Source organism: Rhipicephalus sanguineus, chromosome 7, assembly GCF_013339695.2.
Source record: "Rhipicephalus sanguineus isolate Rsan-2018 chromosome 7, BIME_Rsan_1.4, whole genome shotgun sequence".
NCBI classification, from domain to species: Eukaryota; Metazoa; Arthropoda; class Arachnida; order Ixodida; family Ixodidae; genus Rhipicephalus; species Rhipicephalus sanguineus.
This window is the reverse complement of record NC_051182.1, coordinates 13,166,769-13,386,767: the sequence shown is the minus strand read 5'-3', so window position 1 is coordinate 13,386,767 and position 219,999 is coordinate 13,166,769. Positions and strand designations below refer to the sequence as shown.

Below are 219,999 nucleotides of genomic sequence, written 5' to 3'. Positions count from 1 at the left end.
GGGCACGACACGATGACGTAGAATGACGAAGTATGTGGCGACCAATGGCGACCATGGGTGGCGACATGTCTCGACCATGGCCTCCGAGATGGGGGACGCGCCCGCTATCTCGGAGGCCATGTCTCGCCTCTCGACGGCGGGAAGGTGAGGCGAGGTTGTGGAGAGGAAAAGACGCTTTTCTTCCGCCCTCGCTAGGAGCGCGCCTCGGCAAGCATGGTCTGCGCGCGAACGAACTAACTGGAGATGACGCTCGAAGGGTCCGGGGCACTCTCGATCCCCATACTGCCCATACATTGTATCACATTTTATTTCATCAATTAAGCGATGGTGATCGATGTTCAGCGAATGATTTTGTATCCTTCACGTGCATGGTGGGCTAAAAGATGGGAAAATTTGGTTTACCGATCTTCACATGTTAAAATGGGGAGAAATATAAACCCGCTACCCTTTCTTTTATTGCGCATGCGGTTCAGGCGACCATTATTTGCGATTACGAACGTATACGAGCGACCGAAGTTCGTATGTGCGCATTTTAATGGCCAAAGCTCTAGAAAAAAATGTTCACTAAACGTTTTAAAAAGACTTCTTGTAAAAAACGCTTTTTCAACGTCTTCTAAAAAACTTCTTGTGAAAAACATTTATTCAACGTTGCATAATATACCTAGATGTCTGCATACCTTTTTAGTCGTTTCAAGAAGTTTCTTAGAGGTTTTGTGTTTCGTGGGCTACTAATTCCCATGCAGGCAGTTCTCCGCTATAGTATTTGCATGATCTGCATGTTTGAACGAATGGTGATGCTTTAATATTGTTTAAGCTGAGCGATATTTACTAAAAGGAGTGACGTACGCAGAATTTCATTTTCCCATGTGGGGAGGGGTGTAATAAAAAAAATAAAATATAGGGATATGAATAGAGAAAAAATAGCAAGGGGTACAAAATACAATGAGACAAAAATAGCTTGAACAAGAAATCAGCCAAATCCAAATCATTGAAAATGTTTTTTCGGGACACTGTGGGCGCTCTTCACGTGACGTGCCAGTTTTATCATTTTTTTGTTTGCCCTTAGATATATTTCAGAACGGTTGATTGACGTGGTGAGAGCAGACCTAGAAGTCGCGTAAGCTTGGTGCCTGGCCTGCGCAGGAAAATGTGCGCAGCCACTATTTGATGGGAAGCAGAGTTCGTAGGACCTCGGCGATGGCAGCGAATTGCCCCACGAATCCTCGGCTAAACATGAGATAAGATAGTTGCATTATAAAGCTTTCACGCAATGAAACTGTGATAAGCACAGTTGTCCACCCTTACTTTCCAAACTATAATTATTATATTCCTACGTTTCTTTGTCCATGCGTTCATGGTAAATTATTTAACAAAGCTAGGCCCAAACAATAGTTCATGAAATAGTAATAAATGAACGACGTATCTATCAATGCACATCAGCTGAAACCAATAAGTTATTTAATAGCACATACCTGCCGAATGGCGTCTTTTACGGCCAGGTGCAGGCTGTGGCGGCGCAGCCAAATCGAAATTGCTTCAGCTAATGGAATTCGCTTAAAAAGCTCCTTCGTAAAGCGTTCCGGGCAGTCGTCGAAATTGTCATCATCATCGTCCTGTTCAGTCTCCCACCCGGTAAATGCAAATGCCTTTATCATTGATGAAGCGTTATCTGTCACCACGCGAAGGACCTGGACAATGAAATGAAAGCAGTTAACGATGGCGAAATTACACGAAAATACATATTTGACCTTGTCAGCGATGTTCCACTGCAGCAACGTTGCGTCATACTCGCAGCGGATCCGAGCACATGTGTGGCTCCCGGTCAGGCGAGTGAAACTGAGGAGGTACGTGTGAGCCGCGAAGTCACTGTCCACGAATGTTGCTTCGACAGCCAGGAAGCCCTCCGTCGACCGCGACGTCCACAAGTCTAGTGCGATACAGACGTACTCCGCCCCCGCCAAAGACGATGATTTTTGGCCTTCAGCGCTGATACTTTCCCGTGCAGGGAACTTCTCACTGAAGTCATCCCGCGATGGCAACTGGTAGCCTCGGACGGCGACCTGGATTTGAAAGAACACAACGCTGTTACTTTAATGAAAGGTGACCTATATTATTGTCAAGCTTACCGTTACGAATTGTAGGAATCCCTCCCTCTCGACAACACGAAAGGACTCCAAGTCATTGCAAATCATGTTGATTATGGCGTCGTCAAGAGCAGCCTTTCGATGAAGAGGCACAGAGCTACACCCAGCGATGAAGGCGGACGTTATGTTTGGCTGGCTTGCGAGCCCTTCTTCTCGTTGCGTGTACTCACGTTCGTGCTTTCTTTTGGGTGCCGAGTCAAATTAATGAAACTCCGACTACAGCCTGTATAGTATCGGAGCAAAGCTTGCAGTGTGCAGCTTGTTTGTTTTCTTCGCGGGTAATTTCAAAAAATTGTTTCCAATGTACCATGTTGGCGTGCTTACTGCGTGCCTGAGCCGCTGGGCGCAGGAGCTAGTGTGGTAGTGCGTTATGGTAATGCTTCTCTAGCCGCCAACAGGCGCCGGCGCGGCGGAGGCGGCGGCGCCTCCCGGGTCTCCTCCCCACCCTAGAACAGAGCGAACGTGTGTTTTCTGCGGCGTGAATCGTCGCGTCCGGACTCGGAGAGGCGCGGCCGTGGCCGTGGTTACGTGGGCTCTCTTGCTTCGGCTGGCTTCTCGAACCACTACTTTCAAAAGTTTATTCGCTCTCTCTCTCTCTGTACGGAGGGGGAGGGTACACAGTTCATCGTGTACGACTGTGTGCTGCGCTAACCTACAGACCTTCGCCGACAGTTTCGAGCAAAGGCCCCCATGTGTCTAGACAGGGGAGGGTAGTATTGCAAAAGGGGTGCGGGTGGCGGGAGGTGGGAGAAATATGAGGTGAGACGGCGCGCAAGCTTGTATAAGAAAGCTTCCAGTAACGCGCCAGCGTCAATACGCGTCACAACTTAGAGAAGCTGTTTTTCGAATATGCGTCTGATCGCCGACGGCGACAGAAGCAAAAACAAAGAATTGAAGGGTGGGGAGACAGCAGGCAGCTGGGGTGCCTCCGAGGGAAGAAAAATCGCAAGGCGTAAGGGGGGTTATGCCGCCGCCGTAGTTCCGCGCGATGGATACCAAGGGCATACAGCCGAGGTTACGAAGAATAGAGACAAACTTCCGAGCAAATAGCCTATATAAGGACAGAATAGTAGTAGGCCCGTTGCTTATAAATGTACCGTGCTTTTATACAGCCAAGCCATTTAAAAAATACTGCCTTATTGTTAAATGAGAGGCTCTGACTTACTAATGTTTTTTATAAGTTTGAAAAACAGCGCGTAGACGAAAACGTGCTCTACTTTCGGAAAAAACGTAATTCCATTCCAATACCATTCCGGGCAAAATGTGCTTAATTGCATTCCCATTCCACTCCTCCAAGCGTTGTCCCCATTCCATTCGCATTCCATTCCGGGGTCGCGAAAATGTGGAATGATTTTGGAGTCATTCCAGTTGCGGAGTGGCAACTCCGCAACACTGGTTGGCACAACTCGTTGCTGCCTACTTTACACTCGCTACAGTGTTTGGACACGTGCGAGTAGCCATCTGTAGAACAATTCGTAAGATGCTCTTTCAGCCGAACATTTATACACCTCCCTGTTTGTCCCACGTACACCTGCCTACAAGAAAAGGGAATTCATAAACTACTGCGCAGGCGCATGGGACAAACCTGGACCTATGTTCAACGCTGCAAACGAAAGTGCTGTAATTAGGTCTTTTGTCAATGGCATTCATTACCCTGGCACACAATCGCGACATATCCTGAGGCGCCGAAAACACAACATTCACACCGTAGCGTTCAGCTACGTTCTTCAAATTATGAGCTACCTTATGCTGATACGGGATAACCGCAAAGCCCCCACCCTCGTTGGCGCGATTTCGGGGTGACTGTGTGCCGTTCCTTTTAAACTTCCTAATTAGTCTTTCGCAGGTAGCTGCAATCATAGGTAATGAATAACCAGATTTAGTTAGCCTGCTCAACTGCACTTGCACACTTTGCGTCACTACATGCGCGCAAGACTTCCGCACCGCAGCATCGATGCAACTCGCGTTGCATTTCTTAGATATTCGGCTCCATTTGGAATCACACATACCTGCTGGCTAAATCAACGTAGGTCTCAGAAAAGTCCCCTAAATTTCTCATCAAGGCATTCAAAATTAGTTAAGAATGGAATTGCTCTATCCTGCATCGAGCTCTGGTGCGGAAGTCTTACGCGCATGCAATGACGGAAAGTGTGCAAATGCAGTTGAGCAGGCTAACTAAATCTGGTTATCCGTTACCTCGTTACCTATGATTGCAGCAACCTGCGAAAAACTAATTAAGAAGTCCAAATGGAACGGCACACAGCCACCCCGAAATCGCGCCAACGAGGATCGAGGCTTTGCGGTTATCCCGTATCAGCATAATTTGCTCATAATTGGAAGAACGTAGCTCTGCGCTGTGATGTGAATGTTCGGTTTTCGGCGCCTCCGAAAACGGCGTGATTGTTCGCCGGGGTAATGAATGCCATTGACAAAAAACGTAATTACAGCCATTTTGTTTGCAGCATTGAACATAGGTCCAGATTTGCCCCATGCGCATGCGCAGTAGTTTATGAATTTCCTTTTATACCGTTAGCTACACTTGCCTAGCCGGAGCCGATTTCGCGTGGATCCTCATGAGCCGTGCTGCGCACGCGCGAGGATCAGTGATGTCACACAGCTGGCTCACCGGAGCCGGCATCTCCCGCGCTTTCCGCTACCGCCGAGCGCGACTCGCCGCTGCTGGCCCGCGCGTTCGGGATTAGTGGCGTCGTAGCCGCGGCAGACACACTGGCGCCGTTGCGCGCGCAGACTCCGCCACAGCCGCGCGCGACTCGCCGCTGCTGGTCTGCGCATTCGAGTGACGTTGTAGCCATGGCAGACACACTGGCGCCGGCGCGCGCGCAGCTATTCGCCTTCGCTGTGCAGTCGCCATCTGACACTGCGCTGCAGCCGCTTGATAGCGCTTCTGACTGGCGTTTTCAGGTGGGTAACGCCATGTAGGAGAGTTCAAATGCTGCTCAACGGCGCAGAAGAGCCGAGAAGCTTATCTCATCGGATCCCGAAGTAGTTGCCTGGCAATAAGCGTTTCAGTGTACGAAGAATGAACAGAAGAAGGCTAATATTCCTAGACAATCTGGAAAGCTAAGAATAATCAGCTGAACCTTTGCTAACGCTACGCATATAATGGCATAGCCGAGCAAAGCCACTGCAAATATTTTTTTGTGGGCAGGTGTACGTGGGACAAACGGGGAGGTGTATAATATTCGGCTGAAAGAGCATCTTAGGAATTGTTCTGCAGATGGCTACTTGCACGTGTCCAGCACTGTAGGGAGTGTAAAGTAGGCAGCAACGAGTTGTGCCAACGGCTTTTGAATGAAACCAAGATTTTGTTTCGTCACAAGGACTGGTGCCCACGCGAGTTGTTCCGGGATTTCAAGAATAACAATACAACGGGGGTGTACCCAGTTGAAAATCACAGCAGAATAGACGACTGAAATTCTGCTGTCTTTCGTATTTTGGGACGCTGTAGTCTATTGTCTGTCTTGTAGTGAATTGTCTGTCCGTAGTGAATTGTCTGTCCTGTACTGAACTGTGTGTCCCTGTAGTAAATTGTCTGTCCTGTAGTCAATTTTCTGTCCTGTAGTGAATCGTCTGTACTACAGTAAATTGTCTGTCCTGTACTCAATTGTCTGTCCTGTACTCATTCTCTGTCCTGTAGTCAATTGTCTGTACTACAGTAAATTGTCTCTCCTTTAGTCTATTTTCTGTTCTGTAGTGTATTGTCTGTCCTCTGGTATGTCGTGCAGTCCACTTGTCTGTCGCGTGGTGCACTAATCTGTCATGCTGTGCAGTTGCCTGTCACATTATCCAGTTCTGTGTCACCCAGTTGTCTGTTGCATGGTCCAGTCGCATGGTAGGGTGCTAGAGCCTTGTGGCCCTAAACTACTCCAAGATCATAACCTGTTCATGTAGTACGCAGTAATAAAATTCAGTTCCTCTGCAGGGCAAGCGGAAGCTTTGCAAGTCTGTCTTACTTTTTACTAATAAAAAATTTAATCCTTTGCGGTAGGCAATGCAAATATGAGCTTTCGAAATCGGAAAACAAGTCCAATCCTGATAAATTTGGTAACACTGCGTACTAAGAAATCTGGAGTGAAAGCACTGCCGCTGACAACTAAGGGTAATTTACCAACAAAGTTAATGATTTGGCAACAGACCCTTAATGTCTCTGCTGCACTGAGGTAGTCAATGGCCTGAGGATCAATAACTAAAAAAAAGATGTTCTATGTACTGTGCTTGGACGTAATACAGCAAAACAAATGAGAAGAAATTTATTGCAGCTTCACCAGCAATAAGTTTATCTATGCAGTGCTGAGGGTAGCAACTGGATTTTAAAAATGCACACATCTCCACACTTTCCCATGCACATTTACATGGAACCTTTTAAGTGAAGTTGACACGTAGTCATTTTTAAACAAATAATCACTTTAATAACTTCAAGGGCAATAAAATAATGAAAATGTACATGAAAACCTAGCTGGAATAATAGTGCAGGTCGGCACATTCTTGCGCAAGGTACCATCGCGGGGACTGGTGTTTCTTCTGGAGGTCCTCCAGGGACGCTTTCTCGCCTCGAGGTAAAGGTGTCTGCGAATATAAGAAACAAGCACAAGTCTTATCTTCGACGAAAAAAAATATGCACATAAAAGGTAACATCATAACAATTGAGTGGGAGGTCACGGGTGTCAAATAATCCCAAATTTTATAACAGTTAACAACCCCTCATTTGCCCAGCACTGCAGTCTGTCCTTGCTCGGTCGCATTCTCAACAAACAATAAAATGTATACCAGGAAATTATATACGTCACCCACAACGCACAAGAGCAGCACATTATTAATGTGCCAAGGGGCATTTTGTTTGATTCAAGGTGTCTCAGCACAGAAAGTGCATATGCTATCGCATTTTGGTGCTGTCGGCTGGAATGCAGAAGTAGCAGTGCATCGTTTGACAGTGAAAAGGTTCAATTATATGCATGAACTTAAGAAACAGGCATGTACGTCGATTATTGGCGAAGCACACTATAGACCTAGGCATCAAAAATATGCAAGGCTTTTTGCAGTTGGTGCTATGCACTCTGGAATGCTTAACCAGGATTGGTGAGTCCAATGACTCTTGATGACCCATAGACGCCAACCGTGTGCACCGTTCAATGAAAATGCTACAGCTATAAAAGTCAGACATTACCAAAAAGCTGTGGCAGATGCCTATTACAGCAGTGTAACAATATTCTTGCTGAATTGACCAACACTGTAGACCTACCACTTAGTGCATTAGCATTCACGATTGCAAACTTCGATGCAGCAAAAGCCTTGCTAATGTTTGCAAGTATCGCTATAAAACAGAAAAGTAGACTTGGATGCGCAACCATGCAACCGAGCACCCAACGAGCACCAGATGATGGCAAACCATATGTTGTCTGTCTCTTTTTTTTAAATTGTTGCTGTTTGTTAGGTGAAACATTCTGTCGGTAACTATTGCACCAGCACAAGATAAATGTAAAGGCACATTTTCTGTGCGCACTTTGCTTGACGTCTGTCCGTTTTTGTCCTTAGCAGTGATTTGAATGTTGCCGAGGTGGGCAAAACATACGTTGCTGGGAAATCTCTCAACAATACAATAATACACAGAACGCCTTAAAGGGCCCCAAACCACCTCCGACATTTTTTTCAAACATTTCAATTAAACATGCGCATCGTGTGCAGAATGCCGTCATGATCAATGATGCCACACGTGGCAGCGCTGATCATGACGGCATTCTGATGAGCATGACGCGTGCCGTCATGCTCAGCAACGCTGAGCATGACGGCACGCGCGGGCGCGCCACCAATTCCAAGAAACAATTTCTTCTCTCCGGGCTCTTCCGGTCTGCCTGGTGACGTGTGTGACGTCGTGTGTTCAATCTGTGATGCACTATGCACGCTATGCTGTGATTGGTCGAACAAGAACCTACAACTTCCGGTTAGTCTGCAAGCAGGTGCTCGCGCTTTCCTGTTCCTTCCGTCGTGTTGCCCGCATGCGCGCGCTAGCGAATCAGCAAATGCAGCCCCTAATGCAACTGCCAGATCGCTAGTGTACAGGCACAGTCACACCTAGCGGGCTGATAAGCTGCGCGGACTGAATCCGACACTGTTTCGTGATGGCTTTCACGCATCGGTGTCCGGTGCTTGGCTGCAAAAGCTCCGAATGGAAAAACGAAGAGACGCGACACGTGCTACCTCGTGATGTAACCTTGCGAAATGCCTGGCTTGAGCGCATCGGAGCTACGGCACAATCAAAGCGCAACAGTGTTGTAACTGTTTGTGGGCACCACTTCGCTGCTGAAGACTACCATTACGACCCACGTCTGCTGCAGGAGTTTGGCTCCGGTTTTTCTACCACGTCAGCGATCCCTTGAAGGCGTGCGTGCAACACAGGAAGCTCCGTGCAGACATAACTCCGCTTCCCGAGCGAAGGCGTCCCTAGCGGCAAGAAGCGCAGATTTCGCGGGATGTTCTCACGCGCTCGCAGTGGAGTGAAATCGAGGAACGATGCCTTTTACGGTGGCCATACTTTTCATGCTTTTCGCGCTTGGCCAGTGACCAGAGCGACGGTCTGTCCCCGTTATCAACGCCATCAGTCAGCCGCAGTCGGTGGACGATAAGGATGATATGGCATAAAACATCGCTCCGCGATGGCACCCCTGCTCGCTCCACGCTCCCGCTGTGACGGCGCGAGGTATTTTGGCGGGCAGTTCGTTTTGTGGTGGTTGCGTTGTTCGTAGGAATGCCGAACTCCATGAAAAATGGCTGCGTTTTGTTGCGTGCTATGACAGCTGCAGAACCGGTTTCTATTTAGAGAATATGAATTGAATCGGCGTGAACGGCGGATCGCACTCGTTCGACGACAAAAGTGAGTTTTGTGAATAGATGGGATATTTTTTTCCTGGGGTTGCATTTGCCCGTGATTGTTGATCTGCCGAGCAACACCTCGTCCACGACGCCGTGAACGTGCCCCACTTCGAGGAGGTCTCTGCCCTTCAGATTGGCTCCTCTGAAGAAACTATACCATGTAGGTCGCTGAATCTAAACGTAATATTAATTGACACGCTTTGTACTGCCATGACAGCAAAACACGAGCCGCGACGACGAACTCGGCTGCACTGGTTAAGTCGGCGCAGCAAATGCAGTGCCATGGCCGTTCGATGGAAAGCGTTTTAGGGGCGAAGCTCCTTAAGGCGGCACCCGTTCGTCCCTCGTAGTCGCAGTCGTAGTAGTCATAGTGCGTAACCAGTGTTACGCTTTGACCTCCAAGGTGGTGCCGGTGGGAGATTTTTCCTGTGCGTTGTTGAACAATGAAAAATTCGCAGCGTGCGCGTTAACTAAAAGCCGAATTCTTCTGTCTCTCATTCCCCATTAGCAGCCATTGGCATGTTCAAGTAGGAAACGTTAGTAGAAGTAGAAGTGTAAGTGTTAGCTAAAAGCCGACTTCTTCTGTCTCTCATTCCCATTAGCAGCCATTGTTTACCTCCAAGGTAGTGCCTGGTGCGATTTCTCCTGTGCGTGATTAAACAATAAAAATTTTGTTCAAAACGCCGTTGATTGATGAAATAAATCAAGGAAAGACGCCAGATGTTTTGTAAAAGCAAAACGAAAGAACGCCAGATGTTTTGTAAAAGCAAAACGAAAAGACGCCAGCTGCGAAAAGACGCCAGACACGAGGTCTGGCGAAAGGAAGCACACGCGCAAACGCTACGTTTTCTGATCTCTTCTAACAATTTGACGTCTTTTGGAAGCAAACGGGAAAGAAAACGCCTCAAGCGAAGCACCAAAACACGGCGCAGTGGCTTGCCACCGCCTGCGTCGTCTGCTCCCTTATCCCGCCAAATCTGCTGCCGTGGCCGCTTTGGCGCTGGAGGCAGCGCGCGACTGTGGTGGCTCCTAACGTATGCACGGTGGCCATACCGGCATGATTCGTAGGAGCACGGGCCAGCACGGCAACAACAGCGGTTAGCCGAGAAGCACGGAGTTGAGGGAGTCGCGGCGACCGACCGGAAGTGCATGCTGCTTCGAACAGTGTGTCAGTGATGATGGTATGTCAAGTGAGACTGGAAGGGGCGTTCGGCGAGGAGGGCTAAGCGGCTTTGGGAGAGGAGACCAGCTGACGAGCGGAGGGTATCAAAGGAAAGAGCGAAAGGATCGGTAGCCGCGTTTCGATCATCAAACGCGTCTAACTCCGCTATTACAGCATCGTTCCGAAAAAGTTTCACGGCTACGTGTTGTACACTTGTGCACAACTTCCCCACCACAAGGAAATTTCGACGTCTGGGTGGTTTAGGGGCCCTTTAAATCTCGGATCTTTGCTAGAAAAGCAATGGCACTTTCTTATTCCCTCCCCTTGGCATCCATTACTCTGCCTCACAATGAGCTTTGTGGTGAAGCAATGCAACTCTGCGTCTATTACGACATTTTTTTTTAAATTCGACAATGTCTATAAACACAATAAAACTACATCACATGGCTGGACAGTCGGCAGTAAGCGTGTCAAAAAAGTATAGAGGCCGGCGACACAGTAGTTTTGAAGACAAAGCGTAGACATACAAAAATGTGTGGAATAATTGATGATGTTTCACGTCCCAAAACCAAAATATGATTATGAGAGATGCCGTAGTGGAGGGCTCCGGAAATTTTGACCACCTGGGGGTTCTTCAACGTGACCTAAATCTAAGTACACTGGCCTCAAAAATGTGTGGAATGACTCATGTTCGGGCACATGCAGATTGGTGATGCCATCCAAGTAAAAATGCATGCTTGCACTCATTTGAAAGGGTAAACAAAGGGTAAACAAGCAAGATTCATTTGTGATAGTGTAATCGAAGTGACTTTTGTTTTAGGCAAGATAAGCTAGTTTTATGTTGAGCATCCACCGTGTCCCTGGACGCTGGACCATACGTCCACTTCAATGTGCCGCACGCTTCCTTGGGACCATGGAAAGAGGCGGCAGCCACTTCGGTGCTAAGATCTTATGCTGCTTTGTCTTTTTCACGTTTTTACATGCTTCGGCTTTTCGAAGTGCCGCCAACAAAGTTTCAGATGGTTCACTTTGAAATATACAATTATATAATATAAGTACCTGAACACTGGGGATACACTTCTATTTTTATACGTAGCTTGCTTAATTGTGACTTTCACAATTGTACATCACAGTGACTGCTGCTTAGGTATCTTACGCTCTGTTCTTCGGCAGAGATGAATTGTTTTGGGGAGTGCATCCCCGACTGAGCATGCGCACGCAGCATCCATGGGTCATCTTTAGACTGCATCCCTTGGAACCATGTAGCAAGCACTGAGAATGGGGAGTATACTGTGTATTTGTCATACTTTACACGGATAACCTGTACAATTAATGAAGAGAAAGTGGTGAATATCTTATAGGATGGCGCCACCTTACGATTACTGTGATAAAGGCATGACATGCAGCGTGGATGGTGAGAGAGCACATGATGAATAATATTTCACTGTGTAGCTTTAAGAAGGTTTTAGCTTGAAACGATGGGAAGCGGGAAGCGAAATTAACGGCTCGAAACTGGCTGACATTACTTTTTACAAATGTTGTTTAGGCACAGTGTGTGTTGAATGGAGAAGATGGTTAGAGCGTACGATGCACGTAATGGAAGGGAAGCAAGCAGGCAGTGAGAAAGCACCTCCTTAACTGCGCCCCTGCTGATTGTGGCACTTAATTACAGATTAAGCTGGCCGTCGCTGCATACAGATGATTTGTTTGATGTGCAAGGAGAGTTGTGACAAAGTCACCTAAACCATGTGCTCGCGGTGTCTCGCGTGCTTCTGATTAGCGAATACTAGCGGGGTATGTGGAGGTTGTAAGCTGCACGCTGCGCACGCATTAGCCCTTTAGAGAGCGGCAGTAGCCCATCCCCGCACACGCTAGGCACAAATAAAGTTTGAGAATACATTTTTCTTGACAACAAAACACCAGAGCAATGTTTTACTGCATGAAAATAATTAAAACTGTAGATTTCCGTGCAAAGCAAGCCGATGACAATCATCAATCGCACTGAAGTGAGCACACACAGCAAGGGTCAGTTTGGCTCGTTTTTTTCTCGTGAACAAGGCAAATGAGGACCTATCACATTAAAACCATGTGTTCACTGACATAAGCGCTCTTCGAGGAAAAATTGTCGTCAAGATTGAGACCAGCGCTTTATTTTATTTTTTGAAAATGAACTTTTTTGAAAAAACTCACTTATTTAATTTGAACAGCTAAATAGAGCGAACTTCAGGGACGAAAGACAGGAGAATGCGACACACACAAGCGCTAACTTCCAAATGAATTTTGTTAAAGAAAACACATGAATATATAGGGTAACACCACGCCTGCACAGCTTCACATCCACATAACCACATTCCCTCTTAAGTGATAAGATTCATCTCTCTAAAGGCACGACACCAGTTACATAGGACAAATAAAAGTTAATCAATCACACGTCACTATCATGCAATACGCCCAAAAACATAGTTCCTTTGCTGACAGAGCAATGGAAGGCACGCTGATACAATGCCTAATATCCTTGGCGTCTCTGCTGCTTCTACTATTTCTCGCGTTTTTTTGTCATCATGAGCGAACAGCACTGCACATTTTTCAAATTCCGGCGTACACCCACAGCTTCGGCAATGCGTCGCCACATTACCTTGCAGACCTCCCCGGACATTGTACGCGTGCTCCCTGAGACGGTCGTTTAAGCAGCGCCCGGTTTGTCCCACATATCTGCTGCCACATGTTAAATGAAAGGAGGTAAACCACTGCTTCTTTACATTCTGCAAAGCGTACACGATGCTTCGTAGAACAATTGCGCTTTTCTTTGGCCGTTGGGCATGTCATCTTGCAAAGGCTTGACAATTTCTTGGGTGCCGACATGACAACCTTGGCATCTGCGTGTTGCCCCACCTTTTTTAAATTATGGGAGACACGGTGAATATACGGAATTACGGCAAACCTTTTATTTTCACTTCGCACAGCTTCCGCGGTGGTCTGTCTTCGCTTTGGCCTGGCACCACCTCTTACATTCTTTATCTTGCGATGCAAGACTTCTGCCACCGCTGTAATTACTTCTTGTCGGTATCCTGCAGCTTTAAGCCTCTTAATTTGCATTCGGAAACTTTCTTCGATCAGACGCGGGCAGGATTTTTTCAACGCACTTCCAAGATAAGATTCAACGATGGCCCTTTTGACTAATTTTGTGTGCGCGGATTGGTAGGGTAGGAACGGCTTCAAACCTCTTGGTTCGTACAACCAACAAAGCTCATCGGAAAACCTAGTCCTCAAATCTAGAAACTTGATTTCGTTGTTCTGCGGCAACTCGTGAGTTATGACCAGGGGCTGTAAACCTTTGGAAAAAAGAGATAAGATGCCGGATACACTTGCATCGAGGCTTGCATCACTTGGTTCAAACAGTATAAGATAAACATCGAAAAAACGGAAAATTTTTTGCACCCCTGCCTCTTTAATTTCCATTGAAATATACCTATCGATGCTGGCTAGGAACAAATCGCTCAGAATGGGGGCGATACACGAACCAATGCACACTCCCTCTTTCTGCAAGAACACTTCGCCATACCATTCAACAAAAGTTGAGGTAAGGTACACTGTTAAAAGCTCAAGAAAACCCGCGGCTGACATACAAGCGTCATTCTGAAAGGCTAAAACGCCGAACTGATCAATGCATTGCTCAACACATGTTAAAATATCTTTCTTGGGGATCGAATAATAGAGGTCTTTAATGTCTACTGAAAAACCTGACATTTTTGTCCTGTGATTCTGCTGCAAATAAGTCACCACTGCTCTGAGTTTTTGGCGTGGAACGGGTCATCTAGATTAAACAACTTAAGCTTGGTTTGCAGAAAGCTTGCGACCGACTTCTGCCAACAGTCACTTTCGATACAATAACCCTTAACAGAAGACCTGGTTTGTGCGTTTTCGCTGAGAACAACATTTCAAGGCACAACTTATCACATTTCTCAATAGACCTCAAGAGAGAATCCAAGTGAAGTTTTTGGCACAACTTCTTAGCTTCGGCTTTACGCTGCCTTAAAGACACATCCTTGCATTGACGAAACACTGAGTCCACAGCTTCCCTAGCCTCCTGCTAAAAAATACAGTTAGGGAACACTGTAAACCCAACTTCTTTGTCGGAGGTAAGAAGGCACATATCCTGATCCTTAGGTAGGAAGCTACCTTTTTAACCGGTACCGTTGGCGTTGCCGACTTGTAACGACGAAGCACGTCTACGCCCTCCGAGACACATTGTAAGATAAAGAATGTAAGAGGTGGTGCCAGGCCAGAGCGAAGACAGACCACCGCGGAAGCTGTGCGAAGTCAAATAAAAGTTTTGCCGTAATTCAGTATATTCACCGTGTCTCCCATATATAAAGAAGGTGGGGCAACACGCAGATGCCAAGGTTGTCATGTCGGCACCCAAGAAATTGTCAAGCCTTTGCAAGATGACATGCCCAACGGCCAAAGAAAAGCGCCATTGTTCTACGAAGCATCGTGTACGCTTTGCAGAATGTAAAGAAGCAGTGGTTTACTCCTTTCCTTTAACATGTGGCAGCAGATATGTGGGACAAACAGGGCGCTCCTTAAACGACCGTCTCAGGGAGCACGCGTACAATGTCCGGGGAGGTCTGCAAAGTCATGTGGCGACGCATTGCCGAAGCTGTGGGTGTACGCCGGAATTTGAAAATGTGCAGTGCTCTTCGCTCATAATGACCAAAAACGCGAGAGATAGTAGACGCAGCAGGGATGGCCAAGGATGTTAGGCATTGTATCAGCGTGCCTTCCATTGCTCTGTCAGCAAAGGAACTATGTTTTTTGGGCGTATCTCAAGATGTCACCAAGTTTCTGTTTAAAATAGGAAAGGCGTCAAGGCGCCTCAAACTTAGCACACCTTCTTGATTTCAGCCGTGTTCGCTATTTTTTCGCATTTCCTTCCTTTTGAGAATGGCATAAAAAAAGCATGAATGCAATTCACAGTAATGCGTAAGAGTAATACGTGTGATTTATTAACTTTTATTTGTTCTATGTGACATGTGTTGTGCCTTTAGAGAGATGAATGTTATCACATAGGAGGAAATGTGGTTATGTGGATGTGAAGCTGCGCAGGCGTGGTGTTATCCTATATTGTCACGTGGTCGTGACGTCGACGAAGACAGCAGTCGGCGTTTTCAAGAGGAAACTGTTTATTTGGCCGAACTTGTGGCCGGGAAACGGAAAGTTGATTTACAGCAATACACACGGTATGCACTGATAGTGGCGAGCAGAGCGTCGACCGTCGATCAACTGACAAGCGGTCACGCGCGTCGGCTTTTATACAGGCGCTATCGAACTTTCCAGCAATATCGCTGGTGGCGGCGTAATCTCTAGACAAAGCTGGAATATTCGCGTGCGGTGCGCAATCTTAACAAACCGATCTACTACAATCGCGACGCTTCTAGAACACTACTTCGCGGACAGCATCGAGCGTTGATAACCGTCCCTGCCGGTCAAACCCGAATACATCAAAACAAACAAGAAGTGGGTGTGGCATTGGCCCCCTCTGAAAAAGCATCGTCCCGATGCTTGTGAAAGAACATAGAAGAGAAAAAAAAACAAGTGCATATACAAATAAATTACAATAACAAAGGAAAAAAAATACAGTCCCCAGGCTCGGTAACGCGCAAAAAACGGCTTAAGGCGCATGACATGGACGACTTCAGGTCGCGCACGGCGCTGCTGAGAGTTCGTAATGCCGTCAGGGACAACCTCATAGTCGAGTGCGCCGAGGCGTCGAAGTACCCTGTACGGTCCGAAGTATCGTCGAAGAAGCTTCTCACTAAGTCCTCGTCGGCGTATTGGCGTCTATACCCATACACGGTCACCGGGTTGGTAGTCCATGTGGCGTCGTCGAAGGTTGCAGCGGCGGCTGTCAGTCGTCTGCTGGTTCTTGATCCGTATGCGGGCGAGCTGTCGTGCTTCTTCGGCGCGCTGTAGGTAGGTGGTCACGTCGATGTTTTCCTCGTCGGTCACGCTTGGTAGCATGGCGTCGAGCGTCGTTGCCGGGCTCCGTCCGTAGACCAATTGTATCGCGTCATCTGCGTCGTTTCCTGTACGGCCGTGTTGTACGCGAAGGTCACGTACGGAAGGATGGCGTCCCACGTCTTGTGTTCGACGTCGACGTACATGGCCAGCATGTCGGCGATGGTCTTATTTAGACGCTCGGTGAGGCCGTGGTCTGTGGGTGGTACGCGGTGGTGCGGCGGTGGCTTGTGTGGCTGTATTCCAAGATCGCCTGAGTCAGGTCAGCCGTGAACGCCGTACCACTGTTGGTGATGAGAACCTCTGGGCCGCCGTGTCGAAGGACGATGTTCTCAACGAAGAACTTGGCTACCTGAGCGGCACTGCCTTTGGGCAGGGCTTTTGATTCGGCGTAGCGGCTGAGGTAGTCGGTAGCCACGACGATCCATTTATTTCCGCAAGTCGACGTCGGGAACGGCCCCAGGAGGTCCATCCCACCTGCTGGAATGGTCGCCGAGGAGGCTCGATCGGCTGAAGGAAGCCTGCTGGTCTTGTGGGCGGTGTCTTCCGTCGCTGACAGTCTCGGCACGTCCTTACGTAGCGAGTGACGTCGGCGGAGAGGCGCGGCCAGTAGTACTTTTCTTGTACTCGTGCGAGCGTTCGGGAAAGTCCGAGGTGTCCAGCCGTTGGGTCGTCGTGCAGGGCATGCAAAATTTCTGGTCGCAGTCCCGAAGGTACAACGATAAGGTAGCCGGCTCGGGCCGGAGTGAAGTTCTTCTTTACGAGGACGTTGTTTTTTCAAGGAAAATGATGCCAATCCTCGCCTGAATACTTTTGGGACAACGATGGTCCTGCTCTCGAGGTATTCCACTAACCCTTCAGTTCCGGGTCGGCTCGCTGTCGTTCGGCGAAGTCTTCGGTACTTATGGCTCCCAAGAAGCTGTCATCATCCTGGCGTCGGGCGTTGGTGGGTCGACAGGGGCACGAGACAAGCAGTCGGCGTCGGAGTGTTTCCTTCCGGACTTGTACACGACAGTATGTCAAATTCTTGAAGTCTTAGGCTCCACCGTGCGAGGCGACCTGAAGGGTCCTTCAAGTTAGCTAGCCAACACAAGGCGTGATGGTCGCTCACAACTTTGAAGTGCTGCCGTAGAGGTAGGGGCGAAACTTTGACGTAGCCCAGATGATGGCGAGGCACTCCTTTTCTGTTGTGGAATAGTTGACCTCTGCTTTAGACAGCGACCGGCTAGCATAACTGATAACCCGTTTCCAGTCCGCCAGCCGCTGCACAAGGACGGCGCCGAGTCCTATGCTGCTTGCATCGGGTGAATCTCCGTATCGGCGTATTCGTCGAAAATGCGCAAGTATCGGAGGTGTCTGCAGGCGTCGTTTCAGTTCATGAAATGCTTCGACTTGCGCTGTTTGCCACCTGAATTCGACGTCGGTCTTCGTGAGCTGCGTTAGTGGCTCGGCGATCCGTGAAAAGTCTTTGACAAAGCGTCTGTAATAGGCACACAAGCCGAGAAATCGGCGCACGGCCTTCTTGTCGGTGGGTGGCGGGAAAGCGGCGATGGCAGCTGTTTTCTGCAGGTCTGGGAGCACTCCAGTCTTGCTGATCACGCGACCCAAAAACAAGAGCTCCTCGTATGCGAAAGCGGCACTTTTCTGGCTTCAGGGTGAGCCCGGAGTTCTTGATTGCTTGAAGTACGGATTGACGTCGCTGGAGGTGTTCGTCGAAGTTCGAGGAATACACAACGACGTTGTCCAAGTAAACAAGGCAAGTCTGCCACTTCAAGCCAGCTAATACAGTATCCATGACTCGTTGGAAAGTCGCAGGTGCCGAGCAAAGACCGAAAGGCATGACCTTGAACTCGAACAGGCCGTCTGGTGTTATAAAGGCGGTCTTTTCTCGGTCTCTCTCATCGACTTCAATTTGCCAGTAGCCGGTCTTGAGGTCCATCGATGAAAAGTAATTCGCGTTGTGGAGTCGATCCAGGGTGTCGTCTATCCGTGGGAGAGGGTACACGTCCTTCTTTGTGATTTTGTTCAGGCGACGATAATCGATGCAGAAACGTAGGGTCCCATCCTTCTTCTTCACTAACACCACGGAGACGCCCACGGGCTGTTGGACGGCTGGATGATGTTGTCGCGTAGCATTTCATCGACTTGTTTCTTAACGGCCTCCTGTTCCCGCGTCGAAACTCGGTAGGGACGCTGACGGAGTAGTCGAGCATTTTCTTCTGTTATGATGCGGTGCTTAGCAAGGGGCGTTTGTCGGACCCGCGATGACGACGAGAAACAGTCCCTGTATTCCTGCAGAAGGCGTCGAAGCTGTTGCTGTTGGCGAGCGGGAAGACTTGGGTTTACGTCGAAGGTTGGCTCAGGGATCGTCGTCGTAGCTTCGTCAGAATCTGAAAAGGCAAACGCATCGCTGACGGCCAAGATTTCTTCGATGTATGCAATCGTCGTGCCCCTGCTCAGGTGTCTGTATTCCTGGCTGAAGTTCGTTAGCATCACGCTTCCTTTTCCTTCATGCAACCGAGCAATGCCCCTTGCGACGCAAATGTCACGGTCTAGCAGCAAACGCTGATCGCTCTCGATGACACCTTCGATGTCTTCAGCTTTTTCGGTGCCGACGGAAATAATGACGCTGGAACGCGGCGGAATGGTCACATGCTCTTCTATCACATTCAATGCATGGTTCCCTGGCGTCTCGTGGGGTGGGATCGCTTTATTTGAGGTTAGTGTTATCGACTCGGACCTCAGGTCGATGACGGCGCCGTGTTCACTTAGGAAGTCCATTCCAAGTATTGCATCCCTGGAGCAGTTTTGTAGGATTACAAAGCTCGCAGGATAAGTCCGGTCATTGATGGTGACTCTCGCCGTGCAGACACCAATCGGCGTTATCAGATGGCCTCCAGCGGTGCGGATTTCGGGGCCTTCCCAAGCGGTCTTAACTTTCTTCAACTTCGTGGCGAAGGGCCCACTGATGACGCAATAGTCGGCTCCAGTATCGACGAGAGCGGTGACGTTGTGGCCGTCGATGAGAACGTCGAGGTCGCTAGTTCGTCGTCTAGCGTTGCGGTTGGGTCTCGGCGTCGGGTCACGGCTGCGTCTGTTTGTTCCGCTGCTTCCATGTTGCGTCGTCGGGTCTTCCTGGTCTTGTCGGGTAGAGGCCTGTACTCCGGTGGGAGACCTTGCTGCCTGCGGCTGGCCCGCTGGTCGGTGTCTTCTTGACTGTGTGGGCTCGGCTCACGGCTTGACGGGGGCGTCCGGATCATGAAGGAACAGCACCTCCACCAGATGTCACGTGGTCGTGACGTCGACGAAGACAGCAGTCGGCGTTTTCAAGAGGAAACTGTTTATTTGGCCGAACTTGTGGCCGGGAAACGGAAAGTTGATTTACAGCACACACGGTATGCACTGATAGCGCCGAGCAGAGCGTCGACCGTCGATCAACTGACAAAGCGGTCACGCGCGTCGGCTTTTATACAGGCGCTATCGAACTTTCCAGCAATATCGCTGGTGGCGGCGTATCTCTAGACAAAGCTGGAACATTCGCGTGTGGGGCGCAATCTTAACAAACCGATCTACTACAATCGCGACGCTTCTAGAACACTACTTCGCGGACAGCGTCGAGCGTTGATAACCGTTCCTGCCGGTCAAACCCGAATACATCAAAACAAAACAAGAAGTGGGCGTGGTCACGTTACCCCGCGAAAATCGAGTTGAGGGTAGGCGTTTTTTTTCTTGTATTTTGAATTTTCTAAATTGAATAACTTCGTACTGCGTGCTGCTATCGCTGCCGTTCTTGCCGCACTAGTTCGTCCGTACTTCAGTCTACGCAATCCACGAGTAAAGAATGGGGCATTGAAGGGTGTTAGAGGGCCCCTTTAAGGCGCACAACCTGGACGACTTCAAGTCGTGCGCGGCGTCGCTGGGAGTTCGTAATGCCGTCCGGGATGACCTTGTAGTCAAGAGCACCGAGATATCGAAGAACCTTGTATGGCCCGAAGTATTGCCGAAGGAGTTTTTCGCTAAGCCCACGTCGGTGTATCGGCGTCCAGACCCAAACATGGTCGCCGGGCTGGTATTCCACGAAGCGTCGTCGAAGATTGTAATGGCGGCTGTCTGTCATCTGTTGATTCTTGATGCGTAGGCGGGTGAGTTGTCAGGCTTCTTCGGCCTGCTGAAGGTAAACGGTGACGTCGATGTTTTCTTCGTCGGGGATGTTGGGTAACATGGCGTCAAGTGTCGTTGCCGGGTTCCTTCGTAGACCAACGTGTATGACGTCATCTGCGTCGTTTCTTGCGCGGCCGTGTTGTATGCGAAGGTGGCGTACGGAAGGATGGCATCCCAGGTCTTGTGTACTTGGCCAGCGTGTCGGTGATGGTCTTATTTAGGCGCTCGGTGAGGCCATTGGTCTGTGGGTGGTAGGCGGTGGTCCGATGGTGGCTTGTCTTGCTGTATCTTAGAATCGCATGAGTTAGGTCGGCAGTAAAGGCGTGGTACCTCTGTCCGTCATGAGGACCTCTGGGGCGCCATGATGTAGGATGATGTTCTCAACGAAGAACTTGGCTACCTCGGCGGCACTGCCTTTGGGCAGGGCCCTTGTTTTGGTTTACCGGGTGAAGTAGTAGGTAGCTACGACGATCCATTTGTTTCCTGAAGTCAACGTCGGGAACGGCCCCATAAGTCCATCTCGATTTGCTGGAATGGGCGGCGAGGTGGCTTATCGGCTGAAGAAGTCCGGCTGGCCTTTTCGGTGGTGTCTTCCGTCGCTGAGTTTCGGCAAGTCTTGACGTAGTGGGTGACGTCGGCAGTGAGACGAGGCCAGTAGTATCTTGTATTCTCGTGAGCGTGCGGGAAACACCAAGGTGTCCAGCCGTCGGGTCGTCGTGTAAAGCTTCCAGAACCTCTGGACGTAATGCTGAAGGTACTAGAGGAGGTAGTTGGCCCGAAGTGGCGAGAAGTTTTTCTTTAGGAGCATGCCATTCCTCAAAAAACGACTCCAGTCTTCGCTTGAATACCTTTGGAACAACGGTGGCCTTGCCCTCGAGGTATTCCACAAGACCCTTGAGTTCCGGGTCGGCTTGCTGCTGTTCGGTGAAGTCATCAGCACTTAAGGTGCCAAGAAGTACAGTAAAATCTCGTTAATTCGACCCCCGTTAATTCGGAATTTTGGTTAATTTGGACGCGGCGTCTGGTCCCGTCGAAAATGTGCATTGTTCTATGGCTGAGAACTCTCATTAATTCAGACAGATTCGACCGCGCTTCGGCTAATTCGAACTCCCCACCGAGGTCGGGTCGAGACGGGGAAGCAGCAGCGGATACCGCCACGGCCGTGGTTCGGATATAATTCGGATTCGCAGCTGAAATCGACGGCGCATCTGAACAACTTCGAGATCGGATCATGGCCTCCGAGATCTAAAACGAGCTTTGCATCTCGGAGGCACATACACAATGAAAGGCAGTGCATCGCTACTGTCATGAGCTACAGGCAACCGACAAATTTGGCTTTTCTTTTTTCTTATGCGTCCAACACATTTTCGTTGTGACAGCATATTACTCTATGGCGACGGTCCGTCCGTGTTATCAACACGATCAGCCAGCCACAAGTGGTGGATGATAAGAATAGCATAGAATATGGCATGAGGCATCGTTCCGCGATAGCACCCCTGGTGTTCCGCAACGTGCGCGGTGAAGCGTTGTGCAGGCCTGGTGTTCCGGACTTTCCGCACGCCTTTCTGCGTACGAGCCGTGCAACATTTTCAACACTGACGAGACAGTGCTGTTCTTTAAGGCTCTGCCTGACAAGACGATCGGGTTTAAGGGGGACCCGTGCGTCGGCGGGAAACAGAGTAAAGAGCGGGTGACGGTTCTTCTGGCTACGAACATGACTGGCACAGAGTGGCTGCCGCTGCTGGTGATAGGAAAGGCTGCGAAGCCAAGATGTTTTAAGAACATTAAGCAGCTGCCTGTCGACTACCGCTTTAATAGAAAGGCTTGGATGACAGCCGAAATATTTCAAGCCTGGCTGCGTCAGCTAGACCGCCGCTTTGCGGCACAGTGTGCGCGGACAGCCACCTTCAGGAACTTAGCAAAATTGCGATTTCCTTGCACGTTGCCTCCGCGAAGCAAACTGCGATCACAGACTTCTTTAAGAAATAAAAGTCTGGTGGTGGCAGAAACATTTTTCTAGTGTTTTGATCGTACTCGCGATAATTCGAACCCTCTGTTAATTCGGACATTCTCTCTGGTCCCGTGAAGTTTGAATTAATGGGGTTTTACTGTAGTCACCATCCTGGTCGTCGTGTGGCGCTGGGTCAACAGGGGCACGGGACAGGCAGTTGGCGTCTGAGTGTTTTCGTCCGGACTTGTAAACGATGGTAATGTCAAATTCCTGAAGTCACAGACTCCACCGTGTGAGGCGACCTGAAGGGTCCTTCAAGTTAGCTAGCCAACACAAGGCGTGGTGGTCGCTCACAACTTTGAAAGGCCTGATGTAAAGATAGGGGCGGAACTTTGATGTAGCCCAGATGATGGCAAGGCACTCCTCTTCTGTTGTGAAATAGTTGGCTTCCGCCTTACATAGCGACCGGCTAGCATAACTGATGACCATTTCTAGTCCGTCAGTCCTCTGCACTAGGACGGCTCCGAGCCCTATGCTGCTTGCGTCGGTGTGCATTTCTGTGTCGGCGTATTCGTCGAAGTGCGCAAGTATCGGTGGGGTCTGCAGGCGTCGTTTCAGTTCTTGAAATGCTTCGACTTCTGCCGTTCCCCACTCGAATTCAACGTCGGTTTTTGTGAGGTACGTTAACGGCTCGGCGATCCTTGAAAATCCTTTGACGAAACACCTGTAATAGGCACACAAGCCCAGAAATCGGCGTACGGCCTTCTTGTCGGTGGGCGGCGGAAAGGCAGCGATGGCAGTTGTTTTCCGTGGGTCCGGCTGAACTCCAAACTTGTTAATCACGTGGCCTAAGAACAAGAGCTCCTCGTACGCACAGCGACACTTTTCTGGCTTCAGGGTGCGTCCGGAGCTCTTGATTGCTTGAAGTAATGCTTTAAGGCGCCGGAGGTGTTCGTCGAAGTTTGAGGCAAACACAACGACGTAGTACACGAGGCAAGTCTGCCACTTCAAGCCTGCCAGTACTGTATCCATAACACGTTGGAAAGTCGCTGGCGCCGAGCAAAGACCGAAGGGCATGACCTTGAACTCGAAGAGGCCGTCTGGTGTTATAAAGGCAGTCTTCTCTCGGTCTCTCTCATCGACTTCGATTTGCCAGTAGCTGGTCTTGAGGTCCATCGACGAAAAGTACTTTGCGCTATGGAGTCGATCCAGGGCGTCGTCTATACATGGGGGAGGATACATGTCCTTCTTTGATTTTGTTCAGGCGACGATACTCGTCGCAGAAACGTAGGGTCCCATCCTTCTTTTTCACTAAAACTACGGGTGACGCCCACGGACTCTTGGACGGCTGGATGATGTCGTTGCGCAGCATTTCGTCGACTTTTTTCTTTACGGCCTCGCGCTCTCGCGTTGAAACTGTACGGCATCTGATGGAGTGGTCTGGCACTATCTTCTGTAATGATGCGATGTTTTGCGACTGGGGTATGCCGAATTCTTCATGACGACGAAAAGCAGTCCTTGTATTTCAAGAGCAGGGTGTTGAGGCGTTCTTGCTTATCGGAAGGCTGGGATTGACGTCGAAAGCTAGTTGAGGAACTTGGTTTGTCGGTGTAGGCTCGGAAGAATCGGCGATGGTGAAAGCATTGGTGGCTTCCACAATTTCTTCGATGTAGGCGACCGTTGTGCCTTTGCTCACGTGCTTATACTCGCTGCTGAAATTCATGGGCATCACTGTTGCTTTCCCTCCCCGCAACTCGGCTACTCCTCTGGCGACATAAATCTCGCGGTTAATCAACTGGTGCTGGTCGCCTTCGACGACGCTTTCCAGGTCTACTGATTTCTGAGTGCCGACGGAAATGATGATGCTGGAGCGAGGGGGAATCGTGACCTGGTCTTCCAGCACATTCAAGGCGTGCTTTCCAGGAGAAGTGTGCGGCAGTAGTGCTTTTTCTGTGGATAGTGATAGACTTGGATCTCAGGTCGATGACTGCACCATGAAGGCTTAAGAAGTGCATGCCAAGGATGACATCTCTCGAGCAACGCTGCAGGACTACGAAGTTCGCGGGATAAATCCGGTTGTTCATGGTGATTCTTGCTGTGCAGACTCCCTCCTGCGTTACTAGATGACCTCCAGCTGTCCGTATTTCGGGGCCTTCTCAAGCTGTCCTAACTTTCTTCAGCTTCGTGGCGAACGGTCCACTGATGACAGAATAGTCGGCTCCGGTGTCGACGAGAGCTGTGACGCTGTGGCCATCGATAAGAACGTCGAGGTCGCTAGTTAGTCGTCTCTCATTGAAGTTAGGTCGTGGCGTCGGGTCATGGCTACATCGATTTGTTCCACTGCTTCCCCGTTGGGTCGTCAGGTCTTCCGGCCGCGCGGTTTGGTTGTCAGCGCTCCGTCCAGTTTGCATCGTGTTCTTAAGGCTTCGTCGTGGCGTCATCGTCGGCGGCGGAGGATCTTCGGTAGTTCGTCGTACAGCAACCGCACCTCCATTGGTAGCTGCCCTTAGTTGTCTGGATACGGGCTAGGTGACCAGGCCCGGCTTGGGCCGGTGTATGGTCGGCGTTGGGGAGAGACATGGTGGCCTGGCGACGGCGATCGGGAAGATCCTCGGGGCGTCCACTGCGCTCCGCGGGGTAGTCGGCGATGTCGTGTAGGCGTTCACCCCGCTGTGGACACGGTGCATCAATGGCGAAACCACGCAGTCCCATTTGTCGGTACTGGCAGCAGCGGTAAGTGTGGCCAGCTTCTCCGCAGTGGTAGCATATTGGGCGGTGGCCGAGGGCGCGCCAAGCGTCGGTCTTCCTCGGTGTGTATCGCGGGCCGGCTGGCGGGCGGTATGACGTCGGTGGTGGCGGCGGTGGTGCCTGGCGGCAGAACTGCTGGGGCGGCGCGGCGTATTGACGTGGGCGAATGGGGGGGGGGGGGGGGCGTGGCGTCGGGCTGCAGCAGCATAGCTCATTGCTTGCAGCTGTGGCTGCGCTGACTCGGGGGTGCCCAGCGACTGCTGGATTTCCTCTCGGACGATGTCGGCGATCGAGGCAACTTGAGGCTGGCACGACGGGAACATTCGACGAAGTTCTTTGCGCACTAAGGCCCTTATGGTCTCGTGCAGTTCGTCGGAGCCGACGGCTTGAACCGCCGCGCTGTTTTGGATCAAGTAGCGGTTGTACTGGCAGGTTCGCATTTCCAGTGTCTTCTCTATTGTTGTTGCCTCCGAGAGAAATTCCTGCATGGTATTCGGTGGATTCTTCATAAGTCCAGCGAAGAGCTGTTCCTTTACTCCTCGCATGAGGAAACGAACCTCCTTCTCTTCAGGCATATTGGGGTCAGTGTGGCGGAACAGCCGGGTCATTTCTTCTGCGAAGAGCACTACATTTTCGTTCGGCATTTGCACGCTGGTTTTGAGCAGAGCCTCAGCCCTCTCTTTGCGGACGACGCTCGTGAACGTGGCGAGGAACCTGGCGCGAGAAATGTCCCACGTTGTCAGGCTTCGCTCTTGGTTCTCGAACCAGGTCCGAGCGGCGTCTTCCAAAACGAAATAGACATGCCGTAGCTTGTCTTTCCTGATCCAGGCATTGAAAATGGCGACTCGGTCGTAGGCTTTGAGCCAGCTTTCCGGGTCTTCGAATGACGATCTGCGGAAGGTTGGCGGCTCCTTAGGCTGCCATAGAAGGATCGGTGCAGGCGGCACAGTGGCTGTCATCGTGGCCGCATCAGGCCGCCTCGCCCGCTGGGCACTTTGCCTACAGGACTACGATGTCCGCGTGCTGTACCGCAACGGACGCCAGCATGCTGACGCCGACACTCTCTTGCGCTCCCCCTTGCCTGACGACAATACCCACAGCTCAATGTCTCACAATGCCGTTTCTTCCATCGACATTCACACTATCGCTACCGAACAGCTCAAGGATCCATGGATTGCTTCAGTGATAGACTTGCTGACTGATCCATCGGCCACACCATCCTCTCGCGCGTTGTGTCGTCAAGCCCACCATTTCGCCGTTCGCGACAACCTCGTCCACCGACGCAATTACAACGCCGACGGCCGCCAGTGGCTACTAGTAATACCCCGCAATCTGCGTTCTGAAATATGCGAATCGTTCCACACTGATCCGCAGTGTGCGCACTCTGGGGTATCGAAAACATACCACCACATTCGCCAATGGTACTTTTGGCGAGGCATGTACCGCTACGTGCAGAAGTTCGTTCACTCCTGCATCGATTGTCAGCGCCGCAAAACTTCAACGCACCAGTCTCCAGCAGGTCTGCAACCTTTACCTTGCCCTGAGCGGCCGTTTGGGCGCGTTGGCATCGATTTGTATGGGCCACTCCCTCTGACGTCGGCTGGTAAGCGCTGGGCCATCGTCGCTGTAGACCACCTTACGCGATACGCTGAAACTGCCGCCCTCCCAGCGGCTACAGCGCGCGATGTAGCCTCCTTCCTGCTCCGCCGGTTCATGCTGTGCCACGGTCCACCCCAGGAGCTGCTCAGTGATCGAGGCCGTGTCTTCCCGTCGTAAGTCGTCGAAGCCATCCTCAAAGAGTGCAACGTTGTTCACCGCAAAACTGCTTACAGAACTACTGCTTACCCACAGACGAATGGGCTCATGGAACGTTTTAACCGCACGCTCGGCGACATGCTCTCGCTGTACGTCGCCGCCGATCACACAAATTGGGATTCCATTCTGCGTTTCGTCACCTACGCCTACAATACCGCCCCTCAAAGCACCACTGGCTTCTCACCATTTTTCTTATTGTACGGCAGGCACCCGTCGCACCCAATCGACACAATCCTTCCATACAAGCCGGATCTATCTGAGAGTGCGCCTATTTCTGCCACAGCCAGACTTGCTGTGGAATGTCGCGAGCTTGCCAAGACCTTTACTACGCATGATCAAGAGCGGCAGAAGAGCATCCGCGGGGAGACCAACACTTCTGCACCCACATTCCTACCTGGAGCGCTCGTATGGCTCTCGGTCCCTACCACTGCAACTGGCCTCTCTTCCAAACTGCTGCCCAAATACGAAGGCCCCTACTGTGTCGTAGAACGCACATCCCCGGTCAACTACCTGCTTGAACCCATCGACCCATCTTCGGACATGCGCCGTCGAGGGCGCGACATTGTCAGTGTGGAGCGCCTCAAGCCCTACCATGATCCGCTCATAGTGACCGGCTGCTAGGTCGCCAGACGGCTCCCTTTTCGTCCCCGGGGTAATTGTAGAGAAGCATTGGAACGCTGTAATGGGCCGTCCTCTCGAGCGCCTTCTAGTGGGTCACCCCCTTCGCCTCTTCTCGGAGAGCACGTCCCTCGTGCTCGTGAGAGTCTGCGCTCTGTTGTGACTGTTGTGCATCGTCGCCGTCAATCCAGCCGTCAATAAACGCCTTTACAAAGTGAAGGCTGCGCTCAGAGATTTCACGGTATACATGGGTTGATTGTGTCGCATTTCGGCGGCTCGGTGCACCAGCGGCCTAAAGAGGCTCATCGAGCGGCGCCAGCACAAATACACACGCACGCATGAGACGCCCGTATTCCCGCACTGACGGCCGGATCGCGTGCAGCTTCCCGACATTACGCAGCGGTGTCCGAGTGTCAAGCGCTTCCGCGGAAAACATCGCATTACAATGCAATCAGCAGAGGCCAGCAAAGTAAGCATAACGGGAAGTATTGCGTGCGTTTCTGATGGAGGCGCACTGTTGCCAGATAATGGAAGGTGCTGGCATAGCACCCGTTAAAAGCGGCGTTGGGGAGCCTTACGTCACGAGTCCTTGATAGGTGGGTAGTTTGAACTGCGCTAACAGTGTGCGGAACACTAAAGTGTGATTTTCTTTCAAGCTAAGGATTTTCTTGGCTTGAAACAAGCCCTACAAGGTTTCTGGAATGGTATTTCATGCCGTCCACGCCGAGTTGTATTTTGCCTTTAGTGTCCCTTTAAAGCTACGACACTTCCTGTATTTGTAAAATACGTTGCTATCTCTACTGATGCTCCTCTTGTCGGGCTGAAATGCAATTAAGTACCGTTCCCATTGTCTGCAGCACGACTCACGAGCTTCAACGAGTCTGTGCTGGAGCAGATGGACAGCAACGGCGATATTGTCAAGTCTTCGTGCCGAAGGGGCCTGAAGAGCTTCAAAGCTAAATGCGTCTTATGCAACCTCGTCATCTCTTGTGCACAACATGGGACGTCTGCTGTCACAAGGCATGCTTCATCCAAGATGCACCTTATAGCTAGAAAAAAGCACTGTGATGCTGACGGGAAGTTGAAACCACTGAAGTCTGTCAAGCCTACAATCAGTTTCAGTAACGCTGCTGAAGTCACTACACTGAACGACAGTGTCATTCGAGCCGAAGCATTATTTGCCATGTCATTAGCTGTTAAAGGAATTCCATTTTCTTATGCTGACACAGCAACGAAGATATTACCCCAAATGTTTCCTGACTCCCAGATTGCTGGAAAGGTTTCTTGTGGAAGAATAAAAGCATCCTATATGATTTCAGATGGAGTAGGGCCATATTTCAAGAAGAAAGTCGTTCATGAGTTTAGCAGGCCAGATGTGTACAGTTCTATTCAAATCGACGAGACACCCAAACCTGAACAAAGAGTTCAACAACTGGATGTACTCGTGCGTTACTTTTCAAGGAAGCAACAGAGGGTTGTCATCGAACACCTGGAGTCGTTCAACCTGGGCCGTGCTACAGCAGATATGATAGTTGACAGCATCGAAAGGAGCATCACGGAGCTTTCCAAGGAAAAGCTACTTTGCTTCTTCAGTGACGGCCCCAATACAACGAAAAGTGTGAAGAAGAAATTGAAGGAATCTGTTCACATAAATATTCTGGACATTGGAGAGTGCAATCTCCATAAAGTGCATAATTGTTTCGGCACAGGCCTTACTGCTTTTGGTGTAGATGTGGAACTGCTAGTGATGGACGTGTATTATTATTTTTAAGCATGCTGTCGGGTCTTCACTGTTTAACAGCCAGCAAAAAGACCTTGGTATTCGGGAACACATTTTTTTAAGCCACGTAAACAACAGATGGCTCACATTTCAGTGCAGCCTAGAGCACGTGCTCGAGCAGTATGATGCGCTAAAGGCGTATTTTCACCGTGCAGCTGACACCAGGCCAACAAGCTCTGCCCTTCAGAGACGACTGGCCGCAGCACTTGCTGACAAGCAATTGCTAGCCAAAATGCTCTTTTTGCGGAACACAGCTGAGCTGTTCACTGGATTCCAAGTACTTTTCCAAAGGCAGGAACCCCTCATACACATCGTACTCTCCGAGTCTCTTTGTCTTAGTTTTTAGGCCGCTTTATGAGGCACGAAGTCTTCAAGAATATGAGCGCAGCTGAGCTTAAATGCTTAGATGTGGCTGCTCCTGAAGGGCTCAAGCAGGCTCCAGAAATTGGGTTCGACACTGAGCAAGAAATTCAGAGCTGGAGTCCCGAAGAAAAAAGATCATTCAAAGTTCGTGCTCGGGTATTCTACATTGCAACAGTGCGACACTTATTAAAGCAACTACCACTCGACAACAAACTTCTTTTTCATTTACGTTTCCTCGATCCGGCCCTGCCTTTAGTAGTAGAAGAGACTGTTAAATCCATAAAGTATGTTGCCGCAAGTGTGCCCCATTTGATCAAGAGCGAACAGGTGGCATCTCTAGTGGGTGAGTGGCACTGTCTTCACTGTAAGTCACCGGATGAAGGCGCTGCTTCCAGCAGCTGCAGTGTCAACACTTATTGGGCTTCGGTGCTAGCGGCTAACAAATACCCACTGCTTTCCGTATTTATCCGTGCCTTGGTCTCTCTGCCACATGGAAATGCGGATTGCGAGCGGGGATTCAGCGAGAATAGGCGCATTATTGAAAATCGTGTCAATCTCGGAATCGTAACACTCAATGGCATCAGACACGTGAAGAGCTATTTGAAGCGTTATGACAGTGATGCTTCCCTAGTTCCAGTAACATTAGAACTAATTAATGCTGTGAAACATTCGCACAAAAAATACTTGGACCGACTCCAGCCAGAGGCTGACAACGAGGAAAGAGGGAAACGGAAGGCTTCAGCTGACAACAGCTCAGTCACTGATAAAAAGGGGAAGCTTCCAGAAGAAAAACGGTGCTTAGAAGGGCACCTAGAGTCTTTAGAGCAATGCTCCAACGTGCACAGGGTCTCATCAGAGGAGGCCTGGCCAACAAGAATATGGAAGATATAGAATGCGGCCAAGTGCTTCTAGCTGAGGCAAATGACAGTCTTACTGAGAACATGACAAGGCTGGCAGACATCAACCAAAAGCTGCTGCACCTTTAGTACCTGTGTGCTCGAGAAGTCCAACGTGTGAACGATGCTAAGTGTGATTGAAACTGTAATGTTTCATAACCTCAACAGTATTGCTTTGGGGCAGCAGCCCTGCATTTTGACAACCATATAATTGCATTTGAGGTGTTATTTCATTAAATATAATTTGATATACGCAGCATTCGATGTTCTTGATTGTGACAAAAAATGGCTCAGGAAGTTCTTCCACAACCTCCAAACTGTATGACTGCCTTAATTTTGTGTTATAGTGTCAATAAATAAATATATACATACTATATATATACACTTTGACAAAGTCTGGTCCACCAGACGAAACGTTAGTGAAAATATACAGTGCCAAACCAACGAAAGTCGTAGTTTCTTTCTTCATTCCTTATATATATATATATGTATATAAATGTGTGTGTGTGTGTGTGTGTGTGTGTGTGTGTGTGTGCATATATATAATATATATATATATATATATATATATATATATCTATATATATGCGAGGATGAAGTTCAATGGATCCGGTGGGAAATGCAGTCGAGAAAGGAAGACAAAACGTACGAAACAAGCTTTACTAACGTTTCGGCAGGAGGGCCTGCCTTCGTCAGAGTGAATGACAAAGTCAGAGTGAATTCACTCTGACGAAGGCAGGCCCTCCTGCCGAAACGTTAGTAAGGCTTGTTTCGTACGTTTTGTCTTCCTTTCTCGACTAATATATAGTGTGCCGTTTTAATGCAGTGATATTGATTACTCCTGCGAGCATTTTCTCCATGAGACTTGCAGTGCATAAAAACATTTATGTAGCTCTTTATCAGAGCTCCATATTAAAGGGACACTTAAGAAAAAAAGGATTTTTCTCATATTAGTATATTACGTTTTCACAATTCCAAAATCGCCACACTTGCCACGAGAAGACTCTTGGTGAGCGAGAAAACGCGCAAAAAGAAAATTTGGGTGGCGTCACCACGTTACAATTCCCGCATCAAACGCCATGACATCAGAGTTTGACGGCGTTTACTAGGCCCTCCGTAGTTCTTAATCAGTAAATATCGCCATAACAGAGATAGAGTATTCATATTTGATCAACACACTGCATTAAACTTGTCTGCCCTCCTCTCCCCCCCCCCCCCCCCCCGTCACGCAGTTTGAACTTTCTTTAGTCCGGTTTTCTTCGAACTTCCTTTTTGTATAGACGCATGCGCCTTCATGATCTGTTAAGGGGATATCCATCTCATTTTGTTTTGCTTCGGCGAGGAAAATTGCACCACGTGCCCTTTTTTTGTAACATATTTATGTGTACTCTTTCAATAAACCTTCAGTTGCGAGTGTGCGCTTTGTGTCGTCAGTTCCTCCCTTATGTCCTTGTTCCCGTAGTGCGCCTTTTTGCTTTAAGATATGAACCGTTACCAACTAGCCCAAATGGCTGTTTTGTTACAAATATGAAGTACATTGTCCTCTGAGATGGCTAAAAGCTTAACGTACCAAGTTTCAGGAAATTTCTTTGAGCCAATGTTGCCAAAATACGAAACATACTCATTGAAATTCGTGACGTCACCCGCGGAAATTTCAGCGCGAAACTTAAAAATGAAAGTTTCACCGTGATTTTCTCTTCTATTAAAAACATATTATGCGAAAATGAATGATATTAGAGTTCTCGGAGCATTTCATCAATATAACAGATCCTTTGTTTCACTTCAGTGTCAATTAATTAAGGTGTTTGAGGGTAATATGCAGCTTGCTTCTCCGAGTGCTCCATAATTAAAAAAGTCACAGTTTCGCCGCAACGGCGAAGCAATGAATGCGATAGCAATATATTGGAATGTAACGCGAAGAACGGAAAGCAGCTCGAAATTGCCAGCGTGTCGCTCGAGCCCAAAGGACGCACGAAAAGAACGCACACAGGACGAGCGCGAACTATCATGCGTTGCAGCTCGACACTGGAAGCGCACTGCTCAAACATAAAGCAGGACGCACGAAATGAACGAACAGGTACACACAGGGCGAGCACGAACAAAGTGTCCCAGTCGTTACTTATTTCGGTTGGAACAGCGCGCCCCTTTCGCATACGCGGCCGCTGCAGCGTCGAAGCGACCTTCGTACGCTGTGACTTCAGCGCACACATCGCGGGGAAAGCACAAGACATACAACCCCCCGCTCGCCCCCCCCGCCAGCCGCCCCCTTCTTTCCTCGTGATAAGCGCACCAAGGCGACCACGCCTTGTAGGGCGAAGAGCAATGGCGTTTGCAGGAACGGGGCGACGATCTTTAAAGCGCGCCACGTGTGCGCACATCACGCCATCTATGTGGTAACTCAGAAAGCATGCTGGTGTAAGTGGTGTATATAAATAGTTCGCCGTTAGCAGGCTGAAAGACGGTGCTGTTCGTGGCCTAACGTCTAACGCGGCGGGCTGCAAAGCGGGAGGTCGCCCGTTCGATTCCGCGCGTCGGAAAGTATTTATGAATTATTTTTCTTTGTGGCTTTTCTATATGTATACATACTTATACATATACAGTGAATGACGGCGACGGGGATGGATATTTTCCAGCCGAGACTGTCCATATAATTGCTATCACAATAAAAGCTACGTCAAGATGCTGCTAATTGCAAGACTACCTGCTCCAAAGTGCTCCAAAACGAAAATTTTACTGCTCCAAGATGCTCCAAATCACTAGATTGCCTGCTCCAAAGTGCTCCAAAACAAATTTTGCTGCTCCAAAGAGAGAGAGAGAGAAGGAATGTAGGAAAGGCAGGGAGGTTAACTAGACAATGCGTCCAGTTTGCTACCCTACACATGGGGAGCTGCAGCTGCTCCAAAAATTGCTACAAATCGGAAGACCTCGGCAGCATCACTGTGATTGTTCTACAAATCGGAAGACCTCGGCAGCATCACTGTGATTGTTTTTTTAATTTTTCAAAAATCTTCGACAGCGATTCTGAGCTATTTGGTGGTGCACCTTTTAAGTGCACCTGTGATAGATGTGCAATTTGAAAACTGCTCCACTGTCCAACTGCTCTACACAAAAAGGAAAGATTTCGCTAATTGGTTGTCAGAATTTTTTTTTTTGTTAGTCTCATATTGTCCAAGAGGTGCTTGTGCTGGGATGGCAGATGCTTTTCATTTTGATTCAATGCGAGGCAGCCGTAGCAGGCATTGACAAGTGAAAGGCGCTTTGATTTCTACCTGCATGCTAGCGATGAACTGACTCACTATCGCTGTGCAAGACTACACTTGGGAACATAGCCGATAGTTTGAAGAGTGTGTAAAGCGTGCAATTGCCGTTGCCACTCATTTCTACATGAGCTATGTTGTTCCACATGTGCTCTTGCTGTGTGTGGTGAATGGCAGTGCAGCTTCTTGCACAAAGTCTTCATAGCAGAGCTATTCTTGCAGCTGTGACAGGCGATGTTAAACTTGCAGCAACAGTCTGCCTCCGTGCACCAGTGACAACTGCCATTTCCTGTGGTCATATTGCAGGGACAGATTTTGCGGTCCTTCGGTGTTCTCTTTCTCCAAAAGACGCCCGAACAATGTATCAATGCAGCTTTGCAGGTTTTAACAGTCGTGTCACTCTGTTGCTTGTTTTCTAAACGTAGGACATAGATGCATGAACGTGCATGCCTCCATGTGTGCCGCAGCGGAATATTGATGTGGATGCATATGTAATCAACGAGTTCAAAAAATGAACATTCTCATACAAGGCATCGACCATTGAGATTTTAGAATTTCCGACCTTTGAGATTTTAGGATGTGATTGCTCAGGTGTCAATAACAATAGTTATTGAAGAACGATGATGGTGGTGACTGGGAAGTTGTTCCACCTGTCATTTAGAGCGGAAAATTAGCAACGGTGCAAGAGCCGGCTGGCGGTGCATAGTTCCAAATATCCATGGGGGACCACTTCCACATTCAAATTATTGAGAAAATTTGAATTAATGAATTGCAAACGAATGATCTTTTACTCTAAATGTGTGAAGGTGGATGGGATCTATTGTTATTCATGATCGAACCTTTCAAATAGACAGTGTAACTGATTGTAACACTTGTTTTCGATGGAAATGTGCGTGTGCGAAGGAGGCGTTGCTGATGGTGAGGCTGTGCCTGTTTTTCAGCAACGCAACTTGCGTAGCCGTGAGCGGCAGAAGCTGGTGCAACAGCAGCAACTCCAGGTGCTCTCCAAGTCGGCCAAAGGCCGCGAACGGTGAGCCCCTTTTGTTTCGCTTCTTTGTCAGTGTCTTCATGAAGGTGAAAATGCTTGAGGCTCATGTACTTAAGTGCACAATAAAGAAACCCAGGTCGTCGAGTCCCTCATAATTGTAAGTGCTGACTGTGCAGTTCATCATCTTCGCCTGTGCATACAAATCATCGTAATCATGACCATTTTGTCTGGCCGGGTGGCCATCTTTGGCTCGTGCACCTGTGTTGTAACACGGCCGCCTGGATCATCGGCGCGAGGCGGTGTTGCTCCTGCCGTCCCATTCGGCGCACGTCCCTTTGAATAAAATGTAATTGAGGTAGTTCAGCCCACTCACTAATCCGAGCGTCACGAATTAGTGAGTAGGCGCGACTCCCCCGCGCCTCCCTGGAGGACACGGGGACCTTTTCCCCCAACAGGACAAACAATCCCCCGGCAGTGGGGGATATAGCGGCATTTCGGGCTCTTGTTTGGCCACATCGTTCCACTTGCTCCTGCAGAGAGCGGCAGTGGGTGCCCAGTCCGCAGCGGGTCGTCTGCAGCTCGTCGTCAGCAGCTCGTCAAATGGTTGGTACAAGCCACCAGAGTAATCTGGTAACACTGGTATCCACCTCCATTTGCCTCGTCCGTGTGAGTGGGGGACATTTGTATAGAATTCTCCTCACGAGCTGACGTCTCTGCCTTTATCCCCCCAAGGATTTGTCCACCGTGTGAATACCGCTTAAAGTACGTGTCAAGAGAGCACGTCAAGCCCATCGACGATGCGGACGATGCCACTCCTGTCTGCTTTTTTTTAGCAGCAACAGGAGCAGAACCATTTTCACAAACAGGATGATTATACTGCTGTTGTACACTAATAGCATGATTGTGAAAAGAATTCAACAAGGCGATCGCATAAGCATTGGTGATCTCATAAACATCGTTGGCTGTGTCCTGTGACCCAAACGACGCTAACTTTCGTTCCCGGTAGCAGTACACGTGCCGATGTCGATTACTTGGGCATATGGTTGTTGTTACTTTGGTCATTGCTATAGCAATTATTACTTAAATAGTGAAAACAGTTGTGGGTGAAGTACACTCAATATTTTGACGCTGTCTTTATATGTTAGACAACATAGTAACTTGTGTCGATTGACAGCTGGTCGTTCCGGGCTGTACTTGGACAGTTTTAAGGGGAGACGTGGGTCTTGAACAAATTTTTTTAATTGGTTGGGTTAAGTGAATGGAATTTAATACACTTATTCAGTTTTCTCTGCAGATTCTAAATCTTCAAGTAGATTTTTATTATCTGCATTAGAACAAAAGATATGAAATTTCTAAGAGCATATTTTGTATGGTACTTTTTGGCCACTTTGCTTTGTCAAACACAAAAACAAAATATGTGGCAAGACTGCCAGAGAGCTCGTCTAGCAGGTGATGCTAATTTGTTTGTTTTCAAATGCAAAATAAATGGATGCAAATATGAGTGAAAAATTTTTGCTTCATACACTTTATGATTATCGAGAAGTATCATTTGGTAAACAACATTATAACAAAATAAATAGCATCATCAGCTAGACCAGCTTTCTGGCAATCTTGCCGCATACTTTGCTTTTGTGTTTGACGAAAAGAAGTTGCCAAAAATCCCCGTAAGAATTGTAATAGAAAACGTTGTAGAACTAGCATATCTTTAGTTCTAATGCAGCTATTAAAAATCTACTCAGAGATTTGGAATCTGCAGATAAAACTGAATAAGTGTATTAAATCTCATTCCGTTCATTCAACTATTAAAAACACACCTTTCAAACCCACGTCTTCCCTTAAACCAAAAGATCAAATTCTGCACAGTAGCGCAAAGAAGCACACGGACGGCTGCAGATCAAGATGGGACACAGCGCTATGTAGCGCTGTGTCCTGTCTTGACCTGCTGCCGTCCGTGTGCTTCTTTGTGTTACTGTTCAGAATTATGCACTATACCAAATGGCCCATCAGTCTGTCCTTTCAAAAGATCAAGCAACACTGTGCCTCAGCCAAAAGGGAGCATTGATGCATGCCAGTGGTTGCGCGCCCTTTTCCCCCACCGGCACGATACGACGCTTTTGACGCATAGCCGCATGCGTGCACGTTACGGCGTGTGTCAGTGGTTTGCACTTAAGGGGGGACGTGGCAATGGGAATGGTAAACTTGGTCAAAATGTTCAGTTTTTCAATTAATTTTTTTCTGCAATCCTGAGACCATGTTTTATTTACGTCATGGTGAAATATTAGACCAAAATAAGCAGTAGAAGTTGAAAAAAAAGGCATTTTACTAGTGTGCTGTCATCAGAAACGATGAGAAAATTGGGCTTTAGAAAATGCAGATCTACAGTTTTCCTTTGACACAGTGCCACCATATTGGCGTCATCATAAAGAGGACAGACAGAGCTCAAGATAGCCACAAAGCTGCACTTCTCCAAGGAAAAATAAAACCAGCTTTCTTCGGAGTTCCATTTTCTTATCTTTTAGCTCCATTTTCATTGAGCTCGATTTTCTCAGCTTTCATTTTCTGAACAGTTGCTGTAAGTCAACCTTGTGCCATTTCACAACAAACCTAAAGGACTCTACATCTATGGATTCCCTTGGCTCTAAAGGGACACTAAAGGCAAATAACAATTTATGTTAGAGTAAAAGCCCAATGTATGACAACTTCTAAAACGGCAATATTATCAACAGCAGTGCCCTACTTACCGAGAAATTAAGCTAAATGTATCACATGACGAGCGCCACGAGTGGGACATTTTCGAAGTGATCCCGATGACGTAGGGAAGTCGGCCTACAATAAATCACTAGTAATCAAACTAGCAGCAGTAAAAAAAGAAGATTCTGAGCATCAAAGACGTAATAAATGCTGTTTGTTCGTTTCCCGCTTGATTCATGGAAAACAAAACCTCCGTGGCGTTGCCATGGGGAACGGCGCGTGTGGTTCAAAGGTTCCGTTTTCGCCGAGCTGAGCCTCGCCCGTCTCAGTGGTAGTTTCGGGATCGCGTACTGCCGTGCGTGTTTTGCGCGCTCGTGAAGGTCGCTCTGACAGAAAGTTCGACAAAATGCCGCATGCGTGTGATATTGCCGGATGCCCGAATGGTGCACAACGCCAGTGCTGCAGCAAGGAAACCGGTGTGTCTTTTCACTGGTTGCTGCGGAATGAACCCTTACGCTCGAAGTGGCTTAGTGTCATGCCATTGCGCCAGTGTGCTAAACAGTCAAAACCTCTGCGTGTGTGCTCGCTGCACTTTCGTACTGAGGATTACGAGACCAACCACAACTTGGTGACGGCTTTGAATGTGCCCATCAGCAAGTCTTTGCCGCAGCGCCGTTGTTGCTACTGTGGGTCCCGCTACTTCCGCTCGGCTGCTACTAGTGTCGGCGGCTGTGCAGTAAAAGCGGGCAACGTTGGGCATGGCAGCAGTGACGTACGAGAGTCGTATTTTCAGGCGGGAGATTTGAAGCGTGCTAACGCGATGCGGACCACTAAAAACATGATTTTATTTCAAAATAAGCACTTCCTTGGCACAAAAGCAGCGCTACGAGGTTTCTGGACCGCTATTTCAACAATCAACGTCGACTTAATATTTGCCTTTAGTGTCCCTTTAATAGGAAAATTCTCAAAAATTTATCTTATGGTATTTGTCCAATCACTTGTGCACTTTTTTCGCAGTCATTATCATGTGGTTCCATCCCTCACGACTGGCGCATAGCCAAAGTTATACCAATCTTCAAATCGGGCATTCGCTCCGATCCTTTTAACTACAGACCCATTTCATTGACTTGCACCTTCTCGAAGCTCCTCGAACATGTTATTCACTCACAGATCATTATCTTGAAGATCACAACGTCATTTTTAAACAGCAGCGCGGCTTTCGCAAGGGATTTTCTTGTGACACTCAGCTTCGACTTCTCGAAGGCATTTGATCGTATCCCTCACCACAGATTACTACTTAAGTTAAGGCATCTCAACATTGACACCCAGGTTGTGGCATGGATTAAAGACTTCCTCTCCTCTCGCATTCAATTCACTTCCGTTAACGGTTCTAACTCTTCAGTGGCGCAGGTCTCATCCGGCATACCTCAAGGGAGCGTGCTAGGCCCTCTGCTCTTTCTAATATTCATCAATGATTTACCTAATGGCATTTCTTCCCAAATTAGATTGTTCGCTGACGACTGCATTGTGTATCGTGCCATCAAAAGTGACCAGGACCACCGATCCTTACAATCTGACCTCGAATCCATCAATTCATGGTGTTCATCATGCTGCTAATGAAGCTTAATCACTCCGCAAGACCAAACTCGTATTCTTTACACGAAATCCAAACCGCCTCCCGACCACATATACACTTAACCACACGCCTGTCGAGTCAGCTACGTCATACAAATATCTAGGACTTCACCTTCAATCTGACCTATCCTGGAACTGTCACATCGATCACATTCTTGCAGCTGCTAACCGCTCCCTTGGTATGTTAAAACGTAATCTACGCCATGCTCCTGCGCATGTGCGAAAACTTGCCTATATCACTCTAATCCACCCTAAAATTGAGTACGCTTCAGCCATATGGGACCCGGAACAAGCATATATCATTGATAACATCGAATCCCTGCAGAACCGTGCTGCTCGTTTCATTTTCTCTGATTACTCTCGCTTCACTAGCGTCACTGCCTTAAAAAGCTCGTGCAGGTCTTCAGAACCTTTCCCATCGTCATAACTGGCCCGTCTATCTCTTTTCATAGAATTTATCATCATCCGTTGCTTCATGACGACTTTTTTCAGTCACCTTTAGTCATCTTTCCACGCCGCGATCGCCCTCTCAAGATCAAACGCATCACATGCCGTACTTCATCCTTTGCTAATTCGTTCATTCCAAAAACCATCATCGAATGGAACCAGTTGCCTCGATTTATCGCAACAGAAAGCAACATTTCGAAATTTAATGAACTCTTTTTTTTAGTGTGTGTATTCTGTTATGTTGTTCTGTTATTTTGCGTTGCATTTTTAAACATCTCTTTCAATATTTTTAATATGTGTTGTGTTATTGCGTTGCCTTTTGCGTTATACTTAAGCAAGTCTTGTTTTATTTGCAATTTTTCATGCTGGCTATGCCTCTATTGGATTGTATCTTTTTTTTCCTACCCCCCTATGTAATATCCTCCCAGTGAGGGCCTTTAGGGGTTTCTTTAAATAAATAAATATATAAATAAATAAATAAATAAATAAATATAGATAGTATAACCATTCCGTTTTCTGCGCTTAGATCCTGAGACATTGGCGAGTGCCGTAAAGCTGTCCATATTTGTCTGCACGCCATACAGGTTTTTATAATTGGCTTTTTGTAAAAGTTTTTAGTAAGACAGTGAGTACAGGAAGTTTCAAAAATGTTTTTGTGGTGCTTAATTGAATAATAAAAGTGGGGGTGTGCGAGTATTCGAACTTTTGAATATTTTTCGAATAGTGTTTGCTATTCGATTCACACCGAAATATTACTATTCGAAGTAGTATTCGAACTTCCAGAAAATAAATATAACGGTTTACAATAACAGCAAATAAATATAAAGACGATAAATCGGCGTGCAGCGTACTTGGTCTTGAGTTTTGGGGCGCTGATGTGTGAAACTTGCTAGCCTCTTCCACCGAGCGGTCGATGCGCAACGGGCTTGCCGATGCCGATGAGTAAAATGCCCATCCACGGTTCCGAGGAGCCAGCGGGCAATGCGATTCGTTGCTTGTGACGAAACACGTGGCGGCTTCTTCGGTTTCGCTTGTCTGCTAGCGCCACGTTCTTGCCTGCAAAGTTCAGATTCATCTCGTACATCGGTGCCGTGAGTGGAGTTAGGCCTAGCCACGTCTCTGAGCAGTAAGCTCGGTCGCGATGTGCGTGGCCACGGTGCCCGATGCTTCAAAGTACGTCATGCTCGATCGCGAGTACGAAGAGTCATCCCGCGATGGTCTTCGTCACAAGCAGAACAGTCTGTCCGAGACGCACGTCTTCGATGTTCGCGATGAGCGCGGCGCACTATCGTAATCTCATGCTTGAGCTTCTGCTTGCAGCTGCCAGACTAAACCGTAATTATATTCTAAACGATCGTCGACCTGTGAACACAGAACCAGTGCGAACGCATCACTAAGTAGCGCGATTTTAGACAGCCGTGACCTCGCGACGTGCGAGCAGCAGATGACGCTCTCCCGTAGCGAGGATCGGACCAATGGCGAGGCGTGCTGGAGCAACATGGCGGACCCAGCCAATCGAAAGCCTCGGAACGAACTTCAAACATTTCTTTTTCATATGCGTTTTCCTTAATGGAGGACCTAGCTGAAGCGGAAAATTTGAAGACTGAGAAATGCTCTTTCCGACGAGCCCAAGATGGCGGCGCCCGGTTGCGCCATTGCGGTGCTATAATTTTTTTTAACGCAATTTTTTTTTGCGATTTCTGCAATAATTTTCACTACCTCGACAAGCACAACAAATTTTTTACCGCACTTCTTCATAGTTTTCAGTGACGATATTTTGGAATCAGAAAAAGGGCTACAGAAACTGAAAATGCGATTTTGAAAATCGATTTTTTTGTTATTTTTGCGATACGAAAGCCACATCCTCCCTTAAGAACAAATCTGTTCTTTGACCATGTTTGTGACTTGTTACTGTTCCTGTCTCGTAAGAACATAGTTAGGGATTCTCTGCAACCTTTTTCTGTAATTTTCGCTTCAAGTATTCGAAACATATTTCAGAAATATTCTAAAATTATTCTGAAAATTTTCGATTCAATTCACACTCAATCTTTATTATTCGAATTTGCTTCGCACCCAAAATTTTGCTATTCGCACAGCTCTAATTAAAAGATAAACCAATAGCCTTATGGCACAGAATGGGCCCTTCTGAATATACTTATGCAAAAATCTTGATGATCTTATGTCTAATTCATTAATTAATTTTGGATGACAATGAGAGTCTATCAAGTGTTGTAACTCATAAACTACAACAGATAGCTCAAAACCGATTTCAGTTGTGATGTCAGCACAACATATCACATCTGCATGCCAAATTTCATCACTTTATCTTCATAAATAACCAAGATAGTTTTCGTTGCCACGTCCCCCCTTAACGCCGACGTTGCTCTCTCCCCGCCCGGCGCATTTCCACAGAGAAGCGCTCCCTTGCTTCTCTGAGGATTTTCTGGCAACCACATTTTAGCTCTTACTGGAAACAAATAGTACGAAAAAAATGTGGGACTAGTGGAAGAAAGTAACAGGACTAGTCTCACATTTTTTTCGCGCTATTTGTTTCCAGAATGAATTACCAACTCGCCCATCTACCCTTCTGAGTCACATTATAACCGGTCTTTCATCTTGTATGGACTGCATAGTAAGCGGTATCCGTATACATGGAGTTCTATGGGATGGTAAACGGGAGTCAGAAAAAACCGCATTAAAGCCGGTCCTGCACTGTAAGCGGTTACATTATAAATGGTCTACGCAGTAATCACAATAATTAACTTAAAAGCGCTTCAGAAACATGCGGCTGACTCTCGTGCTGCGCGAGAGTCAACCGCCCCTGCTGCTCCCACTGGCGCATCTCCAGCGCTACATCTGAAGGGGGAGACAACCTGACAGATCTCGCTGCAGATGACACATATCTCAACTGCTGTAACAAGCAGGAAGTCGATAAATCTCAGCAAAAAGTAGCGCGCATGTCGGACACTAAGTTTGCAAATCTCCCTGACAAGAGTCTACTCGTGCTGGGGAAACCCTACGTGCTTACCTCAAACATTGACTTCAATGACGGTTTGGTAAATGGAATAGTGGGAACTCCGCGATCACTGGGTGCCCAGCTACGCACTTCCTCAGATTTCACAGTAGTGGCGCTGCATTTAGCACAGGATTTAGGACTACAGCAGTTGCTACACGGAAGGAGATTTCTGATTGACGTGTTCATAAATTGTGTTCAGGGAGCGCATGCAGCAGGTGCGCAAGTGGCAGAAGCAGATGCGGCAGAAGTTTGATAACAAGGGTGGCCAGGTGCCAGTCAAACATCGTGAGGCATCTGTGGCCGTGCGCCCCAGCTGGAAGGTGCTGGAGGAGATGGACTTCCCACGCCTCTTCAAGCTCTCTCTGCCGGCCGTCGGGGAGGGCCACGACGTATACCGGTGCGGAGCAGTCGAGTTCTACGACAAGGCCTACAACCTGGTCACGTGCAAGAACGAGCGACCCCTGCAGCGCATCAACCGCATCTTCCACAAGGTCACCACCACTGACGACCCCATCATCCGGCAGGTGAGCCCGCTTATGAGGTGCAACAGACACCATTCACCTACGCGGTTGACCCTACCATTAATTGTATCTCTTTTGCAACACACGCGCTGGATGTAGGACGTATCAATTGGGATCTATAATCTCACTTGCCACACACATTTCAACGTTAACTGCACAACCACTGGCTGCTGCTAACTGCAGCTAAATACGTTGTGGAAACAAAGAAAGATGAAGGTCATGTGTGCTTGCTGTTTACTAAAAAACCCAAGTCCCTGCCATGGGGATGCACTGTGGAGAGCATAACCTTTCCAAGGGTACAAGTGCAACTGCTTGTGTGGTTCTGTCAGGCCAGGAATTACTGGAAGTGCGGCTGTTATGCTCTCAGTCAAGAAGCATGGTGCTGATTATACACCCGCAGTGCTGTGTGAACTCTCACTATGATGACTTGAGCATGAATTTCTCCTAAGGAAACCTGGTGCCTTTATGGCCAATGAGAATGTCGCCTCTGGCACATGGGGCGGTTTTCTCTCAAGTGAACACGCACATCAACACGTTTGCTTTCTTGAGATTATCGCTGAATGTGCTAGTGTCCGCAAGCGAGAATCTTCTCGGTTTGCTGTCTTAGCACGGTTGGCACACTGCCAAATCGGCATGGTTTGTGGATGGCCTTGCAGAACTGAAAGTATCGCTGAAAGCAGTCGTCCAAGAATGCGACCCTTCCTCCTGAACTTTGTTAAACATCAACACACTCAGCTACAATCTTGTTTACATACAGAACTGTGGAGGCAACTACACAGTCATCAACAGAAACATAATCGTTTTATGCAATTGTGTTGGCGCCAACAGGCGGAGGCGTGCAAGAACTGAACACACGCAGCATGCTTGCACGACCATCGCAGTGAGAAAAAAAACAACGAAGAGACATCAGTGCATGAAAAAAATTCCACGTACTTCTGAAGTGTGGCAGCACATGCTGCCAAGCAAGAGAAATGATTGAAAAAGGCGTGTGTTTTAAACATACAGGCATGTTGTACATATACGGTGACAACCCTCAAAGGATTAATCGGAAAGAAGGTGTGTGTTGATTCAATTTTTTTTAAGTTGAGAATAAAGATTTGCTCACCCCTCCGCCCATTGAACGCTTAGCTGTCATTTTTTAAAAAGAATTGAATCAACAAAGCGATAACTATTCGCAAGCTTGGATAATCGAGCTCTTTGTCAAGCAAGGTAATCGAGGCCTGAGCGATGCATGTATCGAACAGAGCGCTGATGTGGGCAGCTTCCACAGGTTCCCGCTGCGTCTGCCCCCTGCGATGGTACAAAATGGTGGTGCTTCCAAACAAAGGAGCACATCCGCAATCATGACAGTGGAGCGACAAGTGCGAGCTGGCTTGGCCTTTCAGCGAATTGTGCTCACACAGGCACACATTAGTGCAGTGGCCCGCCTGCCAACGTACACACGATCACTAGAAAGTGGGATCAAGTACAACACAGAAATACAGCATGGGATGTATTTATGGACGTGTCTGATTTGACTGGCACATTTCTGTGCCTGTGACTTGCTCGTGATTCAACGTTCGGCTTTAACAGAAATTAAAACTTAACGCTATAGCGGGAAGTGGCCTTTTTTGTGCAAGGGATCAAGCCATGCACATAGGGTAGGACAGCCATATTCCTATGCTGCTCTTGTTCACACCCTTGTGTTGATGTGCCGTGCCAGCTTTTCTGCAACCAGAGAAAGCCTTTCCTCTGGAAAGCCAGTCATCCTCAGTTTCGAAGCCTGCGAGTTGAGGCTTTCGTACATCGTATGAGGACAGGATTTATGGTGCGCTCACACTGAGACATTCGGCGGCGAGAGCGCGCGGAATCCGCTTTGGCGGCAGCGAGATCCGCCGGAAAAGCCCATTTCGCGCCGATCCATCCTGGACCGATTTTTGTGGCAGCTGCCGCCGGATTCCCTCACCGCGAACCAATTGAAACACGAGTCGAACATTCGAAAAATGGCGGCGCGCTTGTGATATCGCAGTCGTCGAAGCCCGCAGCAACAGCGAAGTCTTTCGTAATCATCCTGTAGCTCTCGACAACTGCCATGTGTTGTCACGATTAGCATCTTTGCAATACATCATCGCGATCTCGCAAAACGGGTAGCATTATCTCGGCTCGGCCAAGCTTCTCGCGTCTTGCAAATCAGGGCGAACTAACCATGACTGCTTGCGTCGTTTCTTGTTCGGCGAACGCATGTTTCTCCTCGTCAGACATCGCCAGAAAGTTCCTTTCCAGCAGGCCCAGCAGTTCCACGACCCTGCTCCTGTTTATGCGCTCCGCCATAACGAAATGCGTACACAACGCAGAGCGCGTCGATGCCAGCGTTCCTTCGCGCGAAGGGACGATGACAACTAGGCGCCCTAGTTTCGGCGGTGCGGTTGCGAAGCGGTATGAACAATGTGGAATTTCGGCGGCGCGCGAATTCCGGTCGCTGTGGCCGGCGGATTCCCCAGTGTGAATGAGCCATTAGTGAGCACTGGGCGAAAACATGACGTCCCTATAGCATTTTTTTATCAGCCTAGTGTGGACCGAGGTGCCCCGCCACGGTGGAATAGTGGTTATGGCGCTCGACTGCTGACCCGAAGGTCGCGGGATCGAATCCCGGCCACGGCGGCTGCATTTTCGATGGAGGCGAAAATGTTTGAGGCCCGTGTACTTAGATTTAAGTGCACGTTAAAGAACCCCAAGTGGTCAAAATTTCCGGAGCCCTCCACTACGGCGCCTCTCATAATCATATCGTGGTTTTGGGACGCTAAACTCCAGATATTATTATTGTGGACCGAGGTATAATTTAACGGTGGTTTTACAGATCTCTGTGCATATTTCCAACACGTGTGGGAGAGAACGTCAGACACAGGTCGAGAAACCGGATGCATCCTTCGCTCAAACTTGAACTTCAAGCCGAGCCCATCCTTTTCAAAAATAGACGAAGTCTCACCAGCAGTTGAATCTGGATGGGTGCCATTCGGTATGATTAAGTAATCATCGACATAACGGACAACTTGTATTGCTAAATTTCACATGCTTTCTTCAACAGCACCGTCACCATTGCTTACCGTATTTACTCGAATCTAACGCGCACCTTTTTTCTTGTAAAACGAGTCCAAAAATCGTATCCGCGTTAGAATCGAGTACCAAAAAAAAAAAAAAATAGAAACTCGCTTATCATATTGCCATCGGCATTTCAAAATGGCCGCCTCCTACACGCCTTGGCCATTTCTTGTGTGCTGAAGAGATTGTCATCCCGTTCTGCGTTCGCATCGACAGCATGGAAGTGCCAACTCCAAGTACTCGACGAGTGCACCACGATGCCACATTTAAAAGAATAGTTATTACATGTGCAGAGACGGACGGAAATCGGGCCGCATCGCGGTCGTTCGGAGTTCCCGAAATGTGCGTGCGAGACTGGCGCAAACAGGCGCAGGCTCTTCCCCCCTCCACACCATAAATTGAATAAAGCGCAAGCGGTCACACTACGCCAACTACAGACAAAAACGTACATCACTCCAGCCATGCTAAACAGAATCGATCCAGACTTTTCACCTCACTGTCAGCACTGTAATCACGAGCACTGCAATTTCGAACACATGCTCTGGCTGTGCCCCTTTAATTCGGGGTCAAGATTATCAGACAAACCCTCCTGGGAGGCTGCCATGGGCAGCATGGAACTCAACAACCAACTCCTGGCAGTCCAGAGGGCCCGAGACATCGCCGAGAGGCTCCAGCTTCCGGCACCTTCCTGGGTGGAGCCACCTGGCTGAGCTAGCGGGATCTCCAGTCGCGTTCAGCTTCTGCCACTTTTGGACCACAAGAAAGTTATCACTCACTCACTCACTCACTCACTCACTCACTCACTCACTCACTCACTCACTCACTCACTCACTCACACTCACTCACTCACTCACTCACTCACTCACTCACTCACTCACTCACTCACTCACTCACTCACTCACTCACTCACACTCACTCACTCACTCACTCACTCACTCACTCACTCACTCACTCACAAGCAGAAGATTTTTTACAGCAAAGCTTCACGAAAAGGTTTCATTGGACCAAAGTAGGGCCGGTTTCCCGAAATCGAAGAGCGTTGACAGCGACAAGGAGTTGTCCGACAGCGACGAGGACTGATCCATTACGCGACTCGTATCGCCGCCGTAGTGGTGACAGTTTTAGCAGCAAGGCTCGCTTTTTGACTTTGTGTTTTACTTTTTTGAAACTTTACTTCTTAAAACCCAAGTACTTGTTCTTCTGAATGTGCGAAGTTTGACTCCTATGGACTTTTTTTGTTCTTTTCTCTCACGAAAAATGGGTGTGCGTTACATCGATGTATTACTTTTTTTTTTTTTTTTGTTCGCGGAAAACGGGTGCGCGTTACAGTCGAGGGCACGGTAGAATCGAGTAAATACGGTAGCTAAAGGTCGCTCAACATGGCTCCCGCGTTGCCCCCATGATTTCCATGATGTATCGTGTCTGCGAAATGTGGTGCCGCGGTGAAGTCTAATGTAGTCTAATGTGAAGTCTAAGGTATAAATGAAGAGGTTCAATCAGTTAGTCGGTGACTCTCCACTATGGCGCTTTTTTTTCTAGTTTTTTCTCTTTTTTTGTGTGTTCGTTATGTCAGCACTGCAGGTCCACAGATGTAACCTCTCAACATTTGCAAATTCAAGCACCTGCAATTTACACCCGAGTCACATGTCTTGATTGCTGGAATCGTGTGGCGCCCTGTTCGTGTTTTGCACACATGCAGCCTTTGAAAAATGTTGTTTTGGCTATAGCACAGTACTGCTTATGGTGTGGATATTCACGACTCCGGTGAATTATGTTATAAGTAGGGCTCCGTGTTTTCTGAGTTCATTTTTATTGAAATTTGGAGGGTGTTTTTCGGCGGAAACTCGACGTTTATCGCAGTTTATTTCTCGTAAATCCGCAGTTCTCAGAAATGCGGATTTTAGTTCTGCATTATTCTCAATAGGGGAGACCGACGCCGTGGGAGGCGCTGCGTTGCCGGGCGCTGTCAGTCAATGTGGGGAGAAAGCTCGTTACTCGAGTGTTGACTCCTCCGCTGTCCCCTTTAAGCTGCCTTGAAAACGCGTTGCTTTGCTCGTACGCTGCACGTGTTCTGCACGCATTTTTGAGAATTTCGCATCGCGCGCGGTTAGGATGTACATGCTTCTGTCCGCATGGCAGCAATTTGGTGAACGGTCAGCGTCTGCTCAGCCATGTAGCAGATGCGGAGCAAGTGATAACAGACGACGCCGTCCTCGTCAGAGCGAAGTGCATTTCCCAAGTGAAGGACGACGCTGTTTACGACGTGGAGTAATTATACACCTGTTTTATTTGGTTTGCTGTGTGTACTTCGCACTCTCTATGTTTGTTACTGGATGCATGGGTAAGGCCGCTTCTTGTGTTTTAGGTTAAGCGACCCTCACACTGTGACTGCTATTAGTTGGGATACCTTAATTTACTAGCAACCATTCGAGTTATCGTGCAGTACGCAACACTCCAAAAACAAATAGTCTATTTTGGGCTTCTTTCTTTCCCGCAACAAAAATTGACATCTATCTCGCGTGTCCTTCCTTGCATTATTGCCGTTCTTATAGCCGGTACTCCAAGTTTACGAACAGCGTGCGTACTATCAATGTGGCATAGCATTATTAATAGGGAAATGACGAGCGCCCAGCTTTCAGAAAAACTTTTTTTTGTCTGCAGTCTGCGGGGGAAGAGCCAACTGCTGTCAAGGCATTTTATCTTGGTCACTATCGAAAGTGCACCGTGTTGTACAGGCTGTACCGGCACACACAGTAACAACTAGTTCACTGTATGTGCCAGAAAAACCAATGGACGTGCAACAACGGCTTATGCTTTTTTTTCGTAGTTGTCGTGGTCGTGCCCACTCAAGCGTGAGCTTCAAATCCATGCCTGTCGTCTGCTTTTTTTGTGCCATCTGTTTGGGAATCGGTAGAATTTCACTGGTGGAGCCGACCCCTTCGTGTTTGCATGGCCATTGTGACAGTTGACGACGCAGCAATAGTTACCCCTTTTCTGTCGGGGTAACACGCGGAACGAGGGGTGTTTCATGTGCAGCACGTGCTTCGCAAATGCGTGGGAGCCAAAGGGAGCGAAAGGGTCGTAACATGCTACTAGTGTACGCTTTTTCCGGCAGGGGTATGGCAAGCGCTGGCGTCGGCGGGCAAACTTGAGCGGGTCTCCCCTATACAGTCAAATCTCGATACAACGAATCTCGAGGAACTGCTAAAAATCATTCGTGATTTTGAAAAGTCATTGTAGTGAAAAAATAAAAAATTTGTGCGAAAATCGTAAATGCAACCAAATCAGTCGGCTACCTGTACTGGGTATACATCTGCGCTCATGTTATTCTCTAATAAGCGCCAAAAAAACGAACACAAAATATTAGGGAATGAGTGCACGTTTATTTGAGGAAGAGCGTGATCTTTGCTTGATTGGTGCAGCTCAACTGCTGCAAGACGAACTCTTCAGAGTGTGCATCCTTCTTATGCACTTTGAAGCATCAGCGTTGGATACAGATTCTTCGTGTCGGTTCATGCACGCTGTTTCAACGTCGTCTTTGCTCTCATTGTCCACGTCGCTGTTTCCTTGTCGCGACAAATGGTATGGATCTTATCGGTCATAAGTGCAGCCGACGTGCATACTTCGCCGTTGCACTGTGCCTAGTGTTCAAACGTTAGTGAAGCATGCATGGGTAATCTTTGGCGACTTCATCCCGCTGGTCACTCGCGTCTCATTTTTCACTGTCGCCACATTCCTTCAGTGCTGCTTCCGGAGCTCATCGTGAATGTACAACCACTAAGCTAAAGGCGAGAAAACAGCCGTGTAACAAGCATGAAGGTGGAGCTGCCCGACGAAACAACAGAAGCAAAGGCAATGACGCAACGAGGCGAAGCCTGACGTAGAAAACAAGTCAGTACAGGCAATGGTGATGGCGATAGGGCTGCCACACATTTGAGTAAGGCAGGCGCATAGAGAAATGCGGTCGTTCTGGTGATGATGATAGTTGCACGTACGGAGCTGGGCATTGTTTCTGCTGCTGCGAGTAACTTTTTAAATTCGCTATTCGTTATTTTGAAGTGTTGGGTAGATACAAGGGCGATAAAATTTGATACGTTATTCTGAAACATTCGGTATTCTGAAATTCATAGTAGTGAAATATTTTTACATTAAACTAATCGGAATTTGGAGGGGTATTTTCGAAATAGTCGTTAATCTGAAAAAATTGTTAACCTGAGGTTCGCTCTAATGAGATTTGACTGTACTCCAAAATGAAATGATACCTGAACTTGAAAACATCAGAACACACGAAGCGTATTTTAGTTCTTTGGAACGTTTAAGGGGGGAGGTGGCGATTGAAAAAAACTTTTTTTGTTTGTTGACCTAGAGTAATGAAATTTGGCAGGCATACTGAAGAATGTCTCGAATAGCTATATATGAAGTTTCATTGCGATATCTCGAGTAGTTTTCAAATTACACTCTGTTACATAATCTGATGACATAGTCTGCTGGTGAAAAGCCTAGCATTGTAACAAAACATGCCAGGAAGCTCAAAGTGGTCTTGATCTTTACTCAAAAGAACACTACAAAGGATGACATTATTAAAAATGGTCTCTTCCTTTTAGTTTTTTTACAAATAACATCCACATCAGCTTCATGTATTGCATCAGAACTTCTCATGCACTGATTATCACATACAAAAAAAAAAAAAAAACTAGGCCCTAAGCAAGGTAAAGAATAATGTCATCCTGTCAACAAGGCTTCAAGGATTAAAAAAAGACGGAATCAAAATCTGTGTAGTAGTTGCCAAGATATCTGCTCCATGAGCTGAGCAACATGCCAAAAAAACAGTATTGAGAAAACTGCGTTTAAGGTTTGGCCTTCTCTAAAACACCTAAGGATTGTGATCTTTGGTTTTTTTTATGATGTTTTACTTCTTGGACATGTGGCCTTTCCCCAGTGTGCCTTTGTTCTTTTTTTCATAACCTTCTTCTTTTTTTGATCTAAAAAAAACCTGTATGGATTTCAAACCAAGTTCTCTGTATGAAGGAGTGGTGTGATAGACATGACAGAAAAGAAGATACAGTAGAACCCCGCTGATACGTTTTTGAAGGGACCGTAGGAAATAAACGTAAGAGACGGGAAACGTAAGAGCCGAAAAACAGGAAAAACGGCAAAATATTTAGTGGTACAGAATTTTATTTCAATTCTTACGAGCAGCACGAAAATTGGCGCGCTCAGCCGTGATCTAGTCGATGGATAGAAACGCGGAGCTTAGGACGGCCTTATCCACAGAAATGTAATCAACGTATGTGATTTTTTTTCCACCAACAGCTGTAGGCATGAAAGAACTAAGCACACGCAATCACGACCGGCGCGGCGAGTCCGACCGCGAACCGCACGCACGACCATGCGAGCTCCAACCAGCTCGAACTCCTCCCGTTCTCCGACAAATAACGATGATGATGAGTCTACGCCAACGCGATGGCAGAAGTGAATGCCAATCTCGAAGGCCTTGCTTTCGCAAGCAATTACGTCATACACGCCATGTTTGTGCAATGCAAATCTCAGAGGCTATGCTTTTGTCAATAGTAAATGCCAATCTCGAAGGCCTTGCTTTCGCGAGCAGTTACGTCATAGACGCCATCTTTGCAATTTGAATCTCGAAGGCCATGCTTTTGTTTGCATCAATTGAAAGATTCTGTTGCTTGCGCCTCTCATGCGGCTAATATTACGGTCAAACGAGGCCAAGCTGCGTGAAAATGCACCATGGCCGCTCTCTTTGGTAGTCACTCGGTCGGCTCCGAGCACACTTTGCGACGTATCATACGGGAACGGTCCGACAGTTACGACGTAACAGCGGGGTTCCCAATACATTGTATCCTATGGGAGCTATGCCGGGACCGGCGGAAAACGACGTAACAGCCGGGAAAACGCAGCAGTGAGGAACGTAACAGCGGGGTTCTACTGTATTGCAATCTGCCATATACTGAAATAACTACACATATTTCTTGTATTTATGCTGTCATTAGCAAAATTAAGTCTTGCTTATTGATTACAAATAATCATTTAATAATTTTTATAAAGAGAGGTTTGTTGTGACAGAAAATGGCTCACACCATGATAGCTGATACCTTCGTTCCAAATAACAAACAATTATGGCCAAGACATTAGTGGCACAGGGATTTTTGAGCAGTTTATTCTCGTCCCCCTGCTTCCTACACATTCTTTTGCCACTCTCGCGTATGCAACGTATTATCATTCGGCTGACCGCGGTAACGCTAGTCTACGAGGCTTTCATTGTTTCAGAACATTCATAAACGCCTGCGGCGATACCAAGCACGGCTCCAAGCACGTCTAAATTACTTCACTAGTGCTTACTGACAGCACTCTGACCGCTAAGTGCTTGGCCGTGGGGTCCGTGGAGCCGGCGCGTGATGTGCTTGATGGCGGCGTTCGGTGACGATAGCATTTTCAGGTGCCGATGTGCGAAATTGCTACCGCTGCTCCGAGCAGTCCGTGGCCGTGGGGTCTGACGAGCTCGGCTGTGGAGTTCACTGCCGATGCGTAAAATGCCTGTCCGCGGTTCCGAAGTGCCGGCGAGCGATGTGCTTCTTCGCTTGCGAAAAAGCACATAGTTACAGGTACGCTAGCGCGTTGTCCGCAAAGTTCGAGGTTCGTTTCGCCAAACGGCGCCGTGAGTGGAGTTAGGCCTAGTGACGACTCCGAGCAGTAGGTGCGCAGGCCGTGGTGCCCGTTGCTTCAAAGTGCGTAATGCGTGGTCTTTAGTACAAAGAGTCCTCCCGCGATGGCCTTCGTCACGATGTCAGAAGTGCTGATAATCAGAACATCTAACCACGAATCCGACGCTGAAGTCAACCCTAGAGAGTTGGTCCGAGACGCGCGTTTGCGATGTTCGCTAAAAGCGCGGCACACCATCGTTTGAGGCCAGGATGGGAGTATTGCGGACCAAGACGTACCGAGCCAAATACGAAGGAATAGACACGTTATGTAGTGCGTGTGTAGAGGAGGAAGAAACGGCTGAACACTTCATACTGGTCTGTAAAGGGCTTCACCCTACAGTTAAAAAAAATGGCACAGAATTGTTCAAAGCATTGGGGTTTAGGGACAGTAAAGGTAAAATAGACTTTAAGCGGGTAGAAATAACCAGGAGGAGGTTATCTGATTGGTGGCTACAATCAAGGCGCGAGTGAAAATTCGTTCACCTACATAGTGCTAGTTAGTGCTACATAGTGCTAGTGGTAGTGTATTACGACTATGTGGCGTGAGCCGCCGCCCCATCTAAAGGGTACAGCCTTATCCATCCATCCATCCATCCATCAGATCGAACTTCCTCTTGCAGCACCAAACGAAAGCGTAATTATATTCCAAGTGATCGTCTAGCTATGAACACAGAACAATTGTGAATGTGTCACGAAGTAGCGTGATTTTTGACAGCCGCGAACTCGTGACGCATAATCGGCAGACGACGATCTCCCGGAGCGAGCATCGGACCAATGGCGAGGCGAGCTGGGGCAATCGGAAGCCTCGGAACGACTCTCAAGTGTTTGCTTTTTGTGCACTTCTTTCTGAATGGAGGAGCCTGCTGAAGCGGGCAATTTGAACACGGAGGAATGCCCTTTCCGACAAACCCAGGAAGTTGGTCCGCGTTCGCGCCATCGCGAAGCTAGAATTTTTTGAAAATCGCTGTTTTTTTTTTTTGCGATTTCCACAATAATTTTCGCCACCTCGGAGGGCAAAACAAATTTTTCGAAGCACTTCTTGGTGGTTTTCAGTGTAGATATTTTGGAATCAGAAAAAGGGTTCCAGAAACTGAAAATTTGATTTTCAGAAAATGGATTTTTTTTGCCATTTTTTTTGCGATACGAAAGCCGCGTCCCCCCTTAAACGCACAAACACATATACACACTGTCACATATCTCGGGAGCACTTGCAAGCTGGATGTGATTGAGAGAGAGAGATGGGAGGCACACCTTTTACATTGCACAACATGGCAAAAATCAACAAACACTCAAAATTCACACCAAAGAGAAATCACGTGCACAAAATACTGAGCTAGTGACTAATATCCGAACCAGGGTGTAAGAAAAATAATGCAGGTGTTGACACTCCGCTCCACGACGCGTCCTGATAATGTTAGGCGCTTTCGGTCCCTTCGTCGCAGCGCCCCCACGAAACTGCCGCCGGCGCATGTACTATAGGCCTGACTGGCTGCCCAGGCGGCGCTGCGAAAACGGTGCTAAAAAGCGCCCCCTACGACAAGTTCTTTGGTTTCGAGTAGTCAGACAGGCGGCTGCATGCAGCACTAAGCTCAGATGCGCAATGGAGCCGCCGCTGTCGGTTGTGCTGCGCTTTGGATCTCGGCCAGTTTCTGGCGTGGCTGAGTTCTTCAGGCCAAGCAATCTGCGTAAACGCAAGAAGCTCGTCAACGTCAAGTATGTTTACGACGTGCAGGAGATTGAAGGAACCATTTCGGCGCGCTGCAACTCAAAAGTGCAGCGAATCTCATACGACGTTGAACTCGAGTTAAGTTTTACGAGGCATGCTCGCGCGATTAACGACAGTGCATAAACGAAAAGATTGCTGTTAGGAAAGCCGACATGATTTGCATTACACGACGAAACGGAATCAAGAAAGGTCCAGATGAAGGCTAGCCGTCGGCGGCCCGAATGAGCGCATCCGCGTCGTGTGCCGTTTTCTGCCGCATTCAGTCGCAAACACACGTTTTCCCCATGCACGGTTGTAATTTTCAACATTTGCTTCTAGGGAATTCGTCAAATTCTGTCAGCGTGCGGTGGCGGTCGAGAAGCGACGGCGCGCAATGTTTACAGCCGGCCGCTGGAAGCAGCCGGCTGTAAGCTGCCGGAAAAATCGTAGGCACATGCGCAGGGTGACTCATGGCATCGTTTTTCTCGTTTCGCACGAAATGCCGGCTGCATATCCTCGTGATCGCCGTCGGCAGCCACGGCGTGCCGTCTGAACTGCACACAGGGAATATATACATATATAAACGCGTGCACGCGCGTACGAAAAGTAATCAGCACGTTACGTTGCAAACCACGTTTTGCTCGCGTACTCACTTCACGCGTCGGACGGCACGTATCCAGCGGTTCCGTCGCTCCACTTCATACGGCTTTCAGGGGAACCAGTAAAACCGCACATTAGGATCCTTACCCCCATGTTCGAGGCAGTTAACCACGCAACAATAACGGCGGCGACCGCGCTTCGGGACCGCGCTCTGCTCAGAGCCGTCGCCCAGACCACCTGCTTTCGGCACGGTTTGTTGAAGCAGGGATCGCTCGTCAAACATGTCAGACTCTGCAGGCATAGCGGACAAGTTCCTGCGTACATTTTAAGCACTTTTTGAGCCTGAAAACTAGGCGCAAAATTAAGTAAAACGCTTAAAGCAACTGAGAACTGCGTAACTCGCCGGTCGGCGTCTATTTTTGACTACCCAAGCAACTTCGGCACACGCCACCAGGCTCCGCCACAGTACTCAAAACTCCAGCGCGTCAGCCCTATGACGACGAGCTGCATATGTGGAGAACGCAGCGTTCTGACACCATGCCGTGGAGGCAGCTGCGACGTTCGCCGCACGTGACGTTTTTCGGTCACGAAAGACGCGGCATGCGTTTCTAGCTCTAGTTGCTAGCGTGCACGGCACTTTAAGAAAAAAGCAAGGAGAAAAACGAAAAGAAAAACGTGCGTCCGCCTCGTCGCACTCGGTCCATAAGTCGCAGCGCCCCCCACGAAACTGCGGCCGGCGCATGTACTATTGGCCTCGAGATCTTGGAGTGGCGCCCTCTCGCGTGTGACGTCAGAGCGGGGACTCCTCTCTCAACCACGCTGCAGCAGCCGCTGCTCTTGTATGCGGATCGTCTGCTTCAGGCGGGAAGTTTGTCGAACGAACAGCATCGCGACGGTCAACTAACGCCTGCAACGAATGTTTTCGAGTGTAATCTTGAACTTGTTTTAGTTGCGGCCCAATCGACAGGGCCAAGAAACCCCTCGGATGGCCGACGAGTGCGCCGATGCCACCGATCGCATTGCTGGTAAGAAAGTGAAACTATGTGTGAGTGTTCTCGTTCGTTATCTTGTTTCCGCCTTACGATAATAATTAGTTTGGGTGTTTATTTCGATATTTCAGTAAGTGTGCCATTCTCCAGCATCTACAAGTATATAGATAAAGCTTGTGAAAGGTCGCGGTGCCTCATCGAGGGCGAGGCGGTGTACGACGCAGGCCACGTTTTTGAATGCGCGGTCGAGGCCGTTAAAGGGCCCGTAAACAGGCTGCGACTTTTTTTTCACACCCGCCAAACAAGCTCGCTAATCCGTACAGTAGACCGCGGCGATCACGTTTTCCGAATATTACAGCGCTGCGCGCCGCGCAGACCCTTCATTTCGAAAAAACAATTCCCGCTCTTCTTTCCTACGCCTGACCAGTCCTCCTCGTACGCGCAGTGACGTCAACTCGGCGATCGCCGAGTTGACGTAGCACTGAGCTCGTCGATTGGTCTAAACCAGGTCTCAACAAACAGTTGTCAAGTTAACGTCAGTTCCTGTTCCCACCCACCGCTACGAAACTGCGCCTTGTTTTTGGCCCTGCGGTGATGCGGTTTCGGCCACGCAGTTGTCGCGCGTATATTCCTCGCACTGCATAGCACCTGCACGCACTTCGGCGAAACGTTGTTCAGTTGCCGGCTGCAAATCTAGCGGGGAGAAGGGAATCTCCGGTAGCTCGGGACGGGTCGCGCTTGCTCGCGCGGCAAGCGGGTTCTCCAGGCTTTTCTCTCGCGCCCCTTCGACGTCTCGGAAAGCAAGCACGCATTCCTGCTGCATTGTGAACTGTCACAAAGGTTTAAAAATAGTGAATAGCCGAAAACTGCCCGTCAAGTTACGGAGCACGTGCGACAATATAAACAATAAACAACCAGGAGCCACAGCAAGCGGAAGTGCATTGCGACTGATCGAGCTCGCCCATGACGTCAATTGTTGACGTCGTGTCACGTTGCCGAAGTGGGCGGAGTCACGACGACGGGCTACGCCTTTTCCTCCATGTGGCGGAGAAGGGTGGTGAGACCGCGCGAAAATTTGAAACCAGCTGAAACGGATGTTCTAACCCCTGTAACTTCCTTATTATAGCACGTACTCGCAAAATTCTTGCGGCAGCATGTTCACATAGCAAAAGTGCGCATATTTCTTTTCATTACAATTTTTGGACATCGGGGTTGTTTACTGGCCCTTTAACGGAGATCGCATCACCGACGCAGCTCTCGTCCTGCAAACAAGTGCACAAGAGCCGCCTTGTTGCTCCCCCCCTGCCGATGCCCATGATCGCAGTTTGTCCCGTAATGTTAGTTCAGTGAGAACGATATTACGTCAAAGTTCATATTATTACCGCACAGGCCCGTCGCATGGGTATTAGAATATAACAAATAGTTAATCGCTGATTATACCACGCACAGGGCCACAGAGATTAACGTGGCAAAGCCAAGCTGGGTCGAGTTTCACGCCACGCAGCCTAACGAAAAGCTTAAAGAGCTTCGCTTTTAAAATAGTGTCTGCCTGAGGTGAAACCTTTTAGAGAATGTGCACTAAACAGCGGCAACAGGTTTCGCTTATGACTTTATGATAAGCAGTCCGCTAGGCGCGCGCTTGCCTTCATAAGTAAAATATGTAGGTACACCATCGAAATGCAGCCGTAGTCTCAGATATCCCGCGCCGCTCAGCTGAGCTCACGAGGTGCGCTTACGTGCAAGGCAATTCGGAGGCCGCGTCGTCGGCTCCTTGTCTAGGGCCGTCGCGGCAGGTTGTGGGACGGCACTGCACCTGGTGTAAGTCACCTATGCTTATAGCCTGCGTGCAATAACGGCTTAAGTATTGGCGAGGCGCCTAAACACGGTCACAAGCGTAGCAGAAGTCACTGTCCGCGAAGTGCTTGCTGCACACGGTCGATGAAGACGTGGGGCGCATTTTCATTCTGAGCTTGACGATCCACTCCTTCTTCAGCCTCGGGTCCTTAGTGTAGTTGTGAAAGCTAACGCCTTTTTCACGAGCGGACGAAGTACACTGAGGCACAGAGCAGTAGTTCACCATTGTGCAGCACTGGCCGCGGAGACAAGCGGCCGCAGTTCTAAGAAACAAAGAGCTGTAGTTCTAAATGAACGTTAAAAGCAGTCCCACGGTTGTTCGAACAGCGTCAGTAGCCACCATACGCAAAGATAACCAATTGAACTGCTTTTTTGTTCAGATCTACCGCTACGGTGGTTTCAACACGGCGTTGGGCCTACGTAGCAGACGAAAGTGCTCGAATCCCCGCTCTGACGTCATACAGGCGCCGTTCGCAGCGCCGCCATCGGTCGCACACCAGGCCAATAGCCGAACATTATCTGGTCACGCTCTTCCTCGCGGCGGGCGGAGAGTGTCGACACCTTAGTTTTCTTACACCGTGATCCGAACTAAAATAACAATCCATCCATGTTAGGCTCAGCTCTTTTGTCCAAAGTCAGTCTAGCCACTAAGGCTTCTCTGTCGCTACTGTCGCTACCCAAATTGAACATTCTTACTGTTCATGACGTCGGCTCTTTAACAAAGTAGCCCCGCCGTCCCGTCGTGTCCGTCGTTGACGTTCTTGAAGAGGTCCTACAGTCGTTGATCAGCATTTGCGCAGCTTCTCTCCATTGCCCATATCCTGGTCGTCGTCGAGATAGTTGTCAGTCTTGAAAGGTTAGGCCAAACGATCTTCGGCCTCTGTTTCCAAGTGCTGCCTGGCCAAACCGACGACGTGGCGCTTCGGAGACATTCGTGTGGGTCACAGTCATCCTGCTGAGAAGGTGAAGTGCTGCTGTTGCACCGGGAACTGCTGTGACAAGGTGCTGCAGGTCCGGGGAGCCTCGCTCGGTTGCTACCAAGGTCTTAAAGCTTATTGTAATACAGTCGACGTCCGATTTCCCGGACCCTCAAGGACCGCGAAAACGTCCGGAAAATCGGGCAGTCCGGAAAAACGAATGCACGTGAAAACGCACATTTTTGGTAGGTATTTTTCGCTGACGGAGAGGGTCACAGCCGGAGTACAAGATTCCCATAGCAATTCAGCCAATGCATTGTTTAGGTGGCTCTGAAAAGAGCCGTTTATAAAAAAAAAAATACGACGTGGCCGGCACTACCTCATAGGTCAGCACTTGGGCGCAAAGAAGTCGCTTATTTTCTTTTGCACGGTCCGCTTGCCCGCGATTATGTCTGCCTCAATTTCAGTCAACGTCATGTTGCCGCTGTACACCAATGACAGTGTCATCAGTGCTCGCGTCAACTCCGTGTTCGTTGGCTGTGTAGGAGCTGGCTCTTCGTTCTCGGTGTCGGAGTCATCGGAATCCTCCGTAACTTGAATGATTTCGTCATCGATCAACTCCGCACATAGCTCGAGGTCTTTGTCAGCGTCGGCGAAGCCCTCAAGGGTTATCTCGGCTGGAATCAACACGCCGCCAGCGCGCACATTGTCGAAGGCAACGTCCGCGGATGGCAGTTCGTCATCGTGAGCCTACGAGGTGGCTTTGTGCGCTTCGAAGGCGCGGACGAAGACGAAGGAGCAGTCGGTGCCATTGCTGTAAACGGCGAATCCGCTCGACGAAAAGCGCAGCACGAAACAGCTAGGAACTCGGTGGATGCTGAAGGTCGGGAAACGTGATCACTGAAGGTAGCGCGCAGCAGCAGACGATCAACCGCAGACACGACCGCAGAGCTGGCACAGCTGACAAAACAACACGTGAACGAACACAGTGAGGTTTGGCTTGGCTAAGCTACGGCTGGCAACGGATTGACACGTGCGGTTTCGAGGTTACGGCAGCCGCGGCGCGGTGCGGCGTTGCTGCTGATGCGAGTATGGTGGGTTCAAGGCGAAAATGAAAACAACCAAAATGGCGGCGTCGGTGGTGACTTTGGGTCGGCGGTTAACAGTAAAAAGTCCGGGAAATCGGATGGCGAAGGCTATAAGCGTCCGGAATTTCGGACTTTTTAATACATTGACTCTACGGGGAACTTGACGGTGCCACAGATGAGTCCGGGAAATCAGGCATGTCCGGAATTTCGGGCGTCCGGGAAATCAGACGTCGACTGTAGACGCAAGCATACTTTACTAGCTTTGAGAAAAAAACCTTGATGCGCAAGCACCACCAGAAGACAGAAGCACAAGAAGTTAGCGGGCTGCTTAGGCATCTAGGCTTTTCTTGGAAGTTATGTACCAACTATCCAAGCAACAAGTTCTGCTAAGGTAGTTGCTGTCACTGATGAAAGGGCGCTCCTTTCAATTGATGATTCTCAGTTGTGAATTGGAGCACAACACAGCTATGTCGGCTAAGGCCTTTCCAACCTTCTGAAAAGTGGTTTGTACCAACATGCCAATTGATACTGTGTTACACTGCTGAACTATTTCCCACTCTATCATGAGGGTCCTACGTTCAGGAAGCTCGTTGTAGGTTGCAAGCACTGCCACTGCCGAACATCCGCCGAGTTCCGGCAACTCGTCGATGGTAATGGAAATGGGGTGGTCTTTCATCGAAGAGCTTATTGTCGCAGCGTGTCACACTGACCTCGTGTAGGTATTTTCGATGTACAGTAGGCTTTCAGTAAACGGAACCTGAAGGGACCAGGAAAATGTGTTTCCGTTTAACAGGAGTTCCGTTTACTGAGAGATGAATAGGGGTGCGGAATCCAAGTATGAAACCAATCGTGTTAGATGCAGTTGTTCCGTTTAAGGCAGCAGTTCCGTTTAACAGATTTCCGTTTACTGAGAGTTTACTGTAGTTGATTAATACCTGGCATCATGCGTGCCGCTGGACGCTTGCTTCGAAAGAGGCTGCCAAGAGGTCCATCAGCCTGGTCCAGTGGAATCCCAGCATGACAGATAGCACGGCAAAACTGGTGCGGGAGCTAATTTATATCGGCCAAACCGGCCGATATATCAATGACCGGTTAGAACATGACCTTTCGATAAAGAATGGAACAGGTCATATTGGCCATTAAAATCAGAGTTTATCGGATAAATCCGAATTGTCAAAAATTTAACCAGCGAGTGTAATAAAAGTTTCTTCTGATTTATCTGAAAACATGGAGCCCTAGTTATAAATGATCTATGATGTGTGTGTGTGTTTCTTCCATAAACTTTGTGGGAATCGAGCGCACCCTTCCCTTTGGCGCCTCGTTCCCCAGCTAGCGCGCGTGTTGGCCCTGCGCGGCTCGAGCGCCGGGAACCGCCGTTAATCGGCGGTATGGCGACCGCGGCGGCAGCGCCAGGCCTCTTTGTCTGGTGCAAGCCATGCGTCAGCCTCCCGGCGCGCGGGCAACGCGTCCGGGCATGCCTCGACATGCTCACGCCACCAAGCTAGCTTACGTCACTGTGCAACGCCGTTCCCATTGGCCGCCAGTGACAACCCCCTTCCCCCTTGAGCTCGCTTCTGTCTGGCGCGGGCTTGCCCGCGTCAGATGCTCTCAGGCTAGCACGAGAGGTTGACGCGCTGCTCTAGCAGGCGGCTTCTCGTTCGTGTGCTCGACTGCTGCCCTTTGTGTGATAGTCGTAGCACCGCTGGCAAGCGTACTCGATCGGTCTTGCGGAGTTCCCTTTACGGCCTGCAAGCCCGTGACTGTCGTACTGTGCTGCATCTTGGGTTAATAAACCCGTGTTGTTTGTTGACCTCCTGCCTCGAGTGCCTTTTCTGCGCCGTGCCGGAGAATCGACGAACCCGGCCGTAGCGTCTTTGTTCGCTGCGGCAGTGGAGAACGTCGCGTCCCTTCACGGTCGCATCGTAGGGTAAGCTTGCGCTAAACCTATCTCCACAACTTTCAGTTGCCAGCCTGCGCTTGTGCATGGGCCTTCCTTGTCCCCAGTTTTCTCGCGCGCTTTTTGTCATATTGGAACCTTCTTGAATGTTCTACTCCAGTAGTGTGTGCACTGCATATCGTATAGTGCATCCGACGACAACGCTGGTAAGTGGAATGACTCGTGAATATGCCATGACTGGCTCTGATATTGTGCCATTGTTGCACTGTGTGCACTGGAGTTTCGTTACTTCAATGCCAGGCTCCAGTTAGGCTCCACCACAGTGAAACTGGTTCAGACTCTGAGAGGCTACTGCAGTGGCAGATGTGCTGGCATAGTCAAGCGAAGAATGCGCGGCACCGCCTGTTTGGAAACCGTGAAGCAGGTTTCTGGGCATCTGAGTTTGGTGTAGCCCAGCGTGGCCCGTGCAATGTGAAGATGAAGCTATTTGGAGCCAGGTTAGTCCTAGCACACCAGTAGCCGTCTGTCGCGTCAGCGGTCCTGGAACTGCCGGGCTCTCGAGGGTTACCGGCCTGAGGGCGCTGTGCCGTGCGCACATGCTTTTGTCGGAGTATATGCGCATTTTTACAGACTAATGGGTAGATTAACCTTTCTGTTCTTCTGCCTGTGGTTGCAGCTGGCCAAGACAGAGGGACAGTCTTACAAGGTGTTTGCCACTGACGCCATCATCGCCTGCCTTATGTGTGCTGGTCGGTCGGTCTACTCCTGGGACATTGTTGTTCAGGTGCGTACCACTGCAACATTCTCGAATGCAAATCAGTGTCACACGACACTGTATCTGTGATTGCATCTGCATGTATGATTGCATATTGTAATGTATCTTCTAGGTTGACAGTATTAATAATCATGCAAACAAAATTTAGGTTGGTAATTATCCTGTTAGCAGTCAGTGGGTATTCTAGAGCAAGAATTTTATGGGGTCCCAAGTTTTCTTGCTGTTGACCTCCAAAGGTCTAACTTAAATTAAGCTGTAATTCTTCCTTCTAGCAATAATGTTGTGACTGTTAAACAAGGTGTTGCTTCAAAATGGTCAGTTGTTGGGCTAGTTGGATCGACAAACCAAATCCACGCTCCCCTATGCAAGGTGTCGCTTTTATGCTTCTATGGATGTCTTTTTTTTTAATCAATCTGTTCATCATCTTACATTTAATTTGTTTGAACTCTGTGATTCGAGTTCTTTCGAAATCTGAGGCCCAGATAAATAAAACAAAACTGTTGTTACTTTGCCCGAGTGCTGCCAAACCCACACATATATTCATTGAGGGTTACAAAAATTACATCGTTATAACTGATTGTGGGATTGCGTGGTGAACAACATAAGTGGGAGGAGAGCTTCTGTTAACTTATGCATATATATGCACAGTGCAGACAACTTAAACCTAAAAGCTTTTTTTACCACTGATATATTCTAGGCAGTCCGTTTCTAGGCGCAGGTGCACGAAGCAGAGAATCTCAGTGATATGAACTTGGCTGATATGAATTTGTAATATTCCTTGGCCGAATTCTACTCTGTCCAGTGGGGCCAAAATTCAGATGTTCCAAACACTTTTCTGTGTCGCTACGGGTGATACGAACTTGGGTACCGAAACCGTCGAGTGATGACCAGAGCAGCGTGCTCTGGAAAGTTCAGAAGTACGCGCGCAGCCTGCGCACACACATTCAGAACCGCGGTTATCGTTTGGCACAACCGCCGTGGATGAAGCCGGCGGTCGCCATCGACGCGATCATGTAGGGCATCGACAAAATTCCGAAAATAAAGGCGCACCCAATGCTATGCTCACAGAGTCAAAGTGATGCTGCTTGCTGCAACAGCTGCAGTCAAAGCCACAGAAGACATGATCATAGATAGCAACGACGTATTTTAAAGGCACTGATACAAGTACAGATGGCCGGAAGATAGCCGGATAGCCGGAGCTATAATAGGAGGCCATCAGGACCTCCATAGCAAAATGAAAAATGAGACAGGCACTACGAGAGCCAAAACGAACTGAGTCATTATTTTTCCCGCGTCCCCATCTTCCAGTCTCCAGGCGTGTTAGCTATTAACATTGTGACAGGCACAGTGCCGCCCTTACACAGATTGAAAACGGAACTACCGTTTGCCACAACCCCGCCACGTGCAATGCCGCGCTTGCTATCGACATCATCGATAGCGACTACACCACTCCATAGGTATGCGGCTAACACAGCAGTAGATTAAAGGCAATGAAGTTGTAAGAAAGCTCGAAGCGTTTCGGCGTTCCTGTCCTTCACTTATGACTGTGTTGGAGCACACTTTAGCACTTAGTTTTCACTTGGCCTCAAGTGAAGCTTCGATGCACACGTTTGCAGCAGTCAGCTGTGCCGTCTGTACTGGTCCGTTCGCGTGTGCTGCAGAAAGACATGCGGAGTTATTTCGACAGACAATAAAGTTTTGTGCGTATATCGTGATTGAAAACTGACTTTGCTAGTTTTTTGATGATACGAAATTTTGGGTGGCACGAATGTTTCTCTCGCCCGTGCAAATTGTATCGCCGAGATTCTACTGTACTGGCATAGCACGGACTTTGAAGCATGTGATCATGAAGTCCATGCATGGAGTTCGGCTTTGGCCCCAGTTATCAGCAAAGTGCTCGGTGTCACAATTGAAATGGGTCACACTGCAATTGCTGCTGGCCCATTACCAGGGTGTCTACCGACCGGGAAAGCCAAGAATTCTCAGGGATTTTGGATAATCTGGAAAAACTCAGGGAAAACTCAGGGAAATTGTGCTCCCATCAGGGAAAATCCACAGTAACTTTACTGAAGGGGAACGAAGTTGTGGTAACGCTGGCTCGAAGTTTGTGAATGCATTTTCAAATCGACGGCCGCTGTGGCTGCGGGGAAGGGGTGCACCTCGATGCTCTGTTCGCCTTCGGAGCGGGGGGTGAGATGAAGAATCCGGCTAATGCGTGCATGCGGGAACCATGAACCACGGCACATCGTATCGTGCAATGTTGTCAGGGTGTTCTGTGACTATGCCGTGTAGTTCTGTATCGTTTGTCGCGCGTGCTGTGATATGGTGTTTTTGTTATCGCCGCGTGCCAAGTAACAAGCGTGATTAATTGCAGTGGTGGTAGTAGTAGATGTAACGAGCTTGAGTTATCTTGCAAGCGATCGCGATCGTTCAGGAAGCGGATATCGTCGACAAGGCTAGTATCTTGCAAGCTATCCCGATCGGCGAGAAAAGACACGACGCTTGTTATAGCTCACTCGCTCTGATCCCGAGCTTCAAAGATGCTATGGCTCTGTGTAGATAGAATAATTTTCCAGGCGAGAGTGAGCGTAAGTAACGGGCCCATTTAGAGCAAGTGAAAGCTATTTTTCTTTATTTTCCCCGATGAGGGTGAGGGAACAACAATTTAGGCAGTCGACGATATTTTTTGGGGCCCAAGCTCGCATTATCAGCCACGCAACTGCTTATGTGGGTGTCTTGCTACAAAGCCGAATTACAAACTTTTCAGAGCCAAGGCATAGTTGCGACCGAAATTCGCGACACCGGCACGGGTCCCAATTGTCGGTTCGGTGCACGATGTCGGAAAACAGAACGTGACCATCATAATCGGATGTGCCATTATTCAGGCTGTTGCCGTGCTTTCATGCAATCTTAGCCCGCAGCTGTTTTGCTTTCTTTTTGCGATAGCATATATATATATATATATATATAGACACTAGGCGAATTTATTGCCTTCTCCATGATCTTCCTTAGCAAGTACAAATCGCGATTACATCACCCCACGTGTCGTACTCCATACGCGAGTGAAAGTGCGCGAGCGCTGCCGATGAACGGGGCTGAAAGGAGCACTGACACAAAATTTCGAAGGCAAGATAACCTATGGGATGGATTGTGCTGACACACACGCATCATCCTCGAAATGTCAACGGATAATATAGCCTAGAACGCATTTAAAATCACGTTAAAGTGCGCGTCGTCCACTCTATGCAAAACGCGCCTTTGGTGTTCTTGTAAACACCAAACCGCCACCTGTGTCACGAGGTCGTGTTGGTTGCCACGATTGCTGCGGGCGCTCTCCCACTCTCTCCTAGCAGACCTTTTCAACAGAAAGAAGGGAGACTTGCACGGGAGTACAAAGGTGGATGTCCTGCCTGGGCAGTGCATCTTGGGGGGGGGTGTCACTCATATTTACAACGCCTTATAGGGAAACCAGCGCTGGAGTTTCCTTGCCGCCGTGGCGGTAAAGGCGCGCACTTCTCAGCCGATCCCGCGGACGACACGCACAAGGATGGCTAGTAGCGAAGGCGGTGCGGGCACTGAACGCCGAACAAAAAAAATGAGGCTGACGGTTACTGCAGCGTATATAAGTGTCATAACTACGTAGGAATGAGAGGTGATATATCTTTCTACGTCTTTCCTGCAAACCATACGAGCAAGAACGGAGGTAACGTTCGATACAAGCTGTCAGGCGAGCGGGGTAAGTTCGGTCCTCTTTGGCGGCGTCGAGCTGGGGTCTAAAGCGAATTTCGCGTGTTTTATTGTTTTATACAACAGTGAAGACGGCCAGCTATGGGAGCACTTGAGGCATGTCAGTTGACGACGTGCATCGGCTAAGTTACTGAGCTCGAGTGCTACCGCTGCGACGTGCTTGCAGGCGCCGTCGCTGCCGGCCTTGCAGGAACAGGTGGCCCCACTTATCAGGCGCTGAGACGACAGCTAGAGGCGGAACACATAAAAACTGCATTAAGTAACGTGCACAAGTTTCGTTCGAAATGAAAACATGTAGTGCCAGCGTTGCGATCACGCACGGAGTCAACTCGCTGTACGATTAAACCAACTTGCGATTTACTGCGTACAGCTTCGCGCTTATTTTACACAACTACACGCACCGTAAAGAAACAGGACAGGAACACGCGGTAATAACCGATCTAGCATGAAATGCTCGCTTACCTGAAGTGTGACATCGTAGCGGCTTGGTGTGTACTTGCGAGTGGCATTTCGTGCCCTGGTGAGGAACTGCTGTCACGGCACGACACCGTCTCTTCCACATCGTACACGTATTTCGCCTTGCACAGCTTCGCCCCGTTTTCAGTGCCTTTCCGCGGAAGTGGTCCTCAGGCCATATTATTTTACTAAAACCATAGCGGAGCACAACTGGCGCCATAGCTGTCGACAACTTAAGCACGGACCGCGAACCCGGGAACCACGCTAGCGGTTACGCAGGCGCGCTCGCCGCGGCACACTGCGAAAAATATATAAAGCTTTGCAAATTTTCTTCAGTTCTTTCGCTTGATGGCGCTAGCTGAATGAGCATTGGCAGAAACCTTGTTAATGTTTTATTTTCTCTCTCTCGGAAGCTTGAACCGAAGCGAAACGACGCGCACAGCCGAAAACATATGCGAGCTGCAACAAACGTCGTCGGATCGAGCGGCGGACTTATGCCGCGACTTCCCGCCAGGTGCATTTTTTCGGCGCGCCACCTATCCAGCGCTGGTCTCCCATAGGGCATTGTAGCAGCACCCAGGAAGCCTTCGTTGAAAAAGTTATCGACGCGGTGCTCTTTTGCATGCGGTTTTGTGTGCTCACGTAGCCACTGTGTCTACATAGCCACCACTCGGCGCTCTCTGAAACCGAAACTGCGACTGGGCGCTATAAAACCGTCTCCAAATAATTAACGGTTGCGCTCCCGAGCAAACGATTTTCCAGCCGTGATAACGAACTTAGCTATCTTGAGCTTTAACTGTACTCTGTACTATTCAAATGGGATTAAATCATTTTATTTTCTAATGTGCGTACAGTCAAACCCGGGTATATCGAACTCGCCAAAAAACGTTTATTAGTTCGATATATGGCATAATTCGATATAGGCCCGCTATAGGATTTGACACAAAGGCACATACAAATAAGAAAAGTACTTTATTAATATGGTGGCTTACTTGCGTGCCCTACTTTGGAACAAGATAGTCCTGGATTTTCTTCTGTTTCAACAACTTCGCTGCCTGCGACAGCACGCACGCCTCCACGTCCAACGAGTCGGAGCAGCCTTGTATATTCACGCAAAGCGCCGGACCAATGCAAGTGCACTAATCACTTCGGAGGATGTAGGCAATGGGCCATCCATCGTCAATTTCCTTATTGCTGTCGCTTTGGCTTGTGGTCGGCACGACGTCTGCAACGCATTCGTCGTCTCGTAGCTGGCCCATGATGGTGACATCATCGTCTGCACTGACGAACTCGTCGAATGTCGATCCGTATGCGGTGGCGACGCCGGACTTCTCACCGCGCTCGACTCGATTTGTGATTTCGAGCTGCGTGGCGAACGGCAAATTCTGCCTCTTGCACAAGCCATGAAGACAGCGCGCCAAGAAAGTTCACAGAGCGCCAACAGGCAACACCACCAGCACGGACCACGCTGAACTCGTGGAAAAGAGGCAGCAGCAGGCACGCAAGCATAAAGAAAAAATGGCGCTCACTTCTACTGCTTCTACCGCTCTCCGCGCCTCGGAGAAAGCGCGACGGCCTCTGATTGGCTGTAAGCGCTGCGAGCAGGCCAGGATCATTTTTTCAGGGGGGTGTTCGGCCGTGCACAGCCGGGTCTAAACCACTTTTCCTAGGGTGGCGCGCGGCAGTTTTCCCCGCCACCGCGAGGGAAAGCCAACTTGCTGGGGCACTTTTGAGGCACATGGAGTTTGATATATCGGTTGTCGTTGCTATTTTCGTTCGATGTAACAGTAACTTTTGCTATATATTCTCAACGTAAATTTACCGTGTTAGAAATTGTTCGATATACGGGATAATTTGATATAAACGGATTCGATATAGTCGGGCTCGACTGTACTAGAGAGTGACATGATTGAGCGACATGATGTCTACCCATCTTAAAGGGACACTAAAGAGAAACAATGAATTGGTTTAGATTGATAAAGTGTTCTCGGAGAACTCTTGTGTAGTTTATGTCACCACCATAGGTTTATTATTAGAGGAGAAAACCAAGTTCAAGTTTCATTTTTAAATTTCGCGCCGCACTTTGTAATTCGTGACGTAAAGGTTTCAAAGAGCATTTAACGTATTTTGGCGCCACTGGCTCGACGAAATTTGCACAAACTCGTTATGTCAAGTCTCTGGCCCCTTCAGAGGACAATGTACTTCGATTTAACCGATTAGGAACTACGTAGGCCCAAGCAGGCGCCATCAAAAATATGTGATGTCACGGCAAATGGTGTGGGAATTCCAAGGCGGCGTCGCCACCTGTATTTTCTTTTTGCGCGTTTTCTCGCTTATTAAGCGTCTTCGCGCAGAAAGCGTGGTGTTTTTGGTATCGTGGAAGACTACTTTACTAATGCGAGAAAAATCGTTTTGCTCTTAGTGTCCCTTTAACATAACACAAAGTTTTGTTTCACTCAGGAAATTTTAGCAAAAAGACTCAAGGAAAACCTGGAAAACTCAGGGAATTTAGAAATGTCAACGCGGTAGACACCCTGATTACCCGTTGAAGAATTCCCAACTAGCTTCCTGCAGTTTTTTTTTTTTTTTTTTTTGGGCACGTAGAATGCATTGGCAGCCTCTGGAACGCTGCTGGGAACTAGCGTTGAAAGTTTTTTGGCCTGGGGTAGTCGGGACGATTAATCACGATCAAGAACACACGCGGCCTCACGGTCCCGGACCGGTGGTCAGTCAGTCAGTCAATGAACTTTATTTATATATTGTCCTGAGGAGCCGATTCCCCTCAAGAGGGAGGGTCGGCGCGGGCCGCGCCCACGTGGGGACAGGAAGAGCGAGCCCCTCCGCCAAATTGCGGCCCCTGGACAGCCCGGATTGGACTCCCGGTCCGAGCTGGTGATTGCCGTCCTCCAGGCGTCCTCTGTCTGAGATTCTCGCAATCGCGCAGCGCCGTGCATTGCCAGAGCATGTGGGCTAACGTGCATCGTCTCTCATCGCAATGAGGGCAGTGCGGCTTATGCTGTCAATAAATTTGCTGTACACTAAAGGGACGGGTAAGTACCCGTTTGCAGCATTCTTAATGTGACTGACTGGGTCCTCGAGAGTTGCGGGTGCGGGAGTGGAAAGCTAGGGCCAATTGATAATGTTTGCAGATCTCATTAAAGGTGAAGAGAGAATCAAGCTGCTGGATGCCATCCCCAAAATTAGATGCCGATTGCCCGTCACGGTGGGACAGTTCGCGTGCGCGGGTATGGGCAAGCTCATTGGCATTGGGGATAACAGGGTGGACATCCTTGCCCATGTGGGCAGGAAACCAGGTGATGTTGCCGTCGATTTCTGTGCAATTTGGTCTTTTGGTAAGAATATGGGCCGCCTGCTCACAGATTGACCCGGTCATGAACGCTCGTGCAGCAGCCCGAGAATCAGTGAAAATGCGCGTGCGCATGGGAATCGTCACGGCCAGTGCTATAGCAGCCTGCTCTGCCCTGGCCGGTGTGGTATCTCGAAGAGATGCTGCTGTGAGGAGTTTACCGTGAAGGTCAGTGACCACAGCCACGAAATTGGCTGTGCCGGGATACTGTGCTGCGTCAATGAACGCCACAAGTTCAGGGGTGGCAGAGGCGGAACTGAGTAGCGACCTAGCCCTAGCGGCCCGGCGGCCGACATTATAGAGTGGGTGAACATTTCTAGCGCTGGTAAATCTTCACATAGCTGCTTGGAAAACGGTCATTTCCGCGCGGTAAATAACAAAACATCGTCCCGTGACTGCAGCAGGTGTGGGTAACCAAAGCTGCCTGAAGCCCTCGTGTGGACAGTCTAAGGTCAAAAAGCGGAGGGCAGGGCTGAGAATTCTTCAAGACAAGCCGGTGTAATAATTGCCGGGCTTTCTTGCGTGTCACCCTCACCAAAAATACAGCAAATTACTGGGGTTGTCAAAAGAAAATGGAGCTGCCCGGTTGTAATTCTTGCTGCTTCAATAAGCATGTCAATTCCTAAATGTTATGGTGCAATATTCAGTCTGTTTAGTGAAAAGTAAACATTGTGATTTTTTTCAGATGGGGACAATGGTAAAAGGGGCGACACGTACAAGTGCTGAAATTTTATTGCACACAAAAGGTATAAATGTTGCGGAAAAATAAATCAACGGAAACATTAAAGCGGGAAATGACTTGTCATGATTACACTTGCTCCTCTAGAAATGACAATTCTTTCTGCAACGGACAGGCGCCTTGCTGATACATAGTGAGCCTTCATGACCTATCTGGGCGGCTTCATTGATTTTGCTAGCACTTTGGTCTTGATGTCCACCAATGATCATGGTTTCTTTGAACAGCAGGGTGCATTCACAGGAACGACAGTGAATAGCAAGGAAGCCATTGCTAGCATTTCCAGCATTTAGTCAAAATAGGAAAAAAACTTGCAAAAACTTAAAGGGGTACTGACACGAATATTTTCAGTTGTCGTTTTTTTGCGTCAAATGGAAGTTCAAGCCCTCAAGAGCCTAGAAAAGGTAGTGCTAAGCGCGAGTCCGCCCTGAAAAAGTATTACAGTACGTTTTTAAAAGCTAGTTTCGGTTCCTACTGTACCCTGACGTCACAACACGGTATGAGCTTCTCGTCACGTGCTCGCACAATATACAGTGACGTTTCCACGGCCGCTCCGCAACGTGGCTCCGTTGGTGACGCACAAGCGGCCATATTGGAAGTTTTGATGATGCACAAGCGGCCATCTTGGAAGTTTTGGTACCTAACGTCATCACAACTAGCCAGACTGCTGCGTGAAGTCACCAGAATTTGTACTGTAGCCTGACGTCAAGCTAGTGTCGATGTCAGTAGGTGCGCCATGGAAAAATTGACTTTAATATCAAATTAAAATACCTTATGAGCATTTTCTGAGCTTCACACTTTCTCAGAGCCGTCTCTGCATGCAGGAGATATGTATGGCACAGTAAAGTCGCCTTCGAAAAAAGGTGTCAGTACCCCTTTAAGGGAGGACGCGAGTCCTAGAATAGTAAAAAATGGACAAAAATTCAGGTTTGAGAAAAACCCATTTTAGGCATGTTTGCACCCCTGAACAGGGGCGACACGTACAGTCTTGTTTGTGGTGGAGGTGGAGTTCATCCTTCGGTTCTGGGTACTATAGGGCTTTATAACAAGATTTTGCCAATACATTGGCAGGGCATGGTCACATATGTGGTATGCCTATTCTCGTGAAGAACAAACATACCAAATCATATAACCACTAGTGCTGTTCCTGCACTTCCACAAAAGTTACAGTTCTCTGAAACTTCAAATGCGTTTTTCTCAGTTTGATATTTTGCTCAACGCACTCAGCCTTACGGGGCTTTTTCCGTGTTGTTGTTGAGTAAAAATCACAAATTTGGTATCATTTTACTCGTATTGAAACGATCTGGGGGGTGATGCCATTTGCATTACTCTAGCATCATTTTGCAAATTATAATTGGAGATATTAATGAGATGAATAAGAAAAATAATCAACAGTGAGTGTTCATCTGTTTTCTGACCTTCACAGTGCTCTCAGGTGAATAAATAGCATCACCCCTACAGCATGACCTGGGCATTGGGGCCATGCACTTACATGTTTGTGTTAGTACGCCGAAATTGCCGAAAAGCCCCGTAAGAAGCAGGCACTAATTATTCTTTGAACCGCAAGATCTTTTGAACTATGTAGCTATTAAAAAAACTAATTACAGATTTGAAATCAGCATGAAAATCTGGTCAAGACAGTGAAGTTTGGTTCATTGACTCAAAAATACCGCAAAAAACGGAATATAGGTCGACCCCCCCCACTTCTAACTACTGAAAATCGCAAAAAAAAAAGGGGTACATAGAATGGCCAAAGCATAGAAAGGTGCCTTTAATGTGAAACAAATGCAGTTTAAAATGGTTCACAGTGAAAATTCCATTTATTTACACGTGTGTTTACAGTCGCCGACCGTTTATTTGGACGCTGAAAATTTGGACATGCTCGTATTCGGACACCTTCGCGGCACAGCCACTCGTCCCATTGAAGTAATGTAATCTCACGACCGAAAATGCGGAGCTCCATAGTCTGCTGTTCGATTTTTCGGACTCCGGCTGGCTGATCGAGTGCGACGTTGAACGCCATGACAAGCTGTCAGCAACTGCTTACAGATTTTTGCTAGGTGCCAGCATTCAAATGTTGCAATGGCTAACTGGAAATCGTGGCCAGTGTCAAAAATCCACGCAGAAATACCGATCTCGAAGGCTATGTTTGTGGCTACACGTAACGGTTGCCTTTTGGCGTAGCCGTTAAGTATTCATTGAACGGGCTACCGGCCACACAGCAGCCAAGCCGAGCCAAGATTGGATTTGGCTCGGTGCGACATTTGAGGTGAATGACAGTGCATGCGAGTACGACGCGGATCCTAATTTGGACCAAGAGGGTACGGCAACAGGAGCGCTGCAACATCAACTAGTGCAACGTCGTTCCCTTCTGGCGTGTGAGGGTTTGCGTTGTCAGATGTTACTGTGGCTAGGCCTGATCTGCATCCCGAGCTTTGTGTCTCGCTCCCTTATTGCTTGGCATGCGAGGCCTGATCTGCTGAAATTGCTCCGACGCCGCCCGTTCAACGTGCGCCGCCGGAAATAAAGAAACGCGGCAACTACAAGGCCTTGACGATGGCGCAAAAAAGCGGCGATTATTCACCAGGTGGAAGGCGGCCGACCTCAATCCGAAGTTGCTTGGCAGTTTTCGCCGAGTTGGGCGATGAGATCATCCATCAGCTACTCGAACCAGCGCATGTAGCCAGTGACTGCCGTGACGACGCACCTCCCACACCACAGCCATCAAATGCGGATTTAGCGTAGGCCATTGCTGTGCTATTGCCGACCGACAGGGGTGGCCAAACATTGGCTGAAATACAGGCCGACTTGGTCGCGCGTAAGCGTACACATGTACAGACGTGCACTGACAAGTTTATTCCGGCTGCTGGGCCAATGAAGGTGCTTTTCTCTCGTGAATCCTTTTTTTTCGGACTCCCGATTATTCGGACTTTTCGGCATTTCCCACCGAGTCCGAATAAACGGTTGGCGACTGTACACGCAAGTTCCACATGGCAGAATGCCAAAATATGGGCTCAAGCATTATCTTCGTAAAACATCACAACCGTATTGACAGTATTAATTTGGATGCACTTTGAGGTCCTCGGTAGCAATCAAGACGCGAGAGTGGCTCCCAGTTAAACTGTGCAGCCTTGTCTCCAGCTCTAGATATGCTGCGGTCCTGGCACCAAACAAAGTTTCTTCTGATCGCTGCTCTGCGTGTCGTGATCTGATCCTTCAGCATCCGCCAGTAGCGAATGCTTCTGTGGTGAACTCGATCTGCCTGCTGATCATAGCCGTACGTGCGGTGCCGCTGTAACCAGAGTTGCTGGCATTGCAGGAAGCAACAAAGAAACAGTGTCCGGCGAAATTGGAGCAGTGAGAACACCTGCGCAAAGATAAACTTTCAGTTATTGTTTGTGACTCACGACACTCACGTGCGGTAGCATCCCAACACACCTTTCACACACTTCAGACCAGATTTCTTCATGCCTTTGCGAACTTGATCACTGTTTTCTTAACACTACGGTGAACTGTGGTTGGCCACCGGTCGAGAACAAGAGAAAAAAAAAAGCACCTCGGAGCCCAAATAGATTCACTATTTTATTTATTCATGTTACCCTACAGGCCCCAGAGGAGCATTGAGTAGAGGGGGGGGGTTACATAAAAATCACAATACGTAAAGCATAAGAAGAAATTATATCGAAGAAGAAAACAAAGAAAATTGTACAATGTAAGGGAGAAGAACAAACACTATAAGCAAATGCAGTAAAATACAAAATGAAAAAATAAAGCATCTTTATACAAAATCAAGGGAACATATAAACATGCAGTTGCACACGAAATTTGGCCGGATCTCTCGAAGAAACAATTTCATTCGGAAGACTATTCCAAAGTGTGATGGCGCGCGGCAGTGCAGAATTATTGAATGACTGTGTGTTGCCGAAGATGCGTCTGAAACTGAGATGATTATGAAGTCGACTAGATGTACGCGAAGGAATGTCAAGCGAGAGACGACTGGTCCACGAGTTGTAGTAGTACTTATGGAGGAGGCATAGACAGGTGACAGAGTGGCGGGAATCCAAGTTAGTAAGGGCAATATCGCGTTTGATTTGGGTGATGCTGGAGTGGCGATTATACATTGAAGTGATGAAGCGTGCTGCACGATTTTGGATGGATTCCAGTTTATCTATTAGGTATTGTTGATTAGGAGACCAGATCGACGAAGCGTATTCCAGCTGAGGGTGTACGAACGTTTGGTAGGCCTGTTGCCGAACGGTAGATGGGGAATGATGCAGATTCCAGCGCAAGAGTCCCTGAGTTCTGTTTGCTTTCGCGCATATGTTGTCGATGTGAGTACACCAGGCGAGATTAGTACAAAGATGAACACCAAGGTATTGTAAGTAGATGAACAGGAAATTTAGCTGAACAGATAAAGTAAGAAAAGTTATAAACCGATTTCCTACGAGTGAAAGAAAGTACGCAACACTTAGATGTGTTAAGCGTCATTTGCCAACGGTCACACCACTCATTTATTAAGTCAAGGTCCTTTGTAAACGTACGTGGCCTTCTTGAGAGTTAATAGTGCTATACACTACGCAGCATCCGCGGAAAGACGAATTGAGGAAGAAATGTTACACGGCACATCATTAATGGTCGATTCCACGAAAGATTGAAAAAGGGTGTATATTTGATGTTTCCGATTTTCCTGATAATTTTGTATGTGTGCACATATGATTGCACAGCACGAAATCGCAGTTTGTTTTCAAATAAAAATTTTTTTCAACACAGCAAAATTCGACAAGTGTCGCCGGTTGACGACGACCATTTACGAAGAATGCGTTTTCGTAAATTCGGAACCATGCTGGCAGCCACTGAAGCTATATATTACAAATATCTTTCTTTTTTGGCGGAAGTAGAAGTAAAGAGGAAATAGCTCTTATCATTTCATGGAATTCTGAGTAAATTATGTATTTTTAAAAATTCACGAAAAACGCTGCGTTTTTGAAAATCAGTCAAATTTGGGACGCTATGGCTACTTCTGTGAACATCTTAGCTTGTTCATATTTGCAGTATGAATAGGCCTTTATGTGAATAATGAACCTCTGCATTTGTATTTCTCTAATAATTTTCAAAGTAGTAAATCTTCATGCTCGAAACACCAAAAAGAGAAAAGTGCTCCTCCATTCAACAATCTATATTAAAAAAAACCCAATCTCAATTTTGTTCAAAGTCCCCCAAAATGTTCTCAAAGGACTGCAGAATGATATTATGAAAAAACATGTTGCATCATTTTTATTAGAACAAAAGCAGAAAATGTCAAACATTGTGTTTCCAGAGCATGGTGGCCACTGCGTAAAGGACACCTCTAGTAACAAGAAAATACAGTAACACGTCTTTTTTCTTCTCTGAGCTTCGCTAAACAGCAGTAATGATCTATTGTTGGAAAGTGGAAACTGTTTTGTAAAGAAAAAAAAGATCGTTCCAATTAAATGCATTTGCGACACCACTTACATTCCTCGTCGACGGGCAGCACGGACATTTTCATTCCTCTGGATAATTTTTTTTTTAGGAAATGCGCTTATATAAAAGTAACGAAGCTAAACGCGAAATATGTGTAGCTGAGTCGATCATGCATTGTAAGAATGTGAGAAATCGCAAATGGCGGCAGTGGTGAACGGCGAGTACCGCAGTGCAACCTAAGCACAGCAGCCACACATTGTTTGCCAGGCTTTGTCGCTATGCACGAGAAAAAGCTGGGGTGTCGATTGCGTTGGTTACACGATACATTTTTCACCGCTCGTCGCTCTCCCGCCCGGTCTCTGGATCCGCACAGTGCGGATCGTGTGGCCCGCGCTACAAGCACTCGTGTAAACGGAGTAGCATGCGTTAGGCGGACAGGTGCAAAGGCAGGGGCGGCGCCAGTGGGAGGTTCGGGGGGGCTCCAGCCCCCCCAAAATTTCCACCTGCCCCCCCTTTGCCCTCCCCAAGAGCAAGCATAGTCAAAATACAATGCATATGTTCCCAGCCTCTCTGCCCCCCTGAAGGAACCCACTTGTCGTGGGTGCCCCCCCAGTAAAAAAATCCTGGCGCCGCCCCTGTGCAAAGGGCGGCGCGATGGACGCCCGCCTGAGCAGACGACAGCAACGAGTACGGCTGTGCCAGTCAGCCAAACACCACCTGAGATAGAAGTTAAGCATCCAAATTGTGCTTCACTTTGATGCGATCACTATCCTACGCTCTGAAGGTGGCTATGGGTAGGCGTTATAGCCATGGCCGAGATTTTGTACGGACTGCCTCATGGTGCACAAAAAGAAAATTCCGCTGCCGCAGAATTTTCGTTACGTAGAAGATATCGGATCGAGACTCTTTTGCGGAGGGTCATGAAGCAGGATGCGCGCTCAATTCAAGAGGGAAACCAGATCTGCCAGCACTCCTTCAAGAGAAAGAAGGATATGCAAAACAAAGCAGATGCAATGCAAAGAAAACGTGTTTTGTCCGTGGCCAGAACTGCTGCCACCAATCTTCACGTAATCGATTCTTTTTAAACTCTGCATTGATCACATAGGTTTGACAACGTACACATTTGGGCCAACAAAAACCACACCTCTTGGCGACCGCTCTCCAGAAATTCATTTCCATTCATGAAGAGACCTTGGCTTTTATACCAATCTCTCAATTCTGGCACAGCACATCATCATAAGGGACACATGGAGGGAATGCGTTCTTTAGCACTCAAGATATGAATTATACTCAACTGAAATAGATGAAAGAAAAGGAGGCTACAACTGAAAGTGCATACTGTGGACTGAGGGATGTCTAACACTGGCGTGAAGTCGCAAACCACGCGAATGCATTTAATTGGAACGGTCTTTTTCTTTACAAAACAGTTCCCAATTTCCGACCATAGATCATTCCTGTTGTTTAGCGAAGCTCAGAAAAGAAAAAAAAGACGTGTTACTGTATTTTCTTGTTACTAGAGATGTCCTTTGCGCAGTAGCCACCACGCTCTGGAAACACAATGTTTGACATTTTCTGCTTTTGTTCTAATAAAATGATGCAACATGTTTTTCATAATATCATTCTGCAGTCCTTTGAGAACATTTTGGGGATTTTGAACAAAATTGAGATTGGGTTTTTTTTATTATAGATTTTGAATGGAGGAGCACTTTTCTCTTTTTGGTGTTTCGAGCATGAAAATTTACTACTTTGAAAATTATTAGAGAAATACAAGTGCAGAGGTTCATTATTCACATAAAGGCCTATTCATACTGCAAATATGAACAAGCTAAGATGTTCACAGAAGTAGCCATAGCGTCCCAAATTTGACTGATTTTCAAAACGCAGCGTTTTTCGTGAATTTTTAAAAATACTAATTTACTCAGAATTCCATGAAATGATAAGAGCTATTTCCTCTTTACTTTACTTCCGCTAAAAAGAAAGATATTTGTAATATATAGCTTCAGTAGCTGCCAGCAGGGTTCCGAATTTACGAAAACGCATTCTTCGTAAAATGGTCGTCGTCAACCGGCGACACTTGTCGAATTTTCCTGTGTTGAAAAAAATTTTTATTTGAAAACGAACTGCGATTTCGTGCTGTGCAGTCATATGTGCACAACATACAAAATTATCAGGAAAATCGGAAACATCAAATATACACCCTTTTTCGATCTTTCGTGGAATCGACCTAATATAAATCAGAAAAAGAAGAGGGCCTAACACACTGCCCTGGGGCACACCTGATGAAACAAGTGAAGTAGACGAGCTGAAGTTATTGACAAATGTAAACTGTTGTCGATTGGATAAGAAATTTCGAAGCCAAGATGATGTTGATGAGTCGAGTCTAAGTGCAGACAGTTTAGCTATTAGGCGACAATGGGCAACTCTGTCAAATGCTTTCGCATAGTCAAGAAGATGCAGTCACCAATTTTATTACTATTTATGCCGTTATGTAAATCAGACGTAATTATAATGGCCGAGTATCACAAGATAACGCTTTCCGAAACCCATGCTGATTTAGAAAGAAGAAGTTATTTGACTCAAAATGGCTCTATATATGGGAGGTGATGATGTGTTCAAGCAGCTTGCAACAGATGCATGTTAGCGAAATGGGGCGGCAGTTACCGGGTGAATGTTTGTTACCATCTTTAAATATCGGAATAACCTTTGCTATCTTCCAGTCAGTGGGAAGTTGACCAGTATACAAAGACTTGAAAAATGTAGCATAAAATTTGACTGGACGAAGCGGATATGTCTCTAAGTACCTTGGTATTAATATTGTCAACACCACACGATGTAGACACCTTTAGACGTGTACAGTGGAACCTCGTTAATGCGTACCTGCCGGGAACGCCGCATAACTACGCACTAAACGGTAGTACGCATTAACCACCAAGTAAAAATTTGCATGTCTTCGCGTACGCCATCGCCGCCAGCAAAGAAATAAATACAGTGCCACAGCAAATATTGCCTAAAGTGCCCACTGCAAAGCCTTTTCTTTCTTTTTGCCAAACTGGAGAAAAGATTCTGGTACTCTCGCACGACCGTCTGATAGTGCCGATAGCGCGTGGTGGCGACGCCAAGGAGCATTTCGGAACTATTAAAGGGTCCAGAATACGCAGTGACCAACATAGCGACAGAACGGACAATGTCGGCTTTCCGCGATATATGTGTGTGCGTCTGTACCGCGATCTGCTACTAAACGAAAACTGACGCAGTTCCGGTGAAACGCGGTACGGCTGCGTGGAGCCGATCGTCTCCTGGCTAGTTGCGTGCAGCGCATCGCCTCTTCGGCTCAAGCCGTCACTGCCGAACCGCCGGGCCGCTTGCTGTACCGCACGTGCGCATTTGTCGTGGGAGTGTTCTTCGTACCCACTTCGCTCCAGACCGCGCACAGATGCGGCGATGAGCACAGATGAGCTTGTTCGGTTAACGCGGCGATGACGAACTTTCTGCAAGCGATGCACACTCCGCGACGCTCTAGCGGTCCTGGCAGCGGACGGAAGCGCGTTTGGGTGGTCGCCCAATAAAAGCGTGCAGTATGGTTACAACAGCGCTACGCTTGCTGAACCGTACGCGTGCGTTTAGCGGGATAGCGTCTATGCAAAGAGGTTTCTCGTCGCCCACGACTAGCAACGCTCAACTGCGCAACAGCGAGCTGCTTTCGTTTCTACAAAGCGGCGCGCGCTTGAACACGGCCCCGCACAACGAGGCGGCAGAGATCGGCAGCCCAGCGCGTTCAGGTTGTCGCCCATTAAAAGCGTGCAGTAGGCTTAAAGCAGTGCTGCACCGCACGCGTGCCCGAGCAGATATCTGAAGATACTTATTGTGATAAGGTTGTCGGCGATAAGTCATGCTGGCGAGTGACGCGTTCGTCGGTGGCCGCCACCTCACCTTCGTTCTTTCCCGATGCTTACCCGCAAAGGCGTCGCCGCAATCGCGCGGAAGTCGGAATCAGTGATCGACCGATCTACGCACTTCTCGAAAAGACGGAAAACCTTTGGCGGTACATTGTGGCGTCAGGAAGTTCAGCGGCGCAGTAAAATTTTATGGCACAAAACGTTGTCGCGGAACGCCGGGTACGCACTAACCGGGAGGCGTAGGGCGAAGCACTACGGCTTAAGCGGTCAGCGAATGCATTAGGCTCTATGAGACTCGGTTGGGGATTCGTCGCAACTACGTTTTAACCGTTAGTACGCTTAAAGCGGGTACGTATTAACGAGGTTCGACTGTATAAGTTTGCATATGCCTTCAACAGCAACACTGATAGGAGACATGAAGCAGTACTCAAGATCGGAGACACAGGGAACCGAAGAAAAGTCTGCATTAGTAAAACCAAGCAAAAAACGAATTGAAGGTTGAAGCACACTCAGATGCAGAGACAGGAACATTATCGACGTTATGTAATGAAACAGTGTCACTGCCATGGTCAGGCAAAATGGCACGCCAAAACGTTTTAGGGTTAGTGTGTAAAAGTGAAGACAGGTCAGCGGAAAAATATTTCGTTTTCGCTTCGCTAATCGCAAGGCAGTAAGATTTAAGCAGTCTTTATACATAGACCATGACTTAGAAGATGATAACCTTTTAGCGGAAGCATATAACCTTTTCTTTTTATTTCTGAGCGATCTAAGCGATCTATTAAACCATGGGTTGTATTTGTCGTTAGAGATTGGTATTAGTGGAACATATTTATCTATGAGGAGTGCCATAATATTTCTAAAGCAATTCCAGTTATCCTGAACAGACCTGTTGGTGAATGAGGGAAGAAATGTATCGTGTAGGAGACATCAAGTTGAGCGTTCATTTGATCGTAATTTGGTTTGCTATAATCCCCGATTACCTTGCGCTGAACACCCGGGAATTTTAGTGGAATATTTATTGAAAACTGTAGAAGGTTGTGATTGCTAAAACCGTCTAATTGCACAATTAGACCTATGGTATGTGGCTCTGTTGTCAGAATAAGATCTAAATGTTAGTGAATAAGATCTAAAATATTAGTATCGCGAGTGGGCTCTGAGACAAGCTGGGTGAAATTAAAGTCAAAACATAGTTCGATGAATTCACTTGACGTACTGCTAGAAGAAGACATGCGAAACACCAACAAGACACCAACAAAGGCGCAAAATGAGACTGCTTACGGCACAAGATACGGTAGTAAACAAAGCAACACCGATGATTGCGATGGTGTGGAGGCGGTTGACTTCAGTTGTCCATAGTGGGCAGACTTGCGAAGTTTTTCTGCCAATTACCGGTATAGAAGGACGGGGGTCGACTTCTTAGGGCTGTTTTTTTTGAGAAAAAAAAATTTGACCTATATTTTGGTACCAAGAAATCGCTCCCAGACGTCGCAAAGCGTCAAAAATTCAGGATTTGGGAAAATGCTGAAAAACTAACAAGACTCATATTTATTTAGATTTAACAAAAAATAGTGTCACGTTCACCTAGCTAAGTGATCAATAGCCACCAGGGATGTAGTCTGTCTGTCGGCAGCTACCAGAGTGGCGCTTTTTGAAAGTCCGTTGCAGATTTTCTGCAGATGCCTGCTTGCACACTGATGCTCCTGCACACCGGTCATCTTTCTCTGCCATTCTCTGGCTGTTTAGTAGCCCCGAACTCCAATGAAGCTCCTGTAGTATGCCAGATGAAGTTCTCGCATTTCCTGAATTAAATTTCATCACTGCCTCGGCTACAGCAGCTTCGACAGCGAAAAGTGAGGCATGCTGTTCCTTTGGAGCTAATGCCCAAATCATAGAATGCAGGCATTCATTATTGTTTTGGGTCATGCTGCGCTGGCACCTTTCGAGCAGTTCCTCTTCCGAGAGGCGCTCGTACACTGGTCAAAGGGCTTGACAAACATGTGAAGGCTATAAAGACGTTTATTAGCGGGCACTCGGCGATGATACACAACTGCGACAGTCAAGGCGGGGCCGACTGTTAGCATGCGCTGCGTTCTCCGAAAAGAGCCGCAGAGGGCGACCCACTAGACGGTGCTTGAGAGAACGACCCATTACTCAGTTCGAACGCTTCGCTACAATTACCCCGGGTACGAAAAGGGAGCCGCCTGGCGACCTAACAACTTGTCACTACGAGAGGGTCATGGTAGGGCTTCAGGCGCTCCACGTTGACAATGTCGCGCCCTCAACGGCACATGTCCGAAGGTGGTTCGATGGGTTCGATCAGGTAGTTGACCGGGGATGTGCGTTCGACGACACGGTAGGGGCCTTCGTATTTGGGCAGTAGTTTGGAAGAGAGGCCAGTTGCAGTGGTAGGGACAGAGAGCCATACGAGCGCTCCAGGGAAGAACGTGGCTGTAGAAGTGGTGGTGTCACCGCGAATGCTCTTCTGCCGCTCTTGGTTATGCGTAGTAAAGGTCTTGGAGAGCTCACGACACTCCTCGCAAGTCTGGCTGTGGCAGAAATAGGCGCACATTCAGATTGATCTGGCTTGTAGGGAAGGATTGTGTTGATTGTGTGCGACGGGTGCCTGCCTTACAATAAGAAAAAAGGTGAGAAACCAATAGTGCTCTGAGGGGCAGTATTGTAGGCGTACGTGACGAAGGGTAGAATGGCATCCCAATTTGTGTGGTCGGCGGCGACGTACATCGAGAGCATGTCGCCGAGCGTGCGGTTAAAGCGTTCGGTTGAGGCCATTCGTCTGTGGGTGGTAAGCAGTAGTTTTGGCGGTGAACAACGTTGCACTCCTTGAGAATGGCTTCGACGACTTCCGACAAGAAGACACGGCCTCGATCACTGAGCATCTCCTGGGGTGGACCGTGACGCAGCATGAATCGGTGGAGCAAGAAGGAGGCCGCATCACGCGCTGTAGCCGCAGGGAGGGCGGCAGTTTCAGCGTATCACGTGAGGTGGTCTACAGCGACGATGGCCCAGCGGTTACCAGCGGACATCAGAGGAAGTGGCCCATACAATCGACGCCAACGCGCCAAACGGTCGGTCAGGGCAAGGTAGAGGTTGCAGAGCTGCTGGTGACAGGTGCGTTGAAGTTTTGCGGCGCTGACAATCTATGCAGGAGCGAACGAACTTCTGCACGTAGCGGTACGTTCCTCGCCATATGTACCGTTGGCGAATGCGGTGGTAGGTTTTCGATACCCCAGAGTGTGCACACTGCGGATCAGAGTGGAACGACTGACATATGTGAGAACGCAGACTGCGGGGTATTACTAGTAGCCACTGGCAGCTGTCGCCTTCGTAATTGCGTCGGTGGAGGAGGTCGTCGCGAACGGCGAAATGGTGGGTTTGACGACACAACGCGCGAGAAGATGGTGTGGCCGATGGATCAGTCAGCAAGTCTATCAGTGAGGCAATCCATTGATCCTTGCGCTGTTCAGTAGCGATGGTGTGGATGTCGAGGGAAGAAACGGCAAAGGGAGACACTGCGCTGTGGGCATTGTCGCCAGGCAAGGGAGAGCGGGACAGGGCATCGGCGTCAGCATGCTGGCGTCCGCTGTGGTACAGCACGCGGATGTCGTAGTCTTCCAGGCGAAGTGCCCACCGAGCGAGGCGGCCTGAGGGATCCTTCAATGACGACAATCAGCACAGTGCATGATGGTCAGTGACGACATCAAATGGGTGACCATACAAATAGGGTCGGAACTTCGTAAGGGCCCAGATGATTGTCAGGCATTCTTTCTCCGTAACGGTATAGTTGATCTCAGCTTTAGTAAGCGTATGACTTGCATATGCCACAACGTATTCTGGGAACCCAGGTTTGCGCTTTGCAAGAACAGCGCCGAGGCCATCACCGCTGGCGTCCGTGTGTACCTCTGTAGGGGCCGTAGGGTCGTAGTGGCGTAGTATGGGAGGAGACATCAACAAACGACGGAGCTTTGCGAAAGCGTCGTCGCACTCTGACGACCACGAGTTGAGGGGCCCGTTGCTGCCAAGGAGCTTCGTCAGCGGCGTATGATAGTCGCGAAGTTTCGGATGAAGCGCCGGAAGTAGGAGCATAGTCCTACGAAACTGCGCAGTCCTTTGACCAACGTAGGTTTGGGGAACTCTGTCACGGCCCGAAGCTTTGCTGCATCGGGGAGAATTCCGTCCTTGGACACGACGTAGCCCAGTATTGTAAGCTGCCGTGCTGCAAATCGGCACTCCTTTAGATTCAGTTGTAGCCCGTGTCGCTCAAAGAACGCGTCAACACATGCCGCAGTCGTTGAAGATGCGTGGAAAAGTCCGGGCGAAAACGACGTCGACGTCGAGGTTGCACAGGCACGTGTGCCATTTGAAGTTGCGCAGAACAGTATCCATCATGCGCTCAAATCGCGGGCGCATTACACAGCCCAAACGGCATGACGTTGAATTCGTACAATCCATCGGCGTGCCAAAGGCTGCCCTCGGTCCGAGCGTCATCAGCCATGGGGACTTGCCAGTACCCTGAGCGCAAATCGAGCGATGAAAAAGAATTCTGCTCCTTGCAGGCTGTCAATGGCGTCGTCTATTTGAGGTAGGGGATAAACGTCCTTACGGGTGATCTTATTCCGTCGTCGGTAGTCCACACAGAACCGCACAGAGCCGTCCTTCTCCGCAACGAGAACACAAGGAGACGCCCAGGACTGTTGGAGGGTCGAATAACGTCTCGGCAAAGCATGTCTTCGACTTGCTCGTTAATTACACGACGCTCTGCTGAAGATACACAATATGGACGTTGCCGCAGTGGTGTTGGGCGCCAGTGTCGATGCGATGCGTGACAGCAGACGTGTGGCCGAGAGAAGTTTGCGCGACATCGAACGAAGAACGAAATTCTTCCAACAGGCATAGAAGCTGGGAACGCTCGACCGACGTAAGGTTGTCAGCAATCGAGGAACGAAATACATTGGCAGATGACGAATCAGATGTGGAAACAGCACTGAGCGTACGGGAGCTGTCGCAGTGCGTGTGACCCGGTGCGTCCATAAGTTGTGCGTCATCGAGGCGTTCCGCTCTGCCGAGACATTCCCTTCGTGCCCACGTACAATGAACGGGGATGGTTGGTCACAAAAATACCGTGTCGCCCTGAGTGACTTCCACGGTCGCAAATGGCACCAACAAGCCTTTCCTAGTGAAAACGCGGTCACATGGAGAAAGAAGAGCAACGGTGTTGCAGAGACCAGTGCAATAGACTGACACAGCCGTGGACGAATCTGCAGGAACTGTGGTGTCGTCTTTGACGAATACTTTGGTCGCAGCTGATGAACTGTCTGCCAGCGTCAAATCTGAGAATCATGAGAGCTCTATTTCGGCTGGTGCGCAATGAATTACAGCGTCATGGCAGGCGAGAAAATCCCATCCCAGGATGACGTCGTGAGAGCATGAAGAAATTATGATGAATCGACGGCGTACAGAGCGTCCTGAATAATGGACACGGGCTGTGCATACCGCCGTCGGGTGAATACTTTGGGTGCTGGCTGTACGAAGGGAGAGCCCGGAAAGTGGAGTCGTCACTTTTCGTAGCAGGCGGCTTAGTCTAGCGTCCATAACGGATACGGCGGCTCCAGTATCGATAAGGGCAGATGCGCGAACTCCGTCCACAAAACGTCTATCACGTTCGATGGGCCTCGCTGAAGGCTTTCACAGTTCGATAGCATCGCAGCCCTTGCCTTGTGGACTGCGACAACTAGTTTTCCTGGTCACGTGGGAGCGGCGTCCTGGTGACGGTAAACGGCGGGTAGATGGAGTGGGGTGAGACGTCGGTGACAGAGGCGTAGGTGGGTCGTAATATGGGCGGTTCGACTGGCTGGTGGCAGGCGACGTGACTCTAGGCGGCTGGACGCGATTGCAATAGCGCGCCATGTGGCCGGCGTAACCGCATGCGGAGCATATGGGGCGGTTGTCAGGTGTGCGCCATCGGTTCGCTGGGGCAGGGCCCGCCCATGGTTAGGGCCCCCAACTTTATGCGGTGGAAAATTTGGAATTCTGCAATTCCAGATAGAGAAATCTGCAAAATTCCGCGGCAACCTTAAATATGCAAATTTTTGTGGCAATATTGAACAGACGCAAGGCACACGTAACAGTTTATTCATTGCACACGTTCAGGCTCAAAACATGCCTGCAATAATTAAAATTGCAGGAAACTGTTGTGGGAGAGCATCAGGTGATACTTGGTGCTCTCTTCACTGAGAGAGAGTGACGCTTATGGGACACAATGTCACCATAACGGCTAAACGATCTCTCTGCATCAACAGAGTTGATTGGTATTGCCAGGTACTTCAGGGCAATTGACGAAAGGGTTGGGGTGAGTTGCTGCATCCCTGCCCAGAAAGCCAGGACATCGAAGTCAGCTCCTGGGTTTTCTTGTTTGGAAAGAAATGGAGCCAAGTCTCTTTCACTGGTCTTTAGTTCTTGGGCACTCTTCAGGTACACCTCCCATTCGGCAGCTAGAACTAGCGATTCGCCTGCAAGCTGAGGCACACCTGTCAACTCGGACCTTTTCTTGGAAAGGCACCCAACTTGCAGAGGGTCCAAGTACCTAACATCTTTGAAGAACTTTCAGGTGTCGGACTTCTCCAAGTATATTAGTGCTTTGTTAGCCGCTTTGGTCATTGCAGCCGTCATCTTGTTACCAATCTGATGGGCCTCATCATGTGCGACATCTTCTCTCTTCAATTGTGCTGCAAAATCTTCCTTTGCAGCTGCTTTAAGGTAACCCCAAAGTGTAAACAAAGCATTGTACGCTTTGTGGCAGGCTACGCGCTGACCCTCTGCTGCTTTCAGCAAGCTTGAAACTTTTTTTCCAAATACTGCAATGCATCGCATGCTGTACTTAAGCTCAGTTGAGTGCTCACTAAGAAGTTTCAGAAGGGAATCAACGCACGCTGCTTCTCCATACTTCTGGTGGACTTGCTTAAGCAAGGTAGGATAGTGCTCAAAGTAGGCAGAATGCTGTTCAATGGCCTCAATCCATGAATTCCACCTGCTTTGGACAGGTGCTGGGGGTGCCTTGGCACACTGAACTCCACACTCTTCCAGATGTGATTTGTAGAAAGCTCTCTTTCTACTCGAGAGACGGAAGGCCTTCTTCATGCAGGCTACAAACTTGTCCACTAAGGGAAAAGATGCCTGCAGTGTACTGCCAACAATGTTCACTGTATGGGCTACACAAGTAATGTGAACAGCACCCTCGCAAAGTGGCTTTATGCACTCCTTAAAGGACTTCACCATATAGCTAACGTGATCACTAACAAAGCTCGATACATCCTCAAATTCAACTCCGTACCTCGTCAGTGTTCTTGTCACAATGCGGCCTATCACGGACGAGTTCACTTCATCCACGAATTTCACTTCCACAAGTATAGGTTGCAGCGAAGTACTCGCACTTCTGGCCGACTGAACGAACAGCACGTTCACAACCGATTTTGATCGGTCATCGGTCGTTTCATCTGTAATCACTGAAACTGTGGTGCCTTGAAATATAGCTTTCAAATTTGCCTCGTGCTTCTCGAACAATTCTGGAAGTCGTCGGTGGAACGAATCAGATCCAGGCACCGACCCGCCGTTCCGAACGTGTGTCTGTAGAAACATTCTCAGCTTCGGGTTGTCCACCTTCTCAAGGGGAATATCGCAGATATCAGTGCATCCAAGAATTTGAGAACAACGTCGTTCCTCGCTTCACCAGCCGTGATTGCGGATTCCAGCGTTTGCAGTCGACTTTGCTTTTTCGGCATTCCTGAACCTCCAGCTCCGTCTTCTGATTGTTCTTCGGCACTTTTTCGCTTAGAGGAGTCCCTTGTTCCGGCATTCTTACGATGACGGTTACTCCCGATGTGCTTGTCAGTAGTTGACTCGCGGCGATGGTCAACCTCTCTCGCGCAAGTCCGGCAAAAAAGCACACCTCCATCTTCGTAAAAGTCAGCGTGCTTGTATTCTCGAGCGCGTTGTCTTTTTGCTTAAATGAGATCCTGAAGGTGCCATCTCGATTCGCGCATCGATCTCGAACCAAAGCAAACGGGAACACGTGCACGTGGAGTCGCAAACAGCAAGTGCGTTGGATGGATAGGTGGCTACGGCCCTACGGCTACGTACGGCTACCGTTGATGATGATGATGATGATGTCTGTGGTCTTCCCCTTTATAACGGGGGGGCACCTTTTAGTGTCCTGACCGAAACGAGAAACAAATAAATTTAAGAAAAAGAGAGAAAGAAAGAAAAATCACACCAGGTCCATGAACATAACAATTGTTCACTGTCTCCCTGACCACCACTGTAGAAGCCTTGCTTTTGTGATTGGTGGCGGCCACTGGCGGCTTCAATTTCTCTCGCTAGTTAAAGACGATAGAGCAAATTAACCATTTTTCCATGACTTAATAAAATACACTAGCGCATTGATTTGCTCATATCTAACGCGAACTTTTTTTTCTTTTTCGTAAAGAGAGTACAAAAATATTACCTCCGCGTTGCCATCGAGTACGTAACGAGCGTGGTTGCGAGTACGTCACACAGCCCGATAAACTGAATTATTAGGAGAAAGTCGATCGGAACGCCGTTTCTCGGCAGAAAATGTAACCACATATTAGCGATAATCTGCAGCAATTCTTGAGAAGCGCGGCGTCATTTTCAGTCGAGCAGCAGGCGCTATGCTCAACTCGGTCAAGTGAAGGACGAAAGTTCGAGTCGAGGCTTGTTTGAGAATCCCGTCACCTTCTACTTTATCTGTCGTTTTAACGGCGTGTAGCGACACCTTTCAGAAGCTTTGGAGAAACAGTGTTCCTCGGTAGTTCACAGAAGCGTGGCCTGTAACGTTTTTTTGTTGCTTTTTTTGCATTTCCGCAAAAAAAAAAAAACGTTAATTCAGTTATTTTTCGCGGAATCTACATTTTTTTCACTTTTCCGCGAAAAAAACGTCAATTCCGTGATTTTCGCGGAATCGCGGAAAGCTAGGGGCCTTACCCATGGTGCAGGACGGGATTGACGGGGCGGCAACTGATAAGACTGGATGGTGGGCTGCAGTCGTGGCCTGTGCGTGACGTTGGCGCAGGTTACCGGTACATCCGCTTCGAAAGAGTGAGGTCGAGCGGAGGCTTCAGCGTAAATGTGTGGGGCAGCCATAGGGATTGCTGGGGCGTTCTTGTCGACCACTTGGGCGTAACTCAAGGGTGCAGGAGCCGTATGGTGCTGGTGGTACTCGGGCATGACCTCTGCGATTTCTTGCTCAATTGCTGTACGGAGCAGAGGCAGAAGTGGGGTCGACGGCTGTTGAACGTACTGCGGGCGAGCAAATTCCAGCAGAGAGAACTGGGCCGCGATTTGCTCGCGCACGAATGTCTTCATCTCTGCGAGCAACGCGGAGTGGTCGGATATGGTCGACAAGCCAGCGAGCTCGGCGTCGCGTGATGGAGAGCGATGGGTCATCGATCGCTGCGGCGCAGCTCCTCATAGCTTTGGCAGAGCGTTATGACCTCTTCCACTGTGCTGGGGTTCTTGGCGAGCAGCATGGTGAAGGCGTTGTCGTCGATGCCTTTCATGATGTGCGGGATCTTGTCAGATTCGGACATGGTGGTGTCTGCTTTCTTAAAGAAATCGAGGACGTCTTCAATGTAACTGGTGAATGATTCACCAGCCTGCTGAGCGCGTTCACGTAAGCGCTGTTCGGCCTGCAGCTTACGAACGGCAGGGTGGCCAAACACATTGATAATGGCGGTCTTGAAGTCGGACCACGTCGTAAAATCTGATGCGTGGTTGTTGTACCACAAGCCCGCCACACCCGCGACGTAGGAAAACCAGGTTAGTCAGTTTTCCTGCCTCGTCCCATTTATTGGGGACACTCACGCGCTCGTAAATCGCGAGCCAGTCCACGTCTGTGCCATCTGCACCAGTGAAGACCGGAGGGTCGCGGATACGAGGGACACCTGGACATGAGGTCGGTGGAGGCGGGGGCGTTGCTGCGTGGCGTCTTGAGGCATCGTAGGCGGCAGGATACAGGATCGAAGAGCCAGGGGCATCGAATGAGGGCCGAAGTTGTGAAAAGTCCAGCTCCCTCCACCAAATTATAAAGACGTTTATTAGCGGGCACTCGGCGATGATACACGACTGCGACAGTCAAGGTGGGGCCGACTCTTAGCACGAGCTGCGTTCTCCGAAAAGAGCCACAGAGGCCGACCCACTAGACGGTGCTCGAAAGGACGACCCATTACTCAGTTCGAATGCTTCGCTACAAGGCAAATTATAACGATGGTCAGAATGGGCTCGTTTTTTGCTTGAGCAGCATTCTGGCGGCACCAAGAGTCAGGACCGGATGGACACAGACTGTGGTCAGAAACCCTGTCCCCGATGTGATGTGGCGGTATGTTGCCATCACGGCCTTCTGCATGTCCTTGACATCCCCGTTGTTGGACTTCAATGCCCATCCATAATATGCACTGAGCTTGGTTATCAAGTCTCCCATCAATTTGCCTTTTCCACCAAGAGTTTCAGAAGCAGAGCCCTTGTGTTTTGCAACAAGTGTACGCAGAGCCGTCCCCATCCTTTTTTGCACATGGTTTATGCAATCTTCTTTTTCAATTGGCACAAAGCCATACACTTGTGCTTGCTTGAGAGCAAGAAATGCTCGACTATCACCATCCAAGAGGATTGTGGTGTACCTCAGTTTGTGTAGCAGAAGTGACCTCTGAAAAAGTATGAACTGCTTCAACTTCCATCTCTCCGGCTTTTCTGTCTGTATTTTTCTGGCAGGCATGGTTTGCCTTCCAGTTTTCATATTCTGGGTCGCCAGGCTTCGGGCCACACGCACAACCTGCACAGAAGTTGCTCAACACAACATAGTCGAGTACAAGTCCAGAAAAAAGTTCGATAATAGTGCCGACTCCAATGTGGGACGAATGGCCGCGCGTCATCCACAAGCCATCGTAGGATACCGCTATGTTGCCAGAATTAGCAAGATTCAGGTCACTGTATAATGACTTCACTGACACCGCGCACTCGCCCATCAGCTTTTGGGCAGCTGTCGAGGCTGCCGGTACCAGCTTCTGCTTCAGGCAGCTCTGCCACGTTTTGGAATGAAGGCCGCGGTGCGATATATTCATTGCAGCGAAAATATCGTTCATCGCCGTTTGCCGATTCCCAGTGCTGACCATTGTACGAGCGGCGAGAAGGTTCACAGCGAAGGGAGTCACAGTCATGCCATTTTTTACGCGCGGCGAGCTCCACTCAGAAAAATCATCACCGCACTTCTCACAAATGTTGAGAAGCTTGACGGCAAGGCCGTATTCTTGCTCCCCTGTGTCAAAAGTCATGGAGCCGCCACACAAAGTGCACTTTATGCGCGAGAGAAGAGCGCTTAGTGTTTCTCCACTGACAATAAAAAAGCGCAACTCCATTTCCGCCGGCCCGTTCGCACCGTCGTCGACGCTCGCAGACATGTCCAATTTCCTCTTCGTTGCCGATGTTCGTGCAAGTTGTTGGAGTTTCTCCCCCACTTGTTTCTTCTGTTGGAGCAGTTCCGCTGGCGGAACCATCCTTGTGTTGTGCCGAACGGTGCTCCGCTGATCACAATCGGCAGGCGACGTCGTTAGGCCTAGCTCGCTCTTGCGAGGCCCGCTGCCGTCCACCTCGGAGCCGTCGCGGCCTTCGCTTGAGGCTGCCGGCGAGTGGTCAATCGCTTGGTTCTTCAGCAGGATCGGGGCGCTTTTCGAAGTTGTAACGCGCTCGCTTTCTTTTCTTGCCAAACTGATATCGCGTGGCGACTTTTGATAATCAGACATAGCTGCACGCAAGCGTTTTCGAAAATGGCGTCGCGCTATGCTTCTCGAGCGTGTCCGGGCACTGCAGCAGACGACATCAACCGCCTGCACCAATTGCAGGGCTCCATTTAGTCACGTGCACAGAATGGGCGAATTGAGTCGCGCGCTGGGACATTTTTTTGGCGCGATATTACTACCCAGCAAATAGGCGGACAAATGAAATTGTGGCGGGAATTTGAAGAAGAAAAGTAGTTCTTTCCGACGCTACCAATATGGCCGCGACAGCATGCGTGGTTCAGCGGCAACGCAGCTTGAAAAAAGGCCCTTTTTTGCGCTTCTTTGACTCAAAGTATAGCTCGCGGTGGTTACATAAACTGGTAAAATGCGGGGAAATTTTGTCAGAACACGTGGCAGTGTTTGTATTTTATGAGAATGCCACTTTCAAAAAACCGATTTTTTTCGTGATTTTTTGGTCTCAAAGACCTGCGTCCCCCTTAAAGAAAAAGGGCATTTGCACGTTTTTTGTTTTTTTTTTATATTTCGCCTGAGTACTGGAAGTGCATCAAAGTTCAGTATTTCAACTAGCCCTGCAAGCTGCTTTAAAGGGACTGACAACCAATTTTTAGGGCACCTATTTTCTTTAGCGCAACGGAAAGCTAACTGGTCAGAGCGTCTAGTCATGGAATGGTAACGCGGAAAACGCCGTGAAACATTTTTAATCAGAATTTTTCTATCTGTGGCGAATATGAAGTCTTATACACACTTGACAACACATGCTGCAAACAGTGAGTGCAAGACCGGTTCGTGTTTGAGCGCGCCGGTTTACTGGGCATGCGTGCACTCCGTGTGCATGCGCCGCGGCTCGACAGGGGCCACTGGCGGCTGCGAAGGCAGCACAGAACAAAGCAGGGCTAGATCTTAGCAAGGGTGGATCTTTGGCCTTGTTGGTGCAACATATGTATAACGTTAAAGGGACACTAAAGACAAATAACAATTTATGTCAGCGTGAAACGTCAATGTGTGAGAACGTCTAAAACATCAATAGTATCAACAGCAGTGCTCTAGTAATTGAGAAATTATGGTAAATGTAGAACACGATGTGCGCCACGAGTGGGACATTTTGGAAACAATCCCGATGACGTCAAAGAGTCCGGAGTACAATTAAGCACTACTGATCAAACTAGTTGCAATAAAAAAAGAACCTTCCGTGCATCACAAGACGTAATAAAATGCTGCTTGTTTGTTTGTTTGATTCATGGAAAAAAGAACCTCTTGACGCTACCATGGGGAACGGCGCGAGTGGTTCAAAAGTTCCATTTTCGCCGAGCTGCGCGTCTCAGTGGTAGTTTCGGTATCGCGTACTGCTGCGTGCGCTTGGCTCTCGCGTGCGCTTGGCTCTCACTCTACTTCTTCTGCACCTGGCCAAGCTAAGCTCCTTTACAGTGAACTATACAGTTTCGGAGTGGCCCGTGACTGCGCCTTGGCAAGGTTGATGGCTGCTGTTGCGCAAGAAACCGTAGCTTGGGTGGCCGGGCAGTAAAGGCGGGCAGCGTTGGGCACGGGAACTGCCACGTCACAAGGTCCGTTCAGGCGGGTGATACGGGTGATTTGAAGTGCGCTAATGCCGTGCGGAACATTAAAACGAGATTTTCTTTCAAAATAAGCATTTCCTTGGCACGAAACAAGCACTACGAGGTTTCTGCAACGCTATTGCAACAATCAACGTCGACTTAATATTTGACTTTAGTGCCCCTTTATGCGCAGTACTGAATTGACGAGGACGGGACAGGGAGTGACACACAAACATAGGCTTGTGTGTGTGTTGCTCCCTGTCCTGTCCTCGTCAATTCAGTACTGCGCTTAAAGGGGTGGTGCCATCAAATTTTGAGGCAATAACAAGTCTGTCGTGGGTTTCCTCTGCATGCAAGGACACTCCACACGAAGGGTCGGACACAGCAAACGTTTAGAATATATTTTAATTCACTTCCAAAGTGTACCTAAATGCCCATTCTCGCGACAGAGACCCATCGCTAGTGCGCCAACACTGGTGTAGCTCTGTAGGAATGGCAGCGAAAGTTCTAGTGACGTCACACCAGATCTGCTGTAGTGACGTGAGTGACCTCCGGACCTCCGCAACGTACGTACTGGCTGTAGTGAACTAGAATATATTGCAGTTCACTATAGTACCGGCAAAGCATCGGTTGCTACATCACTCGCCGAGTTTCGATCGCTTACTCGCTAAGTGCGTCACAGCCTTGTGTGGTCATGTGACCAAGTGCCACTGCCAAACCGCGGCGCCCAGAAACCGAAAGCGAAAGTTGTCCACATCAAAAGGCAATATTAAATTACAGTAGACTCTCGATAATTCAAACTTGAGGGGACCTCAGGATTTTATTTGAATTATCAGAAGTTCTCATAAATATGACTCAGGGCAACACACTAACTAACACTGCGATGTTTATTGTTTCTCAGTGCCGTAGCAACTGCTCTGCATGATTGCCAGTAAAATTTTTAGACATCAGCGATAATACTGGTGTGATTAAGGGGCGAAATGTGTTGCGTCCCACGACAGTTGCTAGCCCCTTCCAATTCTTAGGACGCTTTCTCGCATGGCATACTGCAAAGAAAGTGACTTTAAGAAACGTTTGGCATGTGATAGATCAAGGCCAGACCATACAGTATTCTTTCCCTCGGTCAGCACGAGATTATTGGTGCGCAAGGTTCGGCTAGGTTGGCCGTTTTGTAGGCAGCCAATCAGCTTTATTTCTGCCTGTTAGTAAGAGAAAAACGTGAATGTTCAGCTAGAAGCAACAAAGGCAGCAGATATTTCCAGACATGGACAAGCAATAAGTTTGAATTAACCGAATTTGTGTAGTGAGGCAGTTTGAATTAAGCAGCTTTAAAATACATTGAAAACATAGTAGGCCAACGAAAAATTTAAGATTTGTTTGAATTAACCGAAAGTTTGAATTATCAGAGTTTGAATTATCAAGAGTCTACTGTATTTAGTGAGAATACATGAATCTTGGTGCGTGCATCATGCTTCCTGGAGCTATAGGAAACGTTTACAGCAAAGAACGCGCAAGCCACAAATTTGGTGGCACTACCCCTTTAACGTTATACAAGGATAGACAATAATATACATACACTGACTTTGAGCACCAATTATGGCGCGCATGACAGCATCAGACTACTACGTGACTGTGTACAGCAATGTGACCGACTTCATAATCCAGCTTCAAGGCTCTTCCGCTAGGCTGCACGACATACCGGTTTTTGTTACTTTCAAGCACGATTTTAAAATATAAATCCTACTCACAACGCGGAAAGGACGCTGGAATCTGTCACTATATTTCACGGTCTTTTCATTTCTACTAGTATCTTATCACACGTTCTGCCCAGTTGTCAGTCCCTTTAAACACTTCTTTGGCGTTGCATACATTGTTGTTGTGTTCACGAAGACAGTCATTTAAACTTGAGGAAAATAGGTAGGGCGCAAAAAGGACGGGGATGAAGTGAAAACACAAACTGACAAACGCAACGGAAACCACGCTGATTTACATGCTGCCGAACAAGGTAATCACATTACAGATATAGTAACATGGGTGAACAGCGTTTGGATCAGACGTGCTCCTTGCCAAATGGTTCGCTAGCATTACGCTCGTTCGCTAGCATTATGCAGTAGCCACACTCACACACAGGAATCGCAGCAGGAGAGAGCGATCGCGCTTCATCATGTGCTCTCTAGGTCGGGACTTGTGGTCACGTGGCTTCTTTCCTCAATGCCATTCCTCCCTGTGTAGTTTCCAGCACACTTCTTGGGACGAGAGAAGAGAGAAAGCTCTTAAAGCATGTGACAAATCTCTGTAACTCTGCTCGTTCTTGACAGATTCGAGAAATTGCTGCGGCACATCGATTTGTGAGAGAATAAACTCCAATACTGCGGTCATTCGATTATTACTCGGAAAAGTGGTTCAGTTCTTTAAAGGGGCCCTGCGACACAATTTGAGCATGTCTTTTTCATTGGTTCTTCTGGTACTGTGGAATGCACCGATATTGTTGCGCAATTGGCAACGCTGGAATCGAAGCGGTTGATAATTTTAATTCACGGGATAAACTACCTTGATTTCAGACTATGGCGACACACATCGGCTATTTTTGTTACAGGAAGTGACGTGATGTCATGTGACAGTGACGACAAAGACTGTTCGTTTTTGATTGGCCTGACGCGACACGTGACATGCAGTATTCATATGGTTGTAGCTAGGCCATATTACGGACGCGTAAGAGGAAAAAAAAACCCTTTTTATGCTTTCTCAGAAACAAATGATTCCTGTTTCTAACTGATATATTTTCAAAACAACGAACACGACGCTAGGTGTGTTGTGGAATGGTAATCAAATGATACTCTTCCGCGTTTTGCCTTTTGCGGCATCGAGTGACACCGGCCACACCGGCACCTGCGAAACACGCAACGCTCAGTTCGGAACGATGCTGTCAACGAAAAAAAAATTCTAAACGCTTACCGGCCGACGCCTTCCGCGTCGTCGGGCGTTAGCGTTTTGTCTGGGCCCATGGAGCCATCCTCGCGTTGCGCGGGGCTCAGCAACGCACTTTAAATTTGCAATGGCGTGCACGACATGGAAGCCATCGCTGCGTCGCAAGAGCTCGCACTCGAGGTCTGTTAGGTCTTCCAGACTCATTTTGTGCACTAGATGACAAATCATGGGTGCGTCTGCTAGCTGACGCACGTGGTTTGTCGTAAGCATGGTAACAACGCCGTCAAAAAAAGGGGTAGCAATGTACTGTGTGAAGGCCACCATGAGGTGACATTTCCGGTATGTCTTTATAAGACGCACGCGGTGATTGGAGCCGGCCTTTGACGTCAGCGGGAGAGTGAAATGCGAAAAAAACATTTCTCGTCGTCGTCTGCTTGAAGTTTGAACTTTGAGGACTAATAACTTCACTTTTCATGCACCAATTTGCATAATTCTTTTGGCGTTCGTCTCAGCATTCATAACTACACGCATTTGCGGTGCTAAATAAGGCAGTCGCAAAAGTGTCGCAGGGCCCCTTTAAAGGCAGCAGCGTTTAACATCAAATAGGAATCACAGGTGTGGACTGTTCCATCACATCAGGGAAGGAAATAACTTCCTGCGAGTTGGCGGGGCGGGTCAGAGGCCTCACCTGGGTGATGGCCGTGAGTCTTTGATCCTACAGTCAAATCCCGCTACAACAAAATTGACAGGATGCGCGAAAAAGTTCGTTGTCACGGAATTTCGTTGCAGCGAAATTTCATCTATAGACCACAAAAGTTACGAAGATCCGATGATTATATGACTCGTCCTTTGGTCCCGGCAAGTGCATGCATTGTCTTTTGCATTGAATTCTCGCTAACTCAAACGTACTTGGCCGCACACCGTGTGAATGTATTTTCTCGCGCATAACACGCACAAAATGTACAGAAAATTTTGCGCTAAACTCAGGGTGTGGGTTATATGTGAATTTCGGTGCGCAAGCTGGCTTCATGGCAGTGCAAGGAAGGCGGCTTTGCGTCAATATGCGAGTTATACACATGGGTTATACACAAGCAAATACAATATGCAGGCTACCCTTGAAGCGTACCGAGCACGTAGCGCCACGAAGGAGCATGCCAAAGTTCGCTAGAGGCTAACTGAAGTGCTGAGCTCCGCACTACCAGTCATAAGCGAGCGAAAGGAAAGCCAAAACGCTTCGTGCTGTTTCTTTCTTCCGATGTGTTAGCTGCATATTTGAGCATATTCGCTATTCATGATCACGATGATAGCGACCATGGTTTTCTGCGCAGCGGTTGCGGCAAACGGTAGTCCTGTTTTCAATCTGTGCACACTGGCCGTGTGCGTGCCTTCAGAACTGCGTCGTTCCTATCTGTGATCGCTTCTACCGCGGTTTGACCGCGGCATTGCTTTGAGTCGGTGCGCGTACGTTGGATGCGCGTGTACTTTTGTGGTTGCCCAAGATCGTACCGACACGACTGCATTTGTGTTCGCAGCGGCGTGGCAGAATGTAGTTACGCTTGGACTAGGTGCGCGCTGGCCGCGCATGTGCCTTCAAAACGCCGTGGATGTCATTCATGACCGCAGGGCTTGTGACGACGAGCAGTACAGTGGAACCTCGTTAATGCGTACCTGCCGGGAATGCCACATAAGTATGCACTAAACGGTAGTACGCATTAACCACCAAGTAAAAATTTGCATCTCCTCGCGTACGCCATCGCCGCCAGCAAAGAAATAAATACAGTGCCACAGCAAATATTACCTAAAGTACCCACTGCAAAGCCTTTTCTTTCTTTTCGCAAAGTGGAGAAAAGATTCTGGTGCTCTAGGACGACTGTCTAATAGTGCCGATAGCACGCGGTGGCGATGTCAAGGAGCATTTCGGAACTATTATTACAGGGTCCATTATATGCAATGACCGACATAGCGACAGAACGGACAGTGTTGGCTTTCTGTGATATATGTGTGTGCGTCTGTACAGCGATCTGCTACTAAACAAAAACTAATAATAATATCTGGGGTTTAACATCGCAAAACCACGATATGATTATGAGAGACACCATAGTGGAGGGCTCCAGAAATTTTGACCACCTGGAGTTGTTTAACGTGCACCTAAATATCAGTACATGGACCTCTAGCATTTTCGCCTCCATTGAAAATGCAGCCGCCGCGGCCGCGATTCGATCCCGCGACCTTCGGGTCAGCAGTCAAGCGCCATAACCACTAGACCACCGTGGCGGGGCTACTAAACGAAAACTGACACAGTTCCAGTGAAACACTGTACAGCTGTGTGGAGCCGATCGTCTCCTAGCTAGTTGCGTGCAGCGTTGCCTTCTCGGCTCATGCCATTACTGCCGGGCTGCTTGCTGTACCGCACGCGCACATTTGTTGTGGGAGTGTTCTTCGTACCCACTTCTCTCCAGACCGTGCACAGATGCGGCGAGTAGCTTGTTCGGTTAACGTGGCGATGACGAACTTCCTGCAAGCGATGCGCACTCCGCGATGCTCAAGGGGTCCCGGCAGTGGACGGAAGCGCATTTGGGTGGTGACCCAATCAAAGCGTGCAGTATGGTTACAACAGCGCTATGCTTGCTGTACAGTACGCGTGTGTGTCAGGAGCGTAGCCGGCCCCCATTTTCAATTTTACTTGTGTATATGTACACGCACACATACAAATGCACACACAAACATACATTAAGTATGGGTGAACCCCCACCACCCCCCCCAAATTTCTGGCTACGCCTGTGGCGTGCGTTTAGCATTATAACGTCAATGCAAAGAGGTTTCTCGTTGCCCGCGACCAGCAACGCTCAACTTCGCAACAGCGAGGTGCTTTCGTTTCTACAAAGTGGTGGCCCCGCACGACGAGGCGGCAGTGATCGGTGGCCCAGCGCGTTCTGGTTCTTGCCTATTAAAAGTGTGCAGTAGGCTTAAAGTAGTGCTGCTCCGCACGCGTGCCCAAGCAGATACCTGAAGATACTTATTGTGATAAGGTTGTCGGCGATAAGTCCTGCTGGCGCGTTCGTCGGTGGCCACTGCCTCACCTTCGTTCTTTCCCGATGGTTACTCGCAAAGGCGTCGCCACAATCGTGCGGAAGTCGGAATCGGTGATTGACCGATCTACGCGCTTCTCGAAAAGACGGAAGACCTTTGGCGGCACATTGTGTTGTCGGGAAGTTCAGTGGTGCAGTAAAATTTTATCACACAAAAAGTTATCGCTGTGTGCAGGGTACGCACTAACCGGTAGCCGTAGGACGAAGCGCTACGGCTTAAGCGGTCAGCGAATGCATTAGGCTCTTTGAGACTCGGTCTGGGATTCGTCGCAACTGTGTTTTAACCGTTAGCAGGCACGTAGGCAAGGGGGGGGCCCGGGGGCCCCCGGGCCCCCCCCCCGAAATTCGTCCAGCCTTCTATATTCCCGGGCAACTTTTGTTTTATTTTTGCCATGGAAATACTTTCTTTCGAACAATTAGGCCTTGGCCCCCCCCCCCCCCCGAAAAAAAATCCTGGCTACGTGCCTGACCGTTAGTACGCTTAAGCGGGGACACTGCTCTTACAAAAATATTTTTTACATTTTGATTGATTTTGGGGAAACTCCCTGAGTTTATGCACATTTTTGTGCTGATTTGAAATATGTAATTATTTTTCTAGTATAATGTGTAGTTTTTAAAATACAAAATATTTCATGTGCCCATTGGGGAGCACAATTTTTTCTAAGCTGAGTGATTTCTTCTGACATTCATCATCAAGTCAATTTCAAGTTGGAATTTCACTCGTGAATGTTCAACATACAATAACTTTTGTTCCAGTTGGTTTAGAACATTTTTTGTTGCATTGCACTCAGTTCCGATTCCATATTACAGTAAAACCCCGCTGATACGTTTTTGAAGGGACCGTAGGAAATGAACGTAAGAGACGGGAAACGCAAGAGCCGAAAAACAGGAAAAACGACAAAATATTTAGTGGTACGGAATTTTATTTCAATGCTTACGCGTGAAAAAACCGTGTAACGTTGCCTGGTGCTTTTACTCATGTCCGAGCAGCACGAAAAGTTTTTCGAGCACCTGCAGTCTCACATCCTTTTCATAAATCTAGTGCCACCACGGCCTACACCTGACAAGCAATCGCTTTTATGGCGATACCTTCGGGAGATTGTCGCCGGTTGCGTCGGTGTCGCCGAGCGATACTGTAGGACCATCGGCATAGTGTCGGACCGCCGTGGCTTGTAGTAAACGGTCGAACGCCTCGCGATAGTAGAAGTACCCCCGAAAGCGGCTCCACCTCCTAAATTTCATCACTGGTGCACCCATTGGCGCACTCAGCCACGGTCTAGTCGACGGATAGAAACGCGGAGTTGGGGACGGCGTCATCCACAGAAATGTAATGAACGTCTGTGATTTTTAGCACCAACAGCTGTGGGCATGAAAGAACTAAGCACACGCAAGCACGAACATCGCGGCGAGTCCAACAGCGAACCGCGCGCACGACCACGTGAACTCCAACTAGCTAGCTCAAACTCCAACAAATAAACGCCAACACGATGGCAGAAGTAAATGCCTATCTTGGAGGCCTTGCTTTCGCAAGTAATTACGTCATACACGCCATGTTTGCAATACAAATTTCAAAGGCTATGCTTTTGTTATAAGTAAATGCCAATCTCGAAGGCCTTGCTTTCAGCAAGCACTTACGTCATAGACGCCATCTTTGCAATACAGGTCTCGAAGGCTATGCTTTTGTTTGTGTCAACCGAAAGTATCTGTCGCTTGTGCCTCTCATGCGGCTAATGTTATGGTCAAACGAGGCCAAGCTGCGTGAAAAGTCACCATGGCCGTTCTCTTAGGTACTCACTCGGTCGGCTCAGAGCGCACTTCGCGACGTATCATACGGGAACGGTCCCACAGTTACGACGTAACAGCGGGGTTCCCGATACATTGTACCCTATGGGAGCTGTGCCGGGAACGGCGGAAAACGACGTAACAGCCGGGAAAACGCATCAGAAAGGAACATAGCAGCGGGTTTTTACTGCATTGTGGTATGCTGATTCACTTTGTAACTCTCTCAGTTTAGAAAAAATCTTGCTTCCCAATGGGCACATGAAATATTTTGTATTTTAAGAACTACACATTATACTAGAAAAATAATTGCATATTTGAAATCAACACGCAAATGTACATAACTGTGGGAGTTTTATCAAAGTCGATCCACAAACAAAAACATTTTTTTAAGTGCCATGTCCCCCCTTAAAGCGGGTATGTATTGACGAGGTTTGGCTGTAGTTTTGTTTTGAGTGCCACGTCAAAAACATGGCAGGAGTTCTTGAAGAATGATTCTTCCGTGGCCCACATGCGCATCAAACCCGCAGGTAGCATCATGGCGGATGGGCAATCTGTCGCTGAGCATCTCAATGGTGAAAAATTTACTGGGATGTGCTTGTGGTGGCAGAAAGCATGTCTCCGATGAAGGCACGGCTCTGGCAACGAGCAATGGTCGAGTTTCTAGCGGAATTTCGCGGCAATCCTAGGCAAGCTCCTTTTCCTTAGGTGGTGGCACTGACGAAAACTTTGTTCAAGCGGAAATACCCAGAAGAAGTATTTTTATTTATTTATTTCGGAATACTGCAGGGCTTAAAAGACCCAGGCAGGAGGGGAAAGGTACAAACAAAAGTACAAAGTGTGCAAGTATCAAGAATAATACACAAGGAGGATCTATGCAAAGCAACCACAAAGTGAATGTACCAACAAGTAAACGAGCATTAAAAGAAATGTGATACAAAGAAAAATAATATACAATATGAGAAGATAAACAATACATAACTATCTAATCAATGTACAGAGGAATAGCAAAAAAAAAAAGGAAAAAAATACGGGAGCACTGTATTGAAAAAGGAAGGGCTAGATTTAAGATGTAATGGATGCGATAAAGTCGGTCTTGCTGAGTGTACTAAGAGGTAGGCTGTTCCAGTTGGCTACTGTTCGAGGGAAAAAGGAATACTTAAAGATGTTTGTTCCTTAAAAATGGAATACTTAAAGGCGTTTGTGGTGTTCTGACTTCTTTCTTGTGTCCGTGTTTGCACGCCCTGTCTTTTTAGAATAAAGATGTTGGTTCTGGTATTGTAAGGCATTAATGTGGCAGAGTGGTGATGTCTTGTTCGGCGAGCAGTGAGAGGCTCTATGTAAGGTTCAGGAGAAAAAGACAATTTATTGTTATACAGTAGGAATAGAAATTTAAGCCTGTGAATTTTTCTTAGTTGCAGGGACTGAATGTTGTGTTGTGTCACTGGAGCGATATTTAGAGAAGATGAATCTTACTGCTTTACATTGGATCCTTTCTAGCGCATCGATGTTAGTTTTAGTGTAAGGATCCCATACGATAGCTGCATATTCAAGCTTAGGATGGACAACAGAGGTATAAGCAGTTAGACGGGTCTCGGCAGGAGCATGTTTTAATTTCTGTCTGAGGTAGCAGAGTTTTTTGAAGGCTGTGTCGCAAAGGTAAGAGATGTGGGAATTCCAACTGAGATTATTAGTTATGATGACACCTAAGTACTTATATTCATCAACCTCTGTAAGTGGCATGGATGCGAGATTATAAGTAAACGAAAGCTTATTAACTTTTTTGGTGATTTTCATAAATACTGTTTTATCAATATTAAGCTGCATGTCCCAGCGTTCGCACCATGTTAAAATTTTTGAAGACTGGCATTTAGGGTGGTCTTGCTGGCAGGTGATTTCATTAAAGAGTAAGCAGTCATCAGCGAATAATTTTATTTGTACAGGTTCAGTAACAGAGTGAACTATGTCATTAATATATATGTTAAATAATAAAGGTCCAAGAACACTTCCTTGGGGAACGCCAGAAGTTATGGGAAGGTCACTCACAGAGCAGTTATCAATAGCAACAAATTGCCTACGGTTAGCGAGGTAAGCAGAAATCCAATTTACTAGGTATGAGGGAACGTCCAGATGAACAAGCTTTTCGATCAGTTTCGCGTGCGACACGAGATCAAACGCTTTCCTAAAATCCAGAAATATGATGCCAGTTTGTCCGGATTTGTCGACAACGCTAGCGAGACTGTGAATTACAGTAGTTAATTGGGTTACAGTGGAGAGGCCCTTCCTAAAACCATGCTGCATAGGAGTTAGAATAGCTCGATCATCAAGAAACCTTGTGATTTCGTTTGCGATAATGTGTTCTAAAGGTTTGCAACGAGAGGAGGTTAGTGATATGGGGCGGTAGTTTTGAACTAATGATGGATCGCCTTTCTTTAGGATCGGAATGACACGAGCAGATAGCCAGTCGTTCGGAAGCACTGCTGAAGATAGTGATGCACGAAAGATGACAACAAGAAAGCGCGATAGCATATCGGCGTATCTGTAAAGAAACACGTTTGGTAAGTTGTCAGGCCCGGGTGATGATTTTGTTTTTATATTCAAGAGCATAGAAAAGACGCCAGGCAAAGAAACAAAACTAATGTCATCCTTCACCGATGTGCGATTCATGCAACGGGGAACAGGCGAGTTTGCGAATATACTATTAAAATAAGCATTGAAGTCAGCAGCGATCTCTCGTTTAGCAACGACAGGATTGCCCTCGTGCATAATATGGTCGACTGGTTTACTTTTTTTGCTGAGAAAGCTCCAAAACTTCCTGGGAGCAGTTCGGATGAAGTTAGGCAGGGTAAACTGAAAGTAACGAAGTTTAGCTGCCCTAACAGCCTTGTTTAATTTAGCTTGGTATGGTATGATTACATCACGAGAAATACCCCGTCGTCTCAGATGTTTGACTTTTCTCTTTGCATGCACTATCTTGCGCGTCATCCAGGGAGTAGGTTTGGATGTTTTTGTTTAGTTCTGTTTGGAATAAAGTTGTCGATACAGTGCATACAAATAGCCTTAAATTCGTCCCAAAGTATTGCAGCGTCATGTCCCTCAAAAGCACTTAGACGATCATCAAGGTAATCTAGTACGCTCTCATCATTGGCATGTGAATAGTCCTTTACAGAAACAGTTTTACAACTAGTAGGCTTGGGAAGATCGACGGTGCAGGAAAAAGCCACAAGTTTGTGATCAGAAATGCCTTCTTCAACAGAAACAGAAAAATCTTGAAAAGCGACAGCTCGTTGTGACGAGACATTTTTCGCATTGTTTTCTGTGGGCGGCTGATGAGGAATCGAAAATTATTCGTTGTGACGGAAATTTTGTTGTCGCAGTATACGTTATAGCGGGATTTGACTAGCAGCTTCCTTGGCCTGCCCGACGGCCCAGAGTTGAACCTTGAGGGCGGGCCTGAGTGGCACTGCCTCCCAGCGTTCGCGAAAGCTGTCGCTACAGGCTGCATTTTCGGCATTCCTATAATAAAGTGAAAGCTCATTAAGTCTTATTTCACGGGAACGGAACAAATGTCCGAATTAACCGAATGCCGAATTATTCAAAGAAACAAGAAAACAATAAACAGGTGTCGATTACATTAATCATTATCTTGATGAATATATAAATCCCGAACCTATTTTGTATAATAGCGGCGTAAGACCCACAATTTTCGTCATCCTGCCACTTCTTTTTAGCCCGAAATGTGCTGTGCACCCCTCCCTTAGTACATACCGCCACCACCAACAGCACCATGTGCACATGACGTTACTTTTTTCTTGTAAAATGTTTTCAGCTGATCATTCGTTCATTGCAATGTAGTAAGCGAGTTTTATGCTAGCATGCGGACCGTAGCTGAAAGCACATCTTCAACGGCATGTGTCATGTTTTAGTTTTGTGACATTGTGCATGCATTGAAAGCAAGTCAAAATGAAGCTAGTGAGTGCTGCATCCTTTGTGGACGAAACCGTGGTTGCTAATGTCACGATCATAGGCAGTGTCTACGCATTTCTGAAGACACATGAGCAGCCTACGCACACGAATCGGAACGAAGCTACTTAGTGCCACAGCTGCTGCGGAAGAAATCTGCTCACTAATGCACAGTCATGGATGGCGACTGCGCAGTTCTAAAAGCACTCAGTGAAAATAAAACTACTGCTTGTTGCAGCCGTTGGAGATAATACCACAATACTGCAGTTGTTATCGATGTGATCATAGATAACGCACACACAGTTTGTGTGCTGAGTGAAAACCTAAACGAAACCAGTTGGCCACCGCTGCTGAAGCCTTGGTTGCCAACAACGGCACCATTCTTTAGTGAAGGCTCGAGGCCAATGCAGTGTCACACATGGTGGTAAATGCAAATAGGCATGAAGTGTTCTGGGTTTCCTGTTGTTACTGTGCGGTTCGTACTGATGGTCCCTGTGCGGTTATGGGCGGCTTACGTCCGTATTGGAGGCACGGAGATACAGAAAGAGAGACGACACAATTGACTGAGAAGTCGTCTTAAGGAGATGCCAGGAAGAAACCGTGTGACATTTTAGCACTGACTGCTGTATGTCGCGGCGCTTGTCTGCCATAGAGTGCAATATTTCATTAACATCAAAACCATGGATTTTTGGCAGGAGCCCTGCACTTTGATGACCGCATAGGAGTGTGATCATCTAAAACACAATAATATTAGGGGTGTGCGAATATTCGAAAGTTTCGAATATTCGTCGAACATTACATTCGAGATATTCGTATTCGATTCGAAAATCGTGTATTCGAAAACTTTCGAATATTCGATAATAAAAATCGAATATGCGATTCGATTATCAAGCATAAAATAACTCGTCTTCCACATTTCTGCTGCGTTCGTATCGCTAAAAACGTTGCCGAGAGGAGCGATACACATCGTAAGTACACGGAGGCACGATATCTGCCTGCGACGAGCGCCCCAATACGTATGATTTATTGCTGGTGCATCTACGACGTGCAGCGCTGTTGGCAATCATGTGACCGTACATTTTCAATATTATGCGGCCGTAACGTGCCGAACTACCACTCGTTCACTATGCGGGACCACTTCTGAAGAAAGACAGTGACCCACGTGACTGGTGGCGTACTGTAGGCACCTTCAGATACCCCAGTCTGGCAAAGCTTTGCCCCATGTAACTCCCTATACCAGCCACTTCTGTTCCAAGCGAGCGTGCCTTTTCAGTGGCAGGGGGGGGGGGGGTTGTCTCTGTTACAAGGGAGCGCCTGCTGCCTGATCATGTGGAGCAACTCATATTTCTTCATGATAACATGTATATATAGTCATTACTTTCATTGTGCCGTGATATTTGCTTATGTTGTGATGTGCATTGTGCTAGCCTGGACATTGTGTTCTGCAGAGATAGCAGTGTATGTTGTGTTGCCAGTCAGGCTGTTAATGTTTTTTTTTTTTTTCAAATACCTACATGTTAAATAAAATATTGTTACTGTGGAGGCATTTTTCCTTTGATATTCGATATTCGATTCGATATTCGAAGGTGGATATTCGTATTCGATTCGTATTCGAAAAATTTGATATTCGCACACCCCTAAATAATATTGATCCAGTATTTTGTTTATTTTTTTTTTTTGTATTGAAAAAATAGCTGAACAGGTTATTCCACAACACCCAGCTGCATGATGGCCTTATTTTTGCATTATCGAGTGAAATGATAAGTGCTCCGGAGAGCATTTTCTCTGTGAGATTTGCAATGAATTGAAATATTCATAAGAGCCCCATAATTATTCCAGTGTCTGAATGCAAATGCAACTTGCTTCTCCAATGTACCCGACAATGAAATTAGCTGCCCAGATGCAAAATTACCTGCTCCAAAGTGCTCCAAATTGCAAATTTTGATGCTTCAGAAATTTCTCCAAATAACAAGTCCTCGGTAGCTTCACTGCATGTTTTCCTTTTTACTGGAACATGTGTTGACTTGGAGGGTATGTGAAAACTTGGAACACAGATCTTGCCGCCATATGTAAAATATATTTGGCTTGCAGAGCTTACTTGTGTCTCACAAGTATTTTTGCTTGCAGCGGGTGAATGACAAGCTGTTCTTTGACAAGCGTGATGACTCCGAGTTTGGTGAGTGGGCCTGTTTTTGCAGACTTCACGTGGTGCCTGTCAGTGAGAGAAAGTGAGAATTGCGAATGATGCCCTAATATAATCTTCGTAAAAGGACACTAATGGAAGATATTAAGTTTGGTTAGATGGTTTTTTACCTGCGTTGGAGTGTATCACCACTTTCTGCTTGCCAATAAGCAAACTTTTTGCATCAAAATATCAATGGAAAGTCCCTGGTGCTGCTCCTCAATTTGAATCGGCTGTGCCGAATGCTAGGACTTGACGTCACCACCTCAGCTGGAGATTTCTGTGAACTGGCGATGTCCGAGAGTAATACGTAACCGTAATATGTAGCAACAACTGTAGCTTAGTGCACTTTTACTTATTGTAACAAAGTTATGTAATTAATTTTTTCTCTGTCAGTCATTGAGGAATCAGAATAGATGATCCGACTTCATTTGTTGAGGTCCCAACAGGGCATGACAGAGGGCGCCACTCCAGTTTCTCAATGTCATCATTTTCATACTTGCAAATGCTCTGTTCTCGCCAGGAAGGGTGAATTTGTTGTTACACAAGCCTAAAATCTTTCAATCTAGCTCTACTTAATATTTCCCTTTAGTGTTCTTTGAAAGATTACATTTTCACTTTCTGTAATTCTTTGATTGTCCACTTTCGAGATAGCTTTACTAAAACTGCATAGAAGTGCTCTAAAGAAGCACCAGCCAAGCACACAAAACATTTTGTGGAAATCATGAAAAAACTTCATTTTAAGTGGTTAGCACTTTAGGGTAGAGATTACTTAGATTGAGGTGCACGTTGAAGAAACCCAGGTGGTCAAAATTTCCGAAGCCCTCCACTATGGTGTCCCTCATAATCATATTGTGGTTTTTATATACTTTAGGGTAGAAATGGGCAAATATTCGGGTGCTTCGAATATTCGAACGAATTTGTGGTATTTCAGGGTGTCTACCGACCGGGAAAACCGGGAATTATCAGGGATTTTGGATTTTCTGGAAAAACTCAGGGAAAACTCAGGGAAATCGTGCTCCCATCAGGGAAAATACAGAGTAACTTTATTGAAAGGGAACGAAAGTCACGGTAACGCTGGCTCGAGATTTCGTGAACGCATTTTTCAAATCGAGCGGAGTGGTGGAGCGGGAGAGAATGGGCTAATGCGTGGCTTGCGGGGACCATGAACGAAGGCACATCGTATCGTGCAATGTTGTCAAGGTGTTCTGTGACTGCGCGGTGTAGTTCTGTATTATTTGTCGCACGTGCCGTGCGTTAGCGCCTGATATGGTGTTTTTGTTATCGCCGCGTGTCAAGTAACAAACATTATTAGTTGTAGTAGAGGTAACGAGCTTGAGTTATCTAGCAAGCGATCGCGATCGTTCGATCAGGAAGCGGATGTTGCCGACAAGGCTTGTATCTTGCAAGCCATCCCGATCGGCGAGAAAAAAGACGGCGACGCTTGTTGGCAGTTAGTCGGAGAGCTCACTCGCCGTGATCCGAGCTTTAAAGATGCTATTTAGGACTCCGTGAAGAATAGAATAAATTTCCGGGCGAAAGCGAGCGTAACTAACAGGCCCATTTACAGCAAGGGAAAGCTTTTTTTTTTTTTTTTCCGGTGAGGGCACTGCTGAATCAAGTTTTAGGCAGTCGACCGATATTTTTTGGGGCTGCAGCTCGCAATTACCAGCCACACCACTGCTTATGTGGATGTTCTGCTACAAAGCCGAATCACAAAACTTTTCAGAGCCAAGGCATAGCGGCGACCGAAATTCGCAACACCGGCACGGGTACCACTTGCTCGATTCGGCGCGCGATGTGAGAAAACAGAAACGTGGCCACCATAATCGGATGTGCCGTAATTCAGGCTGTTGGCGTGCTTTCATGCAATCTTAGCCCACAGCTGTATTGCTTTTTTTTTTTTGCGATAGCAATTATATTGGCCGCGAGATCGAGCGGAGTCGCTGCCTGGCGGCTTCTGGCTGAACCGCGCCTAGTGTGGATTGCTCCATGCGTCGCCTGCTAGCCGCGTTGTGTTTGCATGTGTGCGTACGTCATGCAGGTCCTGAACAGGCGGTTTGCTCCGTTGCGTTAGTGCAACTTTAACCGCTCGTACGTATGACTAACACGATGTAAAGAAGCATTTGGCCTTGATCTGCTGTATGTGTACTGTAATAAGATCAGTGAGTGCACTTGTCAAGAGTGCTGTGTGCGGTCGTCATACCCTCCGTTCACGAGAGTCATATCAGTGTAGGCTCTGTGGCTCTGTGGTCGAAGCGCATTGCAAGGTGCACTTGGTGTTGTCCTAAAGATGAGAAGTAATAAATCTCATGTAAATATAGCCTTTTCTCGGTGGTAAAAAAAAAAGGCTCTCATGCACTTGCACGTTGTGGTTAGGTGTATAACTTCGGGACTGTCGTTTATAGGTTACGTGACGAGCTTTAGTTGTGTACGGTCCTGGTCCCACTACAAAGAAATATTTCTGTCAATTCACGTCTGACACTTCGGTACTTAAATTGCCCTCTAAAAAGAACAGAAAAAGCAATGACACGGAAATCGCAAAACTGAGTTACCTTGCGCAATTATAACTTGTGGCGAAATGTATACAAAAACACCGATTTACTTAGATTAAGATACACGTTAAAGAGCCCTGATGGTCAAAGTTAATCCAAATGGCGTACTTTACCTTGACGTCGTAGTAATTTCACGCGAAGCCACATCTTTTTTTTTCTTTACATTACTTTGAGCGTTTGTGTTGCGTTGTTATAGCTAGTAGATTGATGGAAGGCAACGGACATTATTCGCATGAAAAAATGTATTTTGGTCCTGTGAAATAACCGGGCCTTTGTTCCACTACTGTCATGCAAGTAATCAGTCGAAGAAAGTTCCGTGCTGTACCTTTGTGTTACCTTTGTGTACTGTTACTGGAATAAAAAAAAAGCGTGTGCGTGTTAAACGTCTCCGTAGTGCTTAAGTGCTGTCAGCCACGTACATTTCCTCAGTAAACCTATCAACTGTCCTACAGTTCATGGAGAACTGAATAAGAAATGCGGATGAATATTTGAGCATGCAGTGCACATAGTGCTATTTGAAGTCATCGTGCACGAATACGGGCTTTCTTTTTATTGAGGGGTATCCAGATGAACTAGAAGAATTCAGTTGCACTACAGCAGTGCGTAGTAGGTGGAACACAAGCTAAACATGTACAAATAAAACAAAAGAAAACGTCATTCATTGCGAAAACACCGACTGTTGCCGAAGGCGAGCAACCCGTTCGTTGGCAGAATGCGCTTCTCTCACAAGTAATAGTGACGTTCGGCGCGCTTCGTGCATTAATTCGGGAATGAAGAGCACACATATTACGAGAAAGTTGCAGTCAACGCATTTTGTTTGCCGGAAAATCGGGTCAAATCGCTCACAACGAAGCGCTGTTGTATGCGTTTGTATACGCGCCGACAACCGCCTATCCACACTGGCGCGGCGACGGTGCTGCCACCTGTAGCCCGATCTCGCGGCGAATAGACACTTCAGGCGAACTTTTTGCCTTGGCCATGATCTTCCTTATCAAGTCCAAATCGCGATTACGTCACCCCGCGCATCCTATTGGCCTCGAGGCCCTCCACTGGAAACGCCGGCGCCACCGACGGCGTGACGTGCTTGGCAGGATCACGTGGTCTCAGCGGCCGCGTCGGCTGCTTGTGGCGCACTGCCGCGTGCTTTGAAAACGAGTTTCAAGTCCCACATGCGCTGCGGCCTGTTCAAATTCGGAAGTTTTCTCTCATTTTCTACTCAATTGAAACCATTGTAATAGAGTGGCTGCCTTCGAAGGCGACGAACATGGGGCTCTACCGCTCGGTGCCGCAGTGCCGCGCTTACGCAAAGGAGCCCAGTGTCAGCCTGCACTGGTAACCGCGGGACATGAAACTGCGTGAAGCATGGGTTGTAAAGCTAAGAACCGGCAAGTAGCCATCCGCTACTAGTCTTGTGTGCAACAAGCACTTCCGCGACGAAGACTTTTGTTACTGCGTCGGGCCTGCGATGTTCGGTGAGTAGCAGACAGCGCGCACTGAGACGATGGCTCGCGCGCACTTCCCGCCGGCAAATGATGCTTATCTGCCACAGGATGGTAAAAGCGCTACCTTTTACCACGTGCGATGCCATCTCAGAACCCTCCAATGCGACCTCTTGATCGTCGGCCCCGTGCTCAGCGTCCACAAAATCGGCTGCAGATGCGCAAGTCATTGTTTAGATACGTTAAATTAAAAGCGCACAGGGTCCCTTATGCATTCGTTAAAGATGACTAGCAGGCGAAAGCCATCTTCTTCTTGTGAGTAGTTGTACTGATTCTCCCGCGCCCCCCTCCAAAAGCGTTCTGCACCTAACACGGTTTTGCACGGCCTCCGTGACCGATCACGGAGGCAATGCAAAGCGACCATGACGTGTGAATACGTCATCATGTGACGTCACATTATGTGACGCCATAATGACGCTGCATATCTTGGCGATCTGTGACGTCATGATGACGTCATATGGTGACACCATCACGTGACGATTATTTTTTGCATCACTCGTGTTGATGCCGCCGACGCGGGACGCCGACGGGCAACCTTCCCATTTGATGAGGCATGCATTGCTTCATAAATTTTGCATTGCCTCCGTGATCGGCCCACCGGCCAACCCCATGTATTTTCTTGGAGCCTCGTTTATTTACGTGGGAAAGATGCCACCCTGTTGGCGTTAGACACGACACTGCTGCCAAAATTGCTGGGGTACACGCCAAATAATTACTATCCTGTTTTGCGGCTGCTGGTTGCTGCAATACCTTCTATTTTATTCACCGCTATTTCAAGTTCATGTGGGTCCTAGTTCACAGCCGACGTTTGCAGAACAAGTCCGGCAAACGTTACTGTATTTTCTTTCTTTTCCTAGGTGTCGCATGCTACTACATGCTCGGTCTCGTAGACTGGTTCTTCTTCCACCAGCAATCTCGAAGTGGTGAAGCTTTGGCCTATGAATTTGTTGATGAGAGAGAGCGGCAAACTCACTGGAATGCAAACGGAACGGTAATTAAGGAGCATTAAAAAAAGGCGTCGCATTTGCTCACGTTTTGTGTGAGCACCAAACGAAATGAATGCGCTGAATAAAGAAACAGAAGCAGCGGCATTTGCCCGCTGAGAAGACCGATCAATACGCAGTGCGAGACAACTTGTCAAATGACATTGAAACGTACCCGAATTTAGACCGAAAAAGAAAAAAAAAACACTCAGTCATCGGGACGGCAGATCACAAAGTTGCCATGCGCACCGAAACCGCAGTTGTAAGGAAATTGTTTTTGAACTGCTCTGATAGCGTCCGCGCAACAGTAGTTGTTTGTTTACTCACAAATTCTCATATTTTGCGGCCTAAAGTTCACAGCGCGGTGCCAAAACGCGCTCGTAGCAAAAGCGAAATTATCAGTACGAACATACATGCAGACGCTCATACATGCAGAGGCACCGTCAGTCGTCGCGAACCCGTGCGATCGCTGGCTTGAGGCTTCTTTCTGTTATTATCCGTTTCGTTATACAGGCAGTCTACTCTAACGAGATATTTCACATAGTTTGCACTCAGCGAGTGACTACCTTTCACGCAAGAAGCCGGTTTAGGGGTCTCCAACGCGGTGACAGCGTGAAGCGGGTGCTCGGTTTTCTGCAAAGAGACAGCGACTGTAGACTTTCTTGTGCTTTCAGTTCATCGAAAATGATTATTTTGACAGTAAAGAACACAGTTAATTTCTAAAGTACTTACAGAAATGCCCTGGAGGGCTTCCGCGAGGAGTTTTTGTAGAGCGCCGACAGCAAAACCTATGGGGAGCGCGCCGGCGGTATCCTGCCTAGCACGCAATCGAGGCGCGTCCGATAGAGGGCGACTCCGTAACTCCTCGAGGCCAATACTCTGTGCGAGTGAAAGTGCGCGAACGCTGCCGACGAATGGGGCTTAAGCAGAGATGAAACGAGCCGACCGTCTCCTTCGCGCGATGGGCACATGGAGATAGGAGCCGGAGGGTTGGGGAGGGGGGGGGGGAGGGCTGTGCAAGTCCGACAGGAAGTGCGTACTTTGTACCAGCGGGTGTGGTCGCTTGTGCCGCGGTATCTTTAGAAGGGATCAGCAGACGACACATACCTTTGTAGGTGTTGTGCTGTAATTACAAAACTTCCGTTGAAGCCATAGCAGTGGCAGATCCAGAGGGGGGGGGGGGGGCGGTAGCGGTGATCACCTCCCCTCCCTTCTGTGCCTGTCGTCCACCTCCTTTGACAGGCTGCCTGTTGAGTTTGCCCCCTTTGTCAGGCTGCTTTGCCTACCACTGCCCAGAAAAAGTTTAAAAAAAATCTTGTCCCTGCTCTCTACCTCTCCCCTCATCGCTATACCCTTTCCTGCTTCCTTATGCACATTTCCAACGAAGGCTTCTTAGGTGCCGCCATAATCCCATCTGGGCTGTTGTAAATATGCGTGACCCACGAAAATGCACTGCTGAGGCGGTGGCTTCAGCCTTTGTACTCCCCCCGCCTCAAAGTAGGCACCTGGATACGCCCCTGAGTCATAGATAGGTCACTTCTCTTAATGCAGCGGCTGCGTTTCCTGAAAGAGTGAGCTGCTGGCCTATATTCATATAAAATTCCTTTTTGTTGCTATCGGATTCACCATTTCGCTCTTGCGGTGAAACTATGACCTTTTTTTCTAACGTGCGACGGTTTTCGATGTTGCGCGTTCGTGGAGAACAAATGGTTCGGCTGGGCAACGTGATAGCAAAGGCGTCGCACTGCTCTGGGCAACATGCGAGGATGTGACAAGCTGCAGCAGCAGAATAAGCGCAATTCCACGGTACATTAAACTTGCATTTGTTTCGTCTTTACATGTGACACTCAGGCAAGGCATATAATTGTGATTGCTGCACCTCAGGCTGAACAAAACTGTTTTTTTTTCACGCACAAAAAAAAAAGCTTTTTCATGTTGCCGAGCATTCTTGTGGCATTTTCAGTTTAATATTAATCCTTCGGTAACTATGCCTCGCATGAAAGGTTGAATTTCAGTTTAACGAAGTTTCGATATAATGAAGTAAATTGCCGCTTCTACCAGCTTCGCTATATTGAGGTTTAACTGTTCTTTGTACTATTCAAATGGGATTAAGTCATATTTATTTTTAAACGTGCGTTAGAGATTGACATCATGCGACATGGTGTCTACCCATCTTGACAAAAAGAAAAGTTCTGTTTCACTCGGAATTTTAGCAAAAACTCTCAGGGAAAACCTGGTAAACTCAGGGAATTTAGAAATGTCAACTCGGTAGACACCCTGAAATTTCAAAGTACAGTAGACTCCCATTAAGACGAACTCGAAGGGGACCACGGTCATCTGTTCGTCTTATCAGGAGTTCGGCTTATCAGAAGCGCCCCCAAAAAGAGACATGCTGACATGCCAAGTGCATCCAAATATGTTACTTGGAAACACTGAATGGAGTAGACTTACAATGGGGGCAAAAAGACAAGAAAAAGCATTTATTTGGCTCATCTAGATAAAAACTATGCCTTCAAGCAGAGTATCTACACGAATCTTACGAGCACCCAATTTTGCATGTTCAAAAATAAAAATGCTCTTGAAGATGTTTGCTTCCACATTTCAACGATAAAACTGTAGCGTGCTCCTATGTTGACGATTAGAAAAAAATTAAGAGCACAATTTTTTTTGAAAGAATGTAAAATTTATTGCCCTGGCAGTTCCTTTTCTTCTGCGAGCCTGTTTTGCTGGCTCTAAGATCACTTCTGGATACGCCTCGGTCGTGTGCTGTTGCCTTGACAAAGTCATTATAGGCTGAGTTGCTTAAGAAAGTGTGCAAGGTTTCTTTCGAGGTGCGGATATTGTCCCATTTTTGGCCCGTATTAACTTTTCCTGATCAACGTGCAGCTGAAGATATCCCATCGCGCTACTCACGGTCACAAGCCCCGCGCACACGATAAAGACACGACGCAGCTATATTCACTGTGCGAAACAGCCTTCCTTTGTCGTGCGCTTCCATAATCAAAATGGCTCATCACAATTTGCACTTCACTGGGAACAGATACAACACGCACAGGTCCTACGAAATCCAACGCGAATTTACCACAAAATGTGCTCGGCTGCCATTTTGTGATGGTGATGACAATGCACGTGACCCCTCTGACGGGAGTGCACCGCAAACGTCGGTTTCGTACTCGATTGTAAAGGGGTATTCAGACGGGGGACAAATGCTCGGGGGATAAAGGCGGAGCCTAGTGACGTCAGCTTGCGAGGAGAAGTCTCCACAAATGCCCCCCACTCACACGGACCAGGCGAACAGAGGGGGAGACCAGTGTTACTAGACTACTCTGGTGGCTTGTACCACCCGTTTGACGAGCTGCTGACGACGAGCTGCAGACACCATGCGGCTGCAGACTGGACACCCACTGCCGCTCTCTGCAGGAGCAAGTGCAACAATGTGGCCAAACAAGAGCCCGAAATTCCGCCATATCCCCCACCGCCGGGGGATCGTTTGTCCTTTCGTCTCGCCCGAGGAGGCGTGGGAGGGTCACGCCCACTCGCTAATCCGTGACGTCACGGTCATGTGATCGGCAATCCCCCCGTCTCCCCCCAGCATTTCTCCCCCGTCTGAATACCCCTTAATGCACAGGCCTTTTTTGTTCCTGTCATCGCTTTCTTCTTCTTCAAGCTCCTGTGTTCTTCTTTTCTCCTTTGTACTCCAGCTGGGAAACCGAAGAACAGGGGGGGGGGGGAATACAAAAGGACGCAATGGCTTGGGGGTCCAAGTTGTAAATCCCTCTACTCTTTTTGTTGCTTCTTTGCTGATAAAGCCCGCACCTCCCCCACCCGCAGGCTGGGGGTGAGGGGGGATACCAGCTTTATCTACTGGCTGACGGTTCTTCGTTGCTTCGCGTCTTTGCTCCAGGAAGTGCTTTTTAAAAATCTTTGCTTTTTCTCAGTTGCCTGAATGCCCCACCAAGACTGCAGTGCTCGTTTCGCAGAATCGCTAGCGTTGCCGATCACCGCGAAAGTTTGTCTTAACAGAAGAGTAGTTGGGCGGTTCGTCTTAAGCGAATTTTTTTTTTGCATTGAGTCTATGGGAAACCAAACAAATAGTCCCGTGTTGTTCGGCATAAGCGAGAATTCGTCTTAACCGAGTTCGTCTTAACGGGAGTTCACTGTACTTGAAATGAGTAAATATATGTATGTTTGAGCTCGTATAATCCCCCTGTATAGGTGGTTTCACAGCAGCGTAGCAGTGCTATGCCGTGAAAACACCCATTCAGGGGAAATCCACATTGCAGCGAAGCCACACTTCAATGTACCTTAAGAGAGTGTTGAGGCAAGCTCATTGGTACGGATCCATTAGAATACACGGCACTTAAAGGGAAGCTCAAGCACTTTTAAAAAAAAATTACTTTGGAGTGTGTAATCATAGTTTGATCTCTGCTGAATTCGAAAACCAATGTAAGAGTTCGCACAACTGAACGCAAATAGCATTTCTTGCAAAAAACAGCGGCTGCAGCCACAGGTCTTAAGATTCTGAGTGAACGCGGTGACGTCATGTTCAATGTGCGCATCATCGGCAACATCAAAGCATGACTTTCGCGATCAGTCTCACCAACGTGCGCAGCCGGAACTAGTCACGAAGGCCACGGTTGGAGATACGACAGTGCTTGGGGGCTCCCCGGCTATTACGCAGTTCCAGTTAGTTCGTTTCCACTTTCCACGGGTTCGCGTGGGCGGAGCAAGGCAAACTTTTTTTTCGCTTATTTTAAAGCTCCTGCTCCCACAACAGCGGAAAAAATTACACCATCGTTGACAATAATGTTGGTCCTTGTTAACAACGCAGTTTCACCGAATTCTAAACCACTTCAGCTTCCCTTTAAGGAACACAAACACACGGGGCGAGAATGAGGACGGGCGCTGACTGCCAACAGTTGGTTTATTGTGCGTTAACATGTATAAAGAAGGCGACAAGAAGGGAACATGGAAGGAAGAGGAGCTATGTGCTTGGGTGTGACGATGACATTAGACGAAGATGCTTCTGATTATTGCCCGAGATATTGCAATTCCTTGTCTGGGTGAGGGAACAGGGAGAGCAGGTGTGTGTGTGTGGGGTTTTCTGCCCTGAATAAACTTTCATCTTTGTGTAAACTCGTCAACGGAAATCCCCCCAACGCCAAATCCTGCAAGAAGAGTCACGCTCCGCCCTATGTACAGTGCAAAAAAGTGATCGTATATAAAATTCCCACGATGTGTGGCAGACCATACATCGGCCAGTCGAGACGATAGTCTCAGTGATCGTCTACGAGAGCACGCAAACAGTATCAAGAACAAGCACGGTAGAAATTTAGCTATCCATTGCGCAAACTGTTGGTGCTCTCTGCTGCTGAAAAAAGCCAAAGTGGTGCTCCGATACAAGGACAATCTGGCACGTGAAATGTTTGAAACATATACCATGATGTGCAAAGGCGTGGATTGTGTCAGTGCCCCTTCGCTCACCTTAACAAACAAGGAATTGTGATATCTTAGGCAATAATCAGAAGCATCTTTGTCTAATGTCATTGTCACACCCATGCGCATAACTCCTCTTCCTTCCATGTTCCCTTCTTTTTCTCTCCCTCTTTATATATGTTAACGCACAATAAAACCAACTGTTGGCAGTCTGCGCCCGTCGACCCATGTGTTTGTTTTCATTAAGCGCTGTGTATTCTAATGGTTCAATGTACATATTACCTTCACCTCAGTTCATTATTTTTTAAAGTTCGAAAGCGTGTTATGTGGGTTATATGCGCTAAGCATAGTAACTTTTAAAACATAGTGTGTTGTACCAGTTTTAAAATGAAAATTTGATCAAAAAATGACATAAAAGAATTTTAAAAGGCGTGCGTATACAAGTAAAAACGTGCAGTAAAAAAATCCAGTATATACAAAATGCGGTAAAATGTATTGTTTCTTAACTCTCTTTTTTGAGCTGTGTAGCATCAGTGCACTCATCAGCACATCACAGTCCCTGACTCTCATGCCACTGAAGGAAACAATTCCGAGTAGGGTGGTAAAACACAAGTGCACATTGCAAGTTCTGCAGAAACAATTCGTGTTTAATTCAATTTTGTTGTGTTTGTAGAACAACTTGCAGTTTCTGCACCTTTCTGCATTTCCTGGCTTGTGGAGCGTGCGTTTTGTGAAGGGTGGTGGAGGAGTGCGAGCTGGTTTGGCACCATCGAGATTGAAAATCTGCCGAATCAGTTCTTCTCTTAATGCAGGATTGTCATATTCAGCCTTTTTTTCTAGTTCCGGGATCTCTGGGTGTGAAATAAAACTAGGCAATATCAGTGCAGTGGAGGAAGAGTGTTTTCCACCACCGAACACTTCTCATAAGGACGTTGTAATAGCCAATCATCTGGTCTGATTTATGTACTCCGAGCATGCCAGAATTATATTCGTGTATAAGCGATGGTTTCATTACAGAAATTTGAGCCCAAGTGTTTCCCCTTTTTTCCCTTCTTTTTGCCTGTGACAGTCACACTTGCTGTGTGAATAGTGCTCGTCATGTTCACAACGGGACAGTGTTTCCATTGAAGGTATAATGTACCACAATCACGGAACCATCTTACGTCACCACGTCGCGCTTTTTACCCCGTTGTGTGTCTTTCAGTTGTTCAGGAAATCCTTGGTCGTCTTTTCTAGTTGTACCACAAGCCAATGTTCTTCGGTCGATCAGATGACCAAACGTTGATGTGTAAAAGTTGTCCATAAATATTTGAAGCCCCGATCTAAGTATTCAGCACACAGCTGGCAAACCACATCAAAAGCTAATCCATGAGGTCCTGGCTGATCACGCTTGCCGGTATACAGTAGAACCTCGTTGATACGTTCCCACTTAGTACAATTTCCCGGCTCCTACGCTCGAAATCACGAAAATTAAAAATAACCCACTACAGCTGTGTGTAATACGTTCCTCGAAAATACGATTATTCGGCTGCAACGTTCAGCACCGCGGAAAACTGTGGTTGTATAATACGTTTTGGACTAAGGAACTCTCATTCAGGTGTGCAAAAAGGGCCCTCTCATGTTACTTGGGAAGCGCGAAGTGGCCGACAGCCGCCGCGCGGTGACGGCAGCTTCTCCGCAGTGCCTTTCCCCCTCCGCGCTTTCTCTGCTTTGCACAATTGTCCCCTCCGCGTCTCTTCCGAATTGCTCGATCATCCCCTCCGTGTCTTCTCCGAATTGCTCGATCGCCGCTATGTGTCAACCACACAACGACCCGAAGGCAGGCGGCGACGCTGGCCGTCAAAACAGTCAAAATCTTCAAGTGGCTTGCCGCGGAAACGCACATGCCGCTGCCGCATCGCCACCGCTGCACTACATGCCGCGACCCGTAACCATAGCAACGCCGCCATTGTGCCCAGTGAATATGGCCGATAATTTCCCCCACACTTGTCTCCCGGAGCGCATTCGTTTTTGGGTTGCTCCGCCCGGCGCAATTCCAGTCGGTGTATTTCTCTGGCTGGGCAATTCTGCCTACCAGCGGGTCAGAAAAGATTTGTTCTGGAAGATATCTGGGAGGTTTCTGGTTATCAGACGCCAAAATGAGACGATGCGCGCTCGCCGCCATCTTTGTGAGGACTCGACAGATCGCAGTGTGGGCGCTTGGGGACTTCACCTTCGGTTGCCATTACGCCGGGCGTTATCTTTTAAAGCCCGTTCCTCCGTGCAAGATGGTGCGATTACGAGTGGCGGCGAACATACCAGCGCATGTCTCAAGTTAAGACAGAATGCAAACTGATCAGCGCGAGTGTGGGACGTATTATGCGATAGCCACGAACAGCTGTCGCTTTCGGGGACGCTTATCACTTTTGCGAGATTTCGCATATCGTGTTGTACCACGATTGTTACGTGCACTGCGAAGAGTTGAGCTTGTTAAGCCTTTAGAGGGGCGGCAGTTTTCTTCACGGACAGGGCAATTCACGTGTGATCTTGCGAACGTACGTGATCGTATCCCAAATGCGTATGCTCGAGAATATCAATTCTGCTCTTCGGCAAACCTGGCCCCATATTTCCAAGCGGCAGTGCAGAAAGAACCGACGCTCATGCGGCGCAAAGTTTTGTCTGCTGACATGGCGGTAGCGTTTCTTTACGTTTACGCTGGTTGTCCCAGTGTTCAATTTTGCAATATTCGGGTTGTCTTGGGATTTGAATACACGGGACCACGGCATTATTTTTGATCAGGACTGGAACTAGCTGGCCAACCTCTGGCTGCCAGCGAGATGCCAGGAGTTCGAAAACCGAAGAGTCCCTCCATGTTTCTTGAGAAATAAATGTGTTTTGCCCTTGCACCAAAATATGGGCTTGTCAGCCTCAATTTTTACTGGATTTGGATCGTACATTTATTTTTTGCGTTTTTTTCGGAAACGTATCAACGAGGTTCTACTGTATATAGTAGACTCCCGTTAAGACGAACTCGAAGGGACCGTGGTCATCTGTTCGTCTTATCAGGAATTGAGCTTATCAGAAGAGCCCCCAAAAAGAGACATCCTAACATGCCAAGTGCGTCCAAATATGTTGCTTTAAAATATTGAATGGAGCACACTTACAATCGGGGGAAAATGACAAGAAAAAGCGTTTATTTGGCTCATCTAGATAAAGACTATACTACAGTAAAAAGTTCGTTAATTCGGATTTCACGGGACCGGAAAAAATGTCCGAATTAACCGAATGCCGAATTAATGAACGAACAGGAAAAACAACACTAAAATCAAGTTGGAGAAGCATACCTTTATTTGCTGAAGTATTTTGTAATGGTCATCTGCGTTTTCACGCAGATTCCAGCTGACATTACAATTTTTCTTAACTCTTCCAAATGGCCAACAGCATGCAAACTGTTGGAAGTGCTCAGGCAAACGTCCCCTAATATCAGAAGCGCCTCCGAGACTTCCCGTGAGGTGCGATGAGGTCGTGGCTGCATCTCGTTGCATGACTCTTCGTCAGAATCGTGGTCTTCCTGGGCGCCCGTGACATCATTAATAATTTCTTGATCGGTCAGGAGACCATTCGTCGGTCGGTCATAACGTGCTGTCTCAATTCGCCGTTCTTCAGAGCTTCCAAAATTGCCACTTTAGTTGCCAAGTTCTTCGCTTCGTACTTCTGCCGCTTTTCCGGCGCTGCCATCACTGTAGCGCACGATGGTGGTGGCATGCAAACACGGTCACAACGGAAAAAAAAAGAATTCCGCAAGAAGACACGGTGCCGACACGACAATAGAAGGGAAAATGGCGTCGGAGGGGCAGCGGAGTGAAGAAAGAAGACGCGGACGTAGCTAGTGGTGACGCTGTGATCGCCCCCACTAGTTGATGACGATGGCGATGCCACTCAGGTTTCGGTTTCACTCCAGTGGAGCCAGCACTGCTTTACCACTTTTGTGTAGTGGCAGCCGTCAGCATTTGTCCGAATTAAGCGGTTCAGAGCCGAATTCTGACAAATTAAAGAAGGTTTGGTCTCATAGATTGACGTGCACTTTGGCCGGGACCAATAGAGCCATCCGAATTATCCTAATTTCCTAATTAACGGGTGTCGAATTAACGAGCTTTTGCTGTATATACGCAAGGACGCAATTGTATCGGTACCGCTAAGACCGTCTATGTATGCCACCCAGTCTGGCAACGCGCTCGAGCACTTCCGGTGCGCAAGCAATAAACATGAGTTCTTCCATGGCCACTGTACGTGTCGGTCTCGTTGCATACATAGTGTCAGAAGTGGCTAGATCACCACGCTAGAAAATGACTGAGCTTCTGCCCCCAGAGCCGTTACGTTTCGGAGATAATGTGGCGGAGAACTGGATTCGGTTCAAGCAGCGAGTCGAGCTGTACTTCACCGCCACAGAATCCTCGGAACCGGGAAAGCAACGCAGCCCCGCCCAGAAAGCCGCCATCTTGCTTCACCTGGCGGGCCAAGAGGCGATCGATGTTTATAACACTTTTCATTCTTCGGCAGCCCTTGGTCCCACCATGGGCGATGATTCTGTAGGTGCTTCTAGTTGTCTGGGGGGCGCACATAGTTCCCTTGCTGCTGCTGTTGATCTTGCGGTCACTAAGGGAAGGTCAACGCTCATGAATGCCCGTTTTGCATCGGTTGCTCCCTGCAGTCCTGACTGACTCCCCTCCCCCGCGTTACTAAGTCCAGTAGGATGAAGCTGCTGTGGTGCTGAGTTGCTAGAGTATTTTATTTTCCGTAAGTCTTGGCGGTTCCTTGCTGTGTTGCTGGTACTTCTTTTTGTCTTGCGTCACTGCGTCTACGCTCTTGGTTTCACTCCACGCTTTGGTTTGTGCGGCAGCGATTTCCTTAGCCTTGGCCCACTCAACAGCTGTGCTGAGCATCAAGTCTTTTTTGGCTAGAAGCTTTTCTCTCAACGCTTTACTTGATGTGCCGTACACTATTTGGTCACGCAGCATCGACTCCCGGAGGTTCTCAAAGTTGCAGCTCTTCGATTTCAGTTGCAGGTCCCGATAGAACTGCTCGAAAGGCTCACCTTCGGTCTGCGTGCGGCTTCGGAACACGTAGCGCTCGAACGTCTCGTTGCTCTGAGGTAAGCAGGAAGCCTCGAATGCTTGGACTAACTTGTCGTAGTCCTGCTTTTCTTCTCCAGTGAGGTCGAAAGTGTTATAAACATCGATCGCCTCTTGACGCCACCCAGTCTGGCAACGCGCTCGAGCACTTCCGGTGCGCAAGCAATAAACATGAGTTCTTCCATGGCCACTGTACGTGTCGGTCTCGTTGCATACAGCAATAGCCTGGGGGTCCTAGCTGTAAATCCCCCTACTCCAGTGATTCCACTCCTGCGCCAAAGTGCGCCAAATGGCATTTACTGCGCCATCCTGATAATATCGACGAAAATTGTGCCAAACTGCGCCAAAGTCTCGGGTTTGGGCACATCTATCACCAGCAATCGGACCGCCGGCGTGTCAGAACATGTGCAGCTTGATCTTGGGGCTGCCAAAGTCGCAACCATGGACCGAGAATTATTCTGCTGAATAAATAGCGCTCGCGCGTGCGTCCCGAGTAAGGCACGATGCCATGCATAGTGCCGACGCAGCTTCTGTTCTGCAAGTCGGCTCGACAGCAAAACGCGCTCTCCGCAGAGGCTCGTGACGTCTAGGCCTATCGGTAGCGAGAAAGTGCGACGGCAATTCATTGGTGGACGTCCTCTGTTCCAGAAACGCTGCTGATAGCTCGTTTCAAGCGTCGCACGGCACGCAAGGAAAGTAATGTTCAGTAATACCTACATGCGTGTCGCTAAAATGTCTGTCACTTCTGTTTCTGCACATCGCGGAATGAAATCTGGGATATGGAACAATATCGAATTTTCCTTGGTTCGCGTTTATGGAAGAGCACGCGAACGGTGGGGACGCGTTGGCACTTTTCCTCAGATATACTTTATCCATGGATCTTCATCCAGAAGTGCTTTTTCGCAATTCCTTCCACCGGCACATCCGAGTTCGTAATCACTCTGCGGTAAATACCCCCTAAAAGGCCCTGCCCTTTCGAGCTCACGTGCTAGGGTTCCAATTCGAATTTTTGCTTGCTTTTTTTAACAATGTAATCTCATTATTAAAGCATAGTCTCCTGGTTGAAGCAGCTGCAAATACGCAGCTGTCAGTAGCGGGCCCGTCGCTGACGGCCCACAGTGAAGCGGCTACGCCATGTTACACGTCCGCCCCTCGCTTTCGAGGGTCAGTAGCTGACGGTTAAAAAAACTCAATTTCACTTAAGGGCGAAGCAATGAATGCGATACCAACAAATTGTATTGTTAAACGAAGTAAGGCTAGCAGCTAATTCTTTTGGATCCGATCTCGCGTAATTCAACAAAACGCTGGTTTAAGGGAATATGGCCACTCCAGGAACCGAAGTGTTTTTGTGCTCTGAGTTTTCTAAACGCGAAGTAAGCGTTGAGAGCACAGCAAGTTTACGAACCTTCTCCTGATGCCTCGAGATAGCGCGCGCGCCAGCAACTGCGCCCTCCGAACTATGCGCCTCCCCCCCGCTCCCCTGACGTCCCTTCGTGGTTCTTACGAAAGACGGGCGGGGCGTTTCCTCTCTGTTTGATGAGCAATCGACGGCAGGCCCGCACACGCGAAGATGTTATCTCATGCGCACTCCGTGCGACGGAGACAGACGGCCGGCTAGTTTTATCTCCGCTTCAGCCACGTTCGTCGTCAGCGCTCGCGAGCTTTTACCCGCGGCTAGAATGCGCGTGGTGATGCTATTAATTTGGACTTTATACGGAAAATTACGGCAACGGCGACGGCAAAATTCCGCCGAGAGTGTCCATATAATTGCTATCACAATAAAAATTGAAAAAAACAATTGAGGAGCCATTTCACTCTCTGAAGTGGGTGATAAGCGAAGCTGTTTCGCGCATGGCACAGATGTGACATGGTGGAGGCCAGTTTGGTATGTAAGGCCAGGTTGTTAACGGCCAAGCTGTTAACTTTCAATACGCAATATTAATGCGAAAGCCTTAGATGCTTTATCAAACACGAAAATTGACCATAGGTGGCGTCAATCGATTGATGCAAAAAATAATCATCACGTGATGGCGTCATCATCACGTCATAGATCGTCAAAACTTGTGAGGTCATCATGGCGTCATATATCATGATGTCACGTGATGACGGCATCGTAGGACATCGTCGCTTTACACTGCTTCCGTGATCGGTGCGCCGTTCATGGAGCTAGCGCAAAACCAGGTGAGGTGCACAAAGCTTGCAGAGAGGGAGGGGGAGGATCAACCTGTCGATCGAGAAGAAAAAGAACCTGGCTTTCGCCTTGGAGTCTTCTTAGGGGAATGCATTAGGGACAGTGTGGCTCTTTGGCATTGAGGCACTGCTGTACATCGCGGCGTTTGTCTACCACGTCTGCTGACAACCCCATAGATGTATTTAGAGTGTTATTTCATAAAGTGCAATTTTATTGATCCGGATTTCTGTTTATTTCTTAGTGTCGAAAATAATCGCCGAAGAGGTTAATCCAGAACACTCAACTGCATGAGCCCTTATTTTTTCATTAGCGAGTGAAGTATGGAGTTCTCCTGAAATGATTTTTTCCATGAGATTTGCAATTAATCGAAATATTTCTAGCCTTCATAAGAGCCCTGTAATAATATTCAGGGGCTTGAATGTTAATGCAATATGCTTCTATAGTGCACTCCAGGATGTAAAATTTGCTGCTCCAAAGTGCTCCCAGATGCAAAATCATCTGCTCCAAAGTGCTCCAAGATGAAAATTTTTGCTGCTCCAAAGTGCTCCCAAACGGAAATTTCGCTGCTCCAAAAATTGCTCCAAATCAGAAGTCTTCGGTAGCATCACTGCCCTACTCTTTTTGCTTTCCTTCCTGATAAAGCTGGCACCTCCCCTGTGCGCAGGCTGGGGGTGAGGGGGATACCGGCTTTATCCACTCACCTTTGTTTCCCGTTCATCTCGCACCCTACACGTTGCGATTTGCTTTGCGTCATTGCTCCAGGAAGCGATTTTTTTTTTCTTTTTTGCTTTTTCTCGGCCGCCTGAATGTTCCACCAAGACTGCAATGTTCGTTTCGCAGAATCTCCAGCGTTGTCGTTCACCACGGAAGTTTGTTTTAACAGAAGAGTACAGTTAGGCGGTTCGTCTTAAGCGGATTTTTTTTGCGATGAGTCTATGGGGAACCAAACAAACGGAAACGGTCCTGTGTTGTTAGGCATAAGCGAGAATTCGTCTTAACCGAGTTCATCCCTACTCCGGGAGCTTACTGTACTCTGAAACGTACCGTGTATCTGGTGCCGGTGTCAGCTAGGACCCAGAGCTTGTAGCCCCATTTTGTAACCTTGTCTTTCATGTACTGCCCGATCACCCCTTCGACTTTACCATCTGTTCGCCCACAGAGAGATAATGATGTGGCTGGAAAAGTTTCACCAACACCTGATTGACGTGCTCCATGAGCCACCATACGATCCGGTGCTTCCCTCTGCATAGCTGGCTCACATCATCCAAGTCAGCAACGTGGAGCATAGCAAGCAATGCGATGAAACGGCATCGCAGCTTTATTCGTCGTGGGAGCAGGCCACTGTAAAGGTCTCTACACTCCAGTAAAGCTTCAGCCACGGAACCTTGATGAAGCCCATGTTGATGAGACTGTCAGGGTGTTTATTTGACGGCACTCAGCAACAATACACAATGGCAATAGTCGGGTCAAAACATCGGGTCTCGGCGCGAGCTGCGTTCTTTCAGGAGAAGCCGAAGAGGACGACCCACTAAAAGGAGCTGGAGAGCGCAACCCATAACTCAGTTCTAAGGCTTCGCTACAATTACTTCGGGTACGAAAAGGGAGCCGCCCAGCGACCTAACAGTTTGTCACTATGAGCAGGTCGTAGTAGGTCTTAAGGTGCTCCACGTTGACAATATCATGCCCTCGCCGGCACATGTCCGGAGATGGTTCAATGGGTTCAATGAGGTAATTCACCGGGGATGTGCGCTCGACGACCCGGTAGGGGCCTTCGTATTTTGGCAGCTGATTTGAAGAGAGGCCAGTTGCAATAATAGGGACCGAGAGCCATACAAGCGCTGCAGGGAGGAACGTGGGCTTAGAAGGAGTGGGGCCACCGCAAATGCTCTTCTGCCGCTCTTGTTCATGTGTTGTAAAAGTCTTGGCAAGCTCGCGACACTCTTCAGCAAGCCTGGCTGTGGCAGAAATAGGCACACACTCAGGTGGATCGGGCTTGTGTGGAAGGATTGTGTCAATGGTGTGCGACGGGTGCCTGCTGTATAATAAGGGTGAGAAACCAGTAGTGCTCTGAAGGGCAGTATTGTAGGCATAGGTGACGAAGGGCAGAATGGCATCCCAATTTCTGTGATCGGCGGCAACGTATATTGAGAGCATGTCGCCGAGCGTGCGGTTAAAGCATTCGGTTTAACCGCATGCTGAACAACGATTGTCAGTGGAAGCACGTGGCACTTAACAATAGTAGGTTCGAAATTCCTAGAAGAAGGGCTTAACTCTCATTGGTTTTCGTTGTGTATGTACTGTACCGAATGGATTCAAGAGCACCCTTAGGAAACGTTAATACCTGCTGACTGGAGTGCATTGAACTTGTGAATAAGGTATGACTCTGTATATTTTCTGTCTCTTGGGGACTAGAAGTTTGACTGAAGTATGTAAAGGTTGAGATCGTCAAAGTTGTGACCTGCTGTATTAAAATGCTGTGCCACTGCTTTGGGTAACTTCCTCGCCATGTCCGCGTGATGCCCGTTTAATCTAACATTAACAGACTGTCCCGTTTCGCCAATCTACCGTTTTTGACAATGTGAACATTCGATCATGTAGATTATGTTTGAACTAGTGCAAGTAAAACTAGATTTGATATGATGGACGTTATCACTTCTGGTGCTTCTCTACAAGACCAATGAATTTCATCATTTCATCTGGGGTCACTTCTTCCCACGAAACATCGGAACGAGCATGTGTCGGTTTTTCCAGTATTTTAGTCCAGCCGTATTTGTTCGTGTTTTCGCAAATGGTTGCTATTGCAGCGGTGAGACAGCTGCGCATCTTGCGCATCTTCGATACGATTCCGTTTTCCTGTGCCAAGCTGCTCCAAAAGCATACAAATCGCAAAAATTGCACCGAACTGCTCCAAAACAGCCTCAAAAGCAAGAATTTTGATGCCCAAGTCAGCTTTAGTGGGGAAAGAAGGCTGTGTTCACAATATGATTTTCCAAGCAGCGCCAGGAATACCAAGAAAATGATGCGTTCGCAGAACACACAGACACACCCAAGCGTGTTTCTTCTATGCACCTTTCTAATGAAGGCTCACATCGTGCTGCCATAACCTCCTCTGGAATGTTGTTAATATGCGTGACCGCGCAATGTGTGCTGCCGTGCCCCGAGCGTGCTGCATCTAATAGCTAGGCTGTGTGTTCGGTGCTACTTGTGCTCAGTGAAAACTACTGAGTCACATGCGTAGCGGGGTTGACTTTCAGGTTGTTTGTTGTGTGTAGCGTGCTCCTCCGGTTGCTTTGAAATGCGTAAGAGGCATCACTTCATGCCGGCTGTGGGCTTCACAAGCATTTAGGCTTAGCTTTACGACCGAGTTATCGGTCGACGGCCGTTTCGCTGTGCGACTGGCATGCCTCCTTTTCTGTTCTGCAAAAAATAAAACAGGCCTCAGTGCGTCCGGCGCTTCGTTTGCATGAACACATTGCTTATGGTGCGCGGTGCCTGAAGCATGCAGTGTATGGTCGGCGGGCACTTTACATGACTTGCGGCGCACGGGGGCAATCGCAAGTCTATGTATTATTGGGAGTTCTACATCAACGCCGATGGCCTTCGGTATTAAAGAAAAGAGAACAGGCCAGCACGGACAGTGGCAGTACTGTGGTTGCACGCATCAAGAGGCATTATCACCCCCCTTCCCCCCTCCTCCCTGCCTGTTTGCGATTGTCTTCATGCTCACGAAAAAAGTCAGTTTCGCCACAACGGTGAAGAAATGAATGCGATAGCAAAGGGTGATTCCACGTAAGATCGAACAAACGATGGCTGGTCGACCTCTCAAATTTATTTCAAAATTTTATATATTATTGCCTGATGAGTGGAAAGAAGAGATCCGCAATTTGTTTTGCAGCCAAAATTTTTTTCGAAGCACAGGAAATCAATAATGACGATGAGGTGGAGTGGAGCGCTCATGCGCTCTGCTGTTTCGGCCAACTTTCGTTATGAATTGCACAAAATATATTAAAGTTAGGTAGCTTAAATTTCTTTAACTAAATATATGCATGTTTTTGCTTCTGCTCAGGTATTTTTAGTCTTTATGTGTAGTGTAGATGTTTTTATAAAAAACCTCAAAATTTGCCAAGGAAATGTTATTTTCTTTACTTTGAAGGTCATCTAAAAAAGCCTTGTAGCAGAGCGACAAAAATTCCGCATTACGTTCTTCGCATGCTTATCTACTAAACTGCCGAATCTTACATTTATGTAACGTTTCAGTAAAGAGATATGATCGGGCTAAATTCAAGAAAACACCGAACAATGCAAACTTCTGACGACAATTAAAAAAAAACCCATTTTTTATATTTCTTAAACTTTATATACTTATTCTCCTCCACATCAGCTTTCATAATCATTGAAAACATGTTGCATAATGTCGTTGCACTAATAGTACGGCCCCTCCAATCAGTTTCGCCACAACGACCCTTAGGCAAGGATTGGCAATTCAGACTTCTTGCCCAGCGAGTGTATAAAATGCAAGCAGGATTGAATTGCTTTTTATTAAAAGGCCAGCAGGTACCGAAAAAGGTGTCGCCGGCACTGAAGACGTTAATTTTGAAATTATTTGGTCACTGCAGCGGCCACGAGCGCGGGGCTACAGAGCAGGCATGCGCGCACCCGAGATGCTCGTTGTAAGAGACTGCGCAGTGAGAGCTCGTTTTCGCGTCCTCAGACCGATTGAGTTCGAAAGAGCAACACCTCTCGGGTGACTTGAACGCACGTGCACTGGAGCTTCGCTATTCTATCCGCCCTCTGTTTGCATCGCAGCTAGGCGCTGATAACACGGCGGAGATGGAAGTAAGATGAAAACTCTATAAGGGAGCTATGAGCGTTCGCTTCACGCACGCTTCTGCCACAGAAACTGCGCTGCCCAGTTGCGTTCAGTGGAAAGCATGAACGTGGCGCTCCAGTGGAAAGCAAAATATGGAATGTCAAAGGAAAGAAAAGCAAAACTATCAGTAACCGGATGCGCTTGCCTATCTTAGGTGTCGGCAGCAGATGGCCTGAACTGGCCGCGTGTTCGGTGCGCTGTTCACACTTCATTCGGCGCGGATAGTTCTTGTGCTTTGCTCTTACTCTACTCCTCCTGTGCGTCTCATGTCCAGAAAGTATAGCTCTGAATGAGTGTATTGTGGAGACTACCTTTCGAAGCACAAGCTTAATGGAGTAGTGACACGAATTTTTAAAAAATTTCGCTTTATTGCCCTAAATAACAATGGTGTCGAGAAACCTAAAACGACGATTGTGGTGCCTGGGAATGCATCGTATATATTTTAATTACCGCTACCTTAAAAAGACGCTTTCGGTTTCGATATCGAGGGGGCGGCTTCTGAGTGACGTTTCATAGCACTGTGACATCACGGGGATACAGAAACTTGTGACGTACTAGCGGGAAATCCGTCATCTGCTCGTGGTGCACATAAACAACGATGAGTGAATTGTCGTCCAGTGACCCTAACAGTGATTTCTGCGATTTAGGCTGCATACAGGACGCAGAACTCGCAAACTCGGGGGAACTGTCTTGACCCGTCGGGATAATGTCCTTGCAGTGGGGCTGGCTTGCAGATGCTCAGCGACGAAAACTTCAGTCATATTAAAATATTTTATACGTGTTCTCCGACTCCAGTGTGTGGACAGCGTTGACACTGTATACCAACGAAGCAAAAAATGTCCCTTTTGCGATGTCTCAAAATCGTGTCAGTACTCCTTTATTATTGCAAAGAAGCCAAAATTTCGCAGAGTTACCGACCTAGACATAAATGCATTGAAGGAACGTTTAACGCCCGAAAGATCAGTGACTGCCAGTGAGACGGACTACTTGTGCTACGCGTGCTTTTGCTACCACTGCAATGAAAGATCTTCACGGAACGCACAGTTTAACGGTGACGTTCTTATGCCCCCTAAAAAAGAAATCGACGTCATTAACTAGATCATTGCGACTACGGGTGCACGTGCGTTCAAGTCACGCGAGAGGTGTTGCTGTTTGGAACTCAATCGGTCTGAGGACGCGAAAACGACCTCTCACGGCACCGTCTCTTACAACGAGCATCTCGGGTAGCCCCGCGCTCATGGCCGCTGCAGTGACCGAATAATTTCAAAATTAACGTCTTCAGTGCCTGCGTCACCTTATTCGGTACCTGCTGGCCTTTTAATAACAAGAAATTCAATCCTGCCTGCATTTTATACGCTTGCTGGGCAAGAAGTCGGAATTGCCAATCCTTGCCTAAGGGTCTCATTGGAGGGGCCGTAACAATTAGTGCAACGACATTATGCAACATGTTTTCAATGATTGTGAAAGCTGATGTAGAGGAGAATAAGTGGACAAAGTTTGAGAAATATAAAAAATGGGTTTTTTTTTAATTGTCGTCAGAAGCTTGCATTGTTCGGTGTTTTCTTGAATTTAGCCCGATCATATCTCTTTACTGAAACGTTACATAAATGTAAGATTCGGCAGTTTGGTAGATAAGCATGCGAAGAACGTAATGCGGAATTTTTGTCGCTGTGCTACAAGGCTTTTTGGAGACAAAGACCTTCAATGTAAAGAAAATAACGTTTCCTGGGCCAATTTTGAGGTTTTTTATAAAAACATCTACACTACACATAAAAACTAAAAATACCTGCGCAGAAGCAAAAACATGTATATATTTAGTTAAAGAAATTTCAGTTACCTAACTTTAATACATTTTGTGCAATTCATAACGAAAGTTGGCCAAAACAGCAGAGCGCTCCACTCCACCCCATCGTCATTATTGATTTCCTGCGCTTCGAAAAAATTTTTGGCGGCAGAACAAATTGCGGATCTCTTCTTTCCACTCATCGGGCAATAATATATAAAATTTTGAAATAAATTTAAGAGGTCGACCAGCCATCGTTTGGTCGATCTTACGTGGAATCACCCAGCAACAAATTGGAACGTAACGCGAAGAATGGAAAGCAGCTCGAAATTGCAGCATGTTGCTCAAGCCCAAAGGACACACAAAAAGAATGCACACAGGACGAGCGCGAACTTTCCTGCGTCGCAGCTCAACACTTGAAACTGCCCTGCTCAAACATAAAGCAGGATGCACCAAACGAACGCATAGGTACACACAGGATGAGCGCGAACTAACTGTCACAGTTGTTACTTATTTCTGTTTGAACAGCGCGCTCCTTTCGCAAACGGGGCCGCTGCAGCAAGCGAAATGACCTTCGTATGCTCTGTGGCCTCACCGCGGGCATCTCGGGGAAAGCACAAGACATACAACCCCCCCGCCTTCTTCCCCACTATTTGAGATAAGTACGCTCGCAGGCACCCACGCCCTGTAGGTCGAAGAGCATCGGCGTTGGCAGGAGCGGCATGACTACCTCTAAAGTGTGCGCCATGCGCACTTCACGCCATCTCGCTGGTGACCCAGAAAGCATGCTGAAGTAAGTGGTGTATATAAATGGCTTGACGTTAGCAGGCTGAAAGACTTATTTCTCGTGGCTTAGCCGTCTAACGCCACGCGCTGCAGAGTGAGAGGTCGCCTGTTCGATTACACGGTTCGGAAAAAAATTTTTCTGAATTATTTTTCATTGTGGCTTTTTATATATATATATATATATATATATATATATACACATACATACATATACATATACGGGTCCTGACGGCGTTGCTGGACAGCGACGGCAAAAACCAGCCGAGTGCGTTCATATAATTGCTATCGCAATAAAAGTTAGAGGTTTGCGGCATTTTAGAAAAGCGTTGGGGTTCCTCAAAGTCAGAACGTTTGAGAACCCCTGCTCTAGTAGTTTTGCATGAGAAGGCAGCAGCAGACTGATGCAAAGCGTGTTTGTGTCATCCCCTAGTAAAAGCTTACAGTACACTTACCACTGCGCTACTCTTGCAGTACCATAAGGGCACATTTGACGAGATAGTCAGTGCAGCGAGGTTTCTTGGCAGCTGCGCGGCACTCTTGAAGGGGATCCTGCATGAGGTGGCAGCGAACGGTGCTGCAGTGCGCTTTTGTTGTTGTCTGTTAAAAGCGTGCAATACACTTGACGCTATGCCAACAGTGCAGCCGAGCAGATAGATGAAGGCGCTTATTGTGATGTTCTCCTGACAAAAGAGCAACACTGACCTACAGAGAGCTCTCGGTAAGCTTGAAAAGCTAAATAAGCAGATGAAGCAGACGTACAAAAAGCCAAAGCAGTAATCTGCTTAATCATATCACCGATCTTAAGCAAAGACCTACTGCTATGTAACTGCAATTATATTATTGTGCAATCCCAACTTTTAAAATTTTTGATAAGTGTGATGCTTTCTTTTTTTCAAATGTTTGAGGTGAACTTCTAGTCTGATACAACTTTAGAAGTCCGTGGCATTTCCTCCTCAAAGGCAGCTGCACACAAGTCTGCACCAATGGGCGCACACTCCAGACTAACGTCTTCAGCCGGACGTCCTGTGACCCCGCATTCTGAGAACACTGCCGCGTTCATTAGAGGGACTACTTGTTTAGTTGCAGAGGCGATCGGCTGCCGCGCATTTGTCGTCTGTGTGGGGCCTCTCCGGACTTCTTAGGTTGTATCCAAGTATAGTTTCCAGAACCTTCTTTTAATTATTTCATGTTTGTTACACGAGCTAGATCGGTTGCGTGGTATGTAAAAAGGTAGCGTAATTCATACCTGGTGATAATCTGTTAAAAAAACTTTGTCCAAACGCTGTTTCAATGTTGTGTGTATTCTAAGCGTAAAATATGTACTTGTACCCTCAAGTTGCTACAAATTTGTTTTTCAAGCTCCTAAGACTACATATTAAATGCCGTTAACTGCTCCAAATCAAGGTTCTTCTGCTCCAAAATCAAAATTTTGCCGCTCCAAAAACTGCTCCCAATTCAGTTTCAGCTGTCTCGCCCCTAATATACATACATATACATATCAGGGACATGACGGCGATGGCAAAAACCCGCCGAGAGTGTCCATATAATTGCTATTGCAATAAAAAAATGTTATTAGCAAAAGCATAGTGTTTGTGGTGCTAACTAATCTCAAGTCCACGTATTGGTACTGCTAGAATGCAATCAGTACACGCGTACCGATTCATCATTGGCTGTGAAGTGTGCACCTGTGCTGCCTAATTCACTTTGGATGTTTTGTGCAGACCTGCTGACAGTGAATGAGACAGCATCAGAACCTCCACACGAGGAGGGCAACAGCATCAATGCTCCACGCAACTTGGCCCTGGAGGCGACCTTCATCAACCACAACTTCTCGCAGCAAGTGCTCAAGATGGTAAGCACCTGTCTGCCTCGATGGACGAAAGAAGGGGAATTTAGGGGCTCGTTTGTCTTTGTTAGACAAAACATTAATGAAAAAAAGTGGACGAAAAGACAACTTGTCGCCAGCAGGGACCGAATCTGAAACCTTTGAATAACGCATCCGATGCTCTATCAGTAGAGCTACAGTGGTGTCATCCCTCTTTCCATTATATCAGGTGTATCTGTGCATATCCCATAAAGTGGACGGGAGGATGACGGCTGCCGCAGCTCAGTGGTAGAGCATCTGACGCATTATTCGAAGGTTATTCGAGCTGCAGGAAGTTCTGGGGAAGCTTGAAAAGCTAAATAAGTAGATCTACAAAAAAAAAAACAATGCAGTAATCTAACTGCTCAATCATATCACTGATCTTTAACCTTTCAGGCGCCACCTATGAAGAACTGTCTGGAAATGCGTCAAATCGATACAATGTTATTTCAAGGCACTCGATATTCTATTGCAACAAAAATAATGTTGTAATACGTTAATTTACTTGTGTTCTAGTAATTAGTTCTGATTCAGTTGTAATTACATATCTATTTATTGTGAAGTCATTCACGCTCTGTTTTTGCATTAATAGAATGAAATCTCACTCCAGAAGTACAGTGCAAATTTGATATCGGGTATGTCGATTTGGCGCAAAGAAACATTATACTTTTGATGTGGCTCGCGGGAGGGGGCACTTTGGACCATAGAGTTTCCTACAGTTACCTAGAGGGAACTCTGGTGCTCGATCGCTCAGCCACCATGGCAGTGATGGAAGTGCTGCTCCAATTGCTCCAAACTGCCCCAAAAGTGAAATGCCGCTACATGCTGCTCCAAACTGTAATATTTGTTAGTAGACAGTTATCGTTTAGCGGGCTTAGCGGAATAGTGGGATCGAAATGCGCATGCGCGGTACGCTAAACGACCCGTAGCGTTTACCGTACGCACGCTATTTTTCAGATTTAGCGTTACCGTGTTTGCGTGGTTAACGTAGTGTACATAAAACATGGCGGCGGTTTTGGACGCCTGCTTCGAACTGAATTTAAGGTTGATGTGGACGGATGCACTTCTTTCACAGCAGGCGACTGTGTAGAATGGCTTTGCCTGCCTTCAGGTAGCTTCGACACCCAAGTATTACAGATAACTTAGCATAGTTTTTGAGATGCTTCCTTTTTCGAACGTCCCTAGGCCTAACTAGGAGATCAGTGTAAGCAAATCTGCAAAGCAAAAATTTTCGCTTTTGGTGTGTGGGTCATAGTCATTTACTTTTATTGTTGCTAAAAAAAGTAGTAATATTGCTGTGTGTGGGGATACAGGCAAGCATTGTTTTGTTTTTTTCATTTGCGCATTCACCCTCCTCTAGATCTCGCCACCGTCCCAGCTTGGGCACGTAAACATTGTCCCGCTAAACTAAAACGCGCTGTCGGCAACGAACGTTTGGGGCACGGTAACGCTATTCCCTTAACACCCGCTATCATGCTAACCCTAAACTATAACTGTCTAGTAACTGCTCCAAACCTGCGCCGAAATGGTGCTGGGAAACTGAAAACAGCGAACTTTAACCGTATGACCATCCAGAGAGCCCAAACGAAAACAAAAACAAGCTGTATACTATCATCTAATATGCAGCTTGTATACTAGCTGTATACTAGCACATTGACAATGCTACGTATACTGGCATTGTCAATATACAGTGGAATCTCATTAATGCGTACCTGCCGGGAACGCCGCATAACTACACACTAAACGGTAGTACGCATTAACCACCAAGTTAAAAATTTGCATCTCCTCGCATACGCCATCGTCGCCAGCAAAGAAATAAGTACAGTGCCACAGCAAATATTGCCTAAAGTACCCACTGCAAAGCCTTTTCTTTATTTTTCCCAAATTGGAGAAAAGATTCTGGTACTCTCGCACGACCGTCCGATAGTGCCGATAGCGCGTGGTGGCGACGCCAAGGAGCATTTCGGAACTATTACAGGGTCCGGTATACGCAGTGACCAACGTAGTGACAGAACGGACAGTGTCGGCTTTCCGCGATATATGTGTGTGCGTCTGTACCACGATCTGCTACTAAATGAAAACTGACACAGTTCCAGTGAAACGCGGTACGGCTGCGTGGAGCTGATAGTCTCCTGGCTAGTTGCGTGCAGCGCGTCGCCTTCTCAGCTCACGGCGTCACTGCCGGGCCGCCGGGCCGCTTGCTGTACCGCACGCGCGCATTTGTCGTGGGAGTGTTCTTCGTACTCACTTCGCTCCAGACCGTGCACAGATGCGGCGATGAGCACAGATAAGCTTAATAGTATACGTTGTTGGGCTAGTTGGTTCATAATCTTCAAAATTGGCTAGCGCGAAAATCGACAAGGACTAAGAAGGAACACTGATGTACAGGACAGGCGCTACTCACAACTAAGCTTTATTCAGAAACGTCTTCCTACATATATACACAGCCGAGTGGCGCGCGCAGGCGCAATGCACATGACAGTCGACAATGCTAATCAGGATCGGGATACCAAAACATATTCGCATCATAACCAAGTATCTAAGAAGAGTCTTTCCTTACTGCGCAGAACAACAGAAGTGTCACTGATACATTCACGGTCCTTCTTTTTAATGTGATAAGCCTCCATTAGTTCTCTCGCCAGCGCATTCCCACTTCTGCCCAGAATTCGAATGCTAGACAGCACTGGCTCACAGGCACAGGTCCTACAATGCATAGGCAGATGAAAAGTCAAATTATTTTTAACAGATCGCTCGTGTTCCCGTGCTCGATCATTGACGCAACGACCAGTTTGTCCGATATAAACCTTGCCACAAGTGAGTGGGATTTCGTACACGACGCCTACGGCGCATGTGACGTAGGGCCGAACGTGCTTTTTTCCGCACGTTGTTTTTTTTAAGTGGTCCCGAAATGCGAGGGCATAGCCCAGCCAGTTTATGCGGTGCTGAAAAAACAGCGGGAATGAGCAGAGGACACAGTTTTTTCAGCTTTTACTTTTGCCGTATAATTCAATTATGTGAAGCTATTATAGGCTCCTTCCTGTTCATGGAAATGCATGTAGCCAGTTTGAAAGATTGTGGGCCTCTGCTTCTTATACTGTCACTGAAATACAGTAGACGCTCAGTAAACGGAAAATCTCTTAATTGGAACTTCTGCTTAAATGGAACAACTGCCTCTGATATTATTGGTTTCATATTTGCACTCTGCACTCCTCCTCTCTCAGTAAATGGAACTCCTGTTAAATGGAACACATTTTCCTGGTCCCTTCAGGTTCCGTTTAACGAGAGTCTACTGTACATGTAATGGACTCACTGATGCTTTCAGAAATCGTTTAACAAGAAATGTTGCTGGAGGCAATGCTGCTGCCCTGACGAAGACAAGTCAACTTGTTGAAACATTGTCTCCAGTGGCATTCTCTGTGCAGCGATTTCTCATCGCTTCAAGTCTCCATCTTCCCCTGTGCTTCTGTGTTGTTTGGTGCTAAGTTCTGTAAGAAAAATATGTTTGCCGTCATAACAGACATGATTGAGTCGAGTACGACGTGGCCTGCTCGTGATTGTTTATAATTTTCTAATTGGTTCGGATATTCTGGGTTGAATGGTTGCTCATTATGTGCATATTTCAGTTCAGAATTAAAGCTGTTTTTGCAGATTGACACTTTCACACTACGTGTATGTCTCTGTTATTGAGTACGAAACATGTGATTAAAAAGAAGCTTTAAATTTTGCTTGTGTTGATCAAGCTTTGTCTTAATGAGAAATCGGTCAGGTTTAGTTTGTCCACTTCGCTACACACGAAGAAAATTAAAAAGATGCTTAACTAAATTTAATGAATGGCCACGTCGCCCGAGCGGCCACCGGACCTGCAGATAGCATGAGCACATTCCGCTTGCATGCGAAGGGGGAAAGGAGGGCTTCCACGGCCGCGGCGACCCTCCTCCACTCGGTTTCGCGCCCTTTCCCTCTATTTGCTGACCTCATCAGTGACGTCATGAAAGAAACGTTTAGTTTGTGAATTATTTCTAGTGGATACCTGGCAGCCACCAGTGGTGCAAGCGGCGCTGCCGCAGCGTATCAGCATGCAAGAGCGCGTACATGGTAGGTATAGGGAGTTCCCGCCCCCAGATAGCGCGCGCGCCAGCGATTGGGATCGCGCCCTTAGAATCAAAGTTCAAAGTTGCTGCTCGAGCGACACCCCCCTCCCCCCTCTCGCGTCTTTCCATGCTCGTTCAAGACGGCAGGGCGTTTCCTCTGCTTCGACGGCAGGCCTCCCGAGTGGAGTGGTGTTACCGCATGCACCCTCCGAGCGACTGAAATGGGCTGGCTTGTTTGATCTCTGCTTCAGCCGCGTTCGTCGCATGCACTTGCGCGCTTTTGCCTACGCTGTAACATACTACGCGCGGGGGGATGCTTTCAATTTGGGCTTTATGCGGGACATGATGGCAAAAACCCGTCGAGAATGTCCATATAATTGCTATCGCATTAAAAAAGGACAGTGGTTCTCAAATGTCATGATTTTTATTGCGTGCAGAACGCTTTTTAAGCCACTTTTGCCGCAGTACACTGGTGTCCTGCGGAAAAGCGTACTGTGATTTAGAAGGGGCTATTAGTACTAGCTGTCAGGGACACAGCACATTTTGTTCCTTAATTACTCATTCGCGCATGCGCCATGTAATTACGAGTGCTAGTATGATCGCCGACGTCTACAAAATTATTGGCAATCATTTGGAGCTGCTGTGTATGGCGTTTCTGCGGCCTTGACAAACAAGTAGACAAAAATATTTGCCAGTTTTCTTTTTTCTCCACCCCACTTGCTCCTGCTTTATGAATCTCCCGAATTTCGAGGTTGCCAGGTTCACAGGTCCACATTAGCATTCACAGTGCCTGTCGAATTCTTTGACAGGCCCTGTAAAAGCTTATGTGGACTTAGTGATTGTTTGCAGTGTGGGGTGGCTCAATGCACTGCTTTTATTGAAATAGCAGTGTTCACGTGCACTGTGCACAAGTTAGCTGATGTTTAATGGTTTGTACTATTTTGTTTTGTTTTCTAAAAGTAAGTCTTTTTTTGTTATAGTGCTCCGAATTTGGGATTTTGTGCTTAGAAATTCAGGCTTTTTTTTCGTAACCGGCTCCAAATTTGGATTTTTGTGCTCCAAAAGCAACATTCTGCTGCTCCAAAAATTGCTCCCAATCCTATTTCGGCTGTTGCACCCCTTGTATCCTGCGCAACATTTTTTCTGTAATTTTGCTTTAATGTACAGTTAAACCTGGGTATAATGAAATTGACAAATTTCCGAAAAAAATTCATTGTAAAGTTTTTTGTTATATCCAGTTTCAGCATGAAAATTTGGAAAAGAAATGCACAAATTAAACACAAGGGGAATTGAAGGCAGAGCTCACCCAAAACATTTATTTAGCGGCAAAAAAACTGCAGTATTTTGCTTTGTTGCTTGTTTGTGAGGGATGGCAATACTGAACGTTTGTACGACACCAATACAACGCTGCTCCGTCATCGTCAAGCCGTGGCTTCCGAGATTGGCTCCGGCAATGCGCCGTCGTGTTGCCGGAGCCACTCTCGGAGGCCACGGTCTCGTGAACCCGCGACATAGCGCAAGGCGGCAAAGCGTGTGATGACAGTGACTAGTCAGCCTCCGAACATCCGTTGTTGTCACCGTGGTTGCGGACAGTTTCCACCAGCGCCTAATCTGACATCTCCTCGGTAGTGAAGACACAGTTGTTGGCATTAGGAAAATCGCAATAGCGGCACGTCATCAGGGTGTGCTCCATGCATGCGCAGTGAAACCACACAAGGCCGCACGGCATCAAAAACGAAGAGTGAACTCCATATATGCGGCACGGCCCCACATATTCGGCGCAAACTCGAGGCGTAACGATACGGAGCAGGGATTTTTTTTAGTGCCATCACCTGGTGTCACGTTAATGAAGTTCTTTCTTTTTTTGAGGTGGTAGGCCACTCAAAAAAAATTTTTTTTCAGGAGCAGCCAGCGTTGAAATAACTTTTTGTTCAAAACAAGCATGTCTTATTTAACTTACCCAGCCATTTATAGTTCAAAATACTGATTTATTTTTTGGGGGGTGATCTCTGCAAAAAATTGCATGTGAGGGATGTGAGGGATTATTGTATGTGAGGAATTATTCTGAGGGATTATTGGTCAGCTTCCAGTTCGGAAAAAGATCACATGCTACGTGACGCCAACAGGCAGAAAAAAGTGTTCCACACTCGCCGCCATGGCTGCGACTGGCGCTGACTAACACTCCTAAGTTTATTCCACATATATACCCTATAAAGTGGACAGGGAGATGACCGCCGCCGTAGCTCAGTGGTAGAGCATCGGACGCATTATTCGAAGGTCGCAGGTTCGGTCCCTGCTGGCGGCAAGTTCTCTTTTCGTCCACTTTACTTTCTTCACATTTATATTCTAAATACTACAGATAACACCCCCTATACTTTCCTTGGCATTGCTGTCTGTTAGTTCTCATTCATATTGTGTGTATCAAAAGTGGTAGTCACGCCAGCCGTGATAAGTGACTATTGGGTGGCTTAAGTCAGTAAAGCTTTGACATTTGTGTAACTAAAGGTTGGAGCTATGCAATGAACTAGGATAAATATTATGCAGCAAATATCGAGGAAGTAATGTTAAAAAAACCAAAAAGATGGGGAGAAAGAGCCAATTTACACTGAACCTGTTTGCAAAATTAGCTGTGAAATTAAAAATATTCCATCAGTTTCTTTTATTCTAGTGCACTGCACAGATAGATATGTTGTAAACTATTATACAAAATTTCAGTTCAAAGTACGCACTGAGAAAAAAATTATGAAAGTTGGTGTCACATGTCTTGGAGCAAATTCTTATTTTGAGAAAAACGCGAACAAAGATTTCAGAGCTTGCAAGAGATGTGCGTCCCCCGGTAGCCGTTTTTAGGGATTCAAAAACAATTAGAAACAGAATGTTATATTTAATGACATCCTCTTATGTAACAGTCTCAACAAACTTTATAAAGTTGTTTGAATATCATTAATATAGACGAAACAACACTTTTGAAAAAAACACAATGTGGTTTTGGTTTCGCTATACGAGCATGGGGTATGGAAAACTTGCTGTAACTTGAAAACTAATGATGATTGGATTGGATTGGGAAAACTTTATTAGGAGGATAATTTTTGTTGCAACATTCATGTATTTGCATACCTGCCAACTCTCCTGAATTGTCCGGGAGACTCCCGAACTTGGACCTAATCTCCCGATTGTACGAATGTCATCTCGAATCTCCCGAAAAGTGGCCACCACAGCAGAGGCGTTTTTTTTTTTTTTTTTAATCATGCACGTACGTCAGCCTTTCCTGCTGTGTCAGTACTGCGGAAGAGCACTCGCTACTGTTGTAGCTTACGCCAAAGTGACAGAGCCAGGCCAGTAACCAACGCAGAATGCTTTATTTAGCAGACAATGAAGTATATATAGGCAGCTGGCCTATGACGTAACACAAGACAGTGACGACGTTTGACACATGTTGGCACTGCACTTCTTATCACTTCCCCCTTTCTTTTAAAGATCGAGTCTTTGCACGGGTCTTCGTAGTCGGGTAGACCTTCGTAAGACTGGAGGAGTTGGGGAAACCCCCACAGCTGGAAGAGATGTTGGTGGCGTTGTAGAAGGAACGGGAACAGCGTCCTTGTGTGCTGGAGTTGGCGGGCTTAACCGCTCCTCTCGTGGTGACTCCTGCTGCTCCCCGTTGTCAGGGCTGGGCGGTACTGGTTCGACAGTCTCCGCCCTTGGAGTCCCGGGTGACCTAGACACCCGCGGGCGAATCTGGTCTAAGTGACGCCGGGTTGGTCCACCTGGTGTGTCGACTGTCACGAGGCGCGAACCTTCGGTGCCTTTGATGACGCCTGGGCACCACCGCCTCCCGTGTCCAAAGTTGCGCACCCACACCGGGTCCCCGGGCTGGAATCTGGAAGGCTGGAAACGACTCCGAGATAAGGATGGCACACATGTATCCAAGCGTGAACGAACTTGATAATTAAGCAGCAGTTCCGAAGGAGACTTTCCGCACGGCAGGGGCGTGCGTCGGTAGCCTAGCAATACTCGCGCTAGTTTGGCGTCGAGATCGTTCACCATCGAATGTTTGACAAGGCCATCCTTGATAGTGCGAACTGCGCGTTCCGCAAGGCCGTTCGACTGTGGGTGGTACGGGGCACTGCGCAGATGCGTTATATTGTTGTCTGTCATGAACTGGGCAAACTGCTGACTTGCAAACTGGGGCCCGTTATCTGACACTACAGTTTGCGGCAAGCCAAAACGCGCGAATAATTCGCGAAGACGTGTTATTGTGACTTCGGTGGTTGCCGACCTGACAGGGAGTGCCTCGATCCACTTCGTGTGCGAGTCGACGACTATCAGCAGCATGCGCCAGTCTATTGGCCCGGCATAATCAATGTGAAGCCGTGACCACTTTATCCCGGTTTCTGGCCAACTGATAGGCTCCTGGTGATGTGGCATTGTTTGAGCTTGTACACATGGCATGCATGAACGAGCGAGATTTTCGATCTCACCATCCAACCCTGGCCACCAGAACAGCGTCCGAGCCAGTCTTTTCATTGCCGATGCTCCCTGGTGTGACCGGTGTAGCTCGGAGAGCATGGGCCCCCGCGCCTTGCAGGGTATGATAACTCGATGACCCCAGTAGAGCAGACCTTCTGCGCTCGACAGTTCCAGTCTTCTGCAAAAGTAAGGTTGAAGATGGCTGTGACATGATGAGAGGCGTTTAGGCCATCCCTTAAGCATGAAGTTCTGGACAACACGAAGATCTTTGTCTGCACTCGTCAGTTCCCTCAAAGCACCCGCTGGCACGAACGAACTGTCAAGATTCTCTGTAGCCAGCACGTATTCTGGCAAGGTTCCCGAGTGAACAGCCTCTGGTGTCGGCACTGGCAAACGGCTAAGTGCGGCTGCATTGGCGTTTTGCTTCCCGGCCCTGTACTCGATGCGGTATCGGTACTGACTTAGGAACAGAGCCCACCTCTGGATACGCGCCGACGCCATTGGAGGCACCGGTCGATCTTCTCGTAGAAGACCCACAAGTAGTTGGTGGTCCGTCACCAGCACAAACTCGCGGCCCAACAGGTAGTCTCAAAACTTTGAGACTCCGAACACTAGCACCAGAGCTTCCTTCACGAGCTGCGAATAAGTTTTCTCGGCGCGCGTCAGTGCGCGTGAACGGAAAGCGATGGGCTTATCCACGTGGCCCATGCGGTGCGAGATGACGGCACCTAAACCCGACGGTGATGCATCACATTCCAACCGGACTGGTTGGTTGGGCTGAAAATATGTCAGCACTGTGGCTAGAATTGGGAGGTGTGAAAACCGGCCGCTCTAAGTTGGCCCCCATTCGCGATCCCGCAGCGGTGGCGCTGTAGTCGGAGGCGCTGCCAGCTTGCGCTGTGGTAATGCACTCGCGCATGGGCATCGGCAGGATTTTGTCTTCGGGGGTGCAAACCCGTGCTGCATCGCGTATGGTGGAGTGGGGGAACGCTGGTGTGGCTCCAGGGAGGCGGGGGAAATGCCCCCTGCCAACGACCATGCACTCGCGTCGGTACTAGATTTTCGCCAGTGAAAGAGCTTTATCAACATAAACATTTTTACTCAAGGATCACGGCATTAGTGCGAAGCTTTCGGCCGCCAACAACCAGGCATAATTCGAGCCTCCATAATCAAACCATTCTTCGATGAAGTGCTATTTCGAATGAACCAATGTTTACATGTTTGATGAAGGCAAAATTATCTTCATCTTCATAAGATTTATCTAGACATTTACGGAGTAAAAGAGAAAGCTTCTTCTTGCAGGAGCGTTATATCTTTGACGACGTTTTCTAACATTATCACGCGATAACCGTTGATACATTGTAGTTACGTGTACTACTAAATATACCTCGAGAGTGCGCCTTGCCTTGCCCATTTGTTCCTTGCCATTTACTCAATGCTGAATTTGCATTACACTCGAGGTCGCGCCGTCACGGAGCCAGTATGCTCAAAGTTGAACAGAAATTGAGACAGCAATTAGTTTCATCGCTTCAACAAAATTTAATTAGCATCATTTTGTGAGCAATACACTGGTGGATACTCTTGTAGGTGATGCGCATGTATTCAATTTTTTTTTTTTAATTTGTCCTCGCTTTATCCCTGGTTGAGCCAGGCCTTCAAAGGCAAATGAACCCTCGATAGTGATGCAAAAGAATTTGACCACTGATATTGTCCATTCTTCAGATGCTCGACGTAGCCAATTTCTGCAACACGCTCCTTACAGAGCTGCAACAAGCTGTCTATTATCTTTGAAGGCAAGCGCACTGTGCTGAACACAAGTGTCAGCCTGCTTTACATATAATACCTGTGTCAAGTTGTATAGTAACTTTGATGGATACAGCAGCCCTCAAATATCCCATTTGCTAGTTATCTGACTTTGCAGCTGTCATGCAGTGCTTTCTATTAGCACGATGCACGCATTTTTGCAGTGTGTGCAGCACGATAGCAGAATGCGCTTTGTGTAGCCCGCTATTAAATACACAAGGTGAGCATCGCTGCGTTGCTCTTTATAGTCGATGAAAGTATAACAAATAAAATAAAACAGAAGAAGAAAATAAAACGTTCAGGTTATTTCATTTATCACTTGCCCGTGCTTGTCACAGACGCACGCAAAAACCTTTGCAGCACTTGAACGGGTTCAGTACATTTACCTTGTGTCAAAATGTTTCTTACAGATGGCCGAATTTTCGCTGTATCGCTCTGTCGGCCTTTGGGATTGCCCGCTTCCAAACTGCTAATCTGTCTGCATGCCGGCGCACGGGAAAGTGACACTTTTTCCGCACATGTTCTGCACACCGAATTGCAGCGCCTGGCACAAAACACGGTCCTTGTGTATATCTTCTTTGTCTCCGTGCGTTTGCACGAATCCGTTAAGATGGTCGCTGAGTTTCTTCCTTTTTTGTACACGTCATTCCTCTCAAGGAACACTAACACAGGGAACTCGTAAAAGCACGTGCAGGCCAACGAAGCTGACAAGCTTCGGCCGCAAGTACACTCAGTACACTGCCGTCTCCCCCACCCCCCATGCGAGCAGGCAGCGCCTCCGACTGTCGCGCTATATCTCGACCTAGCGGAGGGATCGCGCAACGCGGCACCTTCGGGCAAGGGAAACACGGCTCGCTTTTCACACCTCCCCATTCTAGCCACCCTAGCACTGGTGAGCTGAGAAGCGTTCGTTTCGCCTTGAGATAAGATTTTTCCTGGGTTGCACCCCACTCCCATCTATGCTCTTTTTCGAGTAGATTATACAAGGGGGCCAACATCGCTGACATGTGTGGCAGGAACCGGTGATAATACGACAGCAGACCCAAAAACGAGCGCAGTTCGCTTACATTCGTAGGCCGTGGTGAATCGCGTATTGCAGCCAGGTTCTTTTCCAACGGGTGCAAGCCATCTTTGTCGATCCGGTGCCCCAAATAGACGATTGAGTCTTTACGGAAGTGACATTTTTCCGTCTTCAGCTTGACACCGTTTTCCTGTAGCCGGTGCAAAACATCCCGGAGCACGGAGCCGTTACTGTCTGGACGCTCGCCTATTAATACGTCGTCCAAGTACACCTGCACGGCTGGAAGGCCAGCCAGGACGGTTTCCATGCGCAGCTGAAAAATCGCGGGAGCCGAGGCAACTCCAAACGGGAGACGGTTATAGCAAAACAGCCCCTTGTGCGTGTTTATCACGGCCAACTTCTTCGCTTCCTCATCCAAGGGGAGCTGGTTGTATGCGTCCTTGAGAACCAATGTAGTGAAAAGAGATCCCTCACGAAGTGAGGCGAAAATATCCTCAATGTTAGGTAGTGGATACTGCTCAGTTATGCACGCATTAATAGTGGTCTTAAAATCACCGCAGATGCGGAGTGACCCGTCTTTCTTTAGTACCGGCACTATTGGTGCCGCCCACTCTGAATGTGCCATAGGCGATAATATGCCTTCACTCACTAAGCGTTCCAGCTCCGTTTCCACTTTCTCACGAAGAGTGTAAGGGATAGGCCGTGCCTTGTGGAACTTAGGTTGGGCGTCTTCTCGAACGTGGAATTTCACAGGAGGCCCCTGAATTCTTCCGAGCCCAGATTCAAAAAGTGCGTGAAACTCCGTGCAGAGGCTGTCGCGAGCAACTGACATCGATTGCACTGTTCCGAGGAACTCACTCGGAAGTATTGACAATGCTTGAATTAAATCCCTTCCGCAAAGGCTAGGACCAGAACACCCTATAACGATCAGGGTGGCAGGGACAGCTTTGCCTGAAAATTGGGCTTGAAGCTGTAGTTCACTGACAATGGGCAACTTGCCCAGGTAGCAGCTGAGCGTCTGTTTGCATTTCGATAACCACGGCCAGCTCAGGCGATGCTTGAGATAAACTTCTTGCGGGATTATTGAAAATGGTGATCCCGTATCAATGATCATGTTCAGGGGCACGCCCCCCCCAACGGATGACCCTGCGATACGCCTGTAGCAGACGTTGCTTCTCCCGTGTCTCTTGTACAGTGAACACTGTTGAAATATCACTTTCCTCGTTTTCAGATGCAGTGCTCTCATACTGAAAGGCATAAGCACTGACATCCTGCTTGCCACGAGCCCTGAGCCTCGATTGGGAGCGGCATTTTCTTGCGAAATGACCCGTCTTCCCACAGCGAAAACATTTCTCTCTTTTGTGCGGGCAATCATATGCTTGATGGTCATGGCTTCCGCAGCGTGCACAATCTGCAACTCGTTGCTTCTTATCTCTGGAGGTGGTTTGATACTGGCGAGATTTTCCAGCTAAACTGCACACCGCTGCCGTATCAGGTTTGGTCATGGCGCTAACTTCCTGCGCAGCGGCTTCGGCAGCCGTAGCAATGTTTACCGCTTCGGCCAGTGTGAGCTCACTTCTTTCGAGCAGCGTCTGCTGCACAGCGCGATTTCGGATGCCACAAACGATGTGGTCACGTAACATACGGTCAAAACCGGTGCCAAAGTTACACTTATCTGCCAGCTTGCGGAGCTCAACGACATAGCCTCGGACAGATTCAGTGGCCGTTTGGTCCCTAGTGAAGAACTTATAACTTGCGGCAACTTCGTTACTCTTCGGCGCATAGTGGGCATTTAGGAAAGCGAGTGCTTCTTGGTAACTCAGCTCATTTACTTTACGGGGAGCGCAGTGTCCCGCAAGAACGCCTACTACCTTTGCTGATAGCGTCGAAATCAGAAGCGCCCTTTTCTTATCCTCTTTGTTAATATCATTTGCTTCAAAGAATGCCTCCAGCTGAGTCAAGTAAATCTCCCACTTATCTTGATTTTCGTCGAAACTTGGGGTGCCGAGACTCGTAGCCATGGCCATGGCCGCCGACGTTCCGTGGTGGTAGGCGAAGGTGGTGGTTACATTCAGCGCCCAGGAAGCGTGAATCCCATCTTCGTCGCCACTGTTGTAGCTTACGCCAAAGTGACAGAGCCAGGCCAGTAACCAACGCAGAATGCTTTATTTAGCAGACATTGAAGTATATATAGGCAGCTGGCCTATGACCTAACACAAAACGGTGATGACGTTTGACATGTGTTGGCACTGCACTTCTTATCAGCTACCACACTTCTATTTCATTGTAACCATGTCGTAGAGTAACGCTGAGTACATTCTAGACACTGCGCATCTGGGCGAAAGCTGGCCGGCTGGCCGTGAGAAGCGCTCGCCACCGTACCGAAAGAAGGGGAGGGAAAAGGTACAGTCTCAACGGAAAAAGATTGCCAAAAGTGCACAGCGGCCGGAGCTGCGGCGCTGCACGAGCGCTCCGATAACGAGACGGCGAGACTGTCGAGCACATTCCATTTTCCAAAGGAGGGGTGGTCGACAGACCGGCGGTAAGTAAGCGGCCCCCATTGTGCTTTGCAGTCTCGATATCGGCATGCTTGGGAGAAACAGCGCTGCGTGTTGCAATCTTGCCGCTCCGGCCACCGTTCAGTTCATTTGCGGCAATCGTTTCCGTTGAGCCTAGCCAGAACTTCTGTGTCTCCATCTTGGCCCCCGCATTTTGTACGCTACACTGTCTGCCGTGGGGGTTGCGTGTTTCCAGAGTTCAGTTAGAAGGTCAATGACGGCGTCAAAATCAGAGTACTTGTAAGTGTTTCTGTACTCATACACAGCTGGGTTTCCGTGCTTTGTGACTTCGCGGAAAGGTGACAAGTACTGATTCTGTACCACGTGCGCCTGTGAACTGCCTTGGTGCCTTCACATGTAAAGTAGTTTGGTTCAAGCAGCTCAAAACAAACATCCTTACCCCTTTCTGATGTCAGTTTCCAGTCTCAGTAATTTCCGCTATGCACCCTCCCCCCCTCACCCCTGCTTCGGTCTCCCGAATTTTCATGCTTTGAGGTTGGCAGGTATGTATTTGGGTGTGCACAAAAAACTAAAAATCGACCTCGTGAAATTCGACTTTTGAAGGTGGCCTACCACCTTAAGAAAAGCCGAGAGGTGGGGGGGGGGGGGGGTGAGGAGCACGTGTCCCGCGGTGGCAGGAAAGTCAGCTCGAGTAGCGCCGCCCTTCCTTCACGCCTGACACACAAACGAGCGCTCGCTCTCTCCTCGCACTCGCCGGGGCTTTGAGCTGCCATGCGCGACGCCGCCACTTCGCGCTTTCGTCAGTAGGGTAACCGCAGGAGATGCATGCGACTGCTGCTCGTGTCAAAATGACAAAATTCGGGACAATCTCCTTAGGTTGTCAGTGGCGAAAATTCATTATATCGAGGGTGTCTCCCGCTGCCACTTTGTTACATAGAGGTCGCAAATACACGTGCTTCTATGGAGTAACAGCGGAGAATAGAAAAACTTCGCAAAATCAGGGAATGCGTTTTAGGGAGGTTTGTCATAGGCAGGTTTAACTGTATTCTAAAGATATTCAAGAAACACTCAATTCGATTCACGCTCAAACTTTGTTATTTGAATTCGCTTCACACCCAAAATTTTGCTATTCGCACAGCTCTACATTCTGTGTTCCTTCGTCCTCATCCTTTTTTTGTGCCGTGTTTCCCCAGCAAGCATGTACCAACTTGCCCAAATCAGTCTTGCTCTACATTCAACATGTGAGATGACGTGAGCTGCCATGCACTACTACATGGCAACATAACTTCATTTGCAGGCTATGGCAATGGCAATGCAGCGAAGACTGTAGTGATAAAAAAAAGGCGCAGCATGTTCTGTCCCCTCTTGAAGCGAGCGGCCATGTGCTATGTTTGTCTTTGAAGTGCTGCCGAAGGAGTGTCCTTTCCCCACATATGTCCCGACTGGGGGGGTCCCTTCTTATCTTCAAACTAGGGGTGTGCGAATATTCGAAAGTTTCGAATATTCGTCGAATATTACATTCGAAATATTCGTATTCGATTCGAAAATTATGTATTCGAAAAGTTCCGAATATTCGATAACTTCGAATATTCGAAAAATCGAATATACGATTCGATTATCATGCATAAAATAACTCGTCTTCCAAATTTCTGCTGCGTTCGTATCGCTAAAAACGTCGCCGAGAGAAGCGATAAACATCGTAAGTACACGGAGGCACGATATTTGCCTGCGACGAGCGCCCCAATACGTATCATTTATTGCTGGTGCATCTCCGACGTGCAGCGCTGTTGGCGATCATGTAACCGTACATTTTCAATATTATGTAACCATACATTTTTGATGATCATGAATATTATGATCATGTAACCGTACATTTTCAACGTGCCGCACTACCACTCGTTCACTATGCCGGACCACTTCTGAAGAAAGACAGTGACCCACGTGACTGGTGGCGGACTGTTCAGATACCCCAGTCTGGCAAAGCTTTGCCCCATGTAACTCCCTATACCAGCCACTTCTGTTCCAAGCGAGCGTGCCTTTTCAGTGGCAGGGGGGGGGGGTTGTCTCTGTTACAAGGGAGCGCCTGCTGCCTGATCATGTGGAGCAACTCATATTTCTTCATGATAACATGTATTCATTACTTTCATTGTGCCGTGATATTTGCTTGTGTTGTGATGTGCATTGTGCTAGCCTGGACATTGTGTTCTGGAGATAGCAGTGTATGTTGTGTTACCAGTCAGGCTGTCAATGTTTTTTTTTTTTTTCAAATAGCTACATGTTAAATAAAATATTGTTACTGTGGAGGCATTTTTCCTTTGATATTCGATATTCGATTCGATATTCGAAGGTGGATATTCGTATTCGATTCGTATTCGAAAAATTTGATATTCGCACACCCCTACTTCAAACCCTTCTTCCTTTCTTACCCACTTTAAACGGGCGACACGTGCGACCGTCAGAGTGCAGTTTGGCGTCGTCTTTGTCGGCTCATGGAGAGAGAGAAAACGCTGCTGACGAAAGAAGAAACGCAAGGCTGCGACAGTCTCACCCCCACCAGCCCGAGCGACAGCACCGCCTTTTTAAGGGGACTTATTGAGTGCTTGTGAATGTTTTAAACGAAATGTAGCCACCATTCCTGCTAATTAAAGTTAGTTTTGTTTATACACGATTTTATTTTCGATTCATGGGTGCCGCCATCCTGGACTGATAAGCGATTGTTTTGCTGGTGTTCCACGTCCTAATACGAAATGATCATGGTCATGAAACGTTGCATGTACCGGCCCAAGCGTTTTCGTGGGTGCTAGTTGACCGTAGCACTGCTTGTTTATTTGACACGGATACAAAACTGCAATGTTATTAGTCCAATGTGGCGGCGCTTGAGCGCGTCCGGAAAAGGGTGTATATGTTCACAAGTGTTCGACCGTTAACTGGCTGGATAGCGGACGCTTTGACCCGTTAAATGCGAGCTGCGAGACCAGCATACAGCATGTATAAAAAATGTTACTCTTGTAGTGAACTACATGGCAACAGATAACTTCATTTGCAGGCTATGGCAATGGCAATGCAGCAAAGACTGTAGTGATAAAAAAAAAGTCGCAGCATGTGTAAAAAATGTTACTCTTGTTGTGAAAAGGAATGAACGCTATGGTGGGTCACCCTCTCCAGTGACGTATGTGGGTCTGTTGCTGCTGCGCATTGCTCATGGATGCCGCTCGCTCTCGGAGTCCATGAATTGAACCATTGATCAAGCTACCGGTCGACTCTTACGCCAGTGTTCAATAAACGCATTTAAACTCTGTATATCTAGTGTATGTCTGTCAGACCGCGATGACGCAGTGGTGCGCAAGCTGCACTTTATGGTGAATTCCATTGGGGGTTCGGAGTGGCCGACGAATTCTGCGCTGGAGCACTCCACTTCTGCGAAGAGCAACCGAAGGAAGTCTGCCAATGGAACACAAGTGCCCTGGTAGGGGGCGCTAGCGCACATCTGCTTCTCAAGCGGCCAGCATTCCTCGCGTTTCGCGCAGTTTTCGCCTTCATGGGTGTGAGCGGAGAGAACGGGCACAGTCTGACAGCGCATTGCATCGTGCACACAGTACGCCACGCTCTACGCACGTGCGGGGAGCTTGCGACTTCCGGCCGAATCCGTAGCTTTTGGCGGAGTAGAGAGAGCTGCTCAGTCGAGTAAATCTGGCGGTGGAGCTGCTCCATATCTGCCAATGAAACATACAGGAACACTCAATCCGCCAATGGAACAGGCTTGCTCCGATTGCAGCAGAAAAACCGCTACCAGAAGTGCTCCGAATCTGCCAATGGAATTCGCCATTAGACTGGCAGCTGTTACTGACCACATGACCTGACATGGCCGCTAACACAGTGTCACTTAGAGCAGTGATGTGCAAACTTCTCAGAACAATTTGAATTGTTTGGCAAAAAGTAAAACAGTACACTTGAAAAGGAGACTTATTTATTGTTATAATGAGTTAAACTTTTAATAGGAACAAAATTAATTTCTATAGTACCTGTTTTCTTTCCCGCAATGGAAAGCTTACCGGTCAGAGTGTCTAATCAGAGGATGAAAATTCAAAAAAAATGGCAGGAAGGGGAAGATCGAAGCTTGTGATGAAAAAATTCGTAAGCAGTAGGTGGGTGCCCAAGCCAATGTCTCGACAAGTTCACTTGTCAAAACGGCGGCTCGAGCACCCACCCACTGTTTACGAATTTTTTAATCACAGAATGGTAACACGAAAAATGCCGTGAAACATTCCTAGTAGTTCAAATTTTTCGATCCGTGGCGACTATGAAGTGTTATACACACAACACATGCTGCACATGCATGTGCTGTGGCTCTCCACGTGTCGCTCTAGTGGCCGTGAAGGAAGCACTGCTTTTCAGTGAGCAGCACAGAATAGCATGGGGATGGATAATAATATGCATACTCTAATTTTGAGCCCTTGTTATGGTGAGCATGAAGGCGTCAGACTACGTACAGCAAACTGAATGACACTATAATCCAGTTTCAAGGCTTGTCTGCTAGGCTGCGTGAGATGCTGGTTTTTTTTGTGACTTTTAAATGTGATTTTATATATAAATCCTACTCTGATCGTGAAAAAGATGCCAGAATCTGTCACCGTGATTCATGGTCTTTTCATTTCCACAAGGATCAATCACACGTTCTGGGTGGTTGTCGGTCTCTTTAATATATAATTTGTTCATGACCTCTTTTTAACGTGATAGCGTTAAAGCACTCGTTTCGCAGAAATTCCGGTGTCGGCGTCGTTGGTTGTGAGCGAAAAATCATCTTGTTTGTGACCGAAAAATCGAGAAAGCTGCAAATAAAATAAATAATAAAAATGTTGGGTCCAAGTGAGAGTCGAACCCAGGCTGTCTGTGTGGCAAGCAGGGGTTCTACACAGCTACGCCTCTGCTTGGAACTGCACTGAAAGTAACTTTCATGCTTCACAAACATACGCGTCCTGTATACAGGTGTCACAGTACGAGATGATATTGCATGGTGCAAGCATACATTGCCATCGGGCATCACACCATGTGAATATCATAATGACTTGATGGTTTAACCCTTAAGTGCTTTATTATTTTTGGAAATTTCCCAACCAAAAATGCCTATTTTTTTTATTGCTGATTTCGAATCTCATTGTACTAAAAAGTAGCTAGTCGATGTTGAAAAAATATTTGTACCACATGCTTAGTCAAATCAGCACAATAAAGTTCATTTCTGGAAAATACTTAAGAAACCAGCTGCTTTGCGTTCCGCCGCTTTGCGTTTGGTTTCGTCTACCACAAGTGATATGAGGTCATCGTCAAGAAATTGCTGAATATATTCCATAAGGTCATCTGGCGATGACAAGTTGAAAGTCTTGCCTAGAATGGCCAAGAATGGAAAGCGAGGAGGCTTCACGAGAGGACTGTCCACATCAAGCAGGATCCACTGGCGAGCACTCGCGATGTTAGCTTCAGAGCTGTCTTCATCATCACCGGAGGAGCTACAGTGGAACTTCAATTATACGACTTTCAGGGGACCGCGCAAAATCGTCGTATAATCCGGGCGTCGTATAATCGAAAAACCGAGAATATAGGCAGTGACGGTCATTGTTGCCCCACAACAGCGGGCACATAATGCCTGAGAAAGTCCGCGGCACAAACCTACGCTGCTCCGAGGAACGTAGATTAAATTACCGTATTTTCCGGTGTATAAGTCGCACCTTTGTATAAGACGCACCCCCTACTTTTTACGACTTTCGGAAGAAAAATGATATATAAGACGCACCTTTGTATAAGACGCATCTATTTTTAACTCAGTCGACATGATAAAACCCAATGACCCACGCAAAGTACATTGATTGCGAAATGCGTAGTCACGCACGGCACTGAATATCTGTGAGCAGCAGTTTTATTAAGGCGCAGAAAACCACTATTTATTCTACTGGACTTGAAGCCACATCCTCCGGCGCACTGTCAAAAGTTCTTCCGCCTCGGTTGGCAGCATCGCTGGGTTGCCGTCGTCAGCCTCTGAGTAACTTTTACGCAGCATTGTAAGCACCTTGAAGCACGTCGTTGGCACTGCCTGTACTATGGTGGCTACCATACCTTTAGGGCATTACCAGACTTGGCGAGAACACATAAACAACGAACGCGCCGCACGGTTATCACACGATCGTCGGATACCACCTACACACGCATACAAAACGTAAATGGTGACCGGAAGCCGGAAGCTACGACTACTGCTGGACTGCAGCGACGTCTGACACGGAAACTGATGATGATGATAATGAAATGGTAATTTTGCTTTTGTAACTGATATTGTGGGCGCTACAACGTTACAATGGACCGTTCTGGTGCTCTTTTTTATTTATTGCCTCAGTTCTGTGGGTTTAATTCTTCGTTTAAGAACAAACAATTCAAACAGTACAATGGGGCACGCGACAGTGGTGGCTTTTATTGCGGCCGTAATCTCCGTGGTCGCCGCGCTGCTTGAACAGCAAGTAGCTGACATCTAAGATCGCAGCCGCTTCATTGTTACAACAAAATTAGATATATTTTTACGAATGCTCTCGAGCTCTGTTTATCGTACTCATAAATTAAATATAAACAAATTGGTCTCGCAGAATCACGACTTTTTGCGTATATAAGACTCACCGTTGTATAAGACGCACCAGCGAAAATCTAGGAAAAAAGGTGCGTCTTATACACCGGAAAATACGGTAATTGAAAAAATGACAACCACGCATTTTATCGGAGGTGTGAACAAACCTTTATTTCTCACCTTTTAAAAAAATCTGTGATTTTCTTCTGAGAGTTTGCCCAGCCACGACGCATCAGCTTTCTTTCGATAGCTGCAACATCTGGCAGCAAGTCGCCGATCTCATCGCGTGCGCAAGCAAACCGACGAATGTGGTCGACGTAGCACAACACGTCCGCGTAAGTCGGAACGGACGCGCTAGCCTCTGCAGCGTCGTCCATCTCTTCCTCGTCGGAAGTTCCCGCAGTGTCGGGACGCACAGTTTCGATAATGTCATCCAGCGACACTTCACTGCACACTGCAACGTCGTCGTCGGCACCAACATAGTCCGCGAAAGATCCAGGCAGCTCCAGGCTGCAGAACTCTGGTTCGTCGTCAACAGGCACTGCAGCTTCACTGGTAGAACAAGCACCACTTCTATTAAAGCCGCAGTGCCTGAAGGAGTTGGCGATGGTTTCTGGCGTGACTGCGTCCCATGCACTAGCAATGTAGTGCATTGCATCAAGCACAGAAAGCTTCTTATCCAACTGCTTGCGTTCCATGCCCGCCAGCCGACGCTGCACCAGAAACTTCCAATATTTCTGTTTCATGCACTTGATGACGCCAGCATCAAGTGGCTGCAGCTGGCTAGTGCAATTGGGGGGCAGAAATACAACTTTCACATTTCCCAAATGCGACATATCTGATGGATGGCATGGCGCATTGTCAAGCAGAAGAAGAATCTTTCTGTTCTTAGCCCCCATTTTGGAGTCCAGCTGCTGCAGATATGTAGAAAACATAGCAGCCGTCATCCAGGCTTTCCGGTTTAACATGTACTGGCACAGCAGCCTTTTCAAATTCTTGAAGCATCGCGGCTTCTCAAACTTGCCGATCACGAGGGCAGGAAGCTTTTCAGAGCCGTCTTCATTAGCGCAAAGCAATACGGTAAGACGCTCTTTGCCCCCGTAACAGCTCTCTCCTTTGAATGCCAATGTCTGTTCTGGCTGCATATTATAAAATAATCCAGTTTCGTCCGCGTTGAACACGTCGGACGGCTTGTATTCGCGTATCAATTCCGGCAGCAATGCAGTCCACTTTTCTACAGTGTCGGAGCTGACTGACGCGCTCTCTCCACAGCAGCGGCTGTACACAACTGCACTGCGTTTTTTAAAGCGATCCAACCAGCCATTGGAGGCTTTAAAGCCGTCAATGCCGCAGCGCAATGCAACTGTCTCAGCCTTCTCCTTCAAAATTGCGCCATCCACGGCGATTCCTGAACTGCGGGCCTGACGCAACCACTCAACGAGGGCCTTCTCCATGGCAGCATATTTGCCATCTTTCGCGGCCTTCCTGTTCAGGCCGAACTTTGCCGCATTTAGTAGGATGCTGTCCTTCTTCGCGAGGATCGTTTTCAGCGACGACTCGGGAATGTTCAGGTCGCGGGCAATGCTGGCCTTTGTTGCTCCGTTCCGCTTCTCCGCCTCCTCGATTATGCGAAGCTTTTCTCCGAGAGTCAGCGGTTTTCGGTTCCGCAACATTGCGAGACGCAGCACTCACAACCAAGAATTCGAAAGCTTCATCGCACACCAATGTCCGAACACAGAAAATTTTGCGCGTGGACACAGCAGCTGCTGCGCAGCACAGCCAACCGATGAGGCAAACACGTGAAGGAATGGCTGAATGGCAGCACGGCAGTAGGCTAATCGCTGTTCAACACGTCCGGTATAACGACACGAAATCTAGTGAAAGTTATCGCATACTAGAAAGTGAGCTCGAAATTATCTGCCATGTTATCTGCTCACAACGGTCACTACAAAACCACCCAAAAGAAGAGAGAGAAAAAAAAAAGGCGACAACGGAAGTGCGCAGTGCAATGCGACAAAACGAATGCGCTCCGGCTGGCTCCGCCAACGTTGGCTCTGGCTAGCTATGGCCGACTGCGTGTCGAAAAATTGAAGAGGCCCTGTGGTGGCAGCGCGGATACAAACTTGGTTCCTCGGTTTCCCGACTTTTTTCGCCTGGCCGCAGTGTGTTTGCGTGCCAGCCCGCGTCATCGTAGGTCTTTTTTTTTTTCTCGGATAGTCCAGCGAAGCATCGTACGAGGCGGGGCCGGCGTAAAATTTCGTCGTACAATTGAGGTTTTTAATACATTATTTCTATGGGGGTTTTGCCGGGACCAAGCCAATTCGTCATAAAACGCGGGTCGTCGCAGGACCAAGGGATGTATAATAGAAGTTCCACTGTACTCAATTCACCGCCATCTTCTTTTTCGTGTTGACGAGCTAGCTATGCATGGGTCGCCGCCACCGCAAGCCATTTTTTCATACAGAAACCACGCTCTTTCCGCAGGAGAAAAATAAATTGTCAAGTAAATGCTGCCATCTGGTGAATGACACGCAATCTAAGCTGTAGACGAGCGTGTCTCATCCTGAATGCTAGAGGGGAGTACCTGTTCCGCTAGGACGAGCTCTGCTCGTCCAAAGCGCTTTGGGGACAGTTTGGGCAGGACGAGCAAAGCACTTAAAGGGTTAAAGCCAGTCACCCATTACAAAAAGCACATACATTACTGCGCATATTCCTTTAAGACCACGTAATGGGTGCATCGCAACTTCGAAAAAGTTTCTCGCGCATAATTGTTTCTGGTTTAAAGCACGCTACCCATTACATAAGGCATACACTTTGGTGCGCGCATTTTGTTACACACACATGGTGGGTGCACTGATACTTCGAAAAAAATGTCGCGCACACAGACATTCTCTCGCCACCGGACTCGTGACACGCTTGTGATGTAGCCTGTGTCGTCTACAAGCGCCAACACACTGCGGTGTCTTCCTCATCGGCGAGTTTTGGTGGAGCAAAAGTGGCACACTACAACGAGGGTGGCCACTCAAGACGGAGGCAGAGAAACTGTAGAAAACAGTGCTAAAAGACGGGACGAAGAAAGGGCACAAACCACGGCGCTGTCTAACAACCAAAGTGTTATACACACAATTTTGGTTGTTAGACAGCGCCGTGGTTTGTCCATTCTTCGTCTCATCTTTTAGTGCTGTTTCCTACAGTTAATCATAAACGAACCAGCCCAAATGCGTACCTTATTGGAGGCAGAGAAGGCAGACACCAAAGCTCGGCATGCTGCAGCTGTGCGACCGCTTTTTACTTTGTCAATTACATTGCAGTAAAGCACAGTCTGAACTTCTGGAGTAACAATATACAATGAGAAGTGTGCACTAAGTGGTCAAAGTATGAACTAGGGCTAGGATATCGCTATCGCGTTCAACTCTTAAAGGCGAAGCTTAAGCGTCCCCAAATTTTTTGTGAGAGTGCTCATTTGCAACAGAACTGCATTCGAATGAGTTTAGCAGACTCATTCGTTTGAATCGGCCATCTTCTTTTAATGACATTATATGTCCCTATGTGAGCGAGCTAATCACGTTAAATGTAAATGTCTCAAGGGGTGCCTTTTTTTGTCTGCATTTATTCGTGCTACTATGTTATTCAGAAATGTAATTGACTAGCTCTTGCTGCACAGCTGTTTCTGAGCAGCTGAAGCTGCATCAGACAAGGGCCCCTTTGCAACGCCCATGTTCACTCTTGCTGCAGCCTCACACTGTTTCTCTCTTTCATTCAGGGAGAGGAGAAGCACAGCTTTGAGAATGTCAACCCATTTATCCAAGACGAGGAAGAGGGAGAGGTGGCCTCCGTTGCATACAGGTGAGTTGACCTTGGATTGTTATCTCTGATACCCTTACCAGGGTGTTAAAGGGACCCTGAAACGGTTTTGACGATTTTGTACGAACACATTGAGCCGGTAGAGCAAGTCCTAAGGATCATTTACAGACCGATTTAAGCTCTGTGCGTAAACTGTGTAATTTATTACAAGGCTTTAAAGCTGCGAATCGCCACCGATCACAGCGGCTCAGCCAAATGCGTTTTCAAACCGCCAACTTCCAGTGCGCGTCGTATTGGAAGCGCGACGTCACGCAGGCGGCTGATCTGATTGGATATGTCAAGTACACGTCACTGAACCTCCTGTGGGCAGCGAGCGTCGTCTGCCTGTGTAACAACGTACTCCGTGTTGACGTGAGCTGAGCGACAGTGTTTATCTCGAGGTTTCTTTTCTTGGACATAATTAATTGCCCTAGCCGCGTTGTGTAACACATTGTAAAGCTGCGACATCGTGCAATGTTCGTGAGGCATCTGGCGAGCGGGATCCCTTCAGCTCGTCGCTGAAATGAGCGTCGCGCTCTCTATATATCCGTTCAACGCCACGATCCACGTTTTTGTGGCTGTAACTTCACCCATGAAGACACAACCAACACAACCATATTGCCCGAGTTTATGCTTATCGGTGATCGTTCTCGAATTATTTTTGTTTGTCCGCCTGCATTTGCAGATTGTCACCGTACAGGCGAATAAAATAAGATCTGCTGGTAGTGTGGCGGCACCTGTCAGAGCAGATATCAACCATTCCACGAGCTTCGTCTTTGTTGGGCCTCCGAGATTGCGCGCAACCCGTCGGCGCACAATATGGGCGAAGCTCAAGCCGTCGAGTGCGCTCATGAGAGCGCTGCGATCGCCGGCGATGTCAGGGTGTCTGTGAGTTGAGGGTGCAAGGCAGTGGTGAGGAGGAGGGTATAGATATAAATTCCGTAGCGGCCTTGGTACACGGTGCATCGCTTAATTTCTGGTGCAAATGATTTGGGGATGCTCCTGCCTAAACGCTGACAAAACTTCAAAAAACCGTTTCAGGGTCCCTTTAAAGGGATACTGAACAAAATTTTCGCTGCCGAGATAAATGACTCAATTGAAAGATTGGGTGCTGAAATTTGTTGAAACAACCTTCATTTCAGCCAGAGACTAGCAGAAAATAATGAATTTAATGCATTTTTCGTGAAATGGCGCGTCTAGCGGCCGCGCCGCGAACTAGAGAGGAAGTGACGCGAAACTCCGCGGATAGTGACTCGCCAACCGTGCTCGCAGCAAAATCGCTTACCAATCGACATCGCAAGCCGCCACCCGCTGCCGCGCGTCTCTCCCAAAACGTGTTTTCACGGTCGGGAAGGTGTTCTCCGTGCGTGTTCTCAACCGGCAGCCAACGACGCCATTGCCGCGCTCTCGGCCGTATTACGGTCCCTAGAATAGACTGTTTTCTCAAGCGGAGCTTGCGCCCACGTCTACGAATTTGCCGTCTGTGTTGTGTGCTGCTACGTAATGTGAACGGTGAAGCACCTGACACAACGCAGAATGCCTCAACGCTGTTCTGCGCTAGGGTGTGCCCTGTCATACATTTCCAACAGAGCCGAAGCTTCGAAGGATATGGATTCGCGCTGCGCGCCCATCGCAGCCAACGTGGGTGCTTTCAAAGCGTGACTTTTTGTGCTCTGAACACTTCGAGGATAGTGACTATGAGTTACTGTGTAAATTGCTGGTCCCGGCTGCCGACCCACGTTGGGCTACGGCGGCTCGTCGTCCTTGCTGTCGCTTGACACAGCAGAACGGTCACATGCATATGGTTGTATTTGGCGCATCCGTTTTGGAGGCCCGTCGAACTCGGAGTCGCAATGACCGCTCGTGGAACCACTGTCACTCGCACCTTGCATCTTTGCGCTCTCGCGACGCGCTCGGTAGTTGTAGCGGTTTTTGAGGAATAAGCGCTATTTTGTTTCCTATGTGGGGAAAAGAGGACAAGGCTCAGCTATGCTTAGCGCCACACCAGCCACCCTCGGTTCTTGAGAGGAGAGGTGGAGAAAGGAAAGTGGCAGGGCAGGAGAGAGCGTGCTGGTTGCCCCCCTCTTGCTGGAGCACTCGACGTCACGTCCGCCGACAAGCGCAGTGGCATGCAGCCGCCGCGCTCTCACAAACCACTAAAAATAGGGCCAACTGCTCGAAATTACGTGAAATAAACGCTACGTACAGGAACAGTCGTGTCGTCCGAGTCGAATGTAAGTGTTTTCGTAGCTTTTTCAAATTTTTGTTCAGTATCCCTTTAAGCTGAGAAAGATGCTGGCCTTGGCTCGGGTTCAAAGCGCTTGATTTTGTGGCTGTTCACTTCTAGTTGGGAGAAATAAAAATTTATAATGCTGTGCAACAAAGTGGTTCGACAACTGGTTGGTAACATGTCATCATGGTGAAACAACCCTATGATAACATTTTACCAAAGGAGTGTACACAAGATGCATGCACATGTTTTTCAGAAGAAAGCAAAAATCAGCTTCCTTGCACATAGGAGACAGTGACTGACACTTTTAAAAACATAGATATAAATGAAGTTTAATGTAGCGGTAGGAATGTTGCTCCAGTGTGCTGCATTTAGTTGAAGCGGCTACATCTGTGCTGCATATGAGATAAACTGCTCCAACGCTGTACAAAATGTAGCCTCCAAGACTGTGTTGAAAGGCAGTGCCATGTAGTGGTTGGTCATTCTTACCACACTGTGTGAAGAGCACTGTCATGTCTCATAAAATCCAGCATGCAATTGAGCATAATGGAAACCTGTCAGTGATGTCGCGTGCATTTGAGCAGTATCGCTGCACACAGCATTTGTAGAGTTCCTGCATCTGGCTCCCAATGACTCCATTTGGTACACAGTAACTATGTGCACTCGTACGTACTGCTGACATGGCCTTCGTAGAAGCAGAGCAACAGCCTGTATCACAGCAGTTTGGCTTATGGCTGACACATTTTCTGTTTTGCAACATCGTGCATGCGTTTTGTCTAAGAACCGACCTTCTGCGGTAGTCACCATGATGCATTGGTGTAACAGAAGTCTTGTAAGTTTTATCACAGAGCACGACTTTATAGAATAGGTATCGATGCTGCAGGTAAATGTGAGGGGCTTTGACAAATCAATTGGCAACTTAAATCCAGAATTTGTTGCAAGAGCAAGCAGTGCGCCAACTGAAAACACTTTTATCTGTGGCAAAAATATGTAAAGTATAACCTCGTTACAACGGATCTGCTTATGACAGACATTCGGATATTACAGACCAATTTGTGGCGTAATGCCAACCTCCCTATCTGTTCTATTGATTGAACTTCGTTTACAATGGATTCTGGTGCAACGGACATTCGAATATAATTGACTAAATGTGAGGCCAGCAAGGTGGTCAGGACCCCTTTACAACGGACTTTTCTACCACGGGCATCCGAAATTCAATAACTTCCGACTTAAACATCGCTTGGCATACTTTCCGGAAGGGAGCAGCGTGCCAGATATTGACGTACCGATCTCTGGTAAAATCGCCAATGCGCGAAATTGCTAACCGTTGCTCCGAGCGGTTGCTGTGCGGTTGCCCATCCGCGGTACCGAGGAGCCAGCAGGCAATGTGAATTGATCATTGCTTGCGACAGAGCACATTGCGCGTTCTTCGCTTTTGCATGTCCCCTAGCATGATGTTCTTGCCCGCAAAGTTCACATTCGTCTCGTACGTGGGCGCCGTGAGTGTAGTTAGGCCTAGCCACAACTTCGAGCACAAAGCTCGGCTGCAATGTGCCGAGCCGCGGGGCCCGATGTTTCAAAGTACGTCATGCTTGATCACGAATACAGAGTTGTCCCTGGATGGTCTTTGTCGCGAGGTTCGAAGTACTGATGAGCAGAACCTCTAACCGCGGGTCGAGTCAACGCTATTACAGTCGATCCGAGACGCGCGTCTGCGATGTTCGTGACGAGTGCGGCGCGACATCGTAATATGATGATTGAGTTTCCGCTTGAAGCTTATTGAGCTTCCGCTTCTATCCTAAATTATCGTCGACCTGTGAACACAGAACACGTTGTGCGATTTTCGACAGCCGTGACCTTGCGACGCACAAGCAGCAGACGACTCTCCCGGAGCGAGCATCAGTCCAATGGCGAGACGTGCTGGAGCAACATGGCAGAAGCAGCCAATCCGAGACCTCGAAACGAATGTCAAACGTTTGCTTTTTGTACGCTTGTTTCTGAATTGAGGAGCTAGCTGAAGCGGGAAATTTGAATACGGAGAAATGCTCTTTCCGACGAGCCCAGAATGGCGGCACCCGGTTGCGCCATTGCGGAGCTACAACTTTGTTGAAAAACGCTTTCATCTTTTTTTTTTTCGATTTCTGCATTAATTTTCGCCACCTTGACAAATGCAACAAATTTTTTTACAAAACTTCTGTGTAGTTTTCAGTGAACATATTTTGGAATCAAATAGAAAAAAGGGCAACAGAAACTGAAGATGTGACTCAGAAAATAGATTTTTTTTTCCACTGTAAGAAGCCACGTTCCCCATTAACAATAAATCCGTTCTTTGACCGCGTTTGTCACTCGTAATTCTCTCCGGTTATAACAGACCCATTCAGCGTTTTATGTTACATAAAAGTCAGTTGTAACAGTACTTGCATTTTACATACTCCCTTATAATACATTCAAACCCCGCTACAACGAAATTGACGGTGCTCGGAAAAATGTTCGTTGAAGCGAACATTTCGTTGTAGTGAAATCGAAAAAAATATGGCTGACCTGAGCTAGTAGAACAGTGAAACTTTTATTTCCAATATTCAAAAAGTGTCTGCTGCTTCCTTTGCGTCCCCAGCAGCATTACTACGCGATTCTCATATATGCATAGCGACGCCACGTTGAAAAGCACGCAGAAACAACAGGATCCGTGAACGAATCAAACAGGCACGGGCGCGCAACACGAACTGCACAGTTGCACCAATACGCTTACACTAGCTATTCGCCAATAACGGCGACATGCAGGTGTGCTATCGCGGAGCGATGACTTACGCCTTATTCTATGCTATTCTTATCCACCACTCGCGTCTGGCTGATCCAGTTGATAACGCGGACGAATTGTTGCTTCGACCACCGGTTGCACTGGCCAAGCACGAAAAGCACGAAAAGCATTGGAATTGGAAAAGGCACCATTCCGCGACTGCACCCCAGGGCTGCTCGCGTTGATAACGCGGATGTGGTGGATGTACCGTCGCTCTGACCACTAGCAAAGCGCGAAAAGCACGAAAAACATTGGAAAGGCATCGGAAAGCTATCGTTTTGCGACTGCACCCCAGTGTCGACAGCTGAGCTTTGGCTTCGGATTGTCTGCGACTCCGAAGCAACTCAAGCCAGTTGCGAAAGCAGGGCAGTCTGATCGCCGTTGCTATCAAGCAATGGCGGCCCCCATGCTCAATCAACAGCGGCGGTTTCTGGTGGTTCCAACACGCGATTCAGACTTTGAATTCGTATTATTATGTTCTAAAATGCATCAAAATGTCCGAGATTGTGTTTATTGCACGGTAAATTAAATTTTTGAGCCCGGAATGGCATCGTCAAATTTCGTTGAAGCGGAACGGCAGCAAAAAAAGTGTTCGTTGTGGCGAGCATATTTATGCATTGGCTCCTATGGACTGTTGACGGGGAACCGAGAATTTTTCGTTGTACCGGAAATTTCGTTGGAAGTGGAGTTCGTTGTGGCGGAGTTCGACTGACCAAAATCCTCTTCACTATAAAGAACCGTTGTAATGAGGTTATTGGTTAGTAATTATAAATAAGTTAGTAATTTTCTTTAGCAAGTTGAGGATAGCTTTCTTCTGTAATGTTGTACCCCAAAACGTGGCAACATCCTATTTCTTGCCTCAGTTATGGCAATAACTTACAATTTGCTAAACCTTGTTGGCATGATGACATCTTTTGTTCTCCCAGGATTGTTTGTAGTATAATTGCGAAGGCCTTACACTTCATACTACCATCAAATTCTGAGCAAGTGGTCGTCCCTAAGCAAGTCGTAATTACCGGCAAAATGGAGGGGGTGCACCTTCCCCGAATGGAACCAAAATTCAAGATGGCTGTGGCAGTTCTCTTGCGAGAAAAAAAATGGAGTGCACATACACTTCCTCAGCAGTCTTCTGGCTCTCATTTGTGGCACAGCACATTGCAAGCATGACTCATTAACACGAGAAACATACAGGCATGCAATCAGCCGGCTTTAAGCATGACATGAAAGCACCTCTCACGATGAGCCCATGTTAACGCAGCAGACTCCAATCTCAAAGGCCTTACTTTTGTGAACTACAGTAGACTACCATTAGGACGAACTCAAAGGGATCACGAAAATTTGTCTTATCAGCAGTTCGGCTTATCAGAAATGCATCCAAAAAAAGCATTCTAATACCCCTGTCACACGGACAGCCTTAACCGCAGTTAAGCTATCTACGGTTACAGTTAACCGCGGTTAGTGGTAGCTACACGGCAGACGTAACCGCAGTTAGTCTCCTGACCGTAGTTATCGCAAACCGAGCTAGGCAAGCACGGTTTACCCTCACAAACCGAGAAGCTGACAAGATGGCGGAGTTGTGAGTGCACCAGCCGTGAACCGACTGGCGCACGTTATTCGGCAGCTCCGCGGAGGATTTTCACGGAACGCGTCTCCAGCTGGCGAACAATAGCCAAGCAAAACTAGTTGAAAACGAGTTTTGCTTGGCAAAACGAGGCTCGCCGTGGAAAGGCCGACAACAAAGATTATTCCGTCCACGGCGTGTTTGCGAGAGGGTACAGTATTATCGCTACAGGTTTCTTGAGGGGAAGTCCTTCTTGCATTGTTCGTGTCTAGCCGCCTCGCAGAGCTGCAAACACTGAATATGTAGTCGAAAGTGGAACGATTCAATACACTGTTGGGGGGGGGGGTTAGCGAAGGTGTATCGTACCACGAAACTTTCTGAGGGTGTGCCCAAACTTCTTGCTGACCATACGAGCAGCACGTGGTTTCGTCGGCTTGCTCAACTGAGCTAACTGAGCTCGTGTAGCAATGGCAAACCCGTGTTCGCTTTAACTGCGGTTAATCCTGTAACCACGGTTAAGCATAACCGCAGTTAAAGCTGCCCGTGTGACAGAGGTATTAGATGCCAAGTGCATCTAAATATGTTGCTTGAAAGGGTTTGTGCGGGTCTTTGAAACCCTTGAAAACCCTTTAATTTCTTACATCTTTAAAAATTTTTTAACGAACGTCTAGTTATGGCATGTGAGTAAACTTCAATTGCATACATTTTCATGCAAGTTTGTTAAAAATGTTTAGTACAAAGTCAAACATATAAGCCTACCGGACGCTTGCGAACATATGGCCGCGTTGGTATTGTCTTGTCCGGCATTTCCTGTTCCTGTGTTACTTCCACTTGAGAGGAGAGATGGCCGACATGGCAGCCGCTTTTCTTGTTCTGCGGCTTGTGCAGTCTTGTGTGTGTCGAATTGTGACATTTTTATTGTCTTTAGTGCTTATGTGTGAGGTTGTGCAGTCGAACCTGTTTATAATGAACTCAAACGTGCCACGTAAATTGGTCGTTATATCAGTAGTTCGTTGTAAATGGACTTGTAAACGTACACTTAGCGACCAAGCCGGTTTTTTTTTTTTCTGCGTACTTTTCATTGAAGAGTGCTAACAACCCCTCCGGTGACAAGTTAAGCCTTTTCACACTGTGAAGCAACACCCGCTGCGTGCACGAGTGAATTAAACTGCCTTTGCAGTGAACTGACACCGTTTCACTGAACTGCGGTACCGTGACGTGGAGCTGATCATCCCTGGTTAGTTGCGTGCAGCGCGTCGCGTACTCGGCACACGTCATCACTGCCAGGCTGCTTGCTGTACTACGCGCATTTGTGCATTCTTTGTGCCCGCTTCACTTCGGACCATGCACGGGTGCGGCGTGTAGCCTGTTCGTTCAACGTTGTGAAGACAAGCATTTTGCAGGCAACGCGCACTCTGTCTCCGCGATGCTCTGACAGTCCTGCACGACAGGCGCGGCACGCTTGGGTTGTTGCCTAATACATACCTGCCAAATCTCCCGGATTTGGAACCGTTCTCCCGGTTGTATGGGTCATAGGAAAATCTCCCGAAAATCCAGTTCTGCCCCGCGCGTCCAGTGCTTTGTCTGGTCACATGAGCAAAGTTGTCTGACCACATCCTAAATGTGTTACAGGTTATATCAGCGGTTAATATTTTGTAGATGATGTGTTTGTGTGCACACAAAATCTTGCCCGACGAAATAACTGGTAAGCAAGCGACGACAGGCCTCGCACGCGGAGCGATGTTATCGCATGTGCCCTTCGCGCGACAGTGACGGCCGGGTCGTTTCGTCTCTGCTTCAACTGCGTTCGCACCTATCGCTAGCGCGCTTTCACTCGCACGTGAAACAGATGATGCGTAGGTGATGTTATCGGTTTGGACTCTGTACAGATCAGCGGCGACCGCAAAATCCCGCTGACAGTGTCCATATAATTGCTATCGCTGTACACCCCCCCCCCCCCTTCGCGGTCGGCATACTTTATACCCCCCCCCCCCCCCCCGTTCAGTAGATCTCCCGGATTCCGTTTCTCCAAACTTGGCAGGTATTAGCAATACGTTTTGTTGGGCTAGTTGGTTATGACTTCTGAAGGAAAAAATTGTAGCGCAAAGCAACACACGGACAGACAGAGAGGACGGGACTGGCGCTAGTCCCGTCCTCTCTGTCTGTCCGTATGTTGCTTTGCGCTACAATTTTTTCCTTCAATTGGGAGGTATGCTAACAAAACACGCAGTATACACTCACTGTAAGTGCATCGACGTTTCTCGGTGCTTGTGCCGCTCAACACCAGCAAGCTACTTTCGTTTCCATGAAGCGACGCGCACTTTATCTCGCACGGCACGGCGGCGGCGAACTTTTGAATGGCAGGATTGTGCGCTTGTACTGCCGTCAATCCGAACACTTTACGCCGACCCGCAGCCGAGCCGATAGCTGCAGATGACTGTGATAAGGTTGTCGGCAATACGTCATAATGGCACGTTCATCGCCAGCTGCCACATCGCCTTCGCTCTCTTCAGATATGCTTATCTGTGAAGGCATCGCCGCAATCGCGTGGAAGTCGTAGACATTGATCAGCCGGTCTCTGCCATTACCGAAAAAAATGAAAGACATTTTGCAGCACATTGTGGCGTCAGTGCAGTGAACTTTTAAGTGCCGAAGAGTTATCGCAGTCATCGCTTATTGCATTTTATGGCTTCTTGCGTTCCAAAGCATAGGTTCATCGTAGGCGGTTGTAGCTGCAGAGAACGGCATCAGAAAAGGTTGCCATGCGAAAGCTGACCACAAGGCTTCACGCTGCTTCCTATTTCTTTTTTTCTTTTTATTCCTCACTGCCAATCTGCCACTTAAAGGGACACTAAAGGCAAATAACAGTTTATGTCAAAGTGAAAGCTCAATGTATGACAACATCTAAAACGGCAATACTATCAACAGCAGTGCCCTACTTACGGAGAAATTAAGCTAAATGTATCACATGATGAGTGCCACGAGCGGCACATTTTCAAAATGATCCCGATGACGTACGAGAGTCTGCCCACAATTAATCACTAGTAATCAAACTAGCAGCAATAAAAAAGAACCTTCCGTGCATCAAGAGACGTAATAAAATGCTGTTTGTTTGTTTCTGTTTGATTCATGGAAAAAAACACCGCCATATCCACGAAGTGAATGATGTTAGAGGAGCTTGCTCGGAGATGATCGGGTAACCCGCGAATGCTCCGTGCACATTCCTCTACCATCATATATAGACGTGACAACGTTGTTATACATACATTACATCCGCGATGTTTATTAATTTATGGTTGGATGCACTATATACATTTTGATGAAGTATATATACATTTGGATGAACTATAAACATTATATATACACAAAAGACGTTGTTTTACCAAGTTCAAACAGATTCCTCTACCATCCTATATAAACGTGACAACGTTGTTATATATGCATTACATAAACAATGTTTATTAATGTAAGGCTGGATACTCTATATACATTTTGATGAAGTATATATACATTTCGATGAACTATAAACATTATATATACACAAGAGATGTTGTTTTACCAAGTTCAAGAAGGGCGTCCCTCGATGAGTTCGGGGACTGGTTTCCCTTTAAAGATGATTGCTTTATGATGGATGAACTATATACATTACATATACACAAGAGATGTTCTTTTACAAAGTACAAGAAGGGCGTCCCTCGATGAGCTTGGGAACTCGTTTCCCATTAAAGATGATTGCTTTATGATCAGTAAAGTATGTTGCCAAGGGATCATCGATGATGGGACGCAGTGGAAAGTTCAAGAAGGCAACATCGACACAGGTGCCCCTGATGGTGGTGGGACGTTTGCAGTCGTACGATACGCATCGGAGAGCGTAACGTGACATCATGTGTTGGCTGGTTATTGGCAAGGCGAGATCTTCCCGAGCTGCTGCTGCATTGCGAGCCCGTCGCGCTGCTGCCGTTCATGCTGCGGAGCGGCAACGAAGAGTGTTCACTTAGTGAGCTCCCGGCCAAGAGAAAGGAAGCCAGCGAAACGAGAGGTGCGGCCCTCGAGCGGCGGCGCCATCTAGTGAGCATTCTTGAAATCACCAAAGAGAGCGCAGCTGCGCCGACGGTCTGTAGGTGAGCACAAGGCGCGAGCATAAGAAGCTTGGCGAGCAAGCTCCTAAAAAGAACGTCTTTGACGTTGCCATGGGGAACGGCACGCCTTGTTCAAAGGTTCCGTTTTCGCGGAACTGTGCTTCGCCCGGCGCCCTGCTTCGCTCACGCGGTCGAGTCTCAGTGGTAGTTTCAGTATCGCGTACTGCCGCGTGTGTTTTGTGCGCTCGTGAAAGTCGCTGTGACTAAAAGTTCGACAAATCCGCATGCATGTGACGTTGCCGGATGCCCAAATGATGCGCGCCGCCAGTACATGCCGCTGCGCCGTAAAGGCGGGCAACGTTGGACACGGCAGCAGGTCGATTCCACGAAAGATCGAAAAAGGGTGTATATTTGATGTTTCCGATTTTCCTGATAATTTTGTATGTTGTGCACATATGACTGCACAGCACGAAATCGCAGTTCGTTTTCAAATAAAAATTTTTTTCAACACAGGAAAATTCGACAAGTGTCGCCGGTTGACGACCATTTTACGAAGAGTGCGTTTTCGTAAATTCGCAATCATGCTGGCAGCCACTGAAGCTATATATTAGAAATATCTTTCTTTTTGTCGGAAGTAGAAGTAAAGAGGAAATAGCTCTTATCATTTCATGGAATTCTGAGTAAATTATGTATTTTTAAAAATTCACGAAAAACGCTGCGTTTTTGAAAATCAGTCAAATTTGGGACGCTATGGCTACTTCTGTGAACATCTTAGCTTGTTCATATTTGCAGTATGAATAGGCCTTTATGTGAATAATGAACCTCCGCATTTGTATTTCTCTAATAATTTTCAAAGTAGTAAATTTTCACGCTCGAAACACCAAAAAGAGAAAAGTGCTCCTCCATTCAAAAATCTATAATAAAAAAAACCCAATCTCAATTTTGTTCAAAGTCCCCCAAAATGTTCTCAAAGGACTGCAGAATGATATTATGAAAAAACATGTTGCATCATTTTTATTACAACAAACTCAGAAAATGTCAAACATTGTGTTTCCAGAGCGTGGTGGCTACTGCGCAAAGGACATCTCTAGTAACAAGAAAATACAGTAACACGTCTTTTTTCTTTTCTGAGCTTCGCTAAACAACAGTAATGATCTATGGTCGGAAATTGGGAACTGTTTTGTAAAGAAAAAGACTGTTCCAATTAAATGCATTCGCGTGGTTTGCGACTTCACGCCAGTGTTAGGCATCCCTCAGTCCACAGTATGCACTTTCAGTTGTAGCCTCCTTTTCCTTCATCTATTTCAGTTGAGTATAATTCATATCTTGAGTGCTAAAGAACGCATTCCCTCCATGAGTCTCTTATGATGATGTGCTGTGCCAGAATTGAGAGATTGGTATAAAAGCCAAGGTCTCTTCATGAATGGAAATGAATTTCTGGAGAGCGGTCGCCAAGAGGTGTGGTTTTTGTTGGCCCAAATGTGTACGTTGTCAAACCTTATGTGATCAATGCAGAGTTTAGAAAGAATCGATTACGTGAAGATAGGTGGCAGAAGTTCTGGCCACGGACAAAACACGTTTTCTTTGCATTGCATCTGCTTTGTTTTGCATATCCTTCTTTCTCTTGAAGGAGTGCTGGCAGATCTGGTTTCCCTCTTGAAATGAGCGCGCATCCCGTTTCATGACCCTCCGCAAAAGAGTCTCGATCCGATATCTTCTACGTAACGAAAATTCTGCGGCAGCGGAATTTTCTTTTTGTGCACCATGAGGCAGTCCGTACAAAATCTCGGCCATGGCTATAGCGCCTACCCATAGCCACCTTCAGAGCGTAGGATAGTGATCGCATCAAAGTGAAGCACAATTTGGATGCTTAACTTCTATCTCAGGTGGTGTTTGGCTGACTGGCGCAGCCGTATACTCGTTGCTGTCGTCTGCTCAGGCGGGCGTCCATCGTGCCGCCCTTTGCAGCTGTCCGCCTAACGCATGCTACTCCGTTTACACGAGTGCTTGTAGCGCGGGCCACACGATCCGCACTGTGCGGATCCAGAGACCGGGCGGGAGAGCGACGAGCGGTGAAAAATGTATCGCGTAACCAACGCAATCGACACCCCAGCTTTTTCTCGTGCATAGCAACAAAGCCTGGCAAACAATGTGGGGCTGCTGTGCTTAGGTTGCACTGCGGTACACGCCGTTCACCACTGCCGCCATTTGCGATTTCTCACATTCTTACAATGCATGATCGACTCAGCTACACAAATTTCGCGTTTAGCTTCGTTGCTTTGATATAAGCGCATTTACTCAAAAAATTATCCAGAGGAATAAAAATGTCCGTGCTGCCCGTCGACGAGGAATATAAGTGGTGTCGCAAATGCATTTAATTGGAACGATCTTTTTCTCTACAAAACAGTTCCCACTTTCCGACAATAGATCATTGCTGCTGTTTAGCGAAGCTCAGAGAAGAAAAAAGACGTGTTACTGTATTTTCTTGTTACTAGAGATGTCCTCTACGCAGTGGCCACCACGCTCTGGAAACACAATGTTTGACATTTTCTGCTTTTGTTCTAATAAAAATGATGCAACATGTTTTTTCATAATATCATTCTGCAGTCCTTTGAGAACATTTTGGGGGACTTTGAACAAAATTGAGATTGGGTTTTTTTTATTATAGATTTTTGAATGGAGGAGCACTTTTCTCTTTTTGGTGTTTCGAGCATGAAAATTTACTACTTTGAATATTATTAGAGAAATACAAATGCAGAGGTTCATTATTCACATAAAGGCCTATTTATACTGCAAATATGAACAAGCTAAGATGTTCACAGAAGTAGCCATAGCGTCCCAAATTTGACTGATTTTCAAAAACGCAGCGTTTTTCGTGAATTTTTAAAAATACATAATTTACTCAGAATTTCATGAAATGATAAGAGCTATTTCCTCTTTACTTCTACTTCCGCCAAAAAAAAAAGATATTTGTAATATATAGCTTGAGTAGCTGCCAGCATGGTTCCGAAGTTACGAAAACGCATTCTTCGTAAAATGGTCGTCGTCAACCGGCGACACTTGTCGAATTTTGCTGTGGTGAAAAAAATTTTTATTTGAAAACGAACTGCGATTTCGTGCTGTGCAATCATATGTGCACAACATACAAAATTATCAGGAAAATCGGAAACATCAAATATACACCCTTTTTCGATCTTTCGTGGAATCTACCAGCAGTGACGTGTGAAAGACTGATTTGAGGCGGATGATTTGAAGTGCACTAACGCGATGCGACCACTAAAACACGATTTTATTTCAAAATAAGCACTTCCTTTGCATAAAAGTAGCACTACGAGGTTTCTGGACCGCTATTTCAACAATCAATGTTGACCTAATATTTGCCTTTGGTGTCCCTCTAAGAAATGCCTGGAAAGTGAGCGACCGCGCTCGCAGTGTCCAAAATGAGCGTGCTGTGCTCGCTGATCTAGGGTACCTTCATCGCGAGTAAACTGGAGTGGGGCATGCACCTCTCATGCTTTCGAAGGCCTGTTTTAACTTTTTTTTTTTTTTTTTCACTTTGTATACGCCATATTTTTACTGCGACCGTGTCTGAAGTGTTCGTTTTAAAAGTAGGAGGCTTTGAAAAATGTTCACTATATGTGGACGCAATTTCAATGAGTAGCATAGGAAAAGCCTAAGTGCACCGAAATATGATCATTATAACCGATAGATCGTTCTATCTGGGATTGTTATAAGTCGTTTCGACTGTATAGTGACATTTTCTGCAGCTGTATAGACGTCAGACTTTGCCCAGGCGGCGCTATGAGAGAAGAAAACCGCCACCAGTGCCCTCATTACAGCCCTGGTGCTAACTGGGTAGTGCAAAGAGAGGCGTCCGCGAGCGAATGTGCATAGCCCACAATAGACCCCCCCCTCCCTCTTTCGTTTGTGTCAAGGCACGGTTTCCTGAAAATCAAGGACCTGGAAAGCTTCTTCCACCGATCTACGCTTCAGAAAAGTAGGAAGCTCATCAAAGTGAACTGTGGATACAGTGCAAAAGAAGTTAAGAGCATATGAACTTGAGCACGTTGGTACACAATCATAGTAAAAAACAGCTCAATACAGTGAAGACAAGTAGACCAAACAGGACCAGCGCTGGTCCTGTCTGGTCTTTATTTTCTTCGTTGTATTGCACTGACCCCTGCTCTGCAACATAATGGTGAAACATTGGGGTGTCTTATTGTTTGCTTCATGTCCATCAGTTCAATGCTTTGTTTAAAAACACCACTAAGGCAGCAGCATGGTGCGCATGACCACAACATTTGTGGCCGCAACACCTGGTGAACAACAAGGAGGCGCAAGGCTACACAAGAGTAGAAAGGAGGGGGGCAGACAGTACTTCTTGTAAGTAGAAGAGTCGACATCTGAGGCCACTCCACCATTATAATCGAGCTTCCTCATGTAAGAGGGTGGTCACAGTGGAAAAAAAATGAGGTAGCAGTGTTTGTGACCCCTTGTGAACAACTTTCTGTTGTTCTAAACCAAGATTAAATTTCCTACGAATCCTGTCACACACACCTTATCATACTCCAGAATAAAGAAACGGACATTTTGGTTTCGCACATGCGCGTGACTGTTTGCCTAAAGGAGTCTTGAGATAACTATTATTTATTCTCCAACCAAAGTTACAAAAACACGTAAGAACCCGACGTTTCGGAACCAGCTCGGTTCCTTCCTCAGGGGGGACTGCGGCGGCTTGGCAGCAGCCTCTTTAAGGCACTCTCGCGGCGGTTAACGATCCCACGCATTACCACGGAGCGTAGCCCATGCGCATACACTGGGGGGAGAGTTGCGAGGGAACGGTTGATATTTTGAGTGGTCCTCTGTGTGTGCCACGACTCCAGTAGTAACCTCCTCCTCCACTTGGTTTCACTTCCGAGGATGGCCATTCCGTTGAAATCTATTCTGTGGTCAAACGTCTCCGCGTGCTCGGCGACGGCGCTGCGTTCTTTGTTGAGTTTACGGACGTCGTTGACGTGTTGCCTAATTCGTTCGGGGAAGTTTTTGGTCTCGCCGATGTATGACGAGGGGCAATCGGCGCACAGTATTTTGTAAACGACGCCGGGCGCCCTGTCCTTTGTTGGTCGGTCTTTCGGGCGGGGAAGGAAGCGGCCCAGCGTGCATGAAGGCACGTGCGCAATGTGCACACCTTCTTTTCTAAAAATCCGAGCCAACGCCTCGCTGGCTCCCTGGACGTATGGGACCGACACGCGTTTTGGAGAGCTGTTCGTCAATGCTGGCTGGGAGTCGCGTAACCTCTTTTGCTCTGCGCGGCGGCCGACGGATCGAATGAATTTGGATAACTGTTTTTTCTGAATAAATAATAGATAATAATAAATAATAGTTATCTCAGTTTACTTACTTCTGTCTAATGTTTACCTTCAAAGGAGTCTTGCAACGCTTTTCTAAATAATCATTGAATAACCTCTGTGTCCGAGTTCATTGCCTAACGAATCAACTGCCGCAAAAATTATCCGTCCAGTATGAGTGGATGTACAGGAGTTTGTGGCACACTTCAAGCGCTTTCTCTTTTCTTTCGTAGCAGCGAAGCGTGCTAAAAGCTACGCAGGAGTAGATGACAAGTGCATGAGATGCTACGTTCGTCCATCAGCGCGCTCATGATTTTGAGCACGTTCTTTACATTTAGAGCTCAGCCCTTAGGCACCCGTTTCTCTGCTGAGGGACGTAGCCGATAGAGCGAACGAGGATGAAAGAGAGGGAATACGGAGTCTGTCGATATCATGAGCTACTGGCCTCTAACCTCGCTTTCTTCCTCCGTCACGCATGCTGGCCCTTCGGTCAGAGCTTGTGCACGTGCACTTGAGCGCTGTCAGCGTTTCACTTGGTGCACAACGCCTGCAATGCACAGAGTGGTGTTCGTAGCACTTGAGCGCTGTCGGCATTTCGCTTGGTTCGCAGTCCTGCAGTGCACAGAGTGGTGTGCGTAGCACTCCAGCACTGGCAGTTTCTGTGGCAATATGTAACTAATTGCTACAACTGCGGATAGCCAAAACTGCAAAGACAGTTGGCGTTGCCCCAACACGGAGCTGCGCTCAGAATTCGCATTAGGCAGTATCGTAGTAGTTTTTTTTTCTTTCACTGTACAGCTTACTTTCAGTGTGATCGCGCTGGTGTAATTCTATATGGTGTAACTCTAGCACTACAAAAGCAGTGCGGACACATCGTGGCATCCCACGGCAGCCACGGTAACTATGCACCTTATGATTCTCAAATCTGCCAATGGCCGTGATCTTTGTGCTTATGGCGCAGTCATTTTGGCTCATGGCATCGTTTGTCGAGAGAAGAGTGAGCTATTTCTAGCTGACTTTGAAATTTAATTGTAAGTTCCATGCCGCGTGCTGAGCTATATTGTTGGGCTTGCATGTTTCAGGAGCCGTGACTACTGATCAGCAGCATTTTCTGACCATGTTGAGAAACTGTTTCAGGGCCCCATTAAATGAGCCTCACTGTTGTACGATTCACCACGCGCAAGCTTTGGCAAAAAAAGCATGTCACATACACCGCAAAATATGTTAATATTCTTGTGGTACAAATAAATTGTTGTCAGTGTTTGTTATGTTAACATGTGACTGCAGAAGAAAGCAGCACATGATGCTGCAGACCATGACATTGTTGCTTCCCGTGTGTGCAGGTACCGCAAGTTTGACCTAGGCGACAATGTGGGCCTGATAGTGCGCTGTGAGCACGATGGTGCCATGGTGGGCCCCAACGGAGAGCTCCAGTTCGTCAGCATCAAGGCGCTCAATGAGTGGGACCCTCGCTTCTCGGGTGGCATTGACTGGCGCCAGAAGCTCGACACGCAGCGGGGTGCTGTGCTTGCCAACGAACTCAAGAACAACTCGTGCAAGCTGGCCAAGTGGACGGTGCAGGCGTTGTTGGCTGGTTCTGATCAGATAAAGTTTGGGTGAGCATTCACCCACAGGGGACATTTAGAATGCTTTGTGGAATGAAAGTGTTTTGTATAGCTTTGCACTTGAGGCATGACACTTAACAGCACTGAATTTGTCTGAGGTGCTTATTATTGTTATACAGTCAAATCCCACTACAACGAAATTGACGGTGCTCGGAAAAAGTTTTGTTGAAGCGAACATTTCGTTGTAGTGAAATCGAAAAAAAATATAGCTGACCTGAGCTAGTAGAACACAGAAATCTTTACAGTCACCGACCGTTTATTCGGACTCGGCGGGAACCGCCGAAAAGTCCAAATAATCGGGAGTCCGAAAAAAAGGATTCATCAGAAAAAAGGGCTTTTATTGGCCCAGCGGCCGGAAGAAGCTTGTCAGTGCGCGTCTGTACACATGTACGCTTACGCGCGACGAAGTCGGCCTGTATTTCAACCAATCTTTGGCCACCCTCGTGAGTCAGCAATAGCACCGCAACGGCCTACGCTAAATCCGCATTTGATGGCTGTGGTGCGGGAGGTGCGACATCACGACAGTCAACTACAAAAGAAGCCACAAAACGTCGAAAATCGGAAAACAGCAGAGCGGCAGAAAACAGAGACAGAGCGCAGAGACGTGGCACTAACAACTGGCGTTTATTTCGGAAAAAACCTTCCCCCCTGACCGTACGACGCATGCGCAGATGACAAACAAAACCAAACACCCCAAAAAGCACACACAGCTAATCTAACGCCGACAGTTGTTAGTCACAAACGCCGACAGTTGTTAGTCGGCGTTTGTGGTGTCCTGACTTCTTTCTTGTGTCCGTGTTTGCACGCCCTGTCTTTTTAGAATGAATACTTACCAACTAGCTCAGCTCTCTGTTATTCTAATCTAAGCAGATCACCTCTGTGCTAGAAACAAAAATTCTTTCCTGGTAAGATAAACGGAAGCCGCACTAACGCATTTGTCTGGATCAAGTTTCCAAATATGGAATGCCTCAATAATCTCCCGTTCTCGCTGCGTCTTAGCCTTACCTAAAATTGTCACCTTAGCAAACAGAGGCGAACAACCACACAACTTGCAGTGCAGCGGCAAGTTACCACCGGTGCCCGTGGGTAGAAGATTTTCATGCTCCCTCAACCTAACATTGACACATCGACCCGACTGTGCAATGTAAAACTTGTCACAACTTAAAGGGATGCAGTACACTACACATGTGTTACACGCACAGTATTTTTTGACATGTTTTATGGCACAAATACTGCTCATCGTGCCACGCTGCACAACCTTCTTACGAAGACCCGCGAGTTTGCACGGTGCAGAACAGACCAGTTTTACATCGCTCCTGGCCGCAACCTTTTTCAGTCCATGAGAAATGCCATGTATATACGGCATGACCACAAGGGTCATGCCCCAGGAAAATTCTATTAGGTTCCTAGACCTCACTCTCATGTTTCATCCTCATGGTCACGTTTGTTGGAAGTATAGTCCAACGACTAAAAAGAATCTTTTGCCTTATGATTCCTCCCACTCCAAGCTGGTCAAAAGAGGTATCGCCAATCTATGTCTGACAAATGCGGTTACTAAGAGTTGCATTCATAATATGCAAGAGAGCATGGCTGAGCAGCAAAATAGACTTCTGCCGGCTGGCTACCCGAAGTCGTTAATAACCTCTGTTGCCGAATATGGGTTTCAACGCCTCAATGTAAAACACAGGAGTGATGGTGGTTTTGGAGAACACGGAAGCGAAGGAGGTGATCGAGAAAAGAGGGCCCTTGTGGTCATGCCGTATATACAGTGAAAGCTCGTTAATTCACACCTCATTAATTCGAAATTTTGGATAATTCGAAATGGTCGCCGCAGTCCGGTCCGCAGTGCATAGGAGACCATGTGTAAAATGATTCGTTAATTCGAACAGAAATTGCCGCCTCTACGGATAATTCGAAGCGCGCGCCTCCGAGCTTCATCATCGTCAAACACTAGTGGAAGCTTTTACGGCCGAACGATAGGTGGCACGACCGGTTTTTTCGAGCTTCAAGTGGCCTCCGAGCAAAGGGCGAGCAAAGTATGGCCTCCGAAATCCAGGGAGCAATTTTTTTTTTTTTCCGTAGCCCTCCCGCTATCTCAGCGCCTGGCGCCACTTGTATACGCGGGACCCGCGGGACGCTGAGGAGTCGGCGGAGTAGTCCTAGCAGTCCTAGGCCGCACCCGGCAGCGTCACTTTGTTCCTCGAGCACGTTGTTCGTTCACGCCGTCAAGCCGTCTTATTCCGCATCGAAGTTGCAAGATGCCGCGGGGAAACTACTGCGCGAAGACTGTCAAGGAGAAGGTGGAGATTTTGCGAGAGGTTGACCAAGGGAACTCGAGCAAATACGAAATTGCGAGGAAGCACGGCATACCTCCGAGCACGTTGTCAACCTACATACGCAACAGGACGGCCATTGAAAACGCCTATGAAGCCGAGGATTTTGGCGCCAGTCGAAAAAGGCTAAGGACAGCGAAGTTCCCGGAACTGGAGTCAGCTTTGATTATCTGGGTTAAAGAAATGAGAGCCCAGAGTATCGCATTGAGCGGCCCTATCATCATGGCCAAGGCAGCCGATTTCGCCCTGCGCTTGGACATTGAAGACTTTGTCGCCTCCGAGGGATGGTTTCATCGTTTCAGGGAGCGGCACAATCTAGTATTCCGCACGTTATCCGGCGAGGCAAAGGAAGTGGACGCCGAAACATGCGCTACTTGGAGAAGCGACACCCTGCAGCAGTACTTAGAGAGCTACTCACCACAGGATGTGTTTAACGCTGACGAGACAGCGTTATTTTTCAAGTTGCAGCCAGACAAGACGAGATCACCTACAAGGGAGACAGCTGTGCCGGCGGCAAGCGCAGCAAAGAGCGTGTCACTGTTCTGGTTGCCGCAAATATGACCGGTACGGAAAAGGTCCCCCTTTTTGTGATTGGCAAAGCACTCAAGCCACGGTGCTTCAAAAACATTCGGTCACTGCCGACGGAGTACGCCGCAAACAAGAAAGCCTGGATGACAGGTGACCTATTCAGGAAGTGGCTACTGAAATTCGACAGGCGAATGGAACTGGGCGGCAGACGCGTTCTTCTTGTCGTCGACAACTGTTCGGCGCACAAAGTCGACGTTGAGCTGAGAGCAACAAAGTTAGTGTTCCTTCCAGCAAATACGACTGCGGCCCTACAGCCAATGGACCAGGGTGTGATAAGGAACATCAAGTGCTTTTATAGGCGTCACATGCTGGAGAGAATGATTTTGTGCGCGGGCGACAGGAAGGACTTCGGCATTACGCTGCTCACTGCCATGCACATGTTGGTGCGCGCATGGGAACAGGTGACCGCGACCACAATCGCAAACTGTTTCCGCCACAGTGGATTTGCAGCTGGAAGTGCGCAGGATAGTTGTGACATCGACGTGGACGGGGCTGAGGAGCTCATGCCAGTGGCATTGTGCGACACTCTTCGGGGCGTACGTTTTGCCGATTATGTTGAAGTTGACACCGGTGCATCGGTGTGTGGTGCCCTGACTGATGAGGACATTATCGCTCAAGTAGGCGGTGCGCAGCCTGTTGCTGAAGAGCCAGAAGGTGAGGAAGACGAAGATGACGAAGCGCCTGTGCGCCCGTCAGCTTCTGCGGTGATGGAGGCACTTAATGTGGCGCGTCTCTTCTTCAGCTTTGAAGAGGGTGAAGAGGATTCCCTGCGCCGCGTCCGCGCGCTGGAACAGAGAGCCGCAGCTGTGGCATTCAGAGAAAAGAAGCAGATGGTCATCACTGACTTTTTTGGCCAATAAATATTTTTCGTGCCCCCACCCCCGAAATCCACCCATTTTTGCTCACTTTCATTATTTTGAATTTTGTATAATTTGAAATTGCTCAGCGTTCCCGTGGAATTCGAATTAACGAGCTTTTACTGTACATGGCATTTCTCATGGACTGAAAAAGGTTGCGGCCAGGAGCGATGTAAAACTGGTCTGTTCTGCACCGTGCAAACTCGCGGGTCTTCGTAAGAAGGTTGTGCAGCGTGGCACGATGAGCAGTATTTGTGACATAAAACATGTCAAAAAATACTGTGCTTGTAACACATGTGTAGTGTATTGCATCCCTTTAAGTTGTGACAAGTTTTACATTGGACAGTCGGGTCGATGTGTCAATGTTAGGTTGAGGGAGCATGAAAATCTTCTACCCACGGGCACCGGTGGTAACTTGCCGCTGCACTGCAAGTTGTGTGGTTGTTCGCCTCTGTTTGCTAAAGTGACAATTTTAGGTAAGGCTAAGACGCAGTGAGAATGGGAGATTATTGAGGCATTCCATATTTGGAAACTTGGTCCAGACAAATGCGTTAGTGCGGCTCCCGTTTATCTTACCAGGAAAGAATTTTTGTTTCTAGCACAGAGGTGATCTGCTTAGATTAGCTGTGTGTGCTTTTTGGGGTGTTTGGTTTTGTTTGTCATCTGCGCATGCGTCGTACGGTCAGGGGGGAAGGTTTTTTCCGAAATAAACGCCAGTTGTTAGTGCCACGTCTCTGCGCTCTGTCTCTGTTTTCTGCCGCTCTGCTGTTTTCCGATTTTCGACGTTTTGTGGCTTCTTTTGTAGTTAACTATGTACCAACTTGCCCAACAACCAACTCTCCTGAACATCACGACAGTCACTGTCCGCATGCGCTGGCCCGAGTAGCTGACGGATGATCTCATTGCCCAACTCGGCGAAAACTCCCAAGCAACTTCCACCTGGTGAATAATCGCCGCTTTTTTCGCTATCGTTAAGGCCTTGTAGTTGCCGCATTTCTTTAGTTCCGTCGGTGCATCGACGGCGCAGATGGATTGAGCGGCGTCAGAGCAATTTCAGCAGATCAGGCCTCGCACGCCAAGGAACAAACAAGGGAGCGAGACAACGCTTGGGGCTTGGGACGCAGATCAGGCCTAGCCACAAAAACGTCTAACGCAAACCCTCACACGCCAAATGGAAACGACGTTGGGCTAGTTGATGTTGCAGCACTTCTGTTGTACTCTCTTTGTCCGAATTAGGATCCGCGCCGTACTTGTACGCGCTGTCATTCACCTCAAACGCCACACCGAGCTGATTCCAATCATGGCTTGGCTTGGCCTGCTGTTCAGCCGTGGTAGCCGTTCAGTGGACTTGACTGGCTAAAGTCAAAAGGCAACCGTTACGTGTAGCCAACAAACATAGCCTTCGAGATTGGTAATTTCTGCGTGGATTTTTGACACTCGCACGATCTCCAGTTATAGCCAGTGCAACATTTCAGTGCTGGCAACCCAGCAAAAATATTGTAAACATTGCTGACAGCTTGTCATGGCATTCAACGTTGCACTCGATCAGCCAGCTGAATCGAACGGCAGACTGTGGGGCGTCCGAATTTTGGGTCGTGAGTTTACATTACTTCAATGGGACGAGTGGCGGTGCCGTGAAGGTGTCCAAATAAATGAGCATGTCCGAATTTTCAGCGTCCGAATAAACGGTCGGCGACTGTATTTCCAAAATTCAAGAAGTGTCAGCTGCTTCTTTTGTTTCCCCAGCAGCGTCATGATGCGATTTTCATGTATGCATAGCGACACCAGGTTGAGAAGCACGCTGAAACAACGGCTTCCGCAAACGAACCAAACAGAGGCACGGGCATGCAGCACGAACTGCACAGTTGCACTAATATGCTAACACTAGCTATTCACCAACAGTGAGGTATCCGACAACGCCGAGATGCAGGCATGCTATCGCGGAGCGATGATTTATGCCTTATCCTATACTATACTATCATCTATACTATCATCCACCACTCGCAGCTGGCTGATCCCATTGGTAACACGGCGAATTTTCGCTCCGACCACCAGTCGCACTGGCCAAGCGCCAAAAGCATTGGCATTGGAAAAGGCATCGTCCCACGATTGCACCCCAGGGCTGTTCGCGTTTATAATGCGGATGTACCATCGCTCTGACCACTGGCGAATTGCGGAAAGCACAAAAAGCATTGGAAAGGCATCGGAAAAGAAATCATTCTGCGATTGCACCCCAGTGTGAACGACTGAGCTTTGGCTTCGAATGGTCTGCGACTAAGAAGCAACTAAAGCCAGTTGCGAAAGCAGGGCAGTCTGATCGCCGTCGCTGTCAAGCAATGGCGGCCCCATGCTCAGTCAACAGCGGCGGTTTCTGGTGGTGCCAACACGCAATTTAGACATTTTAGACGTATTTTTGTGTTCTAAAATGCACCAAATTTTCGAGATTGTGTTTATTGCACGGAAAAATAAATTTTTGAGCCCGGAATTGCATAGTCAAATTTTGTTGAAGCAGAACGGCAGCAGAAAAAGTATTCATTGTGGCGAGCATATTTATGCATTGACTCCTATGGACTGTTGATGGAGAACCGAGAATTTTTCGTTGTGCTGGAAATTTCGTGGAAGCGGCATTCATTGTAGCGGTGTTCGACTGTAGCAATTATACAGACACTCCCGGCTCGTGTTTGCCTTCGCCTTGATGCTCTGTGTAAAGTCCAAATCGATAACATCGCCCCACACATTGTATGTGTGAGTCAAAGCATGCGAGGGCAGGCCATGATCACAGCTCAAGCAGAGAGTAAAAGCACCGGCCATCTTTCATGGTGGGAAAGGCACACGGAGATAAGAGCCAGGTGGGTGGCCCTGGCAGTTACCGTATTTATTTGAATCTAAGCCGATGTTTTTTCGAAAAAACAATGTGCGAAAGTAGGGGGGGGGGTGTAGGCTTAGATTCGAGTACAATGATTATGTTTCTTTTTTTTCTGGCCTTGCGAATTTCGGGGGTCGGCTTAGAATCGGGGCCAGCCTAGATTCGAGTAAATAAGGTAATGCGTACTTTGACCAACCGATCATGGTCGCCCGCGCCTTGTCCTGTAATTTAGAGGCGGTCAGCAGATGGCTCAAAGCTTCGTATGTGCAGCGATTCCACTCTTGCGCCAACTGCGCCAGTCTCGGGTTTGGGGGCGTCTGTCAGTGGCAGTCGCATCTCCGGCACATCAAAACATGTGCAGCTTGGTCTTGGGGTCGCCGAAGCCACAACCACGGACCAAGAATTATTCCACTGAATAAACAGCGCTCGTGCAGGGGGTGAGACAGCTGCGCATATTGCGCATTTTTGATACAATTCCGTTTTTCTGCGTCAAGCTGCTCCAAAAGCATAAAAATTGCAAAAATTGCGCCGAACTGCTCCAAAACAGGCTTCAGTCAGCTTCAGTGGGGAAAGGCTGAGTTAGAATGATTTTCCAAGCAGCGCCAGGGATACCAAGAAAATGAGACGTTCGCAGAACACATCATTGTGCCCAAGCGTGTTTCTATGCACCCTTCTAGTGAACGCTCCCATGATGCCGCCATAATCTCCTCTGGGCTGTTGTGAATATGCGTGACCCCTAAAATATGAGGCGGTTCCCTCAAACGTGCTGCTTCTACAGTCGAACCCACTTATAACGATTCCAGATATAATGATCTATCGGTTATAACGACCATATTTCGGTGCACTTATGATTTTCCTATGCTACGCATTGAGATTGCATCCACTATAGCGAACATTTTTCAAAGCCTCCTACTTTTACAACGAACACTTCAGACACGGTCGCGGTAAAAATATGTCGTACACGAAGCGAAAAAAAGTTAAAGTAGGCCTTCTAAAGCATGAGAGGCGCGCGCTCGCACGTACCCGGGTCCAGTTTACTCGTGACGAAGATACCCGAGATCGGCGAGCACCGCACGCGCTGCTTTCGGACGCTACGAGCGAGGTCGCTCGCTTTCCGGTCGTTTCTTCAGTGGCAGAATGGCAGTGGGGAATAAAAAAAAAGAAAGAAAGCAATAGTAGGCAGCATGAAGCCTTGCAGTCAGCTTTTGCATGGCAACCTTTCCTGGTGCCGTTCTCTGCAGCTATGGCCACCTACGATGAACCTATGCCTTGGAACGCAAGAATCCATAAAATGCAATAAGCGATGACCGCGATAACTTTTCGGCCCTTAAATGTTCACTGCGTAGACGTCACAATTTGCCGCAAAATGTGTCATCTTTTCGTTAATGCCACAGACTGGCTGATCAATGATTACGACTTCAACACGATTGCGGCGATTCCTTCACGGATAAGCATCAGAAGAGAGCGAAGGCGATGTGGCGGCCGGCGATGAACGTGCCATTATGATTTATCGCCGACAACCTTATCACAGTCATCTGCAGCTATCGGCTCGGCTGCATGTGTGGCGTAAACTGTTCGGGGTGACGGCGGTACAAGCAGTACAAGCGCGCGATGCCATTGCCGTTCGAAAGATCGCTTCCGCCGCGCCGTGCGAGATAAAGTGCGTGTCACTTCGTGTAAACGAAACTAGCTCACTGGTGTTGAGCGACACAGGGACCGAGAAACGTTGATGCACTTACAGCGAGCGTATACAGCGTGTTTTATTAGGCGGCAACCCAAGCGCACTGCGCCTGTCGTGCAGGGCCGTCAGAGCATCGCGGAGACGTAGAGTGCGCGTTGCTTCCAAAATGCTTGTCTTCGCCACGTTGAACGAACAGGCCGCTCGTTGTACCCGTGCACGCTCCGAAGTGAAGGGGGCACAAAGAGTGCACAAATGCGCGTACAAATGCAAGCGGCCTGGCAGTGATGGCGTGATCCGAGTAGGCGACGCGCTGCACGCAACTAGCCGGGGATGATCGACTCCACGGAGCGGTACCGCGGTTCAATGAAACGTTATCGCTTCACTGCAAAGGCGGTTTAATTCACTCGTGCATGCAGCGGGCCTCGCTTCACAGCACAAAAAGGCCTAACTTCTCACCGGAGGAGTTGTTAGGACTTTTCAATAATTATGCGCAGAAAACAAAAGCGGCTTGGTCGCTAAATGCATGTTTTTGAGGGCGAGTCCATTTACAACGAACTACTGATATAACGACCAGTTTTCGCGGCACTTTCGAGTTTGTTATAAACGGGTTCGACTGTACTTGCTAGGCTGTGTGGTCTGGCGCTACTGTCGCTTAGCGAAAACTATCGAGTGGCATGCGTCACGGGGTGGTGGGGTTGACTCAGAGGTTCTCTGATGTGCATAGCGTGTTCCTCTGGTCACTGTGGTTTTCGTGTCGACACTGCTGCGTGTGGTCACCTACGTGGGCATTTGCAGTGGCTGTTTTTGTACCATTATGCCCCATACTGCACACGGGTGAGGCGCGTGCCTTGTTGCATCAATGTGGAACAACTAGCTTCCTGCGTGCAACACATCACCGCTATGCTCTAGCTGTTTTGCTCGTGAAGGTGGCAGCGGACTGATGCAAAGTGTGTTTGTGTTGTCCCCTAATAAAAACGTGCAGTACGCTTACAACTGCACTACGCTTGCAGTACCACGCACGCATATTCGACGAGATAGTCAGTTCGGCGAGGTTTCTTGGCGCCCATGCCGCATTCCTAAAGGCGGTTCCACATGATGTGGCAGCGAACGACGGTGCAGTGCAGTTTTGTTGTTGCTTCTTGAAAGCGTGCAGTGCACTCGACACTACGTCAAAGATGTGGCGGAGTAGATAGCTGAAGGCGCTTGTTGTGATGCCTCCTGACAAAGAGTAACACAGACCTACAGGAAGCTCTGGGGAAGCTTGAAAAGCTAAATAAGCAGTACTACAAAAAGCCAAAATGGTAATCTGCTAAATCATATCACTCATCTTAAGCAACTACAATTTGTGTGCAATCACAATTTTTTTTTGAGAAGTGTGATGTTTTCTAGTTTTTTTCTTCAAATGCTTATGAGGTTAACTTAGTTTGCGGAATTTTTTTCGATCATTTCATATGTTGTTACTCGGTCTAGATACGTCACGTGTACATAGTGTACTTCATGCCTGGTGATAATCTGTTAGAGAACTTTCTCCAAAGGCTGCTTCAGTGTTGTATATCCTAAGTCGATTAACATATGTACTAGTCGAACCAAGTTGCTACAAATTAGTATTGCCAAGCTCCTAAGACAACATATTAAATGCCGCTAACTGCTCCAAGGTTTCTCTGCTCCAAAATCGAAATTTTGCTGCTCCAAAAACTGCTCCCGTTTCAGTTTCAGCTGTCTCACTCCTACTCTCAAAGCGGTCTGCTTGCAGCCAGCGAAGAAGCTGGGGTCGAGAGTAATCTTGCTCTCTGGCGCTGTCCACTAGAACCCCATCCGTCGTGCGGATGCGCCTGCATGCAGATCATCCGCGGAATAGTCATCCCCGTCCTTGAAAAATCCTAATTCAGCCCACCGTTGGAATGCACCATTTGGGGTCGGCGACCGAGTGCTTCCGTCCAAATTTGTACAGCAGGGTACGAAGTGTTGCCAGGTTTGCCAGCCAACACAAAGTGTGATAGACGCTCACCACTTTGAAAGGCCTGCCGTATTGGTAAGGGTGAAACTTTGATGTAGCCCAGATGATGGCAAGGCATTCCTTTGCCGTCTTGGAATAGTTGGCTTCGGCTTTTAATAGCGACTTGTAACCCTTTCATGGCCGTCTCTAGCTAGCTAGAGACGGTCAGTGGTGCTTTTGACTCGGAGACTGATATGCCTTTGACTATCATCTACCATTTTTGGTTGCTGATTTTCCCTTCCTTTTCCGTGTTTCTCCTTTCTTTTTCAGTTTCGAGCCTTTCTTTCCATGTTTGAAATAAAATAAGTTGTTAGTTTGCACATCACCCTGTGCTGTCTTTCATTTCCTTCAGTCCTTGTCAGACCTGGCAATGCACTACAAGACCAAGGGAAGCAAGTGGTGTTAGCTGTCGTTCTAAAAAGACAGGGCGTGCAAACACGGACACAACCGTCGATTAACTTGCATAAAGATGAAATCAAATGCCTTAACAGTTATCTTCCACGTAGACCGCCACGCGTGCCGGATTGATAGGTTTGCCTGTTGCATGGGCATGCGCAGATAAGTTTTCGTGCCTTCTTTCTTTTCAGCCGTTGTGCGTCTCTTCAGTTGTTAGTCGGCGTTTGTGGTGTCCTGACTTCTTTCTTGTGTCCGTGTCTTTTTAGAATGAATACTTACCAACTAGCTCAGCTCTCTGTTATTCTAAGTTAGCTGTCGCTTAGCTGTACAAGTAGTGTTAACTGTCCCCATCAACGGGAGGTAAAGGGCAAAAGCTTTTAGTAATTCGAATAAAATTGTTAAAGTCAGGCCTATAGTGACCTTTCTTCGCATTGCGAGACTACCGAAATAATTGGGGCGTTTCAACACAGACACACACTGCAGACAGTTGCTTAGGTTACGAAAACTTACCTCATTTAGATTTAGAAGTTACTGCAGGTAACTAAAAATGAGCATCATCACATGGCAAAGGAGTTGCGTTCATATTTACTGTGCGAGATACGAGACACAGAGAGAGAAAGTAGTACATGAGGCGGCAGCAACTGAGTGCTTTGTGCACATGCACTATCGCTCTCCAAGTATGAATGCATGCATAATGCCATCCTGTTTTCATGGTACGTGCAGTTATGTGTCGCGGGTGCACGTGCGTGACTCGTCCAAGCACGCCATCCTGGGTACACAGCAGTTCAAGCCTAAGGAGTTTGCCGACCAGATCAACCTGAACATGGACAACGCGTGGGGCATCCTGAGATGCATCATTGACTGCTGCATGCGCCTGCCTGAGGGCAAGTACCTCATTCTCAAGGACCCAAACAAGGTAATTGGCTTGTGTCTGCACCAAATAGTCATTGCAGTCTCTTTCAATATAGGTGCATCGTTATTTATTTAAATACAGTAGAACCCCGCTGTTACGTTCCTCACTGCTGTGTTTTCCCGGCTGTTACGTCGTTTTCCGCCGGTCCCGGCATAGCTCCCATAGGATACAATGTACAGTAGACTCCCGTTAAGACGAACTCGAAGGGACCGCGGTCATCTGTTCGTATTATCAGGAGTTCGGCTTATCAGAAGTGCCCCCAAAAAGAGACATGCTAACATGCCAAGTGCATCCAAATATGTTACTTGAAACACTGAATGGAGCAGACTTACAATGTGGGGCAAAAAGACAAGAAAAAGCATTTATTTGGCTCATCTAGATAAAGACTATGCCTTTAAGCAGAGTGTTTACACGAATCTTACGAGCACCCGATTTCGCGTGTTCAAAAATAAAAATGCTCGTAAAGATATTTGCTACCACATTTTAATGATAAAACTGTAACACGCTCCTATGTTGACGATTAGAAAAAAAATTAAGAGACAAGCACAATTTTCCTTCAAAGAATGTAAAATTTATTGTCCTGGCAGTTCCGTTTTCTTCTGTGAGCCTGTTTTGCTGGCTCTAAGATCACTTCTGGATACGCCTCGATCGCATGCTGTTGCCTTGACAAAGTCATTATACGCTGAGTTGCTTAAGAAAGTCTGCAAGGTTTTCTTCGAGGTCCGGATATTTTCCCGTTTTGGGCCCGTAGTAACTTTTCCTGATCGACGTGCAGCTGTAGATATCCCATCGGGCTACTCACGGTCACAAGCCTCGCGACGAAAAAGACACGACGCAGCTATATTCACTGTGCAAAATAGCCTTCCTTTGTCATGCGCTTCCATAATAAAAATGGCTCATCACAATTTGCACTTCACTGGGAACAGATAGAACGCGTACAGGTCCTACGCGAACCAACGCGAATTGACCACAAAATGCTCTCCGCCATGTGCTCGGCCGCCATTGTGTGATGGCGATGACAATGCACCTGACCCCTCTGACGGTGCGCCCCGATGGTGGTTTCGGTTTCGTACTCGATTGTAATGCACAGACCATTTTTGTTCCTGTTGCTTTCTTTTTTTTTTTTTTCTCCCCACTCCCCTTGCGTTTCTGTTCTCCTTTGTACTCCAGCTGGGAAGCCGAAGAACGGAAGGGGGGGGGGGGAATACAAAAGAACGCAATGGCTTGGGGGTCCAAGTTGTAAATCCCCCACTCTTTTTGTTGCTTTCTTTGCTGATAAAGCCTACACCTCCCCCACCCACAGGTTGGGGGTGAGAGGGGATACCGGCTTTATCCGCTGACCGGTCTTTTTCGTTTATCGTGCCCTCCGCGTCGCGATTTGCTTCGCGTCTTTGCTCCAGGAAGTGCTTTTTTTCGTCTTTTTTGCTTTTTTTCTCGGTCGCCTGAATGCCCCACCAAGACTGCAGTGTTCGTTTCGCAAAATCGCTAGCGTTGTTGATCAACAGAAGAGTACAGTTGGGCGGTTCGTCTTAAGCGAATTTTTTTTGCATTGAGTCTATGGGAAACCAAACAAATGGTCCCGTGTTGTTCGGTATAAGCGAGAATTCATCTTAACCGAGTTCGTCTTAACGGGAGTTCACTGTATTGGGAACCCCGCGGTTACGTCGTAACTGTCAGACCGTTCCCGTATGATACGTCGCGAAGTGCGCTCGGAGCCGACCGAGTGGCTACCGAAGAGAGCGACCATGGTGCATTTTCACGCAGCTTTTCCTGGTTTCACCGTAACATTAGCCGCATTAGAGGCGCAAGCAGCAGGATCTTTCGATTGATGCAAACAAAAGCATCGCCTTCGAGATTCGTATTGCAAAGATGGCGTCTATGACGTAATTGCTCGCGAAAGTGAGACCTTCGAGATTGGCATTTACTATTGACAAAAGCATAGCCTTTGAGATTTGTATTGCACAAACATGGCGTCTATGATGTAATTGCTCGCGAAAGCAAGGCCTTCGAGATTAGCATTCACTTCTGCCATCGTGTTGTTGTAGACTCATCATCATCATTATTTGTCGGAGGACGGGAGGAGTTGGAGCTGGTTGGAGCTCGCATGGTCGTGCGTGCGGTTCGCGGTCGGACTCGCCGCGCTGGTCGTGATTGCGTGTGCTTAGTTCTTTCATCTGTTGGTGTTAAAAAAATCACATACATTGATTACATTTCTGTGGATGAGGCTGTCCCCAGCACCGCGTTTCTATCCATCGACTAGATCGCGGCTGAGCGCACCAATTTTCGTGCTGCTCGTAAGCATTGAAATAAAATTCTGTACCACTCAATATTTTGTCGTTTTTCCTGTTTTCGGCTCTTGCGTTTCCCGCCTCTAACGTTTATTTCCTACGGTCCCTTCAAAAACGTATCAGCGGGGTTCTACTATACAGTGCTTTTAGGGCATTACTTTTGGAAGGTGACAACTATGTGATACATTCCTGTCAGAGGTGTAGCCAAAAATTTTTTTCAGAGAGGGTTCCACTATACTTAAAGGGACACTAAAGGCAAATATTAAGTCGACGTTGATTGTTGAAATAGCGGTCCAGAAACCTCGTAGCGCTGCTTTTGTGCCAAGGAAGTGCTTATTTTGAAATAAAATCACGTTTTTAGTGGTCCGCATCGCGTTAGCGCGCTTCAAATCTCCCGCCTGAAAATACGACTCTCATACGTCACTGCTGCCATGCCCAACGTTGCCCGCTTTTACTGCGCGGCCGCCGACACTAGTAGCAGCCGAGCGGAAGTAGCGGGACCCACAGTAGCAACAACGGCGCTGCGGCAAAGACTTGCTCGGATGGGCACATTCAAAGCCGTCACCAAGTTGCGGTTGGTCTCGTAATCCTCTGTACGAAAGTGCAGCGAGCACACACGCAGAGGTTTTGACTGTTTAGCACACTGGCGCAATGGCATGACACTAAGCCACTTCGAGCGTAAGGGTTCATTCCGCGGCACCCAGTGAAAAGACACACCGGTTTCCTTGCTGCAGCACTGGCGTTGTGCACCATTCGGGCATCCGGCAATATAACACGCATGCGGCATTTTGTCGAACTTTCTGTCAGAGCGACCTTCACGAGCGCGCAAAACACGCACGGCAGTACGCGATCCCGAAACTACCACTGAGACGGGCGAGGCACAGTTCGGCGAAAACGGAACCTTTGAACCACGCGCGCCGTTCCCCATGGCAACGCCACGGAGGTTTTGTTTTCCATGAATCAAGCGGAAACGAACAAACAGCATTTTATTACGTCTTTTGATGCTCGGAATGTTCTTTTTTTACTGCTGCTAGTTTGATTACTAGGGATTTATTGTAGGCCGACTTCCCTACGTCATCCGGATCACTTCGAAAATGTCCCACTCGTGGCGCTCGTCATGTGATACATTTAGCTTAATTTCTCGGTAAGTAGGGCACTGCTGTTGATAATATTGCCGTTTTAGAAGTTGTCATACATTGGGCTTTCACTCTAACATAAATTGTTATTTGCCTTTAGTGTCCCTTTAAAGGGTCCCTAGAGCGCAGATACTGTGCGTGCGACCTCTGTTCCCCTGCAAGTGACAATGCTTAAAGGGACACTAAAGGCAAATACAGTCAAACCTCGTTACAACGAACACCACATTAAAGAACATTTCAAAGTGACAAACTTTTAAGGAATCCTGTGCCGACTGCTTATAGTTTCAATGTAAAAATATTTCACTACTACGAACTCCAGAATAACGAACATTTCAGAATAACAATCGTTATTTAATTCCCGTGTAATCTTAACACCTCAGTACTACGAACTTATATCCCGAAATGCGAGGATTCTTAGATTTCAGTGTAGCAGACGACGCAGCGCGGAGAGCGGACGCCCTCCCGCAAAAACATGAGATGGCGCGGAGGAGAAAGACGTGGGTGGAGAACTTTTTTTTTTTTCCTCCATTGCGGAGGCGACAGCACATCGGGTTTTGCAAAGGCCCAACTGCATGCATTGCATGCGACTTTCGAGCGAAGGCGACTGCGACAAACGGGATCCGCCGCGCTGTCGCAACGGGAGCATGTTCGCGACAAAGTGTCACGGTTGCTCGATTGAAAACTAATGCGTGCACGCAGGCAAATTACAAAAAAGATTACAGAGTAGATGAATGACAACATGCCAAATTTATTATTGTCTTGTTTGAGATAAGGATGCCATAAAATCGTTTCGTGACTTTCTTTTTTTGCAATCTTATGTTTAACCGTGACAGTAGTATCTGCTGTGATCCCATGGGGCGCCCGGAAGCGTATGCTGCCTACGCTATGTCGCACTTTGCAAACTACGTTATGTTGGGGTTAGTCCACGAGGCGCATCTCGACAACGTTTCCTCTTGCTGTCGTAGAACGTTTAAGAAAAGCCGCAGCGCCTCACATCGTTGCTTCGCAGGGAGAAGGGCTACCTCACACGACGACGATGTTGACATTGCAGCAAGCTACCACCAATGCAGCAAGCTACCTCCGAAACATCAAAACGAACCGTCGATCAAAATTAACAACAAAATACAGCCGCTGCCTTGCTCTCCGCGTGAGATGGGGCTGTAAAGAAGGTAGTCTATAACTTGCATTCCTCGAAGTACGCGCGGATTGGAAGCGTCACGAGCAAATTGCAACCGAAGCGAGGGTCAGAGATGCTGCCACGTTGCCGGATATCGTCATGCTCACGTCCGGCCGACAAGCGATGTTTTCTGGCTTTCCATAAACCTGCGACAAGCGACGGCGATGGATCGCCCTCCGCGACAGCAAATCCTGTCGGCCGTCGCTCAAAACTCGCGTGCATGCAGTTGGGCCTTAAAGGATTGCAGCGATGACATGGACGACGATGTCACGGTAGAACCCGAAGATCGCGACGAGTCTGTGTCGGCCACAGATGCGTTGGACTATTTGAGGAAACTCCGCATATTCATAGAAAAAAGCGGAACAGCGACCGAAGCTGCGCATAAAAATACGGACGGGCTAGAATTGTTCGTGACGCAGAGTTTGTGCTGCACCCGTCAAAAAACGATATTTCAAATAAACATGCCTTGTCTGACGTTCACGTGTACATTGTTGTGAGAAACGAGTTCAAGGACGTACTGTTGCAGAGGTAGGAAGTTTGCGTTACTGAAATTCTATTGTTATGGTAAATTTTTGGGCTTTCACTATAACGACCTTTCAGAATAACGAACATTTTTCCACGGTCCCCTGAAGTTCATTATACCGAGATTTCACTGTATTAAGTCGACGTTGATTGTTGAAATAGCGGTCCAGAAACCTCGTAGTGCTACTTTTCTGCCAAGGAAGTGCTTATTTTGAAATAAAATCACGTTTTAGTAGTCCGCATCGCGTTAGCGCACTTCAAATCACCCGCCTGAAATCAGTCTTTCAGACGTCACTGCTGCCGTGCCCAACGTTGGCCGCCTTTACTGTGCGGCGGCGTGTACCATTCGGGCATCCGGCAACATCACAGTGCATGCGGCATTTTGTCGAACTTTCTGTCAGAGCGACTTTCATGAGCACGCAAAACACACGCGGCGGTATGTGTTACCGAAACTATCACTGGGACGCGACCGTGTGAGCGAAGCAGGGTGGTGGGTGAAGTGCAGTTCGGCGAAAACTGAACCTTTGAACCACGCGCGCCGTTCCCCATGGCAACGCCAAAGAGGTTCTTTTTTCCATGAATCAAACAGCATTTTATTACGTCTCTTGATGCATGGAAGGTTCTTTTTTTTTTGCTGCTAGTTTGATTACCAGTGATTAATTGTAGGCAGACTCTCATACGTCATCGGGATCATTTTGAAAATTTGCCGCTTGTGGCGCTCATCGTGTGATACATTTAGCCTAATTTCTTGGTAAGTAGGGCACTGCTGTTGATAATATTGCCGTTTTAGACGTTGTCATACACTGAGCTTTCACTCTGACATAAATTGTTATTTGCCTTTAGTGTCCCTTTGAAGATGCGACCAAGCTTTTGCTTGTGCCACCAGCAGGCGGTCTTACAAGCTTGGAAGACTTTTTAAGGATACTATATAATGCGGAATATAGGTCGAGGCGGAATATAGGTCGACCCCAGGGCTGGGCAAAGATACTTTGAAATTGTATCACTATACGATACAAGATACTCAGGCAAAGAGTATTTCAGATACAGATACAAGATACTACCGCAACAATTGTATCCGATACGATACTTGCCAGTTGTATCTTAAGATACTTTGATACATTAGCAAATTTGTTATTATAGATCCACATAATGTAGCAGCAAACGCCATGGCACAAAAATGTCGGCTTGAAATTTATTAACTGTGACCAACCTTGTTTCATTTGAATGAAGCGTCTGTTAGTATCTTAAAAATTTTGTCCTTCTTGCTCAAAGTACATTAGCTCAATTCCGAAATTACTTACTGGGGATTGTTTAAGCTGCTTAAAGGGGTACTGACACGAATATTTTCAGTTGTCCGTTTTTTGCGTCAAATGAAAGGTCAAGTCCTCAAGAGCCTAGAAAAGGTAATGCTAAGCACGAGTGCGCCCTGAAAAAGTAATTACAGTATGTTTTTAAAAGCTGGTTTCGGTTCCTACTGTACCCTGACGTCACAACACTGTATGAGCCTCTCGTCACGTGCTCGCACAATATATAGTGACGTTTCCATGGCGCTCCGCGCCGTGGCTTCGTTGGTGACGCACAAGCGGCCATCTTGGAAGTTTTTGTACCTCTTGTCATCACAACTAGCCATACTGCTGCGTGAAGTCACCAGAATTTGTACTGTAGCCTGACGTCAAATTAGTGTCGATGTGTGAAGCAAGTGTCGATGTGTGAGCAAGTGTGAAGCTCAGCATTCGCTGAGCTTCACACTTGCTCAGAGCTGTCTCTGCATACAGCAAGTTTGTATGGTAGAGTAAAATTGCCTTCGAAAAAAGGTGTCAGTACCCCTTTAACAGGACGCCTCTTTATAGACTTTGCTGACAGGGGTTCTTGCTTTTTTTTTGTAATTGATGGGAGTCGCTGCTCAGCTTGCCGACCAGCTAGGGGGTTGCCATCTAATCACAAGAACTTCAATAAGAAGCCTTGTCATGATGGTGCAAGTTACCGGCGTGGACTTTGTCCGTAAGCCACCGATACGCAATACTGGATCCCCGGACAGGTGTACAGCAGCACCAAAGCTGGTAGCAACATTTTTCATGACGCATAGTGTATACGTAGAGGACAAAATAGAAATGGCTGTTCATATTCTAAGTATATTCTAGTGTAAAGCGTTCGTTATCAATATACACACTAACGTGCAATTTTCGAACATTTTTTTTCAACGAAAGAACATGTGCTACCAGGAAACGTCTCAGACGTATTGTATTGTCACATAGTATAGTGTCGAATATGAAGGCGGCGGTCAAATTGTAGAAACAGAACTCTTTTACTGAGCTAACCTGCGCGAAGAAAACTAAGTATCTGAAAGTACAAGCCAAGCACGCTGCACGGTGATAGCGGCAATCACATTCGTCGGTCGTCGGTAATCTGATCATTGGCGGAATGCGTCGTCTTTCATACATCAGGGATCAAAGCTTCCAGCATTACCACTGGAGCTCGTGCAAGCTCCCGATTAAACTAGAGTACTCACGTCCTGCACCTAATTTTAACAGAACAATTGGAAAAAATTGCAAAGTTTTTGAAGTATTGCGGCGCGGCTAGCGCTGAGTGGTGCTAACAGTTTTTTTTGCGGTTTAAACTCAATCAAACCAAAATAAATAAATAAATAAGAGCGCATGGCAGTATAGTTGCACAGAGCGTCGCAGGACACCGCCGCTATTCGTGCTATTGCTACTTACAGCTCCGATGATCTGGCGACTAGTAATACAGTATAACCTCGTTACAACGGATGTGGTTACAACAGACATTCGGATACTACATACCAATTTGCGGCGTTATGCCGACCTCCATATTTGTTCCATTGATTGAGCTTCGTTTACAACGGATTCTGGTACAACGGACATTCGGATATAATTAACTGAAACAGCAGGCCAGCAAGGTCGTCAGGACTCCTTTACAGCGGACTTTTCTACCACGGACATCCCAGATTCAAAAACTTCCGACTTCAGACATCGCTTAGCATACTTTCGGGACGGGAACAGCGCGCCGTGGATATCGATGTACCAAATTAAGAATGAAGGCCGCCGATCTCCCGTCTGTCAATGATCAGCTATGCCTAGCTGTAGTGACAAAAAAATCGGTGCGCAGCTTGCTTGGTGTTGCGCTTTGGGACACTGACGCGCGAAATTGCTAGCCACTGCCACCGCTTCTAGCGGTTGCTGCGCAGCGAGGTTGACTGGGGGGTCCGCTGCCGATGCGCAAAATGCCCATCCGCGGTCCTGAGAAGCGAGTGGGCGATGTGAATCGTTGCTTGCGACGAAGGACATTGCGGCTTCTTTGCTTTCGAATTCCGCTAGCGCGATGTTGTTGCCCGTAAAATTCGGATTTTCTCGTACATCGGCACCGTGAGCGGAGTTAGGCCTAGCCACGACATCGAGTAGAAAGCTCGGTTGCGATGTGCGTGGCCGCGGTGCCCGACGTTTCAAAGTACGTCATGCTTGATCGCGAGTACAAAGAGTTGTCCCACAGTGGTTTTCGTCATAAGCTCCGAAGTGCTGATAAGCAGAAGCTCTAACAGTGGCTCCAACGAGTCAACACTATTACAGCAAGGCGCTGCTTCGGGCTAGTTGGTAATCCATAATTACGAGATTTATAGCGCGGAACTTCTACACAAGGGACAAAGGAACACGACGAGCACAAGCGCTAACTTCCAACTAACGTTTAATATCTGCGCTCGCAAATATATACAGTGAAAGACTTTTATTTTCTGTCTTTCACTGTATATATTTACGAGCGCAGATATTAAACGTTAGTTGGAAGTTAGCGCTTGTGCTCGTCGTGTTCCTTTGTCCCTTGTGTAGAAGTTCCGCGCTATAAATCTCGTAACACTATTACAGTCGCACGTCTGCGATGTTCGCGACAAGTGCGGCGCAAAATCTGATGATTGAGCAATTCCGCTGCAGCTGCCTAACTAAAGCGTAATTATATTCTAAATTATCGTCGACGGGAGTGCGAACGCATCACTAAGTAGCGCAATTTTCGACAGCCATGACCTCGCGACGCACAAGCAGCAGACGACGCTGCCGAAGCGAGCATCACGGCAAAAGCAGCCAATCGGAGGCCTACGCTTGTTACTGAATGGAGGAACTAGCTGAAACAGAGAACTTGAACATGGAGAAATGCTCTTTACGACGAGCCCAAAATGGTAGTACCCGGTTGCGCCGTTGCCGAGCTATGATTTTGAAAAACGCTGTTTCTTTTTGTTTCTTTGCTATTTCCGAAACTTAAGCAAAAAAAAATTATAGCACTTCTACGTGGTTTCAAGTGAAGATGTTTTGGAATCAGATAGAAAAAGGGATACAGAAACTGAAAATGTGAATTTCCAAAAATAGCATTTTTTTTGGGTGCCCTGTTAAGACCATATTTGTGACTTGTAATTCTCTCCGGTTATAACAGACCCATTCAGTGTTTACATAAAAGTCTGTTATAACAGTACTGGGATTTTACATACTCCCTTTACAACAGACCAAGTCCTCTTCACTATGAAGGTCTGTTGTAATGAGGTTATACTGTAGTAAAAAAAAAAAATCAGGGAGGCCTAAAAAAGGGGAAAGCAAGAAATTATAAGTAAAATAGACAGGGGGTTCTGTATCAAACATTCACTGTGAATAAGTATAGAAACCCGATGCAGGCAGGACCACTATTAGCTGTGCCAATAAAGGATTTAGTATTGTCAGCTTACCTGTTAAGGTAAGACAATAGAAAATAATTGCCCATGCGAAATTGCCTGAATATACTAGTTGGGACGCTCATGAGAAAAACGGTGCATTTGGTATGTTTCTCGAATCCCTCGTCTAACATCTATAAGATAGCTCCTGATAATTTCCGTTATTATAATGCAAACTCAATTTCACTATTTTATTAAGCGGTAAAGTAGAATGGTTTGTACTACACTCAAAGCCCGCCGCAGTGGCCTAGTGGCTATGGTGCTCGACTACTGACTCGAAGGTCTCAGGGACAAATTCTGGCCGCGGCAGATGAATGTTCGATGGCGGCAAAAATCCTTGAGGCCAGTGTATTAGGTTTAGGTGCACGTTGAAAAACCCCAGGTGGTCGAAATTTCCGATGCCCTCCACCATGGCGTCTCTCATAATCATAACCTGGTTTAGGGACGTTAAACCTCAAATATTATTACTGTTCACTCAAGGCACGCCCACATAACTATATATTTGTTTTCAAAATCTCCTTGACAGAACAGTAAATTCAAGTGAAGTATAAATGTGGAAAGAGTAGCAAATATAACGCAGACATTTAAAAGTAGCAACAAAGCAGAGAGCTTCTTTTGGCAGCCCTTTACAAAAGAGATATTGCAGCGACAACACCGGAAAAAACAATAGAGACGTAGGAAATGTATCATATCCAAAAGAAGCACAGATAAGAAAGCGTTTGTGCTAACAATCAATTTATGATTTCAAAAACTCTTTGAAAAACGATGGCAGGCAGAAAAAGATACGGTACACCAAGATATCTTTTACTAGGTAAAGGCTTGTTTTAATAGATCGAGCATCGGTATCAGTGGAGCTGTAGTAGTTCTTAGAACATTATCTGCATATTAGCCGTCCGGTCCGGATCCCGTGAGCTGCTTCTCCGTAATGTTCTTTGTCAGTGTGCATGTTAGCCAATGTCATCGTATGCAAGGCGAACGTACATGCACGAAGTCCTTAAAGTCGCTGGTGTGTGAAAGCCATGAGACGCGAAGCAACTCCGTTCTTGCATTCTTCAGATTTCGTAACGAAGCACCACGCAAGAGAATCTTCAATAACGACCCGGAAGCAGCATAAGAATTTCCATGACAGACGGAAATTGGAAGCTATTTGAGTGTATACAGTACAAACCATTCTACTTTACCGCTTAATAAAATAGTGAAATTGAGTTTGCATCAACCTGAAGTGTGGTACATATCAAAATGTAGAACAAATTACGGAAATCAAAAAGTGTCAACTGCCTACACTTCTAAACCACATAATTAATGAACATCACATTGACATATCCAGGATATCACCAAAACAACTGCGATTAGTGTTTGTATAATGTGATGTGGCGACTACATTTTTTATGCCTGCATTGTAATCTTTTATTTTGGTTTTGTTTTTTTTAAAGCACATTGTGAAACATACTTTTCTTTAATTTGGTTTCACTTAGCCGCACGTCTTCTGTGCTACCCGTGTACTAGGGGGTCAGGGCTACTCAAGCTATTCTCACAGCTTTTACCTGCCCTCCTTGTAACGTGTTCTTGCTGCAGAATAAATTTCAATTTCAATTTCAATAATGGAAATTATTAGGAGCTATCCTATAGATGTTAGAGGGGGATTCGAGAAACATACCAAATGCACCGTTTTTCTCATGAGCGTCCCAACTAGTATATTCAGGCAATTTTGCATAGCCAATTAATTTTCTATTGTCTTACCTTAACAGGTAAGCTGACGATACTAAATCATTAATTGGCACAGCTAATAGCGGTCCCGCCTGCATCGGGTTTCTATACCTATTCACTGTGAATGTTTGATTCAGAAATTGAAAATAGCTCATTAGAGTGCGTGGCGCAGGACCGTGCCTCAAGTGTCATGGAACTGACACAAATAAAAAAATTTAAGAAAACAAGAACTACGTGGGCTGGGTGTAAACGTTCGCGCGTGTGTTTGTGTCGAGACTGCGCGAGAGCTGCCACTTGACTCTGTTCCACCAATAGGGACGCGCATACCTCATCACCTGCCCTAACTAGAGGACTCTGGCAGAAGGATAAATTTTTCTCGCTGCCCTTAGTTTTATTCAGGTAGCTTAGTGATGCCAGTACCAGCTTCAGAAGCGGAGTTCAGCCAGCGATAATTGTTTCGCGCGGTGGTGTTGCAATAGCAGTATCTTGTACCTTAAGATACACAATACATTATTGAATCTATCGGAAATACAGATACAGATACTCGTATTGCTAGACGTATCGCGATACAGATACAAGATACCCAAAGAGTATCTAAGATAGTATCTAAGATACATGTATCTTCGATACTGCCCAGCACTGGTCGACCCCCTTACCTTGACCAGCAAAAAAACAAACAAAAAAAACAGGGAACTGTTCACTGATCAACTTCATTCAGTCCTCCGAACTGTCGGAGCTCTCCGCCGAGGACGACTGCTTTTCGCTAGCTGCCTCCCACAACATGTCGTCCTCGGTGCCGTCGAGAGCGTTGCTGATGCTGCATTTCTTAAATGCGCGCACCAACATTTCTTCAGACAGAGACCTCCATGCCTCGGAGACCCAAGCACAAATTGTCACGAGAGGTGGCCTGCGCAGCCGGCCTGTCGGGGTCCACGAGTTGCCGCCAGCCATCCATTCATTATAGAACGCATGCATGCGGTCTTTAAAAGGCTTGTTAAGCCTTTTAAAGACCACTGCAATGCTGCAACCGCGTCCAGCGGTTGCAGCGTTGACGTCATCCTTCTCGGAATGACGACAAGATCGGTCTTCCCATCGCTAAGTGTCTCCTTCACTGATGCCGTGAAGTGCCCGCGAAATGCATCCAACACGAGCATGTTCCGGTGCTGCAGGGTTCCACACTGTGCCGATCCACTCGCGCATTAGGGCCTCGACCATGTATCCCTTCTCGTTCACGCGGACATCCCGCGGGAAGGCCTCCTTCGGCAGTGTCTTCCACTTAAAGATGATGAACGGGGGCAACTTTCTGCCATCAGCCGTGCAGGAAAGCATCACGGTGAAGCGCAAATTCCGGTCGACAGCAGCTTCACACCTCCTCTGCCCCGCGTTCACAGACTGTTGTGGACGACGGCATGTCGAACCACACGACGTTTCGTCGGCGTTGCCAATCTGGCCTAACATGTAGCCATGCTGCCGCCGGAGGCTATTCACGTAGAGTTGAAACTCTATCAACTTGTTCATTCTTCAAAGGTACACTGTGCTATAAGAAACAAGGACACAGAAAAAGGGGGAGACAACACATGCGCAGACTCACAACTGTCCTCGTACTCCTCCGGCAGCTTCTGGCAGATTGACGTGCGCCGTCGAAGGGCAAACCCCTTTGCGTCGCATGAAGTGGCGGACCCAATAAATGGACCCCTTAAATTCTTCCCTCGACAGACCGGCTTCACAGGCGAGCTCGAGAAATTTTGTGCGAATGAGCTCCGCATTCACTGGCAGGGACCTGGCACGGTACTCGTGGACGAAATCTGCCACTTTGACCTCGAGTTCAGGGTGCACAGCTTGGCGACCGCGAAACGACGTCTTCCGCGCGTTACACACCGACAGTTTGGATTTCTGGTTGCGCAAGTACCTGACGCTTTTCTCAGACACTCCAAACTGCCGCTGCACCGACATGTTGCCATTCGCTTCCGCGAATTCAATAACTTTTCTTTTAAATGCGGCAGTTAACTGGCGCCGCGTCCCGGTATTCATAGCTGGCCGCAGAGCAAGGTCGCCACTCGCTAGGAACACTAGATGAACAAGAAAAGAAAAATGGCGTCGGCCCATGGAGGCGATGTTGATGCTGATGCCCAAGAAGCATGCGACGCTTCATGTTGCCAGACGATCACTCGGTTTGTGCCAAGGGCCGGTACATAGGTCGAGAAGTGACTTTTTAGTGACATTTTTTGGAAAAAATCTCGACCTAAATCTCGACTGTTTTCCCAATCGCAAACCGAAACATTGTCTCACGCGTGCTGACGTCGTTTAGCTCGGGAGTGTGACATCTACACCCGATGTTTGTGTTGTCTTGGTGAAACTTCCCGCGATGGCATGCATGCAAAGTTGCAACCCATACGCTAGACCTAATAAGCGCTAGCTGCCTTGTCGGTAGTGATTGTGGACGATCAAAGTTGTGGGCTGGTGCCAAGTCAACGAAACATTTTGCAGTTGTTGCATTTAGAAGGGGGTGACTTAAATCTTCAACGAAAACGAGGGTGTGCATGTGCAACATTAGAGTGGTGGTTCATGGTTGCTGCTGTTTTCGACATCAACCCCGAAAAATTGGAAGCGTGCGGAATTTTGATAGCCATTCGACGTATAGTTTCTTCACAGTGTGGTACTACGGCAACAGTTTTGTGGGCAGCTTTGACCACGGCACTCCCGTTCTTTTTGTTTTCTTTCTTTCCCCCTCCCGTGTTATGTTGGCACCACAGGTCCGCAGACGTTAACCTTTCCACAATTGCAAATTGACCTCCAACTGATACCTTGGTAGTCAGAATCATGCGGCTGCCTGTTGGTCATGTTTTGAGATGTACAGCCTTTCAAAGATGTTTTGTTTACAGTGCGCTACCGCTTGTAATGTGAATATTGTGACTCTGGCAACTTGCACTATAAGTGGTTTATGCTGTATATATATATACTGGTGGCTCGCTCCTGCTTCCAGACTGCGGCCTCCTACGTAGTTCCTAATTGGCAAAAATGAAGTACATTGTCCTCTGATGGTGACATAAGCTTTTCGTACGATGTGTCAGGAGATGTCATTGTGCCAATGTCGCCAAAATATGAGAAATGCAATTTGAAATCCATGACATCACGCGCAGACATTTCGGTGCGAAATTTAAAAAATGAGACATTGACAGGTGATTTTCTCCTCTGTTAGTAAACCACGATGGTGAAATTAAAGGAGCACAAAAGTGAAACAATGAATTGGTGTAGATTGATTAATGATCCTTTTCACCTTTTCGCTAATCCTTTTCGCTAATTTCCCCATCATGTTTTTTTAATAGAGGAGAAAATCAAGGTCGAAGTTTCATGTTTAAATTTCCTGCTGGATTCTGTGCGTGTGATGATGTGAACTTCAAAGTGTATTTTTCGTATTTTGGTGACATTTATTCGTATTTTGGCGAAACTTAGTATGTTAAGTCTACGGCTCCCCGAGAGGACAATGTATTTCATTTTTACCGATCAGGACCCACGTACGACCTACTACGTGCAGTCAAAAATCTGACATCATGCCGTTTGGTGCGGGAATATCAATGTAGCACCACCACTCGTATTTTATTTTCGTGCGTTTTCTCGCTTACCGAGCGTTGTCTTGAGAAAACAGTAGTGTTCTCGGTATTGTGAAATTGTAATTTACTAATATGTGAAAAATTGTTTTTCTCTTTAGTATCCCTATAACATTAGAGTTGTCAGAGTTATCATTATAAAGCGATTCAGTGCTTCACTTTAGTGTCCCATTAAAGTGCTTACTGTACTTCATCATTGTGGTTCCTGTTATATTGAGGATGATGTAAAATAAAATAACCACTTGCAGTTGCAAAATGATCAAGTGTTCTTGTGCAGCCTGTCATCCGTCTGTATGACATCCCAGACAACACCTTTGAGACGGAGAATGAGGCTGAGGATGAGGAGGATGAAGAAGAGGAGGAGGCAGGAGGCACTGTTGGTGAGGGCGACAAGAAGCCCTGAGCGCTCACCTCTCTGGTCTATCACTGTGATGTTGGATGCAGAGATTGTAGCATTAATAAAAGAGCATGCTTTCATGCAGATCTGTTGTAATGGTTGTGCACTGTTGAGTGGGCAATGAGCTTGACTGTAGGAGAGCTAGGCACTCCTTTATTTGCCTGCGAGTGCGTCATGCACAGCATCTTTCTAGAAAGTGCATACCCTCCTTTAACTCAGTAGAACTTTCCCATTTTATGACTGAGAAAGCCAAATTATCAGTCGTCTTAAGGGAGAAACCCAAATAAATTATTTCCAGAATTTGAGGAATTCTTATTGAGGACTGTTCGCTTTTGGTCTCAGTTGCGCCCCCGGAAATTCAGAGGAAGCCCGAATACATAGCAAACGTTGCAAAAGTAATGGGAAAATAGAAATTGAAATAAAAAATCAGTGAATTAAAGAGGTCACTGTCGCTTGGATCCTGGGCTTCTTGTTCAGAGCAACAGTAGCACAAATTACGCCATTGGTCTCCTCATATCGGCAACCATACTTCTGGCTAGGATGATTCAAAGGATCACCTTCCACAAAAAGGTGATGAAGGAAAGCGACACTGTGTTTGGTGCATGTGCTCATAGTAAGTAAGTTGACATACAGCTTGCCATTACCTACGCACAACAGGAGCAAGGAACGGCAAGTAGACTTTATAGTCACAGGGGCCTATAAGGCGGCATTAGGCTTACCAATAGGCATGCATAACACTTATGCCGAGCTGAAGGAAGCTATAACAATCTCTCAGAGGACATGTTGCCAGGCTAGTTGTGTTGGATGTGAGACTTAGAATAACAGAGAGCTGAGCTAGTTGTTAAGTATTCATTCTAAAAAGACAGGGCGTGCAGACACGGACACAAGAAAGAAGTCTGGACACCACAAACGCCGACTAACAACTGAAGAGATGCACAACGGCAGAAAATAACGAAGGCATAAAAACTTATCTGCACATGCCCATGCAACAGGCGAACCTATCAATCCGCGTGCCCCCACGCGTGCCAGATTGGTAGGTTCGCCTGTTGCATGGGCATGCGCAGATAAGTTTTCGTGCCTTCTTTCTTTTCCGCCGTTGTGCGTCTCTTCAGTTGTTAGTCGGCGTTTGTGGTGTCCTGACTTCTTTCTCGTGTCCATGTTTGCACGCCCTGTCTTTTTAGAATGGATGTGAGAGTTCTGTATGCAGGGGTGGAAGTGCTGCGCCATTTGCGCCACGCTGCGCCAATCCGCTTCTGCTGCGCCAATCTGCTCCAAAACGCATTATTATGCCGAAGCTGCTCCCAGGTGGCCTTTGGTGCCTTCATGTGCCGTTGTCATCCTTGGCGTGGCACCCCCGAGCGAGCTCATATCAACCTGGTGCGCTCTCCGCGACATTCGTGACGGCACGAAAAAGCTAGCGGGCAGGAGAGAGCTAGCTACTGGAAAGTAGCTGCTCAGTCGCTTTTCCGTTGTCACACCGGTGGTGAGGGAATTTTGGAAGATTTCAGTTTTCTCGTCTTCTCATTTGTACATTTCAGCTAGTGTTTCGTTAATATGAACATAAAAGAAAATCTCGGAAGTGTAGTCAGGTTTAGCTACGCAGTGCATTGCTTATCAATATTTTCCTCTGGGTTCTCACGTCGGCTGTGGGGCTTTAAAGGCCAACTCCGGTGATTTTTTGGCCATGTCAAAGTAATGGTGCTTTTATGTTCCTGAGACGCTCCTGTTACCGGCCCGATAGCAGAAATACTCGGCAAATTGGAGAATAATTTTAAATAAGCAAAAAAGCGCAACACCGAAACCCAACCGAGTGTACTGTCAACGTATGACGTAGACGTTGTTACGAACGAACCGGAAGTCGTGCAAGGCATACCGGTCACGCCGGCGCGGAGTGTGAAAACTGTGACAGCCGCGACGAGCAGGCGCACAGTGGAGAGGTGAGCACGCCGCGCATCAGCTGTAATGTCTGCGACTGACAGTGTCTCGGCCAGCACAGCAGACGCTTGCTGTAGCGGCCGAAGTTAGCGGTGCCCTCGGCTGCGTCACTTCCGCCACCTTCCCAATACTGACATCACAGACGCAATGTTGCCAATAATTGTGGGAAGCCAGGAGGGCGTTTGCAGACAATCTTTGAAATTCATTTGCAAACAATCTGCGCATGTCTCAAGCCTGTAATTTGGCATAAATGATGGAAACGTGCAAAGGAACGTACCCAGCAAATTTTATTGAGATCCATCGACCTCGAAAAATCGCCGGAGTTGGCCTTTAAGAACGGGAGCATTGGCTTTTTAAAGGTATTTTTGTCGAGTCTCTTTGTGTTTAGAATAAAAGTAACCTTTATTAGCTTAAATGTTGTGTTTCTTCAGTTGTTCATGTCAGCTGCGGAGCATGAACGTTTTTCATTCGTGTGAGGTCTACTGTAAAATTTAGAGCAAGCGCCTCCAACAAGCCAAAATACCGGCAAAGTGGGGGGCGGAAGGCGGATTCCTGGAACGGCACGTAAATTCAAGATGGCGGCTGCAAATTTTGCCCCGAAAAATAAAAATAAAAGATGCATGCGGACTTCCTCACAAGTCTTCCTGCTTTCCTTCGTGGCACGACGCATAACAACGGCCCTCGAGCACAACAAACGCAATGGCAACGCGATCAAACCGCGGGAAGCATGACATGGAAGCACGTCCGATGATGTTGCAACGCAGCAGCACTAAGCAACAAACACCGGTCTCGAAGGCCTTACATTAGCTGGCTACGTCGTCATAGTCACGATCTTGGAATATAGATCTCGAAGGCCATGCTTTTGCTCACGGGACCCTCAAAACAGTCATGGATGTCTTGCGCTAAGTGCGGGGTGCGATCATTATTCGGGAGAACAAAGAATAAAATTTTTACAACACATTTCACCTGCAGGCGCTTAAAGCAGCTAAGCAGGTTTGGATGGGATTCAAGGAGGCTACTGTTGCGTTGACGCTTACATAATCGGGGTGCGAAGAAAGGGCGAGGGGGGGGGGTGAGCTCTTCTGGAACGGCGTGAAAATGTGAAATTAGCAGTGAAATTTGAAACGGCGGTTGCTCGAAATTTTACGGTAGTCAAGTGCAGCTATCCAGAGCATCGCTTATCTCTTGTTTTATCTTAGTTACTGCTGCGCAAGCTGTGATGCTTTTATCATGGAAACATATTTTGTGGCAAGTATGGTCAACTGTAGAAACAGCGCTAAAAGATGGGACGAAGAAAGGACACAAACCACGGCGCTGACTAACAACCAAATGTGTTTTATTCTTCCAGTCTGCATATATATACTCCGCCACAATCTCAAGGAAACAAAAAGCAAAGGAACAAAGAAAAAAGATGATTAGCCTGCGCAGAGGCCAAAAAATCCTCAGTCGGACAGATACGTTAACTCCTTCGGAAGGAGGGAGATCGAGGGGAGGCTGACGCATGCCTCTCCGCCATTATAGATATGATACGCTTCAGAAATGACACGCGCCCGTTCATCATGGTACTTCGACAGGAAAATGTAATCGTTAAAAGATGGCTAGCAACCACATTCATTACAGTGAAGCGACAATTGACTGTCTCTGGCTTGTTTACGGACGTTGTTCGCATGCTGTGGTTTGTGTCCTTTCTTCGTCCCGTCTTTTAGCGCTGTTTCTACAGTTAATCATGAACCAACCAGCCCAAATGCGTACCTTATTGAAGTATGGTCAGTTCATCAATATTCAATGTTAAGTAAAAGTCATTCGAATTTTTTGTGTTTACCTGAAACAGAAATTTCAATTAACAATGATGTTTTACCCTAGAAATGTGCTCCAAAACTAACTTGCATTGCTCCAAAACACACCTTTTGGTGCTCCAAAGCTGCTCCAAAACAGCATTATCACTACTCCCTGAGCTGCTCCAAAAGACTGAAGCCCGCTTCCACCCCTGCGTATGCTATGTTCGTTTGTTGTTTACTTTACTTTGTTATCGGTCCGCTGTCTTTGTATAAATAGCACGTGTGATAGCAAAAGAAAGCTTTTAATTGACAGTTGGCGGTGTGGTTTTGTCTTCGCACTTGGTCCCTGTTGTGTTGCACTGCTCTGTGTAATGAATCCCAGCCATCTATCCCGGCAACATCTCCTTGCAAATGTCATTTCTCGTACTTCGGGCATTCTGAAATGGTACTGTACCCTGCCGCATCGTCCCCCTGATTGCGACAGCGACCTGCAAAGCTCCAGTGGTCAGTTTCTGCATCCGCCGCAAGGCGTTACCACCAGAAATGTTGGCGTTATTTTAGATTCAGCTCGCCTTCCTTCAATCATGGGGCTTGGATTTGCAAGCTAATACATTCCGAGTAGCAGAGGCAAACCCATATGTAAGGGAGCAACTGAAGCTTCTGATAGGGCCAAATTCAAGCTTCAACAGTTGGCGGTCACTTTCACAACTGGTCGACCAAACAATAAGAGTTCTTTTGGCAGCAAGTTCTTCCGGGCCTGAGGATGCAAGTACAGAAGTCGTTAGCGCCATCAAATCCTGTCCACCTTCTGGTGACGCTACCGGACAATGTGCAATAGGTGCTTAAGTGTGGACCAATGTTTGCTGTCGAGCCACGAAAGTCAATTACAGCACTTTAGGAATGATTCGGTATGTATCACTGAAAGTCCCTGAAGCTGAGACCGACAGGCGAGTGTCAACGTGCTTGAGTCCCCCTGGGGAGGAGTTTTCCTTGATAGGGACAGTTAAGGATTTGAAAGACGTCACTTATTTTGCAGAGGTTCAAGACCTGGTGTGTTGGTGTGGCATCACTGTGGATTGTATAGCCGACGGGACACAAGAAAGATACTACACAACAGAGTGCTATAGCAAAATGAAGCTCTGTTGTGTGGGTATCTTTGTTGTGTCCCATCAGTTAGTACAAGGGGCATTCAATAAAGATTTCCCCTGACCCACTTCCTGTGGACATAGAGCAACGAAACTTGCAGATTTATTAGTCCTTCTGTACATAGGTGCCACCCAGGGGCACACACTTCTCCCATCTTTTTATGCAACTGTCAACACCTCGCTTGTAGAAGTCGACTGGTTGCTCCAAAAGCCATGTTGTGACTTCAGAAATCACTCATCATCTGGACAATGCTTCCCCTTCAAATATCACTTCATTGTTGGAAAGAGGTGGAAGTGCGAGGTCGGGTGAATAAGGGAGATACGGTAGAATTTCAAAGCTGCAGCAGCATGCTTCCATCTGGGAAACAAGTTGTGAACTGGGGCATTGTCTTGCAGAAAGCGGACACCTTTGGTGAGCATGCCACATCTCTTGCTTTTGACGGCCTCCCGCAATTTCGCAGCAGTGAAGCATAGTATGCCCCAGTAATCTGGCACCCTTTGCTAAGAAATCTATCAAGACTACTCCGTGCTTGTCCCAAAAGACAGCATGACCTTGCTCGCCGAGGGCTGGGCGCGTGCCTTCTTTGGAGGCGGTGAGTCCAAGTGCTTCCATTGCATTGACTGGACTTTAGTCTCCGTATCATAGTGATGGACCCAGCATTCATCCTGTTGAAGAAGCCCTCCTGGTTTCCATAGCACATGGTCAAAAGAACCTGGGAGCATTCGACTCGTTCCTGCTTTTGGAAAGATGTGAGCAGCCGGGGAACCCAGCGATCGGATACCTTACGCATATGGTCCTGAATGATTTTTTCCGTGGACCCCAGACTAATCTTTACATTTTGGGCTTGGTCTCGAACGGTTACGTGGCGATTTTACAAAATGGCGACCTCCACTTGCTGGATGATGTGTTCATCGATAGCGGAGTGGGGTCGCCCTGCAATCAGAGCCGTTTCCACCGAAGTCCGACTGCATTTGAATTGACGATGCCAGTTCTTCACTACATTATATGATGGGGAATCCTCCATATAACCCTCTCATCTCATCGAACGTCTCCCCTTTCAAGTACAGGAACTTGATGACTGCTCTGTATTCTACTGCATCCATTATCACACCTCAGACCACTTCAGCACCTATAAAAGAAAGACCGTTATTAGTTCAGAGTTGCACATTGGCACGTGACCTATAGTGACTTATGTCATTACACATGCACAGTTTCAGCATCCCTCAATAAATAGAAGTGAGTGAGGGGAAATCTTTATTGAACACCCCTCATAGTTGCACTATCAATCTACAGTCCCTCATTTCGTTACTGAGAGACAAAAAGGGAGATTTTGCGGTCATGAACAAGTCGTGTCAAACAAGGACGACAGAGGCAGTAGATTCTGTTTTTGATATGAGGCCTCGCTGATAAAGGTCTGTTCCAACGCAAGAAAGCTGTGTAAGAGTTTCAACCTAAAAAGCCTTGCTTGAATGATTGAAAAGAGATTTATTACAAGTGTCGCTCCACTAAAATGTTCACGAATGTCCTGTCTCAGAGTCATCATCTCTGAAAATGAAACCTGATAAAAATGCGTACCAGTTTTTTGCAAAGCATCTAAGTTGTTGCCTGTTAACGATCATGAACAAATCGGGAAGTGTTAAAATTCTTCAAAGACAGTAAATCTTTTAGAATCAACTATAAAAACTTGCGGTAAATAATCTTTATTATAGACCTTATGCAAAATCTGCTGCCATCTAGCGGCCGCCGTGCGCATTTATGCCATGTTGAACGCTAAGTGCGCCCCGCATGTGCACACACGAAGCGTACGTATCGACGTGTGGCGGCCGATAGGAATGGCTATGCAGAGATATTTTTGTGTGCTGTGTTGCTCCGATTTAGAGAATTGGAGTGCTGAAAAAAGTTTACATGAAACTAACCTCCATGTTATTAGATTTCCTCGCTGCAGATCGTTCCGCTGCTCTGGCCACTGCTTACGACTAACGCTGTGCTTACGTTCACTGTTCTTAATAGATGCAGTATGTGACAGCATCCGCACTCATCACAGAACAAACTTTTGTGTCATGCTGGAACCAGACAGTTTCCGTGCCGTGTGCTTGCAGGCACATACAAACCACAGCTTCGTGTACGAGCTTCAAAGCTGCATCGCGCCTACTCGCGCATGCCTGATCTGCTGTTGACACCATTACTTTGTTTATTACATTGAAATAGCAATTGCATGTTAGGCATGTAGGTCGAGCGCGTCATCAATTCTCAGTGAACGGTCCTATTGTGCTGGAGCGTGTTGTTTGTAGTTGATTTTCGATTGTGGAGTTTAACAAGGTAGCATTTGGTGGGATGCTTTGCGTGCGTATTGCTTCACTATGCGTATTTTTCAAGCATTACATGTGCTATCACTGCCAAATTCAGAGGGGCGGCCCGCATGGCCTGACCCCCACTTACATTTAAAAAAAAAATTTTTACCCGAAGAGGAGCACATATCAGACGAGGGTAGCGATGCGGGCTTGTTGGTCTGTCATGGTACTTGGATGTGGGCGCGGAAAAGACAAGGACGAAGGGAGGAAGACACACACACTGACGCTTATATCACCTATCAGGCTGTCCCAAAAGCTGATCCCCCTTCGGAAAAATCCTGTATCCACCCCCGTGTGCTATGCTTGTGTGTGGCAATTTTCGTATGAAACTGAAAAAAATACTGTTCCGGCAAATGTGTTACACTCGACCTGTGGGTGCGCTGCCGTTGGTTACGCGCTGAGGTGGTTTTACAAGCGTTCAGTCGGCGACGTAAAACTGCCTTGCAGAAATGGGTTGAAATTGCAAGGCGCCTGTTGACCCCAAAAGCGACGATGCGAACACAAACATTCCTGGTGTATCGTGTTATTTACCAAGACATGTCAGAAGGATATTCAATAAAACTGGCACCTATTTCGGGGAGCAACTAACACTTTTCATGTTCACTTTTCACATGCATGAGCAGTGGAATTTTTTAACATTTTAATCGTGCGGTAATCCTATACGTAACATACGTTGGTGACTACAGCAGCGAAATATTTTTTGCTTCAAAAATTAAAAAAAGAGGATGTTTCATTTAAAATTAAATGCACAATACATCTGGTCGATGTAGGCTGTCCCTTATGAAATACGCTTTGAAATGGTCTTCCTCACGAAACTGGCCAGAACAATCCATCCGTCAATTGCCGGAGGTGGCATTACATCATTTATGGCAGAATTATTCACTTGGCTCTAATAAAGTAGTACCAAGCTACTGTTGTAAACGTATACTATGATGAACCATGGCAGTGGTGATGCAGTGATTACAATCGGTGAACATCATGAGATGCGTCATTGCTGTGCCTAGCCGTGTCATGCGCTAAAGCCTCCTCCCAACCAGCCTACACTACATGCATGGTATTCAGGTAGCTAACAACGCTCTATTCGTTACACTAAAAACACAGACAAAATTTATAACCTAGAGCAAAGCTTCATTCTCAACGACGGCAGGCCTACACATGACTCGGTGACAAACTTGTACCTTATTCTCGTGAGGCAGTTCTTTACACGTAACAACTGCCAACGTAATAACTAGGAAAATCTGGTAATGTGTTCAGGCCGTTACAGACTTGTCTGACGTTGTTATGCCCCGGTTGCCCACTATCAAAGCAGATACAAGCATTAAGTTATAGGAACTGACAGCAATACAATTCGGACACAAGCCTCCAACATGGCGCCTAATGGGTAGCTTCGTCAAACCTCCGACAGATGGCAGCAATTTTGCATAATGTCTGTAGCCTTCCTCAGATAGATTTAATGACGCATGGCCAGTGGCATTGATCGAATGAAACGGTACAGTTTCAAAATGCTGCTGAGTTATCATGGGAGCAGTTTATGGTAGAGATCTGCGAATAGTGAAATTTCCTCTCGAATCGAATAGTGCCGAATAGTGGCTAAAATATCGAATATTGAATAAAAAACATTTCATTGAAAATTTAAACAGAAAACAAAGAAATGAAATCTGCTCATGTCCTCGATAGCCTAACGCCACGAGTGACTGCTACCAAAAAGACTAAATGATAAGTTTCTACAGCGCAACTGGACGCGGACAGAGAGGAACACGCAAACACACACAAGCGCTGACTTACCACTTCGAAATGTTTATTTTTCATATGCACATTACACTTATATAGACACACGCGAGCAGGTGCAAACAAAACAAGAAACAAAAGCCGGACCTAAACACGCATGTTTTGCCACAATCACAACCAGTTGCCATCTACCTAGAGTGACGGATTCAGAAATCTCTTTTCCTTATCTTGACAGTTTCAAGTTAAAGTCAGTGCTGTGTGTGTGTTTGCGTGTTCCTCCCGCGTCCAGTCGCGCTGTAGAAACTTATCATGAACAACCAACTAGCCCGCCAGCACACTTTGGCCGAAAGACTACAAATTGTCATGCAGAAACACAAGCTGTTCCACATGACCTGGCTTCAGGCTCTCTCGCCGCGATTTTACGGTGTTTCCTGCAGTTGAAAACATGCACTCACTGGGCACCTCAGTAGCAGGGATGGGAAGGTATCGCAAAGCAATTTTGGTGATACCTGGATAAAGTGCTGCTCCATGCTCTTTCCAGTATTTCAAAGGATCATCCTTTCTTGGGATCAAGAGCTCATTGAATTTTTCATTGAATTGAATCAAGGGCTCATTGAGTATTTTTAACTTCTTGACTATAAGGTCTGAGCTCAGTGTGCTGTTTATTTTTTGATGATAATAGTTCGACAGTCTCCCAGACTGTTCCCTGGCCTTCTTTGCTGGAACCATGACGTGTGAAAATGAGACGTAATCTCCTTTAAAATAAACATGCGTTCGCCTTTGAACTAGGATATCGGTGAAAGTTATAACGAAAGGCCTATTGTAACGACGTTAGGGTTAGTTTTAGCCACCCTGCCCTAACCAAGTTGCACCACTTGGCCTCTGTCGCGTTCAGATATTCGTCGTTTCGAATTATTCGAAACTTCGAATACTAGCTATTTGAAAGTGGAATCGAATTATTCGATTAAGTATTATTCGATTCGAATTCAAAACTCGAATATTCGCACACCCCTAGTTTTGGAGCTGCTTTTGTTTTATATGAACTCGATTGTGAAGCAAGGATTCTGTATTGCTCTATATCTGTTTCTTGCAAAGCATACTCAGATTCTTGATGCTCGGCGAACATTTAACACACTGATGTTGTGGCTGTGTTTAGATTTGTAGATGACTACTTAATTGTTTCTAATAATGAATCCAACAATTTTGACTCCGTTTAAGAAATGCTATCCATGTTTAAGATGGCTATCTCCAATGATGCTGACACACGATTCTGAAGTGCCCAATTCATAAGGTTTTTGGACTTGGGGTTGTAATTTTTGTCATGATGTGTGAGCTGGAGCTACGAACCTAGAGGCAATAAGGCTGTAACCAGCCCAAGCAGCCACCCTGTTGCAATAAGGCTGTGCTCTTGAGCACTCGAAACTGGTTAAGCGCGCTGTAGCAAGTTCGTGTTCAGAAAATTCATTTATGAAGTCCTGCGAGCACAAGTTTTGAGACGAGCTTGTGGGCTCAAGCTAAACGTCTACCTGACTGGCTACCCTCTAAGCCTGTTGACTGCTGTAACTGAAAAAAATTAATAGAAAATGTAGGGTGAACAATGATGACCGGGTCTGTGAAGAGCAAGTGTGCTGTTTGCATGGAGATTTGTTTTAGGGGCAAAGCACCTTAGGGTCGAGGCTTGTCCGTTGTTTGTTGACCGTGCTCACGGCACAGCACCGTGTAAAATCGAAACATCGTGTTTAACAATAGACTAATATCAATCATAATTGAGACAAAACAATATAAAACACCTACAAGCACAAGCCCTTTGTACTAGTCTGCGACTTCAACGTACACATATGGACCTTGGGGCCTAGCTTTGTCGTTGACTCTCACTGTCGACTGTCTCGGTATATAGAAAACCGTTGCTATATCGAAACTTATATGTGTATATGTGAATAAAAAAAAGATTTACAATAGACGAACATCAATCATAATTGTGACAGAATATATAAAACACCTACAAGCACAAACCCTCTATACCAGTCGGCGACTTCAACGTAGACATAATGGACCTTAGCACCTAGCTTTTTTGTCGACTCTTTAGGTCACCTTATGTCACTCAGTTTACATATGGTGCAATGCTTGGGTAACGTACGGTTGCTCACCCATACGATACCCAGAGCTTCGCCCACTCGTCATGATTCACTTCGTGGAGATGCATGGATTTCTTTTTTCCCTCCTGTAACCCCCCTGCTGTAATGCCTTCGGGCAATGCGGGGTAATCCTTGAATAAAGAATAAAGATACTACCGCAATAATTGTATCCGATACGATACTTTCCAAATGATACATGATAATATAATGATAAGATACATTCGCAGATTTGTTATTATAGATCTACATTGTAGCTGCAGACGCGTATGCACAGAAATGTTTGTGTGAAATTTTTTTTAAGTGTGACCAACTTCGTTTCGTTTGAATGAAATGTCTGTATCTCAAAATCCTTTCATTTCTGGCTCAGTCAATTCCGAATCAACTTATTGGAGTTGCTTTAGCTGCTTAACATAATTGGAGTCTCTTTACTGCTTACCGACTAGCTAGCGGGTCGCGATTTAATTACAAGATCTTCAATAAGAAGTTTCTGAACGATGGCCCGAATAGTGGTGTGGAGTTTAACCTTGTCAGCAAACGTCCTACCATTTCACTTCACTTCACTTTTATTTCCTTAACGACTCCCTGTAGGGGTATTACATAAGGGGTGGTGTATAACAAAAAAAAAAGAACTATACAACGGTGTTTTTAACTGCTTCTGCAAACATTGATGGGTTAGTGATGGCACAGATGGCGTGAGGAAGGCCGTTCCAGTCTTTTGCTGCTCTTACGAAAAAGGAGGCTTGGAGTGCAGTGGTCCAGGTACGTGGTATTGCGACTTGTAATGGATGACCAGTGCGATAGGATATGTGTGGAGGGGGCGTGATGTACGGTGGATGATTCAGTGAACTGAAATAAAACATGAAAAAGAGAGAGGGTGGCACACTGTCGGCGTGAAGCAAGGGTTTCCAGACCTGACTCCGCCTTTAGAGATGAGATGCTGATATCGTACGAATATGCAGAATGAATGAACCTGGTAGCCCGATTTTGAAGTGATTCGAGTTCTCTTATGATGTATGATTGATGAGGGCTCCAGATGGAAGATGCATACTCGAGTTTGGACCTGATAAATGATTTGTATGCAAGCGTCTTGACGTGAGGCGGAGTATGGCGTAAGTGTCGTCTGAGAAACGCGAGTGATTTATTAGCAGACGAGATGATGTTAGTAGTGTGATGACGCCAAGACAGGTCATGAGCCAAGGTGACGCCGAGGTATTTGAATGATGGAACTGCCTGTATGGGAACATTAGCGATGGAATAGGTAAACTCAAAAGGGTTACGGCGGCGAGAAAAAGAAACAAGCTTACATTTATTAGGACTTAAGTTCATTAACCAACGGTTACACCATGTTTGTATGTTGTTAAGATCATGCTGAATTAGTGTTTGGTCATGAATGTTGGTTACTGATCGGTAGATTACGCAGTCATCGGCAAACATACGAAAGTTACATGATACATGCAATGGTAGATCATTAATGTAAATTGAGAAGAGTAGAGGCCCTAAGACAGACCCTTGCAGTACACCTGAAGTTACAGGTAGTCGGTTAGAAGAGTGATTATTAACAAAAACAAATTGGGAGCGATTAGTCAGGAAAGATGTTATCCATGCAAGTACGTTAGGATCTAGGTTTAACAGAGATAATTTAAGAATTAGGCGTTTGTGAGGGACAGTGTCAAATGCTTTAGCGAAATCCAGGAAAAGAGCATCAGTCTGAATGTTGCAGTCAAGGTTAGAATGCAAGTCGTCAATGAAAATGGCCAGCTGCGTTTCACAGGAATAACCTCTTCGGAACCCGTGTTGAGAAGGATGAAAAAAGTGCATTAAGTCCAAGAAGTTGATGATATGGGAGCAGATGACATGTTCCATGATTTTGCAGGGGATACTTGTTAAAGGGACACTAAAGGCAAATATTAAGTCGACGTTGACTGTTGCAACAGAGTTGCAGAAACCTCGTAGGGCTTGTTTCGTGCCAAGGAAATGCTTATTTTGAAAGAAAATCACGTTTTAGTGGTCTGCACGGCGTTAGCGCACTTCAAGTCACCCTCCTGAACGGACCTTCTGACGTAGCTGTTGCCGTGCCCAACGTTGCCCGTCTTCACTGCCCGGCCGCCGAAGCTACGGTTTCTTGCGCAACAGCGGCCATCAACCTTGCCAAGACGCAGCCACGGGCCACTCCGAAACTTTATAGTTCACTGTAACGGAGCTTAGCTTGGCCAGCAGCAGCAGAAGTAGAGTATCGACAGGGCGAAAATAGCGAGAACCAAGCACACGCAGCTCTACGCGATACCGAAACTACCACTGAGACGCGCAGCTTGGCGAAAACGGAACTTTTGAACCACTCGCGCCGATCCCCATGGTAGTGCCAAGAGGTTCTTTTTTCCATGAATCAAAGAAAAACGAACAAGCAGCATTTTATTATGTCTTGTGATGCACGGAAGGTTCTTTTTTTATTGCAAATGGTTTGATGAGTAGTGGTTAATTGTACTCGGGGCTCTCTGACGTCATCGGAATCATTTCCAAAATGTCCCACTCGTGGCGCACATCGTGTCCTACATTTACCTTAATTTCTCGGTTACTAGAGCACTGCTGTTGATACTATTGACGTTTTAGACGTTCTCACACATTGACCTTTGACTCTGACATAAATTGTTATTTGTCTTTAGTGTCCCTTTAAAGATATGGGACGGTAATTTAGTGGGGAGTCTCTGTTACCTGATTTGTAGACTGGAACGACCTTGCCTACTTTCCAGTCTGCTGGCAGAATGCTTGATGACAATGACTGCGAAAATAACAATGTAAGGTATGCGGCACACACATGTTTAACATTTATGAGAAGTTTTGAATTAATGTCATCCACACCTGCAGAAGAAGAAAGCTTAATGTTTTCTGTAATCGAAATGATGCCGTAGAAAATGTAATCGGACGCATAGACTCGGTGCTGCGCGCAGGTGAAGGAAAATCGGGAACTGAACTTTCATTTGTAAAAACAGAGAAAAGGGCCTCGTTAAAAAGGTTCGCGCATTCATTGTTGCTGACTATATCGCCATGCGCATTTGAGAGACTAATGGTGCGCATCTCCTGAGGGTTTATCACTTCCCAGAATTTGCGAGGGCTGGTTGCAAGCATTTTGGGCAGCTCATCATGAAAGAACATGTGCTTGGCGTTTCGAATGGCTCTTAGATAATCATCTTCCGCGGCGTAATATTTTTGCCATAAGGACGGAAGTTTAGACTGTTTGGCTGATCGGAAGAGGCGTTTTTTCTTGTTTCTTAGTTTCTGAAGTGTACGTGAGAACCACGGCTTGTTTCGGTTTGCGGTGAACGTTATTTTTGGGATAAACTTCTCGACCGCGCATACACTGGCAACGACGCTGCTAGCGACATCCCTTGCGATGCTTCGTGTTTATGTAGAGGACGCGATACTGCAATGACTTTTCGTATTCTACTCATCTGCTGGTGTAAAGCGTTCGTTAGCGACATACCCACCAAAGTGCAATCTTCTATCAGTTTTGCTCCTACGAGAGAACACGTGCAGCCCAGAAACGTATCAGGTGTATTGTACAGCTGCACAAAGCGTCACAGGCAACCACCGCTATACACATGGTTGCAACTAATAGCTCCGATTACCTGGTGTTGTGCCAGAACACCTGACCGAACGAGGAAGCAAGTCAACACCTGACCGAACGAGGAAGCAAGTCAACACCTGACCGAACGTGGAAGTAGGTCAACACCTGCACTTCGGTCAACACCTGCCTGGAGAGGACACGTCACAACGGACTGATACCTGATTTAAGGCCTTGCCGGTCCGTTGTTAGAGGAGTCGCTCCAGCCGACTTGGTCGTGCTGGCAGGCTCTGTACTGCGATAACCAGCTATACCTGCTATAAACATTACTGTTTTGTAAAACGTTTGCCTCCTTGATATGATCCTAAGCTAAAGTCCGATCTTCAGCTACGTCGGCTCGCCTGCCCCCCGGCTTTCAACGAAACACAAACCCCAGTCGTAACAGTGGTGGCAGCGGTGGGATACCACGACGCCGTATTCTACGTTGTACATCAGAGGGGCCTACCCCCTACTTCCTAACACTGGTGATTACTAACATTAAAAGAAGATTAGGGACGCCTAATAAAGAAAAACACATATCTAATTAAAATTCAAAAGCTGTTTCGTATCCAACAATCACATGAAATGTGTATAGAAACACGATACAGGTGGCACCTTTAACGGGGTCATGAAGTACTCCTTGGGCTTGTTGAAAAAAAAAACATCCTGTGGAAAGCCGACACGGCTACGAACTGCACTGCCAAATATTACAGTCGTGCGCGCCGCATTAAGGCCACAAGCTGAGCGCGAAGTTGCCGTGCTCTCAGGCGCCCTCTTTTCAAACAGGGGCCGGTTCTCACTCTCGTCGGTGGGCGGGGCGTCTGCCCGTTGATGTCGTAGATATGCCTGTTTACGTCGCAAGAGACATAGCATGCTTATTGGCCAATAGCCGACATAAATAAAGAGCGGTGTTTGGATCAGATGCGCTTGTTCCCGTTGACATTGTGTATAATAGTTGTTGTAGTCAAATAAACAGGCTGAAATATGGAAAGCCTTCGTTGTGAGTTTTCGAAAAGATGACTCACTTCCGGTAGAAGCCAACTGTCGTCTGCTGAACTCGGTGCACCCGCGCACGTTCGAGCATAACTTAAATTTGGCCGCACGACCTTTTCGGTATCGCAGTTTCTTGTGCCTCGTTTGTTTCGATTAGTCTTGTACGTCATACTGGCCTCGAACCTTACAAAACTTGTGTGTGGCGTTGAGTTCTAACGACACGGATCTCGTGCTGACTTGATCAGTGCGTGCACAGATCGAGTTGCAAGCAGATTCTTAACAGACCGGAGAGGGGCCCCTCGTGAACCATGAGGGTTGGATTATAGCTGAGGGTTTTAACACTATTATTTTTTTTTTGACAGAGAATGCACACGATCCTTTGACCTTTGGATAATACACTTCACGTCGAAGA

The 219,999-nt window shown here is 47.4% G+C and overlaps 1 protein-coding gene and 1 non-coding gene across 2 annotated transcripts; both read left to right on the top strand.

The window, feature by feature from the left end:
• The first annotated feature begins 34,688 nt into the window (after positions 1-34,688).
• On the top strand, positions 34,689-204,007 carry LOC119400586 (eukaryotic translation initiation factor 3 subunit D). The gene is made up of 9 exons (XM_037667649.2): positions 34,689-34,831; positions 42,778-43,102; positions 62,626-62,733; positions 107,633-107,681; positions 134,623-134,753; positions 159,034-159,116; positions 176,472-176,744; positions 188,194-188,386; positions 203,804-204,007. Exons 1-9 carry the CDS (start codon positions 34,689-34,691, stop codon positions 203,927-203,929), a joined length of 1,431 nt encoding a protein of 476 aa, XP_037523577.1. The 3' UTR covers positions 203,930-204,007.
• On the top strand, positions 141,090-141,161 carry Trnam-cau (transfer RNA methionine (anticodon CAU)). Its single transcript has one exon. It is a non-coding gene; the product is annotated as a tRNA-Met (tRNA).
• Positions 204,008-219,999: the final 15,992 nt, after the last annotated feature.

What these genes read in the sequence shown, in the direction of transcription:
- LOC119400586 (XM_037667649.2), top strand. Translation starts at nt 34,689, where the DNA reads ATGTGCGTGTGCGAAGGAGGCGTTGCTGATGGTGAGGCTGTGCCTGTT. An exon ending in CGCAGCAAGTGCTCAAGATG is followed by an intron (nt 134,754 to 159,033) that starts GTAAGCACCTGT and finishes TCTTTCATTCAG; the next exon opens with GGAGAGGAGAAGCACAGCTT. An exon ending in TCTGATCAGATAAAGTTTGG is followed by an intron (nt 176,745 to 188,193) that starts GTGAGCATTCAC and finishes TGGTACGTGCAG; the next exon opens with TTATGTGTCGCGGGTGCACG.